Source organism: Sesamum indicum, linkage group LG6, assembly GCF_026168435.1.
Source record: "Sesamum indicum cultivar Baizhima isolate 11 linkage group LG6, ASM2616843v1, whole genome shotgun sequence".
In the NCBI taxonomy this organism is placed as follows: Eukaryota; Viridiplantae; Streptophyta; class Magnoliopsida; order Lamiales; family Pedaliaceae; genus Sesamum; species Sesamum indicum.
In genome coordinates, this window is record NC_142662.1 from 27,111,026 (window position 1) to 27,378,404 (window position 267,379).

The window sequence follows — 267,379 nt, forward strand, 5'->3', positions numbered from 1 at the left end:
TATAATTTTGAAATTGTTTCTTGATTGAAAATAATTACTCTTTTTCCCGTCACTTCAATCTAAAGTAGCAAGCAAGTGCAACTACACAACCCCAGTTTGTAAAGAAAGTTGTGTCAGTTATGGTGGTTAGTAATTTTAATATGGCAATAATTAGTAATTTAATTAGTTTTAATCCATGCGTAATTGCTTATTATTTCTAATTAGGAGATGATTTGATGGTCTGAAATTTCATGAAATTCATATAACAAATATGGTTAGTTGCGGAGCCGTCGTCATTAATTTTCTCCATTTTAAGTTTAGTATCTCTCAAGTAAAAATATATTTGAAACCACCAACACGAATTCTTCTATTTATATTCAAGAGTTAATTACACATATGTCTTTTTTAAAATGTAAAATTATATTTTTTTCTATAAAAGTTTTGAAATTACACGTATATTCCCTTTGAAATTCTTTATTACATTTGACCTTCTTCCGTTAGGATTTGGAAGAAAAATGCTGACGTTAATAAAAAAATTTAATAAATTTTTAGTTTTGCCCTTCATTTAGCACTCTCATGTATATTTTTGTACTTGTAAATGGATAAATTACTTTACCTCACTACATTTTTTACCGTATAAGTACAAAATTACTATACGAGAATGTTAATGAGGAGTAAAACTGAAAATTTATGTAATTATTTCGCTAACGTCATTATTTTTCGTCCAAATTTCTAATGAAAGAGGGTTAGGTGTAAAAAATAAATTTTTAAATGGAGTGTAAGTGTAATTTTAGAACTTTTTTGAGAGTAAATGTAATTTTATATTTTTAGAGGAGGCCTAAGTAAAATTAACCCTATATTTAATTCGAATTGTTTTATAGGAAAAAATAAAAAACAAATATATGTGCATACATAAAAAAAAAAAAAATAGTTAAAAAATGATCGAAAGAGAAATAGGTTGTATGGAATATCTAAACTTTCATCATCGTTTAGTATATTCAACAATATGTACCACATCTATTAAGTTATGGGTGAATAGTAATTTATCCATATGTGATTGAAAATGATTACACTACATTTTCTATGAAAAAATTATAGTAATTTACCCCCGTATACTTTTTGAGATGAATCAATTTGCTACATTTTAAAAATCATAGAGGGTAAATTATTGTATTTTAAAAAATATAAGAAAGTAAATCACTATTTATTTTTTCATAAGGGGGTAATTTCTTCATTTACGATATCACAAGGGGGTTGCTTGCATTTTTTCCTATAAATTATTGAGTAACATTGTATTAATGACTTTATTAATAGTCATCCATTATTCCTACAATATTTCTGGTTTTTCATAAGTAAGCTCGTTATTTTTGTTTTGCAGCTAAAGACGTGATATCAATTCATAATATTTTGCGAATTTTATTTCTCAATATTATTGTTGCAAAACTATATTAGAGACATGTAATGTAGATAATATTTTCTTTAGTATATTTTTATCCGTAATTATTTCACCATACAGTCTTAATCGAGGAGTAATTCTGAAAAACCCAAAATTATAATCAAACACATATATATTTGAAATCCAAAACATCAGATCGATGTATTCACATAAAAGATATTAAAATAATAAAAAGAGAAATAGTAATTATAAAAATATTATAAACGTTGGGCCTACTTTCGTACATTCATCAACACGTGCAAAACTGATTTATGTGAGCTATTATTAAGTAACATTGTGTTAACGACTTCATTAATACTTTATATTTAATAAAATCAAAACGTTTAAAATATAATTTGATACCATTAAATTTCATTCACTATTCCTACATTACGTTTTTCTTTTATATATATATATATATATATATCTATGTATACATAGCTCGAGAATACCGGAAAAAAGCTAATAAAAAATATTTAATAAATTTGAATATCAAAGTTAGGACCCACAATGTCAGTTCTTGTTGGCGACTTCTGTCTGCTTTGGTGCCGTTGATTATGCGTCGTCAATGGTCTTTCCCTTTATTTTTTAGTTCATATTTTCTACGGCTCTATATGTATATATATATAATCAGAGAAGCGTGTATAGTTACTTGTCCATGCATTTGATTGTTTTTGGTGAACAAAAATTTCTATTCTACTCCATTCACAGATTTACATCATCTCTTGCACTTCCACTCGTTCATTCACACATAAAAAGGACAAAGAAAGCAACTTGGGAACTGTCAATAAATGGATGGTGGAATATCAACTCCATAAAAGCGTGGTTCACTTCTCGGCCAGTTCCATTTCTTCCACTTCACTTCGTTTCTTGAATCATCGGAAAACCCGAGTACCGATTCAAACCCCAGGTAATAAATGACTGTATTTATAGTCAAATCTTTTATTATTTTCTTCTTGCAGCAGCCATGTATAGTGCTACGTGTTTGTTCATGAACACCGTGTGTCTTTTCCTTGTTTAAGGTTTATGTTACTTTCTTCTGGATTTTTTTTAAAGGTGAAATTGCAGTCTTTTTCTCTATGGGTTTATTACTTTGATCTTATGCATGATAATGATTGATTTGCTCTTGGCCGGCCTGTCGTCTCCCTTTTTCTATTTTGCAAAATCTTGCTGCCTTTTTGCTTGAAATCTTATTCTTTATTCATCCAAATAAGTAGAAAAAAGGCATCTTTGTGTTTTTTTATACCTGTTGGCTGAGTCCCACTGCTTTCTCTACATGATTTGTGAAAAAGCAAGTTTCTTGAATTTTTTGAACTTTTGACCCATTGTTGCTCAAGCCGACAAGGCAAATTTTGTTAATTACTTGGGTTTTTTCATTGAGATTTTGTTTTCGTTTTTATTGCTTTATTCATGATGTACGGGTCTGTTCATCTGTTTGTTTGTTTGTATTCTTTTAAATAAATGAATGACAATAATAAATTCATTTGATGTATCTTTGATTCTGACTTGTTTGTCACCTTCAATATGCACGTACAGTTTGAATACTGTCTGAAATAAGTTTGCGATGTTACAACTCATGCTAATCTGTCGTCGTCAATAATTGGGCCTAGTTATTTTGTGAGTACTGATGATCATGTTCGTCGGTGATGACTGGATGCTCTTTTTCATTTCCAGAGAGTAAGAAATGAAGATTGGTGGAGATACAGAATAGAAGAGGTGATCCAATTTTGACATTGGATTTTGTTGCAAAACATGTCATCATCTTCTTGGATTACCACGCTTTCCTGCTCTGCATCTGTGGTGCAATCATCAAACAGCTCAGCTTCTGCTGCTATTCAATGGCTAAGATTCATTTTCCTCTCCCCATGCCCTCAAAGAGTGCTTTTATCTTCTGTGGACATTCTTTTCTTGGTTGTTATGCTGGGATTTGCTATTCAGAAGCTGTGTTCAAGGTTCAATTCAAACGGGCATCGACGTTCGGAGATTAATGATCCTCTGATTGGTAACAAGAGGGAACTTGTTATAACCAGTTACTGGTTTAAGCTTACTCTCACGGTGACTGGAGTTGTAGCGGCCTTGTCGACTGTTTTATGCATTCTGGCTTTTGTCGGGACTGCTGAGTTTCCATGGAATACTGTAGATGGTTTGTACTGGTTGTTTCAGGCAATTACTAATGCAGTGATTGCTGTACTGATTGTTCATGAGAAGAGATTTAAAGCAACAATACATCCATTGACTCTTCGAATTTATTGGATTATGGAGTTTGTTGTTTTAGCTTTGTTCTTCACTTCAGGGCTTGTACGTTTGATATCTTTTCAAGAAGCTGGCGTTGAGTTGAGATTGGTTGACATTGGTTCAATCATCGTGTTCGCTTTGTGGATTGTTCTACTTGTTGCTGCAATTAAAGGGACCACTGGGGTTCAAGTCGTAGGGAACTCTGAAGCAGTGATGGATTCAGAGACCATTTATGAATCTCTTTTGGATAAATCCAATGTGACTGGATATGCTTCAGCCTCTATTATTTCTAAAGCGTTTTGGTTTTGGATGAATCCCCTTCTGAAGAAAGGTTACAATTCGCCCCTCAAGACCGAAGATGTGCCTTCCCTTTCACCGGAGCACAGAGCGGAAAGAATGTCGCAGCTATTCCAGAATAATTGGCCTAAGCCTGAGGAAAACTCAAAGCACCCTGTTGTGAAAACATTAGTCCGATGTTTCTGGAAGCAGCTTGCTTTCACTGCTTTTCTTGCGATTGTGAGGTTGTCTGTCTTGTACGTTGGGCCGACGCTAATCCAACGGTTTGTTAATTTTACATCCGGAGAGAGGAGTTCACTTTACGAGGGATACTACCTTGTGCTGATTCTGTTGGTGGCCAAATTTGTCGAAGTTTTGAGCTCCCACCAATTTAACTTCCACACGCAGAAACTTGGAATGCTTATTCGTTCCACTCTCATTACGTCCTTGTATAAAAAGGGGCTAAGGCTATCTGGCTCAGCTAGGCAAGCTCATGGAGTCGGGCAAATTGTGAACTACATGGCCGTGGATGCTCAACAGCTCTCTGATATGATGTTGCAGCTACATTTCTTATGGCTTATGCCGTTGCAGATTATTGTGGCTTTAGTTATCCTTTACCAGTATCTCGGAAGTTCCACACTTGCAGCTTTCGCCGGACTTGCATTAGTAATCGCGTTTGTGGCTTTTCGTACAAAGAAAAACAACAGATACCAGTTTAACATCATGAAGAACCGTGATTCAAGAATGAAAGCAACAAATGAGATGCTTAGCTACATGCGGGTAATCAAGTTCCAGGCTTGGGAAGAACACTTCAACAAGAGAATTCAATCATTCCGTGAAACAGAATACGGATGGTTGACCAAATTCATGTATTCGGTGTCTGCAAATATCATAGTGCTGTGGAGCACGCCTGCTCTTATTGCTACAATTACATTTGGAAGCGCCATCCTGTTTCGTTTCCCTCTTTCTGTCGCTTCGGTCTTCACGGCAACCTCACTGTTAAAGATGTTGCAGGAGCCGATAAGGACTTTCCCGCAGTCGATGATCTCACTTTCACAGGCAATAATATCTCTTGAGAGGCTGGATAGATTCATGACTAGCAAAGAGTTGGTGGATAATTCGGTGGAGCGGGTTGTAGGCTGTGACGGAGACACTGCTGTGGAAGTAAAAGATGGGAGTTTTAGCTGGGACGATGAAAATGATGAAGAAGTATTGAAAAACTTGAACTTTGAGATAAGGAAAGGGGAACTTGCAGCAATAGTCGGGACTGTAGGATCAGGGAAGTCTTCCCTTCTGGCAGCAATTCTTGGTGAGATGAAGAAATTATCAGGAAAGGTATAGCATTTTAGTTTTGGATTCTCAGAACTTTCTTACTATTAATTTTAGCTTTGTCATTTGAGTCCTTTGTGTTATCAGTAAATGCGACTGACTATTGTAAATCAACCATTTTCCTGCATGCAGGTCAGAGTATGTGGTAGCACTGCCTACGTTGCCCAAACATCATGGATTCAGAACGGAACCATACAAGAAAATGTACTGTTTGGTTTGCCGATGAACAGAGAGAAATACAAAGAAGTTATCAGGGTTTGCTGTTTGGAGAAAGACTTGGAAATGATGGAGTTTGGGGATCAAACTGAGATTGGGGAGCGTGGTATCAACCTCAGTGGTGGCCAGAAGCAGAGAATTCAACTCGCAAGAGCAGTTTATCAGGATTGTGATATTTATCTACTCGATGATGTGTTTAGTGCTGTTGATGCTCACACTGGATCAGAAATATTCAAGGTGACCGATATTTACAATATCAATGGGATTGGAAATGTTTTTTCAGTATCTTAAATGCTATAAAATAATCCAACATTTAATGTTTGATTGTCCACAAAAAAAATCTTCTAACTACTCTTCTGCAGGAATGTGTTAGAGGAGTTCTCAGAGACAAGACAATTATGCTTGTTACCCACCAAGTTGACTTCTTGCATAATGTGGATCAGATCCTAGTATGTGGAAAGCTTTTCAGTTCTCAATATCAATATCTATATTCAAGTAATGTATTTTAATATTTCGTACTCGATTTTTGTTTCTTGAAACCAGGTCATGAGAGAAGGGATGATTGTTCAATCTGGGAAGTACAATAGCCTACTCGATTCTGGCATGGATTTCAAAGCTTTAGTAACGGCCCACGAAGCTTCTATGGAACTCGTCGATGTTGAGACAGCAGAGAACAAAACTTCCCCGACTATATCTACTCAAAAATCTTTTAAACGGGGAGAGGAAAATGGTGAAAATAATTCTCAAGAAAGATCCGAGCCTAACAGGGGAAGTTCTAAGCTTATTAAGGAAGAGCAAAGAGAAACAGGGAAAGTCAGCTTGAGTGTTTACAAGTTATATTGCACCGAGTCTTTTGGATGGTTTGGCGTAGTGGCTATTATGTTCTTCTCCCTTGCATGGCAAGGGACTTTAATGTCGAGTGACTATTGGTTGGCATATGAAACTTCAGAAAAACGTGCAGCTTCGTTCAACCCTTCGCTGTTCATCGAAGTATATGCCATCATTTCAGTAGTTGCCTTTGTACTAGTTCTTATAAGAACCATTTTAGCTGCAGTTATGGGACTAAAGACCTCTCAGATTTTTTTTGGACAAATTCTCCACAGCATTCTGCATGCTCCTATGTCGTTCTTCGATACCACGCCTTCAGGAAGAATTCTAACTCGGGTAAGGATTAGTGAAAGAGATACGTTTTCATGTGGACAAGTATCCAGAACTTATGATATTTTTTTATTTGTGCAGGCATCAACTGATCAGACAAATGTCGATATCTTGATTCCTTTCTTTATGAGCATTACTGTCTCAATGTACATTACTCTGCTGAGCATTATCATTATCACATGCCAATATGCTTGGCCGACCGTGATCCTCTTGATTCCGCTTGGTTGGCTTAATGTCTGGTATCGGGTATGGATTTCTTCCTGCAGTTGAATGTTTCTTCTCTCATTTTCGTGCAATGATGAATTTTTAAAAACATCTGAGTCCAAACCAGAATCTACTTCTTGTTTTCAGGGGTATTATCTTTCTACATCCCGTGAATTGACCCGATTAGATTCCATCACAAAGGCACCCGTTATTCATCATTTCTCGGAGAGCATCACAGGAGTTATGACAATTCGATGTTTCAGGAAGCAAGAAAGTTTCTCCCAGGAGAATGTGAATCGTGTAAACGCAAATCTGCGCATGGATTTCCACAATAATGGATCCAATGAGTGGTTGGGATTTCGTCTAGAATTAATCGGAAGCTTCATCCTCTGCATGTCTGCGATGTTTATGATAGTTTTACCTAGCAATATCATCAAACCAGGTGCGTATCTTACCTCAAATCTAGAACACAAAAGACGTCTCGTTTTCTTCTGGTTTCTGTCATTATTTTGAGGTGAATTTGACCTCAAGGGAACTGACCTAGCTTGAATTCTCCAGAGAATGTTGGATTAGCTCTCTCATATGGATTGTCCCTCAATTCTGTGCTATACTGGGCCATATACATGAGCTGCTTTTTGGAAAATAAGATGGTTTCCGTCGAGAGGATAAAACAGTTCACAGTGATACCATCTGAAGCAGAATGGAGGAAAAAGGACTTCCTTCCTCCGCCTAATTGGCCGACCCATGGAAACGTTGAGCTGAAAAATTTGCAGGCAAGTTACTCTGGCTTGATTGCCCTCATTTGCTGTCATTTTAGCATGAAACACACTTCAACATAGAGATACCATTAAATTCTTGGATAAACTGATGTTTGGATTCTTGGACGAACAGGTTAGATACCGTCCGGATACTCCTCTAGTTCTTAAAGGGATTACTCTCAGCATAACCGGGGGTAAGAAGATTGGTGTTGTTGGTCGTACAGGTGGTGGGAAATCAACTCTGATCCAGGTTTTGTTTAGACTGGTGGAGCCCTCAGGAGGAAAGATAATCATCGATGGGATTGATATTTCAGCATTAGGCCTTCACGATCTCAGGTCTCGCTTTGGCATCATTCCTCAAGAGCCTGTTCTCTTTGAAGGAACGGTGCGAAGCAACATTGACCCCACTGGTCTGTACTCAGACGACGAAATATGGAAGGTAGTTTTTGCTATTCTCACTAAAGACAGTCTCCTCCTAATGCTTGCTATCCTTTATCACAACATATATTTGCAATCTTTTTTGCCAAAGAAATAATAGGAACTTTTCTGGTATTATGTAGAGCTTGGAGCGATGCCAACTTAAGGACGTAGTGGCAGCAAAACCGGGGAAACTCGACTCAGCTGGTATACTTTTTTCCTATGTTTTAGCCTACAACTGGTGGTTGCTATAGTAAATTGTAGGGAAAAAATCGGAAACTTCTGGTCACTTGTTTGTTCGATTCTTTTAGTGATTGATAATGGTGATAACTGGAGCGTGGGCCAGAGGCAGCTTCTGTGTTTAGGAAGAGTAATGCTGAAAAGAAGCCGACTTTTGTTTTTGGACGAAGCAACTGCATCGGTTGATTCATATACCGATGGAGTGATCCAGAAAATCATAAGGGAGGACTGTGCAGCCTGCACTATTATAAGCATTGCCCACAGGATACCGACGGTGATGGACTGTGACAGAGTGTTGGTCATAGATGCAGGTGCGTGCTCCATTTCTTGTCTTTCATTTGATTTCTCAGTAAATGCATAACTCAGATGTTAGAAAAGCATGACGGCTCACTCTTCTCTTAGCAATATATAGCAATATAGATAATTGTACGCAAATTAAGGTAGACAACACTCACCAGTTAAAAAAACCTCACATTTTCGGGGTATATGTAATGTTGAGTCAAGCTCTACACTAAGTTTTTCCGACTGTTCTCATACATTTAATTGGTTAAAGGCATTTTACTCCCTGTGTATGACAAATCCAGCTCTGAGGCGTTCTTTTGCCACATTTATCTTATCAGGGGGGGTTGCTATTTTCCTTATCACATGGATTTCTTTTTAACCTTAAACATAACACAGGGGGGTAAAATGCTTTTAACCCTACATTTAACTAATGTTCACATTTTCATCTACAAACAGGAAGGGCAAAAGAATTCGACAGCCCATCTCACTTGCTCGAGAGGCCCTCCCTCTTCGGGGCATTGGTTCAGGAGTACGCCAACCGATCATCAGAACTTTGAGCGGAGCAGTCATTCTGTTGGACAAACCAAAACATATGAGGCATTTTGTAAACTTGACATAGTAATGTCATGATAAATTCCCATCAATCATAATGTTCTGATGGCATAATTGGCCTTATTCTTTGGAGGGAGGAAGAAGGGTTTGCAAGATAAACCTGCGGCGTCCTGAAAAGGATAGGTGGAGTCGAGGTTGTAATAGTTCAATAAGTAGAAAATAAGCTCCAAAATTTGTATTGGAATTACAAGATATTTGTAGTTCATAATTCTTGATATGTGCTATAGATCATTAACAGTAGTTGAATGATTTCTTGCATGCTGATCTTAATTTGGGAATAATGGTTTTTGAGGATTTGTCATTGAGAAGCAACACTTTGTAAAGCAAATGAGACAAGAAAGAACAGTAAAACCGTAAAAAGGATCAAAAGTTACAAAATTACCATATCCAGTTTCAATTTACTGTGCTTTTTTAATATGGCTGAGACTAACATAAAAATTAAGGGTGAATAATAATTTCTTTCTTGTGATATTAAAAAAGAGCACATTACTCCTTATGAAAAAATTATAGCAATTTACCCCCCTATACTTTTTATAATAAAGCAATTTACCTACTTATATAGGGAGGTAAATTGCTTTATTTTTAAAAAGGGGATAAATTTTGTATTTTAAAAAAATAGGGAGGTAAATCGCTATTTGTTTTTTCATAAGGGGGCAATTTGCTTATTTGCAGATATTACAAGGGGGTTGTTTTCCTCTCTATTTTTTTTTAATAAAAGCATGATTGTATAAAAGTTAAAGTGAAAAAAATAAATTAAAGTTAGAATGTACCTGGAATTTTACCAATATGCTGTAAAAGTAGATAGAACAAAAATATTATTTTTAACGATAAGATGATAAATTTTTATCTAAAGCATTTACAAGCAACCCCTTGACCATCAAATGAAGACCTTATTAGCACTCTATTCTCTTCTCTGCATATATGTCTACTTTTAAGAAGAAAGCGTTGCTTCGAAATAACGACCCTACCCATGAGTGGGAAAAATTGGTACTAGGGTTTAGCGATTTCTTGGAAAACAATGAATCGGGACAAATATCTTACTCTTAAACCCTAGCCCTTTTCTTGAAAGCCCTAAAATTTGGGAGCGAGCGAGGGAGTAATACAATGGGTGGTTCAAGGAGAAAGTACAAGCGATCGAAGCCGAAAGTACGAGTCGGATTGCCGAAGAAAAATCCTCACATATTCAAGCCGGCATTCAATCTTCCTCCGAAATTGAAATCTCTTCTGGACCCCCTTTCGCAATGGGATGAGAAGGCCAGCGTCATCGAGAATTACAAGTCATTCGGCGTTGTTTCGAATCCCAATTTCCTAGGCGTACGGTCCCGTACACCTCACATCGTCGAGAGTGATGCTCTCCAGGTGCCTCCCTCTGGGGACGGCGTCGTATCTGAGTTCGAGCCTATTGAAAGCGGCAGCGACCTCGAAGAAGATGGTCAGTTTTCTGCTCTTTTGGTTGATTTGTTTATTTCTTTCTTCTTTAAATTGGCATCGTAGCAATAGTTTGAAGTCGGTTTATTCAGTGTGACAATGCCTCCATTTGTGGTATTCTTTCTGACTTGATTATGTTTTTGGGTGCAAATACGCCGGCGTGCGTCAGTGTTTTGTGTTTCTGTAAATGTAGAACTCAGTAATTTCTGTTTCAACTAAAACAAAGTGTTTTTTCGATGTTGAATTTTACAAGTTGTCAGTGGAATTTGTACTTCTTCTTTCTGCTTTAGTTGCCACTTCACAAGTATTAACATCAAGTTTTATTTGGAGCAATGTAGACTTAAAATCAGCTCTAGGAAAGAAGCGGACTGATGGCAAACACACGCCCCTTCAACCACTTACAGCCATGCAACGGATTCATGTAGGCTGCCTGGTGGAGAAATACGGGGATGATTATCAGGTGCATTGAACGAGTGGAATTGTTTTATCTATAATTTGTGGAGTTTGTTTATTTTAGCTAACGAATTCAATGATTTGCAGAGCATGTTCATGGATACCAAACTGAACAAGATGCAACATTCAGTAGCAACACTTGAGAAACTATGCAAACGTTATCATATGCACAAAGATAAAAACCCCTTGATTGTGGGATCTTGAAAGCGATTGATTCAAACAAGAAAATACGCTGCTGGTTGTGCAGCTGTGAACTCAGCCTCTATCTCATCAACTCTTCTAGTTGCTGGTTTCAGTTGATCAGATTCTCATGTGTAATCTTTATAATTTTGTTACTGATGATTTGAATTACTGAAATAGTATATGTTCTTAGATTAGTGGTTAACTTTCGTGTCCTTGTGATCTGTGCTCTGTGGATGTTGGCATTCACACGCCTGGTAATTGAAAATTTATGGTGTACTTTTCCTAAGTTAGGGGCTTAAAGAACTCGATGTCAATGTTCTAATGTTATTCATGGGGGCGTAAGAATTAGCTCAAAGTATCATTCTTTTCTTTTGGCTAGTTCAAAGTATTACATCATTGATTGAAAAAACGTAAAATTGTTTAGAACTCAAGTGTATTTGCGAGCTTCTAAGAAGGTTCATGTGTTAGATTAGGAACTTTCTTCATCTTCCATTATAATGTTGCACACTCTCCTGTAGAAGATTTACTATTGAGAAAATGCAAAACCTTCTTTCTTTAGTTTATATTAATTAGAGAGATGATTCGGCGAAATAATTCTTTAAGCAGATAACTTGGTTAAGATTTAAGAAAATAGGGCAATGCTAAATATCCAATGGAGTTCTCGTGTTTGAGACGCTGGCACTGAATTAAGATCTCCTGGAAAAGTAGTTTTATTCAACTTACGGAAGAACAAGAAATAATGGCAAGGAGTACTAAATTTTTCAAACACACAAGGAAATCAGTTTCTTGACAAGAACCCACGGTTCATATACATGCAATCTCATAGACTTTTGGACCATAAAAAAGTTTTAAATAAAAAGAAAAGCAAAAAGCAGTGATAAATTATCCAGGGAAGGATAGAGTGCTGATCATTCTGCTTAGATACCCATGAATAGCCGGCACTGGGACTCCCAATGCTCCTTCGTCTGCTGAACTCTCTCAATCTTTTCAGATTTACGCCGTTCCTCCCAATATTCCGGACAACTGTTCACATGTATGTCTAGTTAATGACAAAGAACTGCTGACAGAAACTTATGAATTTAAGGCAGCAGAGCTTGAGGGAATCAATAATTCAGATGCAAAAGTTACCTTCGGCCTAATAGAATGTGTAGCTCTTCCAAATGTACTGCAGCTTCGTATACTCCTTCCTGGAATCGGTCAAAGATAAACTCACTGAAATATGTAATGTTTTGTAAAAAACTCAGCAAGCAGATTTATAGGTTTGGGCATAAGAGCTGGATGGAAAATCCACTCGTTTCTGTTTGAAGAGCAGATATCCATTCACCATTGTAGTTAGAAGAATTAATTAGAATGGTACATTGAAATGATGATGGATTCATCAAACTTTGTAACGATTTACTATATACTTCAATATGATAAATGGGGATGAAGAATGATACCTGTCGACATATTGGGCATTTCTGCTTGGGGGTTGCTGCTGTCAGTCCGTCAACAATAGTCACTGAACCAGCTTTGCATGCACACATGTAGCAGAAGATATGACCACAGGTAAGAGAGACTGGATCAAACAACGTCTCCTGTTGATAAATTGAAAAGAAAAAAGAAACCCATATAATTTAGCTGGCTGTAGAAAAAATTATGTGACTGAACAAACTCATTCCTACCCATTCCAATCCCTTACCAACAGTGAAAACAAAGTACAGAATTCCAAATCCTTTCTTACTTGGGGGGAATATTTCTTAATGACTTGAAAAGGTTTATTTTTCATACAACCCTGATTACAGTTCTTTCACATAAAGTCCTTCTTGGAGCTCAAGCATATGAATCTACCCACAGAAATTGTCTATGCCAAGTCTTGAAAGATTGTATGTGCTCCTTCCTATTAGCCAAAATTGACTCAACAAAACCCAAAATAAATTGTCCACTTGTGTAGGAAAGTGGCAGGCAAGATAAATTAGAATTTTACTAGAAACCGAAATGAAATGAAAAGGATAAATATGGAGGGACGGGATAAAGGATGCACTCACCAAGCATATAGAACAGGTCAAGTCAATGTCAAGCTTTACTGAATCAAATAGCTCACAAGACAGAGACGGTTTTCCATCATTCAATATGAGGGAGCACCCCTGAAAAAGTGCAGAAGCGTTTCTTGAATCGACTTTAGACTCTCTCAAGTTTATGTGAAAAGCCATAAGTTCACAGAGCCACGGTGATTGAAGTATCTCAATGTGCATGCTTTGGGCCTGCGACTTGAAAGCTTGGCCTTGCTTCGAATAGTGAATCTGCAGTTATAAAACATAAACAGAGAAATCATAAATCTTGACATACGGAATATCTTCAATTCTGCACTTGAGTTTTAGGTAAGCTACCTTATCATATTTTTTGAGTATTTTGCGCATTGCAACGGCATTGATGATAGCATATGTAACCAGGTCCTTGCCTTCTTGAATCAGTGCTCCATGATTTCCTCGTAATTTTTCTTTGAACCAGATAAAACACTTGCTGAAACCTGATCCCAGGTGCAGCTCAAGCAATCTCTGGGCTCTTTCATTGAAGAATCCTACCACTGCCGACATTTCCTTGAGAAGGGATGGGAAGAATGTCCCATCGCAGACTGAAGAAGACGATAAAATTTGAATAAAAATGATGAAGAAGATAATGTACAAATCAAACACCACTCGTTCTACGTACAATATTTTGCCCTTTTCTTCTGTTTAAAACTAAACCAGCATGCATCAAGCAGAGTTTCTTTGATTTTTGTCCTATGTTTTATACTCTTCCATAAAGCACCAGCCTCAATGGTATTTTTGAGCAATTTTCATTTCTAAACTCTTATCCAATGACATTAACACACACACACACACACACACACACATATATATATATATATATATATGAAAATCTTTCACGAAACACTTGAGGACTAATTCGTTCTCAGAATTTGAGTTCGGTTTCAAAGTATACCAAATCTATAATCTCTAGAGTTTGAAGAATCCACAACGAGAGATTAAAGACCTCAGAAACAAAGATGATCCCTGATTTAAGATAGCATACTCGAGATTTTTTCTTTTTTGTTTGAAGCAATCGCGACGCTTGATTGACGAGAAATCAAATATGACTATACATACGTAGATACAAAAATGGAAATTGTTGAATGGGAGTACCTGGGCATTGCTGGGGGCAAGTGGAGCTATCACCGTTACCCTTATCAACAAGAACTCCATGTGAATGAGGCTGTTTTCTGCACCTTTTCAAGATTTTCTTCAGTTTCTTGAAACCAACCCCAGGTAATTTCTTCTGTCCCTGACCCTGCATGTACTCCTCATATTTCTTACAGAACTTCATTTTCCTACCTTCAACATTAAACCCTTGTTGTATTTCCCCCTTCCTCCCTCTCTCTCTCTCAAAAAGAAACTGAAAGAAAGAAAACACGCAGGCGTGTGAATGTGATTTCTATATTTGTTTAACCCGATATACATCCAATGAATTAAGTGGGATTTGGCATCCCTGACGCAAGAAAGAGTAACGCTTCCAATTGACAGCAGATTACGTTTATAAATAGAGGAAAAAAAAGCATGAAAAAGTCAATTAATAGTTTTTTTCCCATAGAAGTTCACGGAAAGGTGAAGCAACAAACTGTGTCTGTGGGTAGCATTAGCGCTTTTACCCAACTGCCCGCCGTCGCCTTCGAATTTAATTTGCCGGCAAATCTTTTTAAAGCCAAAATTTTAAGGATAAGTCCCAGAATTCATTACGTTTCTCCTTACTTGGAATCAGCTACACATCCTATTCTTTTGCCATACATACATACATCATATCTGATATAAAAAGAAACTTTATTGGACTCAGCACAAAATAGCTATCCCAAGATCCTAATTCTTCTCTTTTTAGCTGTTTTTCTCCTATCGTGGCGTGACTTCCACGTAAGTCTCACCATTTATTTATTTTATATCTACTTATCCATCTTACATACTCATTTACTGAATAATTCCAACTACTTTTTATGAGTGTATGTTGTGGGTAAAATGTCTAAAGAGGCTGTTAGAGAATACATACCCATCGTGCTAAGATTTGAAAAGATTTCTGTTGTTTTAGGTAAATTACATTCAATTCAAGTTGAGGGTTATTGATGAATAGAAACATTTGTATGTAGGCCTAAATGCATTTTACTTTTTAAAATATGTAAAATGAGCAAATACCTTTTTATGAAAAAAGAATCAGTAAATTGTCCTTTGTGTTTTAAAAAATAAAGTAAATTATCCTTCTCGTTGTCTAGATGGGGGTATTTGCTTCATTTTTTAAAACACATGAGATAATTTACTATTTTTTTTTACAAGAAATATTTTTATCATTTCTCATATCACATGGGGTAAATTGTATTTTTCATGATATATATATATAATGGTATTTTGGAGAGCCAAGTATGGTCCATGCATAAAGCAAAAAATCTTTTAGTGCTCAATTAAAAGGTAACACCAGTTATATTTTATAATATTAAGGGATAATTTTACATTCCTTATCTATAATTATTTACATAATTTATTTTTATTTTTTAAAAAACTACATACATTCTATAGATATATTGATAATATTATATAAATTATTTCTACTGTAATTACGCAAAAGAAATAATTGATTTATAAAAATAAACCACAAATGGAAGGTGTATACTTTTGATCACTATTAATTCCGGAGCAGTGAGTGAAGTTTAGAGTGGATGAGCTAAAGTAGTGAGCAAAGAACCCACATTTATGTACTTATTTGAGTGAATAGGCGAATGGGTGGTGGTGCCTTTTAACATTTGATTATGTTGATCCTCTTTTTGAGTATATGTAAAGAATGTATGTGAATTGAGAGATACATAAAGGATGAGTGGGTTGGTCAGTGTGCAGACATCATAATTCATAATCATGTCTGTTTATATTAGCATAATAGAGGAAAAGAAATAATGTGATATGATTGGCCACCTGGAAAGAGGATTCAGGAAAGCCCTTCATAGTGGAATCCCCTTCCACTACCCATTTCTCTTCTCCACTCAACTCTATTTTATTAAGGTTTTATGCCACTCACTCTCACACTCAATCAACGTGTGTTAATTTTTTCTTTTTTATATTTCATTTTTGTAAATGAAAAAGTGAATTAATATATAAGTTGTAATTTGACTTTAAATAAAGAGTAAAGGATAAGCTATTATATATACATACACCTAAATTAGAATACAAGACTTCTTGTAGAAAATTTTAAACTCAAACTATTGGATTGTCCTTTCATGATATGAAAAAAATTAAATAATTTTGAGATATCATTTAATATGTAAGATCGTGGAGAGAGAAAATATTATGAATAATGATTAATATATAGTTCTTGAAAAATTAAAACACACACACACAAAAAAGTTGTTTTGTCTTCATTTAAAAAGAAAATATATATATATATATATATAAAAAAGAAACTCAACAGCTTAGTCGAAGCAAACGTGTAATTGGGCTTTAGGTCCATGTTGTGTGGACAGTTGAGTCTGCCCAATAAAATGTTTGGGTCACAATGGGCCAGGATCTCTTCTGAAAAATTATGAGGCCCCAGCCCCAATTCATTTTACATTATCAATGCAGAGCATCATCATCTACGGCGAAAACTTCACTCCAAATAGGGGCGGCAGATGAGTCGAGTCGACTCTCGCGAGCGAGTGAATATTTTTTTTTTTTTTATATATTATTTTTATTTTTGAATTTTTTATATATTTAATTTTATATTTAATATTTAATCGGTTTTATAATGTAAATTGGTCATATATTATACATTTTAAAAATAATAATAATAATTTTTTAATTTATATATATATATTTGAATTCTTTATATATTTAATATTTGATCAATTTTACAATGTAAATTGATCATATATTATAATTATTAATCAATATCATACATTTTATTTTGGATAATAATAAATTATGATTACTATGGTACTTTTATTTATACATTTAATCTTTATATAAAAATAAATTTAATCAACAACTTAGTAAATTATAATATTTTTTATAATTAAAATTATTATAATATCTTTATGTTATATTTTAATATATATTTGTATTACGTTATATATTTTTTAAATTGACAAGTAATTCACTTATGATTTTTTATTATTTATAAATTTATGTCAAAATTTAGTAATTTCTATGAATTAATCTAAAAATCATAATAATAATAATAATAACAACAACAACAACAACAATAATAATAATAATAATAATAATAATAATGATGATGATTGAATAATTCTAATTATTATTTTATTATATATATTGTGAGATTAAAAAAATTAATTAATAATTACGATATATTAAAATTCGAGTACCTGATTCATACGAAATTTAAATATATACAAAACTGTGTCCATTAGATCATATCAGATGGTATGATTTAAAATCACATGGCCTCATTCAACGGTACACAATCTTGAATGATTATATTTATGTTCCGAGTACGATATCTCGACATCCGTATATCCAATAAGTCTAAAACTTTATCAAATCTATTTTTTTGTAAGTTTTATCATATCTAACAGTTTGATCTGAATTTTGATGGTTCGATTAACCCATGTTGTTCAACAATGTAAGATAATAGTTATATCAATGTTATACTAATATTTATAAATATATAAATTTTGCAGATTGTGGACATATATTTATGTAAGAATTTTATGATTCGATCTCATAATTTAAAATAATAATAATAATAATAATAATAATAATAATATTATTAATAACAATAATAATAATACTAAAACTAATAATAATAATAATAATACAAAAAGTAAAAAATCAAAAACTCTCTCTTTCTCTCTCTTGTTGTCGTTTCTTCTTCCTCCTCCTTTCTCTCTGTGTTTCTTCCAAATTCTTTCTCCTCTCTCAATTCTTCCCCAAACTCATCTCTTAGAACCCTAACTCCAAACTCACGGCAACAAGGACGGTAGGTCGGCAACAAGGACGGCGACAGTACGGCTTCCATCTTTCTCCTCTCATTTTTTTCCCAAACCCATCTCTTAGAACCTTAGCCCCAAACTCACGGCTACTAGGACGGTAAATCGGCAACGAGGAAGGCGACGAGTACGGCTTCCAGGTAATCCTTATTTCTTTGTTGCATTTTACTTATTCTTCTTTTTCTTGGGTTTGGGTGTGTTTTTAGCATCTTGTTTAAATTTTTTTTCTTGGGTTTGGGTGTGTTTTTCGGGGACAATAATTGGTTTAATTCTTGTTGTTGTTGTTTGCTTTTATAAAAGAGTTGTAATGTTGTATAGAAGACCATTATCGGTTAGCAAAATTTCTGAAAAATTTTGTATCTAATGTTGTAAAATTCCTCTCCTTCCCACCTCCATTCTGCTGCAATTTCTGGAACAAACTCGAGCTCGAGCTCAAAGTTGCAGAGTCGAGCTCGAGCTCGACTCGTTGCCAGGCCTAACTCCAAGGTTAATTTCTTCAATCTTTCGCGTACTGCGGACGTTTAAGCATCTTTTCTGGTCTCCCAGTTTGATTTTGCTCGACCTGGGGGCGGGATATTTAATCAGCATTTCCGTGACTGCAACATGTTTGATAAACTTCCCCTGTGAGAAAAACTTGAAGTAGTTTCTCGACTTTGCATTCATCAGCATTGATGTTCTGTAGACGATCCCGAACAGTCTTAAACCTACACCAGACATTCAAGCGGCGAATTTACGAGGAGAATTTAGCTGCTGCAGCTGAGGTAAAAATTTGTGATTGTTCATCATACTCCACTGGGTCGGGTTCCCGGGAGCTACCAAGAAAGCTTAAAAGGTCCGAGAGGAAGCCTTGGGTGACTGACATTAATGAACTCAAGCGTAAGTCGAGATTGGAAAGGCAAGAAAGGAGAGTGGTCCGAGAGGCCACGTTAAAACCTCCTGAAAATGGATTATTGGTGAAAGAATTAATCCCAGTTGCTCATGAAGTCTTAGCTGCAAGAACTCAATTATTGACTTGCGTTTCAAGAGTTGCCGAAAGCATTGCAATTCTTGTATGCAGGTGATCATAGATTGTCTTTCAGTTCATTTGTTTGATTGCAGAAGCATATGAACATTTCGAAGACGATAGATTCATACTACTTTTGAGTTAGTTTATAGTTGATTTCGATTTTATTTATCAGAGAATTTGGGTTAACTGTGGCATCCTATGTGGTGCAGTGTTTGTGGAGATGTGCATGTGGGTGATCCTCCACATAAAATCAGGACATGTAATGTGAGTGGTAGCCGGAAGAATAAAGAGCATACATGGGAGAGAGGTGGAGTTGATCACGTATTTCCAGTTGTCGAATCTTTTCATCTGTATGATAGGTTGGGAAGAGCGGTTTCACACAATGAGAGGCTACAAGTGGATCGAATTCCAGCCGTTGTGGAACTGTGCATTCAGGCTGGTGTGGAAATTCCCGAGTATCCAACAAGAAGGTTTGACTTCCCAGTTTATTGTGTTGCTGGAAGACTGATTGATTTTGAGAAGAGGTTTCCCAAATATGATTTGTCAGGAAGGGACATAAAACCCTTTGGCTTTTGGGAGATGGCAAAGAGGTCTAAAGGAGATAAAAAACCTTTGATTTTGCCATATAACGATCTTAAAGGTTTGTCTTTACCTTGCAGAAGTACCTAATTTCTCTTGAAGTATTATTACCTTTTTACGTTGTCTTTGGTTTAGACTGAAAGCTAATTGTTATATTAAGACACGGTACTGGCGAAGAGAGTATCTTTTGCTTGCATCACCTTGTGCTCCTTGTGGATTTAGAATTTACTTACTTGAAGGGTTTTCAAATGATGTTTCTCGCGTCTTCTCCTTTAGTCGGAGAGAAGGCCAAATTTTCCTTATTCGTCTCTGACGTATTATATAAGTTTCAAAATGACATAATAGTGCAACTAATGCATTACTTCCTGAGCAGGTTTTGCTGCCCAAGGAATGGAAGCATTCGAAAAAATGTGTTCCGGAGTTGTTAGGCTAATGCAGAAGTACGCTGTGCAAACATGTGGGTATTGTCCGGAGGTGCAAGTTGGGCCTAAAGGGCATAGGGTGAGGCAATGCCAGGCTTTCAAGCACCAAATGAGGGATGGCCAACATGCTTGGCAGGAGGCAACTGTTGACGATCTTGTTCCGCCAGTTTATGTGTGGCATGTCCAAGATCCACATAATCCACTTCTCATAGACGCTTTGAAGAGGTACTATGGGAAGTTGCCTGCATTGGTTGAACTGTTTGGACAAGCTGGAGCTGAAGTTGGAGAAAACTACTGGGCCATGATGAGAGAAGATGTCGTAGTACCTGGACTGGATGAAGAAAAGTTAGTTGTTTGAAGACCAGAACTCTTTATATTGGTTATTGTACTAGTGATTCTGGGATTGTTTGAGCTTCCCCAAGTATGTAGCTGTCTGAAAGCCTGAAATCTTTCTCCTGGGTATCGACAGCATGTGTTTAACTGTATTGTTGTATGATATATGCATGCAACTCTGTGTTCTATCTGTAAGTAAGGGATAATTGACATATTAAGAAAAATTAATACACGAAAATGACATCCTATAAAATTTGTTCCCTCATGTATAACCTGGATAACTTTTTAGTTATCGGAGTGTTCGACTGGCTTAAATTTTGGTAGACTAAATTCTAATAAATAATCACATCAAGAAAGATGAAAGCATAAAATTCGATCGGAACAATATACGCAAGTCTCAGCCTGTTTAGATATTCTTCCATATATGAGGCTCAAGTGTGTTTATGTGGAGATTACTGAGTATATGATCTGGAAAATGATGGTAGAATTCTTGATTCATAAACAATGGGCTCTCACAATTGACTAGTGTTTTACAAATACAGAAGAAGTACAGAACATTGACGAAACCAAAATCAAACAAACATTCAAATAATACCTTTTATGACATCAAAGAAATACTCAAAAGGAAACCAACTTCCTCATAATCCAGACATAAACGAGCAAGATTGAAGCTTCAATTGTACAAAGGCCAATCAGTCCATGCCCCTGAAACATGCCCGTTCTCGCAAACATAAGCCCGAACAACTGGCTCTCCATCGTCATGGAACCCGAAATACCTCCTCAAACAAAACGAAGAATGCAAATCCCACGTCTGTTTGGAGGCGCAAAACGCACAATTCAAATCAATCTTGCTCCTGTTCCCATCATTGATCGTCCTCCAAACCCTCGACTGTTTGAAATTCTTGAAGATCCCTCGGAATAACATGTAATTCCGCTTCTCCTCGACGTGAATGCATCCGGGCCAATCGCAGATGTACAAACAATCCCCTTTGAATCTGCTTGCAAGCAGCTTGTTGCCTTGCTCGCGGCTCAAATTCCACACCCCCGACGCCAGATGCGACCTGAGTGGCCTGCAAATCTTCCTCCTTTTACAGAGAGTAAAATCGGGCTTCGCTTTTTCAACCTCCCTGACTTCAGGCCGAGCTTCGGGCATTTCAGCCGCCTCTCTTGACAACGTTTCAGCATCACTATACAAGGTATCGTATAGCAAATCATCATACAACGACCAGACGCAGTCAACAGGAGCAACTGATTCATGACCTGCATTACTCGAGGAAGCAGCTTTTTCAGGTTCATTCGCTCGGAACAATCTGTTTTCCTGGTAATTTTCATCGGGCCCGATTTCACGTTCAAGCCCGAAATCTGAGTTTTCGAGGAGGACGCCAGAGTGGAGAAGGCCGGGGCAGCAGACGGCAAGCTTGTAAAGCGATGCCCAGACGCCGGGAGGCGCGGCGGCAGACGGAAGGAGATCCGAAACAACAGCGGGGATCGACCGCGTGCATTTCATCTTGCAACAGACGGTTCGAATTAGGGAGGAGAATTTGGTGGAGACGCAAGCGACGCGGGCCCAGTTGCGAGGATCCTCCTCCAGCTTGTAGAATATGTTGAGGATAACATCGTCTGAGAGCTTCGAGAAAACGCTTTCCGACATTTTACACAGATAAAACTGCTGAGGTTATCAAATTTATACCGCAGCTCCGAATCAAGAATCGTATGTGGGAAATGAGAGAAGAAGTAATCAATCTGATGTTTATAAGCAAGCAGTCTTACCAGGGAGAAATATTTATTATTTGGAGGAGGAAGTGTTCTGCGGTGGGCGGAAAGGGAGTTATTTGCGGTGGAATTTGTATCTTGAATCCTGATGACGCCGATTTGTCAACAATCAAATCTAGGAGCATTCACTCGTACTCACTGTTACAAATAAATAATCATAATTCTTGGTCGAACCAATTCAATCACCTTTTTCTTAAATTATATATCAATCATATAATAAGTATATTGTACTTACTATGTGATTGATTCAGAATTAGCCAAGTCGAATCCGGACAAGAATTTCCCTTCTTACAATTTTAAGTAATTAGAATCACTTTATATCAGAATCAGCCAAAATTCCAGTTCAAAAAATTATTCGAGAGGTGCTAACACACACCACAATGTTCTTCTCATACCTTTTTTCCTTTTGATAAGTTCGACATTCTTTTTCACAAGAGCCGTATGTAGCCTGCGAATAAGAGTCGTGTGTACATTGCCAATCCTTCAATTATTGTAACCAAACAATCTAACAAGAGTCGCAGTATTGCACCCTCCTACTCTTTGATTAAACAATCTATCTATTCTTTGAGTAAACAATCTGTCTTCGCGAATCTTGTGCATCCCAACTTCTTTCAGAAGTTGAGTCTCACTGTCACTGTCACTCTCAGTCTCACATGAGATAAAGCCGCCAGGGGGGTGTTTGATTTCGTCCTGAAATTATTTCAGTGTTTTTTCTTCATTTTCTTGATTTATCATATCAAAGAGAGGAAGCCAAGAGAAGGGAAAACATATTATGTTGGGATGAAAGATGAAGAGGAATTTTGAGGAAGCGCGATAGACTGAATCGGCATAGGAGTCGATTGACAACTTGAACATTAACCAGATATGGAAAATTTCCAACGTTGATAGGCACAGCATTTGGAGTTTAAAGTGGGCAGCCCCAAGGCTACCACTATCCACCACATAAAGAACTTGGACCCCACAAAGATGATACTACACCACAAATTGTGGAATACCTCACGTCACCCTTCACGTTAAGACATATAACTAGCTAGCATGAAAAGATGTCCCATGTGCCACTCCTTGTATTTGTCCCTACAATAAAGATGAGAACATTGAAGACACTATCTTGTTCGTCGAGCTTCAAGGCAAGTAAGCTAAATACCCTGCATGATCTCGAGTTCTTGGGCACTTAAATCATGCCCATTGAACATGAAAGCCAACTATTTATCAATACAAAGTATGGGTACCCTGCAACAGAAGAATGATTCCAGAAGTAGAGTGAAAGAAAAACACTACAAACAGATAGATAGGCATATACTTATGGAAATGAGATCTGAAGGTAAATACAGAACGGAGGTGACCAGCAGTTAAAACCCTAGAAAATCTTGTAGACAATACAGTTACAGGACTGCAATTTTTAAGATTACTGAAGTCTTTCATAAGGAATTAAACATACGAAAATAATCTCCAGACACCACAGCATACTCAACCAACAAGTCCAGCAGTTTAACTATAAGCTGTAGCATAGTGTAGTTCCCTTTCCTTCCAGCAAAAGCTGGTAACCAAGAGTCACAGCATTGTTGCTCACCAGTTAAGGCATTTTTCACCTGTTCAAATGGACAAGAATCACGTTCAATCAACATGAAAGAATCCAGAACTTACACCAATTATATGTATAGAGCAAAAACAAAGATAACCTGGAAAGACTCCTGCTCCGACTCTGGCTTGGGCTCTTGCTCCGGCTTCTGCTCGGGCTGCGTCTTTTTGGACTCTTGCTCACACGTTTCTCACGCTAATATTTGTCAGATCAAAAGAAAGAGGCAAATATAAAGCATATTGGGGGAGAATTGCATCAACGGCCCAAACTTTCAAAATATCAACTGGCATTTACATCCAACCAAACAGAAGAAACAAAAAAAAAACTTAGAACAATATATTAGCATCAAGCCAACACTTACAGATGGTTTTTGGGATGTGGATCTTGATGGAGATCTGCAAAAGTTCCAGAAACAACCCAGTTTAATACCCACTAGTGCCTCTTAACAACTTTGATCCAAGAGCCTTGATGCCACTTCCACGTCAGAGTGACCATGACCAAAATGGATAAGAGGAAACTCACAAACATTTAGCAAAGACGAGCCCAGAAAAAACAAATAAAAGGGGGAAAACGCAAATTTCACCTAAGCAAGCAACCTAACCAAAAAAGAAACAAACCCTTGATGTAAAGCTAAATAACATGCTGTGAATGACCCCATACGCAAACGAAACCAAAAGAATCATTAAACACTGATGGTATGGTTTGGTAGAGTACACCGTTGGAGATAGTTAAATCGTTTCCACTGCAAAAAGGTGTTCCGTTATTCAAATGCCAATTAGTTCACTGTCCAGCTTCACCATAGTAATCCATGATCTTCATGTTCCCAATCTAGCACCCATTGGACATTTGCGATGCTCATTAGAACAGAGACATCGTGAAGGATTCCAAAGTTACCATCTATAAAACATCATACCTCCACAACCAAAAGAGTTGTAGCCAACTGAACCAATATCACCCAACAAGATCCTAATATGCAATCCCCAGATCGCGCAAATATCCGTATCTAAAAACAACAAAGGCAATTCCATGTTTACAAAGAAGAACAAAGCAGATTATTCTTCGACAGTGGATACATTTTCTTAATACCACATTGAAGTCACAATGAAAGAGCAAAAGGGCAGAGCACATGAAAGGGAAGAGAAAGCAGAGGCGCAGACACTTCCTGACTCGGCCGAGGAATCAAATGATCTGAAGAAAACATGCTTTGTTCGGTTAAATTTGTACATGCATATAACTGGCATTATAGATTGTAGCTTGTGAACCCAAACTAATTATTTCCATATCCTAAACTGGCATTTGGTTGGCATGAACGTTCTTGAGCATTACCATGATATGTAGCCTTGGCAACAATATACTCAAATGTCCAACAAATAAGCTGACTCAAATCATTTAATCACAAACGCAAACTATGTAAACTCTAACTACTAGCATAAGGTGCTCCCAAAAAAAAAAAAAACAAAAGAAGAAACACTTTGATCAGAGCTCCAAGAGTTGTAGAACTTGGGCAACTTAAAAGGAAAAAGGAGCTCCCCAGCTATAAAGTGGACAGATTGGCCCAACTATCTGCCAATATAACTCACTGCTTCACAATACTGCTTTTCATGTACAATTAGCAAGTGCATCAAAGTTAAATGTGGTCTTGATTCGGAAAGCAAGCTAACTTAAGTCAGCAGGATGGCCAAGAAAGGGAATCACAAAAAAGTACTTACTAACCCAACAAAAATGCAACAAGCAGCAATAGAAAAACTGAAAAAAATCAAATGGAATCCCAAAATTGTCTGCCTGCCAACAGAGCGGACACACACACAAACAATGAGCCACTTCAGCAAACCAAACACCACCAAAATAACGTACCTTGATACAGAGCGCGCTCGTGATCCAGAACGAGACCGTGAAGATACAGACTTTGAACGAGATCTTGAGCGGCGTGATGAGTTACCTTTGGGTGAGATGCTGCATGTAGATTCATTAAATTCATAACTGGTCTCATAAATTGAATGCCACTAATGCAACTAAAACCAAGAACAGAAAGACAAATCACTTATTAAGAACATCCAACCTCCTGCTCCTGCTCCGACTGTTACTCAGACTCCTCCTGTTTCGACCATTGCTCCTTCCTTTTGAGTAAGAAGGGCTCCGGCTACGGCTGCGGCTTCTAGAGCGGCTTGAATCATATTCCTTCACCTAATGGAGGCGAATAGAGACGTAGTCACAGAGGTGTATGCAAATAGTCTGGAAAATAAAATGGCATAGACTCAAACATTGAGCCATACATGAATTCTAGCCCGAGAGAAAGCATTACGAAACTCAGAGTCGTCAAGCTTCTTGATCTACAAGGATGAAGACAAAGAAAATCATAATGTAACTTGAAATTCAAATTGGATACTCCAGTTTCCACGAACAGAAAAGTAAAGAGATCTAAGAAGGGGCCACTAGGAACATCATATTTCGAAAGAAGAAAAAAATAAAGGCAAAAATGAATAGAAATAACTTACAGCATATTTCATGTCATCATAATTTGTATAGTCCACTATCCCCGTCTTCCCTGCAAGCAGAAAAGCCACAAACATTTTCAGAATCCTCGCACAACAAAACTAGAACATTCCGACTTTAAGACTCCAGCAATTACAATGGAGACAAGTAAGATGCGGGAACACAAGAGTGACAAGACTATGAACAACCATCACGAAAGGTGACCAGAAGTGCATACAAAATCAAGAAGATGTGAAGCAAGGTATACTTTGTTGGTATAACCTAAAGATCTTTCGCCAGCCAGCATGATATAAATGACATCTATATTGCATAGCATATACAGATCAAATGGAAATATGAGAAGCAATATGTCCAAGATGAAGATGAGTTGCACAAATACCCAGAACTAAACTTCCCAACAAATGTTTCAGTCAAAAAAAATAACAATGACATACAAAGACCACACAGTTAAGCTACCAAAAACACATCAAGGAGTTCAAATCAGAAGTCCAGCATGCCAAGCTTAAATCACTAAATAGGCAGCTCCATTGATGCATCCATGATCAAAACTTAAATATGTTCATCACTCAAAAAGGGCAGAAACACATTTACCACCAATGTTGCATAATTATCATGAAAGGAATCAGCAATCCAAAAGAAACAGAAATAAAGCATATGAATGCACAAAAGAGAATTGTACCAACAAACAATAGAAATAGATGTACATGTACTACTTGCTCCATTTTACAGATGTATAAAATAGATACAAAGCTTACCACTCCCCTCATGGAAAACTTGGGAGAAGCAAACATCCCCAGCACGGCGCATATGATCCTACATTAAAAGCATTAGATTAGTAAGATAACATCCAGCAGTGTGCTCTTATAAGATAAAATAATATCACAAGCCATCATTGAGCATCAAGCAAGTGAAGTTACCTTGAGATCTTGCCATGAAGCAGAATGAGGCAAGCCAGTGACTAGAACTGGACAATGAAGTCAAATCAGAAAAAGTCGCATAAATGCAGAGATCTTTACAATTATTAGACATTCACATAAGAAAAACACACCCACCTCTATACTCTGAGCGCCTGGACACTCCACCACGGGGACCCCTACTACCACCATGACGATCTGTAGATGAAGAGTGGCCACGCCCACCATGTGCAAGCTCAACCTGCACAATCAGAGATCACAAATAAATACAACAAAGTCAATGAAAGGAGAGAAGGGGTAAGTGCTATAACAGATAAAACCAACCCGTAAGCGATGTCCATCAAAATCATAGCCATCACGCCCTCGAATGGCATCTTCAGCATCGCGCGCCTCTTCAAACTGTCATGAAACATGAAGATAAAAACTACAGGCAATGAAGAAGGGCACCAAGGTAACTTAAAACTTACCTCAACAAAAGCATAACCAGGAGGCCTCGGTGGGATTTTCAGATCAATATGCACTATTGTTCCATACTGAATTAAGAAACAGGATTGGATAACGTCAAGCATGATATCAGGGTATTTGTCTCTGAACTATTGAACTGAGAGAAATCAAGTTTGCAAATATTAAAGGTAAACTCTATAGTATCATTCAAAACCTCAATACTGTAACTTTTAATTTATAGTTTCAAATCTTTCCTCGAAAGCTCGTGCTCCTTATTCAAGTAAATGAAAATAGATTCTATAGCCAAGCTCAAGAAAACCAGAACCCAACTAGCTAATATTACTATCATAACTGCACTTAAAGTAATTTAACTGATTAATAGCAAGTAGCATGAACAGGTTACATAAGCTGCCTGTGTTACCATGCATGTTAGAACATTATACTCATTCAGATCACTCCAAGGCTGTGTTTGCATCCTGTATTTCAAGGAGGAAAATGCTAAAGAAAAATAGCTACTAAATTTGGTTCTGGAAGAAAATGCAAAAGAAATGTGCGTCCAAGTGTACTTATTGGAGATATTTATTTAGTTATAAGTCTATCTCATTTGGATCAGCACAGTATTTATTTGGTCGAAAAGTAAATATAACAGAATCTAGTGTTCTTTTTCTATTTTCTCAATGATCTGAACATAGTGTAACAGAAATTCCTCTTCATCTATATATTCTGGACAAAATTATAGATTAGGGAAGCTATTCAAATTAACAATCCTTTCCCAGTTTAGTGCAACAAAAATTCTTCTTCATCTATATCTATATATTCTGGACAAAATGAAAGATTAGAAAAGCTATTTCTATAATATAGGTACGAAAACCCCTCCCTATTATTTTTTTATTTTCATAATCAGATGAAAAGAGTAAAGATTCAAATCTTAACTTCCATTGTTTTTTATACATCTCATGAAAATGAAAAGAATGGGATTTATTTCTTCTTTTTTTGATCTATTTTAGATTAAATCAGTGATGAGTCAATTAAAAAAGAAAGACTTATCTTCCTAAAATCCCAAGTTCCTTCAGCGCCTACTAGTCAAAACACCCCAACTTCCTTGAAACTCCTTCCACACATCTTCCTCTCTTCTCCACTCATTCTCTTTCTGACATAATTATGTCTACCTAAAATGTCAGTTGGTGTTAACGTCTTTATTAAAATTAAGACTGACATCATCATCTATGGAACTGTAATCATCAGCTTAAATGCATGAAAGAGCCTTCTAGCCCCAGGCTTTCAGAAGACAACTTGAGCATTACTAACATGTAAACAAACTACCCAGATGACCATATTAAGGAAAATAATGTTAGAAGAATGCTTCATCTCCAGAACTAGGGTACTGAAAATATAAAAGATGCTTATGAAAAGCGCACCATGAGTTGAAGCAAAACACAGCAGAACGACACATCTATTACCCAATTGTGGCCCACAACAAAACAGAAAAAGGAACATGGAAAGGCAAGCTTTCATGTAATTACTCACAGCAACCTTCTGAGAAACTTAAAACATAGAAAAAGCCCACAGTATATGTCCCGCCCACCATTCATCATAGCAGCATGTTATGTGCATTCAAATAAAGATTTCAGAAGAAAACATAGCCATGCAAAACAAATTATAAATATAATTATCGACAAATCCAAACAAGTAATGCAACAGAAAAATGAAATTCAGCCAAAATTAAAAAATATATGACCTTGTAAAATAAATCTTCCACTTCGCGCTCACGAATATCACCGGGAAGGTTACCAACATAGAGAGTTCTGCTAGAGCGACTCATCTTGCTACAGAAATGCAAGCAAACAGCATAGCAAGATTAAGGTAACCCAAAACCAGTGACGTAAAAAACGAAAATATAACTTACAAAACTAATAACATGACTATAATTTCACAGAACCAACCGAATAATATCGACAGGAAAAAATAATAAAACTAACAAAAATAAACGTCAGAACAAGCAACTTCAGTAAAACAGAAACTGAAACGCGAAACCTCGAAATCAACTTAGAACCCATGAATCGTGAAAACATTTAAGCATCACAACTGCCGCGAAAACCAAAATAGCAGTAAAAGATCTTTAACAAAAAAGATTGTCAGGAAGATCGAACACCATATAGCGCAGAGACGCCGAAATTCGCGATTTACCGTGAGGAGTAACGATTGAGAGGAGAGCCAGGCTTAGAGAAAGTGCGGATGGAGTGAAATTTTTAGGGTTTGATGCGGTAAGAGAAAAGGGAAAGGGGCAATATAGGAAAAACGAAACAAAGGCAGGAGCACATATATTGTTGTACACGGAACGGAACCATTTGGCTCGGGTCTTGTGACCTTATCCTATGGAAAACAAAAATTAAAATAGACGTTTTCTTTCTTCAGAATTCTCTACTCCAACGGCCTCTTTTGGAATCTATGTAAAATTTTATAATTCGAAATTCAAAATATGTAAGATATGTAAGTAATTCTCTGCTTTTTTTTTTAATTTATCGTTCAGGGAGTTTTGTGGAAATAAATTGAAAATAAACCTTGTCTATATTAATTTTGAAGGACATAAAATTTTTACTTATCATTATTATTATATCTGTAGTTACAATCAGTTTTTTAGTTTTGATAAATAAGGTTAAATAATTCCCAAAAAAGTAATTTTGTTTTACTATACGTAAAATTCATGTGATTTGAGAAATAGCACATTATATCTATGACAATAGTTTATGTCTAGCATAGAAATTCTTTCGTTAGTCAAAATTCACCGAACTTGTTGATATTAAAAAAATATCGAACGAAAAATTTATATTTACCCCAATTGACTTATCACTGACTTAGGCAACAAATATTTTTTGAGCAAACTATCCTTATATATCTTGACACCATAATACATGTAGGGGTATATCTTCACTCCTATAAATATATTTCGATACAAAATATTTGTTCAACATGTAGTAAGTGAATAACAAATCAATAAAAAATAAATATGAATGTTTATTCAACCGGTAAAAAGAAAATCAATTATTCTACTTATATCAACATATTTGGTGAATTTTAGCTATTGAAAGGGATCAATTTGTTAAATAAAAATAAACATTATAAGTACTATGTATAAGTTTTTAAAGTATTTAAAATTCACATATAATTAGACTAAACCTAAAAAAAGAAAAAAACAGTGTAACTATCCCAAATTTAAACTAAAGCAAATGCGGAGGTGCTCTTGGCTTTTAATTCCCCGTTTACGTTATAACTTTTTGAAAAATTGAATAAGAAATCAAACATATTTTGGACTTAATACATGTTGTACGCTTCAGAAACAAGGAGCTACGAGGCATGCATCCACAATAAAAATCTACTTGAGAAACTTGCGTTCGAAGAAGAAAAGGTCGACAACGCGGAGAGGAGAAACAATTAAGAAAAAAGCCTCAATGCCAGTGACAAATAGCCCAATCATCATCATATGCAAGGAAACATGCATCTCACTCTTTTTGCACCAAACCTCGCATTTGGCAGATGCGGAAAAACATCCTTGTACTTGACATTGCACAACACGTAAATACAACTGATTCATTTCTTATTTCCAACAATGTTTGAAGAAAATCATTTAGTTCATTCCTCTTTTCACTCGGTTGAAACGAAGAGAAATAATAATGTTTCTCAGTGATGAACATCATCTATGCCTCCCTTGCCCTTCTCTGAAGCTGCTCTCAGTTGACGCTGCTCCTCCTTGTAGACTCGGTTCCTGCGTTGAAACTGCACAACGCAATACTATTAAATGTCATGCAAATTTGACTAATTGAAAAGAGATGTAGATGAAAAGGTGGAGACAAGGAAACTGTTGAGAGTGAAGTTGTTAAAATATAGGCCTTCATACCATTGGTACCTGATCTAGTTTATCCTTTCCGTTTTTCTTAAGTGCATTAACCTGGGCCAGAGGGGGCCCTTCCAATAAAAAACTACGGCTTCTACAGGAAACAAGAAAATTTAGATCATGTAAATGGTTATTATATCATTCTAATATTGTAAAGAGAAGGGTTAGAGATATATATTATCATAAAATTAGTCTTTAGAAGCTTTTGCTCATCTTCAGAGAAACTCTCATGAGACCAATTCTATTGCCTTGTTTATACAAGCTCCTAAGGTTTCCATATGAAGTATCAAAAGGGTATTACATCATAATTTTCTGAGAAATAAGGCAAAGGTTGAACATGATTACAAAGTTTCCAGGGTAGAAACTAATGGAACCTAAGAAAAGGGTACTGCTGACAGCTCTCCCAACTGGGGGAGGGAGGCTTCAACTCAGGAAGTATTTACATGTCTCAAAATCTTGATACTTGTTTAATTAGAAAAAGAATCACTGAAAATGCAATTTTCAGGATTCAAAATATAAACAGAAAAATCCAAGGCATACATTTGGATCTCACATACTAAATTTGAGGGGGGAAAAGAAAGGAAGTAGAAGAAAGGGAAGCTGTGTCCTTGAAATACCTAACAAGCTATCCACATTAGTTTCTTAGTAGATATCAGCGCAAAAACAGATGCACAGACCACCTATACCATCATACTCAACAATAGATCTTTCAATCACAAATTACACTCGCATTTACTCTCAAACTGAGACCACAATACTTCTGACATTGCAAATTGTGCATTCAGAATATCACTCATGATTTTGATCCAGATCATCTCAGTTTCTCCGGGATCAACTTCATATCCACATCATCTAAGTAAATTCCTAATATGAGACAGAAAAATTCATACCAGCAACTGCATTACCTTGTGTTTGGATACTTAGAATAAATCTGTAGAATTAGATTATATGATACACCTAAATCAAGTTTACATGTCAGTATTTCTAATTCTGATTTCAGAACTACAATTATTTGATACCAAATGCCAGGAACTTATAACCAATCGAGTCCCTGATAGTCCATACATCTTACCATATATTCAACTGCAAACTGAAAACAATGATAATTTCAACAGCAAAGAAACGCAGAGGAACAAAAATTAAAAAGAGAAATCAACAAATCCCCAATCAGTGGAACTACAATCACAAGTCCCGAGCTGAACATACCTACTTTTCGGCATATATTGAATCGAAAAATTGGGATATAATTCCAGGTAGAGGGGATAAAGGGTGAGGAAACCTGGATATACCTCTTTAGAGTGGTGGAGGCACTCGAGATAATCTTCACGGAGGAGTGCGCAATCCTTGGGCTCCCGGCAGCGGGACATGCAGTCACTGAAGTCCATCCAGAAATCGTAGCAGCGGCCCTTGTTCCCCGTTATTCCCCATCCCGACGCCATTTTACCTCTTTCTCGAGCTCTTTCCCTTTCTAGGGTTGTTCAGTTAGACTGACTCGATTCACTCCAGATCGTAGTCAAGTGTTAATGGTATAAGGTTGGTGCTGATCCAGGGGCGAAACTGCAAATACCGAAAGTTGAGTGGTGAGGAGAAAATGACCAAAATGCACTCTCTCTCTCTCTCTCTATATATATATATGTATATACAATATATTTTTCTTTTTATATATAACTTGTTTTGAACTCTTAAAATTAAATAAAAAATCGTAAGTATACAAAATATTTTATCATCATTTAATTGAAGCATCTTACTTCCTAAAGTGGGTCAATTATAACTTCTTAGTTTATCAATAAATACCTTGAAAACTTGTTATATCATTCTTGTTAGTTAATAGGTTAATCACACTTAGATCCCTTTTAAAAATATAAAATTACGTTTTTTCTTAATTTTGAAACGACATTTCAACATTTAAAAATTGTTCGTTTACACCAACCCGATCTATTTTTGTTTATAGTTTTGATGAAAAATGCTAACCTTAGTAAAAGAATTATATAAAATTTTTATTTTATCTCTTATTTAACATTGTCAAATATATTTTATATTATAAATGGATGAATGTAATATATATATGGAGTAATGTTAATATTATTATATGTATTTCCTTATAAATGTAAAATTGTTACATAAAAATATTAAATGAGGATAAAAATTAAAAAAAAACATATTTTTTTATTTGCTAACTTCAGCATTTTTCTCTAAACTCTAACGAAAAAGGATCGTGTGTAGATAGTTAATTTTCAAATAGGGCGTAAATATATTTTAAATGGGTTAATTAATAATAATAAATAGTGAATTTTGCACATTCTAACGCGTGTCCATATTACTAAAATGTATAATATAAAATATTGATATAAATATTATTTTACTTTACAAATTTATTTGTCATTATTTAAAAGTTTTTTTTAACATGAAAAAAAGGATATATTATATATAAGATAAGCTCAAAATATATTACATTTGTGGTTGCAGTATGCCTTATCGAAGCAAAGGATAAATATGAGACTACAACATCTTCAACAAAAGCATGCACAATCTCATAAATCTGCAGCGGGGATGCCAAAGCAGTTGTCGTTCCAGGCCAAAATGTTTGCTGCATGATTTGCCTTCCTATAGCAAACATGATCTTAACTGAATCAAATTAAATTTTATAAAAATAAGAGATAATTATAAAAAAAATATGGACTGTATAAATAAGAAAATTTATAAATAATAGAATAAAGCGACGCTTGTCTAATAATGAGAAAGATAGTTAATTGTCAGAGTAAATTGTGAGGGAACGAACAAAGTTAACCTCACTTCATTTATAAAAAATTATAAATTTCATAATTCATATAATAATTATTATTATATATATCACACTTAAAATTTCATACGCATAGCTAATTTAAAATGTTAAAACCAATCATTATATATATATATATATATATTAATTGGAAACAAGATGAATTGAAAGTCATGAGGAATTATTGAAAAAAATGAGAGAGAATAAACAATATACCTAGAATTTGAGAATATTTACAAAAATAAATATTAATAAAATAATTAAATTGTAAAAAACGACAAACCAAATTATGAAAGACACTAATATAGTAATTGTCAATTATATAAAAGTATTGATATGTCAGGTGCTTTTCGTATTAGAAGCATATTGACGTTTTTGTATAATATCGTAGGAAAAAATAATGAATACTTATATAAAATTTATATCGATATCTTTAAAATAATTAATATATTTGTATATTATTCAACTATAACACAATAATATTTTTAAATTATTTCATAACATCCAAATAATATATACATACTATTATAAAAACAAATAAAATATTTATATTTATGATTGATGAGTTGATTTTTAGCAATTGCATGATATCAACCGAGAAATGGGGAGATAAGCAGCAGCAGCAGGCGAGTGTCCCAGCGACACATCCAAGGGGATGTCACAGCGGAGCAGGACCCCACGCCCTCCAGAAACCAACAAATAATCAAGTCTGATTTTCTGACCCCACTTTCTTAACGTGGAGACGACTGCCGTTTCATGACACCCTCGCTCTGTCGCGCGTCTCTCCCACCTTTCCTTGGCTTCCTTCGTTTCCAAGTTTTGGTTGTATGGCCTAGATATGTTCACAGTGTGTTTTAAGTATTTTGTTTTGATATTTTGAAGATAGAGAGGAAAAAAAAAAAAATAAGTACGTGTTGGAGATAAATAGTATATTTGAATTTATTTTTTGAAATAATTTAAAATATTTTAAAATAAGTAGTGTAGGTTTGATGTTGGAATTTTTTGAGATAAAAATCATTGTTCATTATCACATTATCTTTTATATATATGTCTACATATAAATATGTATATATAAATATTATATATTTAATATTGTATTTTTTTGAGACAAAAGTGTTGTTCATTATCAAATCACATCTTTTTTATATTATATATATTATATATATAGAAAGTTAAAAAATAAAAACACACATAGTGGTTGGTTTCCATTTAAATATGATTTTGTTCTTTTTATTTTCTTTAAAAAATAACATTTTGTTAAAATTAATTATATTCACATTCCATAAATATGTACTTTATACTTGTTTATATTATTGATTAATTAAAATACGTGTTATATTATCCAACTTTAATACAATATCATTAACATTAAAAAAATACTTCTCGAAATTATGAAAAAAGATAAATTCAAATATACATAAAAATTGTCAAAATGTTGTTTATAAAATAATCAATAATGTGTTACAAGATAGTAAGTTATACGGATAAATGAATACCCTATAAGTTATACGGATAAATGAATACCCTATGTATGAAACTCTATTAAAGATATGTATCCCAAAATTCATTAGTTTAATTTTACATTATTTTTAATGCATTGGTGGCGTATATTGTTACAAAATTAAGAATATCAAGCGTGAAAATTATAAATAATTTATCAAATTTTAATTTTACCCAGTAATTTGTGATCAAATAATCAATATTACTTGTACTTTATATTTCAACGTGTGAGTTATTTTATATTAGTTATTATAATTTATTTTTTGTTATTGTTCGTATTGATATATTGATTGAATTGAAGTATATTACTGTTTTGAAATGAATTATTTTAATTTATTATGTGGCGCGCGTCCAATCCATACAATGACCTTTACGGGAATGGGACTCCTTTCACGAATAAAGCGGGATGACTAGCCATAAATTACATACAAGGAAAGACTCGGCGTTTACTCAGACTCGACTCAATACAGCAGAACAGTCTCTCTGCTCTCGAGTGTTTGAGGGGTCTTTTGGGGGTTTCAGTGTCGGAATTCGGAGAAATTTTGCGAGACAATGGCGTCTTCTCCGACGTCATCTTCTTGCTCGTCGTTCGCCGAGACGTCCTCGAAGTTCTCCGATCTTCCGGTGGTGGCGATGAGAAATAAGATCATCGAGAAGATTTTGGAGAATCGCGTCACTCTTATCATCGGTGAAACCGGTTGCGGTAGTACTTTCTGCCTCTTTTTGAACTGCTCATTCTGTCATTATTGTTTGATTCTTTTCTTTTTTTTTTTTTGGGTTGGGGGGTGCGGTGGGGTTTCTAGAGATTCCACTTGGCTAATGTGTTCTGGCCCTTACAGAATGCTCAAATTGCATTATTACATAGAGGAAATAAGTTTGTACGATCTGGCAGTTGCATGCTTATCTCCAAGAAATAAAGTTCAACACAACAAACTTTATAACATGAAATATTCATGATAAGTTTATCAAAGTTTTTTTTTTAGACTTTAATATCTGAAAAAACCTGAAATTGTCTAGATGCGTCTTGCCGCAGTTTATTGTCAAGGTAGTTAAGAAAAAACATATACTCAGAGAACTTGTGAAAACCTATTTTCAAAGTAATTGCACATTGGTTTTCTTAATGTCAATTGTTAAAAAGCAAATATACGATGGTCATCTTTTAAACAACACTTACTATCATCCCTGCATGGTTGTCTGGGAAATAATCTGATACTCCTATGTTTTCCCTTAGATATTTGAGAATTTACTTTAATAAGCTAAATATGTGTATGTTCTGAATAAATTTTCATAAGCTTTAGAATATACATAAATGGATATATTTATTTTTTCTACAGTTGTTGGAAATATATTGCTATCCTTTTAGACAGTTTGAGATTTTGGGAATTATTTAAATAATTATTTTGAATTGAAAATTTTATTTAATGGCTTTAAACTAAACTATTCGACCTTACAAGAATATAGGTATATGAATGTCTGATTGGGTCAGACTATAGGGATAAAGTAATTTTTCCTTCTTAGAATTATAACTGGTATTCACTAGTCACCTACTCCATTTTTATTGTATAATACTTCTGTTTGAAATGGTCGTGATGGCTAATACCGTTCTGACACTTTCAGCTAACTTTCTGTGGCATTAATTTTAATTCACTGATCATTTTCTGCCCTTTCTATTCTTAGTTTAAGAAATTCATATTTGTTATTTGGAAGTCCAGTTCAGCAAATACTTGCTTTAAATTTCTTTTTTACTTGGCACAGTTCAACTGAGAAAGAGACTGCAGTTCGTTTGATTTTCAGGCACTTCTAAAGCAGAGGTCCTATTACTGATGTCTTGTTTCTACACAATAAATTTTGTGTATTGGATCAAGTTGAAATAAATCCACATGTTCGTGTTCACATTTGCTCGTTGAAATTAGTAGGCATGCATGATTTTGTTTTTTGTTGGCACACTTCACATGGATGAACTGTTTCCAGAGGAGCAGATCGAGTTTCTTTTGCCACTAATATTCTGCACCGTGGTACTATATGGGATTTGCTTATCGATAAATGTACTAAGAATGTATTAGTATGTCAATGTATTAATGTTAACAATAAGTGGAGCATGACTGGAGTCCACAAGTACTTGTATGAAATGATAATTCTTTGTGGTGTACTTAATGATCCCTCGTAGTAAGTGTACTTCTGCAATTATTAGTGGTGCATCCTGAAAATACTTCCTTAGATGCACCTTTTTTGGTGTGTACATCTTGCTTAGAAATAGATTATCTAAAATATAGGAGTTTGTTTTATGCTTTTTTTTCTTTTTGGTTTGTTTTAGTGGGCAAGAGGGGTGAATTCTATTGTTTTCAAAGTTTCCAAGTGGTTATATAACACGGATTTGATTCTCTCTATTGCTATGATATTTACAGTGTTTTTCTTTAGCTACTTGACCAATAATGTTACTGAACTTTGCTTCACTTTAAGGGAAGAGCTCACAAATCCCACAATTCCTACTGGAAGAAAATATAGAGCCCATACTTTGTACTCAACCCAGAAGGTTTGCTGTTGTAGCTGTTGCTAGAATGGTAGCAAGGGCTCGTAATTGTGAAGTAGGTGGAGAGGTTGGGTACCACATTGGTCACTCAAGGGTCTTCTCAGCTAGGTAGGCTTATGATTAATATCTCTGCAATAAACACCATCTGCCCCCATAACCTGCGTATGAGGATGCAAATCATTGAAATAGGCTTTGTTGGTTCGAATTTGGGCCACTTCCCATCTACTTTGTTTTTACACTGCATGGTGTGAGTTTGACTTCTTATTGGATTCAAAGTTCTAGTTTCCATGTGTTTTTATCTTGCCTTTTTTCCGTAATCTGTGTCATTCGGTTTAGCCACTGGCTATCATTATTAACTGTTGTCAGGTCCAAGATTGTTTTCAAAACAGCTGGGGTTTTGCTGGATGAAATGCGAGAGAAGGGATTGAATGCACTTAAATACAAAGTTATTGTTCTTGATGAAGTGCATGAACGATCTGTGGAGTCTGATCTGGTTCTTGTTTGCATAAAGCAGTTCTTACTTAAAAAGAACGACTTGAGGTTGGTAGTCTTTTAGCTTAATCTTTGCACCTCTTTTATGTCTCTATTTAGCACGGTGGAACATGCATAATGGAATTATTGGCTACACCAGAGGGTCTCAACACGTATGTGATGTTCTAGGGTGGTTTTGATGTCTGCTACTGCGGATATTTCAAGATATCGTGAATACTTCAAGGATCTTGGTAGGGGTGAAAGAGTAGAAGTATTGGCGATTCCTAGCACTGGGAAGAACACCTTATTTCAAAGAAAACTGTTCTATCTTGAACAGGTATTACATGCAAGCAGCTTTATTTGGTTATCTGTCAGTGTCTTGTGGTGATTTCAAATACTCTCTCTCCCTCTGTTTACACCTTTTACCACAACTACGTAATCTTTTCCATTTCTGCTTTAATCTTGAAGTTGCAAAAGGATGGTTCACTCAGATCTGTGAGACCAAGTGCTCCAACTTCAATCCTATTTGATGTATTAAATAACCATTTGTCGATATTCTGAAATTTTAAGGATGTGAAATGGAAACTTAAGAAACAAAAAATTGGTGTTTAAGGTTTTTGTGTTACATCTTGGAGGTTTTTCTTCTACCACCACTTCTAATTTTTTTGGGGTAGAAGTAAGATTTTGTGAACTGGAAACCACATAGCTATTATGTATATGCAGCAATTTGTTATTGCTTTTGAATGCGTTTGCCCTCGTCTTTTAGATGACCTGGCTACCTTCTATACTGTGTAGCAGGTAAACTAAAATTTATATTTAGAAATTCCTACTGAATTAACTTTGTATCTGCACTTGTTTCTGGATGCTGCATATTCCCATTTGTGGTGGTTCCTGCTGTATTTTTGCAAGCATTTGTGCTTGATGTTTGCCTTACAACTATAACAGGCTGTTCTTGTGGAAAGACCTGGATAATTTATGCATCTTCTGTTAGCTTATTCATTGCCGTATACCCTTTTACCAAAGTGAGAAAGCCTTTAAGGTTTCTATAGTCAATGTACTATCATTTTTGTCCTGAAATATGTGACAATCAGAGTAGATTAGGAAAATTTCAATTCTATTCATTTCTTTTTGCTGTTTCTTTGTGATTAGAAGCCAGTAGTGTCTTTAACTGTTTTTAATAGGTGAGTGAACTTCTTGGATTGAACTGTGAGAACCTCTCTTTGGAATACTGCTCTGGACCAAACCCAACAATGGCTCAACCTGATTTCAAGCCCGAAGTGCACAAGCTTATCCACAATTTGGTGTTACATATTCACAAAAATGAACCTGATATTGAGAAGAGTATTTTGGTTTTCCTCCCAACATACTATACATTGGAGCAGCAGTGGTTCCTCCTGAAGCCTTTCAGTGAGTCTTTCAAGGTTCACATTTTGCACCGAAGTATTGACACTGAACAAGCACTCAGAGCTATGAAAATCTGGAAGTCCCATCGTAAGGTAGCAATTTTTTATACCTTTACTTTTCCTTTCATGTGCATATGATGTTGGATGACTAGATGGTATCAGAATGTTGGCAAGGCTAATAGCCTCAGATGCTATGATATTCTCTATGGTCATATATGATCTTGCTCCCAGTGCAGGTAATACTAGCCACAAATATTGCAGAATCTTCTGTTACAATACCCAAAGTAGGGTATGTCATAGATTCCTGTCGTTCTTTGCAAGTTTTCTGGGATGGTAATCGAAAAACAGACTCTGCAGAGCTTGTCTGGGTGTCAAAATCTCAGGTTTTGTGAGCTATGGTTCATTTCCATATTGTCTGGTGAAATTTGTTGGTTCTCATCATTGCATATCACAGGCTGAACAACGCAAAGGCAGAACTGGTCGGACTTGTGATGGTCACGTATATCGATTGGTAACTGGATCATTCTATGGTCAACTGGAGGATTATGAGTCCCCTGCAATACTGAAGTTATCTTTACGGCTGCAAGTACTTCTCATATGCTGTGCTGAATCTAAAGCTATTAATGAACCAAGAGGTGATCTGCTTTTCTTACCTACTGTATTGGCTTCTTTATCTTAGAGCTCGGTGGAAAATTGGACCTCTGCGCTGGAGCCTTTTCTGGTCGATTCTAATAAGCTAGTCTATGGAAGCTTTTATTGACTGCCAATCACATGCTAGGTAGTCAAAGGGTGAAACAATAGGGGGAGTTATACTTGGGTTGGATAATTACTAATGTCACTAATCTAAACCTGGGTAATCAAGTGATCTATGTATTACTCTTTCTCTGAAAGCAATTTTTAAGGTTATTAATCATTTTGTCACCAATAACAAGCTTCTTGTGTTGTCATGCCATTAAATATTTACCCGTTTACTATTTCATATTTTAAAGGGGATTGGTCTTTTTATGCCTGAAAAGAGATTTCTGTCTCATATGCACCTCTTACTATAATCTGGTGAATGAAATAAAGAGTCTGATGATATTTGCTTTTGTAAGTGTGCTTTGCAAAGGAATGCTTTAAAAATTGCCTTGTAATTCTTTATCAAATGCCTATGGGATAGCCATATTGCATTGTTTCACTTTAAACTCCATGGATATGCATGAGACTTACAATAGATTTCCAACTCCAGAAAGTTTTTTCCATTTTAAAGGTTTTATCCATACTCACAAGGTATCTGGTACATGGATCCTTATTTCCGTTCCATTGTCAGCCATGTGAAAAGTAAAGCATTGAAATTCCATTCCTTCTAAAATTAAAGCATTTCATATATGATATTTGGTTTTTTATAGGCTAACCACTCATTTCCCCAGTCAATGTGCCTTGTGTGTTGTTAAATGTGGTTGCCTAGGTAATTGTCTATGCATCTGACTTTGATGAACTGGAAAACATTGTTTGTTTGTAAATTATCTGTCATGCCCTGTTAAAGGGTCAGAAACTAGGGTGTTGATTTCTATTGTTTTCATTTTAGCATTGTTACAGAAGGCCCTGGACCCTCCAGACCCTGATGTTGTTGAGGATGCACTGGATCTGCTGGTTCACATGCGTGCATTGGAGAAGGCATCCAGGGGGCGTCACGAGCCTACCTTTTTCGGACGCTTGTTGTCTAGTTTCTCTCTATCATTTGATGCTTCCGTGCTTATTCTCAAGTTTGCCGACATAGGAATGCTCCGGGAAGGCATTCTGTTTGGTATATTGATGGATCTACAGCCATTACCCATTCTTCGTCCTTTTGGTCAGGACAACCAGGTCTTATCTAGTTTCCTTTTGAGTTCTATCTTGTCTTAACAATTTCAGAATTAATGACTGGGAGATGTGATTTCTTCAGTTCATGGAGTATACTGACAGCTATTATAGTGGAAATGGTATGAATAATGGGCTAGGTAGAAAAGAGGTGTTGTATATGGGCAACTTCTCTGCATTTCAGTTTTGGCAACGTGTCTTCAAGGTAAGTTGTGCTCTTCTCTGCCGACATTTTTTGTTGTCGTCTACATGATAGTTTGACATTTCTGTAACCAGCTCAATGTTGCCGTTCTATAGGATGGATGCCGGCTTGAACGGCTCAAAAACATCTTTAAGTTTGATGGGATGGAAGATAAAAAAATTCTGCTTCCAAAGATTGAGGAAGAATGGTGCTCATTGCACGAACTTGTCCTACCTGCCCTGCAACAAGTTTCTGAAACATGTATGATTTCTTTGAGCTTTAAGTAGCTAGTTTTTGTTTGCTTTATCCTGGGCATGTTGTCTGCAGATGATGAGATCCTAAATTCTTTGCACCGGTTTCGGCCCAAGTTTTTGGCTATATCAAGAAGTGTCCCAATTCATTACGATCCATACGACTTTTGGCATACATGCTATCTTGAGTGCGTGCAGAAGAAGGATGCTGATGCTTTAGCTGTGGGGGATGAAGACCTTGAGCATGGCAATGAATCAAGGAAATGTGTTGCTGTACCCTTTGTTGGACCCTTTGACTTTCACACAGATGAGGTGGCAAGAAAGTTTTCAGCAATAATCAAAGAGGTACTACACTCAGTTTTCTAGGTGGAGTTTCTTCTGATGTGAAGGTGATACCCTTTTTTCATTTCCATGTAAAATAGATGAGAATCCAGCTTACCGAGAATTCATCAAGAGAACAGAATGCACATGCTTCTGTTAATGGACATCACACTGCTGGGAGCTCACCACTATGCAGATATTTTGTCAATGGGTTGTGCAATAGGGGCAGCCAGTGCTTTTTTTCTCACTCACTCCAAGCAAAACGACCTGTTTGCAAATTCTTTTTCTCTTTGCAGGTATATCTATTTACTCTTTCTTCGGCATTTCTCTAAAATTGGAATCCTTGAGTATCATCTAATCATAGAACAACTTTTACTTTCAGTGGTATCTCAGGTACTTGTATTTCATAACTGCAATAGTAGTAGTACTCAAGTTATTAACCGATATGTGGTTCTAATTTGACTTGTGATGTGATTCACCAACAATATATGGAATTAACTAGGGATGTCAATGACCCTACCCAGACCTAGGCCCAGGCCCATTAAAAAAATAGAGTGAGTTTGGGTTAGATCTCTACCAGTGGTCTAAATACCCCAATTTAGACCCAACAAATGTTTTTTTTCCCCTAATTCAATTAGATTATTATTTTTCAATTTATCTACATGCAATTGAGCAAATTTAAAAAACTTAAGACATCATAACATTATTTATCGTGTAATTCTTTAACTATATGCATTTTTTAATCAATAAAAAATTTAATAATTAGTTATATAAATATATTATCATGCTAGGTATATTTTTCAATATCTTGATAGGCAATAATGATTGCTTGAAGACTTGAAGTGAAAAAATTGAATTTTAAAATTTTATAATATTAAATTGTATTGCGTTTAAATATATAGATTTAATAGTTTCATTAGATTATTTTGTAAATGGTATTATAAAATTTAAAAAAAAATCTATCGGGAAAGAGTTTTTCCTGAATTGGTCTGAATAATTCTGAATTTATTAATAAATTATGGGTAGAAATAGAAAATAAAAAGAAAGAAATTTAATTTAATTTGAAATTTATTTAGTCTTTTTTTAATTATTTTGTCTTAAATAAAAATGTCAAGTATTATCCAACAACAACATGATGAAGGAAGAAAGGAAAAAAAAAGTTTTGGGTCTAGGCTCTATCCAGACCCAAAACATTGGGTCCAAGACAACGGCATTGGATCTTGTGCAGGTTGAGTGGGGTCTGGGTATTATTTGATAGAATGGGTCTTTTATGGGTCTGGGTGTGGGTAGGGTAAGACCCTACTCATTGACAACCCTATGTGGAAAGCATTTCCTTTTACTTGGTTTACAGAAGAACTCAAAAGGAAATGTTCATAGAAATATAATTGTGAGTAACATTTATTACTTTCTGAAGCAATTTTTTTTTAATTTTCTGTCATGCTCATCTGCATTTAAAACTTTTACTGTTTATTCTTATTCTACAGAAAGGAAATGTTATGAAATTTGACTTCCACTACTTTTCCTTTCCATTTCAACTTTCCTCAGCAAATTTCTAGATTATATGCTGTTTGATTTGCTGCATCTTAGCAGCATGCAATTTGTTGGAGTTATAAGAATTGATATGGTGGCTGTCTGCAGCTTCAAGAAGCTTCATCCTGATACTAGGATATGGAATACCAGACCAAAATAATTGATATGCAATACCCTCCATGCTTCTTCGTTTCCATGGAGAAGTCTAACCTCTGGTATGCTAGTTAAGAGGGTTATCTGAAGAACCTACAAAAGAAAATGTCAATAGTCCTAAGTAAATCTTAAGCAACATTTCCAGTTTTTCCATAGATTTATAATAACTAGTTCCAATCTTCTAGTTGAACCCTGGGGGGTGCCTACAAGCGCTATGAAGAACTTTCTTAAGTACACTACCAAACTATGTACCACCACAGCACACTCGTACAAGGATATGGCATCTATACACAAGGGTTTACTTCTAAATCTCCATGTCTCCTAATTAGACTAAAAATATGCTTTTTACTTCCCATTTTTTCTCCGGAGATTATTGCTATTTGTGGACCCATTGATCTAACTCTATTGCTCCACTGGTAATAAATCTGATTAGTTGCATGTATTTGCAGGGATGCCGCAATGGAGAGTCATGTTTCTTTTCTCATGATTCTGATTCGTTAGCTATATCAAGCACTGAATCAAGTTTGTGTTTCCCAGAAGAGGACAACAAGGATGCAGAATCTCTTCTGCAATTCTTTCCCACTTCTTCACATGGATGCGTGCTAATATTAGATGACATAGATCTTCATTTTTCTTCAAATCTGGCTCTTCAGTATGACTCTTCCTGTATAATTTCCACCACTTCCCAGACAGATTCCTTCACTCTTGATCCTTCACTGATGGGCACAAATATCCTGTGGGGACTTAGCCACCCATATCAAACAATCATGTCAAAGGAAGGGGACAATTTGATCCCATGGGATGCTGTCAAATGTGTATTATGGTTTCCTAGATTTGGTAATGAGTATGGGGAAGGACAGAAGAGCCTGGTCCGAACTTTCTTCAATTATCTAGCCATCCGGATATTGGCAGATGCCCTGCATGAAGTACAAGTAATCCTAACCATGAACAATATACGGTTTTCACAACTACAGGTAATGGCAAAACTTCATAAACTCCAGTTTTCAACTTAGATTTGAGATGGAGCATTAAAACATAAGTGTAACTTTCTATCTTGGAGTGATTTTATCTATTGAATATGCATAACTAAGACTTAATGTCAAGTTAGAGTGAGGTTTCAGTCAATGTTGGTACTACTTCTCTATCAAGTGGGCTGAGTGTCCTTATGTTTCTTCATCAATTTAGTATGACATAAGAGGCTCAGTTTTTTGACCAAATATATTTGTCGTATTGGCTCTGTCCTTTGCAGATAGTTGTTCTTATTGCTTTTAGTGTTGTATCAGGTGGAAAAACTGGCGAGAGATAGCTTCTTCTTCCTCAAACAGTCATTTCTGTTTGATGATAAAAGCTTTGGAGAGTTGTTCGATGAGGTGACTGCCAAAAAGTCAATGTTAGTATCAAAGCCTATTTCGTATGTTTTTGGCCTGTATCCTCCGAGTGACTTTCAGCTTGGTGATTATGCTACACGACTACACCAGCATCTTCATCATATTTATTAGTTGAAATGTGCATTGGAAGTGGAAGGTGTTGTCCTTAGGATAACACAGAAGTTTGCTATAGAGATGTCAACTTATGTGAAGCATAAGTGGCATGCACTGCTTTTTGTTATATAGGCATATGACCAGTAGTACAAACTAAAAACAACTAAACTTAGATTTTGTCTTGCTTGCCTACAAGAAATGTGAAGTATTTATCAAGGTACGTATCATTTCATCCAGGCTTCTCATGTGGACAACAGTATCATATTCATCACTTTGCATGTGCTCTTGTTGTATATAAATTTATAATCAATGTCCAAAATGTTGTAAATGTTTTCTGAACCTTTTATTTTCTTTACCATCGTCCAATCATTTGTTTTGTGCTTACTTCAGCCCTGTTGGTTCTAAATGTAGGTTCAGATAGGAAAGTGGCCAGTCCATGTTTCTTGTTGTCAATTGTCTGCTGTTCTATCTAGGTTCGTATATTTTTTTCAGGTGATAGGAACGTGTGGGCACAAACCCAAGTTTGCTCGACAATGAATACTAATGTGTGTGTCTATAAGGTGGGTGGGTAAGAAGGGAGAAGTGAATTCCATGATCAGGCATCCATCCTTATACGTGGGTAAAAAAGAAACTGTCTGAATTTAGCATGATCATGAGTAAAGAACATGATGAAAACCTGAAGGATAGTCATGAAAGAGTTATTGTTGAGACAAAGCAGCTTGGTCCAATCCCATAAAATTGTAGGAATATCTAGATATTCTCGTCGTCCTCGGCCATATTTGAGAAACTTATTCACTTCATCGGATGAAAGGATAAATCAATAGACAATGACCGTTTAGGTTGCTGCTCTCTTTTATTATGAATTATCACTCATACTGGAAACACGTGCATACTTTATTAGCCACAACTATCATGTTACTACATCATAAGATCTGGTGTGTGTGGTGACTTATTGATGAAGATGTTTGAGGATTTGGTCCCAAATCTTTTTTAGCATCCCTGTTGGGTGGGATCTCCTGCTGGCCCCAACACTGCCCATCTCTGTTTCCTTCTCGCATATAGATTCTTTTCTAACTTTAGGTCTTGATTTGACCTATGGAAAGGAAAAGCATGTTCCTTATTGCTTTGCCTTTCTGCACCTTTGATCTCGCCTATTGCTCCCTTTGAGACACTGTGTAAAGGATATGTTGTGTTCATGTAAATAGAATTAATTTCAAGAGTGTTGATTCATTTGTTGGAAGCATGTTTTCAGAAGTTGTGGAACATTCTTAATAACTAAAGTGAATACTATAGACTGTTTGAACTTAAAACTGCATACGATTGGACAATATTTATGAATGTTACTATCTTAAAACTAATTTGTGTTTTTCTAAATTAATATTATACTGTTTTATGTCATTAACTGTCGCTATCAAGAACCTCAACACATCCATCCATTCAAATCTTGAAAACCATCCGCTATCCTCACCCTCCAATCCGTTACAGTCCACTATTTACATATACATAATCACAGCCGTCCATCCTTGAAAACGACTCTACTACCCCCCTAGTCATCCACCACCACAAGTTGCTCGCCTAACGTTCTTGCCACCTTTCTTGTGCCTACGTTAAATTTTGACTCTGAAATGTGTAATAAAATATGAACACCGTCTGAGATTTCTTCTAGTAACTTCCTTCTTTTCTAGAAACCTGTTCCTGACTCTGATATATCATGTAAATTACACGATTCTTTAATAGTTTGTTCTAATTATAATTATTCTTTATTTGTATTAATATTTGCCTAATGAATATCTTGACATTCTATTATAAATGGGTATTTATTAGTTGGATCTTATTTTAGATATTTATAATTTTTTTAAATAAAGTGAAAGTATTTTTAATTATAATAAATATAAAAAGAATTATTGAAACCTGTTTTAAATTATTTTATTCAATCATTCACACAATATAATCCAAAGTTCACGAAAGGCAACCTTTCATTACGTGCATTAATTGAATACACATATATATATATATATATATTCGCAAAAAGAAATTAGGTATTGCGTTAAATTCTGAAATATATTCGTCCAAGGAAATTCTGATTTCTCTACAGCTGCAGTCAACTAGTCACACTGAAGAACCCCCAACCTACCCCACCCCACCCCTCCTGCTGAAATATCTTCTTCCTCCTCTTACATTTTTCCCCAATCTCGTTTTCTACCTTAATCTCATCAACTCTTCAAATTTCAACACTGAAAATCAAACATAGTCGATTGCATACACTGCCAATTCGCTCTCTATGATGCAATGTCACGCGGAACCCTAGATTCACTTCACGCCATTGAATCTTGCGCCTTTCAGCTCCTCAGCTGGAGGCCCTTCGCCAGAAACCTCGACTCCGATTCCCCCAAACACTACGCCGCCAATCATGGACCCTACAGCAAGCGCCCTTGCCGCGCCGACCGCGCCACTTCTTCGTTTTCCATAGATGCCATCCTCGACATGTCAAAACTCAGCCTCTTTGATGACGATAGGCCCCTCTCGCTTTCCGCCGCCCGGAAACGCTGGTTCGCCCGTAAGCGCCGCCGACGTGGTGGGTCGAGGTCAGTGTCCGGCCGGAGCTCCGATCGCAGGTGCTGCTCCGTCGGCGCGTCTGCGGCAAATGGAACTTGCTCTGATTTTCCTATGGTTGCGGGGGGTACGGATTCGAGCGGGGAGTTATTTGGGGATCCGAATTGGGCGTCCGATGTGAGCGACCGGAACTCCAGGAGAGAGAGGGAGGGGAGTGGGGGTGGGGAGAGGGAGCATGTGAGTGCTGGGTGCGGGGGGCAGTTTGGGAATTGTGACAGTCAGGGGAATGAATCGGGTTACGGGAGTGAACCGGGCTATCGAGGGGATGCTGAGCTCGGGTACGATGATGAGGAAGAGGATGATCCGCGAGTTTTGTTTTGGGGGGACGAATTTGGAGGTACTTTCTGCTCTGAAATTTGTCTTTCCTCATATTGTATTTAGTTGATTGATTCATCAGCTAACATGCTGATTTCATGTTTGTTGCCCGGATCATATCATAGCTAGTGTCTCTGAGCAGCAAACTTGATTTCTGAAATATGAGAATTCAGACTCTTAAGTAGGTGTTCGGTCAGAGCATTAGTTAATTGTGAGGAAATGTATTCAGTAACACTGACCTTGTAATTGTTTAAGCTTATGATGTGGATGCAAATAATTTGGGGCGTCTAATGCCTTAGCAACAAAGTAATTAAAATAGCATGAGACATCAATTTTGCTAACAATTGCTAACAATGCTGTATGGTTTTATTGAAAAATTACTGGTTTTTGGAGTTAATGTATTCCTCTATTGAAAAGATGTGCACTTTTGGAGGTCTAGTCCTCAAAAAGAATTTGCTGCATAAATGATAGTGAAGCTGTGAAGAATGCCACGGCTGTCTATTTTTTCCTTCATAAGCAGTGTGGATAAAGACGTCTGAAATTGATTCAGTTTATATTGTCTTGCTTTTCTGCTTAAATCAGCTGGAATTCCTGTTTCTGTTTTGTCGTTTGCTAATTTGTCGGACTTCCAAAATGGTTGGCCATGTACTTTTATGAGTTTGGTTGTGTAGTTGCACACAGCTTCATACAAATTTGTTGGATATGGTATTAGCTCTATAGCCTCTATTGCTTGCAGAATTTTCACTCAAGTGCATTATTGCTTGTTTGCTCCATTCACTCTGGGACCTCAATACTCTCTTTTACTCTACCGTCCACTTTCCATAGGACATAGTAGCGGAGTTTCAATGGCATCAAAAGATGTATCTCGCCCTTGTGTTTGACTAGTGATGCAGGGTTTTATCTATTATGGTGATTCTTCTAACATTTTTCTGCATCACTTTTCCCATTTTGGATTGGATGCATAATTTATCTACAATTTTGAGTGGAAAAGAAGCTGCCTTGTATTTACCTTTCGTTATTAAAGAAAGACAAGTGACCTGTTCTTGTGTTTTGGTACCTTGTTCTCCTTTCTTCTATTGCATTTATATCTTCTCTATTAGATACTGTAAAAGATATTGAGAGCATTAGTTGGACGCAACCTGGGGGAGGAAACTGTTGTTCTTTTTGTTGTGTTGTTCAATCAACGAATTATTTAGCCATTTCTCTGCCTCCATTGAACCAGAAAATACTTCCAAGTTGGAAAGAGTGGGTGAAAACTCGCTGCAGAAAGCTCACCACCGAGGCCGTCGTAAGAAACATGATCTGAGAAGTGAGAATTGTTGATAACCTAAGGTAGCGACTCCTTATGCTAATATCCAGAGTTTTGCTGTGTATCAGAGAGTCTTGATCTTGTATCGGAAGGGTTTTGCCCCAAGATTCATCCTGTTCTGGAAGGTTTCCTCATGTATGAGCGCTGCATTCTGAAGGATGAGCATTTTCCTGAATGATGTTGATTCTAACAAAAACCACTGCAATTTGAGCTGTATATGTTAGTGTGATTGTATTTGAGTGCAAAAAGCTAGTATATCCCTCCCGAGTTTCTGGATTATGTTGTATACTTAAATTAAACCTATCATCAGAAAAGCCAAAGCGGACTCTAGATTTGCTTCAATCTCATATCAGAATATGCAATCCCTATTCCCAGCTTTTCTGTATTTCCAGATTGGGGCTGGTTTATATTTTAGAAACTAAATTGTTATCTGAGTTGGTGGCTAAATTGACCATCATTATGAGTTGTGTATGATGTTGATTCTTCTTCCTTAGCTTTGAAATCCTTACATGCAAATTGCAATGTTCAATTCCCTGAAAAACAATAACTTTTCTCCATGCCCAATGAATTTTCTTCTCTCTTCAAGTTCCAAGAAAGCCAATTAAGAAAATAACTATGGTATAATAGTCATCCAAACTCAATATTGTAGAATAGTAGTATCAAATTTCACTATCATTTTGCCAATGAAAGCGTGACAGGTATGTATAGCGACTAACAGTAGCTCTTTCAACAACATAAAAAGAGCATTCTGTATTTAAACGAAGTGGACGCACTTTCTGACGGGAAGTGTCTCATATTTCGGTAATTTCCTGACGGACTTGGCTGCCAGTACATACAAGGTGGTAGTTGAGCCTGACGAGGGAAAATGGCGAGCGAGGCCCTGAGTGCATACAGAACGCTGCTTAGAGCGACGCGAAAGACTTTCGCCGGCGATACCCTCATGCTTCGGGAGTCCGCCCTCGAAGTTAGGAAGAAATTCGAGGAGAATCGTCACATTACCTCTCCCACTGATCTCAATCGCCTTCTCGAGGAGGCACGTGAGGCCTCCCACTTCATCTCCAACATGATCGTCCAGGCCAAGCTCAACGATCGCGGCGGTTACGGTATGGCTAACGCATTTCTCCAGCTCAGTTGCACAGATGTTTTTGGTTTTTAGGATTTAAATGTTTTGCGTGCCATCTGTTTGTTAAAATGTCTGTGAGGTTCGATTGGGAAATGTCGCGTTATCTATATTTAAATGTCTTGGAGGTGAACTCTACAATTACTCCACACCAATGGTAATGGTTTTTTTGCTGTGTCTTGACAAACTGAAGAATTATTAGACAATCCGTTCCCTTCAAAGTTGATTCGTGGGACTTACAGAAAATAATAATATGTGCAAGAACCTCGATCGTTCTCATCATTTAATATTAGTAAAGATTGTGGAAAGCATCACAAACATAAGTGATTTTTGAGGTTGACATTTCTTAGTTGGATTAAGAGATGGTACTTCACTTACTGTAATGCTTTTCTTTTTGTGGATTAGAGGATTTGGCTGGTGTGTATTGATAATTTCAAGCCGCAACAATCATCCTCTTTTATTTACAGCACCTGATAATTTACCTCAAAAACTACTGCTGCAGAGGTGAAGCCAGGGAAAGAGCATGCAGGAGCTACACTGGAAGTTCCTTCGGAAGACCTTCTTAAGAAGTCCAAGTGAAAAGGGGGTCTCAAATGGGAAGGTTTCAATTGGCTTTTTTTCTTAATTTTCATGCCCTTTTTTCCGAGGTCTTTAATTGAATGACATTTTCTTATTCTTTATTTGCTTACATTGATCATACTCTGGACTATTCAGTTTTAATATAAGCTGATCTATGCTGCTGTTGTATCCACTATCAATGGAGATAGCTCTACTTTGCCTTTGTATCAATTGCTATTGAAGAATAGTCTACCCTCAATAACATTAATCAAAATCTAGTCGTCTATTGGAACTTGGACCGTGCTGATGTGAAGTTGGGGGCTAAACGTTGAAGATAACGGTATTGCTCTTCTACTCATTAAAGTTGACAGATATTATGTCCAGACTCCAGTGGTTGGAATTAGCCTGGCAGTTGTACCAACAACTAACGACGTACCAGTAATTCTCGAATTGTCTTAGTATTTCAGTGATTTTTCTTTTGTTTTTTTGTGAAGAGGAATAATATATGATTGGAAATAAATACTAAAAATAATAATTATGTTCTTTCTTATTTTTTTTAACTGATCGACTAAAATATACAAATAGTTGATCAGTACAAAAATATACTATGATCAGTACAAGAATAACAGATTCGATTTTATTCTGTAAACCAAAATTAAATATCAGAGTCAGAAAAATGAAAATTAAATGCCGAACAAACTTATTAAAATTCGGCCAGTATCTCCCAAGGTTAAATCTATCATCTATGGGGAAATAAGTATCTTCCAAAGTTCAATATATCAGATATGTTTCTCCGAAGAGCGAATAAGAGAAAATGAAGGAAAGAACGTGAATAAAATCAACTGTGAGCTTCCATTCGGTACGGGTTAGAAGACACTGTTTCCCCAAAGCTCGAACATGTGGTTAATAAGAATTGGCTCCAACAGAGTAAAAAGTACAAAATAATGTAATTGCAGTAAAAGAAAAATGGCCGTCCAAAAAGTGGGAGAGAGTTGTTCCCGTCTCTCCAATATTGAGTTTACAGTAAATGAGAGCAGCATAAGTTACACCAAAGTCGATATGCATCATTAATCTAGTCATCTTCATTGTCTTCTTTTTCATCCTCATCTTCGCCTTCTTCATTGTTTTCTTGTTCATCCTCATCTTTGTCTTCTTGTTCATCCTCTTCCTCATCTTTCTGTTGTTCTTCCTCATTCGTTTTCTTGTTTCCGCTTGACACGTTTCCTGAAAATGAACATAACAAGATATCAATGATATGAATGACTGGCCTGGTCAAATCTCATACCTGAAAAGAATCATGCTATCTGAAGGGAAAAAACTGGAAAGGCTTGGGATAAAAAATTAAAATTCATTACCATCAGTTTGAATTGGACAACAAAAGAATAGAAAAAAGTGTAACAAAGGGCCGCTTGTTGGTTTCAAGTTTCACAGCTTTTAATTTGCCGATCGGGCATATCAAATCACCATATAGGAACATTTTAAGTCTTACAGTCTCTAATATATACAATTGCTTCTTGGCAATAAGCCAAAAAACCACTCAAAAGGTGACCAATCTTAACCGCCCAATGGATTTGCCTGTAGGTGTTAGGAATTCAATTTTCCAAGTAGAAAGCATCCCAAGTGATATTCCTTTCCAAAGAACAGAAGCCACCTATAGAGTAACTGAAAGTTGAATCTGCTAATCCAATGAAGATCAGTTCTGGGAATACTACAATTATCTTCCACGCATGTATTGGCTGCAAAATCTCTGCATCATTCATTAAATACAGCAGCTAATCTTACCATTAAAGAAAATAAATCTCTTACCAAATTCACTGAATATGACTCCACCGGAACACAATCCTTCCTCAACTTTGATGAGCTGAAGTGTCATCCTGGGCCCAACCTCTTGAAGCTTGACGGCGCTCTTATTTGATGCCCGATTAACTCTACCAAGATCCACTGGTAGACTTACAGTTGCTGCTTCATCATCCACTTCACTTTCCGATCCATAACCAGCCCTTCAGGTATGAGAGAAAACAGAAAAATGTTGTAAAATATAACACTCCATCTCATTATGATAATCCATTACCATAGTGCCTTTTACCCAGAATGGTTGAGGGAAAAAGAAGGGGGTGCGAGTGATAAGAGAGGGAGAGAGAGCATACTTTGTCACAAAATCACTCACATCCTGGAGATTTCTCAAATCAGGTACCTGATGGTTCTGTACAAACTTTCTTATCCTTCGGGACACTCCAACAGGCTGTAATCTGATGGAGTAGTGCCGGAAGTCAATAAGCTTTGTGTCTTTGTTGTAATTAAGCAACACAATCCTTTGGCATGATGAAAGCTTGACCTGCAGCACATTGATAATATGATGGGACATTATGTTCCCCAGCTGCAATAAGGCCCCAAGCCATAGGTAAAAAGACTTACGGTGTTTATATCAATGGCAGGAAATATGTTCTGGAACATAATTGTAGTAAGCTTTAGATGTTGCTCTCCAGTCCCAAATCCAGAAAGTACAATCTACAAGTTAAATCATACACAGTGTGCATGATTAAGGAAGAATTCCAGGTAGAAGCCAAATTTTAGACAGACAACAAGTATCGGCGAAAATGTGCAATTACCAAGGGTGGGTTATTAAAAAGATCTTTAGGACATCTTGGCCGCAATTGAGACTGGGCAATATCAGCAGCCAACGAATACTCATGAATTTTGAAAGTAAGAGTTGGACCCTGGGGTGTCCTGGCGACCCTCAAGTATGGTGCTGTTTCAGTTTTTGATAAAATGAGGAAATGTGTAACACCCATTGGTCCCGCAACATTCAAGAAGTCTTTGAGATTGTTTCGCCTTTTTTCCTACAATTGCCAGAGGAGCAAAGTTAGCTGTGCTCAAGTCGTATCTTGTAATCAATCTGTCAACAGACCAGTTCTTAGGAGACCAACCACAGTATGCTTACTTTCAAGTGAAACCAATCAGAAGAGCAAAGCCACAAAAACTCAAGAAAGATGCAATTCAAAAGTAACTTACAAGATGAAGCACTAAGTTTCATATTTAATTGCAAATTACCAGAGCAATAAAAATGCCAAGCCGTGGATTTCAAAAAAGGAAGGCGGGGGGGAAGTTCACCTTGAGGTTTAGAGCAGTGAAAGGAAGCATCAATTTTCTTAAATCCATCTGCAACTGTCGGAGAACCCCGGGCAACTTCCCCCGAGAAAACACAAAACTCTTGGGGATTTTATCTCCTGTTACATGGTCTACGTTCGGCTGTTTCCTGATAATCGGTTTAACAAAAGCTTTCCTCTTCTTCTGAATCATCAACATTCACAAAAAATAAAAAAATTAAAACAAATAAAGTAGGAATCCACAAATTGCAAAAGATAAAAAAGCCACAATAATCCAATACTTACATTCCGAAATCGAGCCATCTCTTCGAGGAAAGATTACAATACCCTAGCTCGGAATCAATTTACGCACGGCAACTACGCTAAGAAGGAAACAGCAGAATCCCACCTACTAACAGAGAAAAGAGGGTTTAAGGTTTTATGATTAAAGGGGTTTTAGGGTTCCTAAGCCCCAGCCCTCGCAGGAACTGAATTAACAATGACAGTGATTTCAATGGAAATAAAACTAACTCAAATATTCATCAGTCTCCATATAGTAATTTTAGGCCTGTCCATCCCAAATCTGTACCATGGCCCAACCCACACCCATTGGATTTCTCTGTCAAACAGTGGGCCGGTTGGAGAAAACAATGAGCCCAACTATATGAGTACATAGTACATACACTATTAAATAAACCAGAAACAATTTCAAAAGGAAATTTTAGTCCAAATCGGCATTGGCGGAATCTAAACCAATTATAAAATAAATGCAATATACTTAATATATAGTTCAAAGAATGTAATAAATCAAATGATAGTGCATTACATTTATTTTGTGATTGTTGATTAGTTTGATTCGATTAAATCTTTATTTGAGTAAGAAATGTGGACAAAACAACTTAAGATTAGTTTAATAATTCACCAGGAGGAAACATAAAAAGGGGCAAAAAAAAAAAAAAATGATTACTCATGATATAGAGATTGGCATCTTCTGTAAGTTTAACAAATTTTCAAGATTTGTGGTCCTTAATTATAAACCTCTCAATTTTATCAATCCTTTCAAGTTAAGTCACAATTTTGTGTCTCTAATACTATTTTCAACTACATTTTCCCACTTGTAAAGTTGTCTGCATTTGAACTTTTTCTAACAAACATTACCCATAAAACATGTAGTAAAGAGTTTTTTTTTTTAAAAAAAAAGGGGGCAAAGAATGCAATATAGTGAGGATGTAAATGATTCAAGTAGTGGTTCAAACACATTAATTTTTATTTATATGAATTATTATCAAACTTTAAAAACTGTATTAGAATTTAATTTGATTATTAATTAATCAAGCTCAAACAACTTTTACATGAATTAAATATAAATTGAGTTCAAGTATCAAGATATCAGTCGAGTATTTTTTCTTTTTATCTGTTTTCAATTATAAATAGATATTATCATCTTTGTTATAACTTTTATATGTACACAGTACTGCATGTGAATCTAAATTCTTTATATATAATTTATGAAAATATTTTATGCGCATAACATATATATGTAACATATACTATAAATTATCATTCTAATTTATAATAGAAAACTCAAATTGATGTTGTTGGTGATAGATTCACAAGAAACTCACCTACCATACCAATTCACATGACTATGATCAATCAACCCAAAATCTCTTCCACTTCCAATATTGCTGCCCCTCCCCCTTTAATGCATTCATCACTTTCTTGCCATCCAACGAACTTCTTGCAAAACTTTTCCAACTAATCCAAAAGCTATTCCTTTAAAAACCCTTTTGTTTTTGTAGAAATTTGAATCAACCAGCAGCCACACCCATACATAATAATTACCATGAAATTCTCCATTCTGCATTGTACGATTCACAACTCCACAATCTCCCTCTTGTAGTTCTTCCCTCTCCCAAACATGTCCTAACTTGAAAATTTCCAAGTCTTTCTCCTGCAAAATGGCGCGGGTTAAGTACTACTCCATCATATTACCCATGCTATTGGCATGGCTAATTACATTTTTACCCTCCCGCGCATCACCGAACCCAAACGGCGACGGTTACGTCCGAGACGCATGCAGCGTCACACGCTACCGCGATCTCTGCATCCGTTCCCTATCGTCGTTCTCAAGCACAGCCAAAGACAACCCTAGCAAATGGGCTCGGGCGGGGGTGTCCGTCGCCATCGGAGAAGCGAAGCGCGTTGCTCGGTACTTGGCGACATTGAAGCGGAACAGAAACGGCGGCAGCCGCATCCGCGGAAGGAACAGAATCGCGTTGTCCGATTGCGTCGAGTGTTTTCAGGACACGCTTGATAATCTCCACAGATCGCTTTACGTGCTTAGAAAGCTGAGTGTTAGGGATTTCGGTTCTCAGGTTGAGGATGTGGCTACTTGGGTTAGCGCTGCTCTCACCGACGAAGATACTTGTGTCGACGGCTTCGATGAGCGAACGGGAAAGGGCGTTAAGCCTCTTATAAATCGCGTTTCGAATGTGACTTACATGACCAGCAACGCGCTGGCGCTTATCAACAAACTCGTGACTGCCGGTCCGGAATGCCTCAAGAATGGGTAGCAAAATGTCAGCAGTTTGTGTGACTAATGAAATGTAATTGGTGGGTGTGATCCAAAACTGTGTAAATTTTGCCCTTTGTGTTAACTGTGGAACACAAGTGGATAAATAAAGTTAAAAAGTTTGGATCAGTTGTTTTTGATACATACATATATATATATATATATATATATTTTAATTTTATCAGTTGAATAGTGAGGATTTATATGCAACTGATGCTCCAACAAGATCAAAAATCTATTTGTGGGTTACGGTAATTAAATTGTATAACATCGTAACGAATTTTTATAAAAAGAACACAGTTAAAATTCTTTTAATTAAGATAGCCACAATGATTTTAATCTAACAAAATCTTCTTGTAAACAAAAAGAAAAAAATAATTTAAATTAATTTTGGTTGGATCGAATCAATCATATAACAAATTTTATTATACTTAAAATATGATTGATTTTTTTGTTTTTTCTGCACACATCCAACATCGAGACCTAATACTTCAAACATAAAATCTTAATCATATGTTGAACTGTATGCATTTATTATAGTAGCAGCCATCGTTCGTAATTTTAATTTTGTGTGTAAGAATCAAATGGGGGTAAAAAGTTGTTCTAAATGATGAACAAAATAAAATTGTACATTTTTAAATTTGAATCCACACAGTTTTTATACTCTCAAAGTTTATAATTCTATGTCATTTGATTCAGGTTTTGGTGAAATGCAATTTGGGTTAGAACTGAAAGCGGGTGAGAATAGTATTATATGGTAGGCCGTTATGCATTTGGTAAAGCCGTACATCATCTGCGACGAATGTGTCAAGTGTCAACGCTTCACAAGTCCACACCACTAAAGTTGTAGGCCTTGTCAGAATTGTAGGTCTAACATTGGGCCCAAAGCCCATTTCTGGTAAATAAATTTTTTAAAAACTAAGATTGGGCCAAAAGCCCAAGGAAGTTTGGATATGTTTAAAGACCTTGTTTGCAAAACATTTTGTGTTGTTTGTTTTTTAAGCTTTTGTATTTTATTTAATTAGATTAGATTATCAAGTACAAGGATTGCAAATACATTTCGTTCGAAAGCCATACCTACATCACAATGAGGAAAACAAAAAAAGGAGACAAAAAGGTTGGGCAAGACTTATAGAATATAAGTCCAATAATTCTTTAATGAGCATGTGTGGTGCACAATAAATTTAAAATTTTAAAAAAAATGTTACTATTTTTAAAATATATTAATTAGATAATGAAATGTTAAGGAGTACAAAAAATAAGAAAATAATAAAAAAATGATAGAAGAAAAAGAGATATGAAAGTTGAGAAAAGAGAAAATGGAAGTTTTGAGAAAATAATTAAATATTAAAAAATATAATTAATATACTAAAATTAAGTGAGACATCAAAATGGTGCTTTTACTTTATATATAGTACACAGAAAGCGCCACGCTATTAATTTTTTCATAGCTACTGACAAATCTTAACCCCTAAAATTTAGTTAATATTTTGCAGAAATTGTATATTATGAGGATGAATTATATGAGATGAAAAATATTGGATCAGCTTCGATGACTATTATAATATCTAACTTTGTAGCAAGTACATAGTCTTCTTGTAATGCTCGAAATAATTTTTAAAATGAAGCAATAAAGTTTTTAATTAATTTTTCAAAAGTTATTTTTTTTTAAAAAAAATCTCTAAGTTGAATCCAAAAATCTCAAAGTCAAAACTTAAGAATTAAATAATAATAACAAGAAACAAAGAATTATTCTTGGTTGGGGCTAGATAAGCCTGGAGATGGTGCATTTCACCGGGTGAGACGTCTGGTCTTGCACTGGGGCTGATTTGCAGTTATCAATAGTGATTATGATGATTTAGGATGTTGGCCAATGAGGCGCCATCATCGTCGTCCATTGTATCAAAATCAGAGATCAGACATGGGAAAACAAACACCACTCCTACCGTACTATATTTTAGAAGGAAACAAAAAAAGAAGAAGGGGCACGTGTAGGGCGGAGAGTCAATGTCGCTTGAGTTATAATCCAGCGCGACGTGCAAACGAAGTCCTGTCACGTGGCCCCCACTCCTCACAGCTCTCTGCTGGCAAATTGGCAACGCCATCGTCCCTCCCTCCCCCTATTTCTCAAAATTACTCATTTCTTATAATTATTTATTATATGAAAGTTGTTTATTTATTTTTTGAAGTAAAAGGCTTAAAATGAAAAAAAAGGGGTCGAAAAAAGAAAAAGGTTGTTATTGCTCGTTGTTTTGATTTTGACACATCAATCATACGCATGCATTCATCAAATATTAATATATTAATTAAATTAATATATTATTCAATTTATTAAAATATTAATATAACTAATGCCACATTAAAGGGTGTGAACTGAGGAGATATTAAGAAAGACTCATTACATCTCAATTCCATTTGAATCGATCCTACTATATTGCAATGATGTGGACTGTTCCACTAGAAAATAAAAATACATTTTCTTAATTCGTACTATACTAAAATTTCAAAAAATAATCGCAAAATTCAACACTTGCCAAGTCCAATAAATAATTACGGACGAATAATTGTTTTTACATCACACCACTCGGGTATAATATTTTCTCTTTAATGATAATTTTTAAAGATAAAAATAAAAATTATTGAGAACCAAATAATGAATACATACTATAAACATAAAATTGAATCCAAAAACCAAAAATAATATATATATATAAAACATATATTTCTGTTTTTAATGAAATCACATGAGAAGGCGCAAATTGTTCGATCACAGGTACATTAGACATTGATGTGTGTGTGTGTGGGGGGGGGGGGGGGGGGCATAAAATATTGTGGTTTAGGAAGCTTAGTGGTAGTAGCCACCATATATGTAATTTATTGCCTCTTTTATAAAGTTGTAATTAATAATCAATAATTATTAAGGTTTCTAAATTAAGGGGCATGTGCAAAGTGCTATGGCTGCCTGCTGCACATTTCACGTCAACCCTCCTACCCCCCACCCCCAATTTTTCTTTGTGTAACACACAAGAAATGTCCACATTCATTGTGTGTGTGTGTGTTTTCTTCATTAATATTTCTCAAGATTAGGTTACCCTAATAATGGCTATTTGCTTCTTGTTGCGATCCATACTATGTTGTATTTTATTTTTAGAAAAAGGGTAAATTATTGATTAATAATGGTGGTGCAATAGTAATTACACTGAATTTATGTTGCTAAAAGAGAAAAGTGGGGAGATTAAATTGCGATAACTAACGATGCTACGAATAATCTTAAAATTAATGAGGGTACGTATGACTGATGAGATTTAGTTCAATTGGTAAAGTTGAGGGTCACATATTTTTATTATGAATTTGAATTCTACTAATGCATGAAATATTAGTCTACTTTAATAATATGTATTAATTAAGTATAACTAAATAATATTAATAAAAATTAATATATAATTGATATAATTATCGATTGTTATTAAATAAAAATATTTGATATTAATAATTACAATCGTCTTATTAAAAAAAAAAAAAAAAAAGAGGAGGGGTGGAAGGGGGTTGGTGCTGTTTGACTTTTCTCGTATGAGAACGAGCGTTCAAATTACTCAAAGATCCACCTAAATGCCTTTAAGTAGCTTTCATTCTATTGACCATCTTTGCATTGCAAAGACGATTATGCCACCATACTTCTCATAGAATTCCCACCGAACCCTTCTTCTCATAATGATTCCATTAGAATATAATAATGACCATTACTTTCTACTGCTTTTTTCTTCCTAAACAATGACCCCAACATTTTTATTAAATATAGACCAAAATGACTGTTGGGAGAAAAACAAAAACAAAATCCCAAGGGTTTAAACTCCCGTCTCAAAAACTCTTATTTTATCACATAACAATAAAGGGTTTGGGATATTTATGTCCGAAATAAAGTGATTCAAATTTATATATTAAGGCTTTTTTTTATTTGGTGTGATTGGATTTAAGTAGTATAGATAATTTTAGGATTGTAATTCAGTTATAATGAGTTATAGTAGCGAATTTTAACTTTTAATACTGGGCCAATTTAAAATAAAGTAAATAAAAAATTACAGGTGATTAAATCGGATATCCCAATTAATAGCTCAAAGTAAATATGGCCTAAAATTTACAGAATTATAAAAAAAAATATTTTGTCGTACAAACTTTTGAATATCCAAATTTCTCGTTTCATTCATTTATTTCCTTCTTTTTTGTCAGATTAGTAATTTTAATATTTTTAATAATCTCACATTACTTCTTCATGTTTTTTTTTCCCTAACAAAATTTCATACTTATAATAAACCCACAATTGTAATTTTTTTTCACTCAACGTTTCTTTTCTCATGTTCTCATCCTCTGACACCACGATTGTTGTTTTTTGTAATTATTTTTCTTCATTTCATATTATAGTTCTTTTTAATATATTAGTGGAGATGGTACATTTCTCTATTGTGGTATTTTGAATTATACATTAGAAGGGTTTGTGATCATAAATTCCTATGGACAAACATCTTGTATTATTTCATTTGATATGGTATTACTAAGACCGAATTTTAGTATTTTTAATATATGATTTATTATTATCGTTCCAAACACTGTTTTCAATATTCAGATTTTAAAATTTAATTAAAATATATCAATAATTTTAAGTCAAATGAGACAAATAATTAACAATTATATTCATAGAATTCAAATATATAGTCTTTTAATTTTTTAAATAATAATTGGTAAATAAATTACAACAACTCATTTTGATATGCTTAGCAATATATCGATTCAATCATTACATAAATATAGTAACAATAATAAGAAAGATTACAATAGTTCACATAAAATGAGATAAAAATCCAGACGTTCAGTGTGATTCGAACCCATAACTTCAAACTTGTTCATACAACATCAATTTCTGTCTTAACCAATGAGCTAAAATATCGATGGTAAATATATAGTCTTTTCAATTATGGAACATCAATCTTATTATTACTTTCTAAGCTAAAAATCTTATAATATTAATATGAAATCAAGAAGCAAGAGTATGAGTTATTAAAGAACATGGGCGTCTGGTCTGGGCCAAGAAAAGCCCAGCCCATCACCACTTTTCTTACCATTAGTTAATTACAAATTAGTATAAAATCATTGAACACTTGGTCCCTAATTGCAGCAATCAAGTTAGAATCAGAGGGTAATTATGTCATATTACCAAAGGACTCACCCTTTTTAAACTGCACCCCCTCTCACCACATACATCACCCCTCCCCCTCTTCCCCATTCCACCGCCACGCGCCGGAGAGTTGAAGTATTCATTCCCGCCGACGAATATTTCCTACTCTCCACTCACACACATACCCACAACCCAGAATCATATACACATACACCTAACTTTACTAATCTTCTTCCCCGGTCTCCTTCGCAAAGTCAAGATTCAACCGCATAACCATCGTTTGATCTTGATCTGAGCGACACACACATGGGTTCTGAGTTAATATTCCGAGGCCACGACGAGTCGCAACCCGTGACCGACTCCTACTCGCCGAAGCCGCAGAAGCCCTGGTTCAACGTCACTCGGCCGATTTGCTACATGCTCCGCGAACAGCGACTCCTTTTCGTGTTCGTCGGCATTGCTATCGCAACGCTCGTTTTCGCTTTCGTACCTTCCTCCAATCCCCAGGCGCCGATCCCGGACGCGTACTTTTCGACCGAGTTGACTCAGCTCCAGCCGCACCGATCCATGTACCAGAACGGCCACTTGGCCACCGGGTTCGGAATCAACTCGGTCGGAAAAATTCCGCTGGGATTGAAACGTAAGGGTTTGCGAATTGTCGTAACGGGCGGGGCTGGGTTTGTCGGCAGCCATTTGGTGGATCGTTTGATTAGCAGAGGAGACAGTGTGATTGTAGTGGATAATTTCTTCACGGGGAGAAAGGAGAACGTGGTGCACCACTTTGGAAATCCCAGGTTTGAACTGATTCGACATGACGTCGTTGAGCCGCTGCTGTTGGAAGTCGACCAGATCTACCACCTCGCTTGCCCTGCCTCGCCTGTTCATTACAAGCACAACCCCGTCAAGACCATCATATCCTTTTCTGAACTTATTCTGGTTTTCCTTTGCATTTTATTTATAAAATCGTAGATCCGACCTGACAAATATTATTTGCAAAAACTTCCACGAAATTTGTTATGAATCCTTAATTTCGAATTCTGTACAAGACGAATGTGGTGGGGACGCTGAACATGCTGGGTCTGGCGAAGAGAGTCGGTGCACGGTTTCTGCTAACGAGCACCAGCGAGGTATACGGTGATCCATTGCAACACCCCCAAGTTGAGACCTACTGGGGCAACGTCAACCCAATCGGTGTGTAAAATTCTTAAAAAATTCCTCTTCTATTTTTGTTTATTCATTAACTTTTGCTTTACAACAAGGTTGATAAAGCCGGAATGTGGTCGGGTGGTGCAGTTTATCGGGCCCTAATGTCTCGTGGCTAACGTGAGCGTGGGGCTAGGCTTCCTATGACCATCTAGGAGCGCGAGTCATATGACTATTGTCTACAGATTTTGCGTGTGTCGTGCCACGTTTGCTTCGTTAGTGGGGTTTCATTTGTCCTTTTTGACTCGATGGACGAAGACCCATTCCCAATTTCAGTTAATTAATTAAAATAAATATCTGGTCACTTCATGGGCCCCACCCGTTACAATTTTCCGTCTTCCCCCCTCCGCCACCACTGCTTTTTTGAGCCAGTTCCAACGTTTGGTCGTGGTTGGTGATGGTGGGTGGTGGGTTTTGTTTTCTTAGTACTAAAATAGCCCCAGTGCCTTAATTAGACCGTGGGGTGCCGGATTGCAGATGGGTCATTTCAGAAAAATTTGTGGAAGTCTGTAACCTAATCTGAACAGTAAGCTGGAGCTGGCTGACAGCATTTGTTGTCTGTTTATGACAAACGTACTGTGGTTGGATATGGACAGGTGTGCGGAGCTGCTACGATGAGGGAAAGAGGACCGCTGAAACATTGACCATGGACTATCACAGAGGTGCTGGCGTTGAGGTAATTTCCATTTCTTTCCTTCTGAGATTCACATTTTTAATCGTGGTGATGACAACCAAATCGCGTGTTTTGTGTGGTTGACAACTCATAATGATCTTAATCTGGGTGTTGATTGGAGAATGACGTTTTTGTGTACGGAAAACGTGACAGGTTAGGATTGCAAGAATCTTCAACACATACGGTCCCCGTATGTGCATTGATGACGGTCGTGTGGTTAGCAACTTTGTTGCTCAGGTAAAAACACGGTTTTTCACTCTTCTTTCTTTTGGTGGTAAAAGCTGAGGTATGTCTTTTTTATATTTATACAAGTGAGAAATAGAATTTTATAATAATTATGGTTGTTGGCAGGCTTTGAGGAAGGAGCCATTAACAGTGTATGGTGATGGGAAGCAGACAAGAAGTTTTCAGTATGTCTCCGATCTGGTAAGACATCCGAATTATTTGTTCATTGTTCTTTTGAAGATTACTGAATGCGTCAAAATGAAGGTTGTGAATTCCTTATTCCAGGAACTTTGAGAATTTGAGTATGATGTGGTGGTGGAATCATGTTTTGTGTTCACATTCCGGGGTGTGTGTGTGTGTGTTTGGACTGGCTTTTGCTCTTCTCTTATTGACGGGTGGGGGGGACAATGTTGGTTTTTTATGCACTTTGCACTCAACATTTTTCCCCGAATGATTTACTGCACCTTGCATGATTGCTGGAGTCAAGTGTATCTTATGTACTAAAATTGCCTGAGAAAGAATTTATTGAGTGAGGTTACTTGTGAAATTGCCATGTCAATTTTCGAACAAGTATCAAATTCGGACTGCACAAATTCGGGATATGTATCCATTTGGATCTCTTTTTTATTTCATACTATGAGTATTTAGTGTATATTTATGAAACATTAGTGGCTTATTATATGCTGGTTTAAATTGGAAGGTTGAGGGACTAATGCGGTTGATGGAAGGAGAGCATGTTGGACCTTTCAATCTTGGTAACCCAGGCGAATTCACTATGCTTGAACTTGCTCAGGTATGTTCGTATCTGTCTTTTTACAGTGGTTGAGTCACTGAATTTCATTTCCTGATTAGCATTTGTTTCTCGATTTTGAAAAATCGCATTGTCCCTCTATATATTATATTAGTGGGAGAATTTGTAATGTAGAACAATTTCAAAAATCCTGATTAACATATTTCAAAAATTCCTCAATTTGTAATGTAGAACAATTTCAGGGAAACTTCTCTGTAATCCATTTATGAATAGTCCGATTTGGCTTTCTACATTCACCACGGTGTCTATTTTAAGATCTCATTTCAAAATAATATTGATTTGTTCAGGTGGTTCAAGAAACCATTGATCCAAATGCAAAGATAGAATTCAGGCCCAACACAGAGGATGATCCACACAAGAGAAAGCCCGACATTACCAAGGCGAAGGATCTGCTGGGTTGGGAACCCAAAGTGCCACTGCGCAAAGGTCTACCCATGATGGTCTCAGACTTCAGGCAAAGGATATTTGGTGACCACAAACAAGATGTGGCTTCCTCAGCATAATCACAACTATCGTCACTTGAATATGCACATACATCTCTCGACCTCACCAAGGTCAAAGAGAATCGTGGATGATTATTCTTCATCTCCATTGCCTATCCCTGGGGGCACAGAGTAGGCGGGTGCGGCATGATAGAAGCAAGCATGAAGCATGAACCCCCCATTCTTGCTTGTTAGCTAATTCCTAGAGGTTATTTTCTGAATTATTGTTATGTTTCTTGTTTGTCTGTAATTTTCCCCTTTCTTCGGCTTCTCAATGCCCGTTTGTGATCTTCTGTAGACCGGCTTCTCAGTTCTATAAAGTAAACACCACATTTTTTGCTTGCAAATTCGAATTAGGTTCTAGCATGTCATAGACTCTTTTTTCGATTTTTCCCCCCCTGAAACTCGTGTTCAAGAATTAGAGATGAAGTAGTATGAGCTAAGGCTGCCAACTCCAGAAAGCAGATTAGAATAAGGTTTAGATGCGAGAGAATGGGAGTGCAGCCTTTACGCAACATAATGGTAACATGGTCGGATCATTTCATCACCCAAATTAACTATTCCCACTATGTAAAAGTAGTAACTTGCACAAGGAATATTTGTTCAAACTTTCCACCTTAGTGATCAATAATATTCTACTGAAACGTAGTGCCCATGCTGTTCGATAACAAACAAGATGCTGACATCTTATGTCAATTGATATCCCTTTCCTCTAAGTTCGTCGAGGAGCTAAACAGATATATGGCCCAAATCCATAGAAATAAAGTTTTCACAACAACAGGGCATCTAATCCAATGCTGGGGGGGCTAATTCAATATGAACAAACACAAACATATTGCAGAATGTGTTGGGTCTGGTTTTAGCAGGCAATAGTCCTACAGATCACAGGACATACGCTGATTGTGTGGGTGTTTAATTACTGTTCTGATGCCAGGCTACGCAAACAAAATCATGAAACAATAAAGAACAGAACAAAAACCAGGTCGCTATTTCAACTACAAATCAGCTACAGGAAAGCATACACAATACTTCGAAATTTTTAATTCAGACAACTACATATGCGTAAATTCTTAAAAGAGGACCAAGAGTTGACACAAAAAATTCAGACTGGCGGGAATGAAGTGCAAAATGATGAAAGCATCTAGCTATCTATCTACTGCATGCAGACAAGACTCACACCGACTTCCGTAGTTGTTCACCTGAATGAAATAAAGAAATTTAGCTTGCCACAGAAACCTGAGATAGATGACGTGAAAAGATTAAACAGTTTTGCTAGACCAAACAACCATATAACAGTAAGCAATACATCTCATCTGAGAAGACAAAAAAGAATAACATGTTCTATGGGGTTAATTTTTTTTATTATTAAAAAATAAATAAATTATATAAATATAATTTAAATAAATTAGATAATATAAATATAATTTAAATAAATTAGATAATATAAATATAACATCCTCGACTTGAATAAAAAAATATTTTCTTTAAAAAAAATTCATCGACATGAATTAATGACAGCATAAGTACAATTCACAAATGTGAATTGTATTAACTTTTTTTTTCATTTAATTTTATTTTTTATAAATTAATTACATTCAATTAATTTTTAAAATTGTATTAATTTAAAAATTGCAATGAACCTTAATAATGTAATAGTGTATATTTTCCTTAAAAATGTAATAGTGTATATTTTCCTTAAAAATGTAATAGTGTATATTTTCCTATATAATTTTAAAAAAATATGATGAACTATACTGATAAGTTGTAACAGTGTTGGAACCCTTCGATTGAAACCCAAGGCCAGATTCAGAATTTTAGAAAAAAATGCAAGTAATTCCTGTGATATTCTAAATGTAAAAATTATCTAATAAAAAAAATTAGCAAATTACTTTCATTTATTTTTTAAATACAATAATTCATAAAGCAATTTATTTTATATGTAAAAAATAAATTATTTTATTTTAAAAAATACAAAGTGATAAATTGCTATATTTTTTATAACAAAAAATAATTTTGCTTATTAACAATATAAATTGCATTAAGACCCATAGTTTAAGTCACATCAACCTTCAACGACTAAGATAATTTATTTTTTTAATATAAAACAAATTGCTTCATGAATTATTGTATTTTAAAAAATAAATGAAAGTAAATTACTAATTTTTTTTATAAAATAATAATTTATTCATTTATAATATCACTGGAATTACTTGCATATCTTCCTAAATTCTGAATCTAGTCTTGGGCTTCAATCTAAGGGTTCCAACACTGTCGCAACTTATCAATAAAGTTCATTGTAAATTTTTAGAATTGTATAGAAAAATATACACTATTACATTTGTATGGGTCATTGTATTTTTTAAACTAATATAATTTTAAAAATTAATTGAATATAATTAATTTATAAAAAATATAATTAATTTATAAAAAATAAAATTAAACGAAAAAAAAATAAAAGTTAATACAATTCACAATTCACAAAATTGTGAATTGTATTCATGTCGTGGATTGGAACCACGATATCAAGTCGCAGTTCCAATCCATGACCTGATCAGTTTAAAAAAAAGAAAAAAATTACATCCGCGACTCGTTATATTTATATTATATAATTTATTTAAATTATATTTATATAATTTATTTATTTTTTAATAATAAAAAATAATTAACCCATGTACTATGCCTTAAAATGGAACTATAGAGTGGTCATGTGAATTGGGATTTCAATCAAGCATGCATCAGTGAAAAACAGGGCTTGAAACTCACATAATAATCGCTCTTGTTACTTGGGGTTTCTCAGGACAATGATCACGGAATCTCCACGGAGAAACATCTTACTAATAAAACGATCCTTATTCACTGGAAGAGCTTTCTTCTTGCCTTTCCCAGTCTTGGGCACCTATGCAACCATTAATGAGTTGATTAGGGCATTAAAATCATAGGACGCCACTCTTACAACTTTTTAAACAACACAAAAAATGGGTAACCCACTATGATCCCACAAATAGCAAAGCTAAATGGTACTGCTGGAAATAAACCAACCTCAGTCCACATCTCGCGCACATTTTCGAGCACCATGTTGCAGTGACGGTCAAAAGCCCTCACGTGGCCCAAAAGCTTTTTGTTGTTGCGGCAGTTGATGAGCACCTAGCAGTGACTGAATGGTAAGTCAATACTGCACAGAGCATAGGAGAAGGAAAAACTCCAATAGAGATAGATAATGACGATCCTAAGGAAAGCAAGAACTTGAGAGCCCAAAGACTGGAAATTGAATACATAAAATGCAGACTCACGGCAAAATGAAGAAGGTAATAAATGGCTTTAATCATTACCTGTGTGTTATTTTTAACACTCATCATCAAAACAGAAAGTGGACCCGTGTTGAACTCCTCCTCCTCATTCTTTCCCTGTTAAAAGATTGTTCCAGATTAAGTACGGACGTTCAAGCATCCAATTATCAGTTAAATGATTATATTGACAAGCATTGCTACAGACAGGAAATTAAGAAAAATGTGTGGGGTGGGGGTGGGGGGACAGAAATGACAGATGCATCTTATTTGTCCCTGGGCACTTCCACACAACATACTGAAGCAATAAACGCATTCAGGAAACAAAGGTCTTGATGACTACATCTCCATTTATCATTCCTCCCTTGAGCATCTTCTAAAACACGTAAAAAGCAAACTATGTTTGAAAAATTTCAGCGGCCTAGCTTCCACCTAGGCTCCTAGCATACTCCTTACAACTCAGTCCTCTATAACCTAAGTATAGATTTACTTATACAGTAATTTACCATAGATTTATTTTTCCATCATAAAAATGAGATACTAAAAAATGCAAGAAGTTCATTTATTTGAATGATTATAAGATAATTAGTAAAAATTCAGAATAAAATAAACCTGCAAGATGCAAAACATATCCCAAGCACGCCGTAACACAAAAAACCCATATTCAGAAAATCAAGCACCTATCTGACAGTACATTATGAAATGCATTCGGCAGTGTAGTTCAAAAAGAAGGACGGCATAAACCAGAAGACTTTAAAACCAACAAGCTAACCCAATTACTAAACATGTGAAAAAAATTCAAGAATATAAATAGAAAAAACAAGAGGGTGAGATATCTCACGGGGGCATCCTGATCCATTGGCTGACTGCAGAACAGAAAAACAACACAAATTTCAGTAGCTTGTAAAAAACAAATATTCTGACAGGATAAAGCGGGAAAAAGAACCCTCCTAAAACGTGACAAATCATCATTAAAATAGTAAAACAGAGTATTTCGAAAAACAATGACAAGATCCAGTAACCACTCAAAAACCAAAATACTAAAACAAAAAAGCAGTCTGAGTAACAGGAGTTATCGCAAATAACTACACAATTTCAAATTAAAAACTATTCAGCCTACTTCGATTAAGTCCATTGAGGAGAAAATGTTCCACCATTACATCACAGATACTTCCAGTCTAAAGTCCAGTAACAGCGGAACAACTGAAAGGAATTTCAAAATTAAAAAAATCAAAAAAGAAAAGAAGAAGAAGGAAAAATGCTACAGCAATTTACCTCATATTCGACTAAGAATACGAGCTCCAAACAAATACGATCTCAACGCGATAACCTTAGGGTTTATAGACCTAAAAAGAAAGCCACATCAAGTGAGAAGACCGAAAAATTAACTAAGATCATTAAGCATTGCAGCGAGAGTGAATCAAAAATGAAAAAGAAGAAATCGAGAAAAATGAAGGAATGGGAGGGAACTCACCAGTCCGGAGTTGGGGTTTTGCTGCGAACAAGGGTTTTCCGAACCTTTTCAATTTGGCCAAGTGAAGCAAAGATAAAACCAAGCCAACAGCGGTAAAATAAAATAAAAATATGTATAGCGGTATTAGCACGTGCCCGACGCTGCGTGGAAATTTTACACGTGCGGAGAAATTCAAAATGTGCCGAAAATTACATTTTGCACCCTGGAATTAAATGAAATAGCCAATTAGCATCTTGAGAAAAAAAAAAATAGTACTTCAGATTATAGGGTCAAAAACTGTAAATTAGAATACTGAAATCTACCAATTTGTTGGGCGGGTGAGGGCAATTAGAAAGAAGTTTATTTCATTTTGACAAGGACGATATGGTTGATAATAGCATTCAAGTGCTGCGGGATTCCTTTGAGACGTATTGATGATTGCCTTCTTCATTTTTTTAGTGGTAAAATGACATTTACACCCCTAATAGATGAGGGTACATTAGATTAGAGTTTTGTCAATCAAATAATTATAGAGTCTGCTTCCGTGTACCAAATTTCACCTATCATTAGCGTCCTCACATCATATGCGTTAACGGATGTTGATCCTCAATACTGTCAGAAGAATAAGTTATACATGGAGGGACAACAAGTGAATGGACAGAAGCATCAGTTCTGCAATTTTCCTGTTTAAAACTAGGAAAAATATACTAGACTGCTGAATGATGATAAAATCCGCGGCCTTTCAAGCCGCATAAATATTTGACATGCGAGCGTTTTTTAGTGTGCTTCTGCTCGTTTAACGACATTGGCGATGCCATTGCGGTTAAGCCATCAGGCGTCGGGCTGGGAGTGGAATGCTTGATTGATTTCCTGGAGAGAGTATTGCCGTCGTCCCCTGCACGCCTGTCGAGCCATGTTATGATATCGGAGAAGACTATCTCAATGTTGCCGTCTGGTTCGCCTGCTGTTAAGCCATGCCACATCCCGGGATATAGCTTTATCGTCTTGTCTGAACTGCTGGCTTTTTCATATAGTGCCCGGCTCACTTCCGGGTCGGTCACTATGTCTGCCTCACCGTGCAGCACAAAGAATGGGAGCGTCACCTGTCGAAGCAACACCCAATAACCAGCAACAAACATGAGAAATGTTATCTTTTGGTGTTTTCACACAGGACCGTAATGACAGAGACCAGTATAATACTGACCTCATTCAAACTGTCCTCAAGGTTCATGCTAGTTCTGAGCATTTCCAGTGCGGTTTTCAGTCTGGGCTTCTGCTGATATATCAATTTGTTGCTGCGAATCTGAAGGAAAATCAAGGAGCTACAATTACGAATTACACGTTTCTACAAGTCAAGCCTCGTCATATTGATCAAATTTAACCTTGCTGAAACAATATTCAAGCCGACCTCTTCCCGTTTTATAGGATCTTTGAAGGCTGAATCGATGACATCCTTGGTAGGAACTATCTTCCATTTGGGTATTACGTCTTCCACCATAGTTAGTAGACTAACAACTACAGGATGTGGCTTCAACTTCTCAGATATCTAGCAACAAAAAACAGGAAAGACTAAGAAAATCAGTTCATCTGCATCTTCACATTACATCCGAATATTACAAGGGGCCTTTCCTTTCAAATTTTTATCACCACGAATCGTTCTCCAAATACAGTGGAATTAAAAACTTTCATATATGACCTTACACATTGGGGCAACAAGTATCGCGCCGTGCCAGAAACTAGGGTCTTTCTTGTGTGTTAACAGAGCCATCGCCCCTCCCATTGACTCTCCATACAAGAACCTTTTCTTTTCCCTGTACTCTTCCTGTGCTGAAATTCAATATCAAAGATTTCTTACCTAAATTTCTATGAAAGGAATCTGCAACTACTAATACAGATAGTGTGCGTTGACTTTAACTATGTTTGCCAGCATGAATATGTCTTAATTATTCAAGAAGCGGAATTAGTTGAAGTTAGCAGTTGTTCAGACAAGACGTATCGTAGTAAAATGAACGAACCAGTGTATGATTAAAAAAGACCGACTCCCACAAAGACTCTTGTTGCCAACGATAAATGAACGCGTGCACAAGGTGGGGGAGTTTGGTAACTTACCACATATTGACTTGAAATGGTCACTGCAGTCCTTGACAATGTTGTCGAACCTCTTGATGTAACAACGAGCACCCATGGACCGTCCATGGCCTTCATAATCAATTCCAAAGACAGCATATCCGCAACTTGCCAGCTTCGTCCCAACACCTAAACCAAATTAATTATTAATTAATCAGATCAAAGTTTGAATACTGGAAAACACTCTGTAAGTATACTCCTCTTATCACCACGCTTAAAAAAACCTTGCTCAACCTTTGTTATACTTTTTCAGTATTCGTTTCTTCTTCCGCTACATTTCGATTCACAATATTGTCTAAATCAACTCAAAATCCAGCACAAATATGGGAAGATTGAGTCAAAGGCAGGATGTACAAGCAACAAATGAACCGTCCAACTATTTGGTCAATAATTCAGAAACCAACTTTTTACGTTGTATTAATGGCAAGGACAAGCGACAGATGAAGTCTATAAGTAGATGATTGCTAACCTAATCAACCAAACAAGGCCACCAAACTCATTTCTGGGGGGGGGGGGGGGGAGCACTTGACCACAGCACCAGCATTTCATGATTCTTGTTGTGTAATTAGTTAAGCAGGTAACAAATACTAGATTTTTCCAAAAGTAAGTTGAATAATTGAAGTTGATAGCGATAGCGTTAGAATCAGGCAATAAAAGACCTACAGATAAGTTAATACACCTTAATTCTAGAAAAAAGAAAGAAAGTGTAGCCAACAACTAATAAGTAATGAATCTAAAGAAATAAGACAATATGATGATAGGAATGGCTTCCCACAACGTTGGTTGGTGTGAATTATGATATCAATGTTCACATGCAATGCAATAAAGGGAGGACAAGTGCAACAGAGAGTGGTCGTTCTGCGCCTGTCTACCGTGTGCTTTCATTACATAGGCATTGAGCTCATTAAAAGAGTTGTTGTCTTGTCCATGTGGTCATTATGCTCTTTGGGTTCAACTTCACACACACCAAAACTCAGTTCACTTCTGGGACAAGACTTTTTACACAAACTGTTGCTCTGTCTAAATTAAGGGGAAAAGAACTGAAGGCTTAAATGCAAAGTTCCCAACTTTCAGTCCTAAGAAGTTCTTGAGTTTCATTACGATTGTAAGGGAAATAGGAAACAAATCACATGCCAAACATTTACTTCTCCATTACCTTTCATGAAATTACTGCACTCCATGCCATAACCTGCAACCACATCAATCAATGCCATTCAATTAAAAAAACAAGCAACAAGAATTAACACTAGACACGTGAGAGACAACTACCCTATTCAAACACACACACATGTACACACACAAAGTTTGTATCTGGCTCTATGTGTGTGTGTATTTGAGAGAGAGAGAAAGAGACCATGGCAAAGGAAAACCAGAGCTTTGGGAGAAGAGAAAGGCAGCCATCTGCAAGTAAAGAGCTGTACACCCCTGGAGTTCTTGACGTACTCCTGCAACCCACAAACAAAATCCCATTCTCACAGCATTACCAACCCAGGTTTTAAAGAAATCCCACGAATGGGGAAGCAATACTGATGTTCCAGCGCCGCATTAGGCCAAAAGGGACAGTAAAGAAAACGAAAATAAGCAACACCCACCTCATGATACGCGACATCCATGCTTAGACAAGACACAATCGTCACTACCCAATGAGAACCAACATCAAACACACTCCCACACTTTGACCATATTCAGAACCAATGGCTGGATCTGCGAGCAGTGCAAGACAAGAGACAGAAACAAATAGAGAAGAATATATAGCTAAACAAAGAACAGAGGTGTTTTAGTTTTCAAGACTGAGAAGTTGGGAATGGAAGGTTCCACGTTTGGGTGAGGTTACGTGCTGTAGGCCAAGCCCATGCTCATGTTTCTCGAATCTGCCGAGGAAGATATATGAGTGTGTGTGTGGATATAAATACAAGAAAAAGTTTACGTAGAATAACTCTACTCACTCTAATCACCACAGCATTGATGATGGATGGTGTTGGTGAGGGTGCCTTATCACGGAGCAGTGGCAGTAACCCGTTTTCTTTTCTTCTTCACACTCCTCCGGGCGAAATACAACTTTTATTATAATACGTGTCATTTGCCCATTGCCAATCTCTAGTCTCTATTAATGTGCCGAAATATCATCCCAGATATTATTTATAGATTAAATTACCACCAAATCTTGTAAGATTTAGTATAACTGTAAATATCTTTATTTTTTGAAAAATTAATAATAATATTGGATAAAATTATGTAATTTTTGGATATAAGTTTAAAATTATTTTTGTTCTTGCTGTATTATTTTTTCTTTTTTTAAAAAAATATTTAAAAATTATAAAAAAATCAAATAAGATGGATGAAAAATATTCAATTAGCAATAAACCTTTTTTTATAGAAAATTAAAAAATAAGTAAAATCAAATTTATGATTCATATAGGCATTTTAATCAATTTATCATAAAAATATATGGACAACTAATAGATTAGGCTAATTGTCAATTGACAGTTAAAATTAAAGGGATATTTATATTTTCTCGAACAATAAGAAGGCATTCATACATATATATATATATATGAATAAAGAATATTCATAGAATACTAGTGCTAAAAAAATAAGATAAAAATATATATATTTAAATATTAAGAGTATTTTAGTTTATACATATGTAGTCAACCAGTTGTGGCTATTATAACCCCCTCCCCCCCCCCCCCCAAAATTAGTATTTAGAGAAGATGAAGGTAAGATGTGATGTATGTGGGAAATTCTAATTCGAATTTCAGTCGCACAACAATTGCAATATACTTATCGTGTGGTTAATTTACAATTCAGAAAAAAATAATCAATCGCATAGTACATAACTAAATATGATATATTTATTTTATAATCGGTTTGATTCGAATAAAAACTTGATAAAATATGAAGATAAGGCATAAAAAAAGGTAATCAGGGTATAGAAAATGTAGACATTGTGATGATAGGGGGGGTGATCCATGTGGACTGGACAGTGCCTGCAGCGATATCACAGAGATTGGGTTCTATTCTACTTGTGTCAATTTATTTCATTCAAATCAACTATTTCATGAAATGCATATTATGGGAAAACAGTATGTCCATTTATTAGGGTGTCAATTTCAATAAAAAAATAAAAAAGAAAAAGAAGAAGATACCATGAAAAAAGCGAGAGTTAGGAAAATAATAGAAACGCTGAGGTAGATCAAAACGTAGATTTGCGTCCTTAAGCCTTTTTTGGTTCAAATATAGTCTTATAAATAGCCGCAGCTAATGTGGCAGTGGGAGTAGAGTAGACAATAAAAGTGGTAGGGGGTGTAAAATTCATCAAGTTTGGAGAATACAGTATTCAGTTGAGGGCTGTTCTGTTCCATAACCAATTGCACCTCAACAACCCAACACACCGCAATTACTTATTACCTCCACTCTACTCAATTCATCATAAATACAAATGACTTTTCCCAGAAATCAAATCTCTCGTATTAACTACACTCTAACCATAAAAAAACTTTTACTATCTGTTTCTGCAGCTAATCAATCTTTTGATCCGCCATCCAGAAGAAACCGCATAGATTTCATATCACTTAGTATAATATCTAAAATGTTTAAATAAATTCCTATGAAAAAAAATAAATAAATAAATACCACTTAACTTTTTATATTTTTTTTAAAAATAGGTACAATTTACTCCATCTCAGTTAATTATATCTCACGTGGTTGGGTAAGCATTTTTCACCGCTCAATGACCAAACTACCCTTATTCCAAAACCCCAACTATAATATTTTTATATACTCAAATATAAATTTATATATTTTTAACATATAATATAAAATATAATTTAATTTATATAGAAAAAGAAACACAAAAAATATATATAAAAAAAGATCAAAAAGGGAGGATGGCGAACAGGGTGGATGACATATGGAAAAAGGAGGAGAGGTCGCCTGAAGCTGGGGTTTCTTCAAATGGTGGTCCATCGGGGGCAGAAGTATGACGGATGGTGGAGAAAAAATCGCTAGAAGAGGAGGGAGCAAGTTAAGATTCTCTGAATGATAAAATAAAAATAACTTGTTGAAGACTGGGAGATTGATGGTGGGTACGATGTCAAAATGCTTGCATTTGGATGAGTTTTCCAACGGTGGCAAGTTTGAGTTGAAAGGTGGTCAAATGTATAGAAAAACACATGTTAAAGTTTTCTAAACGAAAAAATAAAAATAACTAGCCAGCCTTTGGGAAATTAGTGGTGGGTGGAGTATCACAATGCTCATCATTGTAAGGGCTTTCCAACGGTGGTAGTCTAATATTAAGAAGTGGTCAAATGATGGAGATATGAGAGAAGGATACTAAACCTAAATATATACATATAAATACAAATATATATATACATATCTATGTACTAAAATAATAATTTTTATTTTCTATAAACATGATTAAATTTATATTTACATAAGATTACATATAACCGTTGATTTAAAAGGGATATTTTTGTCATTAAGCCTTAAAACTCACGTTCAAATGCAACGTGGAGCATTGTGCTCTTTTTTAAAAAAATTAAGGGGGAAATATTTTTCACAGGGGCTAATAAGAATATTTTGAATAATACAGAAAGGTAAGTAGTGTAATTTACCCAAAGAAATCCCAACTCCCAGAATAAATTTCCTCTAGAAATAAATGAAAATGAAGTGCACTGCTGCCTGTTCCGTGATCCATTTCGTATGGCTTTTTGCCAAGACGCAACGATACCTGTTCCTAATAGTTCTTCCAGGAAGAGCGTAACCCTGCATGTAGAACTGATGGCGTTACTTCTCAAATCTCTGGTTATTGGCATCATAATCATTTTCATGAATCGGTGGCTTGCAGACAATGATAAAGAGTACGAGCCCCTTTATGCCTCGTAAATGGCTAGTGGCTTCCTGTGCAAATGTCTACATAAATTGTATAGCAAATTATATCAAATTAAGGTTATACAGATCCAGAAACCCACTCATCAATTCCTTTTAAGAGAGAAGAAAAGTGTTCAAAAAGTCACAACAGCTTGCTCACCATGACGACCTAGTTGAAATGGTGCATCAAACAGATTTGGAGTCCTGGGCAAACTGAAAAAGCGTACAGAAAAGCCCAGTAATACCAGCAACTTGTTTCCAATTCCGGGTTCCAGCTCCAAAAGCTGCCCCGGCTAGAACACCTGCTGCCAAAGTATTAACCTGCAGGAACAGAACTTATTGCTATCTCAGATATCTCACAACTGATAACAACACGTCTATAGTGAAAATATATCCATTTTCCCAGAATAATGCCTAAATTGGCCTTCTACAGTGGACACCATTAAGTGTGACAGAGAATCTCAACCTCTCCTGACGAAAATGACTTTATGAAACTCATCTCCTGCTGATATTAATTGTGATTTTGTTGCTCTTTTTAATCACTCTCATTGGGATGACAGAAATAATAGTACTTGGTAACTCGGAAATTGTGAAGTATCCTGACCCTAAGGCTCCTTTCTTTGGTTCCAGATGACAGCAATATCTTGAATGAGCTATTGAGAACTTCTTATGATATACTTGAACTTTTGATATGGCTTTTAAGCATGACAAGCAACCTCAGCCATGAAATATTCGGTCATGAAGATATTAATCACTCAAGGCAAGGAAAATAGTTTAGTGTAAATAAATTATTCCGTTAACATTGTTTAAGAAGAACCTTAAGAAAATGTTTCTATTTAAAACTTATATTTAAGCATTCATCTTACTTGATTCAGTCTCAAAGCCTTATACAGATTCAATAAGGAACTGGGAACTGCTCTATAAATTTTAAGATTTCTTCACATTAACAACTTTCATTTAATCTCTCAGATATAACTCCAGTGTAAAAGGAAACTCAAATGCATATGGAGAAACAGGAGTTAAAAGAGTCTGGATTTCAAGCAGTCATCTTAATCACAGAATCCTATCGAACAAGCAGTTGAAAAAACCAAAAAATATATACTCACTAACCCAGTCTTTCTTCCGCCGATACCTTTGCATTCCACAGTGAGTAAAAGAAAATATTGCAGCAAATATTCCTAGAAATGAGAGAATGAATAGAATAATATAAAAATTCAAATGGTTTAACGATCATAGCCTGTTACAGCAACAGACAAATTTAAGGATACTGGATTATCCACTTATGATGAAAAGCGAGCGTTTAATGGCGCTGTGAAAACACCTAAGTACTCAATACTTTAAGAAAGGGCAATATTTGTTTTTCTCAGGATCAACTAATTCACAAAGACTACCAAGAACTTATAGTTTTTTCCTTGAACCCATATCACCATGTATGAACATTCAATAAATCACAGAAACCGATGAAATGATTCAACATCTAAATATCAAATTATGATAACACAAGAGTTTGAATATGGTAAAGAGCATCTCGAAGAATCAGTTAAAGGAATCAATATGATTGCTTAAAAATAATCATTATGCATAATAATTCATTACCACATGAAAAGCCGCACTGGCCAACTGTCTTGGCCTGCACTCAGAATAATGGCGCACGAATATCAGGTAAAGAACAAATAAAGGAAGAAGAAGATCAAAGTGAAGAGATCCAATGGTTCAGCAGCTTACAATGTGCGATGCACGGGCACTGCCAGATAGACCTTCCCGAGTAAACACAAGCACAAAAGTTTAAATCAATTATAAGAAACTTTGTTTTAATTAATAAAATGCTCCAGTGTAGTAGTAATAAGACAATGATCGGACATGCTTTTGGAGTGGTTTAACAAGAAAAAATGCAGAAATATTTGTACAAGATCCAATTACTTGAGGCATTTGTTAATTCGAACTTATTCCATTTCTCATAAGCCTAACTACATTCGAAAGTTTTCGAAGACGATATATTTGTTTTCAAAAGAGAAACCAAATAAAATTTAATATTAATACATTTCTATCTTCATATTTCTCCCCCAAAATCCTAGATCCACACAAACAAATCATAGTTGTAAAGGAGTAATTACCTAGTCTTCTAGCATCAAATGGTCCAAAACAAGCACCCCATATCACTCCAGCCTGTATTTAAATTCCTTGTCTTCATATTACAATAACAAATATGAAATAATGAGAAAAAATTTATGAACTCTGCAATTGTGCAGGGAGTGAAGGAAGTGAATGGGGTGCTTACGGAGCTCATGCGTAAGACGGAATCGACCGCGATAGAAGAGCAAGGGGTGGAAACTGAGAAGTCTTCCTCCATAGTACGATCATCAGTTAACTATCTTACTCTCACAATGAAGCGTCTGGCCCTTTTCCTTTCGCCCAAACCGGCGCCTGAGAGGGAGTCCGAGTCCGCCGCCTCTCTGATTCGCATGCGGGAAAATTGCCCGCTTGTACTTAAGGAATTTACAGCATGTCCGTATACACATGGGCCTGGGGTCAAATCTTGTACATGTCTACCTTCGGCCCAATTCTTATACAGAATGACAAGTTGGAAGTTGGAACCGTAGCAATATTTTTTTTTTAAACCCAGATCAAATTTGATTAATTTATGCTTAATTTAAACCAAATAATAAAAGTTTTCCGGCATCAATTTTTGCAACTTGTGTTGAATTATATATATTAAATTTTTTTCTCTCAACACTCCAACTTCAGATTTGTTCCATTTTCTTTTTTTTTTTTTTTCTGAGCACTATTAACTTTCACTATAATTACTTATTTTTATACAATTTTCACGAAAACGGAGGACCGTTGGATTAGTATGAGAGACCACGTTAAGCTTCATGTATCCGCTGCATCAGATAGTTCCTAAAAAAGTGGCATCCCCCGGCTCAACTTCAACCCGGGAACAAAACCAAAACCCTAGACGCCTCTACTATCTTACTTTTATTCACTTTTCACTCTCTCCACAATCGGCCGTCCATCTCCATAACCGTAAGCTCTGCTCCATATTCATCTTTTACATCTACCTGTTAGCACAGATGCACACACACATCGCGAATGTTTACAAATTTGAAGTTTCTGATTGATTTCGTTGATTGGCTTGCAGAAAAGCAGCGAAGATGAGTAAAGGCGCGGCAGCGGCGGGAGCGAAAGGCGGGAAGAAGAAGGGGGTGAGCTTCGTGATCGATTGTTCGAAGCCTGTGGAGGATAAGATTATGGAAATTGCTTCGCTCGAGAAGTTCCTACAGGAGAGAATTAAGGTCGGCGGGAAAGCCGGCGCTCTTGGTGATTCTGTTACCGTCACTCGTGAGAAGAACAAGATCACTGTCACCGCCGATTCTGCTTTCTCTAAAAGGTGATTTTGTCTTGTGTTTCATTGTGTGTAACTGCTGGATTTGTTTTAACATGTTCGATTGAAAGGATGATGTTGGAATTCTGGCTTTATGTTTTCTTTCTCAATGTTATACTGCCACTGTGTGCGGCTGGGTCGAGCACATTAGAAATTGCTTGCGTTTTTTAGAGTTCATGTCATTGGCTGAAGACTTCAGCCATGCTATTGGTGGTTATCATTATTCACTATGGGATGTTCATGCCCTACTTGAATCCAGGATTTAGAAGAGAGAAACTGAAAAGTGAAAACGAGAAGCAAATTGAGCGAAGAGTGGATGTCATTGCATTCACCTTTAAAGAAAAATGACAAACAATTAAAAAAGCTTTATGTTATGTGATTAAATATATTTATCCAGTTTGGTTGTACGAGCATTTTATTCTGGTTTTCTCTTAAAGTTAAACTAAGGGAATCATGTTTTAGTCAGCCCTTTTCACATTGGAAACCTTGGTTGTGCTTAACCTTGCGTATATGTTAGATTTTGTGGAATTAAGCTAAATGACAATTGGTGTCTTGTCAACTGCCCTGTTTAATGGTTGAGTTTTTGAATAGTGGAATTATTGTTGATGGCATGATGCTTTTGCTTATTTGCCTGGAGAAGATTGATGCCACATGAAATTGCAACGTGAACTTTGACAAGTTTTATGCAATTTTTCTTTCGCGGGATTTGCCAGAGCCCTGTATTAGGAATAGATGATGTAGGATCACAAAATGAAGAATGTGTAGTTCTCTACTGATCGGCATTTTCTTTCCAGGTATCTCAAGTATTTGACGAAGAAATACTTGAAGAAGCATAATGTGAGGGATTGGCTTCGGGTGATTGCTTCCAACAAAGACCGGAATGTTTATGAACTGCGCTACTTCAACATCGCTGAGCAAGAGGGAGAGGAAGAAGACTAAACTTACATCTATGGTTCATGTTCCTCTTCTGCTTGCCCCACTTTGTCAGAACCACTTTTTGGATCATTTGATGTTGTTGGTTCTGTCTTTCTTCTGCAATTTCTTGACTCGATAGATTATGAGTTATCACTTTTGTTTAATGCGAAGCTTTATGTTGTTCTTATTTCCTGGAATTCATTCAGTAGCAATAGATATCGTATGTCAGTACATGTGCAATTTTTGCCGCTTTGCAATGCTATACCTTGTTCTCTAGATGATTCTTATACAAGTTCAAGTGCTTTCAATGCTAACCTTTATTTGTTTCTTTTAAAGCTTTTTAATATCAATTTTGCTATCTGCTAGCGAGCAAAACCCCATGTAGAGGCATTTCTTGTTTACTTTCCTCCTGCAGTGGTTTTCTTTTGTTTTCAAGGAAAATTCTCTCTATCCAAATGCCTCTGATTTTCATTTCGCTTTACCTGTTGATTCCTGATTCATGTAGTAATTTTACATTTGATTTTTCATATTGTCTTCAGATTGATGGATTTGGAGTTTAGGATTCAAATCCATAATAATAAATCCTTCAAATTCTTATGTTAAGCTATTTTTAGGAACATTGCAATGGGTTTCAAATTTATTTAATATGTAATCATATGTAGTCATTTGAAATTAAAATCCATTCGTGTCCAAGAAAAAGAAATCAAAATCCATTCATCCAAACTTTGATAATTTTATGGTTCTCAGATTCTATATAGTAATTAACGTAAGCTGTGACCTAGTTGTATATATTTGATGTTTGGCAAATGCCAGCCATTTTATGGATATGTAATCAATGAGCTGTTGATAAGTAGTCACATTTTAAATTAAAAAAAGCTGTTACACATGGTAACCCCACTTGACAGAATATCTTGCCAAATCCTGATTTCATCTCATCCCATACAGATCTGTCAACTTATTTAAACCGGGGAAGCTGCCCCCCAAGAATAGCTTATGATGTCATTAACAGTGACTGGCTTCCAGTACCATTCTGCTTATCTCATTCACGTGATTCTTGCTTGCCTCCCTCTTTCACACCTAAATCTTGGCTAGTTTCACTTGTGAATTCTCCACTGTCAAAACTAACCTCCACCAAATTACGCGACGACTCTCGCTCGACCATGTCTATTTTTCATACTAGTAAAAAGAAATAAAAAATGATACAATAAAAAACGTCCGGTCTTCTAAGAGTAAATTTCAAACACCACTAACGTGGTCCGGTCAAATTCCAAATGATTGAGATGGAATCATAATAATGAGCAAAAATATGTTTTCGTGGCTAATAAAATAATAATGTGGACTAATATGAAAATGATTTAGAGTTGGAGTAGAAGAAGATATTTTCTTCTCTTAATAGCGTAATTTGATTCGGATGATTAATAAAAAAGTCGCTAATCCAAGTGGATGTGAAATGATGTGGACTTATAGATAGATGCAGAGTGGTTATTAAGAGTAGAGGTAGGGACAGACAAGCAAGTAGTTGTTACATTCCAGGCAATAACACTGATTACTAATTACATTTACTAATCAAATCTTCTTCCATTTTAGGGAAAAAGGGAAATTAGAAAAATAGGATCCAACAGGGATGCTCTTACTAACTGAATATAAGAGACAAAGCTCAGATTCCTATCCAATTCCATGCACGTTTGCCACTCACCTCCATCACCGCTGACACCTTCTCGTTCGTCGTCTCGGCGGCATGTGCTGATCTCGCGGCCGGAAACACGCGGTCATGGTGGTGAGTTTTTGCTCCTCCTCCTCCTGTATTTGTTTTCTCCGTTAGAGGGGCGAATACCGACGGCTAAACTGGAGTTTGGTAAATTTTGATTTTCTATCTATGATTATTGGCTACTGTTTTTTTTTTCCTTGGTAGAAGTCATGCTCTGTTTGATCGTAACAGGAAAGTGGAATAAATATGTTTTACAAAGCATTTTATTTTATGGTGGGGCTGTAATTAATTTCTGCCAGGTATTTTTGATCTGAGTCCCGGGCACTCTTAAATACTTTTAGGTCATGAAAATGTGGAGCGGTGTGCGTAAGGTTTGGTGTTGTACAGGTGTTATATTAGAGGTTAGGCACACAGTACAGGAGTGCCGATTTTACTAGTGGATGGGGTACTTGGCTCTGGTTGTCTTGAGGAACTAGGAAATTTTGTTTGGGCTGTGTGGGGAATTATTCTGACAAGTTTTGGTGTTCTCTTCGTCTTTTATATAGCTTGTAGTTAGGTGTACTTGGTAAGTGATTCTCGTCATACAAGTCATATGTGCCTTCTTCCCCCCTCTGCTTCGTGTTCAGTTGGTAACCCAACATATTTTTGCTGAGGTGATAAAAAAATCAACTCCAGCATGATTCTCGATATAGGCTGTGCAATGCTCTGTGAGCTTAGTGGTTCTGCAAAATGATGTTAGCTTAATGTTACTTCTAGCTTTCATTTGTTTTATGATGTTTATTCATGGTTGTTTTGAGCGCTGACGATTAATTATGTAAGTAATACTTAATAGGTATGTTATTTCTTCAGGAGGATCACTTTCTGTTCATGGATGAGCTGTGAAAGATAAACTACTTTGTTGAGATGGACCCTCTTAATAATAGCACCGCCCAAAACATACATGGAGGTTCCAATATGGTTGGGAATGAGAAATGCCAACTTTATTTGCTTTTCCATGAAGAAACTAAGCTTGGTAATGGTTTGCAGGGATTCTTGTATTTTGTTGCTCTTGCCTACTGTTTCATAGGCTTATCAGCTATAACTGCTCGTTTCTTCCGGTCTATGGAAAATGTTGTCAAGCATACTCGGAGAGTCGAAGAGATAGATCCTTGCACTAATACCAAAATTGTCAAACACATAAAGGTTTGGAATTACACCATAGCTGACATTACTCTTTTGGCATTCGGGACTAGCTTTCCCCAGATTTCTTTGGCCACCATTGATGCCATAAGGAATCTTGGGAACTTGTATGCTGGAGGTTTGTCTCTCTTTCATGTTCTATGTATTTGCAATAAATCATCTATCTCTCCATATTTGCTTCTTGGGTGGAACTAATCTTGCATTCACCAACTTTCAAACTGGTTGGTAGTTAAGAATTGGCATGATTCTCACCATGGTCAAATAACTTGTCTCACGTTTCATTTTGTGTGGCTTTGTAGTTACAATAAAAGAGACACTGTTGTTTGTAAATGAGACTTACGAAATTAACTTTTGTAGCTCAGGGTTTCCTGAGTTTTAGATGACGAGATATTGATGAAGCAGACATGATGAAATACGTTTTGATTAGGATACTAGAATATGAGATATTGATGAATTAGGAAACATCATGAAAAAGGTCTTGATTAGGAGACATTGCAAAAATGTTTTGATATGTTGGTAATGTTTCTCTAAACTTTATTTTTAAAATTTTTTAATTGACTGAGAACTGTCTGAACTTTTATCAGGAACTTGGTTTAACTAGAATTGTAATTGTTTTACCATCAATGAATTAACAGGTTTAGGTCCTGGAACACTTGTTGGTTCTGCTGCTTTTGATTTATTTCCAATCCATGCTGTTTGTGTTGTGGTTCCTAAAGCTGGAGAACTCAAAAAAATATCAGACATTGGAGTCTGGCTTATAGAGCTCTTTTGGTCTTTCTGGGCTTACATCTGGCTATATATAACTTTGGAGGTGATATTTGTTCTTCTCAACCCAATTTTATTGCATGGAATTTGGGAAGATAAACGTTGGATATCTTAAGTTCTATTTGATTGGTTGTACTAGAATTTCTGAATTCCACCCCTCATTTCTTGCTCATTTGTCTCCCTAATTTATTTAGTACTGTTCACAAGACTTTGTTGGTTACTGTAGCTTCTAAAAGGTCTAATAGTTGGGTCTTTTATGGTAATAGTTAGTCCTTTATTTAAGATTTGTAGGAAAAAATAATAGAGGATACAATTATCGTTTTCTCAATAGAAATAATGAAGTTTCAATTCAATTTCACATAGACGGGATAAGGAAAAATTATAATCAAGACTTTCACCATCTGAATTGAATGTCTTCACTTGACTTGGAATAAATTTTCTGTTACAATTGACAAGTAGCATATTGGGTCAGCGTTTTAAAAAATTCTTTTACTTGATCTGTTATATAAAGGGGTTTGTAGTCCACATGCTTTTGATTTGACTAAGGTAGACACAAAAATTCATTCTTGTATGGATTTATTATAGTTTGAAACATAATAAGGAATGGATGTATTGATCCCGTGAGAACGAACATTGATATGAGACACCGAAAGAAACAAGTGAATAAGAATATGAGAAATTTAATGTGAGTGTTTTAGATACATGTGTTAGTATGTTTAATTTGTTGCTTAAGAATATAGAGTTTATTGCTTTATATAAGAATTTATTGTTGCTTAGTATTGTTTATTGTTGCTTCAATTGGAGTGGCCGCCTGAAGCATTTGAGTTCAACTTGATCTTAGTATAAGAATTTCACTCTATATAACTTTTTTATATATCACCTGGTAATAATTTTCTTATTTATTTTCTCATAATGGATTTTCATTGATGACGAGAGCAGAAGAAGAGAATTTTATGAAGACACAAATTGTGGGAATTCCTCCAGTCTTGCAGGGCTGCTTGTTCTGCTAATCAACAATGATTACAATATTTACTAATCCTGTTGAAACATATTCTGTGATTGAAGAGATAAAACTTATGAGTATCTGAGCCTGCCTAATCAATCTGAACTCTTCAAAATTTACACAGCTAGCTTATTCTGTGAGTCCATCAGATTGAACTGGTTGATCTCCAGCCAAGCATACTTATCTATTTGTTTAGTGTTTGGCCCAGTTTAGAGTGTGCAATTGACATGACACCCTTCTTGTATCAACTTATTTTCATTTGATCTCACCACGCGACAATATTACCCCTCGCATGCCTCCCCAACGCAGCAGCATTTTACCTAATCACATTGTAATGCTCTGTCAAAACATAAGCTCACTGGGGTTCACATAACTTAAAATGTGCAGGTATGGACACCGAATGTCATTACTCTCTGGGAAGCTTCATTGACGGTACTGCAATTCGGGTTACTGCTATTACATGCCTATGCCCAAGATAAGCGTTGGCCCTACTTGTCTCTGCCACTGTAGGTCTTTGGTTAATAAACTCAATTTTGTTCTATCTAACTCTATATACAGTTAGTATCCTATAAATTTATTTTTGATCGTAAAAAGAAAGAGAAGGAATGCGCGATAGTTCCACCTCTAACATAACATTGGTTAAGCAGATCAAGAAGTGAGAGGCCAGATGACTGGGTACCAGCAGAAACTGCTTCATACAAGGATAAAAACACGGCTCCTTATAAGTACTCTGAAATCCTTGAAGATGAATATGGAAATGGGAGCATTGTTGACATTTTCTCTGTCCATGATGGTAACAGAGGTAATCCTCATTGGTGGAACTTTCTCTGTTTATTGTTAACATGTTCCCTTTACATCCATGGAGCTATTACATAAATGTAAACTAATTTTACCTATAAGTATCTGTTTGGTGTCCAATAGATAATGAAAGAAAAATGGGTTCTCTAACATAGGATACGGAAAAAATGGGTTCACATGAGATGTTCCATTTAGAATTGAGATCATGCAAGTTATTCGCATCAGTAGGATTTATGTATTATCTCATTTACATAGACTGGTCATATTCTGATTCAGAGATGGCAGACAATCTCAAGATACGGATTTAAGCAATACACTTTAGGTTTTCAGTTCACTGCAAAAGGTGCTGGAAAACCTCGAAGAAGTTTAGAATCTATTTGGGGTTATCACTGCCAGATAATGCCGCTACATCTGTAATTCAATGTGGGGTCATTTTTTTAGTTTATGAATTCTAATGTTCCCTTTGGATGCATACGTGCAGATTATGAATATCAAAACTTGCCTGACAATGACGTTGCTGAGTCCTCAGACCAGACTCGAGATGAGGTTCCTGAGGGAGATGATTTGCTTTCAATCTGGAAGCAGCAGTTCATTGATGCATTTATGGTACTGTTTTTCTGGATTATTTTGTTCACATAGTGGCCTATTTAATATCTAACATGTCAGATTTGCTTTTGGCAATGCTATCCGCTTGCACACGCTGAATATGCTCCACTCCACTATCGCATCAAAAGTGTGCATGAGGTGGCATAACTGTTTGATCTGAGACCTGCCCCCTTTTTCATGCATTCTCGTAATTTTTTCTTTGTGAATAATTTTTATCCTTTTCAACAGTTGGAGAGCCCAGAATCAAGAAAATTGAATAACACATGCCTACGGGTAGCAAAGGCTTTCTGGCAGTTGCTACTTGCACCATGGAGAATTCTGTTTGCTTTTGTACCTCCTTATCAGATTGCTCATGGATGGATTGCTTTCATTTGCTCTCTTATTTTCATAAGTGGGATAGCTTACATTGTCACGAAGCTTACAGATCTAATAAGCTGTGTCACAGGTTCGACGTTTCCTGGAGAATGAATTATATGCTACTGTATCTGCTACTTTCAGTAATCCTGTCGTAAACCTTAGCTAGTAACTATGTTCTTAACTTCTTATGCAGGTATTAATGCTTATGTCATAGCATTTACAGCGTTGGCTGCTGGAACATCGTGGCCAGATTTAGTGGCAAGCAAGATTGCAGCAGAGAGGCAGATAACAGCTGACTCTGCTATAGCGAATATCACTTGCAGGTTCTTTTGATTACAACAGATTTCTTTAAGTGCCATACTTGTATGAGTATTTTTCTTCATCTGCAACTTCCAGGTTCCATTAACGTTTCTTCAGTAAAAGTCTTGCATAAATTTCTAATATTAAGTCAGAAGCTGTTAAATTCATCAAGTGTCTGTATCGATACCTGACCTTGTTCAGTTTTTTCCCTGCTGCTTCTGTCTGTTCTGGAGAGTTATAATTAGGTCATCTTCATTAGATCTTCTAGTGTTTCTTATCCTCCTTTAGGTAATTCCTATACTTAAAAGCACAGTGAGGCTGATCAATATTAACCTCTCATCTTGAACACTTTTGACTTGAATAGCGGTTAGGCTTACACACCAAGAGCCCTGCCTCGATTTTTCCAGTTAGTATAATTTTTCCTTCTTAAATCAGTTTATCATCATTGTACTTACCTAAGATCATCAAGGTGTGGATTTCAAATACAAGATGATTAGCTTTCACCTCTCCTTGCGAGCACCTGTAGAGATTTTTCTTCTAGGACTTCTGTGAAGGCTAGAATGTGGTTATAAATGAGCAAATTATATTCCTTGCTTGCCTTGTTGAGATAAAGCCATGAGAACTAAAATATAAGTCTAGAAAGAAGGGATTTGCCGGTGGTAGCAAGTAGATCAATCTCAAGCACACAACTGAAGTCTTGGTGTTAATGGCCCCCAAAAGCTTTCCGCTCCAAAATTGATATGCAATTTCAGTAACAACACTATTTCAACTTTCCATATCACCTTTGCTTTAATACATCAACAGTTGTCCAAAAAAAGAAAGTAGTAAGATCCATTTTGCTTCGTATGGTTTGTAGTCAGGATACAATTTGCGCAGGTCTTCTGTTGCATAAAATGGTTTTTTCATTTAAACTGTATTCCAGCATTGCATTATTTACATATTTATTCTTCTTTTTTTCCCCTATAGCAATTCAGTGAATATTTATATTGGCATTGGCGTACCCTGGCTTATCGACACATTGTACAACTTCTTCGCGTACAACAAACCATTGAAGATAGAGAATGCAGCTGGCCTCAGCTTCTCCTTACTTGTGTTCTTTGCTACATCTGTGGGTTGTATTGGAGTTTTGGTGTTTCGGCGTCTTACTCTGGGTGCAGAGCTTGGAGGTCCAAAAGTTTGGGCCTGGGTTACTTGTGTTTATTTCATGTTGCTGTGGCTTATTTTTGTTGTATTGTCCTCTTTACGAGTTTCTGGCTTCATTTGAGTATTTTATTTTGCTCGAGTTCATTTACTTCGAAATAAGGTTGTAATAGACGTATATGCAATTTGTTTGGAAGGAAAGAATATACTTACATGAACTCTTTTCAAATAGTTAACAAATAACTGTTGTAGCACTGGTTCAGCAACTCACGAAAGAGGAGAATACTAACGGTCCAAAGGAACAGGGCGGTAGGGGGTGTGAGTTAGGAAGACGCTCCAAGAATATTTATTTGGAATCTGAAGGGTATGGCGAAATGAAATTTGTCTACCACATTCATCAATGATAGACATTCAGAACACTCGGAACTAACTGCCTCAGTTGTAACACAATTACAACTCACAATGGTCACTCATTTTGCTGGTGAAATGCAACGTCATTACAAACAGCCAATGGTCAATAGATCTGACTGATTGATAACATACAAAGGAGAGTCCATCGTCTTAGAGACTTGCGAATTTTAGTTTTCATCTATTTCCTACTCAGGCAGCTGCACCTGTACAAGCTGTGGCTGGTGCATAACTCTGTTGCTTAGCAGTACTGTATTTCCTGGTGATGAATCTGTCAAAGAAGAGAAAAATGTTTCATAACTGGTAGATGTGTAATTGAACAATCATAAAACCTATGTCACAAAAGTAGGTGAAATCTAAGAAACCCAAGCAAGTTTGAAACAGCTTAATGTGTTGAACTCACCTGAAAAAATCCCTCCACAACAGCTCATACATTAACCAATTCAGTCCAGTGTCAGATGTGCCACTTCCACCATTTTTCTTGTTAGTGGCAGCAGAAATCAAGCTGCAAGTCACGGTGTTACCATTAGTGTGAGGGACTGCGGGAGGATTAACATCCTCCAAATACCGCCGGCCAAAAGTAAATAAATAAAGAACTTCAAGGAAAGGAAAAGGAGAACTAAAGAAGGGACATTGTGATACCTTGAAGCAGACTTCTTCAGCTCATCAAACATGGAGCGGGGAGAAAGGCATCCCATGGCTAGCCAGGGGGATATTTTGCATGAAAAGTTTGCACCATATATGCTATCATTGGCGCCATTTTTAAATCCATTGTTTGGTTTTGCCTTGCATTCGACAGCAAAATTTCTCAGTCTCTGCAAAGCTTCAGTCTCTCCACCCACAAGAGAAGCATTGGCAGCTGTTTTCCCGTTCTACAAGAGAAAATGCGGATGACTTAATGCTAAAACATACATAAAGCTGATACTCACTCATACTTCCATCTCTGCTAAGTCATGTCTTTTTCTATAGTGAACACAATATTTAACGAATTAGGAAGCACTGATAACAAAGGTTATTATATCAGGATATCATACTATAGAAGATTTTAGCCCAGTTGTCCCTCTTAATATGAATATTTCCTGTTATTTTTATACTACTTCGATACTCAAAGGTGTTTTTTTCATCTACATGAGAACAAAAGGCATACTGTTTAAATGCATAAAGTACTCCACAGTTTGAAATTGTTAAAACAAACAGCAGTTTAAGATTTAGAAAACCTCCTTCTTATTTCTTCCCTAAATATGATAGTAGTTCATGAAATTATCTGCATTTCTACCTTTCAATTTCCCAATAGAACAAACACTTTACGACATTCTTAAGTCAGCCTCACCTCCAGCACAAGCATTTGTTGCCAAATAACATCTTCACTGCTTGAACCAAGTAGCCTTCATAAGCTCAAGAAAATGTTGAGTGAATTTTAACCAATACCATGATTTGCATTTCCGAAGTTACAATTAACAAGTTCTCATTGAACACTACGCATCATTCATCAATACGAGGAGCAAAAATTAGTCCTAATCAATTTAGTGCAGGTGATGATCAAATTTTCAATATGCAAATTCTCCTTTCATCATACAGATTGTTCACAAAGGTCTTAGCACTAACACTTATTCTGCCCTATAATTAGCATCAAACATGAAATATTGCAAACCAGGATAGTCGAAGCATCAAACGAACCTATACACAGAACGTAAAACTAAAACCGCATGAAAATCAATAGTTCATTCACACAAACCAATAATTGTTTCGTATCAGAATACCCCAACATTTACATCTTTACAAAAGGCAACACATCAATATCTTCTGCATGAATCTAATCCAAAATAAATAAACCAACTGAAATCATATCATACCTGACCCATAGCTGCATTCGGGTTAAGTCCCAAATCCACCAAAGATGGAATTTCCCCAGGCTCCACATCCCCTCTTTTAGGCAAACCCTTCATCCTATCCAACGGCTCAATCGTCTTCCTCACATCCAACCCTTTCACCCTCTCCTTAAACCCGCCATAATTCGTTGGCATTTCCTCCAACTGAAACGGCAAATCCTCCAAATGATACAATGTGCTTCCCCAGAAGGACTTCACCTCCACTCCCTCATCCTTCATAACCTCCTCAATCTTCTCCTCCGCTTTCACTTCGTCGTGCGAGACCTCTCTATGCATATAGACAGCGTCCGCCCCCACGGCTTTAACAACCTCCAACAACACACTCTCGGGTCTCCCAATTCTTACTACGAGATCCGACCCACGAGCCTGCAGATTCTTGCGCAAATCGGAAACAGATTCTATCAAGAATGTAGCTCGATAAGGCCCTGTTTTGTCAAACCCGGACGATGATTTACCATAATCCCGGGGGTCGAAGCAGTAAACTGGAAGAACGGAAATAGATTCGTTGTTGGCGGCCGTGAGGCATTCGTTGTCGTGGATACGTAGGTCGTTGCGGAACCACACGACGGCAGCGCGGCGAAGGGCGGCGGCGCCAGAGGGATTGGAGGGGCGGAGCGGGTTTAGAGTAAGAGTATTCTGCAAAGGGTTAGCTGAAATGCTGGATTTGAAGAAGGCTTTTGCGGGCGAGAGGGAAGAGGAGAGCGAAAACTGGGAAAGAGATGAAATTTGAGATGGGATTTTGATTTTGTTCGGTGGGTTGGTGATTTGTTTGGGTGGGAGGAAATGGGAAGGGAGGAGAGTGGAAAGTGAGAGTGAAATCGAAGCAGCGGGAACGAGAGGGAGCGGGTTCTGATTCTGGGTTTGCTCTTGCTTGGATTCTTCAGGGGTTTCTATATTATTGGTTTTGGAATCCATTTCTGGGGATTGAAAGTAGGGAGGAGGAGGAGAAGAAGAAGAAGGGAGTGATGATGATAAGCTATTGGTTTCTTATCTCCTTTAGCCTTTCTTGAGCCTTCTGTGCGTGGTTTGGTGGGTGATTTTGGGGGGTTTGGTGGGAAGCTCCGAGTCGCTTTCTGGGCTTAATATTTGGCGATGTTGTCTTATAAATTAAGCTGTATTTTAAGTAAATTAGTTGTATTATGCGATTCTATAATTAAACTTGACCCCAAAAGAAATAAAAGAAAAGAAAAATTGCAGCAATCAACTAGCAGAGTGAGGGGCATATTGCGGTGGGTGGGGGATGGGGTTGGTGGAATGCAAATAACATGCCAACTATGGTTATCAAACGGTAAAAGAATGCTCCAAGCATTTCCATACTCAAAACACAAAATCTTTGCAATAAATGGACAATTATTGCTAATTTTGTCATTTGTGTCTCATTCGCTTACACTGTAATTGTTTATGTTTTCGTTTCGTCTTCTCTCGTCTCAATGATAAAAGATGAAATTGGTTGAGATAAATTATTTTTTTAGAGTATGTAAATCAACATGAGATAAAAATATAATAATAATAGTTGATATAATATGTAAAAAACAAATTTTAATGATTATGGGTGGTGCAATAATTTTCTTTTCATAGTAGTTAAATATGTTTAAGATAATTTATACTAATACCAAAAGAAAATGTCATTTATATTTATGATCAATGACACTATTGTACTATTTTTTTATAAAGCCTACAATGTCTTTTAATTGATGAAATAATTAACTTATTTAATTTTTAAAATTTTATATTAATTAATAAATTATTTAATTTATTTATTTTTAATATAATACATTGATTTAAATGTTTTATTTTTACTTATAATATATTTTAAAATATAAAAAAATATTTACTATATATACATAAAAACGATATGTTATAACGATCATTAGTGTAATATGTTCCACAACGAGACACCATCTAACTTGGTCAGGCGGAGGGAGATGAGATTTTTGTCTCAAGTAAGCGCAGGCTATTCCAGCCTAACAACACAGGGATTTGAAGAAGAGAATATTTGGAGATCATTGGCCCAAATTCTAATGGACCATTTGATTCAAAATAAAATTTTGTTGTGGGCTGTAGTTTGTGATCTTAGTAGGCTTTATTCTTTGCAGCTAATTCTCGAATCCGTTGGACATTTCTTTTCCGGGCCGTAGTAAAGCTTAAAATTGCAAAATTGACCCCAATCTCAAATACGTTAGAAGACCAGCTCAACTCCAAAGAAGGATTCTGGGAACGTTGAAAAAGAAAACTTTACAGAAGACGCGCCAAAATGTCGTGCACTGCACTGAGCATCCAGAAGAAGTTACTTCCCTTGTAAGCTTTTCTCTTCTTTTCAACTCCTACTCAGTCCTACTTAAATGTCCCCAATTTCACAAGTCCACTACTCTCTTCATTCAACCACTCCCTCACTTCTCTCTTCTAGCAACGATGGCAACAAACAATCTCAAAGTGGACGAAATCCGCGCACAACTCGCCCAACGCGGTCTCAGCACCGCCGGAATCAAGCACGTTTTGGTAAGTTCAGTATCGGTTATTCATTTATCTATTATTCATTTATGTATTGATTCTGCTTTACCATTTGCAGGTTCGGAGGCTTGAAGACGCTCTTCGAGACGAGAGTGAGAAATCGGCGGACTCGGAAGGTGATATTAGAAGTAGTCGCAAAAGGCAGAGAGATTCAGACGCTAAGGATGCCGATCCAGAAGCGCCGCGGAAAATTAAGGCCATTGATGAGTTGCGAAGTATGAATGTGAAGCAGCTTCGTGAAGAGGCCTCGATTCGTGGAGTTTCTGCTGCTGGAACTAAGGCACAGCTTCTGGAGAGGCTTTGTGCTGATGATGACAGCGTTTCAAGCGACAATGATGAAGGTAACTGCATTATTAGTTGCCTGAAAAATTATTTAATTTATATGTTGCACAATGACTTGTAGGAAAAACAGGCGGAGGAAGACTCTACCATCTCGTACCTATTCGGTACACCATTCATGTCTAGCTGCCACATTAATAGTTGCTTTTGTAATAGTTATTTAGTCTTTTCTATTAAGGAATTGACTGTCTTTAGAAATGAATCTTATGTAGCTATATTGCTTGGTATTGCATTAGATTGTTATTTGACCCTAATTCTGCAATTGTGCTGGGACCTTTTGGCAGCAGAGAAAGGAAGCAAGAGGGAGAATGCTGACTCCCATTCAACATTGAAAATAAAGGCAATTGATGAGTTGCAAAAGATGAATATAAAGCAGCTACGAGAAGAGGCTGCTAAACGAGGTATTTCTGCTGCTGGCACAAAGAAAGAGCTTCTGGAGAGGCTTTTCTGTGATAATGACAATGTTTCAAATGACAAAGATCAAGGTAATCAAATACTTTGCCATTATTTATTTTTTTTTCAAAGTTATTGGCATCTCACTGCCCAAGGTATTAATGCAGCTACTTCGGATTTTAGATTGTCTTAAATTTTAGAACGCACAAAATCCATTTAAGTGCATGTTTATAGCAATTAGTGAATTTGGTACTATTTCATGTTCAGCTATTCCTTGTAATAAATAGTCATATCCTGTATAATAGCAGTTATATGAACGAGACAGGTCTTAGTTGCTGTATTTATTACTGATGTTTTAGTAAGCAATGTTGCATTTACATATTTCTTATGGTACATTGCATTGTGACCTGAAACATTGCATTGGTACCTATTCGCTATACCTTTCATGTGTAGCTGCCATACTAATGGTTAACTTTATACTAGCTATGAAAGTGTTTTTTTCTTTTTTTTATTTTTGTGTGTGTGTGTAAGGAATTTACTGTCTTCAGAAATGAATCTTATGTATCCCTGTTGCTTGGTATTGCGTTATGCAATTGTGCTGGGACCTTTTGGCAGCTGAAGAAGAAAGCAAGAAGGAGGATGCTGACTTCCATGCAACAGTGAGAATTAAGATCATTGATGAGTTGCAAAAGATGAATATTAAACAGCTACAAGAAGAGGCTGCTAAACGAGGTATTTCTGCTGCTGGCACAAAGAAGGAGCTTCTGGAGAGGCTTTGCTCTGATAATGACAACGTTTCAAATGATAAAGATCAAGGTAACCAAATAGTTTATTATTATTTATTTTTTGCAAAGTAATTGGCATTGACTGCACAAAATATTACTGCAGCTACTTTAGATTTTCTTAAATTTTTTTGGGACACCAAATTCAGTTAGGCACATCTTTCTCTGCAATTAGTGAATTTGGTACCCTTTCATGTTCAGTAGTTGCTTGTAAAATAGTCATATCCTGTATAATAGCAGTCATATTATACAAGACAGGTCTTAGATACTGTATTTATTACTGAATGTTTTAGTAAGCATTGTTGCATTTACATGTTGCTCATGTTACATTGCATTATGAACTGAAACATACTTCTCCTTTTGTTATCGAAAGTTTCATCAGCGGAAGAGGAAAATGAGGAGAAAATTGTTACCGCTACTAAGAAAGGTTCTGCTGTCTTGGACAAATGGCTGCCGGACCATATTAAAGCGCAATATCATGTTCTGCAAGTGGTAAGTCATTTAGCTGTCTGCTTAATTACAGAGTGAAGGAGGGGAGGAGTGTATTCTTAATTGCTTTTGACTTTTTTAAGTTTTCATGCAGGGAAATGAAATTTATGATGCCATGTTGAATCAAACAAATCTTGGGGAGAATAATAACAAGTTCTTTGTCATTCAAGTTCTAGGTTATAACTCCATTCTTATTCTCTAATGATCGAGTTCATGTGCCATTGGACTTAAACGACTTGCAATTCAGTTCAGTTTTAACTGCCACATTTTGTATGAGACGTCTTGTTTTCTAGTTCGTTAGAACATGAATCTCATCACAATAGTTGTCATCGTGTTAAGGCGTCATCACATTTTTGAATAAAAATGTACACTCCTTTTGCTTATTTGTTCTTGAAACTTCTAATTGCAGAATCTGATGATGGTGGCAAATTCATGGTCTACAACAGATGGGGAAGAGTTGGCGTGAAGGGTCAAGACTATTTGAATGGGCCCTACACTTCACAACAAGCTGCTATCTCTGAGTTTGAGAAAAAGTTCTATGCCAAGACGAAGAACCACTGGTCCAATAGAAATGAGTTTGTTTTTCGCCCAAAGAGTTACACTTGGTTAGAAATGGACTACAGCGAAACGAAAAATGACCCGGCAGTGAGTTGTTTAATCCTAATTATGTGTTTATGCATTTTCTTGTTGAAGGTCTCACTTGTGTAGTTTAAGATCCTTTAGTCTGTTCCATATAAAGTTTCTCAATGTTCTAGTAAATGTGGTTAAAAACAGGTGAATATACTCCAAGTAAAGTGAAAGGCTAAACATATTAATTACCATTTTGTCCTGCTACGGAAAACTTTAGGTGCTAAAATATTGAGACTCATCTTTAGGTTCAAGAAAAGCGCCAATCTACAGTAAGACTGGAACCTCAAGAGTCAAAGCTGGAAGCTCGTATTGCAAAGTTCATCTCTCTTATTTGCAACATGAGTATGATGAGGCAACAGATGATGGAGATAGGTACGCATTTGCTTTTCCCTTAAAGGAAATGATACATCTTGTATGCATCCTTGACCTTTATACAATTAATTTCCAGTAAGTAGACTAATTCAGAACCTTATTTGACCATCCAAGTCATGTTTTTGATTCTTCACTTGTTTCCTGTTTTGGTGATAGTGCACTTTATTCTCTGTTCTTGTTTCCATCTGTTTAATTGCTTCTAAACATTTCTAACAAAGAATATGTAGTTAGAAACCTTGCCATATTTTATGTCCCTCAGAAGTTGGTTATGAAGGTTATGATGCAGACTGTGTTTTGGGTCTGAACCTTGAGGCCTGCAAGAAATGTTGTTATCAATATTATCAAATATGTTGATTTTAATATTTGTTTCATTTTGCAATAGGATACAATGCTGAAAAATTACCATTGGGCAAATTGAGCAAATCAACAATTTTAAAGGTGAGATAGATAACGCTCAGAACTTTTTGATATATTTGCATTTATCCTAAATATTTATGGCCGAAAATTATGTGCATGTTACAACTGACCATATAAGTGAGCTAGGTGCATCTTCTTGGGATCTTGTAAATTGTATTCTTTTAGCAGCAATGCCTGCAAGTTATCTTAGCATCTAATTGAGCTCAATTGATATTCTATTTTATGTTGCTGAAATTACATTTCTCTTCCTCTTATCATATCTCATTAAAGTTGTATGTGTGAATATCTTTTATCAACTCTTTAAATAACATGTTCCTTACTGCACCCATTTGAATCTGTATAGGGTTATGATGTCTTGAAAAGGATTGCAGATGTGATAGGCCAAGCTGATAAGAATACCCTTAAACAATTAAGCGGGTAAGATCTATTATCTCAATTTGATATTTTGATTCTGACTTATTCGTATCGTGCACACATTAATCTGGCTGCTAAATTTTTGGCTGCACACTTGATGTAATCATGCACCTTTGGCATTCTTGTCTAAATTGCAGGGAATTTTACAGTGTAATTCCTCATGACTTTGGTTTTCGGAACACAAGTGAGTTCTCTTGCTTCTCACATGATCCCTGGGAGGTTTCTTCCATGGGAGATGCCGGTGATAGCTATTTTGTTGACATAGTTGTTTTCTTGATATGCCAAAGAGATAAACTTCTAAATGGCGCTATCACTATATATGATGACAGGTCTGTTCATCATTGACACCCCTCAAAAGTTAAAAAGCAAGTTGGAAATGGTGATTCCTTTTCTTATTCATCCTTGTTAAGTGTTTCTGGATACACTGCTCTCTGTACATGTCTTTCTGTCTTGGAGGTGCCACAATATTGGTCACTAGTAAGCGACACAATAGACAGTACAACACTCAGTATATGATTGTAAATAGCCATCCACAGTGAACTTTGGCTTTATGCATCATTCATATGTTGGAGTTTTAGATTTTCTCCTTTCACTATTTACAGTTACTGATTCTTGCAACAAATGATAGGTCGAAGCACTAGGAGAAATTGAGGTAGCAATGAAGTTGATTGAGGATGATACTGATATGGAGGTATGTCCCATCTTGTTTCCTTGCTCTGGATTCAGTAAATCTGATGATCTGGTTTAGCGCAATCTAATCTAATTCCTGTAGCGATTACTCAAAGTTAGTAGTTCCTTAACTTTTCAGTGACGATTTCTTTCATGCCCTTGAATCCTTGATAACACTAAGTTATGTGCTTCAAATGTTGTCATATAGAATCTAGATGCAATTTATATCCTATTCTTATCATAAATCACTCAATTGTTTGTTTTAGTTCTTGTCACTATTTCTGGTCATGATTATTATTGCACTCACTGGTTCAGAGATTTAAACTAGATTTTTTATTTATCTAATCTGTTCTAATACTTTCACTGGTTTGTAGGATCCGTTGTATTCTCATTATAGGCGGCTTCATTGTGATCTCTTGCCACTTGAAGCTCATTCCAAGGAATTTTCCATGGTAATTTTCTTACTTACCCAGGATTTTCATGCTTTCTGGGCCTTTTTTGTGTTTTATTTTGGATGTTCTTTTTGCTCTCTGGTTTCAGTGGATTGCTCATGGATATTAGTATTGTTATTCTTTTACTTATTTATTTATGTTGTGAATATGTGTCAATGGGCAAACCATTTGTTGGTTGTTCTGAAATTAATTCTATTATGTATTTCATGTCACTATAACTTCTTTCCCACCAAACCACCAACATATTTATGTCTCAGGTTGAGAAATACACCAAGAACACTCATGCAAAAACGCATTCTAGTTATGATGTTGACATCATTCAGATATTTAAGGTCTCAAGAGAGGGTGAAGCTGAACGGTTTGAGAAGGTGAACAATACATGACGACTAAACTTCACCTAACCTTTTACTCTCAAATTCTAGAGTGAAAGATTCATTCTCTTCTTTGGATTATTCCTTCTTTTAAACTTTTTTTTTTTAATTTCCTTCTTTTGAACTTGATGTATTTTGAAGCAGTTTTCAAGGACAAAAAACAGAATGCTTCTGTGGCATGGTTCTCGACTCACAAACTGGACTGGAATTTTGTCCCAAGGTTTTCTTTCTGGTCTTATCAATGATTTTCATATGGAACTTGTTTGTGCCTGTGCAGTATATGATTAGTTCTGTCATATGGAAAAATTTTAGGTTTGCGAATTGCTCCTCCAGAAGCACCTGTAACCGGTTACATGTTTGGTAAAGGTGTATATTTTGCTGATATGTTCTCTAAAAGTGCTAACTATTGCTGTTCGACTCAAGCTGCCACAGCTGGAGTGCTGCTCTTATGCGAGGTGATATATGTTGTTCACCTCGATCTCCATTTATGTGTTGTTATTTCCCTGCAGGGCAGAAGTCCTATTGGAAGTGCATAAAATGCTGAAATTTATTTTGTTTTATGATGATGTCTTCTACAACAATATTCAATTGATAAATTTCCTATTTAGAATGTGGGCAATAATCTCTCTTTTTGTTTGCTTTGCAGGTTGCCTTGGGAGACATGGCAGAACTGCAAACAGCCAATTATCATGCCGACAAGTTGCCAGCTGGGAAGCTTAGGTTTGATATCTTCTATTGACAATTGCAGTCATCTTAATACGCCCAAGTTACTTGAACTTAATTAAGCATTATTGTGATTCATCTTTCTTCCCTTGACCATCTGAAAACAATTACTATCAAATTTTTCTTGGATTAATTTTACAGCACAAAAGGAGTTGGTGCGACTGCCCCAGATCTTTCAGAGGCTTTAACACTTGAAGATGGGGTTGTTGTTCCCCTAGGAACACCAAAAGAACAACCTGGCCCCAAGGTCGTGCATTGTTGAATTTTAAGTGCAACCAAGCTTCATGTTGAGATACCTGACATAACTTCCCTCTTAACTGCTTCTGCTAGATCATAGTTTACAATGCATATCAGATCTACCCTTAAAAGTTGCCTTGGTTCTTTTGTTGCAGGGTAGTTTGCTTTACAACGAATACATTGTTTACAACGTGGAGCAGATTAGGATGCGTTATCTCGTCCAAGTGAAATTCAACTACAAGCGGTGATAATAGCAAAACTAGCAGACTACTTTGTTTTGGTGGTCTTTTATTAGCATGGGCCTTGAATTCTACAAGGGGTTGCATTGGCAGTATTTTATAGTTAGTTCTGAGGTAAATGCAATTCAATGAAAAGGATTACGTGACCCCTGACCCAGTTGTTTTTGTATTTAGGGAAATGTAACTATATGTATATTCACATTTTGCTAAATTATGCAGAGTTGGGAATCATGTAAATTTAATGCATTTTTAAACTGAGTTTTACACATTTTTCCCTAGTGTAAATAGAATGAGTGGAGTTGACGGAAGAAAACTGTCTATAGGCTTAATAAAGATCTTAATCTACAACCATAAATTCTTTGCAATATTTAAATAATCTGCAAATCCTTTATATAACAGTCATATGATTTTGAATTATCTTTTGAGTCATTGTGATGAATATGAAATTCACAACAAATCCCTTAGTTGAAATTGTAAAAGCGGTATGGCCAACCTCGAAGAAACGCTATTTTGGTCCAAGTCAAGAAGAAGCGCGATTACTCTTTCCGTATTTCTGTCAGCGAACTCGTGCGTATTAAATTTGAGAGGGAGCGACGAGCATCTCTTCTTTCTCCTCTCCTCTCCCTCTCACGCATTCAGACCGTTAGACGCAGAAGCTCCGCGCGCTCTGTCGCGTATGCAGGCGCTGAAGTTGGGCGGTGACATCGCTTCCTTGACCAGGTATCATTCGAAACACCTGCAACATCGCATTCGTTTTATTTGGTAGTTTGTGCCCGTTTTGCCATTTTCAAGTATGTTGAAGCTCTTCCTTAACAAAATTGAATGGTGGGTTTTCCTCAGTTGGGATGATGGATGAATGTATTCCAAGGTTATAATTCTGTCTTGTCCCGATTGGGGTTTGGTTTCCCTCCTTTTGTTGTTGTTGCGTCTCAATTTTTTTTATTTTTTTATTTTTTTGTGCTGAGCGCTATGTGTTTGTTAAATCGTTTGTTTGATCGTTCTGTGCCTATATTGGCTTTCTTAAACATAGTATTTCAATGTCGGGGTGGCAGATGAGTCGAATCGGCAAGTCGAGCTCAAAGAAGGTCCTGGTGAATTTTTTTATTTTTTTATATATATTTTTATTTTTAAATTTTTTATATATTAAATTTTATATTTAATATTTGGTCAGTATTATAATATAAATTGACCATATATTATAATTATTAATCAAGATTGTACATTTTATTTTAGATAATAATAAACTATAGTACTTTTATTTATACATTAAATTTTTATACAAAAATAAATTTAATCAACAACTTAGTAAATTATAATATTTTTTATAATTAAAATTATTATTTAATATTATATATAGAACTTTATGTTATATTTTAATATATATTTATATTATGTTAATATTTTTTAAATTGACAAGTAATTGCCTTATGATTTTTTATTATTTATAAATTTATGTCAAAATTTAATAATTCCTATGAATTAATCTAAAAATAATAATAATAATAATGATGATGATGATGGTTGAACAATTCTAATTATTATTATATTATATATATAATGAGATTAAAAAATTTAATCAATAATTATGATATTTTAAAATTCGAGTACCTGATTCATACGAAATTTAAATATATACAAGACTGTGTCCATTATATCATATCAAGGTATGATTTAAAATCACATGGCCTAATTCAACGATATACCGTCTTGAATGATTATATTTATGTTCCGAGTATGATATCTCGATATCCGTATATCCAATAAGTCTAAAATTTTACCAAATGTATTTTTTTGTAAGTTTTATCATATCTAACGGTTTGATCTGAATTTTGATGGTCCGATTAACCCATATTGTTCAACAATGTAATATGATAGTTACATCAATGTTATACTAACATTTATAAATATATAAATTTTGCACATTGTGAATATATATTAATTTCAACTATATTTATGTAAAAATTTTATGATTCGATCCCATAATTTAAAAAAAAAATAAATAATAATAATAATAACAATAATAATAATACTAATACTATTACTAATAATACTAATATTAATAATAATAATAATAATACAAAAAGTCAAAAATCAAAAACTCATCTCTTTCTCTCTCTTCTTGTCGTTTCTTCTTCCTCCTTCTTTCTCTCTGTGTTTCTTCTCCATTCTTTCTCCTCTCTCAATTATTCCCCAAACGAACCCTAACCCCAAACTCACGGCAACAAGGACGGCGGGACGGCGACGAGTACGGCTTCCATCTTTCTCCTCTCATTTTTTCCCCAAACCCATCTCTTAGAACCCTAGCCCCAAACTCACGGCAACAAGGACGGTAAATCGGCAACGAGGAAGGCGACGAGTACGACTTCCAGGTAATCCTTATTTCTTTTTCTTGGGTTTGGGTGTGTTTTTAGCATCTTGTTTAATTTTTTTTCTTGGGTTTGGGTGTGTTTTCGGGGGACAATGATTTGTTTAATTTTTGTTGTTGTTGTTTGCTTTTGTAAAAGAGTTGTAATGTCGTATGGAAGACCATTATCGATTAGCAAAATTTCTGAAAAATTTTGTATCTATTGTTGTATGTAATGTTGTAAAATTCCTCTCCTTCCCACCTCTATTCTGCTGCGATTAAAACTCGAGCTCGACAGCTCAAACTCGAGCTCGGAAATACTGTATCGAGCTCAACCTCGGCGAGCTCAACAAAAATGGTCGAGCTCAACTCGTTGCCAGGCCTATTTCAATGACCAGATCTCCCACAATTCCACAATCAGAAGGATTTTGTCTTTGTGTCGCTTTGTTAGGCCACATATCTTATCGCCAGTTTGGTTTAGTCGTTGAGCTACTCCACTATTGTGTTTTGATCTCCACGTTTGGCAATCCAAAATCATACTTCAATAAAAGAGGCAACATTCTGGCTTTTGGCTAAAGCCATTCCAAAATCTATTTCAGTAGGGTTTGAATTTTTTCTTCTTTCTTTATAAGAAAGATATCCTCATCTTAATCTGAGCCATCTTCAGTTTTCTGCAGTTTGTGAGTCCGGAAGGGGTGACATTTAAAGGTCGATATGGCTGAGAGACAACAGCATGAGCCTCAGCATGCCACTGATCCACAGTTACAGTCGCCTGCTTCAAAGGAGGACATGATCTCCTATGTGATGGCCTTGGAGGCTGCTTTGCTACCATGCTTGCCTGCAAGAGAACTTCAAGCAATTGATCGTTCTCCGCATCCTTCTCATCAGAGTAAGGATTTACATGTTTAGTTTTAGATGTTGCAAATTTTAGAAGATATAGGAAGGAGGTATTTTGTACATAGACACTTGAATTTTATTGGATCTTTCAGTCTGATCTATGTTATAGTTCTGAGATTTTGGTATCAGTGCCATCAATTCCATGCACCACTAGTTTAAGCAGATTCTTTGTGCACAAAAGTGTTCAGCTAGTTCATTACCTTTTGGCTACTGAAATCTAGCTAAAATTACGAAATTATTTTCTATTTCTTTTAGATGTGATTTCACTTGTGTGTATCTTGTCCTGTTTCTTGGGTAATATACATTTAATTGCATGTCCCTGAGTTGAAGCTGGTTATATGAGCTTCCTTATTAGTTTTATTTCACATACAGGTTCTTTGCCCTAATAACAAATGTTAAAGTATAGGAGGAATTGTCTTTGTAGTTATTGCGGCTATGCACCTGGCCATTTGAAGTGGTAACGTATTTTTTACCTGCCTTAGTTGATGTTGAGAGACATGCTCGAGATTTTATGGAGGCAGCCAAAAAGCTTCAGCTCTATTTTATTGGTTTGCAACGAGAGGATCAACCTACCAGAGCAGAAACCCTACGAAAGGTAATATATGGATCTAAACCCAGTTAACACAAATGGTGCTTAGCTTTTCACTCTTGGTGAGAGACTAACTGAGTATATTTTTGCAGGAGATTGCTATGATGGAAGAAGAGTTGAAAGTAAAGTCTGAGCTTATCAACAAGCAAGAGAAACTGATTCAAGGATGGAGGACAGAGTTGAAAGACCAATTAGACAAACACAATATTGAGTTGGAAAAAGTGTAACAGAGTGAAGATAGCTCTATGCTAATTTAAGACATTTTCTATATTGTTATGTGAATTTTCCTGTTCCACAAATTAGTGGTCAGATTTTCTGCTGTGGGCATGCTCTTCAACTAGAATATACAAATATTCATGCTCTAGATCTGATCATGCAACATAAGATTGGTTTGAGGCATTCGCCCTGTGGTTTGCAAATGCTGAAGTAGATAAATTGACTGACTTGTAACTTTTGTCTTGTGACCGCCTAGATTCTCTGTAAGGCAGGATGCATCTGATTATGGCTGATTGTATTACAAGAGCTGTCTGGATGAACTCTACGCAAGTGCTGTGAATAAATCATCTTGGTGTGGATATAAATAGTTTCTGTACTATAATTCAAACACTGGTTATGCTCGTAGATACCCTCACAACCCCTTTAAAGATAAAAATGAAGATTATTATGGAAACACAAATCACAACATAATTGTATATCAAGTAAAACAAGTGCAAACACGATCTGCAATTAACTTGTCGTGAGGTAAATTATAACTAGTATCATCACTAAAACTTCTGGAAGAAACTTCATAGCTGGAGCACTTATGTAGCTGGAAGTGCAAGCTCGCTAAACAAAAACAAAAGCATTAAATAACTTGGTGTTCAGCATAAAAAGTGAGATAAAAGAGCAGAGCAAATCTAGTTTCTATCAGGTAATTACACTAAACTTACACTGGTACAAAGTGAACAAATGGGACTTTGATGAAGTCAAGTACAAGATTCTACCAGTTCTCCGCAGAGCAAATGCACAACAAAAATTTCACCTACTTCTTTGCATAGGTAATCAACATAGGATTGTCATCAGTTATTTTAAATCCCTGAAGACCCTGCATTGCTACAGTTGACTGCATCTCGTTTTCATATTCTACAAAAGCAATTCCAGGCTTCGCTTCGACCATCCTAACTTCCTTGAATCCAGGACATTGACTGAAAAGCATTTGCAACATCATAGAAGTTGTTTGGTGAGGAAGATTCTGAACAAACAAGATGTTATTTGGTGGAGCAGGAGCCTCTGGAACAGCTCTGGCCCCCATATATGGTATTTGAGATAACTGCAGGACATACAAAGAAGCATGGTTTAATAAACGAATATAGAATGGAAAAGACATTTAAAACACATAAATGAAAGGCAAACAACACATCAATTAGAGAAAGTAACATGGCAAACACAACAAGTTAGTCTGGGAGCAGTACTAGTAATTATTTGGATCAGAACATTCACTGGCACCATGAAATTCAACAGAAATCAATATAGATTAAGATCTTATAGAAATGAGAACGAAATTGTCCTGGACTAAATGCTTACAGGAGGGGCTGCACCATAAGCACCAGCATATGCTGCACCAGCTGCTGCTTGATTAGCATCATGTTGCTCCTTTTTCTTTCTTCCTGCATTACAAGAACACACAAATGCGACCAAAGAATTAAAGGGGAGTATCAAGAACAAGAATGCAATATATATGATGAGGTGTTCTTTGGCAATCTTCTATATCATATACCACAAGAGTAAATGCGCCCATAAATTGAACCGACAGGTTGGTGTGGGTCAGGAGGTGTTGACACTAAGTTGCATATTAATGTATACGATGAGATATACAAATTGTCTGCCTGTTTTAGCACCACAAACTTTATAATAATTGCAGCCATAATATCTCAAGAATTGAAAAGACTAATGCAGTTCTTTAGAGAGTATTCAAGTATATTGACATTTAATTGCAACAAACTAGTCTTGGTGAGGAATGTTACTTCATTTCAACTTTAACTTAGTTATTTTGTTATGTTACCATTGTGGTATTGGTAATGGGCCATTGAATGATGATGACAAAAAAGCGGACCATTTTGCTAGTGGATCAGGTAATGGTAGAAACTTGGGTCAACGACCCATCCAAATCAAACTCGGTTGTTTGTGCAAGAGAGGTCTAAACGAATGTTCATAAACCTCTTATAGACATCCAGACAAAATTGTATATAAGAATATAATCTGTTAAAGATAAAACCACCCTGGTGGTTATTTACCCCAGGCAAAAGACCACCCTAGTACCATGCACATGACGCGAAGAAGGTAATAAACAGACCAACTTTGTCACCCGATAAACATGTCAAATGTAACAAAGTAAGATGGCTTACCTCTGTCATCATGCTTCTTTCTTTTTTCTCGAGGTACAAAAGTACCATCTGCTTTTGCTATGATATCAGATTTTGTCTTCGCATATTGTATCCGCTGTTGATAGGAACAATGTACATAATTTTGAACCCAAAAATGAGTAATCTGTGAGACTAAGTTATCAAAAGTTTACCAGGACCATGAAAAATTAAATGCAATACTCGTAACAAGGTTATGGCCAGTAATAACATGAGAACTTTCAATGAGAAATTAATGACAGTAAGAAAGTGAAACACATCCTGAATTTCACCCTAAACCCACCAGCATGATAATGCAGAGTAACATATACAACTGATAAATGTCAGAGACACACACATTAAAGGAGAGAGAGATGCGACTTAAATCACTAATTTATAATGGCAACAGGCAGAAGCCTTCAATATCCATTGGAGTTCCCTTAATTTAAACCAGCCGCACAAGGAGAAAACAGGTTTGAGAACTTCAGCATCAGTTCAGAATCATACAAGAAAAGAGTGGCAGCACCATGTACACGAACGATTGCTAGCAAAAGGTCATTTAAATTTTGCACTCTAGAGCACATAAACAACTCAAAAGCTGCAAATATATAACTGTTGGATGACCCGTGCTTAGAGATACATTTCTACAGACACAAACACATTTCTATGGAAGTCCTTAGAGAAATACAAACACTAACAAGATAAAGGAATCTATACCATAGGCTTATCGTAGAATGGAAATCCTTGCATTTGACGAAGCGCATTGGTGGCCGAAGAAACCTCCTCAAAAACAACCCAAGCTTGCCCCTTATGTTTTAGGGTTTTGAATGCCAAAACCTCGAGTATTTTCCCGAATTGCGAAAACACCGCGTGAAGTGACTTCTTCAATTCTGTTAACAAAAGATGAACCCAAAGTAAACATCTCTCCACCAAAACAGACACTCGCTCACGATGGCTAATATTCACCAATAATTACAAAAGGGAATAGATACCGTCGAGCTTGATTTTCTCGTTGAGGTTGTTAATGTAAATTGTCATATTAGGAGAAATGTCGTTGCCGGTAGGGGTGCCTTCCGCCGCCATGGATACTGGCTTACTACTTTTTGTCCGGCGATCGAATTCGTCGCAGCAGAATGCTTTGGGACTGAGCTCGAAGAGTGAAAGAAGGAGGGGAGGGGTTTAGATTTTCGGGAATTTGGGGTTTTTGGATTTTGGGCTGTATTGATTGGGCTTAGGTGCATATTCGTTCGAAGTAATAGGCCCACATTCGACGGGCGTAAGCCCATATCACAATTGGAACATAAGTTTTTGTTAATATTAATAAATTTGGTAAAAATTCTGACTAACAAATAAACTTATTTATTGGACGTATGTAAACCTCAGGAATGCTAGATCTAATTTTCTAAACCACGGAAATTTAGTTATAATTATACCAAATTTTAGAAGAGGGGAGTGTAATTATCCTACTCTTAATTACCTATGTTTATTTATTAACAAAATTTTGTTTAGATATTTTTTAGGAAGAAATGTTAAATACTTACCTATATCAATTAAATAGTAAAAAAAGAAAACTATCTCCATCAAAAAAATAGAGACCTTCAACATTCGAATAAGATAACCTTTTTTAATGCATTCTCAGCCCTTACCCTCTTTAAATACACAAAATTGTCCCTATCAATATTATTTTTAGTTAATTCTTTATATTATTGAAAAATATTATTCATCAGTATTCATATACAAAAAAAATGAGTACGTCAAATTAAATGACTACATATATTTTAATATGAAAATATCAAAATTTTAAGATTATTAAGTAATATTTTTAAAATCAAAATACATGATTGTATATTTTAAAATTAATTTTATATTTGTGTTGGATATATATTATTCATATAAATTATAATAAATAAAATTTGTTTTCTTAATATAATATATTATTTTTACTAAAAGAATATTTTATGGTAATGTTTATGAATATGATAGAAATAGAATAGCATGAATAGATGATGAGTGAAGAGTAGTGTATGTCTCTTGGTTGTCCAAAGAGCCGAATACCCCAACCCACCTGCCCTAAAACTATTCTACTTCACATATATATATATATTCAGAAATAATAAATATTATGGGGTGTGTGCCTCTGTTAAGTAGAAGCTTTCTAGAAGAAATGATATTGGTGGACGTGGGCAGTGTGCTATATGGATTCAATCTATATATGTGTTTTATGTGTTGGGAAACAACCTCATCATATTTTATATCTTGAAGTTGGAGTGAAAGTGCATGCATCTTACCTAAACTAAGATTGTGTGTGGTGATGGGACTGCGACCCCACCTACGTAACAGTGGCTGCCTCCCACTACTGATTTACTGCAAATCCTAAACTTGGGACACACTCCCTGCTTACTTCCACCGCCGCACTTTCCCACCACAATTATAGTTTTACTTAATATATACTTTCTGTTTCCAGCCCTCAATTATAATTCATTTCTTATTATTTTAACTTACATTCACTCACTTCAATGCCAAATATTTTGCATTTCATTACACTCAATTAATAATCCACTAATCAAAAGGTTTTACTCCTAATCAAATTCTGATTCAATCTAAATTAAAAAATATATTATACTTATTATAATTTATAAATAATAATTAATTGTATTTAAAAAATCTATTTTAAATCTGAACCAATCAAATATAATATATATATTTATCATATATAATAATTTAAATAAAAATCAGTTACATAACAAATATAAGTACACATCCACCAAAACTGAATGATGTTAAATTGAATTAGAATTCTTGGAAAAAATGACATTATTTGATTTCCCATACTTCAACAATTATTGACAAATCAAAAGCGGATGGGTGAAGCCACAAATTCCCAAACTTCTTTTTTACCAAGTGTCAGTAAGTACGAGAAGACTATCCCGACTTTGACGCGGCCCAATAACAGTCCAACTACCCCCTCCCCCTTCTCCCTCTCCTATAAATAAGGCGGCCTCTTGTTTCAAATCTTCGCTCAGTCGCAACCCTAAGAACCTCCTGAAAAAGCAAGAGAAAAAAGACAAGTTCCGGCTACGCTCTCCTCCTCCGCCGCTGCAGAAGTTTCCGTTCCCACAAGGAAAAACTCTCTGCAGCCGCGGCCAGATTTCTCTCCAGTTTTCAGACCCCGAAAAAACAAAAACAAAGCAATGGCTCGCTCCTTCTCCAACCTCAAGACTCTCTCTGCCTTCATCGCCAGGTTTGTATTATACATACATTCATGTTTTCCTTTAATTTTTTTGTTTTAATTCATGTGATTCGGATTGTTCCTCGTATTCGGATCTTATGAATGGTGGATGTGGGTACAGGAGGGGATACGCTGCAGCGTCGCCGAGCGTTGGTTCCAGCAGCGTGAGAAGCGGAGCTCCGAATGTGATGTTGAAAACAGCGTCCGAGGATCCGTCCAAGACTGCATGGGTGCCCGACCCAGTGACTGGGTACTACCGCCCTGAGAATCAGGTCAAGGAACTCGACCCGGTTGAGATGCGGGAGATGCTCATCAAGAACAAAACCTGCAGAGGACAATGAACAAAACCACCCAATCACAAAATGGTCGACCCGTTAATCCAAATCTGAATCCATTGTTAGATGCTCGTCTTTAAGCTATATATGAGTAGGGTGCAAAAACTGGAGGAACATTCTTCCAATAGGAACTCTAGAAATCCGCAATTCGCATTGTTGATGTTGCCACCGTACCGTACTATGTCAGGCGTGGCCTGGGGTGGTAGCAGAAGTATTTTCGTTTATATATGCCTTTAATAAAATAGAAATTTAGTAAAATTTATTGACGTACATGTCCCTTAGATATTCTTGAATTTTGACGATTATTTAGCAGCTTGCGGTCTTGGCAATACTATATTTCATATTTAATTTAACATATATATATATAAAGTAGATACAATTAATTTTATATATAACATTGCATGGCCTAATAACTAAAGTTATTTAATAATATCATATAGTATAATTATATATAGGTGCGGCCGAAAGATAAAGGTGGTAAATGGGAATGATTATGGGTTGAAATTTGATGGTGAGCATGCGAGATTGAATTTTTATTAGATTTTCTATTTCAAATTTTATTGTACAATATTTTCATTCTTGTTATTTTACCATTTTTTCAGTTTAAGATTGTGAGGAAAATTTTCATAATCAAATATGTATCGCAAGTGTTGAGTGCCATGTATTTTTCTCATCTCCTAATACTCGCCTGTCCAAGATTGAAAGTTACAATTACACCATGCCAAAATTGTTGTGGGTTCCACGTATGAGATCCTGATGATTTTTACCTATCAAATTTCAAAAATATATTTATAAAATATTGATTTTAATTAGACTATATTGCTCTTTGGACCAAATATAAAGTAAGACTTCCCTAATCATGTTGCCCGGCTTACACCATTTTAACTAAAGGCGAACAAACAATTAGACGTGATGATGTGAGATGAAAAAAATAGTAAATTGCGTGTCAAATGTTATTATCTATTTTGGTATTTCACTAAGTTTTGTTTAGTACCTTTTTTCCCCCCATTGAAAACAAAGATAGTATATAAGTATTTCTGCACTTTTTAATTGAGCCGGTAATATATTATAAATTTTCAAAGGAGGTATTTATAATTTTCAAACTAATATGTTTATAATTAAACAAAATATCATATATTGCGAATGTAGTTTACTCTTTATTTTTTAGAATATGAAAAGCGATGCTTAGATACGTAAATCATTAACGAAAAAGTTAATGAAGTACTAGGTAAAAAGTGAAAATTGATGACAGTAAACACCTTGACGCAAATTGATTAGGGAAAATAATAATAAAATAAGACAAAAGTGTGTTTGAGTAAAAACATAAAAACGTAGAATACAATGACTATCCACATCGTAGTATGGAGCTATTAGGTTGCCACAGGGCATTCAACTCCTTAGTGAAGCACTACAATTTATTAATTACATGATATTTGTTTAGCCCTTTCAATTTTTCTACTTGTACTTGTTGAAATAAGTAAATATATATTTTTTCAAGAAAAATATTTCCTTGTCCCTTGTCTATGAAAAATACAAACGGAGGAAAGATTCATTGTTTGAGTCCTCTTAGCCGGTATTTAATGAAGGGACATCCTTCTACCTAGTACTCGTCATTCTTGTCTAGATTGCCGAGGATGAATGTTCTCTAGAAATCAATAAATGAAGATGCACTTCTATATATATAAAGTGAAAAGTTCTCATGAGTATGTTTGTTTATGTCTATGTGCATTGTACAATGAATTCATGTGATATTCTGTGAATTCCATAAACATCAAGAATGCCCAATACAAACAAATAATATTCAAACCCATTATAAATTCCTTCTACAGCATCGTCTGAAAAGCGTTGTTTGGATATTTTAATTTTTTGGGTCTTGAAAATGACGAATTTACAAAACTGAGTTCACCGAATTTTGCATGATAACTGATGAGTATAAAGGCAAAATTGTATTCTAAATTCCACGAGATATTGATGTTTGCACTTTTAATCTCGTGTTTTACAAAATTAATCTTTTTTGTCCATAGAGAAAATATTATAGATGTGGTCTCATGCATTAATCTTGTGGACCAAATTTGTTAATCTTTAAGACCATATAGACAATATTCTTTAATTTTATTGGACCAAAAATATTAACCTCATAAAATACGAGATTAAAAGTACAATATTTCTGTGTATAGGATCAAAAACACAAAATTTTGTTTTTATATACAAGTGATCCTTGAAGCAACTGACGTACGCAGGAGTTGTAAATTATTAATGTTCACTAGAAATGAATTTTCCTGTAAGAAGTTAAGGTCCCAATATGTTGCATTTTAAACTCTATTTCATATTCTACTTCATTCAATATATACACTATCACGTGTATAAAAGTGACATCATAATTTTTATTTTGGGAAAAAATTTAGTACACTTGAGGTGTGTATTTATTGAATGAAGTAGATGATGGAATAAACTTTACAACTGATCCAATAGCCCTTTTATGACGGAAATTTTGATCAAGAGTATTAAGTTGAAATATCAGTACAGAAAATTAAGGCCAAGTTCTCTACCCAAGCCAAAGCATCACTTCCGGAACATGTAGAAGAATCAAGTACAAATAAATACTAGGTTGTCTAGTATTGTATGCACAATGGGTAGGCAAGGACATGAGTGAGTTGTTGTGCAAGAAAAGCATACTAGTACGGTACACATGAAAGAGGGTCAAAGTAGAGCATTTTTGTGTACGGATTTGAACATTAGCAGTTCATTCGACATCATTGGATCGAAGGGGTAAACTGGAAAAAACAAAACCTCCTGTGTCCTTAATACAAGAATCAGTGGGTAGTTTTCTTACAGAGCTGTAGAAAAGTTGCAAACAAATTTGCAAAATTATTTCAAATTGGCTGCAAGTACATAAGAAGTAGGCAATTTTATCATGCATTCATGTGTAACCTGCAAAAAGGCGTCACCATCTAATTGTCCTTCAACAGTTTATCATGTATGAAAGATCATACATCTGTTGATGCATAAAGTGCAGATATGGCGCATTTGTTAGCTGGCAATTTCGCTACTACTTGATTCATGGACTCAGGTAGAGATATAATCAGAGCAAGTGGAAGAGCATAGACACACAAGAAACTACAAAACTAGAATTAGAGCAATTGTGAACTAGCATTCATGAAAAAGAACAGATAATCTGCAACTGTAGGAAATATTCCTCAAACCTATAATTGTTTCAGTACTTCACTAATTTCCATAAGCGCTAAAGAAACTATCATCCTCAATTTCAAATAGCATTTTGGTGCTCAAGAACAACCAGGAAATGGACTGTGGGGACCGAATAAAGATGGGATAAACCTTCTAGAAATGAATGGAGCTCCAACTTATACAGCTCGTACAAAATAAGAAGAATGGAGGTGTGTCATTCATTCAAGCATGCACCAGCTCATTCACGAAGGAGATCGCAGATATTGTCAGAACAAATAAGTCGACCACAAAGATTCTATTTACTTACTCAAAGGCAGCCGAAATCTCAGTTTCTAATTAAATCACTCAACTTCAATGCTTGACACCATATAGCTAAAAGTTTCTTTGTAATTGTAATTTCCTTAATTTATGCATTTCAAAGCTAAAAGATGTTGTAACAATGGAACTAAGATATCAAACAACATAATCTACAATAAATGGATTTATTTAAATTAAGTTCAACTGTCTCCTGCAGCAGGAGATCATTTTCGTTCACTAATATACATCACTGTATGGATGCATTTATTAATTAGTTCACCAGAGTCCCAATTTCAGCCTCATCTACTATTTGGATGGCATTTTCCATATAAAACTATGCTGTTTATATATATATAATATGTTGCTTTTGAGCTGCTCCTTGCACCTTGAGGTCTTGAAATAGTCCTCTTCCTTTTCTGCTCTCAGCTGCACTCTGGGCTTCATTACTTGCTCCAGACTTTCCAAAATATAACATGTTCTTTCCTTACTGCTTAATTTTTCTTCTCTTCTTCTGCTATACTGAGAGTTCACAGAATCTCGGCATTACTTGAGAGACTCCATATTCAAGAATCTTAAATATATGTCAAGTTCATTGTTCCCTTGCATGTTCTAAGATTTCTTCATATATCTCCACTCAATCAGCCATAGATCATTGGTTTCAAAGTGTTAATCGAGAAACAAAGACGAAAGGTTCAGAAGGATTTAACTCTCCACCTCAATCACATCAACTGGGCTCAGTCAGTGGTAATCCGATACTTACATACATTGCATTATAGAAAATACAATATTAGAGATAACAAGAACTCAAGACTCCAAACCTTACTGCATCAGAGACAATTCAAATATCAGTGTGTCAAACCTCATTACTGAGTGAACCTTATATACACGTTGCTTATTTACACTTGACGGAGAAAATTGTTGATTTACCTGATTTAATTCTTAATTTACTAATTTATACATTTCACAGCTATACCATGCTGTAATGATGGAACTGAGATGTCAAAAGACATAATCAACAATGAATTTCTTTAATCACGTATTAACTCTGTCTCATGCATAAGGGCCGATTTTTGTTTACTAATATACAACATTGCTTGGGTGCATTTATTTATTACTTTAGCACTGTCCACATTTCAGCTCCATCTATCATTGGGATGGCATTTTCTCATCTAAAACTATGCTTTGTATATATTGCTCTCCAGATGCTCCTTCCACCTGGAATTCTTGAAATAATTGTCTTGCTTTATGCTGTCATTTCCACTCGCACTCTGGAATTGATTACTTGCTCCCAAAACTTGCCTAATAGATAACTAGTTCAATGATTACTTTGTCTTCTTCTTTTAATATGTTGAGATTTCACAGAACCTCAGCACCACTCTTGAGCAACAACATATTGAATAAACCTCCAATATATACACTGTGAAGTTGTTCAATTAAACTGCAAACTCATTCAATTTCCTTCCATCCTTTAAGCTTTCCTCCGTTATCTTCACACCAATCAGCCATCAATCATGCGTTTTAAAGTGTTGAAAAATAAAAAACAAAGAGGAAAAATTCAGGAGGATTTAAGAGCTCGAACTCCGCCTCAATAACATGAACTGTTCTCAGTCAGTGGTAATCAATACTTATATACATTGCATGATAGAAAATAAAATATTAGACAAAACATATTCAAGACATCAAACCTTATAGTATCACACACAATCCAAATTATCAGTGTGTCTAACCATATTACTGAGTGAACCTTCATGTCCAGTTTCTTATATATATTGACTGAGACAATTGTTGATAAACCTGATCAGGAAAGATAATCATGCACCGAAAACCCAATAACAACTAAATCACTGACATATAAAATGAAAACAATGTGTTATTGAGACAGCAACACATTTACAATTCAATAAGAAAAACTAAAAACAGAACTAAACCAATATATCAGAAAAAGGGAAACGCAAAAAAGGTCAACATCCCCAAAGATCCAAAAGAAAAAGAAAAACAAAATGACAAGTTTACCTCCGCTAAGACGAAGAAACAAGAGGATTAGTCCTAAGATTCCCCATTTCCCGAAGCTCGTCCGAGGGGTTACATTTCAATCCACACCCGCATTGCGGAGAAACATAAAAATTATCTATCCCAAATTCGGCAGACGCAATTCCCACTGAGAATTCAAGCTTTTCACCGTTCCTCCTAACTTCAACAATATTCAGCCAGAGGAAAAACACTTTGACGCTAACCCCAGATAAATCAGTCAACTTATCTTTGTGGATGTACCCGCTGATCTTAGACTTGTACCTTAGCTGATACGAACCTTCCAAAGAGAAACTGCAGGAACCGTTTAAATAAGCGTTGAATTTGCCGGAAGACGCGACAAGATCGTAGTGAGTTACGCCTTTTGGAAGGATACCAACAGGAAAATCGAAGGACTGGAGTACTTCGTACGCCGTCGAATTGGCGGAGCCCCCGCCGGCTGCGGAGAGAAAGAGAAGAGAGAGGAGGAAAGCGACGGATAACATTCTGTTGTTGATTTGATTCTACTTGATTTACGGGCTTGTTATCGAGGAGAAGAAGACTAGTCCTAGGAGGAGTAGACGGCTGGACGAAATTGCGGCAAGATCAAAATCTGTTCCCGTCCGGGAAAATTGAGGTGTTTCCCGATGGGTACCAGCCAAATTAGGGGATCTGTTGGCGTGTTTTCAGAAATAGAAAGTACAACGTGGTGATCGCATTGTACAAATAAAAAAGACAGGGCGGCTGACAACGTTGTTTTTGCTCGGGGAGTTTTAGATTCATCCCTTGTGCTACTTTTTGTTTGCAAGTGGTTTGTGCTTATCCATCTCTCTCCTTTTCTTGCGGTAAATTACGACTTCAAATTCTTGGACTCTACATTTAAATTATAGGTTTTTCCGAAATTGATGAATCTTAAATTATTCTAATATATGAAATCATTTGAATCAATCCAAATACCACCTAATAGTAATAAAGAAAGACTGTGAAGTAAGATTTTGATAATTGGGCCATCAAATAATAGTCTTAAAGTTTGTGATCGTGAAACTAGCCCAAGAAGAGATTTGAGCCTTCAACTTGGCTCATTACTATCATGTCAGATTCTAGTCCTGTCTTTTTTTACTTTGAATAGGCCCATTTCAAAACAGGATGGGAACAGAAACCAGCCAGTTCAGACCCAGACCAAGCCCGGGATGGACCCCATACTGGGCCGGGCCTGTTCTTAAGGATAAAAAAGGAGTTATAAAAAAAATTATGCAATTAAATTGAGGCCACCGAATGAAAATTCTAACTCAAATTAAATCTTATAGATTTAAATTATTTATATTAAAAATATAACTCATAATATAATTTAAAAAAATGACTAATTATTTGAAATTACACTATAATTTATTTAACTCGTCAAATTTGATTTGAACAAGAACAGTCTTCTATTATTACGTTAAGGAAGAATATTTGTAACTTTGTTTTTCTTTGGGCCATCATATCTGTTTCTTTCGCTGTTTTGAGGACTCGTGCCTTTATCAATTTTCACAACATCTACTCATCTAAGCTGGCCATTCACGATTAGGACAAAGGTCACCTACATTTAATCCCTACATCATTCGACATATTCAAACAAATATTTCGATGAGGCACATCCGAATCTCTGACAGCACGGACAGCAAGGAAGCTAAAAAACAGAGAGAGAGAGAGAGAGTCATATCCATTCGCAAATTTGCTATTAGAAACTAGAAAATTCTAGCACCCACTTGCATCAATTAAAGAATTAGGCTGAGGAATCATGAACGTAATGATTATATTACCCCACAGCCAGGCTGCTATCACATTAAATCCTATAATTCATTCAAAAACTAACAACTAAATTGAGAATTGTAAATATCGGATGGAGTACGCAAAAGACTTTGCCCAAACACCTAAACTAGAATTTAACTGCTGAATTCCGATTTTATGCAGTTTAATTACTCCAGAATCCAAAATTCTCTGTTAGAAATTTCATCAAAATAACTACCAGCACTAACTACTTGTTAATCAGAATCAATATCGGTTATCAACCGGAAACTGTAGTTAAAGTTTGTTATTGGTGATAGTATTGATACAAAGCGAAGCAAATTCAAAGCATGGGCAGCATTACCTGTGGATGCATGTAATCATAGTTGAAAAAGAGGAACAAGCCTTTTGAAGGTAAGTTCTCCACACCTTTTCCCCCTATTCACACAGTCAAATCCACAACCACATTGCGGACTCTCGTAAAAGTTGTCCACCGGGAAATCAGCCGACGCAATCCCGACGGAGAGTTCCAGCTGATCGCCGTCCTTAGTCACCTCTATGATATTCACCCAGAAGAGCAGCACTTTGACTTGAATACCCTTCAGATCTTTGATTTTATTCGCGGAAATCGTGCCGGTGATTGTGGTCTTGTACTTGAGGTCATACCCGTGAATGGTGAAGCTGCAGGCTTCGTTCAAATGGACGGAGAATTTGCCAGTGGCGGTGTCCACTTTGTAGCTGGTGACGCCCACCGGCAGAAGGCCTACGGGAAAACCATAGGACTGGAGAGCTTCGTACACCGTCGGCGAGTCCGCGGCAGCTGTCGACGGGGGGGAAGCGGCGATAAAGACGAGTAAGACAGTGAGGTGGGTGAGCAAAGACATTGTGGAGGGCAGTGGGAAGAAAATATGAGGATAGCTTAGTGGCGTTAATGTTGTAGAGTGCGGTGGGACTGGGGAGGTTTAAGTCCCAAATAATATAAAATATTCTCGAAATTATTGGATTTTCTGCGTCAACTTTATTAATCACTTTTATGGAAATATGATTGCTAATGCATTATTGATTATTGTATATTCATCAACTACTGTGCTGTCCCTGCACTCATTAATCTAATTACAATTATTTTAAAGTATTTGAAAGTCCATCCAAAAAAAATGGATAATAGAAATTAATTTTTATTTATTGTAATACATTTATATTAATAAAACCTAAAGTAACATAAATTAAATGAAAAATTATTAAACAACTTACATAAATTAAACTCTTTGTCCTGTAGTTGAAAGTGTAGTCATAAACTCATAATAGCAATACGACCTTGAAGCATCCTCCAAAGACCAAACTTCCAGGCCCAACTCTAATTTGTATGCCCAAATTGTAGATCGCTAGGAGCATATGGTGCATCCATTCCTTGTTGGATATAAATAAAATTATCATTATTATCCCTAAAGTTCAAAATTAGAAAGAAAAAAAATCAATTTACAACCAACACCCGCAAGGAAATTCAACGAATTGGCAGCTGCATTTATCAGTAAATACTGAAGAAATGTACAAGAAGACACGACGCAATTGCATTTCTTATTAACGAGTAAAAATGGAGAAGAAACACACAACAAAACTGAGTCAAAATAAATTAATGGTGACATCAAGAAGAAGACCAAGTTTTCTGACAGTCCAAACCACACCCACACTGCGGGCACTCTTTGAAGTTACGAACAGGGAAATTGGCAGACGTAAACCCCACCGAGAACTCAAGATTCTCATTGTTCCGCTTAACTTCCACGATGTTGAGCCACAGCAGCACCACTTTGACGCTCACCCCGCTCAACTTCTGCAGCCTGCCTTCCGAGATCACCCCTTTGATCACCGGCTTGTACCTCAGTTCGTACGAGTTCTCTAATGTGAAGCTGCAGGAACCGTTGAGATACGCCGAGAACTCGCCCGTTTCCGGGTTCAGCCTATAGCCGGTGGCGCCTCTGGGAAGAAGGCCCACCGGGAAGTTGTACTGCTCCAGAGCTTCATAAGCTGAAGCCTTGTTGTAATGGGCAGAAACACAGAGTAGTACAAATGTTGTAGAGATGAGGTAGATGAGAGTACTAATTGTCAAACTCAAACGCACACCCATGGCTTCTTCTCTCTGTCTGTCTAGCTACTAGCTACCTGTTTAATTGCTCTTCTGAATCTTTGGTTAATTATATGGTTATAAGAGAGGGTGGGAAGTGGGAAGAATTGTACAGGTGTTTGGGAGATGGATTATTTGGTGCATGTCAAGCTGTCCACGTGCTCATTGCTTTCCTTTTCTTACATACTTATATATTATGTCACCCCAGATTTTGGATTCCCAATGTTTGGTAATTTTAACAACTTTACAAGCTAATTGACAAAACATGTACAATCAAAGGCATTTGCAAAAAGATGCTTCCATTCAATATCATCTTATTAAAATGCATGGGGAATTATTTAGTTAAATTTAAATTAATTATATAATATATGTTATATATTTATTGTAACTAACGATTTCAATTATGAGTAAATTATATTTATTATTTAATTAGTTTGATTCAATCAATTTTATTTATATAAAAAAAATTCTAATAACTTGGTGAAATAAATTTGCTCTACTTTAATTATCTTTTAGTAGTTTTTCTTTTTGTGTTTTCATGTATTTTTTAATTTCTCCATCGTTATATCATCATTGACTTTTATAAATCTAATATCATATTGTTTTATTATTTTATATATGTATATGTATGTATGTATGTACAAAAAAAACTTAAGAATGAGTATGAATTTTAGCTATCCATACCACATATGTACATTGTGAAACGGTCAATTAATTAAGAAAGTCCATTACCAGCCCAAAATGACTACGGGCTTGAAATTATAATTGGATCATTTTAATTTTTAGGGTTTTCGGCCCATGTTCAAAACAAATTACAGCCCATATATCAAACCATATAGCATATAGCAGAACCCTAATCTCTCTCTCTCTCTTACAGCAGGAGCGGAAGTGCAGCAGCAGCAGGAGCCATGGTACGCCTTCCGTTTCCAACGCTATTCATCATTTTATTTCTCTATTTTCTACGGGAAAATTTTGTCTTACTTATGTTTGGTATTCATCCAGGGTATTGATTTGGTCGCCGGAGGTAAGAGCAAGAAGACCAAGCGCACCGCCCCTAAATCCAATGATATTTACCTCAAACTCCTAGTCAAGGTCTAATTGACGTCTTCAATTTATTGTACATGAATCACATTTTTTGTCGATCAAATGATCTGATATCTGTTTGTCCATAACATGGCAGTTGTACCGGTTTCTGGTGAGGAGAACTGGCAGCAGGTTCAATGCGGTGGTGCTCAAGAGGCTTTTCATGAGTAGGGTTAACAGGCCCCCTCTTTCTCTCTCCCGTCTCATCAGCCTCATGAATGGCAAGGTATTTATTTTTATGAGTCATACGGAGGATGTATTATATTCATGATTATAGGATTAATGAATCTATTTCCTTGATTGTTGTTAATTTCGATGATAACTGAATTTTCTCCCCCGACATTGTGATAGAACTGGTTAACATGTACATTGGGCACTCTAGTTGTAGAAATTTTAGCCCGCAGGTTCTTAAGTTGAAATACTTTTGTGTTCAAGCTTATTAATGTGAATTATTAGCCATTAAGAGGTTGCTGCCAAACCTGGCGTAGCTTTTGAGTTTGTGTTTTTCCTGGGTAGATATTTGTGAGTTTTATAATTTTGTTATTTTTGGCTCTGTAGGAGGACAAGATTGCAGTGCTTGTTGGAAGTGTTACTGATGACATGCGTGTTCATGAAGTTCCTGCTCTGAAGGTCACTGCACTGAGGTTCACTGAGACAGCGAGGGCAAGAATTGAGAAGGCAGGTGGAGAATGTTTGACATTTGACCAGCTTGCTCTTAGGGCACCGCTCGGGCAGAACACGGTAGATACTTTTAACCATGCTTTTTGGAAATTCTTTATTCTTATCTATGGACCAGGTTGCACTTGAATCTTATATTTTGAGAGGGAAACTAGGAAAGTATTGTAAAACATGTGACAGCCTATGTTTGTGCCAGTTGCAGTATTTAGTAACATATCGACAACAACAGATAGTGTATTCAACCTTTGTAAAGTTCATGTTACCAGTTGGGGAATATTTTTCATTCCAGTGGTTGTTATGAATTGGGTAGTCATTTGTTTTTCTTTACCCATTTTGGTGGAGGATAAATTAACAAGCTAAGTTATTTCTGGTTGTATTAATGTAGGACTTTTATCCGCCATATGGTTCTTTGTTGTCTGCTTTGTTTTATTTGCCACATGATTCATCAGCGTCCTAAACTGAAGGAGTCTAGTGCTAATGGTGTGGTAATCATGCTATAAGTTTCAGTTAGCACATAATATTGTGCTTAGGTAGTTGAGGTTTGGAAACAGAGTTATGTTTTCTTAGAATTTGACCTTTATTGTGTGTCATTAAGTTTTCCCATCTGAGGGCTTCCCATCAACACTATTGTAATTATTCTAAATGTATACCTTGACTGAGCATGTTTTGAACAGGTACTGTTGAGAGGTTCGCGAAAGGCTCGTGAGGCTGTGAAGCACTTTGGTCCAGCACCTGGTGTTCCACACAGCCACACCAAGCCTTATGTTCGTGCCAAGGGAAGGAAGTTTGAGCGTGCTAGAGGAAGAAGAAATAGCAAGGGCTTCAGGGTTTGAGCTGATTTATAGTTTTATGATGTTTGATGTGGAAGTTGTGTTTCCCAAATTCTATGTGCTAGATTGTATCCCTAGTGACGGGGTTGCCAGAATTTCTTGTTTCAAGTGCTTTTTGGAAAAAATTCTTATATGTAGTGATCTTTTTTGGGAACAATTTTGGACTGATTTCATGGAAAAATGTTTATCTCCTTGGGAGTCTCATATTTTCTTCACTTCTGTCCACAACGAAGAATATTTCAATTATATTATCTCAAGGAAGCTGCTGCGTTCTTGGATTTTTCTCAAATAGTAAGATTAAGGTTTTCAAGTTATATGAATATCTGTTTTTGGGGTTTTATATGGCTGAATGCAAAAATATAATGAGAATGATTCTTTGCATTCCTAAATTGAAGTTCAGATGCGCCAGGGTTGAATTTGTGCTATAGAGGTTCTGAAACAAATAAGAATTGAGGTCGTATGAGCTGAATTCTTTGATCATAGTAACACACACAACTAGTACATGAATGCATCATGAACAAGTCTGAATTGTAAATTTTGTTAATATTGAACATTATAATATGAAAACAAAATTTAATTTTGTTTAAAACATTTCTTTACCTAACTTTCCCAATCTTTTGGCTCAGTCTTTCAATTTTAACCAATTGTTAGAGTTTAGAATTTTTTTTAATTAGACCTAAAATTTTCCATTCATTATGGGACATTTATGCATTAGTCAACCAATTTCCTTAATTGATGCTGCTATACAAAAATATTTCATTAAGTAATGTATATATATATTTTTATTTTTGAAATATATAATAGTATTTATTGTATAATTAAACTAATTGATTTGTTTAGTAAAATCCGTATGTAACATTTTCGATATATAAGTATTAATTTATGCATTCGTCAACCAAGTTATTCCTTAATTGGAGCTGCTATTAAAAAATATTTGATCGACTCATACATTTTTCATATTTGTTTTTTTGAATTACATAATACTATTTATTGTATGCTTAAACTAATTGATTGGGTTTAGTAAAATATAATCAGTATGCATATATGTGTTACGTTTTCTATATATAATCATTAAGCTTGTGTTTTATTCTCATTAAATTTATTATACATAACCTAAATTATTTTCAATATCAAATCGGACAGTTTAGTGTTCTCCATAGTTTTTGCCTATCATATATGATATTCATAAGTAATACTAAACTTGAAAATCTAATATAATTAAACGGATTTTTAGTTTTTAGATATTAATTACATTTGTGAAATACATATATAAAATTGAAAGTTATAAAGTCTTATCTTTGTCTCTCTTTTACGTGCAATTCTTTTTTTCTTTTTTGTGCATTTACTAAATACTTTTATTTCAATCATATGGTTATTAATATATAACTCATTTTCAACCATATTGAAAAGAACAGATGTACCATATTCTTGATGTCCATAATTTACTAATCACATGTGCTCTTTCCTTCTTTTATTCATATTCTCTACTTTGAATTGTGACTATTCATTTTATTTTAGGCAAATATTCATTTTATTTATTGCATAATTTCAACTTTTCTTGATTTTTGTATTTTCACCTTTTTTTTTTTAATTTAATTTTTGTTGTCTCTTTCAATCATTAAATTTGTCAGTTATATGTATTGATCCATTTGGGTTTCTTTTTTTTTCTTTTCCCCACCATATTTGATGAGATGTAATAGATTATTATTTGTTAACATTAAAATTTGCCTTTAATGCTCATATATATTTTAATTATACTTTCAATTTATATAATCGCATAATTATTGACCTCTATTTAGTTTTATTTTAATTTTTGCTATATATATTTTCATCCTTTTTTATTTGTCAATTTTTATTTTCTTTTTTACATATTGGCTCATTTAATTTTTCGTATTATATCATATTATGTAGAGCATATATATATATATATATATACATGTTCTTTTTTTCAGAGGACTATATATATATATATATGTTGTTTAATTTTGGACAGATTCTAGCATAATCATATTTTATTTTCTAAAATTCTTTTTACTAATTTACATTTTTAAAGAATTGCTGAGTATAAAATCATTATTTTATTAAAATAAAACAATGTAAAAAATTAATAACATTTAAAAATTGATCAAATTGATTTTACTGAACCTATATCACATCATTCTTATTTAATGATTGTAAACTTCTTCAAATTTAATTGATATTGATGCATTATAATTTGAAAATATATATATATTAAGGACTATTTAAAAAAAAAAAGAATTCTAACAAATTCTCCCATAATTTAAATTTTTTGTAAAATATGAGTTTTTTTTTTCATAACTAAATAATACCCGTGTATAACCAAGACAGTCCCCATTAATTGAATGGAACACTCCTAATAAAATTACTTTACTTTAATAATTTTCATTTTTTGGTTCTCATGTGTTTTTTTAATTTTTCCATATTATCATATCATCAGTTTATTTTATAAATCAAAATCATATTTATTTAATATTATAAATAAGTTAAGAATGAGTATCAATTTTAGGAATCCATACAATATATTAACTTATGAAGAAGTGAAAAAGTTGATGATGGGTCCTTAACAAATGGGCCTGAAAGATTTATTGGGCTAGGGTTTTTGGCGCTTAAAATACACCCATTCAATCTCACTTCAACAAGAGCAGGAGCGCCAGCAGTAGCCATGGTACGCCTTCTCCCTCTCATCTACATTTTCTTTCTCTATTTTCCACCCGAAATTTGGTCTCACTCATGTTTGCTTCTCGTAATCCAGGGTATTGATTTGGTAGCCGGAGGTAAGAGCAAGAAGACCAAGCGCACCGCCCCTAAATCCAATGATATTTACCTCAAACTCCTTGTCAAGGTCTCCTTGATGTCTTCAATTTATTGTACATGAATTAGGGTTCCTGTAGATCACATGATCTTATACTGTGCGTGATAACATGGCAGTTGTACCGGTTTCTGGTGAGGAGAACTGGCAGCAGGTTTAATGCAGTGGTGCTCAAGAGGCTTTTCATGAGTAGGGTTAACAGGCCCCCTCTTTCTCTCTCCCGTCTCATCAGCCTCATGAATGGCAAGGTATTCATTTGTATGAATCATACGGGGGGTTATTATGCTCATGATTATAGGATTAGTGAATCTATTTCCTTGATTATTGTTGTTGATTTTGGATGATAACTGAATTTTCTACCCCCGAGGTTGTGAAATAACTGGTTAGCGGGTATATTGGACACTTTAGTTGTAGAAAGTTTAGTCGCGCAGGTTTCCGAGTTGCAATACTTTTGTGTTGAAGCTTATTACAGTGAATTAGCCACCAAGAGGTTGCTTGCAAACCTGGCGTAGCTTTTCAGTTTGTGTTTTTTTGGGGCAGATCGTCTTGAGTTTTACAATGTTGTTATTTTTCGCTCTGCAGGAGGACAAGATTGCAGTGCTTGTTGGAAGTGTTACTGATGATATTAGGGTTCATGAAGTCCCTGCTCTGAAGGTCACCGCACTGAGGTTCACCGAGACAGCCAGGGCTAGAATTGAGAAGGCAGGCGGAGAATGTTTGACATTTGACCAGCTTGCTCTTAGGGCTCCGCTCGGGCAGAACACGGTAAATACTTTCAAAAGTGTTTTTTGCCAATTGCTTTATTCCTGACTGTGGATCTCGTTGCATTTGAGTCAAATATTTTTACTGGGAAAGTATTGTCTGGACTGTTGCTGTATTTGTTAACAAAACAATGAGGTATAGTATCTGTTTGTCCTATTTGAGGATCATCTAACAAGTTGAAGTATTTCTTCTTTCACAACATGTTACTCCTAGCGTACCTACTTTTTTCATTTATCCATTTTTGTCGAGGTTAGAGTTTCAGGTTGTATTCGTCTTGGTTTTTTATCTGGAACTTATGATTCTTTGTTAATTGTTTTCTTTTATGGGCACATTATTCATCAGTAATCATGCTACAAGTGATAGTTAGTGCATAATGGTGTTCTTAAGTAGTTGAGGTTTGGATTCAGAGTTATGATTTCGTAAAAGTTCACCACAATTGTGTGTCGAGAAGCTTTGCTTCCGATGTTCTTCGCATCAACACTTCATTGATGGAGGAACAACAGCCAAGACCTAGTTATTCTAATTCTTCTGAACGCATACATTGGCTGAGCGTGTTGTTGAACAGGTACTCTTGAGAGGGTCACGAAAGGCTCGTGAGGCTGTTAAGCACTTTGGTCCAGCACCTGGTGTTCCACACAGCCATACCAAGCCTTATGTTCGAGCCAAGGGAAGGAAGTTTGAGCGTGCCAGAGGAAGAAGAAATAGCAAGGGCTTCAGGGTTTGAACCACTTATAGTTATTGTGAAGTTTGATGCAGAATTTGTGTTTTCCAAATTCTATGTGCTAGATTGTATCCCTAGTGACAGAGTTGCCTTGTGTCTTGGTTTTGACTGGAAAAATTATTTATCTCCTTGGAGGTTCATGTTATTTTCACTACTTTCTTCAACGAAGAAGATCTCAATTATGTTTCCTAAAGCAAGACGCTTAAGATTAAGTTTTTGATGTTGTGATAATGTTGGATCTTGGGGTTTTAGCCTAGAAATCTGTCTATTTTACTTGATATTCATCGTGTTTAATTTCTTTACTTTAACATTAATTACATACTTTATTTGTTTGGCACCTGGCTTAGTGCATCGCCTAATGCAAAAAACCAATTAGTAGCATTTTCATTCCTAAATTCTGAGGTTTAGATGTGTCACGGTTGAAATTGTGGTAGATGGGGTATTGAACAACTAAGATCAGCATAGCATAATAGCATAACTGTATGAACATTGATCATTGCAACACGCAGAAGTATGCATGATAGCACGATTAGCTATCTGTCTTGGTTCAACACTACTATGAAGAATTATCTGTTTGTACGTCTTGCTTTTTAAGAGCCATACGATGTCAAATCACACTGACAAACATGGAGTACATCTCCAAACTAAGGGGTAAATGTTTTCGAGAGCATCAGATTCCCACATTGAAACTTATTATGCGTGAAGTTAAAAATTGCCAGCTTAACTTCACGCGTAGAGAAGAAAGCTTCTGAAAGTTTATCATTATTGACTTCGAATGGAAGTTTTTAGAGTTGTCTTTATTTGTCTTCAGAAATTGATCATCCAAAGAGTGAGTTAGTTTTATTTAATTATTTGTGTGCGAGTCATCACAAGAATATCATGAGGGTTAATTGGCATTTTTCACTTTGAAAAAAGATAAATAAGTATGTAGAATGCAGCCTGAAATTGAAAAAAAGATGCACTTAGCACCTATTAATTGTACTGACAACATGCATCCTCCCCTTCTTTTCCGACGAATTTTCATGATGAAAAATTGTGGCCTGAATATGGAGAGTGTTTTTTTTTTCTTTTAAAAAAAATACTAGCCTTTTCTTCAGTTATGTGCCAAGAGCTATTTTGTATTTTCAGAGTGTAATTATGATTCTTTGAACAATATCCATTTATATCACAAGAAATGAAAGTCTCAATCTCTCTCTCTCCCCTTTTCCCCACTGTTTTCTCTTTAATTTCTTTGTCACATTTCCTCTCTTGATTTCTTTCTCGTACGTATGAAGTCGAAATAGAGTACTACTTCCACATATTCTACACATCTTTGAAAACCCACTGCCCAACTCCATCTACCCCAGAAACGTTAACCATGGAGAGAATCCAACACAGACATATTCAAACAAACGGAATTAACATCCACGTTGCCGAAATCGGGGAGGGCCCTGCTATCCTATTCCTCCACGGCTTCCCCGAGCTCTGGTACACATGGCGCCACCAGATGCTGTCCCTTTCTTCTCGGGGATACCGTGCAATCGCCCCCGACCTCCGCGGCTACGGTGATTCCGACGCGCCGCCGTCCGCTTCCAGTTATACTGCTTTCCATATCATCGGTGATTTGGTGGGCTTGTTGGATGCTCTGGGTCTGGACCAGGTTTTCTTGGTGGGGCACGATTGGGGAGCTGTTATGGCCTGGTATTTCTGCTTGTTTCGCCCCGATAGAATTAAGGCCTTAGTTAACATGAGCGTCGTCTTCCAGCCGAGGAATCCGAGGAGGAAGCCTGTGGAATCCATGCGGGCGATTCTTGGTGATGATTATTATATCTGCAGATTTCAGGTATTGACCCCCTGGCTAAATCCTAAATTTGGAGTGAGCTTTCTTTGAGTGTAATATGTTCTTACAGTAGGCTCTTGCTTTATGTTGTGCTAATGGTGATAAGATGATAAGGTTTTCTTCTTTAAATTTCATTTGAATTTCATTTTCTCTCCTGAGCTAAGTTTTCGAATTTCAAATTTGATGAAAGCATAATTCAGCTGTTGAATCATGGCCGCCTGGCAATGTGTCTGTTGCGTGAATCTCGACAGTAGTATTATATTTGCTGAAAATCTTATCAGTTCTCATTTATTAGGTTACTATTTATGGAATGTTCTTGTTTTTATGTGGATTAATCATTTGCAGCTCCTTATTTTTCGGGATCAAGGAATTGATTGTATATTCTGTTCAAAGTATATTTCTTGGCCTTTCTTGATGTGGCATCCCGGAATTTTCTTTTTCTAGGACATATTAATTTTGCTTGTCATTGCCAATGGTTGTGAAGAAGTTAAAAGTAAAAGGTGCAATATTAGTATCTTTAGGTGGGCCTCTTTATGAAAGTTTTAATCCTTGCAAATTGGAGATATAGGGAGCAAATGATGTTTGTCCGACAGCAAATGCACTTGTTCGTTGCATGTGGTTGCTTAAAATTAAAAGGTGCAATGATGTGGTTGCTTAGACAATTGATTGGTTTCTTATGTAGAAACCTGGCGAGGCCGAGGAGGAGTTTGCTCGTGTTGACACAGCACAACTGATCAAGAAATTTTTAATTTCAAGGAATCCAACTCCACTTCGGGTGCCTAAGGAAGTTGGATTTGGGGGCAGGACTGATAAACCAATCATACTGCCCTCTTGGTTGTCGGAAGACGATGTTCAATACTATGCTACCAAATTCAACAAGAAAGGCTTCACAGGTGGATTGAACTACTATCGAGCTATGGACCTGTAAGTTTTACAAGGAAGCGTTTGTGTTTTCCTGTCTTATGACTGCTTTTTCATTCATATCTTTCAACATAGACGAAATGCCATATCTCTCTTTTCCCTTCTTCAAAAGCAATTTTCAATTCTATGCTTGAACACATATCATCATATGATCCCTAAATGCTTCACTCCAACTTCGTTTCTTGATGTTAAACATAGGATTTTGTGTGCATACCTATATGGACAAAACTGGAATGAGTTGATCAAAGCTAGCTATATCTATGACATTAAGATTTTTAGCACAATGATCTACTCATCTAAGCGAGCCGTTTTCATAATTTATCTCATTGATGTAGAACTTGGGAGCTGACAGCAGCGTGGACTGGTGTGCAAATAAAAGTACCCGTGAAGTTCATTGTTGGCGATCTTGATCTCACGTATAATACACCAGGTGTTAAGGAATATATACACAACGGCGGCTTCAGAAAACAGGTACCATTTTTGCAAGAATTAGTTATCATGGAAGGAGTGGCTCACTTTCTCAACCAGGAAAAACCAGAGGAAATCAGTCAACATATTTATGACTTCGTCCAGAGGTTTTGATCTGTTTCTGGGTTTCCCATGCCACATTCGGGTAAATCGAGCTGGAAATGATAAAGAAAACCTTTTACCCAAATTAAGTTTCGCAACAGAAAGATAATCATATTGTAGTATGTTATACTCGTTATGTAATTAAATTGGATTTAGTTTAACTAGGTCTTGATTAGAATTTCAATAAGAAATAGTAAGGTTTTGTATTGCTATGCAGCTCAATCATCTTTGCTACAAAGATCGGACATCATCATAGGGTCTGGATTTGTTTTTTGAATGTTTTGTTGTGTTTTGTGGAGATAGAGAGAAAAATAAAGATAAATAAGTGTATGTTGGAGATAATATGTATGTTTGGATTTGTTTTAATTTGGAGATAATTTAAACTAAGTATTGTCTGTTTAATGTTGTATTTTGGGAGACAAATATTACTATTCATTGTCAAATTATGTCTTTTTATATATATTTATGTATATGTATGTGTATACATATATGTATTTATGGCTAAACAGTTAAAAAAATACAACCTAGATAAGGTATATTTGAATGATAGCAAATATTGAGTATATTTTGACTCGTCCTGGAGATAACTTAAAAATGAAAACAAACATAGTGCATGAGTTATATTTTTCTGTTTTCTTACCATCTCATTTTCACGTCTGCCTGAATTTCAGAATTCAATCAAAATCAACACAGTTGTATCAAAGATATGGGACAAAAATTGTGGCATATTTTTGTCCCACAGGAAAAATTGTAGTATTTATAATCTCAAATGCTACAATTTTTTTTAGAACAAAGTGAAACACTCTTTATCATATGGATCAAAAGTGCAAAATTTTCAAAATATTATGATTTTATTTTATTTATAACGCTTTGATCTATTTTTTCACTTTGTTTCTTGAAAGCTGTCTCTCTTGCAAAATCCGATTTGCATTTAATGTCTTGAAGATGGGTCAAAAATAAAACCAAACATTATTATGTATGTTTGTTCTCTTTTATTTGACTAAATGAGTATAATAAAAATTAAATGACTCAAATATACCGAGTGTTTTCTAGTATTTATAAATGAGGAGCAAATTGCATACTCAGACCCAGACAGAGGCCCACTACTATTTGACTCCACTTTACATTATGCAGCGTTCATTAAATTAAACTTTTAAGAAATTTTGGTTCGCCTTTCATTCCATATATTAATGTTATAGCATAGTTATGAGTCAGCTGTCAAAATTCAACAATGCGGATATGGGCACTCACATTAAATATTCATTTTGTGGGAATATTCATCTAATCATCAAATAATACATATAATTTATATTTATCATTTTTAATTTATGAAATATAATGCCTGTGCACAGAATCAATTTTAGCCAATTTTGGTTGCATTCTTGAATTTATCCCAGACATTATGCATATTACCTATATGAAGTCCTTTTTAGATAAAACATTACCAATATATGTGAAATAAAATAAAAAATGTAATTTTTATACGCATGAAAGTGAAATAAAAAATGCAACTGACATTGCTTCCTCCCACCCACAAATGGTCCCCCGGCGGTGGAAACCCATACCCATACCCACGCCCTCCTCTCTTGCATCTACTACCTACTCACGAGAACTGAAAAGTCGGAATCAATGTCCAAGATGGTTCCCAGTAGAGTAGATATTTATTTCATATTTTACAAAATAAATAAACCCCCTTGAATCAATATTGAAGCAAGCAGCGGTACAAAATATGTGTATTCATTGGAGAAATCTTAAGACATAAATTATGCTTAATTTATTCCTGGGTATACAAAATCAGTACATAGCAGAAACATGACACTTGTTCAAAGAGGCACACCAACTGTTGAGGAATCAGAATCTGGTGATGAATTGGTAGATATGGTGGCTCACTTCCTCCGCCTTCTCTTGGTTAATGAAGTGCGCCACCCCTTCCATCACCACCACCTCTAGATCCGGCACGTCTTTCTTGAATCCTCCCTTGTGTATATATTCCTCAACTCCTGGAACATGATACGTTATATCTGCATCACCTATTATGAATTTCACTGGTACTTTCACCTCAACTCCTGTCCACGGCCCCATCAGCTCCCAACTCCTGGATTTCAACCATAAATCCAGTCAACTTATACTGCAACAAGTACAAGATCAGGATTTCAGGAAAACCCAAAAAAACAAAGAGCTATATAGATTCCAAGAATTACAGATCCATTGCCCGATAGTAGTTCAGTCCTCCAGTGAATCCTGTTTTCTTGAATTTTGTAGCGAAGTAGTTGATGTCTTCCTCAGTCAGCCATGGCGGAAGTTCTGCCGGAGCCTGGAAAAGTACCTCAAGTCCAAGTTCTTTGGGCACGACTATAGGCCGTCCGCCGCGGAATGAGAAGAGCGATTTTATTACTTGAGTAATTTCCTCGCATGCAAATGCTTCCTCAGCTTCCCCTGGTTTCTGTATCACAGTTACTGGATCTATTAGTTCACACACAGAAGAAAAAAACATTAAATAATTGAGCATTTAGGGTACCTGGAATCTGCACATGTAGAAATCATCACCTAAAAGATCTCTATATCGTTGAAGTGTTTTGATCTCCGGATGCCTGGGGTGGAACTGCACGCTCATGTTTACCAAAGCCTTAATCCGATCGGGTCTGAAGAGGCAGAAGCACCAGGCAATCAGGGCTCCCCAGTCGTGCGCCACCAGGAAAACCTGGTCGAGGCCTAGAGCATCCAGCAGGGCCACCAGGTCGCCAACAATGTGGAAAGTGGTGTAAGATGAGGGAGAGGGCGGTGCGTCGGTGTCGCCGTAGCCACGGAGGTCAGGGGCAATTGCACGGTAGCCTCGGGCGGAGAGGTAGAGCATCTGGTGGCGCCAGGAGTACCAGAGTTCAGGGAAGCCGTGGAGGAATAGGACGGCGGGGCCGTCGCCTATTTCGGCTACGTGCATGTTAATGCCGTTTACATTGAGGTTTTTGTGGACAATTCTCTCCATTTCTCGCTTGGGGCTTCAGTTTCAGCACTTGTGGGCCTAAGATTGAGAAGAATTAATACAGATACAAAGAACTCATCCATACCCCTATTTAAAGAAACTGGCTCAACATCTTCCATCATTTTTTCATAACACACTTTGTGGCGTAATAATGTTTGATTGGTATGCATTTTATTTTTAAAGAAAAAAAATATAATTTTCATTGTGTAATTTAAGAAAATATGTCATTTTTTGTTCAGCATAAATTGATTTTTCTTTAGTCATTTAATTAAACATTTTAACTATTTTTTGGCTAATTTTATAATTTTAGTCCTATAAATAGCAAACAATGTCAACTCTTACAAGATTAAAGTTTAATCGGATCATGCAAATTTCCTAACCAAATTGACTAAAAAATGAATGAAATTACAATAGCTTCACTTTTAAATTATCATATAATTTAGTTAGAATTTATATTTTTCTAAAAGAACCCATATTAATATTTTGATTGAATTCTAGTGATGAACGAACATTAATTGTTAGGGACTAAATTAAACTATTCTTCAATAATGGAAGATTAATATAATTACACTCAAAATTAGTGGATGTATTAGCCTGCCGCCCTTTCCTTACAAATACTTTAATTGACCAATGTTACCGGCCAAATTAACCAATATTGTGGGATGGACAAAGGCCCTCTTCGTATATATCGATAGTTCCCCCAAGGCTGTCTACGTCAAATTCTACTTTCGCAGGTTTACAGCCCGACCCTTTGTTTGATTTGCCAAATTTACTTTGATCTAAACTTTTTGTCCAACTTAATTTGGTAAATCAATCGCATGAGAAGTGTAATATACTTGTTATGTAATATGTGTACAGTTTAAAAAATATCATTCACAGAATTAATATATCATATTTATTTTATAATTAAATTGGTTCGGACCGAATCAAGTAATGAAACATGCTCCAAATCCAATGATTAAGATTCTTCCCATCATTGATAATTAGGGTTGTTGAAAAATAAACAAATGTGACTAACGTGTGACGGCTTGACAAGTCGACAGTGCTCCTGTTTCGGTCTCAAATTCATGAATCTTGCGCTCATTAATTAGGGCATTGGGCAGAATTATAATTTTAGTCATGTTAGTAAAAGAAAAGTGGCCTATTAAGAAAACCCAATAATGTCCCATCAAAGTCCTAATACATGCGGCATTCTCACAAAATTGCATTCACACTCTCCTATGAGAATGGTAGTCATTTTCATGTCAATCAGTGTATGCATATTTAGATTCACAATTTTTAAATTTTATACTAATTAAATCAAAGCCAGATGGAATATAAAAAAATTGCCAGAATAGTGTGATGTGGCAAAAATACGACAATTAAATTGAAGAATTTACCAAATTGGATGTGGAATCAGCAGGTTCAAACGCATGACAAGATTAGAATAAAAAATCAAAAAGAGAAAAAAGAAACAACAACATAAATTGATCAAATGGATTCTTGAAATCCCATCTAAGGCCTAGGTCGGAGGTGAACTTGAAACCGCTGTCAGAATGGATGATAACATACTGTTGTATGATTCTGGTGAGAAAAAAAAGGCACATAAAACACTGCGCCTCCATCTATTAAAATTATAAGATTGATATGGCTCATATTCTAAATCATACAGCATCCTCATAGTTAATTGGTTGTCTTTAGAATGTGGACAAACAAATGCAATTTTGTCTAGGGCATAAATGTTGAGTATTTTTCCTTCATTCAAATACTTATGTCGGAATCGATGAGTTTCACAACCGATTAATTTAACTTTACCATAGTTGAGAAAATACTTGTAAATTAATTGAATCTAAACTTTAATTGTTAGGTCCATATTTGCTTTTGCAGCACATACAAAAAGAAATTAAATAAATAGGCAAAGATTTGGCAGCTGCAAACACGGTCTCATCCTGGATTTGAGAGGCTGAAATTCAGTCTCCCTTTGATTGTGGAGCAACTTCGAATCACTCATCATTTCCAGCCATTCAATTCCAAGCATGAAAGAGAGCGGTCTCTCTTTATTATGCATCTTTCTCATTACATCATTCGTCCTCTCATCCTTTAAGGAAAGCAGAAAGTGGAAACTTATATATATACCTACATTCATAAGCAAGAGGAGAAACGGAAAACCTACAAAACATCCCTATCACAAACTGCAACCATGTCGTGCAACCTGTTTTTCCTGTCCGTACTCCTCTTCACCCTCAGCCACTCCACCACCGCCAAGCTTCAGCCTCCCAAGCTCCGCCTCCAACTCCACCTTACTCACAAAATCTCCAAACAGTCCGGTAACCCTCTGATCGAGACTGCATGCCGTGGCGTGGGGAGTCATGAACCACAATGCTTCGACACTCTGCGATCCGCACCCCCGCATCAGCAGGCTGCGGCCAGCGAACTCGCCTTCTTCACCCTCAGGTACGTAGAGGACCATGCAGTTAACGTTACCTCGAAGATCAAGACAATCATCGGAAACTTCTCAGAACTGGCTCCATCGCTGCAAGCCGCACTGAGCGACTGCTTGGATCAGTACAACCCCCTGGACGACCTGATCGAGGACGCGATCAATGAACTTCTGGGGAAGTCGTATGAGGAAGCTAAGAAATTCCTGAGGGCGGCGATTACCAGCATCGACGTGTGCGATACGCAGCTGAAAGCCAGCAACGACGAGGAGAAAGCGGAGAAGAAATCAGAGATAGAAATTGAGTGGTCTCAGGATTTGAGGGACTACAACGATTATCTCAAGGGCTTGTTGACGGCCGCACAGAACATTCTTAAGGCGGATTAATTAACGTGGAACTGATCAATTCATCCATAACATGCACAGGGTGATGAGTTTCTTTTTCCGCTTCCAATCATAAATTGTAAGGGAGCACGTGCATTACACGTGTTTTTGGAATACAAATAAATAAAAAAGTCTCTTTTGATTACACCCGATTTCATTACAATTAATTATTATATTTTATTAATAATTTTGGTACTGAAAGGAAATAAAAAATGAATAAATTAATCAAATATAAAATAAAATTATTTAAATATTCATAATTTTACACAATGCTGAAGTCCTATTATAGAGTACACGACCCAAAATACAATAAATAACTTTTTTTTATTAAAATATGAATAAATTACACGTTCAAGCACATCCTGCTTATATAAAATTGCCTCCTCAAATAATATAACACAAGCACTGTAATCTCCTTATATAACATTTAATACTAATCGATATTTGTAATTAATTCATTAATAATTAGTTTGCAAATGTAAAAAAAAATTATTTATTTCGATTTTATGGACAATTCCTTTGCAAGTTGCAACCAACACGTTGACCGAGGAGGTAATAAATGCGATTCTACCAAAAGCGTACAAGGATGGTAACAAGTACGTCAACGGTGCGGTTTCCATCACGAACATGTGCGATGCGCAGCTTAAAGGCAGAGAACATAACAGGGACAGACTCAGAAGCTGAGTGGCATAAGGGTAACAAGAAGTGCAGCTTAAGTGGACTTCAATTGAATTGAGGTGATATTTGAATTATATGTAAAGAAAATGAGTATTGTCCGTTCAATCATCATTATCATGAGGCTTTTATATTGTATTAATTGAAGATCGATATATAATCGCATATCGTCATCATTAATTAATTATATATCACATCATCATATTCCACATCAATTAATGGGTCGGGTTGAACTGTGGCCCAACCATGAACCGTAATGGGTTGACCCTGATGGCTGCCCAACTAATTAATAGTATAATTCTTGAGCTAAGCTGAGATGATTGAATTAATAACCTAATTCTTTGATGAGAATTAGGTTTAATAATGGCCGGTATCCATTGAATTTTTTTGTATTTGGATTTGAACTTACGACTTTCTCTTACTTAACCAATTAATTGATGGTGAAGCATCGAATTTAAAAATACTTACAAATATCGCTTTTTTTTTTAAATATTATTTAGTATTATTTTCAACCAACAACATTAACAAAGTATTCTTGTACTTTGATTTCTTATTAATTTTCTGAATAAACAATTGGAAGAATCTTGAATACAAAAAAATCAAAACAAAAAAAAGGATGCAGATGTAGAAGAATCGTGATCACAATAACCCTGCGGTATAGGGGGCCCCCGTTTGAGGTATCCAATCATCACCTAGCAAGAACGCGGACACAGTGAAATTAGCAGCATCAGTTTCATTGATGATATGAAATCCAGGCCACGTCACTCTCTGACTGGTGTTTGATCCCGGCCCTGAATTGTTAAACTCAGCGTAGTACGATGTGTTTAACGCAAAATCTCCAGACCAAATAGTCCACCCCGCCGGATTTATCAAACTGTCCATAAATGATTGCATGTAAACAGTTCTCGAGTATTCTTTCCAGGGCCGCCCGAGATAAGTCCTGATCGTGATATTACTGTTAGCCAAGTCGTCGGCAGCTCGAATCGTGCAATTCTGTATAGAAATTCCAGTGTTTTGGTTAGGATCAGTTCTGCCTTGAGCAGTGATCGCGTTGAACTGATTGGACATCGGCAGACGGGGGTAGAGGTTGCAGTTCTGGAAAACTACTGCCGCATTCCCGAAAATGAAGTCCACTGTGCCGTAGATATCACATTCCACGTAAAATTGCCTTAGGGAGTGTACGTAGAGTGTGTCTTGGTAGGCTTCGAAGCTACAGCTGTAAAATGTGGATAGGTCTGCCCCGTTTCGGACGGCTACAGCTTGGTGCTTGATTGCTCCGGCAGTGTTACGGAACGTTATGTTCACTGCAACGAAACCTGTCCCCACGACAGCTGCAAAAATTGATAAATGAAATAATTATGAATCACATTGTACCCGATGTGCATTAGCACAAACATATATAATTAATTTCACGTTCAGAAATGTGATATATGTATAGATATACTTACCGAAGCTTGAAGAATTGAATGTTGTCCATCCATCAACAACGCTGTGATTCCCAGTGATAATTGTTTGATTGATACCGTCGCCAATCATCATCAGGTACTTCTTGTTCTTACCAATGGACACGTATTCCTCGTACACCCCAGCAGTGATGTATATGAGGAAATACCCGCTGGTGCCATCAGTGTTATTCGGAGCAGCAGCCACAGCATCATTTATCGTCGTGAAATTCCCAGTCCCGTCCTGACTCACAATCACAATATCACTCACCAGAACCTGATTGTCACCGCTATCCGCCTGGAGCAGCCTCCTCTTGTTCACAGTGCTATAAATCGCCTGATTCCTGGCAGACATTTTCAGGTTCAAGCTCCCGTTTCGCATTTTCAGCTGCTTCCTGCCGGCGGGAATGCTGGAAGACGGCCTGCTTTTCTTCTTCGGCACCCACCCTTTAGTAAACAAAGCTAAAGAAACACTGTAAAGCCGGGTGTCGTTGGACAGCGGCGATAAAATGCCGTTCCTGACTCTCCAGGCCGAAGCTGTGGCCTGGAGGCCATCAATACACGTCTGCGTATTCGTTAATATAGCACTGAGGAGAGTTTGCACGTCGTCAGCTTCCAACACAGAGAGAGTCTTGGAAGTCTGGTCGACAATCTGGAAAGAGCTCATGAGATGATCGATATTGGATTCAGCTAAAAACTTGCAATCTTCCAGGGCCCGAACTGCAGTGATGGTTAATTGCTTGGACTTGCGAAGATACTTTTCGATGAGGGAAAGGAACTTTCGAGCGGCGGAGAGGGATTTACGGACTGAAAACCGGCCGTAATCGTAGACATTGGCGGAGGAGTTAGAGGAGGGAAGGACAGTGTTGCAGAAAGATGGGAATGGGGTGGACTTGCATAGTTTGGAAGGGGGAACAGGGGTTGCTGGCGGAGTATCAGCAGAGGTCTGAGAGAAGGAAATCGAAAGCAGGAAGAGAATGCAGAGTAAAGGGAATGCAGAAAAGAGCAGATTCTTTAGATGTTTCGCCATTGAAGTGAAGAAAATTTATTGGTATGTGAATTTTAATGGGTGGCTGTATTTATAAGGGAATTAGGGTATTGATTGTTAGAGGAGAGAAATAGTGCATAATAATGCGTGAAACATTAATTCTTATTATAAAAAGCAAATTGGATGTGTTAGTATATATTGTTCTGGAAAGTCAACTCCCCTTGGCTTTATTCTGAAACCGCGTAAGATCTCGTTTCAAGTTTAATGCCTTCTTGGCCGTGGACAAAGGGACCAACTCTTTTCTCCATTCTTTCTTTCTTTCTTTTCTTTTCTTTTTTTTTCCTTGTGTTTGGTTGTTGTTGGTGAATATACATATATATATATACATTGGGTAAAATTTAAATAAATTTATATCAATTTTGATTCTTCAATACGTGATCTATAAGGTAAGAAATCGTAAGAATTATATCATGAAGGTTTAATTATAATCATTTGACCCTCAAGTCTGTAAGATTATTTATAAGAGAGATATAGTAAAGGTTATAAGTAAGTAAAGATAGTAATTATTCGAAAAGCAATGATGATCGGAGAGTATAAATATAATTATCCATTATTTTTATATCATTCAAATTTAAATATTGATTTAGCAAATCAATCAATACATTCAAATGGGATAAATAAACAACAAACTGTTACAAAAAAATAGACATACATCTAAATTGATGAAACTTGAACTCACATCCAACATTTTGGTTGTGAAGATCCGATTAGCAAAATGAGTAGGCTGTTTCTCCTAAAACCCGTCCCAAAATTCCCAGACAATCTAAATAGTAGGATGATTGATCAGAAACCAAACCCGTTGACGAAAATGGCTAAATTTTATGTCTGAAATAATATTAAATATTAACACCTAATTCAGTTGACAATTAATGTGAAGCAAATATTCCTCATCCTAATTAAAATCTTGCCTACACGATAATAGGCGGCCATTAAATTGCAAAATATACCTATACATCTGGGTGTTAGGTTCAAATTTTGGCATTTTCCACTTGGATATATATATATATATATATTATCGATCAATATTTACAAAGAATAGAGTAAAAAGCAATTCTTCAACTCAATAAATGGCTTCTTGAGCCTAATTATAAAGTAGAATAATATAAATTTTGGGAAAAGAAGTGTGCAATCTTCCTGTAATATTGCAAATAAGCAAATTACTCTTTTTTTTAAAAAAAACAAAGTAATTTATCACCCTATACTTTTTAAAATGTAGTAATTTACCGTTCTGTATTTTTTAAAATAAAGCAATTTTACATCATTAGATAGGGAGATAAATTGCTATAATTTAAAAATCACAAGAAAATAAGTTGCTATTTCTTTTCATCATAAAAGAATAATTTATTCATTTACAATATCAACAAGAGATAAATTAAATCGAAACTTATAAATTCCTGGTCAAACTTTTAGCAACTCTAGAGTACGTACATTTGATGAATTTTAAAATAAACTCAAGAGGTTGGCCAAGTCAATGTAGTGGCATGTGAGTATATATGAAACAGGATTTTAAATATATTTATACTTTTCAAATATTATATACCCAACTCGACCACATTTTGATTGGATTGTCTTAATAACCAAACATTAATTAATTGAGACTGTGGAGTTGTAAAAAAATCATTTGAGTTCAATTTTTTTCAACCCCATATGTATAAATCAATCACTTTTTCGAATTTAATTGAAATTCAATTTGTTTAGAACGCATTTTTTTTTTATGAAGTGGTAAGTACATGAAATACCTTGATTCAATCAATATATTAATATTCAATTAGTACAGCAATATAACTACAAATTAATAATAAAATAAAGTGGTGGGAGTCTAATCCATGATCTCGAATTTATCTATAAATTTCAACTTTAACCACTGAATTAAAATATTATTGATTTCTAGAACGCACTTAGATTTACTACACTTGTGATAACGAGCTAGTTTATAAAATTTTAATCTTTTTTCGGCCTTAGAAGAGTAAAAAATCAGTTCATGTCATGCCACTTACATAGGCACATTCCATTAAATTTTAAAAAAAGAAAGGTTAAAATTGTATATATTATCATTTAATAATTAATAATGTATTTGGGGGTTTGACTTCAAACTGGAAACACGCTTACGATAGAGTACAAGTACGCTTCATCTAACGTTTGTCCACCTCACAACGTAGAAATTGGAATTTGCGCTTTGAAATTGTTGCGCTTCACAGCCTGGCGCTGTTTGCTTCACATTCTTCTTTTGCTGCTTCGCCTATGTAACAAAACCACCGACGCTTCTGAGATCTGAGTATTGAGTAGTGTCGGAAGTTGGGACTGTTGGAAAATAAAAGTTGAAATTTATAAGTGTTTGCAAATACTCTATTTCGCTGCCCTTTTGTATTAATAACCAGTTGGAGAGCCATCATCTATATATCATGTTTTTAAATATTATTCAAAATGATCAGTTTGTCACTTTGTTAGGTGTATTGTGGATCGATAATGATTAGCTTATAATGCATGATTTAATAAAAATAGTAATAATTTATTTTTTAATGTGATGTGTTGCGATTTAAGGTGTACAACGAATCAGTTAGAACAAAACCAATACGGATCAGTTTGAAAAAGTCGCGCTCACAATAAGTTTATTACTATTCATAGCTGGTCTTAGGGCTGTCCAGAACTGGATTCATTTTTAAACTCGGGCCTCAATCCATTGATGGCCTACTTGAAACCTAAATCAGACTCAAATTAAGCAATTTTTTTATTAGTTTAATTTGATTTTGAGTTTGATTAGCCCAATCCAATTCACTGAGCATCTCTGATTGCAATAATCAAATTGCATAACATTTCAACAGAATTTTGGTCCTTTATTGATCTACTTTAATGGACAGGAGACCTTTGAAAGACAAGATTTGGGTTAGTATGAAACCAGCCTAAGCCAACGTTGAAAATATAGGTAAAGTTCATTTTAATTCCCGATATTTAAGTTCAACTGCAGAACAGTCCTTGTCTTTTCAGTTCACTTCAAATTAGTCCTTTTGACAAGTAATTTTTCCAAATGATCCTTATAAAATTTTAATATTTTACAAAAAGTTATTTAATCCTTCACTTTTCATTTTCATTTTTAGTCCTTTTAACAAGTCATTTTTCCATATTACCCTTATAAAATTTTAATATTTTACAAAAGATTATTTAATCCTTCACTTTTGTAAATAGAAAATACTTAAAATTGGACATTATTTATATTAACATTTTAACTAACATATTCAATTTATTATTTATGTTCTAATTTAACAAGTTTTTTATTTTAATATTTTTTTCCTTAAACTTTTTTCTCTAACTTATTTATTCAAGTTCTCTTTTATTTGAAAAATTAAAGTTCGTCAAAAAATGTTATATTTATTTTCAAATTGCAAAATTAATAATGGCTTAAAATGATTTATTTTAAAAAAATAAAATAATTTATAAGGATAATATGGAAAAATTATCTACTAGAGGGACTAATTTAAAGTAAATAAAAAAGTATTTTGAAATTGAAATAAAATATGGGGAATTAAAATGAATAAATATAGAAATCTTAGCAAATATTAATACCAAAGACGCCTCATATTCCTTGATACACATTCAAAAACTTTTCAAATCTTATAAAATAACAGCCCCAACACAAACATAATACCTACCTCTAATACAAAACAATTCATTTTCTAGGGAAATTACATTGATACCCCTAAAATTAAACTAAACTACACAAACACCTCATGCCTTTTATAAAATTACAGCTAGATCCATCTCTACTTGGACTCTTTGGTCAGGTTGTTGATTGGGCCCAAAATGAGAATCCAGCTCCAAAACTCCCAACACCGCCTAATTTTAATTAATTAAGATGTCAGATTTTTATTTTTTTTAAAATAAATTTAAATATTGTTCCCAATTATCACTATACATAATTAGCACATATATCCTTTATCCAACATCAAAAACCTTAAAACAAATTACACCGGCAACAATTTCGATTTAAAATCTTATTTAATATTTTGAAATTTAAATCGTTCATCGAATCAGAAAATTAAATGGGTTATGGGTCACTGGTTCAACCGTTGTTACATCAGTGACGTCATATTTATATCATAAATAATTATTAATATTTTAAAAATAATATTAATATCCTTAACAACTTATCTTTTTTTTTTCTTTGACATTAATATAGTTCAATAGGATATAGAATATAATAAAATAAATTTAAAAATAAACTTATAAAGATCAAATACAAGAAACAATATTATACATTTTTAAATTTAACAGGAAATCAGATACACTAAATTATAGAAATAATCTAACAGTGATAGCAAAATTGAATTAAGACGAGAAATTATTAGGATTTTATATTTAAAAATAATTAAACTTAACGAAAATTATCCCAATTTAACAGAAATCATGCACATTTTTAAAAATAATCTATTATCATTTTAGAAATAACATAAAATTAGGGTATTTAACAAAAATAATACATATTTTAGAAGAAAAATTAAAGACTTTATCATCTATTGACACTTGATTGTTTGGTTCAACCAACCTAGTACCGGATCACACGGTTCACGGATTGAACCATTGAGTCGAAAGGTTTCATGGAAAAAAGCATTTGTTTGGTTCATCCGATTTTCTGTTTTCAACCAACCTGTTTTGTGGTACAATTGGGGGTCCGAACGTTCCAAACGTTCAGGCCAGGCTGGATTTTATTCTTATTACAAATTACACGGGCAATAATTAATTTTGTTCAAACACTACATATCTATATATTTGATATTAATGTATAGTGATTAGTAATAGGGGTTGGGACAATGTGCGAAAGGAGCGGAGTGGGATGCAGGGTCAGGACATGCACATGCAATTTGTTTATGTTTTATCCGATGTATATGCTGACTAATATGATCATTGATCTACTTAATTAATTTCAATAATTATGGTTTATAAATAATCTCTCTCTCTCTCTCTCTATATATATATAGAGAGAGAGAGAGAGGGAGAGAGATGCTGCTAACTTCAAATTAATTTCTAACGTTAGATTCTGACCAATTAATTGCTTTTTTTGAGACATCATTTTCAGTAACATGTTTCACTTAGAACATAATTGTCATGAGATACACATATATAAATGTTTTAATTCTATGATTATGAAAAATAATATCAATGGTTTCAGTAAAATTTTAATTGTTTTAAGGTTGGAGAAGCATTGATGTTATAAGTAATATATATAAAGTTTAAGATGTATCAAAAGAATTGTTTACTGTAATAGTAAATTTTTATTTATTGATATTATTTATCAGGAATAATTATTGTAATTGTCTTTGTTATGTATTGATATTTGACAATAAAAATTATAATCGAGTTATTTCAACTAATAATAGTTTATTGCTTCAAATTAAAAAAAAGAAGCATCCAGAGAATTGAGTTTCCAATTTTCTTCAACATACCATAACTCTTAGGGTATATTTGGGTTTAAAGAAATAATTTTATTAAAAAAACATAACTTAATTAGAATTGAATGCATAGAATTAATGCAAAAATGAAATAAACTTGAAATGCGAATTCTGTAATAGTTGGGGGGGAGCACCGGCATTAACATAAAAATTAAAAATGAAACCCAGAAAACATGGAGTATTAAAATTATTGGTACTATAAAAATATTGCAACGGTAAAACAATTAATACTGGATAATGAAATAATAATAAATTCAGATCAGAAATCAAATAAATATTGGAAACAGTAATAAAAATAAAGGCGCTTCTGCTCCATGTTGAGATTTACCTGTTTTTCTCAGATCTAAGACAAAATCCAGAAACAAACTCACCGTATAAATATCCCTCACCTTCACAAACTCTTCCCACTTCCAAAAATGTCTAAGTTGCTCTTCACTCTCCTCCCTCTCTCTGCTCTTCTCTTTCTCCTCACCCTCTTTTCCTTTAATAATTTTCGCCCCACATTTTTTGAAAATTACTCAAACTCCCCCAGAAAAATTCATGTTTACAGACACGTCCAAATAGCCAAATCCACATGTGAAGGCACATTGTACCCCGATCTCTGCGTCTCCACCGTCGCCGCCTTTCCGGAGCTCCGACGGAAGACACTGCCTGAGATTATTTCTGGCACTATTAACGTCACAATGAAGGAGGTCAGAGCCTCCGCCTCCAACTGCAGCAGCCTGCGTCGCAAGCTCATGAAGAAACTCGCGCCGCTCGATTTACAAGCTCTGGACGACTGTCTCGAGCTGTTCTCCGACACTGTCGGCGAGTTGAAGAGAATCCTCGCCGAGTTATCGGCCGGCAATTCCCCCGAAAAGTACTACGACGACTTGCAGACGCTCCTGAGCGGGGCGATGACGAATCAGGACACCTGCCTCGACGGATTCGCGTACAGCAAGAACAATACGCGCCAACTGATTCAAGGCAGGCTGAAGAGAATCACGAAACACATGAGCAACTCGCTCGCAATGGTTAAGAAGTTGAAGAAGAGGAGCAAGAAGAAGCCGGGACACGGCGAGGAGTTCCCGGAGTACGGGCAAATGAAAGATGGATACCCAACGTGGCTGAAGAAGAATGACCGAAGATTGCTGCAGACGGCGGCGAACGAAACGAAGTACGATCTGGTGGTGGCGCAAGACGGCAGCGGTAACTTTACCACCATTAATGAAGCATTGGACGCGGCTCCGAACAACAGCGACACGAGGTTCGTGATTTACATTAAGGGAGGAGCGTATTACGAGTACATCGAGGTGGTCAGGAAGAAGACAATGATCATGTTTTTGGGAGATGGGATTGGGAAAACATTGATTAAGGGGAACAGAAGCGTGGTGGATGGCTGGACTACCTTCCGATCTTCTACTGTTGGTGAGTTCAATATTTCTTTTTAAATTCATCATTCTTTCTCTCTCTCTCTCTCTCTCTATATATATATATATATATGTATTGCAGTGCTTGTTTTTACTAAGTACAGAGTGGAGGAGTAAATTAACAATTTTAAACTGGTAGATGCCAAAATATTGAATTATGGACCCATGCATGCATTAGCTAATTTATTGCGATACAGCAAATAAGTCTAAATTTCACGTACAGGATCTTGCAGTAGATTTGTCTAACTTACTTGCAAGCACCTTTACCGAGTCACTTCCAAATTTCTGCCGTATTTAATTTAATATATACACACATTAAATTATTATTTGATACAGAGATGTATATATATACATATGTTGTATAAGATACAAAATATAAAGACTGGATTTGTTTCTATGTTACCCCTCTTACTGCTAAGTATCACGGGTTTACGGACAGTGATGTTGGAATAATCCTGAATTATTGCAATATCATCTAGGGCTGGTGAATGAATTGCCATGATACTTGATACTAGTTTAATCATTCTGTCCTTTTTGTTGGTCATTTGCATTAAACCTCATTATCAAACCCGGAACTTCAAAGTTTTTATATCCTTACTAATTATTGACTGGGGTCTACTTACACTTTTCACATGATTTTTACTATTGTTAAATTTACATAAAATTTCTACTTTTGATTGAACCAAATTAATTATAAAATAAGTATGACTATATTCGTTATGTAATTCGTCATTCTTCGCCACTTAAACGACAAATATATTATACTTATTATATAATTCATTCAAATTCGACCAAACTCAATTTAATTTAGAATTTTTCTAAAACTCTTTGCATTAATTTGTTGTGGTTTATACATACATATATATATATGGATAAATAAATCTGACTATTACCTAGGATAATTTAAAAGATACTTGCTTATATTCTTACGAATGTTCAATTCGAACATCAAAGTGATGAAATTGACGTAGTGAGCAGGACGGTCCCATTTCTTGTACTAACACTACTACTTAAAGAAAGCCCTTTAGGACAAAACTCATATCACGCTTGTTAGATGATGGGGATACAATACATGGTCCCTAAAGTTTCTCCTCTTCCTACAAGGACTTCAAACTCTATTCTCTTTTTGTCTTTAACCATCCTATTCTTTCTTCTTCCATAATTCCTTATTGTAGTTCATGCATAATAAATTACCATAATAAAAATTGAAGAAAACTAAAATAAATAGTAAAGACAGTAGGAATAGAACTATCCTAATTGATTGAACATATCACCACTGAGAAAGTGTTGAAGAATGATTGTGGCATTGTCTATCGCTGATGCTGAATGATTCTCAAAGTGTCGGTGATCCAAGTAGGGCCCGGAATGCGTGTTTTACCAATAATAATGAGACAGTGATGGCTGATTAGGAAAATTTTAACCCGAACAATCTAAAGCAATTACACGATAAATATAATACTTTTACAGTATGATTGGTATATAATTAAAAAAAAAAGTAACTAATTATAAAATAAATATTTCACTCTTATTTTGTAATTGATTTGATTCGATTAAATCTTCAAGAATTAGTTCAGTTCAGATACTATACACATTGAGGGGTAGTTGGGATATTCCATTTATAGTATAAGGTAATAGATGAAGGTGTTTTCCTCAAGTGGGTCACATGTATATGGACCATTGCCTTGATTGGTCTTAATATCTCCTTGGAGTTCATTAAATTTTGGGCCCAATTCTTCTTCTCTTTTTCGTTTTATCGCGAATTTCCACACAAATAATGATAAAAGATTGGAGAAGGAGATAAAGAGGAAGAGCTTGCAAAAGCAGTGTTTTGTGGCTGACAGCTCACCTTTCTGCATGTGTTCTTCCCCCACGTTTTAATAGTACAATGCTTTATTTCATGCTTGAGTTGAATTGAATGATTTTTGGCTGCTAAATGGTCAAAATTATGGGCCATTACACATGTGAAAATTTTGAAATAATTTGTTTTCTTTCAAAATATTGCAGCTGTATTAGGAAACGGATTCATAGCCAAAGGCATTACCTTCGAGAACTACGCCGGCCCGAGCAAACACCAAGCAGTTGCTTTACGCAGCGGCGCCGATTTCTCGGCTTTCTATCAATGCAGCTTCGTTGCCTACCAGGACACGCTTTACGTTCACTCCCTCCGCCAATTCTACCGCGAATGCGACATCTACGGCACCATAGACTTCATCTTTGGAAACGCAGCCGTCGTATTCCAGAACAGCAACCTCTACGCCCGCCGACCCAACGACAACCAGCGGAACATCTTCACCGCCCAGGGAAGAGAAGATCCGAATCAGAACACCGGGATTTCCATCCTGAACTGCAAAGTCGCCGCCGCCGCCGATCTGATCCCCGTTCTATCGCAATTTAGAACGTTTTTGGGGCGACCGTGGAAACAGTATTCGAGGACTGTTTTTATGTACTCCAAGATGGAAAACGTGGTGGATCCTCAGGGGTGGTTGGAATGGAATGGCTCTTTTGCTCTGGATACGCTTTACTACGGAGAGTATATGAATCGGGGCCCCGGTTCGAATACCAGCGCCAGGGTTACGTGGCCGGGTTATCGGGTTATCAATAGTTCGACGGAGGCCAGCCAGTTCACCGTAGCGAACTTCATTCAGGGGAATCAGTGGCTGCCGGCTACTGCGATTCCGTTCTATCCTAATTTAACGGCGATTTCAGCTATCTAGGGTCCACCGGTTTATACAGGTGGATGGGGTGGGGTTTGTACACCGGATAGAGATGGGAATCTTGTAGTTTATTGAATTAGTATGTGAAATTTGTTTGGATTTAATTTGGGCTAAAATTTATCAAGTACGTACCACTTAATATGTTTTATTTTATTTTATTTTTTTAATATCAATGGTCAGATTGATAATTCCCAAGTCTAACCTAAGTCTTTTCTTCAAGATTTAAATTGAAAGTTTTACTTTAATTCACCAATAAAATTGAAACCTTTATGATTAATTAAAGTAGTCTCATTCTTAGTCTTTTAGTGAGTGAGAAATTGCACTTTTAATTTCATATAATAGAGGATGTTGCATTTGTGGTCCTTATTTTACGAATTCAGCACATTGAATCCACATACTAAAAATTAGTAATGTTTGGGATTAAAAATGCTATAATTCTATATTACGAAATCAAATCTGCAATACGTTTTTATTATGTGATAAAAAATGTTACACTTTTTATCTTATCCATATTATTATAAAGCAAAGGGGTCTAATAGATATAAAAGGATAGTTATCATACCACTTTGGTCAAATTTTTTAAATATAAAAAATACCCTTCAATTGAGCGCACGTATTTAACTTCCCAACTCATATTGAATTAACTATTTAATCACGTTTCTTGAGAAAACTCACTCCATGAGATTACTGCACTTAAAAATTAAATTTACTGCATGTGATGTTGTAAGACAATAACAAATTTTAATATACAACAAAAAGATTAATTATGAATTTTAATAAAATTATGCATTACTATATTGTGTGCCATGGTGTCTAGTGAAACCAAATGAAAGCGTGAGATGGAAAGTAGAAATTTTGTTTTAGCTAGGCCCAATTTTATCGAAAAAACAAAGGAGAAATGAATATGGGCCGAATAATATTATAATTAGGCAGCTTAGCATTGAGAAAAAGGCCCAAATATGAGATTGAATTATTAGAGGATGATGCAATAAATATGGATTGAGAAAAGAATGTGGACGTCACGGGCTGCCAACCACAATTAAAGATGAATCTGATGCTGCAGAAATGAAAAGGAGAGGGCCTGAAATTATTAAAATCTGATAGCAGCACAGCACAGCACATGGCTTCATTCGCCTTTAAGATAACACCCTCACGCTACCACTTCAAATCAACACTTTAACACCTCTTTTTTTCATATAAAACTCTTAACCACACCATATTGATTTTAGATCCCCTTCTTTCTACTATATTTTCTCCGCTACATATAACTGAGCTTGTTTGATAGGCTTTATAAGTCGTATCTTACTCGTTGAGATTGACATTCACCTGAATTCACTTTTAAAGATCTTACCCCACATTCTCCGTATGCTAAATACGTTTGTATGCCTTAGAATGACATTTCTCTAATAAGATTTGAATTTAAATTCTATATATATTATAATTGTCGTATAATTTACATAAATAGATGAATTCATGGAGACTATAACACTATTGCGATATAATTGATTGAAAATGTAGACAGACGTGAATTGTTGCCAGAAGAGCACATGGCATGAAATGGGCAACAGCTAACATTACGTATATATATATATACATGCTTGTATAACAATAGGCAGAAAAAAGAAAACGAATAAAAAAGCAAGTTAAAGAGATGTATGCATTTCAACAGTAACAATAATTGATCCCAATCAGTTAGATCATACATGCCATCCTCTGAAAAAGTGGTCACTTCTCCAAAATGATTGCTCGCAAAAGTACAACTATCAATATACTCATCTAGCTCTGTTACTTAATTGATATAAGCAAGCGTTTGGTTGTAGATGAAAATTTTGTGTGACTTATAAATTTTAAAATCTTTTCTAAGGGTCTTTTTTAGAACAACTTCGTGAAATTTGTATAAAGTCAAAACAGATAATAACTCGCGTTATATCGAGTCGTAAACAGCATCATTGGGCATCGTTAACTGTGAGAATGTGCCCATGTGTCTGTCTCAAACCCTTCGTTTGAGTGGATGGTAAGTAGGCAAGCATCTATTTTGGTTGCAAATAATGAGCTTGAGTAACTGATAATTTTCAAAATCGTCTTTCTTTGCAAAATATTTTTTCGAAAACAAATGTACTTTTATAGAATCATAGCCAACAATACATTATTAACATAAGCCTTTTTTCACTCACACCATGAATCCTTTTCTTTTCCCTTTCTGATATGGCCCATGAATCCTTTTCACCATGGACACTCATTGGTAGGAACTGAAAGAAAGCACAATGGAAATGAAGTTGAGGAGAAAATTAACATGGATCCAAGATGATGGGGTTTCCTTGGAAATTTGTGGGGAGGCAGCTTCTTCTTGATCATGTGTTCAAATCTTGCTAGGGTACTTGTTGATTAAAGTGTGCAGATTCATGCACATGCATGGGCTTGTTTTGGCACTTTTTGACTAACTCCCTCAACTTTGAGATTGCAACCGGATGTACCAATCCTTCTTCTCACATACTTTATTTTCTACCGCACCCTATTAATTGTTTACACTTCATAAATTCTCATTCTTCTGCCCCTCTTTCTTAGTTTCTCCATACCCGAGTTCCTAAAATATGGGAATTGAGTTATTAAAGAAAAAGAACACATGCAATGTTGAATTACGTCTTCTTAGTGTAATTATTGATTACGTTCATCTTTTTATGAGATTAAATGCTAATTAATATTATAATCCAAGAATTATAGGACTGTAATCCTAAGAAATGGAGTTAATTAATTGTAAAAAAATATTTCTAAAGTCTGAAACTTTGAACTATGTTTTTTTAAAATATTAAAAAGAATTGATATAATGAATATTTAAACAAATACAATCAATTAATTCGATTAAATCCAAGAAAAGTGAAGAGTTTGCATCTGTAAAAAATTAACCTTAATGGAAAAATGACCCTACACATTTCCTATTCTACTATGGGTTAGAACTTAGAAGTAAATTTCTTGTCACAATTTACAATGAAAGATAGTAATTGTAACTATAGGAATGTTGTTACGTTAACAGATGATGATCCCACAATGGTGAAAAATCCTGTACACAGGCTAAGGTTTGTCGTAATCCAACCGTTGCATAAGTAATTATAATAATTAATTACAAGTATTAGTTGTGATATTTAGATTCATAATTTCATTACTAATTATGCAAATGCACAGGTAGGTGACATTGCTCAAAGCCAAATGGCTCATGGACTTATTAATTAGACTCACTTAACAAAACAAATGAGTAAAAATGCAGAGACGTTGCCAACTATTAATTATTATACCTTAGGGAAAAGAGAATGTCTTGACAATAATTACCAGTACAAACCGAAGCTGGGAAGTGAGGATCCGGCGTTGTTTGGTTTATAAATACTGCAGAGTGAGGAGAGCTTCCTCACTGCGGCTTTTGGGTTGGTTGGTTTGGGTTTGTGTTTTTGCACTGTTGGCACCATACAAATGGCTGCTTCCTCTTCAAAAGCTCTGCTTCTTCTTGTTTTTCTGCTTTGTTCCCCGCAACTTTTCTGCAATGCTTACCCTGCCAAACACAGCCACCACCGCCACCCTCGATTTACCTCTCATAACTATAGGGATGCCCTCACAAAATCCATTATGTTTTTTGAGGGCCAGAGATCAGGAAAACTCCCTTCTAACCAGAGAATCACTTGGAGGAAAGACTCTGGTCTTTCTGATGGCTCTGCCATGAATGTATGTTTGTGTTTTCTCTTTCATTTTTTGGCCTTACAAAAGGGTCATTTTCTTGAGCATTTCTTGTGAAAAGGGATAGATTTGAAGTGGGTTTTCTCTGTTAATGTGGCATAAAATTGCAATGCATTCTCTTGTTTTGTTTGTTGGAGTTCTTTGGCTTAGAAAACGCAACTTTTTAGTGGGTTTTGCTTGTTTTTGGCCTCAAATAGTGCTCCATTTTCCCTTGTATAAGGGAAAGATTAAAGAGGGTTTTGTTTTCTGACCTTGGGGTTGAAATGTAAATGCAGGTTGATTTGGTTGGAGGGTACTACGATGCAGGGGACAATGTGAAGTTTGGGTTCCCAATGGCTTTCACCACCACTATGCTTTCATGGAGTGTGATTGAGTTTGGTGGGCTTATGAAAGGAGAGTTGCAGAATGCGAGGGAAGCCATTCGCTGGGCTACTGACTATCTCCTCAAAGCCACTGTTCATCCAGACACCATTTATGTTCAGGTTAGTCATTCTTTTGCTACTTACCCTATTTCAGAACAGGCACTTCCATGAACTAAGCAGAAGAAACGAGCACACTTAGAACTTAGGAGGGGAAAAAAACAGGTGAAAATGACCATAAAACTGAGATCTTGATTTCGTGAATAATATCATAGGTGGGAGATGCGAAGAAGGATCATGCTTGCTGGGAGAGGCCTGAAGATATGGACACTCCAAGAAGCGTGTTTAAGATAGACAAAAATACTCCAGGGACTGAGGTTGCCGCTGAAACCGCCGCAGCTCTTGCAGCTGCTTCCTTAGTCTTCAGAAAATGTGACCCTAATTACTCCAAGATCTTGGCCAGAAGGGCCACCAGGGTATATATTATACTATTCTGAAAATCTTAATTCATCTTGATTTTCATGGAGAAGTTAATGTATTTGTGAACAAGGTTTCTTATCTTACATTGGGTTCTTCAGGTGTTTGAGTTTGCTGATAAGTACAGAGGTGCATACAGTGTTGGCCTCAAACCATACGTCTGCCCCTACTATTGTGATTTTTCCGGGTACCAGGTAAAATCTTTTTCAGTCTTGGAAGTTTTCCATATTGTGCGACAAGTCCAATACGAGGCCAAATCTGAATAGGTTAAAAAATTTCCCCTGTTTTATAAACAGGAGACGAGATTAATATTAGTTTTCGGCAATTATAACTGTTTGCAGGATGATCTCTTGTGGGCTGCTGCTTGGTTACATAAAGCCACCAAGAGTCCAACTTACCTCAGCTACATTCAAGCCAATGGCCTGACCCTTGGAGCTGATGAATCTGACTATACATTTGGATGGGACAACAAGCATGTTGGTGCCCGAATTCTTCTCTCCAAGGTAACAAATCAAATGTAGTCGTTAGTCAGTAATTCTACATAATCAATGGTAGTCCCAGTTGAAGTTTTGAGATGATGATGTTATTACAACATTTGTGTTTCTCAAATTTCAGGCATTTCTTCTCCAGAATGTTCAGCCCCTCCATGATTACAAAAGTCATGCAGATAGCTACATTTGTTCTCTAATTCCAGGAACCCCCTTTTCCACTGCTCAGTTCACGCCAGGTCCATATCCATTTCCTTAGTGCCTTTACTACCCCACCCCGCCAGGGAACAAAACTCCCCTCTTAAAATTCTCAAACTTGATAAACTTACAGAGATGAGGAATTAATATTTTGTCAGGTGGACTTTTGTTCAAGATGAACGATAGTAACATGCAGTATGTAACATCGACCGCTTTCCTGCTCGTGACCTATGCAAAATACTTGACCTCTTCCGAGAAGATTGTGAATTGTGGCGGCCACATTATCACCCCGAAGAAGCTGAGAACATTTGCCCAGAAACAGGTGTCGATATAGTTCCCATTTTGCTGATTTTCAGGAAATCATTCGACTTTAACTATATTGATCGTGATGATGTCGGATTTGCGCAGGTGGATTATTTACTTGGTGACAATCCTTTGAAGATGTCATTCATGGTTGGGTATGGTCCGAGGTACCCCTTGAGGATCCACCACAGGGGATCGTCTCTGCCGTCCGTGGCTGCACATCCTTCCAAGATTCAGTGTTCCTCCGGCTTCAGCATCATGGATTCTCAATCCCCCAACCCGAACATCTTGACGGGAGCTGTAGTTGGTGGACCGGATCAAAACGATCGGTTCCCGGACCAACGATCAGATTACGAGCAATCAGAACCAGCCACTTACATCAATGCGCCCCTTGTTGGAGCTTTGGCTTATCTCGCACACTCATTTGGCCAACTCTAAGGAATGTGACATTAGTATCTATCTATGTTTCTTTAAGAGAGCCAAACGTATACGTATTAGTGGTGTTTTTGGCTCTTTTTTTATATATATTAAAAAAAAAAAACTATTTCGTGCGTCCATGAATGTAGCATTAGTTGAGAAGTGGTGTGTGTTGGGTGCAATGGCCGAGACTCGACAGATCTCGAGCTTTGTGGCGTTGAGTTGTACACTATTTCAGTAACAAGTTTGATGATTGAAATGCGACTTTCGCGTGCCCGAAACGGCGCATAATTACCTTTTATTTGCATTGCCCATTGAGCTAGTTTAGTCATATGCAATTGTAGTAACTGGATAAAGAGGTAAAAAAAATATGAAGCGGGCGTTCACCAATAGAAATGTGGAACGTGTGGGATTCCCTCAGGATAAAAAGCTGAGTACTGGCATTGGTTGGTTGGGAAGCCCCAGATATTGACCGTTGAATGGAAGTGGCGGGTAATGAATGATGGGAGTGGAGGGAAAATCAAAATCCATAGCATAAATGTAGGTAGAGTATTAGTTTAATGGGTATTGAGAGGTGTAGCATGTGAGTTTTGTATTGTACCGATATTGGTGAGACTAGTGGTCAAAAGGCTGCATCCGCCGCAGTCCTGTCAGTAGCTGATTTGGGTCTGGGGCGTATGAATAATAGCTGGCCCATGTGGCTCACGCTTTCCACATTACGAGCCTCGGTCAGAGGCCGGTCACTTGTTGTAGAGGCCCAAATAAAGTGTTAACAGCACAAAAGTGATACTGCATACTTTTATCATTTCTTACAATCTTTCTTTAAAGTAGCAGCGCAATTGAACCAACTATTTGCTCCATCCAGTCCACAGGAGAAAGGGAAGAAACAAATACATAACACCACCACCCTCGTTATTCATTCATCTCTGTGGAACTTATTTTAAGCTGATGGCTGGAGCACTGACTGCAGACCCTCATTACTCTTCTAAGCTGAACCATCAACCCCAGCCAAAGGAACAGATTTTACCTGAAAACAGCCAGAGCAGTTGTAATATAAGCATCATCATCTCATACCCTGATAGAAACTACAGCCAGATTGCTGTTTTTTTTTATGAATCTTGGAGCTTATAACCATAAACTGCATTCCGACAACTCACCAGGTTGCGGAATTTGAGAATGTAGAACATCTCAAGATAGCGACGAGTTTCACGCCTCTCCAGCTTCGATACGTGTTTCCAGAAGCCGTATACGCCGGCCAATGTCATCAGCCTTTCTGAGTAAATCTTCCATGTATACCTTCATCAAAATAGGATTTCCATGATGTCTGTAAATGAAGAAATGATCCTAGGAACAGAATTAATTCAAGATTCTTTCCATGCATAAAACACATACCTCTCCTGGATTCTTTGAAGACCTCCTTTAGATATATTGACCCAGTAATCTGGATCTTCACTGCATTTTTGGAAGAAATCTGCCATAAGGACAGAAGCCTTGTCCGGATGATACGGGTCTATATGGAACCCTGATATACCATCTTGGATAATCTCCAGCGGACCTCCATGGCAGGTTGCAAAAGTCGGAAGGCCACAGGTCATCGCCTCAACCACCGTCAGCCCAAAAGCTTCATACAAAGCAGGCTAAAGAAATAAAGTATTATATATAACTTGCTGGGATATTGCTAACTTGTAATAACAGACATGATTTCCGAATATTGTACCTGAACGAAAATGCCTCTCTTGTCAGCTATGTAGCGGTAGAGTTCACCGTTGCGTGCTCGATTCGTTTGTGCTGCTATCCATCTCAGCTGGCCTTCCAAATTGTATTGCTTAATGAGAGCATGCATCTTCTCGATTTCTGATATTTCTTCTCTGTCACTCGATTGTTTTACATCTAGGTAACCAGCCACCACCACAAGATTAGCCAATTCCCTTAGCTTGGTATTTTTACCATACAGCTCCACCAGTCCTGTTATGTTTTTAACTCGGTCGAGCCTCGCCATGGAGAAGATTATGGGCTTTGATGGATCCTCCAATACACCACTGTCGGGGGAAAATGGACAATAAGGTAACTCATTTGAGTCTCATTCATAGTAAACAACTGAAATTTAATGAGAAATTAACAGGGGACTCACATTCTTTCGAATTTCACTTACATGTGCTCAGCATTCTGCTCAGGATCATAGATAAGCTTTTCAAGGGATTCATGGAGAGAAGTCAGTCTTCTTTCCTTCTCTGAATATGGAAAGTATATGCAATCATCCGCTCCAGGGGAGACTATGTTGAACTTAGGATCAAAGACATCAATACCGTGGACGACACGGTATAAACCTGGCAGAGTGAAAGATGAGTGGCTCTCATACTGGCCTACAGTATTTTTCCTGAAAGCGAAATTTGCAAGCTACATTAGTTGAGATGTTACACTACTATCCGTTAATGTCAGGACGTATCCACTTTATTAGCCAGCATATAAGAGAGATCCGAGTTGCTTGCAAAACACACAGTTGCAGGATTTTAGGTGATCCAATAGAAATGGTAGACAAATGACAGGCGTGAAAAGTAAAATAGACCATGCAAGAATTTAAACTTATCAACATTAACAAAGCAAAAATGAGTTGCTTACGTTCCAGCGATTTCTTGGTATGTGCTGGTTATTATAAAATCTGAATGATTCATGGCTAGTAGATCGGCAGTGAACTGGCATGAAAAGTGGTACTTCTCGTCAAACTTCTTCCAATATATGTCGGAATCTGGATATTTTGTTTTTTCCAGGGCATGCGCAATGGTGCACTGCAACAGAGAAGGAGAAAAAGCTTATCTACTGCAAAAACTTCATCCAAACAAATGAACATCAATTTTACCTCTGTGACTCCCATCTTATGAGATAATAAGGAAGCCACCAGGTTTCCATCACTGTAGTTGCCAATAATTAGATCCGGTATAGCCTGCATCTCGGCAGCAATTTCATTTGCCGAATCCTGAGCAGAAAACACGGTAATCGAGCTAATTAGCAATAATGTTATTCCCACTGCAGAGTAGATTCACATATAAGAATGCCCGTCAAAATCTTTAAACAAACAAGGAAAATATACAATCACCAAAAGCATTCAATGAGAAAACCTCGACCTTGAAGCTCCAAACCAACCAACTAAAATTCCATTATATCAACACTTTATGGAAATGCTTTTATGCCGTAATGAACTACCCATTTGTCAGAAAAGAATCAGCAGGAATTTTCAGCCTTACCTCCGCAAACTTCTCAAGATAGGGCCAGACATCAAATCTTGAAATCCATTGGCGAAGAACTCCGTGCTCGGTTCTAAACGGAATACGTAGGATATGTGAAAACTCACATCCACTTATCCTTTCCAGTCGCTGGTTGCACGAGGTGCCTTTTGCATCAGGTATTAATCGAGTAACCTGGAAAAAAGAAAGAAAAAACCATGCTAAGTCAGATACCACTTTAGCCGCACATCAGTAAGCATGACAGTAATTAATAAAGTCACTTGACATACAACTAGAATTCGAGGTGTGATGCTCAGCCCCTGCTTCTCTATTCTTCGAATCATCTCATTCTCCAAGGCACGCAGTTGATCTAGTATATACACAACCTGCACATAAATAAAAGAAGAATGGATGTCCCAGGTGCAGACATTAGCCCAGAGTTGAGGAATTGGAATTCTCACCTAAAAGAAGGCTAAGTCTATAGCTTACTTATTCTGATCTTACAACACAATTTTAGAGATTATTAGAATAATGCAAATCGTTTGCTGCATAATTGAAAGAACGAGAGCAAATCCCACATAATTGCAGCCTGTGCAAATGCAAGCTCAAAGTTCTCAGTAGGGATTGCAGCTAACATAGAACGTTATGATTACCTGACCGCCTGTATCTGGCAAACCTAGGACATTTGCTTGGCCGAAATATCCATGCACAGATAAAATGACAACATTAAACACCATTGGTATTCTACCAAGAAATTTTTCGAGAGTAGAAGGATCAGGAGCCTGAAGGATGTCGGAGAGGAGATGCATCATCTCGAGAACCATTCCAGCAGTATCTCCCCAACCTCTCTCAAAACCGAATCCCTGTAACCTGCATGCCACAATAATATACAAAATTATTTATCACATATCTAAATGCTCTTACACAATTAGGAGTATCATCTTGTAAGCATGAATGCGTATAAAGGACTCACACATATTCAAAATCAGAATAGGGTGTGTCTGGAGGTAGTTTAGAAATGTATTCCTCAGCCTTAGTCAATGCAGACTCAAGCCTGGAGATGCGTTGAATCCGATCATTCAACATTAACACCTGAATGAAACATTAGATTAGAGTAGCTTGATTGCACCTTCTGAATCAGGAAAGGCATATAATTGGCACGAGGCATTTGACTCAAGTGAAAATGGTAGTACAGGAAGTGGGACAGAAAATAGGTTTATGCCTCAAGGACATGTATACCTAAATAGAAAGAATGAGGCGATACAGGTGAGCACTTACATGTCCCTTATGTCTGTGCATCCGAAGGAAATCAAGTAGCGGCTCCAACGAATCTTTGTTGCGAAACATGATTGAAGAGAGATGACGGTTGAGAAATTGGACCCCGTTGCCAATAGACGATGATCGAGTTGGGCGAGGAAATGATGCATTGAATGGCTCAAAATCCAGTTCAAGAACAAAGCGGTCTTCGTACCTAGAGAATATTACAAGGAAAAAACAAGAAGTACATATCTCCAAATTACACATTCAGAGTCTTAAAACTCTTAAGAAAACTGCATACATAAATTAAGAAGCAGAGATGCCACTTACTGGCCATCCACAAGTTCTTCTTTGAAATGTAAATATTCAGACACTGTCAACTCCTCCACGCTAAGTTCATACACATTGACTCTAACAAACTCCCAGACGCCGGGCCTCGGTCGGATAGCTATAGCAACAAAAGGTGGTAAAACTATTGCTTCCTGCCATCAACATTAAAACGCAAAATATTTGTAGTCAAAACTGCAAGATTTCCACTTTCTGAACCTTCTGCCAAAAGATTTAAACACTAAGTAGTACCAAAACAGATCATAGAATTTCCGTACCACATTTCAAACTGATGAAAGCCACGGCAATGTAACTCATAAATCAAAAAAGAAGACGTGTGTCAAGAATTGGTTCAATCACATTTATTTCTCAACCATTATAGCGAGAACTTGCACACGGCACTCGAGTCTAGGCGGATTGGATTTCATATTGCAAATTTTGTTGCATCTTCTATTCCGTTTGTACAAAAATCACACATGTATAAAATCTTTCCTTAGATAAGATTGATATCGTCGTGTTTATACATATGACATGTATATATAAAACAAAATAAAAGATGCAACATGACTTGGAATGGAAAAATTCAATCCGTAGTCTAGGCCCTCTAGTGGGTAATTGGCATCAATATTAGCAGATGTACTGCAAAGAATTCCGGGGAGATGGAAACAGTATCGTTTGCGCATCAAGAATCAGAGGTACAGCGGGAGAGCAAAATCAGTATGATACTTTCTTGATCCAAACCCAATTCTATGTGAATAGAAATGCGTTTTTTAAGAGAAACCAAATTTTCTACTGCTACTAATAGAACTCAAACTTGCAAATAATTTACCATAAATAGTACTCACAGCAAAAAGGAAACAAGAACACCAAAATTTACCTGAGCAGACTGCAAGACTTCATTAAAGGGACCGTCACGTAGTTTCACTTTGGCAGCATCTTCGCCGATAATGTTGTCCAGTTCATCGATCAGGTGGTGAGGCTGCAGTATACCCTTCCCCTGCGCAACATATCTTCAAAAACAAAAGTAGAAACCGAAAGAAATCAGTTAAACTAATTCTTGTAATAGTCCAAAAAAAAAAAAAAGATAACCTTTACAATCAAAAGAAACGGTACAAGAAAGTAATCATGGGACCTTGAAACCTCGAAATTTGCACCGTTTTTTGTTTTCTTGCTGTGTTTTCCCTTACCATTCCCGAGAAACATAACAGAGACCGTAACCGATTAATCACAGCAATCACAAATAACCAAAAGTTTATGGTTTCTCGCTGTGTTACAGTTCGAATCTTGAAGGGATGTTCATCAAATTCCTTCTACCAACAAAAAACAAGTCGAAGAAATACATACCGAGAAAGGAGGGAGACAAGTTCGTTCCGATGAGCAGAAAGTGTGTCTTCGACTCTTTCCCTCATGCTAGGCAATTTCGTCAACTTTCGAGCCGCCTTAGTCGCCATTGATTCGACAGTTGTTATTGCAATAAACAGAATAATCGCTTCCAATTCCTGACAAGTTCACCTGTTTCTTGCTAAGAAAGTGGTTATATATAGAGAGAGAGTACTGAAGAGTGCAGAGAGAGAGAGAGAAGGTGGTGGCGGTTTGCTAGTTTTTCTTTTTATTTTAATTTTTGTCCATGCTTCAGTGGTATCAGTTGATGAGGAGTTTATCTTGGCTGTAATTTAATGACACGTGTCCAGTCCGTCATCATTGTACGGTGAACTTATAACTATTTACAAATTAACGAGATTTGTAGATTAATAATTCACTCACATTTATTATTACAACTATAAAATATTACACATCCCAGATGTTATAAGTTCGAGTCTTTTTTAAATATATATTTATTTTATTTTATGTAAATCGATATAATTTATGTATTATTATTAATTATATTAATTAAATTAAATTATTATTTAATATGTTGAGATGAATTATTATAATTTATTCACGTTACTAGTAAAAAGAAAAAACTAATGAATGTCCTATGACAAAATAATTGTGCATAATTTAATAACAAATTTAAAATTTAATTTCTCATTTTTAGAATTGTATTTTAAACACAATTATTATAAATAAGAAAATAAAATATTAGTGAAAGTTGAGAGGATGAAGCAATTTGGTGCATACGAAAAGAGAGAGTTTTTTTACCAAAAAAAAAATAACGAAAAAATATTAAATAAAAAAATAATAACGTGAGATACTTAAATGAGTATTGTGCCTTAATAATAAAATATATATTTTATATAATTAGCTTTTCAAACTTACTTTCATAAGTCCTCTCTCAAAGAAAACTAGTGTTTGATATGTTTATCTTAATCGTTAAATGCAAAATAAAATTAATAAAATTTTGATAGTAAAAAGTAAAATCATATTTTTTAAATTAGAAATGTCCTTTTTGATTAATAAATTAATAGATCGCAAAATCCAGATACAATGGGGTGAAGTTGTATAAAATGTAGAAACATAGAAAGTCAAGAAAGGTATCGGAAAGTGGAATTTGGGGCCCAAGTTGGCAGTGGTGTTGGGCAGAAAGTGACGAAAGCCCATTGCATTCGTGTCTTCTGCTCACGGATTTTGGTGTTTCCAACGAGCGATGAACAAAATTGCTTCACGTCACTGTCTCAATCCTTCTAGTCTTTTCAAATAGGGTTAAACAAAGCTTTCCCCCAACATTGTGTAATATTTAGACTCTTGAGGCTAAATATTTACTTGTCGGGATTAGGCTAAATATTTTGAGATTTCATTTCAATTTCTTATTTATTTGCATTTAGTCCAATCATTTGGGCTTGTGATACAAAATGATAAAATTATGATTTAACTTTCATAAAGTTTGGTTGAATTTAGTATTCCATTAGGTCTACTTGAAGGGAGTTGCATGTAATTTTACACATTTATTTTTAGATATTAAAATATTGAGTCCAAAATGACCTCATTTTTTCTTATATCTCTATTAGAATTACATGATTATTTTTTTAACTTATTTATCAAATTTAAAATGTAGCTTTTTGATATCTAAACCCATGAACAATGTAATGAACCATATTCATTGAAAAAAGAAAGAAAGAAAAAAAAGGAGAATCTATTGTGAGCACGCAGGATAAACAGACGTCCTATTTTAATATAATTTTGATGGAGAAAAAAATTTACTGAAAATAATTATCATGGTTAAAAATAGTACTTAACCTGATCAATAACGGATACCATGCAACAATCACTAACAAGATTGATGAACTAAGAATTCCGACAAGTCTCCATCACTCGAAATTAGAGGACATGTCGCGGAGAATCAAATACAAAAACCTCCGCATGCAACCGTCAAAAACTCGTCTTCAGACGCCATTGGCATTAGTCAAATCTCTCAATTGAAATAACAAAAATTGTCGTTCGGGCGCCGAGAGGATATGGCTATTCCGGCAGGAACTCGTTTGATCCTCCTCCTCGGCATAGCCTGTTTCATAACGATCAACGGGGTTGTAGCCAACCCCTTGGGTGCCCGTAGAAGCCTGCTTGGCGGCGCAATTTTTGACATTACCAAGTTTGAAGCTAAAGCCGATGGCATTACTGACAATGCAATACCTATTATTAGAGCTTGGAAGGCCGCATGCGAGTCAAGAGGAGCAGCAAAGGTTGTGATCCCCCGCGGGAATTTCATGGCCGGCGAGATTGTATTGGGAGGACCCTGCGTCGGACAGACCACCGTCGAAATCCAGGGCACTCTACTGGCAAACCCTGACCCCAGTGCCTATACGGGCGGCTCCTGGATCATGCTCCAAAGAGTCGACAATGTTGTCGTGACTGGTGGAGGGACCATCAACGGCCAGGGAAAGAATGTTTGGCAGTACGCCGGCGGGGACTCTCCTCTTTCAGTTGTACGTAATTAGCCTCTCTTTAATCACCTTATACTGTCTTCTTTCTACCGGAGAGATATTAAATATTAAATTATTATGACGACATAATTCTTTAATATTATACGTGCAACGTTAATGCTGTTGGGTTGCATGCTTGCAGTCTCTAGTGTTTCAAACAGTGGGAAACGGTAAACTACACAACCTGAGATTTGTCGACAGCATGGGATTCCATATTAAGGTGACGGACAGTCACGACGTCATTGTGCAGCAGTTGACGATAACCGCCCCTGCAAATAGCCCCAACACCGATGGCATACACCTTAGCAGTAGTAAAAATGTCAAAATCACTGACTGTGTCATAGGAACAGGAGATGACTGTGTCTCGATCGGACATGGCACCTTAAACACTGCCGTCGCCAGAATCACTTGCGGTCCTGGACATGGAATCAGGTAAATATAAGAAGTAATTAACGAAAAAGTCATATTTAAAAATTTATTTTCTACTCATCCCCCTGGCCCCCCGTTTTATGGTGTAGTATTGGTAGCTTGGGAAAGCGAGAGGACGAAACAGACCTGAAAGGAGTGAGCATAACCAACTGTACACTCATAGGAACAACAAATGGTGTAAGAATCAAAACATATCACGATTCGCCTCAAATGACCGCCAGCGACATTGTTTTTCAAGATATTAAGATGATTGATGTTAAGAATCCCATCATGATAGATCAGCATTACAACTCCAAGTCCAAGCCCGTGGTACGCATTTTATTATATATTTATTTTTAGTAAACTTTGAAATTTTAAAATAAAATAAAAAATTGATAAAATAAATTAATTTTAAATGAATACAAGATTATGATTAAGGGTAATTAATTAGACATACGGTTATAAAATAAATATATTTGATGATATTCTTAACCAATAAATATTATTACAGTCAAATTTAGTAATTTTAAAGATCGAGCCTCAACATGCATCTAAAAAAATTAAGTATCTAAGTTGATGTGGTTTGCGACTTGATCAATACCTTGTTGCATGAAGTATTGTCCCTTTTAGTTTCGTATAAACCTCACGATAAAAGGCGCCTCGTTAGGGAGAGAAGATCTTGAGCCTTATAAGTCATTCAAACTTATAGTTTGCAACCAATATCAGAAACTTGATTGCATCATTAGCCTCCCAAACGAAGGACTTGAGACAGGCAAATGACCTCATTTCCACATACAGTGTCAAATGATGTGTTTTGCGACTCTATCAATGTTCAGTTGCGCGAGGTATTGTCCTATCTAATTTCATATAAATCTCACAGTTTTGTCCTAAAAGGACATCTCGCTAGGGAGAAAATGCAATTGAACTTACTTATAAATCATTCAAACTCCTTTTGTTTACAATAAATTATATGAAATGCTTGTCTACATCATATACATGTAATCTTGACTTTTATTTATTTATTGAATGTTGCAGCAATCGAAGGTGAAGATTAGAAATGCTCGATTCATAAACATAAAAGGGAGCTCAATTTCGCCAGTGGCAGTCACCCTGAATTGCAGTTCCGCTGTCCCTTGTGAAGGCATTCAATTGGAGAACATAGACCTAGTGCCCTCTGGTAAAACTGGCCCTCTCACCTCCGCATGTTCCCATGCCAAATTTCTACTAAAAGGAATCCAAAAGCCTGCAGCTCCCATTAAGTGTGCATAGAATTTAGTTTATTCTTCAGCAGATTTGCAGCATCCCCAGGGAATAAATAATCATAAGTAGTCGTAGAGGCACATTCGTTATCAGTGTATGTGGAGTTATCATAACTAGTCTTAGAGGCACATTTGAAAACATGGTGTTGAGAAATAATTTGATTGGAGGGAAGAGACAGAGAAACAAATAAGATGTGGAGATGACAAATTATTATTATTATTTTTTGTCATTTTTTGTACTGTATAGAGTTATTTTAGGAGCCCTCTCCTTAAAAGAGAACTAGCATTGAACCCGTTACGTCACTCATTTAAAAAAGATATAGATTATATATATCCATGTATTTATACTATTTTTGTAATGTATTGTCGTATGATAATTTGTATTTTGACGTGTGATTTAACTTTTAGTTGATTTATACCTTGAAAATAAAAATTACAGGAGTATTATTGTATCAAATAATCATTATCATATTAATATATAATGGATGTAATTAATTAGCAATATATGTTATATAAAACTGCCATAATAAAATTTCAAATGATTTACCAAAATAAAATTATTATTAAACCGAAATCATTATCACGAAAAAGGTATTTAAGCATCATTATTATTCTTTTTACGAACAAATGGATTTGGAAAGACACTAAAAAATGCAAGAATATTATGATCCAAAGAGCATGTTTGAAGGTTTTCAAAGACTCAAATATGCACACATGTATGAAGCCATGACTTGAAGGATTTATCCCTGTTCCCTGCACCACCACAGAATTCACTTTTTAATTCACATTTCAATTTGGGCAAGTATGAGTTGGAAACAAGTGATCAGTTGCCCATTTGTTGTTCAATCTTCCAAGTGGAAACTTAAGGAACATTTCATTTTCACAGTGGTTCTTGATCCAAAAAGTTGGATTGGTTGTCAGACTCCTATCATCATTTTTGCTATTGTCAACGTTGAGGCTATTCGGAATTCTGTTGTGTATGACCAGCAATGCATTTCTGTTCTCAAGTTGAATACCTCAAATTCATAACAGACCCATTTCGTATGCTCATTTGGCCTCTCTCAGTTGGAAATCCCCTGTTATGGTCGAAATTTAATTCAGATGCGGATTTCTCCAAGGCAGCGCCACTCTTGCTTGTGGAGGGTTCGCTGTCAAAATTGACTCGTGCAACAATTTACTTTTATGTTTTGTAAACTTCATAACTGTAGTTAATTTATTATAGTCAAAAAAGTAAAATGAAATTTAATGCAAGTATAAACATGCCAATGGAACCTACTTTTTTGTATCATTTTAAACTATTTTAAAAGATATGATACGAAAACTGCAAAATATTCTAAATTATGGAATCAAAAATATTTTATTTTATTTTTATAAATCTATTTTGTTGCTGCTTTAAAATCTCTAAGAGGAAAAAAGTTGGCTTAGATAAAACTCTAACAAGAAATAAAAATACGAATATTTGAGAGGAAATAGAATACCAACAAGAGGAGAGAACAAACATTTTTCCTTTCTCCCCCTTGTTTTTTTCTATGGGCAGCAACAGGACGGGTCTGGGGAGGTTTGGGTGGACCGGGGCCCCGTTCGCCACCCCGAAGAGGACGCAAGACCCGCCCTGCGTTGGTTATTTTCAAACCCCACTCGCCGTGGTGGTTTTAACCCAATAGACTTGATTATTTTTTATTTTGTTATTTATTTTATAGATATATATTAAAAAAATTAAAATATCAATTATAAATAAAATTGTCTGTGCCCTAACTCAAATACTCAAAGTAAAAAAATAAATTTTCAAGTATAAATGAAATATTCATAAAACAAACCAAACAATTTATAGCAACTATACATTACTAACAATTTCTTTATTTTCGTCATCGTTAAGTATAGTAAGATAATTTTTTAATTTATCAATTGTTAAACAAATACCTAACAATAAACAAATAGAAAGATATAATACTTTGTTAGTATTTATTCTACAAAACTAAAAAAAATGTATATTTATATATAAATATTAAATAATAAAATTAGGGCGGGTCCTTAAACTGCCCCGGATCCATCTAGTTCCTAACACTTAGAACGTGCTCCTCGCCCCGCTTGTATTTGGACTCGAATGGGGCGGGTCCGAGGCAGGTTCTACCGGGCCCAGATCCGATTGCCACCCCTAATTGTTCCTCTTTGCTTTTATTTTTTAGTCTAATTTAAGGATTAAAATGAATGAATAATTTGACTCGCTTAATATAATAATTGAAAATTTTAAATTTAGAATTCTAATGCAAAAAAGTTAGGGTAAAAATATTTATTAGACAAAAGCAAAACCTCAAAGGTAGTAGATGAAATTTTCAAACCATCCAAAATTTACGTGTAATTACACTAAGCCTCAAGGCATGTGAGCGTAATTATCCCTATTAATTATTATAGCTTTTTTTCCTTCAAAATTATGAAAATTATAAGAAAACATGAATACTTATTAATTTCTAATTTAAAAATAATAATCATATGATTGATTAAGTATAATTAAATCAAATTCAAACTTTTTTTTTTGTTGTGTAAGTGTTTGTGTTAATATTCTAATTTTACTTGGACAACTTCCAATTTTAATGTTTCTAGCAACTTAAATTCATTATTCTTTGATTTTAGCGCCTAAAAAAAATAAGCAATACAAGAAAATTATTTACAAGCTTTTTTTAATATCAAATGAGAATTATTTCTAATAACAACACATGAAAATTTTGATGTGATGAAGTAATATGAAAGGCCTCGTTTTTTTTTTTTTTTTTTTGAAAAACATAATTTCTGCAATACAAATAATAAATTTTTTTTTTGAAAAACACAAAAGATTTATTATATGTCAATTGCTGCACCAACTTGGGCTATCAAACGAGGCCTTGTTTGGATCCAATGAGATTGTGGAAGGTTCCATCTTGGAAGGTGCAACAACTCGAACATGGACACACAATGTTATCCAAACTGAAATAGAAGCCCTTTGGCTAGCAATTTCATTTGCAAATGATTACAATATTGAGAGAGCCATTTTTTAAATCGATTCTCTTTTAATAGTGAAAATGATATTTAGCTCTATGAACGTGCAGATCAGACAACAAAAAGGTGTACTAAATTGATCAAGGCCACCCTATGTTGTTGCCTTGTATGGAAAATCCAATTTATTAAAAGGCAAGCAAACTCCATAGCCCATGCTCTCGCACCATGGGGCGCATCACTTAAATTGGAATGGTTTTATTGAATTGAGTTGTCTTTTGAATGCTCTAAACTTGAACAATTGAGCCTCTATAATTTATTTAATTTCTTCTTTTATGCAAATTCTAAATTATAAAAAAAATTACAATTATCAATATCAAATATCTATATATAATATATGTATTGATCAATAATATCAGATAATTATATTTAATCAATACTCACTATTAAAGTATAATAACATCTTATAAATTAATGGAATTCAAACGTATGATTTTAAAATTATAAAATCTCAATTTTTCCAATTGAGGTAGGCGTGATCCACGAAACAAAATGAAGTTAATAGTTGACATGTTTGCTTTAGATATAATGTGCAAGGAGCACGTGCAGGTTAAGATAGGAATTTCGGAGAGTGTGTGTTGATTATTATTATATATATGGCAGTCAAAGTTAATTAATTTGGGGAAGCTTTCTTCACTGAACCAAATGCATCCCAACATTACATCGTTTGGGATTCAAACACGTTCCAACTGTAGATATAAAAATTACATGTTTGAAGGGTTGTGGATTAATCTAACATAGTGATTAATTTGGTCAATGGGATTGTGGGCTAACACCCTTTGACATTATGTGCTGAAAATTGAAATTTTGTATACTCAATTAGCACGGAAGCCAAGAGTTTCCATGTAACAAATTAATGGGAGGATAGAGTTTTAGAATTTCATCCGAAAATTTGACATAATGATGTGTAATTTTGTTGAGGTAATTAGGGAAATCTTAAAAATTGAATTGGTTATTCTGTAGGGTTTTTTGAAGATTATATATATGATATGAGGAATTAAGAAGAGTGTAAAGGATAGAATGTGATTGGATCGTAGTGAAAGTAGAACACGTAGAGAGAGAGAGAGAGGAAATCAGAAACAAAAACGGAAAATATCTGCATCATACGTGTGGCCTCGACTAAAACTCTCTATTCCCCCGCTCCTTTGATTATCTGATTCTTTTCTACCACCATCCTTCATTTAAAAAATCCTCTCTAACCCTCTCATAAATTGGATAATCATTACGATTTTCCGTCTTATGATTAAACCTTTGATTTATTTCAGTCTTCGGATCCGCATATATGATTTTTGTCTGGGAGATGTTGTTTACTGTCTAGTTCAATGCATAATTTTCTTATTGATAAATCGGATTAGAAATGGCTTCTCTTTCTTCAATGTCAGGTGCGTTTTACTTTCTCTCAGTTAATTTTTCCCCCCTTTGTTTTTTGTTTTTTGGTATGTATGAAAATGACGCTCTTCGATTCTCTTGAGCGACTTTATTTTTTTAAAATCCTGGTTAAGTTATTCTTGCGCTTGTAGCTTGTTTGATTGATGTTCTTCTGCGAATTTTTGGCACTCTGAGAATGTTATTATTCACTTTAATTTTTTGTGTTTAGTTGCTGTGCTTGGAGAGTGTTAATCGTTATAAAATTGTTATGTTCTAGTAACTTGTTTGATTGAGTATTTTTGCTGCTATTTTATTGTGTGAAACCTTTTGGCAGTGGCGATAGAATGCGTGAATGTATGCAACTTTTGGAAAGGGGATGTGAATGGCAAGTATGATTGCAGTATGCTCTCGTGTGCTTCCAGAGCTCCGAGAGCGCTGACTGGATTTCTCGCAACCACTACTTATCCTTATCAGGCATGTGGAAGAATTGTGAGAAGAAATTCCATCCGATATGTGAGTAATGTTTCGAGACATTATGTTTCTCGGTTGTCATTGTATATGTTCTCTCAAGGCACTGGAGATGGGTTTCTCACCTGTCTATATTCGGTGTTTATTGGACGAGGCTTTGAGCCTTCCTTTAATGTGGCACTTAACCCTTTACATTAACTTTTTAATTTCCTTTCTCATTTGTTAATACGATGGTGTTGGAACAAGTATGTTTCTAGATGTCAACATTATGCTAGGAATTTGTGGGAAGAACAAACAAGTTTGACCATATGATGCTCATGGGTAGCATTTAATCATGAAAGAGTCGAACCAGCTATCACTTCCCGAATAGCAAAAAGTAACGTAAAAACCAGAATTTGTATTCTTATCTCCCATCGTTCTTAATTTATGCCAGAGATGTGAAGCCCGTCACTGGGGGTGGTTTTTACATGAAGCCTCAAATTTGATTGCTCAGCATAAGCTTACAAGCTCAAGCATAACACATTTTGCCAGCAAATGGAAGTTGTGCTGCTCTTCGTCTTCTTCTTCTTCATCAGAATCTGATGAGGTTTCTCTTAACAGCTTGTGGGAGGTACGCGGAATTTTACAATTTTCTCAATCTATTATCTTGGGAAGTATATGAAACAAGATAAAGGTGTCTGAGATGATATAGACTGATAAAACAGCTGGGAATCTTATTGCATAAAGTTAGAATGAGAAACGATCATGGTCATTAAATGCTAAGAGTAATATTTCTAGAAGGTAAATGGAGATGCATTTAATATTTGTAAATTATCGGAAAATGACTTGATGGCTGGAAGAGGTGTAAACCTTTAACATTGACTAGGAATGAGTCCGAAATATTGTATTCAATAAGATGACAAGAAAGGATATATCATTCGTGTCTCAAGATATCAGACAGTCATCAACAAATAGTTGGAACTAGTTTACATTTTCCTAGTCTTAGAGAAGTGTGATTGTCTTACCAATAGTTGGGTCCTCAATTGGAGATGTTTTGGCTATGAAAACTTAGTTTCAACTAAAATAAGATATTTCTGAGTGAGCATTGTAATTGGTTTAACAGATTTCTGAATGAACATTAGAATTGTACTAATGATATTAGGCTGTTCATTGTTTGTTTGCGCAGGATCTTAAACCTAGCATATCATATCTCTCTCCCAAGGAATTGGAGTTAGTGTATAAGGCACTGAATGTAAGTTTATGATACCATCAATCTTATTTAGTACTTCCTAGAGCTCCATGATGTTTGATGTAACTTTTTAATACTTGACTGCAACATAGTCAGCAACTGATAAACATCAAAACTTGTCTATCTCCTTTTCCTTCTTCTTTTTGTTTGATAGTTGGCTTTTGACGCGCATGATGGTCAAAAGAGGCGCAGTGGGGAGCCCTTTATTATTCATCCTGTTGCAGTTGCTAAAATTCTTGGAGAACTTGTAAGTTATGCAGATTTTTACAGTTTTCTCCGGTTAAGTAAACTGTACCTTAGCTTTACTTCACAGTTTGATGCATGCTTGACTGAAATATATTTTAACCTGGCTTCATTTATTTCAGGAATTGGATTGGGAGTCAATAGCTGCTGGTTTATTGCATGATACGGTGGAAGATACAAATGTTGTTACCTTTGAAAGAATAGAGGAAAATTTTGGCACAACAGTTCGCCGCATTGTGGAAGGGGAGACAAAGGTAGTATCTCGCGCAAATTACTTTCTTTTGTTCTTTTTGTTGCGGTGAGTATTTGATGTTAATTAAGTTGCTTTATAGTAGAGATAATAAGGTAATATCAGATGTATCTTACTGAATTTTTTGTAAGACAGCAGTTACAGTTGAGCATTTAATACCCTAACATGATTTACTTATGTTTCTTCCAGGTATCCAAACTTGGGAAACTCAAAACGAAGGATGAGAACCATTCTGTTCAAGACGTGAAGGCAGATGACCTCCGTCAGATGTTTCTGGCCATGACAGAAGAGGTGATTTACATTTATTTATGTACACGTATTTTAGTATTTATCTTGGCATGACAGCCCTCTGACAACAAAGTTCTGGTGTATCAGGTCCGTGTTATAATTGTCAAATTAGCTGACAGATTACATAACATGCGAACTCTTTCACACATGCCTCCACATAAGCAGGTGTGTATTTTAACTTTGTTTTGGCTAACCTCTCTCTTGATTATGTTGTTCATATTATATGTTGTGTGCAGTCCAGCATAGCTACAGAGACGCTGCAGGTTTTTGCACCTCTGGCTAAACTGCTTGGCATTTACCAAATAAAGGTAAGCTATGTGCTCCTCTGTTGGTTATACAAACCTAAAACATTCAGGATGGGTGCCTTTTGTATGTTTTGTCTTTTTATTTGAGTTCCTCATGACTTTGCATCCTTCAGAAGTTAACAAATTCCGTGAATCAATTTTGTCTACTTAGGATTCATCTCCTCACTATTATTTTTGCCGTTTTAGGTTTTGTCCTTTGTGGACCCATATATTCAGTAAGATATCTCATGTATTGCAATGGATTATGAGGATTGACCCCTTCTGCCAAGCAATATTTTGTTTCCTACCCTAGAGCAGCAACTGTATTGGTTTCTGCTTGAATTTATTGTGTACACTTGCCACTTTCTAGTAACCAGAGACTAATCAGTATCCTTTTGATTGACTCTATAGGTGCATGAGGCCCCTCCAGGGAATCCTAGCTGGCGAAAACTTTTTGTATTATCTCAATGTGCAAACTTTGTAAACTATTTGTTAATGCTTAATAAAATCTGAAAATCAATCAGGAAGTTGACTATTAAAACATACAATTATTTTTTCCATGCCCTAGGCATGTCGTAATTGGTTTCTGCGGATTGTTCTCTGCTCTAATCTGTAACTTCCCGTGTGCTTCTGTCCTCCGAACATACAAGTTTCCAGAATCTGAAACTCCTCAAGTACATTGTATGTGTCACTACATTATACCATATAATGAAGCGTGTTTCTGTAATTTGCGTTGTACATTCTCTGCTTTATATTCATGTCATTTTCGACTCACTTACATTTCCTGTTTGCAGTCAGAACTGGAAAATCTGGCATTTATGTATACCAACCCTCAAGATCATGCTAAGGTCAAGAGAAGAGTTGCAGAACTTTATAGAGAACATGAAAAGGACCTGAAAGAGGTTGTTCTTTCTAAGTCTGTAACATAGAGGACATGTACTAGTTGTAACTATACCATTCAGCATGCACCACCACTTAGCGTGGCAAGCAAATTCCTGGATGCACACTTGTGGAGTGTTCAGATTCTCCATTTGTGCGATATTTGAAATCTCAATCAAGTAGTAACTACTCTTGTCTTTCTCACTCTGTTAGGCAAACAAAATTTTGATGACGAGGATTGAGGAAGATCAGTTCTTGGACCTTATGACTGCGAAAATTGAAGTTCGGCCTGTGTGCAAGGAACCTTACAGGTAATTCCTAGACCTCTCTTGTTCTCATGAGATAAGATACTTTGACCATATTGGGCACTCCACTTGGTAAGTTTATATTTCCATTTATTCTCTTTTGACCTTATTAGTAACTCCGTGGTATTGAATATTTCCCATGTTTAATGCATCATCTGGTGATAGAAGTTCAATTATTGGTTATTGATGCTTATTACATTTTTTAATGTTGCAAAGCAGATGTCTGCAATAACTCTTAGTCTCTTTGTATTTGATGCAGCGTCTACAAAGCTGTTCTTAAATCCCAAAGCTCAATAAATGAAGTTAACCAGATCGCACAGGTTTGTCATTATGGAAGTTTCACTAGCCCTGTTCGTGTCCTAAATATGTGGAACTATTTCTCATGCATGTAAATATCTTGATCTCCAGCTTCAAATTATCATAAAACCAAAGCCATGCGTTGGAGTTGGGCCGTTGTGTAGTGCACGACAGGTCAACTGTTATCTGTTTTAATTGTTTGATATGGTCTTCTACTTTAAACTGAATGCTTATTTCTCTGACAAAAATTTCAATGACAGATATGCTACCATGTGCTTGGACTGGTACATGGAATTTGGACCCCCATCCCTCGAGCCGTATGTCTTTTTTTCTCTTATTTTTAAATTGAGACCTTTTTAATATGTATTCTCTGTTACATGAAGATGCCATTATATTTTTCTTTGAATAACAGATGAAGGATTATATTGCCACCCCAAAGCCCAATGGATATCAAAGTCTTCATACCACAGTCATTCCCTTTCTCTATGAGAGCATGTTTAGACTGGAAGTTCAGGTTTGTTATTATGTTGATGATACGGATGTAGTTTATCTTTCCATATGGTCTGCTTCTGGCAGCATTAATAGAGCAAACTTATTTATGACAGTTTGTATGATCATATATTTTCTTTATCCTCGTTGTTGGCAGGTAAGGACGGAAGAGATGGATTTGATTGCCAAAAGAGGGATTGCTGCACACTACAGTGGGAAAGGTTTTGTCAATGGCTTGGTTGGACATGTTATGCCAAATGGCCAAAGCTCACAAGGGAAAGCAGTCTGTCTTAACAATGCCAGTGTTGCTCTCAGGGTAGAGTACATTTTACTGCTACAGTATTGCACTAGTTAAAATCCTTGCTTAGATGTTTTCAGTTAAGTCATCTGTGACTGCACAACCAATTCTACAATGGAGTCTTTTTCTCTTCAGATAGGCTGGCTCAATGCTATCAGAGAATGGCAAGAAGAGTTTGTTGGTAATATGAGCTCTAGGGAATTTGTTGATACAGTCACCAGGGATCTTTTAGGCAGTCGCGTCTTTGTATTTACACCAAGGGGAGAGGTAAGAGGATTTTGATTACTGATCTTGAAACGGAACTCAAATGGTTACACTGATTCTTTTCTGCCATGCTGCTACAGATTAAAAATCTTCCCAAGGGGGCGACTGTTGTTGATTATGCATATTTGATACACACTGAGATAGGAAACAAAATGGTGGCTGCTAAGGTTTGATTTACTGCTTTTCTGTGCTGTATTGTCTCTTTGTCTGATTCTTACCATTTCTCCTAGAATTCTTCTTTCAGTGTCATATATTTATCGTTGCAGGTCAATGGCAATCTTGTCTCTCCAATGCATGTACTTGCAAATGCTGAAGTTGTGGAGATTATTACTTATAATGTTAGTTAATTTTTCTTAGTTTCTTATCTCTGTGTAGATAACTTTCTATAATTGCCTCATTCAATCACATCATGTATCCTGTGCAGCCTGTTTGAAAGTAAATAAATAAAATGCTATTCTAGATCCAAGTTTCATATTTTTACTCAATTGTGGAGTGTAGCATTTGCGCCTCTTCTTGCATCTGCGATGCTTCATTGTCTTTTTGAAGTCCCAACTTTTTAAGACTATTTTATCATCCATTATGGAGCATTGTTCTGCATCCTGCATGTAGTTGATGCCTATTCTGTATCAGGGGCTCTCTAGTAAATCTGCTTTTCAGAGACACAAGCAGTGGTTGCAACATGCAAAAACACGTAGTGCGCGACACAAGATAATGAAAGTATGTTGTTGTAAAAAACTTTTAAGTCTAAAGTTCTAAACATGCCTCTCTCTCCCTCTCTTTCTCTCTCTTACACACACAGAGAGAGAATAATATATAACCCTGTTATTAATCTTGGCTCATATGGCTTCAGTTTCTGAAGGAGCAAGCCGCATTGTCAGCAACTGAAATAACTGCAGATTCATTGAAGGAATTTGCTGCGGAATCGGAAGAAGATAGTGAATTGGAAGAAGTAGTAAGTTATCCTGAAGGGGCTAAACACACATGGGAGAAAATTTTGAGAAATGTAATGCAAATGGCATCTGCTAAGACAAGTGAGGAAGGTATATTTCAATCTGATAAAGATGGCGATACGACTCCTAAGGTTAATGGGAAACATAACAAGAATATGCAGCATATGAGCTTGAAGGCCAAAGGTGAGGTGCTATCTCAAGGAAATGGTGTTGCCAAAATGCTTCTTGCCAATATTCCTCTGTACAGGGAAGTGTTGCCCGGCCTAGAGGGCTGGCAAGCTAGCAAGATTGTTTCTTGGCACAACGTTGAAGGGAACTCTATCCAGTGGTTTTCGATAGTCTGCATTGACCGGAGAGGTATAGTTTCATGGTTATGCTACTTAATTTTTCGTATTGACGATGAACTTATCCAGATTTTGCCAGTGTGAGAGCATATTATTAAGAACTGGAATGTGTCAGTAGAATTTTTTTTTTTTTTAATTTCTTCTAAAATGAATGTTATGGTGTTGAGTACTCTTTTCTCCATTCACTGAATTAGCCAATCTTTTTTCTCTTTCAAAGTTTAATGTGCAATGACTATCAGGCATGATGGCGGATGTTACATCAGCACTGGCAGCTGCAGGAATCACCATATGTTCTTGTGCTGTGAGTTTAGGCTGATGACTTGTTTTTAAGTTTTCCAACTTGATATCCCTTGACATATTTTATGTCTCCATGTGAACACTGACAGGCTGAAATTGATCGGAGAAAGGGAATGGGTGTCATGCTATTTCATGTTGAAGCAAGCTTGGATAATTTGGTATGGTTCCCAAACTTGGATGCACGATTCTTTCTTCTGATTCATTAGTAAATTCATTGCGATGTGTTTTCCTGTCCCAGGCCGGTGCATGTTCGAAGGTAGATACAATTCTTGGTGTTTTGGGATGGTCAACGGGTTGCAGCTGGCTGAGCGCAATGGAGAACCACCAGCTCCTAGAGTGTTAATTAGTGGTCTATGACTGTATAGTTTGATCAGCTCCTAACAGTTGGGGTAAAGTTTTGTTACCAGATAATTGAGTTTCTTAGGGAATTCAGCCTCAAGTTCTCATAATTTTTTTGGAAAATATAAGCGAATAAATCAGAAGTAAATGCTAGAAAGTCCATGCAATCGAGGGACTGTATATAGAAAGAAGAGTGGTACTGTGGTAGCACAGTAGTAGCAACAGTAGCATACAGAAATTTGTAAGATGAACAGACAGCTATCCATACTAATAGGTGACTATATTATAAATACATTCATTCTTCATTCTAAGACCTCGGAAAGCATTTATGGTCCGGTGACTCTTAAAGTTTGTGAATTTGTATGTCAGAGTTTTTAAGTTAGATCAACATGGCTGTTCGCCTTTGGTTTCTTGATATTGCGAGCTTTCTGCAGTTCTGCAATCTAGAAATTTAGTTGAGCAATAGGCGGCTTATGTTACATCTAATTGTACATTGAAAACAGTAACTAAGAAGAGCGGCATGAAACTGCAGGTATTTTTGCAAAGATTTGTGCCTACAGAATATGTTCCTACTTTGCTCGTGTTGGGAGGGGGGGATTATAAGAGTTAACGCATACGAAAAGATCATATGGGATTAAGAGGTTAAGTATGGAAATACATTATTCAATCCTTGGGCAAAATTGTCATCCAGTGGATCAAATAAAACTAGCATAGCATCTGTTAAATTGAACGCTTTTATTTTCGTGCCTTTCTTGTTCGGTTTCAGGCTGGCGGTTCATAGCTGCTATCTCTTCCATTTCAGTACATATAAGTAAGCTTCCCGACCATTCAGTAGCCGTGGATTTTGGTCAGAACCATGGTCAAGAAGACAATGAGACAGAGCTTGACGGAGGATAAGCCAAAGAACCAGGAGCATGAGAGTGATGTTAGCACAGAGAGAGCCGCAATTAGCATCATCCGCCTGCTTGCATTTGCTACGTACTTCTTGATAAAAGTCTTTTCCGACTCGCCTTTTCCATCAGGAAATTGGCTACTATCAAGCACGGTGGGGAAGTTTTCACTGCTCTTCTTGGAATTGCGCCCTCCCGCTTTCACTCTGTGGGCTTCATAATAGGAATTCTCCCGATTTCCCTTGCTTTTCTGGAAGTCATTTTCACCTTCTTTGCCTGCTTTATCTTCTTGAATCTTTCCTTCTACTTCTTGGTCAATCAACTTCACTTCTTGAGGTTCCCTGGAGGCCTCCTGCCGTGATTCTGCTGGCCAAACTGCATCCGAGTTGGATTCTGTGGAAGAATCACCGGTTTCCACTGAGCTCTCTTCCACTTCATCTGATGAATATGTCTCATCCTGGAAATCTTTGACATTATCTTCACCTTTTTCATCATCTTCTTTCATTCCTATAAACGAATCTTCCTTTTCTGTGGCAATGCCTGTGTCACTTATCACAGATGTGTCCTCAACTTCCTCATCAGTGTTTCCCTCAACATTATCTTCATGTTTTTTAGGCTGACCAACAACAAATTGCTCAGAGGTCTTGTCATTATCTTCATCCTTTTCATCTTCATTCATTTCCATAGTCAAATCATCCTTTGTTGCAGCAATGCTTGTGTTGATTATCATAGATGAGTCCTCAATTTCCTCCATAGTATTTCCCTCAACATCATCTGTGTGTTGTTTAGGCTGACCAACAATAAATTTCTCAGAGATCTCCTTTTCACCATCTTCATCCATTTCCGTAAAGGAATCATCCTTTGTTGCAGCAATGCTGGAGTCCATTATCACAGATGAGTTCTCAACTTCCTCTGCAGTGTTTTCCTGGGCATCATCTTTGTGTTGTTTAGGCTGACCAATAACAAATTGCTCAAAGGTCTTGTTTTCATCCACATCCACGTTTTTGGCAACTCCCTCATTTGTGAAATCCTCTGTTGTAGCTTCAGTATTTTCAGGGAACATCAGCTCTTCCTCAACTTCCTTTTCGATGTTTGTCTGAACATCATCTTCACTGTCTTTTGGCTGAAAAAAAGCAGACTGTATGGAGATGTTGTTCTCGTTCACCTTCTTTGCTGTGTTGATTGTCGCAGATGAGTCCTCAGCTTCCTCCCCAGTCTTCCTGTTGAGATCATCTTCATGTTGTTTAGGCTCATCAACACCAAGTTGCAGGGAGGTCTTGTTTTCGGTCACATCCACGTTTTCGGCAACTTGCTCATTTGCAAAATCCTCTTTTGCAGCCTCAGTATGTTCTGGGGAGATCAATTCTTCCTTGACTTCCTTTTCGATGTTACTCTCAACATCATCTCCACTGTCTTTTGGCTGACTAAGAGTAGACTGTATCGAGGCGGTGCTCTCATTCACCTCCAGGCTTTCAGCAACTTCCTCATTCTTTGCATCCTCTTTTGTAACTTCAACATCGTCATGGGAAATCAGCTCTTCTTTCAGCAATGGCACACCAAAAGCCCTCTTTTCTGTGGTGGTTGGAATTGGGTGATCTGTGCAGGCATTTTCTTCTTTCCTCTCACGTGGGATTTTTGGCTCGCCCACTTCAATTTGCAGGTTACTCTGGTTAGCTTCACCTGTCAATCCTAATTCCTCACGTGTTTCTTGAATCCTTCCTTCATCAGGTTGATCACATTTTTCCTGTTCTTTCACCAAATCTCGACTTCCTTCAAGAGTGTTATCCTCTTGAATTATTCCCACAATCTTATTGGGCATGCCACTTTCTCCCTCATCACGATTCACATGTTCATGCTCCAGGATGGGACTTTCAACAACGGACAGGAGAGGTTTTTCCCCATCTTCACTATGGACATCAGAAGCAATGGTTTCTGACAGAGAACTAATGGTGCTGGTACCCACATTCTCCTCAGTTTTCTGAATGGCTTCTTCACGTGCATCCTCACTGATTTCTTTACTATCACCACACAGCTCTTCCAATTCTTTTTCTAAGACATTTTGGCGCTTCTTTTCATCAATATGATCTCCCTCAACAGCATTTTCTACTTTTGCTACCTCAATCTCCTTTGGATCAATATGAACTCCCTCAACGGCATTATCTACCATGGTTACGTCCTCAATCTCCTTTCCATCAATATGAACTCCCTCAACAGCATTATCCACTATAGTTACCTCAATCTCCCCTTGGTCATAGCATACCTCAGGATTTTCTTCTCCTCTTGGTTGCATCTGAGTCACAACACAAGCTTCTCTGCGGTTTATCCTTTCAATTTTAACATCATCTCTGGCTTCTCTTTCTGCCCCGACTTCTTCAATATGAATTTGCTCGGAATTTTTGCTTTTTTCAGGGATTTCATAAGCAAAATCTTCTTTGGTTATATGAATTCCGAGTTCACTTTCATGCATCATATTCTTGGACTCAAAAGGCAATCTCTCATCCAACGTAGAAAATCCTTCCTCGACTATAGCAGAAGTAGCATTGTTTTCCAGTTTTTTGGGACTGATGGAACCGAGAGTTTCCTGACTTGCATCAGCAGCATCGCCTGGTTTTCCGCCATTGATTTCAATCCTGGGCTTCTCATCCTAAGCCAATATACACGTAAATTGGAAAATCTAATGTCACAAAAACATCAGGAATGTGAAGAATTAGTTGATAAGCATCTACGTCCAGAATCTGTTACGCAATAACAACAATTAACAGCAGCACTTTTTATAATCAAGACGTGAATTCAGAAACAAAAAATTACCAGTGACGAGCTCTGTTTAGAAACCAACAAGCCGCTATTGTCGTCTGACTCAACCTCTTTCGTTGTTCCATTGCTGCAATTCAAATTTCCAGTTCATTCGATATCCATCAGCATAATTACAAACAATAAAAAGATCAAAGAAATAAGAACCATTTTCCAAAAATAATTGAACACACAAAATCACAGACCTTGGATGATCATACACATGTGAAATCACAAACTGCTGCCCTTTATTTGCTTCATCTTGTGCATTCTGCTTCCTCATCTCCGGTGGTGGACTCTGGTGGCGGCGGCGGTCCTTGCTGGAGCTCCACCCCTTTTTCCCGACTATAAAGGCTGAGGCCAAAGCAGCAGTGGCCAACGCTCCGCCCAAGAGAACAACAGCCCCAACAGCACCACCACCGCCACCGCCACCTATTTTGATCACCATTTTCTTCTTTTCATGGTGATTCCATGTTTTCTGGGGCACCTCCATGCTAATTATCTTCTTCTTTTTCTCTCGGATCAAGATAAAAATTCAATACTCACCACTCCAGTATCAAAGGGGCTGAATCTATTTTTATCTTTTTAAATTTTTATTTGTCGATGCATAGTGTTTGTTGTGTGTGTTTAACGTGATGAATGCTGAAGGGTGTGTGAGTGTGGAGGAAGTTTGTTGTAGTAATTACTGGATCTTTCAGTTTGAAGCGGACGTCTCATTCAACATTGTTTGTTTTTGGTCATTTCTTTTTTTCTTTTGTCTTATTTGATGGTGGAATATTGTGAGGTTCAAAAGAGATGAATTGGAATTGTTCGCGTGAGACGCGAGCTTAACAATAAACAACTCTCCATCTCTAATAAAAACCCAATAATTCCAACATAAATCTTTTTCATATTCCAACTTTGTACCTGCATAAGTGAGAAACATAATATTATAAAATAAACAAATGCCCTCATAATCACAAATATGCTGTTTTCAATTAATTTATGACCATCATGTATACATATTAAATATAATTATTTGATATATGTAAAATATAAAATTTATAACATAATTTTGAATTTTGAAAAAAAAAAAAAAAAAGTGAAAAAGTGGGAAGCTCATGCAAGGAACGTGGCAATATAACTATAACCCGTGAAAGGGATGGGTGTGATTCGACATCTTTAAATATTATTTTTCTATAGGTATTATTTTAATTTTCAATTAATGGCACCCAAAAATGGTAGTGAGGGAAGAACTAACTTTATTAATTGAGTAGATGTAGATGTAGATGTAGTTGTATATTAATTCAGTCACCTGCCCTAAGTTTGTCCATATATATTCAGATTGTAGTTCCTATATCTTTATTTAACTCATAATTATACACATAAATCCTCAGAATTCAAACCCATCATTTTAAAATTTTAATCTTCATCATTAAACTAAAACATGATCTGATATTAATGACAAAACCTGAAACCAGTTGAGTCTGTATTCCATCCATCTATTTCTCTCCTCTGCTCTTTGGCTTTGTAATTAACGCTCTCTCACTCTCCACCAACCTATTTACCTAACCAAACTTTGCTCATCTCATAATATTCCTATTCCCAAAATATATCTTTTTTTTTCTTACAAGTCCTTTTTGTTTCTAAATTTATACACAATTAATTATTATATAAATATATTATATTTTTTTCTAAAGCTTTATATATCGTTAAAAATAATAAAATATTATGGAAAATGAGGTAAGAAAGATGTGAGTAGTTATGAATCATAGATGGATCAGTTTTTCAACTTTGGTGGCCAACCTAAATTTTTAATGACTCCCTCTCCTTTTCGGCACCTCTGCCTCTGCTCTTAGCTTTCCAATTCGCTTGGTCTCAGTAATAAAAGTCTTCAATAAATTTAAAATTTATTTAAATTGTTATCGAACTTAAAAAAATATTAATTAAATTTAATATGATTATTAATCTAATTTAATTCAATTGAACTAAATATATATCAAGCTTAAATAATTTAATGTTTTAAAATATATTTTATTATTTTTGTACTAATCGAATTGGGTCCGATTGGTTTCAGTAATAACCCTAATCACCGTAATATTTATTTTTATTCTTTGACTACATTATCTCAAAATATTCTAAAAAAAATAAAAATAAAAAAATCCACAACATTTTCAACCATGCAATATACATACATAAAAATATATTCAGTCAAAGAAATATAAGTAATTAATGTACAGATTCCGTAATGCTACAAATGTTAATAGCATCAAATGTTCTTTATTCAACCATATAAAAATCTCAGCAGACGTTGAATTAGTCTAAATCTTCAATTCAGTACTAACAATTTAAATACTTTTTTTAGAATATGAATTTATATATATATTATTAGTATTGTGATAGTAATACACGCCACCAATCAAAATATAATGAGTTCGAACCCCTCAAATATAAATTATTAATTTTCTTTTAATAATAAAATACTATTTTTTATTTACTATGATTAATTTAAAATTTTTAATATATTATGTATTGAATATTGCAATAATAGTATTTGGTCGATTTATAACTGTTGAAAAAACATGACACCAACCACCCAAAATTTCCACTACCAGAAGCCCATAGTCCAAATACTAATAAGTTTACCAGAAAAACCAAGCCCAAGTTTTTTAATTGGGCCAAGGCCCAAGTAGTTTGGGCCTAAAACAATTGGGTTAGACGTTTGTATAATCTACAAAATAAGAGTAGGCCCACACACTTGGACTCTCTCTCAGTAACCGTAGGGGAAACTTTTCTGGGTCTCGGAACTGTAGACAAATGGCCCGACAGAGTACAGCCTCATGTTGTTGAAGCCGATGGGTCGATAAGCAGAAAGCGGCGCACCGCTCAAGCCCTTGTTGACGTCGGTCGCCACTGGGCAGGTTTTGAGGGGACAGCTGTGTAGGAAGACCTTGCACTGGGAGATCTTGACGCCGTCGTCTTCCAGCAGCTGAGATGATAGCTTGGAGAAGAAGTAGCCGTTGGCGTCCGTTGGGCGGCTCAAGATGGAGAAAGGAGCCGTTTCGTAGCCGTCTTTGTCGATGCCTAGGCATGTTATCCGTACCACGCCTCCTACATTGAATTGTCACGTACTAGTGAATATTCCGTTGGTTCACAAGTTTGATTTTTGCAGTTGGAATTAAAAAATTTGCGGACGGTTGAAAAGATAAGAATCATCGTGTTGACACTCAGGACAACTCAACAATTCAGACACAAAATTTTATTGTTAAAAAATTTGTAATCAAACTTTAGTGTGTAAGAGATTATGTATAATAATAATAAGCATATTAATAATCGAAATCGAAATAATGATCAATCACGTCAGATTAATAATTAAGGATAGTGATCACCTTTGAGTGGGAAGACCTTAGAGCCGGATTTGCAGTAAATCATCCCCTGTACGCTAAACACCCCCGGGAGAAACTTTTTCCTTGTACCCGAGGACTTGGAGCTCTCCACATCCGGTTTCGAGCCGTAGCCGTAACCACTCGCCGAAGCTACAACAATCATAGACAACAAAAACAGACACAAGAGATGTGAAAACTTTCGGACAGGCATTTCAATTCTGGATCCTCTGTCTCTGTTTGTTATTCGATTCACTTCCACACCACCGAAATCAACTCAGATCATCATTACAATTTACATGGGTATATATATACGCCACTTTTCATGTGACGGCCTAGGCTAAGCATTTGGCTTCCCTCAAGTAGCACTACTTACTTGCTAGCACGTTTTCATTCAACTCTACACAAAATGGGGCTGCACTCATTAATTACGTGCTTAACGAACTTTGCGTACATTTTGAAACATTAGAAGGTCGAAAATATAATTGTCGCAAAATATTCATTTTTGCCCAAAGTTTATTGAAACATTGCTCAATTTAATTATTACAGTCTCATCAATGTGTTAGTAAGTTAAAGTCAATTTTCACCAAATCTGCATTATGGATCCAGTACTGTCATCTTACAAAATGTCCTTGTGAGTTTAAAAAAAACCTATTATCTCGAAATAGCATGATTCATGATATTAAAATGTTATTGATTAATTGAAATTATAAAGATAGGATTTGATGCTGCTTGCGACTCGATCAACACCCTGTTGCTCGAGTTATTGTCCGCTCTGACTTTGTATGGATCTCACAGTTTTGTTCTAAAAAGGCGTCTCGCTAGGAAGAGGATGCCTTGGGACTTATAAATCACTCAAACTCATCGTTTACAACCAATTTTAATATAAATCTGGGCCTTTTCAAGGATAAATTACACTTTTGTCTCTATACTTTTTAAGTTAAAATAAATTTTAATCAAAATCGTAACTATTTATAAAGATTGTGAACCAAAAATATTTCAGGAACCAAAATCGTTTTGGGACAAAAATGTAAGTTACCCGCCTTTTAGCAATAGAGGCAGTTTTTAACAATTCCTTTTTCGATAGTATTAGTTGAAGCAAGAAATTACTGCATAAAGTGTGTTTGGACAGCTGAATAACAGATTATATGAATAGAATACGTAGAGTGGAACTGAATTTTCTGGGAATAGACTTTGCTAATGACCGCGTCAATTGTAGGTTGAGTCAAAGCCAGACTTTGTCTACAATCAATGCCGCACTAATAATATATCTAAACCATATCCAATTTTTTGAGAAATACATTCGTTATTTTCCCATTTTATTTTAATTTAAATGTTCTAAAAATATATTTGATATACATCCACCTTATCTCCATGATTTACCTAATTTATTCTTTTGATATGCTTCCTCAAGTTCGTAAACAAAGTTTTAATATAATTTTGATTTTTACTGATACGTGACTTATAAAATAAAAAATAATAAGAATCACATTAGAAAGATCCTAATTACTGCACTACAGTGCCCAAGTAAATAAAGTCATATATATATAGGAGAAATATATAAGGTCGTAAAAAATGCGTGGATATCAAGAGTTGTTCTTAGTGCATAGAGGCCTTATATTTATAGATTTTCATAATTATACAATTTCTCAGATTTGTGATTGATCATCTGATCATCATGAGTCCATACATGTTTGAGCTTGAAATAAAATTGAATCGAATTGAACTGACCCAACTAAAATATGCAGATTTGATCTGTTTTGTATTCAATGAAAGAGTTGGAGGAATTTAATCCATTTATAACCATAGAATAAACTGCCTACATCAATTTATATTAAAACTGTATACTAATTATCCAACAGAAAACTAGTAAGTATATATATAGTATCAAATACTTATAAGATGAGGTTTGGATAAGTTTAAGGTTGTAATTAATGTAATATATGACGTGGTACGTCCCCGACTTTCAACTTTGGAGCAACCGTGGGCATCCGAGGTTTTCATTCGGGGGCAGGGCCCTCTGACATCCTTAATCTATCGTGACTTGTTGATTATCGTCAAACAAATCATGCCCTAATTCCGTTTTAATGTTGACCACTATACTCTGTTCAATTAAATGTTTTTTCTTTCTTCCACCCATCGAAACACCTATTTATTTTCAATCCAAATAATTAATTAGTATTATATTATGTAAATATTTAAAGATTATACTATTCATATATATATACAATATTTTGTATGTGCGGTGTATAAATATATATATTTAAATATTACAAAATATGCCATTAATTAAAGTAAAGGTATTAAAATGAATTTTACTTACATTTGTTATAATTATAATTTTTTTTTAGTTTGAAAAATTATAAATTTTTTTACAATTAACGATCAATTAACTAATATCTCACAATAAATAGTCAAGATTTTAAAATATATTATTTTAAATAAAAAAATATTTATAATTACAATAAATTACAGTGTAATTCGTACGTAATTTAAATTTACAAAAGTTGTTGAGTGAGTGATTTTTTAAATTTAAAAAAAGCAATGGAATTGGGGACACAAGTCGCACTGACAACTAGCAAAAGCGAGTTGGCTTAGCTATTCACCATTTACCAAACGCCATCGAGTCGCCCCCACCACGCACCCAACGCGAAGTAACCCCGCCCACCACGCCCCATGTATATATACCACAAAACCGCCCTACGTTCCATAACGCTCACCTCACAACCCATAACCCATAACCCACAAGCACAAACCCAAACTCTCCCTTCACGAAACCCTTCAAATCATTTCTTCTATTGCTGCTTTCTTATTTTCTTCATAAACCATACAAATTTTGAAACCATAACCAAGAATGTGTGGCGGTGCAATCCTCGCTGGCCTTATTCCCCGCCGCCGCGTCTCATCCACTGATCTCTGTCCCACCTCCGCCGACTTCTGGCCGACTGCTTTCAGTTGCTCCAATGATCAGAACTCTACTCCACCTCTAAAAAGGCCCCGCCCCTCTACAGGTAACTAACTACTTCATTCTTCCTGTTTCTGAGTTTTACTCTCTTCGGATTCGCTAATTTCTGGTGATTTTTGTTGCTCTCAGGTGATGAGCCTGCGGAAAAACCTGTTGCTAAGAAGAAGCAGAGGAAAAACCTGTACAGGGGAATAAGGCAAAGGCCTTGGGGCAAATGGGCAGCCGAAATTCGTGACCCGAGGAAAGGCGTTCGAGTTTGGCTGGGCACCTACAACACTGCAGAAGAAGCTGCCCGGGCTTACGACAGAGAAGCCCGTAAAATCAGAGGAAAGAAAGCAAAAGTTAATTTCCCCAATGAGGACGTTGATTACAGCTATAGTTACAATGCTAACCCTGGTAAACCCTACAATATTGGGCATAGCTATAGTGAGTTCAACCAGGCGGGATTGGAAAATGAGTTGTATTCTGCCCATAATGCGGGTGAAGTAAAGCATCATGATCTGAATGGAAATGGTAAGAATAGTACCAAGGCGGTGATTGAATTTGAGGTGCCGCCGGAGGCGGACAACGAAGTGCAGAAGCTGTCTGAGGAGCTGATGGCTTATGAAAACTACATGAAATTCTATCAGATTCCGTATCTCGACGGGCAGTCCCCAGCGGCGCCGACTAATCCGCCACCGGAGACGGTTGAACTCTGGAGCTTTGATGAAGTTTCCGGTGGACTCTAGAGGTGTCTGTGATTGGTGGTGTTGTTCTTCCATTTTGCTTTTCTAATTATGGATTAATCTGTAAATTATGGAGTAATTGATGCTTTCGTGATTATAATGTTTAGGGCTTAGGAGTAATATGTCTCTGGTGAAATGTGTTAAGATTTCCAGTGTTTGTCGAATAAATGTAATTACGAGTTTCCCATCTAGTGGTTGTAATTGCAGATCTTTTGCTTTTCTAGTTAAGCCCCCCATTCTTTTTGTTGCAACATAAATATAATTACAAAATACGTATAAATTTATATTTAATTTGATTTGATAAATAAATAAAATGGGTTCAAGTATTTTATAATAATAAAACATAGAAAGAGCTCAACAAGTTCATGAATTTTTACCTTAATTTAAAAATAAATAAATAATTTTATATGGAGCAAAAGCGGTGGAAAGTATTGAGTGGGCATGCAAGAGAACAGAAGAATTTTGATTAAAACTTACTTTATTATTACACTATTCCCAAAGTATTTGTTGGAGCGTGTCGGTGTAAAGTTGCAACAAAAGGCTGCGCAGTGCAGTTTACGAAAGAGGCGCTGACGGTATTTCGCTTACCCATTACCCAGGGGCTCATACTATCAGCGCCGCCCACAGCTTTGAGGCTTTTTGGAAATTACAAAGTTTTTATTTATTAGTCTTGTACCTACAAACTAGTACAATTTCTGAATTAATAGGCCTGCTGGCTGCTACTACACAAACATGACTCCCCCACCATCCCAAACAAAATATTAAATAAATTAAGGGTTATGTTTGTGTTGACCAACTCAAAATCGATTTCACCAACCCCAAACTATATGGGCTTCTCTATTGTGGCGTTAGCTTTAGATGAGTACATTGACTCTTAAGGCTATTTGGGCTATAGCCCCGCAATAACCCAAATATAACAGTCACTCTCTCCATCCATATTTATGTATAGTGTAGAGGCACAGTAGATGTGTGTGTAATTAATATAAAAAATTAATAATGTAATTATTTTTTTATTTTAGTTAAATACATAAAAAATATTGAAGTTGTAAACAGTTATTGAGATAGGTATAATATATATATATACAACTATGTATAAATATTTATTTTTTACATATCGATATTTTATGCCTTTACACTTTTGCTGATTATCACTATCAGACATATGCATTAATTATGATAAATATAATTGTAATAAAAGCATACATTGTCACAAAACAATAATATATCTATATATATAATTGTCACTATACTAAACCCCAAAAAATCATCCCAATCTAATTAAACGAACAAACTTATAATCGATCCACAACCCACACTGCATGCACTCATAGGCCTTAGCTCACACTCTCCATCCCATGTGTCAAACTACGTATCTGAGTGCAATCAATTGCGAACGACCCCATCTTCAAAAAAGCAAGAGGATGCGAAATGTGATCCCATTACGTAGAAATAGCTGTGAAGTTTTAGGCACCGAATTCCGAATAGGTCCATGCATATCTTCTGGTGATATAAATAGTAAACCGCCATACACACCAACTTTATAAGCCAAACCCTTTCTCTGGAGCCATTTCCAATGCCCCTTCCCTCCCTGTCTTCTTCTCTTCCCTAACATCACCCACATTAAAATCCAACCCATCTCAATTCCCATCTTTGGATTTGATGTCACCCCTTCTTCCGATTTTGCCATTAATGCTCCATTCTTGAAAAAAAGAAAAAGGGGTCTTGACTCTTGAGTGAGGGTGCTATATATATATCCGTTGATAAATGCTCTATTTTCTAGAAATAGAATATTTGGTTATAATCACATCATTATCGGTATGTATTAATTATTAATATCATATGTATATCTAATCAATCAATAACTACTGTTAAAGAAAACTAATTAATATTCAAATTAGTGGCACTCGATTCATGATCAATACATCATGGGGTTCAACTTCACCAACTAATCTAATCCTCATTGGTTACGAATCCAACTTTTAAATTATCATGTGTGTATATTTGAATATTGTACCATACCTTCTATTATTATGGATTTTCAATATCATTAAGTAATCACTTTTAGTCATATTTTCAAGTATACATATTGGAGTGCAGCTATATGGATTTCTTAAGCCCCAAATGAATACAATTAAATAATTTTAACAAATGTAATTAATTACACTAGTATGGATACTTTTTTACAATCAAGGAAGATATATACTAGGAAAAAAGGTTGTTCTGACTAAGAAACTAGGGTCCTTAGGTAGAGAAACGTGATTTTACGCTACTAACAACTGCATTAATTAGTTGACGATATACATCAAATTCAAATACGAACGGTATAGATATCTGATTATTATAGTTGCCAAGAACATAGGAAATTTTCAATATATAAAGCATCTCATGGGAAACAAGTTACCTATAAGATTACTTTGTTTCAAAAAAAGCGTGATGATTTCCTGGAGTTGGAAACAAGATTCACAATTTCGCCACCTCCGCATGGGGGAAAATTGGTGTATGTATGTACGCTGGCTGGCCTCCACTCCTCAATCGTCATGCTATTCTCGTACTATTTTTAGGCGTTTTGTGAATTTTCAACGTTTCCTACGCATCTTTACGACTTGCTTTTTGTCCCTTTTCCAGACTCTCTCTCTATATATTCGGAGTTGAGAATAGAGTAGCAGTCACGCCCATCTTCATCCTTATTAGTAATTTCTCCCTGAAATCCAAAATGGGCCGGTTGGGGTTTCTGTTCGTCGTTGTAATTTCCGTCTCCTCCTCACTTGTTTACAGTGAACCTCCTGATGCTGATGATGCTCAAAGTGCTCAGACCTTCATTGTCAGAGTCCAAAATGACTTGAAACCTTCTGCTTTCTCTGATGTGGAACAGTGGTACAAGGCCACTCTTCGAAGCCTTGATTCCAACCCTTTGGACTCTGAGACCACCATAACCACTCAGACGCAGAATTCTCGAGAACTTCTGCATGTCTACAGAACTGTTTTCCATGGCTTTTCTGCTAAACTAACTCCACAACAAGCCCGACAGCTCGAGACACGCCCCGGGGTTTTGGCCGTTCTACCCGATCGTCTTCGCCACTTACACATAACTAGATCCCCTCACTTCCTCGGCTTATCCTCGGGTAACCCGGCTGGCTTGTTGTCTGAATCTGACTCAGGCTCCAACGTTATTATAGGGATTTTCGATACCGGAATATGGCCAGAACATCGAAGTTTTCATGATGAAGGTCTGGGGCCCATCCCTTCCAGTTGGAGAGGCGAGTGTGTAGGAGGACAGAATTTCACCAAAGCTCACTGCAATAAGAAAATCATTGGCGCTCGATATTTTGCCGCCGGATATGAAGCTCGAAAGGGCGGGATTAATTCTTCTGAAGAGTTTAAATCAGCTAGAGACTCCGATGGCCATGGGACACACACCGCCTCCACCGCTGCCGGCAGAGCTGTCAGCAACGCCTCTTTTTTCGGCTACGCCAGTGGTGTTGCTGTCGGAGTTGCGCCTAAAGCACGAATAGCAGTGTACAAAATTTGCTGGAAAAATGGTTGCACGGACTCCGATATTCTCTCAGCCTTCGATAAGGCGGTGGAGGACGGGGTGAATATCATTTCAATCTCCGTCGGCGGCGGCGCTGTGCCATACAATCTAGACCCTATGGCAATTGGTGCATTCGGTGCAATGGAGAGGGGCATTTTGGTCTCGGCGTCTGCTGGTAACGAGGGTCCAACTAAAATGACGGTGACAAATGTTGCACCGTGGATGACAACAGTCGGCGCTAGCACAATTGATAGAAGATTCCGTGCTGATCTCGTGCTTGAAGATGGACGGGTGATAAACGGAGCGTCACTCTACACCGGCCTGCCTTTGCCTGAAAAAACTTATCTTCCTCTGGTATACGGTGGAAATGCAAGCCGGACTATTGGCGGTAGACGCGCCGGAAGTTTCTCTGCCGCCATTTGCACGGCGGGGTCATTGGATGAAGAATCCGTACGTGGCAAAATCGTAGTGTGTGATCGAGGCGGCAACCCCCGAGTCGCTAAAGGAGAGGTTGTTAAAAAAGCAGGCGGCGCCGGAGTCGTGGTGGCCAACGTTCCGCCAATCGGCGAAGGCCTAGTCGCAGACTCTCATTTAATTCCAGGGCTCGCCGTCACCGAATCCGCACGCCTGATAATTCGCGAGTACATCAATTCCAGTCCAAACCCAAGGGCAACGATGGTATTTCTCGGCACCGAGATCGGCGTTAAACCAGCGCCGGTGGTAGCATCCTTCTCGGCGAGAGGCCCCAGCATTGAGTCACCGTACGTGCTGAAGCCTGACATCATTGCGCCAGGTGTAAACATCCTAGCAGCTTGGCCTGACGGGGTGGCACCGAGCGAGCTATCCTCTGACACACGGCGTACAGAATTCAATGTGGCATCAGGCACATCGATGTCCTGCCCGCATGTTTCCGGCGTGGCGGCGCTGCTGAAGGGGGCCCATGCCGACTGGTCACCGGCTATGATCCGGTCAGCTATGATGACCACGGCTTACAGCCATGACAGCGAAGGCAAACCACTACTGGATGAGAAAGCTTACAATGTATCAACGGTTTGGGATATTGGGGCAGGACACGTGGATCCAGAGAAAGCCGTTGATCCTGGATTCGTGTACGACTTGAGTCCGAATAATTACGTTAATTTTCTCTGTGCATCAAATTTCACCCGTCGAGAAATAAGGCAAATAGCTAGGAGGCCAATCAGTTGCAGTAAAAAACAAAAGCCGTGGGATCTTAATTACCCGGCGATCTCGGTTGAATTTGAGGCGTCTGCAGACAAGGATCTTGAGATTGTGGTTACCAGGACTGTAACTCATGTCAGTGAAAGCGGAGCTGTGTACGGCGTGACAGTGACCAATCCCAAAGGGGTAACTCTGACGGTAAATCCGGCGAAGATGGAATTCAAATCAAAGGGTGAAAAGCAAAGTTACAGCGTGAGGATAAAGGCGGATAAGCTGGTGGTGGCCCCTGGTAATATCGTAACGGAGGCTGGGAAGATAGCATGGTCTGATGGGCGGCGGCAGGTGGTGTCGCCGGTGGTAGTGATGTTGAAGCAGGGTTTTTAAATGAATCTGCAGGTGCACTATATAGTTGTGTATAAGTTTGAGTCATGCAGCTGAGGTTGCAGAAACATGGAGATTTCAAGAATTAATGTTTGTGAATGTTATGGAGTTGAGGATGCATGATAGGCAGTTGAAATTTGGTCCTCATTTGGTAGTTGATGTTCACTATGTTTATGCGACAAATATATATTTCGGTGGTTGTTGAGGATATTAACTTATATGTTTGATGCAGGCTAATAAGATTCAACTGCTCAAACCACTTAATTTCAAAAGCTGGATAAGTTGGAATTTTTTTAAATGAGATGATCACACAATCTATTTATAACTATATTATATTTATTATATAATAGTTTAAATTTGATCAAATTGATTCCCAATTAAGAATTTTCTTCAAGTGCAAAATTGGTCTCCTTAATTTAAATAACACGGAAAAAATAAAATGGGAGACACGACATAATTATTTATTTCATTGTATGGAATAAGACCACTTAGTCTTGTATGATATTTTATACCAGTTAGTAATCTGTACAAAGACACGGGAAATTTGTATTTATAAATAAATGACTTGATTATTGTTTAAATTTTAATAAGTAGAAAAATATAAAAGTAAAGTGAACATAAAAAAAAAAAAAGAATCATTTTACTAAATAATCTACATAGAAAAATGAGTGAATCTTTTGGATAAAGAAAATTAATGATGCATTTATTTAAATTGAATAGAAAATAAAAAATTATTTTTTTAGTGAAAAATAAAAAATATCTTTTAAGTGTTATTATATATCAAAATAAAATTTTAATTATCTAAACTATCAAAAAAGATATGGTGAAACTTTTGGATAAAGATAAACAATTATAAACTTGCATAATATTAAGTAAAAATAATTAAAACAAAGTTTATGTGGAAAAATAAAATTAAAAAGAAGTCATCCAGAGTGTACATGCATTGAGTTTATGTTTATATTATTATTATACATAGGTAATACGCATTAAATGTATAAAATATTTTTTTAAACCAGTACATATTAAGTTAATTTTATGTGTAAAATTGTAGCTGGAGAAGCAACAATAATTTATAATAAACTAATTCAATTAATATAGAAATGAGCATCAATCATCATAGAATTGAGTTGAGATGTAGAAAAGAATTAAAAGATTAATGAAAATGTAATATTTGTTTCTTTATGGCTAATTAATTAATATTTTAAAATGGAGTACAATTACAAAACGTGCAGCTGGATTACAGCACAGAGCCCACAATGAAAATTATTAGGCCCAATTAGTATAAGCCCATTAACAAAAAGCCCAAATGAGATAAGACCCCATCATAAACCCTAGGGCTAATTGTGCATCGTATAAAACGCTTATCTTCATCGCCCCTCATTTTCTTCCAGTTAGCACACCCACTAGAGAGAGAGAGGGAGACGAAAAGATGGTGTCGCTTAAGCTACAGAAGCGGCTCGCCGCCAGCGTACTCAAGTGTGGCAAGGGCAAGGTTTGGCTCGACCCCAATGAAGGCAATGAAATCTCCATGGCTAACTCTCGTACGCTCTAATCTCCACTCTTCTCTCGCATACCTATACTTTACTTGTTTGAGTTGTGTTTGCTTGGTATCAGTTTCCGATATCATTACTCTTAGATCTTTTTCGTTTAATTATGTGACGATAAACCTGTATGTTGTTTGCTCTCTATTTTTTTGCTGTTTTTAATGTTTTTAAGATTGTTGATTGCGACCTGTTCTTTGTTAGCAAGGATTTGTTTGAGTAGCATGGAGCTGTTTATTCTTTCCTACATCGTTCGTTCAGGTTGTTATTGATCTTAATTAATCATAGCTGTGTTGTTCGTATGTGATTGCAGCTATAAAGAGCAGTGATAAGTATTCCAATATTGAAAACATTAGATAATTTATTTTATTGTTGAGTATATGCATGTATTGATTTCCGTTGTGGAATTGCTTGTGCAAATTGCATCTGCTGTAGGGTATGTCTTATGAATTAGTGCATTTAGGTAGTTAGCCTTTTAACTAATGCAATAGTAATTATGCTGTGGTCGAGGAATGATGGAGGTTATGTAGAACTAAGGGCAACAGAGTCGTGATATCCACTATCGCATCTAATTGCCATGGAAGTGCAAATAGTTGTCTATTCAGGAAGACTTGCTGAAATTATTATTGAAAGGAAATTATGCTGAGTGAACCAGTATTTCATTATGCAAACAATAGCCTGCCTTTGGTTTTGAGTTTCAAGACAAGCATGCGTCTCCTAAGGCCTTACGGACTGCTATATGTTGTATTGAATATCCAGTATAACTGTTTGTGCCTTGCTTCTGTGGTGATGTCTTTATTCTGTCCCTACATTATTGCCAGATGTTTGTATTAGCATTATGAATATTCTATCTTATGGACACAGGACAAAACATTAGGAAACTGGTCAAGGATGGTTTCATTATCAGGAAACCAACCAAGATTCACTCACGATCCCGTGCTCGCCGAATGAAGGAGGCCAAGAGAAAGGGACGCCACTCTGGATATGGTATTGCTTTTTTATTTTTGGGAACTACCACATGTGATACTTGATCAGTCTTAGTTGGTCCTGTGACTTATCTTATGCTTTTTAAGAGCTTGTGGCCTAAATATAAGTAGGCTAGATTGATATTTCTATGGTTAATATTGCTGCATTTTCATATGAGATATGCCTAGCCTCATATATATTATATATATCAGATATTGATATTTGTGCCTTGGCTTTTTGCACTGTAGTTGCTGAGTTAAATCATAAACAGTATCAGGAATTCCTTTAGTAACTTAACTGTAGTTGTATCCTTGCACTTCACTGATAGAGGTATCTTTTGGTGACTTATCTGGTTGATTTCAGGTAAGCGTAAGGGTACCAGGGAGGCAAGACTACCCACTAAAGTGCTTTGGATGAGGAGAATGAGGGTGCTTAGGCGCTTGTTACGCAAGTATAGGGAGTCAAAGAAGATTGACAAGCACATGTATCATGATATGTACATGAAGGTGAAGGGTAATGTTTTCAAGAACAAGCGTGTTTTGATGGAGAGTATCCACAAGTCTAAGGCAGAGAAGGCTAGGGAGAAGACATTGTCTGATCAGTTTGAAGCCAAGAGGGCAAAGAACAAGGCTAGCAGGGAAAGAAAGATTGCAAGGAGAGAAGAAAGACTTGCTCAGGTATTGCTTTTGTTGAATATTTTGTGATAACAATTCTGTGAATGATCACTAATGTGCATGCTTATTTTGTTATGTATTTGTGTATAGATTCATTTGTCATCCTTGTCAAATGTTGGCCTGTCTTGGGATCAGTGTGGATATGATGCAGATGACTTTGTTCAGAGTGCTTATGTTTGTTTTGCCATTTACAGTGTTTGTTAGCTATAGAAATGGATATTCATTTAGTTGAAGAAAGAGATGCATTCCACTTTCTCTTGTGCAATCTCTGCTGTTCTTTTATTACACAATCATAATCCATTTCATGATTGGACTTCTATATTAGAGAAATTTAACATGGATCTTCATTTTTTGTTTAACTACTGCAGGGACCAGGAGAAAAAGCAGCACCACCTGCCGCAGCAGCCCCTGCACCTACATCTCAGCAAGCTCAGTAAGTGATTTCTAATTGTTCCATAGATCTCTTTGTATTTTGTGAAATATGTTATCTGATAGTTTAAACATGTATGATGCAGGGGAACTAAGAAGTCCAAGAAATGATCCATGATGACCAGTTTCTGCAATCAGTGCCTCTATGTTGATTTTATGTTTTCGTTAGAATTGCACTTTAGCTTTTTTGATCTGTATTGTCGTAATCACATAACTATGTTGTTTAGTGAAAGGAGTATTGAAATTACACCCATCTGTTTTCACTATAGTATGTTAAATTATAAGCTGGTTTTTACATGATGCCTCTAAAATTTTCCTCGGATATTTCCATCCTTTTATAAGATGTTTTTACTATTTGCTTATTAATTTTGTGGTTGCTGTTCCCTTGAATCACAGATGCGACTGCTACTTAAACATTTTCCAACACTAGTGTATGCTAATTGATGGCGTAAGCATATTGTTTAATCAGCTTAAATCACCAATTGATGTAGGCTAAAGGGTTTTTTACATGTCTCTTTAACTTTTACCATCAATGGGACACCTTTACCATGTGTTGTTCTTTAGAACTCATGGTATCTTATATTATATTTGGTTTTACGTTTTTTACCATAAAATGCTTGCATATGACGTAATTGGGGGCGTGTACCGTTTGGAAGATGCAAAGTAGTTACTTATCAGGAGTTTATTAACATAAAAGAATCTAACAAAAGCAAATATAGCCAGCATTTATATGAACTTGAAGCAATAAACCGTCCGTATTAAATTTTAAATATCAACGTGGCCACATTTGACGTTTATTCCTTTGTTAGTGACTAGCGAGTTGATATGTGCCCCTTACTTGCGTGTTACCTGCACGCCCAAGCATGCTAACCTATTGAGGAGTCGTTACATAACGTGGAACTGACAGAGACGCCAAGTCGTCATTTCTGCTGAAGTCTGCATTAAAGAGATCATCTCGTCGATGACTTGCTTCGTCTACAGCAGCCGCTGGTAAAACATTTGGGTTGTTGCATATGCCAAGTCTGACTATGAATGTAACAGTGCTACCCTTACCCAGGCCGTCACTTTCTATCCAGATTTCACCTCCCATGAGATTGACAAACCTGAGTCGATTATCCATAAGAGTCAAATAAATCCTAAACACTAGCAAATGAAATAGTTACTGTTTTTTCTCACGCTAATTGCCAGAAGGAATATTGCTTTCAATTCTAGACACATGGGAGAATCGGAAAGATCTAACTTGATACACTGACCTTTTGCAAATGGGAAGCCCGAGACCCGCACCACTCTTCCGTCGATTTGACGAGCTCCTTGGCTCAAAAAATTTGGTGAACAGACGCGGAATATCATTAGTATTGATACCACACCCTGAATCCCTTACCTGTGTTCAGATAAATGGTGAATGAAGTGAAAAATTTTCAGATTAAGCAGTTACCGGTTTATAAAGCTGAAAAATAAGGGGGGAACAAAGAAAAGGAAACGGGTTGAGGAGACCTGCACTCGCAGGTAAAAGTGGCCATCAGTTGATGGCGGACAGAATTCTGAAGGTCTCCAGCATCGAATATACTCTGGCTTTGCAACAGAAACCTCAACTTCAACAAAACCCTCCTTTGTGAACTTGACAGCATTACCCACAATAATCAATATGACCTGCATTAGTCGTTTTTCATCACCGGTAGCATATACAGGTACGTCCAGAGCCAATGCCAAAGTCATCGACAACTTCTTCAAGGAGGCGATCGGCTTTATCAAGTTGACAACCTATGGTACAAGAATAGTATTAGATTACTTATCATTTTTGAAAAAAGGGTCTACAAGTTGGTGAAATAAAGAAACACAGGAGACTACAATCTGTTTCTATTACCTCTGTAAATGCTCCCTGAAGATTAAACATTTTGGCGTCCACTTTGAGGTTACAGTCTTCGAGTTTGGAAAGATCTAGCACATCATTTATGAGTGTTGCTAGGACATTGCTACTTTTAAGTATGGTTTCTATCATAACCCTTTGTTCTGGAGTTAGCTCAGTTTCTAAGAGCACTGAACTCAGAGATATAATTGCTTGCATTGGTGTTCTCATCTCATGATTCATGACAGCTAAAAAGTCATTCCTAGCACGGATAGCCATCTCTGCTTCTTGTCGAGCTAGATCAAGAGCTACATTTTGCTGTACAAGCTGATCGTGAGCCCGCATGGATTCTTCCAAAATAGCAGCATGAGAAAGAGCCACTGCAACCTAAACATTGCAAGTTGGTTGACAGAAGGAACACATCGTGAGCAGCATTTTACTGTTTATGGGGCATACATGAGATTAAAGTAGGACAAATCAAGAGCTTGCAATCAGAACAATTAATAGAAGAAGCTATCCAACAAACCTGGTCAACAACAACTTCAACAAGTTCAAGCTCATGGTCACGCCATTTTCTTATGCCATTAAGTATCAGAACCATCACAGCATAGCTTTTTGCTGACAGTTCAGGCCAGTTGTTAATGTGGAAATTTGAGAGGTGTAAGAGCGGTACACGGACAGCAACAACTTCAGGAGAAACATATCTACCAGCGGGAGGCCTAATATTTGCCAGGGGGCATGTATGTGGAATATGGATTGCTTCATCACTACTAAAGACTTCATTGACTATAGGAAGATTGATAGGAACAGTGGATCCAACAGGTATCAAGTTGCTCAGAGTATGGGATAGTTGCAAATTCAAACCTCTATTTGATGGCATCCACAGTGCACATTCTTCCAACTCCAAGGTTCTCCCCAGCTGGACGAGAGTAGTTCTCAGGATTGTGTGTCTGTCAAGTGTACTTCTGATCTCATGAGTCAGCATGCGCACATGCCTGCTAGTTTCTTCTTGTTTTATGATGAGTCCCATTTCTCTATCTAATTCTTCAGCCTTACTTCTCAGAAATGATTCCCGTGTTTTCACACTAAGCAAATCAGGAATGATATGAACAAGCATTAAAGCTGTCACACATGAGACAGCAGCTGTAGACATTTTAGCTATGGTCATTACCATTGCAACAGTTTTTGAATGTAGAGAGAATGTCCACAAATTAATCAGGTGGGTTGCTCCACAAAGAATAATAAAAGCACCAAACTGTATTAGCACCCATCTATACGGGAAGAAAGAAGACCTCTGAACGAAGTAAATAAGCTCCAATGGAATGGAGAAGTATGCAATCGCAATAAGAAAATCTGATATATACTGATATTTCACCAGGAGTTCATCAGCTGGCCACTGAGTCTCGACACAGTCACAGGATTCCATTACAAGAATCTGAAAAAGAGAAGTCACGGTTATATCAGGCTGCATCATCATAACTTTATAATGTAAACATATGATTTTTTAATGGAATGAATAGTTCTGACTAAGAAGCAGTACATGAGAGAAGAAGCAAACAGGAAATCAATAGAAAAAACCTCAACAAGATACATGTCAATCAACATAGTACAAGATTTCCTGAAACTCCTCTGCACTTGGCACTGAAAATCCCAAAAAATGTGGATAGATTCAAATAACAATAGAACTATCAAGATGATATACTATAGAACACTCATCAATAAAGTAAACATTTTCTTTGAGGAATCAACGTGAACATGTTTTTCTTTTACATTAAGTGGCGTTCGCATGTAGATATTATTTTAACTTAAAATTGGCCATTACCTTGCCTAGCACTATGCTTATGCGGTGACAACTTTCAAGCTGGTAATCATAATGCAAAGATGCACTCAGACAAGCAAATTCTCAAAAGTTTCAAAGTAAATTTAGAAAGATCGGTATCGGTTAATGTTATGTTATCCTCAGAACTCTCCTTGTAATCTTTCTCCCTCTCCTATAAACCAATCAACATCAATTACTTTGCAACAAACTGCTCCAAGTTATCCAATGAGTACTTCTGTTTTACATGACATCAGGCAAGAAATCTAAATTCAAATTTCTGATGATCTTCATATGATTCTGGAGACCATAATTTAAATAATACTTGTTATCTTCATCAATTATTAACAAGTTATCTATAAATTGAACTTACCCTCTCATTTCGTTACCAATGCCTACCACAAGTCCAGAATATGCGACTGTGTTAAACAAATCAAAGCATCCTTCCAAGGCACAGAACACAATCAAATGCCACATAGATAAGTTCACGTGATATTAAAAAATTTAACACGCATATAGCTTCATCTACATGTTTGTGTGCTATAGTCACCAGCACAATAGATAATATTCCATTTCAAAATCCTCAACAACGCCTAATCTTCTTAGACCACGTATATTATAGAACAGCAGCAAGATGCAAAAGAACTAGAGAAGTACTAATAGATTCATCAAGTATTTCTCATCATCACACAAGTAAAAACTCCAAGTCCAACAGGATCTGATGAATAAGAAGAATAACAAACAATAAACCGAACTAGTTTCACCATCACCTCGAGTCAATCAAGCGCAAAAACTGAAATATCGCACACATAGGTGCATTCTCCAAAATCACAACATCCCCACGAACTGTACTACATATCTCCGAGAAAACTGAAAATACCTGTCAACAAATTACATTACGTGATTGGGAAACTTCATTCCGCCGCAGATTCTGCTTCAGGAGGAGCACTGCATTCACTTTGATAAACTTGCACTTGTTTTGAAATTTTCGTATAACAAAACAGAGAGAGGATTTCAGGAGTAGAAAATGAGGAAAAAGTAAGATGAGTCAGCAAAAAGTGAGTAAAGTGGAGGGAAAGAAGCGCTTATAGCTATGAGCCGTCACGGGGCATAAAAGCGACGGGCAGAGCTCTGGTTCAATGAACGGGAATACACGTGTGAAGACTGCTTCGGATCCATCCCCACTCGCACGTGCTTACGCAACATTTCATTGGCTTACAGTAAGTTACGCGCCAATAATAAATAGTAGTAAATAATATAAAACCATGTTAAGGAGGTATGGGGTGTAGACCACACTTTGTTAAATGCTCAACATCCTTGTCCGCCCCCTCCCACTCACCATACGTCATACTCATATAGAATGTTTAAAACTCGTTCAAATCACTTTCGGGATTATTAGAAGCTTGAGTTGGCAGGAATAGCATAAGCCAAAAATTTTATATTAAATTTGATCCAACCAAATCAATACACATCATGTAAAATAGATTATTTTTTTTAATCTGATCAGTTCAGATTCAAGTTAGAATTTCTCTGAGTAGAAGTTGCTTTAAGCTTATTACTACCTCTTCAGGTGGCAGTCATTAATTAAGGAAACAAAAAGGCATCCTGGCAAACATGGATTCTCAACTTAAATTAAGTTCGACAAAGGGGACCTACCCTATGGGTCAACCTTTGATCTGCTCTTGTGCCCTAACATCAGGGGGCCCAAACGAGCCAGCATGCTAATTAAAAAATAAAGTGATGAAAATGATAAAATAATTCCTTAGCTGAAAAAGAATTAAAATTAATATGCTTGCTAATATTGTACTACAGCACTGAGTCCTTCCTGTAATGATAATTCCTAAGCTAAAACAATACATATAATCATACTTTCTTTTTCCCTTTGCTGATCCTCTTTGAAAATCTTTCTTTGGAATCTAACGCAGCTTGGTGGAGCATCTCCGCCCAGAGTTCTTTGAACTTGATGCGGAACCCTTCCTGAAACCAGTCCTGAATTTCTGGAAACAACTCTGTTGGATTTTCTTCCCACAACATTCTTAGTTTAGCACAACTATCGATAACTCTTCCTTTCCTATTTAATTTACTTAACAGATTACCCACACGTTTAAGAGCCCATGCTTCCGGCTTCAACATGCTTGCAGGTGAGGCTGCCAGAAATTTCCGGACAGCTTTTAGGCATGGCAGAACTTGGCCTTCAAGCAAAGAACACGCAAACACAGCTACCCTATTAAAATCATCTTTCATGGGCAAACCATGCAAAGGAAGCAGCCAGAGATGGGGCCCGAAAGTTGGAGCCACCCACGAGAACACTTGATCAGCTGTAGGGTTGTAATAAGGTTTTGGATCTGAAAGTGGTGCAGAGAAGCTACATAATGGTCGAGCATATTGTACAAGCCAGTTTGATTTCACAATTGTGGCTCCATGGATATATGGCCTTTTCGAATGCAATAATTCACTGTATACCAAATATTCAGGTGGAGACTTGGCAAGAGACGACCAACGATGGAGAAAAACTGTTTCTTTAACCATGCAAGCTTGGTACCGTGCTGAATTGACCTTTCTGTCTCCCTCTGACAAAACTGAAGCTCCTTTAACACGTCTAGCAACCCGATCAGCCCAGCCAGCACAGATAGCCTGACCCAAGATCTCCTCCTCACTTAGCAGAAGAGGATGTTTCTCTGAGGAAACCCTCCAAGCACATTCTACATCCCCAAAAGTCCCATGAATCCACGAGAACTCCTGTTGTACATCAGTAAAACTTGAACCAAAAACTAGTTGAAGAAGCTGCTTTCTTAGCTTGGACATTTCTTCCATAGTCTTGTAGTGCAAAGCATTTTCACTGCAAAATTCTATCCGGCTTCCAGAAAGTTCAAAGCACTGAAGTGCGAACGCAATAGTCAAAGCATCGCTGGTAGGGTTAGAAAATTTTTCACGAGAAGCTTTAGCTGCTTGTATCAGTTTCTTTTTCCTTGATTTTTCTTCTGTGTTGGAAACTTTGTTGCTTTCTTCAGAACCAGCTTTCTCATCATGGTTTAAATCATTTGCATCATTGTGGCTTCCCTCAAAACTCACTAGAAAAGGATTTGCCAAGCTTAAAGCTGCAGCAGCTGCAACTGCATACGCCAAAACTAGATTTGCTCGGGCATAGTCTTTCACCTGTTGCATAATCTGAATGACAGTGAGAAGCATTCTGGAATGACGAGGACTCATTGGATAGCGAGCCATGGCCTTCCCCAGAGGGGTCAACCTTCCATTGCCATCGAGTGCTTCAAGAACCTTCAGACAATGCTCTGCTTCAATCAAGGCATCAGTCTCTGGAGGCGTTGGGAAAGGAAAATTTGCAACCTGCAAATGAAAGATAATATGGTGGTCAAACTACACCAAAAGATGCCAAAACCAATATCAAACTCCGGAATAGGAAATAAGACCATTCCTTAGTGCAAACTATAAATTATCTTCATCCACACTAAAGATATTAAAGGTAAGTAGGGCAGAGTTCATGGTATGCTACTTTTAACAGTAACAAATGATACATAATTCCCTGAAGGCCATCATCCTGTAAATCATGCTGAAGGGAAAACATAAAAATTTGAACTAGAAATTGTAACTTGCCTTGCCAATATTCATAGATTTCATGAGGAGGACAACACCATCAACTGGCACTTTTGATATTTCAGCACTTGAGAAATCAGGAAATAAGTTATTAAAGACTGCTGAAGAATACAGGCGATAACAGTGTCCTGGCCCAGTTCTTCCAGCTCTTCCTGCACGCTGCGATGCAGAAGCCTTACTGATCCACTGTATCTCATATGTTTCCATGCCATTGGAAGAGTTATAATTCTTGACCTTTTCTCTTCCAGTGTCAACTACATACTTAATTCCTGGAATTGTCAAAGAGGTCTCCGCCACATTAGTGGCAACAATGACAAGACGTTCTCCTTCCCTAACCTCTTCAAATACACGAAGCTGGGATGAAGCAGGAAGCATGGCATAAAGTGGCAGAACACGCATAGGACCAGCGGACAAACCCTTATTTTTCTCAACATTTTCTTCAACAGTGGAACTGGATTGCTTCGTGCCTTCTAGTGTTTGGGCAACATCTTGGACCTCAGCAGGAGGATTGGGAGCATTTTTCCCAGCTAAGGCTTCAAAAGCAGTCTTCAGTGAAGCAAGGCTTCCCTCTGCTCCCAGAATGTCTGAAAACTTCATATCAGACTCTACAGGTTTTGACTGATTCTCTTCATCACTATAAAATTCCAGATCACTGTCTTCTATTGAATCATAGGATACATCAGATTCATCTTCTGAGAGATCTCCATGATCCTCCTCCATGTAAGAACTAAAACGTTCAGTAATCTCATGTCCGGAGTTACCTTGAAAATCAAATGCCTCACTGATCTCCTTTATATCATTTTCTTCCGGAGGTATATCTTTGCAGACAGGAGAAGCCTCATTTTTTCCTTTGGCTACATTTGCAACTATCCCTCTAGAAGCTCTACGCAACCTCTGACAAAGGTACTCGACCTCTCTCTGCCCTGTCACAAAGACAAGAATACCCCCCGGTGGCAATCTCTTGTGAATTGATAAAACTTTCTTAAAAGCCTGACCAATATAATCGACAATCTCTGTCTTCTTCGAAAAATGTGTGGTAACTGGATATTGTCGGGTTGGAACTTCTATCACAGGTGGAGGAGTACGAAAAATTCTTCCACCAGACACAAAATCTTCCACACGCAGTGTAGCACTCATCAGCACAAGTTTCAATGGGAATATCCTATTATTCTTTTCAATAGTTTCGCCAGCAAGAATCCTCTTCTGCTGCTCTTCATATTCCCTCTGTGATAAAGCAAAAGGACATAGAGCTATGTAAATATATAGAGTTCAAAAAGGCAAGTAACCACAATGTCTGCAAACATAGGGGAAAGAGAATGAGATACTGTTAGATAAAATAGGTTTTTGAGAATTCTGGTCTTGTAAGTATCCTAGGCCATTCTGATCAGTTTTAAAGAGATAATAAATTCGAAACATATAATTCCAACAGCTGAGGGTTATTACTTGACGCTCTTGGATGACTCGAGAAAGCATCCCAATGAGTATATCTGTATTCAGACTCCTCTCATGAGCTTCATCCAAAATTATTACGGAGTAGCGTTTCAACAAAAAATCACTCTGCAGTGCAAATGAAAGTTTCAATTAACGTAAGAAGCAGTGAAAGTGTGGGCCAAATAGTTGCAATGGAGAAAATCAATCCAAGAAAAGTACAGTTCTCATAGCTGAACGATCAAAAGAAACAGAATAGATGTTTCTCCTTCCCCCCCTCTCCCTGCTATGTGTTAAATAGTAGAACAAAAAGATCATCCAGATGTTCAGATACATCTGCTAATTGTGTTAAACCATTCTTCCGCCTCAAGGACAACCACTCAATCACAACAAGTCATTTACTGCTAAAGTGGTATAAAGTATGATGATCATTATAACTGAGATCATCATCATCACTTTCACCAAAATTTGCGAGAAATTTTGAAATGGTTAGAACTACCAACAAAAGCATTTCATTTGCAGCAGAAGATTAGGATTGGGGGGGGGGGGCGGGACCTGCACTTCTCGAAGCAAGATTCCATCAGTCATAAACTTGATTGAGCAATTTTCTCCAACTCTTCGGTCATGCCTAACTTGAAAGCCCACCTCCTTACCCAATTGATGCCCAAGCTCATATGCCACTCGCTTGGCAGTTGCAAGTACAGCGACTCGGCGAGGTTGGGTGACACCAATAATACCACCTCGAGTAGTTAAATGGTTTGATCCAAAGCCAGCCTCGTAAAGAAACTGAAATTTGCCATGTATTGCAATAGATAAAAGAATTCCATAGAAGAAAATTGTTTACTTAATTTTAGTAAAAGAAATTAAAAGAAAGAGATACTAACCTGAGGAACTTGGGTTGTCTTACCACACCCAGTCTCACCACATATAATCACACTGATATTCTCATTTATAGCTTCCATTATTTCTTGTTCCATCATGACTATGGGAAGACCCATCCTTTGCTTTTCTACATCCTCTGGTCTTGACACGTGCACCACCGTTGGAGCAGTGTTATTTCGTGCCGAAGAAAGGTTATCCCGGTTATTTTCATGATTACGATTATATTTCAGACCCCCAGCTATTGTATCCTGTTCAGAATACACACATCATAGTTTGGAACACATATACTTGTGCAATTGAGAGACTGCACTGTGTAATCTCATGATCCAAGAAATAAACATGGGATATTAAATAGTTAATTACCATAGACTTAATCATATCTGCATCCTGGGGAAATGATTGAGTAGACTTTGGAAGAGGTTCTGGCTTTGATGGTTGATTAGCATCACCAGCCACTTCCCTGCTTGAAAGAACACCTTCCCCATTAGAAGTCATGGGTCCATCACCACAAACTTCATTTTCACAAGATCCTGTTGAGATAGATGTGTCATTAAGGATCACCCTTTCTGCCAAAGATGATTGTGTGTGGTCACTGTCATTGATCGCCTGTGATTGGATTTTGTCCTCCTTCACTTCTATGTTTTGAGATGAATTATTAGTTGCCCTTTTCTTGAAAGGTTGAGCGCTATCTGGCAATTCCAAACCCACTTTAGCAAACTCAACTTCTCTTCTCCGTTTTTCTCGAACAGTTTCAACCTGCAGTCAATTGGGGCACTCACGATTAATGGCATTTCCTCTACATCAAATAGAACAGAATCACAAGACCAACACAAACCTGACCCAAGTTCCTTGAAGACCACATAAGGGAATACACATCCTCTCGAATCTTGTACTTCCTGAAAAAACGAACAGTTAAAGCAACCCCATCAAGCCAATTCCCCGTGATCAGATAAAACCATTAAATGAACTTAAACATATTCAACTGCAAAAGCATCCATAAAGCAACATTCTTACTCCAATGTCTCGATGCTTTTTGATAGAAGCATTTCCTTTTCCTTCTCCTCCTACACAAGTGAAATCTAGATCAATCAACACCTAATACCTCAATAAGCAACAAAAGTACGCACATTGTACTAAAACTCTCCATGCGTATAAATACACACATACCTCAAGCTTCTTCAACTTTCTTTTCTGGGACTTGCTTAATTTAGGCTTCTTTTTTGTATTGAGCTTTTCCGATGCCTAATACAAACAAATAGTCAATTTCAAATGTTAAAACATTAGAAAACACCAGTAAGCATATCCCGCAAGTGGTTACTACCTGATTTTTCCCTTTCTTTTCCTTCTTCTTTTTCGCGGGCAATACGATGATGTCTCCACCATGACTCTCCAAGCTATTTTACCCGATTGCAAAAGCAAAAAGAAACCAGTAAACTGTCAGTAACGAAAAATAAGGTTCTCTTGCCACAAAACCAAATTTGAAACCGAACCTCATTAAATCTGTTCCAGCGTCCAAATTCCTCGAAGGCTTCATTGTCGCCGGCGGCCGAGGGGTGTTCTATCAGTTGGAATAGCGGCGGGGCGGGATTTCCTTAGGTTCTGATACGTATAACTATTGCACCGCCTGAGGAACAGGCAGTTTGCCGTTATTATTAGCTGAGTTATATTCCTCCGCAAAACCGCCACAGTTAAGCTTGGGATTTTCGGATTCACGTGACCTAACTCATATAATAAGGAGAAGGGCGAGAAGATGAAAGAATAGAAAACTTCCTACTTTGTCCGACTGAGACCATAAACCTCTAAACCCTGCTCTTTCTCAACTTTTATTCGGAAACAGAGAGAGGGTTTCTCAGATTCTAAAGAATTTTGCTCTAATGAAATCCGATCAGACTAAAAATGGAAAGAATGAAAGTGGTCAGAGCCCAATAATTAATAGAACAAACAATTGGAAGAAAAAGTGGGCCTTGGTCACTTCATAAATTCATGAAAGCCCATATGCCACCACAAGCCCCATTACCTCCCACTTTCATTCTAAAACGTCCAGAATTTAAAAGAAAAAAAACTTCTATATCTAAACTATTGATTAAGTGGGAATGGGATAAGCCTATAATGACTTCATTAGTTGGCAAAACGTGTGGACGAAAAGCACCTTTAAGGGATATTTAATTTTCTCACCTTCTTCCTGAAGTTAATTTTCCTATCAATATTTTTTTATTCTTACATATTTATGGTAATTCAGCTTGTTTTTTTAATTAGTTATTCTTTTCGGTTTCGTGTTCTTTTATTTAATTAAATAAAAATTTAAATCATACACACTTAAATACTTAATATATATAATTATTTCTATTAACTGTACAGACTTTCTCGCTCCTGAAAATTTCATTTTCGGACTCGCCCCCCACCTGCTTGTGCTCTACGTCTACATTTTTGTAGGTTCGAAAGCTCCGAATTTTTGTAGCCTTTTATTCGCCCTTTCACATTCCAAAACAACAGAAAAATCTTGAGACCGAATTTGCGCCATCAGAAACCAGAAAGCAAAGAAAATACTGACTACTTTATTCTTGCTGCTTCATTGAACAGCATTTGCCTAATTAATCTCATTCTTTCTGGGACAAGTAGAATTAGTTCTTAACTCTCTCATGCGTATTTATTCTAGACGCAGCAGTTACAACAATGGGAGGCTTTCTCGCCTATAACCAATAGTCTGGAGAATTAAAACCAAAACCAACAGCTGAGAAAACCCCAAAAATGTTTTTTCCAATAAATGAACCACCTAATATATTCCACGTCCAAATGCCGACTTCTGTCGGGATTTCTCTTGAAATTCTAAGCTCTGCCAGATCCATTTAGTCCGAGGGGCCAATCATCTTTTCTGGCACTACGAGGCTATCAAATTCTTCGGAATTGAGTACGCCAAGTTTCAGAGCAGCCTCCTGAGAAGTTGAAACCAAAGTCAAAACATTCATCCACGAGTTTTGGACAACTATGTTCTTGAAATGAAACATTGTGTGCGCAAAAACAACTAATTAGATTCATAGCAGAACAGATCTAGGGAAGTAAATACATACAGACAATATTGTATTGCAACTATAAAATACATTTAAGATGCAAAGGGATGATGAAAATTCAACAGAATGAGTAAGAAATCACACCTTCAATGTACTTCCCTCCTTGTGAGCTGTCTTGGCAACTAATGCGGCATTATCGTAGCCAATTTTCTAGAATAAACAGCACATTTCAGTTAGACAGCTATATGATTTACAGTGGTAGATGCATGAAGATAGAATAAAATTTAAATTTAAACTTACTGGATTCAGAGATGTAACCAGCATTAGAGACTGCAATCAAAAGGAATATTGTATCAATTGCACAAGGGTGTTTCAATGGAAATCAAATGAGATCTCTGAAGTATGTACCAACTAGAGACTAACCTCGTGTAACAATTTAGAAATTCTTTCTCTATTGGCTTGAATTCCTCTGACACAATTCTTTTCAAAGGAGGCAGAGGCATCCCCAAGTAATCTCAATGACTACCAAAAAAAGAGAAAATTCATGTTAAGAAAATGATTCTTCTAAAGCAACAATGTGCAGGCGACCCTGTTTGTGTTAAACAAATAAAGTCAAAATCTGGGAGGACAAAATAAGTAGCGACATGGCAAAAGTTGATAGAAAATCTTAATATTAAGGAGGTAAGGCGGTGATATTCAATGGAAAAAGGATCAGTTAAAACAAGAATCAGTAAGGACCACTAAATGGAGCAGAGCTGTAACCAATTTGTTCCTTGTGGGGCAAATAATTATTTTGCTCATTTGATTTCTCTCTCATCAACTAGGGTACGGACCTATCTACTTTTCCCTTCCATATCAAAGGGTGCACCACTACTAGGACGTTTTCAATACCAGGAAAAAATGACTTAGAATAACAAATAGTGGGACATACTTGTAAGAGATTACTGGCAATGACAGGCTTAAATACATTAAGCTCAAAATGGCCATTAGATCCTCCCACTGTGATTGCCACATGATTGCCCATAACCTGGAAATAAGAAGCATGAGAAAAAATCTCCTTGCTTCAGGAAAACAACTTCTTTTATCCTCATTCCAGATTATTGTACCTGAGCGCAAACCATTGTGAGTGCCTCACACTGCGTAGGGTTCACCTTCCCCTGAAATTTAAGACTATTTCAGTTAACATGACGAAGAGCAATCATAAATCACAAGAATGCCCAACCTATATATTTGTAACAGATGAAATGAGTAGGAATAATACCGGCATAATACTGCTGCCAGGTTCATTTTCAGGAAGTATAAGTTCTCCTAGACCACAACGTGGACCACTGGGCATAACAGAGGATGTGAGAACTCAACTGGCGTAAAGAACTCAAAGTATTGAAGAAACATTCTATATGTCATATACCTTCCTAAGAAACGTATATCATTTGCTACCTTCATGAGAGAAGCAGCAACTGTGTTTAAGGCACCACTTGTTTCAACAAAAGCATCATGCGCAGCCTATAATATGATAGAGCAAAAGCAATCCTTCATGATTTAATTCTAAAAAACTTTTGCTGAGACATGCAACAGAAACACGTCCGTATGGACATTAATAGACACTTGCTTTGATAAGGTTCAGACAGAAATACAGCGGATACAGAAGCAAACTTCAGAAATATAGATATACCAGTGCTTCAAATTTGTTTTCAGCAGTCACAAATGGCAACTTTGTTTCCTCAGCTACAGCAGCAGCAATTTTTACATCAAACCTGACAAGATATAGTTTCTTTATAAAACAAAATAAACTGGAGTGCACAATATTACTATCAGAAAACAAGGAGAAAAAACAGCAAATGTAATTGAGATCTGTGACGATTGCATGTACGTAAGTACAAACATGCACAAACTGAAGATAAATACTCCATTCTTACCCTTTCTTTGTATTCAAACCAGTTCCTACAGCAGTGCCCCCCTGTGCAAGCTGCATATATTTTCCAAAATCTTCGGACCAAAGACAGAAAAGATGAAGTTCAATCAAGAATAACAGGCTGTTGAAACAAGCAATTAACCTGATACATGCGAGGGAGGGTGCATAAGACTCGATCAATTCCATATTTCACCTGCAGCAATACACACAATCTTTGTGTTCAGTTACATTCTTTTGGCAACCTTCAGAGTTCGCCTGAAACAACTTCACCATACCCCAACAACCAACCTTGGAAAAGGTATGAAAGAGCTTACTTGTGTAGTGTACCCACTAAACTCTTGTCCAAGCGTCAACGGAGTAGCGTCTTGTGTGTGTGTGCGACCAATTTTAACGATGTCCTTGAATTCGACAGACTGAAACACATCACACAGTGCAAACAATCATGAAAGGTTTTTATATATAGCAATAGCAAAGCAAACACTGATAAAAAATCAAAGAATATCCTAAATATGGGGGGAAGGGCACCAACAGAAACCAAGATGACATCAACACTTACAAAACAACCCAATGGGACTGTGATGTATCATAACATATGTGTTATAACCACGAAAAGGACCAAAGTTTTGGCACAAACCCATACCCATACCAGCAGCAGAAGATCATTAGTAGAAAATTTGATGCACAAGATGCATGAAAACTAATGACTCTATTCAAACGCAAAAAACAAAAAAGTCAAAGAGAGGAATAAAAGTTTCACTAAAAGAAGTAGTATGAGAAAAGGACTAAAGGGATTAAGAGAACCTTTGCATGTAGCGTTGTGTGTAGCTGTTTCAATTTTGGTATTAACCCTGAATTCATCTCCACTGCAGCTGCAATGTGCATTACCTATGCATAAGACAAGTCAGAACCAAAAACCAGCTGTTTCAGGTAACTGAGAATAAATGTCTCAGAAATAGTAATCCTGCAAGAAGCTTACAGTTGGAAATGTGTCGTTAGAAGATTGTGATCTGTTTACGTGGTCATTTGGATGAACAAACTTTTCACCACGCTTGTGGCCAAGAATCTCAGCCGCCCTATTTGCGATAACCTGTCAGATTACATGTACACAATATAAAACCTATACAGAAAAACAACATTTGACTACAACTCTGCCTTGGGCCGTGATAGCATATTTGTATTTGTGAAGGTACAGGTGAAGAAAAATAATTGGTATAGTGATGAAAAGCAGCTTATAAAGTGATGAAAGCTATATGTTAAAAAGTTAAATCAATCACCTAAAGGTATAAGCTCCAGGAATTGTACCAATGATAGGTTCATGTGAAAGGTCGAATATCAACCAGGAGGTGTTCAGATTAACTTTTTTTTCCCACTTCCCCTCAACCCCTATGGTGAAGCTTGTTTCTTTGCCCCATTCACAGGCACATAAAGAAAGAAATATGTTAAAAAGAAACAGTGCTTAAGTTCAAGTATGCTAGTCGCCATAAAATCTTAAATCCTGAACATGAAATTTTCTATCTTAAACATGCAGCATCCTAGAGATCACCATGTTCGACAGTGTTAGAGCAAAATGATAATACAAGCTGGCAAAGAGAACTTGTTCAAAGTTCTGAAGTAACTGAAAGACTACGTAGCATCAGAATGCAGATTGCAACAAATTTACTTGATCAGGAAGAAGTTCAAAAGCTGGTGATCACCTCATTGGCATTCATGTTACTCTGAGTACCACTGCCAGTTTGCCAAACAACCAATGGGAAATGATCATTTAATTTTCCCTCAGCTACTTCTTGGGCAGCTTGCATAATTGCTTTTCCTATGGAGGGATCAAGGCCATATTCCATGTTTACCTGCATGTAAGGAAGTATGTCCCTCGAGTTAGATCCTGCTAGATATGAATCTCATTAACTCATTTGCCGGAAAAACAGGTAAAGACAAGAACCTGATACAGAAAGAAACTCCGTACAGGTAAAGAGAACAAATCATGTCAGTTATCGAGTTAATAATCAATTACACGTTGATTGCTTTAATTACAGACATTTGGAGTAACTAAAGCCCAAATACTCTAAAAGAAGGTGGAAGTTGGATAATATGAATATTAAATCAAAAATATCAAGAGTGCTGAAACAATCTTATCACCCTGAGAAAGGATTATATTAAAGAGGCTACATAAGCATAAAAAACTTAGATATTTAGCCCTTGCCTTTTGTTATATGAGGGTGTTCATGATGGCAAATGCAAACAATGCAACTATGCCAGGATTACAGGTTTCTCCAAAGTCCAAATATAAATATAAACAACAAAACGCAAAAGAAACGTATTATTAACCCATTATATGCTAGTTATGAAGATCTCCTAATGACAAGCATTTACCTTTGCTGCACATTTCTTAAGAATCCCGAATGCACGTATAATTGGCTCAGGCATTCTTTCCCGCTCGCCTCCAATTTCAAAGTTCTGCAGTGATCTTTGAGTTTGAGCACCCCATAATCTGAGTGATATCAGACATCAAAATGCCAATAAGATCATTCAAGGTCATTTGAAACAAATGTCCGTGTTTGTGTGTGACAGAGAGTAGAGAAGTATAACACAATGTCACGTGTACTGACTAAAAGAAAAATGCGCCTCAGCTTGTTTTTGATATCTCTTCATACCATCATACTATGATAATTGGAGGAGACCAGACCACAGGTTCACTAGGATAGAACAGAATAGGAAATTTAAACTCCCAGTTTTCATGAATAAGTTTCCACTTTGAACTCCTTCTGTTACAAGCTCTCTCTCTCTCATAAACAGGTAAAATGGCTCGCCATTATAAGATCCTCACCAGACATTATATGCAAGATTTCACATAGAAAACACAAAATATATTATTGATCTAAGCAAACATGGTTCAGTAAATTGTTTGAAATCCTCCTCTTTGTTGACTCTTATTTTGCACCGTTACTCCAAGTTCAGCTAATTACCAACATTCATTATCAGCCTATGCTGCTGATTATTTGCTACTCACTGTCCTGTACATGAAGGTTTCTTGATTACATAGCATAAATGGTAAGTAAGAAGCCGTGGACGTGCCAAAATGGCTACACCAGATATAGAATCAGAAGGTAGCGACGATCATCAAACAAAACAAAGAAAAAGACATCTCAATTAATGATCACCTTCACGATAAGCTAAAGCCGAGGATTCATTAAAAGAAATAGAAAAAATGACGTAGCTGGAAATATCAACGACGACAAAAAGGTGCTCCAGAAAGAGAAAAGAAAAACAAATAGAAAGCGGAACCGACTTGTCCGAGGGCACTTGAATGGGGCCGAAAGTGTCTCTTTCTTCTCTGAAGGATGTAGAGTACCATCTGAAGCTCGCCGCTAAGCACGACGTCGTGGTCGATCTACTCGATAGTCTACGGCTGGCTATGAGCATCGCCATTGCCGGAATCAACTATACGCCGCGCGCGATCGGAGAAGAGTTTTCAGGTTAGCCGCCGCCGGGTAAAACTGAAGGAACCGCAATCCTAGTTTGATTTTCCTGTAAGAATCAATGTTTAGTGCGCAGCCTCTAACCAACTTTTCTATGCCAAAATGGAGAACTTTTCAGATTCAAACATCCAGGCACGCACTTCGATATGCATCCCCGGCCCATGGTCAGTAGCCCATAAAACCTTTTTATCCAGTCAAATCTTATAAAACTAGATGACCAATTATACAAATGGGCCGATCTCATAATAAAAACTATAAGCCCAAACATACAAGCCCAATTTCCTCTCCCTAGCTGTACTAGCAGTTGGGCCACCAAATGCTAAATAAGCACTGTTGGGATCCAGTAGCTCACCTAATCAGCTCCTTTGGGTGACATAAATTACGATGGGTTTAATGCAATTTATCTGCTTGTGCTATTGCAAATAAATAAATTACCTCCTATAAAAATATAATAGCAATTTACTTTTTATGTATTTCAAGATGAAGTAATTTATATTTTTAAATCCACATAGAGGTGCATTGCTAATTTTTTAATAAGAGGGTAATTTACTCATTTATAATACCACAAGAGGGTTGTTTGTATTTTTTCAAACTACAACGGGCTCCTCTCATAATTTTAATACTCTTTTATTATTTAAAAAATTATATTTACTTTATATTCGCCTACATTGAGTTGACGTAAGGGATATTTGTTAAATAACGTTTAATTTTAGTATGTATTTATAAATATTTAAATAATGAATGAGTATTTATAATTATAATAAATTTTATAGAAAGAAGTGAGAATTTAGGGTAGAAATGAATTGTGTTGGAGTTGATAGTTTATTAACGGAAAAACAGGATTTATAATAGTGGTGAAATGGATGATAAGAGAAAGCAGAATAAACGAAAAGGAAAAAAGTGAAAGAAATGATAGAGAGGTGGGGGTAGACATGTGGTAGGTGGGGGCATCTCCGTTGGATCCTCCCTTATTTGGTGGAGGAGATACAGCTGTGTGTGCGCATATCAATCACAATTACGCTTCAACAGTCAACAAATAATTAATTCAGATACTTTAAATGCTAATAATATGAACTTCTGACCGGTTAGGAATTGGACGGGGAATGGGAATGTTATAACTACGGGCAGTCGGCATGTGTGTGTGTGTGTGTGTGTTAGCATAACAAACAGACTGCGCCAGGTGGCTCTTTTCTTCTGCACTGATTTGGACAAATTAGACAGCAGAAAGTGCTTGTCGTTTTATATATTTTAAGAATAAACTTAATTATATCTTTTATTCTAATTACCCTCTCACTTCTTTTGTTTTTTCTTTTTCAAATTTTTCACTCAAAAACTTTTCTCGTTCGTTCCATTTAAGTTTGTGGATTGAATTTTCTATTCAAAATTCTACATTTTCACTTAACTTATACACGGTACATATATAAAATATTTTCTGAAACAAATTAGTTAGTGTAATATCTGTACACATAACGTGTATATATACATGAAATAAAAAATACAGTATCATTTAAAGTGAAAAATTGAATTTGAAGAGTTTCAGAAGTCGTAGGTATTTATAAATACACTGATGAGTATAAATCTCAAGTAGGTAGAAAAGGGAGCGATAAAACTTCCAAAGATAGAGAAAACAACAACAACAACTCCAAAATGAAGCAAAATAATAAATAGAAAAAGAAAGGTTGCTTGTGGGAAGAAGAGTTGTCTTTTAGCAATTGAAGTTAAGCAACAGAAAATTACAGTTTTGTAAAAACAATACAATCCTAGGAAACCTGCATTTAAGGTTTAGGGAAGTTTTGAGGTATAACTAAAAAAAGCTATTAACCAAAAAATAATAAGAAAAAGAAGAAACAGGTGTAACTTTCTGGAGAAATGATTTGCATTTTCTTATGATGTTTTTTTAATCCTGTCAGTGTGGAGGGACAGAATAATAATTAAAAAGGATTGAAGGAACACACAAGACAACAAGGGCCACAAAAGGACAGAGAAGACTAAACTTAGAATAAAAATGGGACCCTCTTTGGTGGGCCCATGATTGGGGGTCTGATCTGGCAAACTCAGTGATGCCAGCCTAGCATTTCCCATCATCATTGAGCAGTGGGTCCCCTTCTCCACAAAGCACATGCCCATCCTTCCCTGCATACACACTCTACAAGCACAAAAATCAGCCCCCTCCCCACCCCACCCAAAAAAACCAAAAATATAAAAAAGAAAATGAACAATGATACCATTTGTCGCCTTTATAATTTTGACTATTTATTTTAATGTTTAAGGTTCTCTAATCATGCTTAGGACATTGAATTATTAACCGCTTCTTTCTCTTTCTTACATAGGCACAGCAAAAAGGAAACAAACAAATATTAATAAATATAATGAAAAATACAAATGAATAATTCCCGTTATTTTAGTGTCGGCAAATACCCGTTGGGCAGAAAATTACGGGAGTGATTAATGGCAACCAATTCTGAAATTAAATTTGAATTATGTCACTCACACTCACACCTTTTTTTTTTCCTAAGAAAAGATTATTTTCCTAATATAAATATATTAAGAAAGGAAATTTTAATTATTAATTATATGTTGACATGGTTTAATAAATATGTGTTAGACGAAGGGGTGATTTTCTTATTATGTGCTGTCTTTTTCGCTTACCATCCTTTGTTTTTTTTTTAAATTAAAATTTAATTCTTGTAAGTAAAAAATTTTCTCCTTAATTGCCACCCATCAGCAGTCAGTTCATAGCCTTATTTCTGTCTTCACCTCTTCTTCTTCTTCTTCTTCTTCTTCTTCTTCTGGTTCCTCTTCTTGGTTTAGGGCAAGCGTCAAAGATTTGCAGAAAGGGGTGGCTTTGAATGAGGGCTTGAAGAAGAGAAGAAGACATGAAGAGGCTAGTAAGTACGTTAAATTTCTTTTTTTTTTTTGGGTTTAGGTTGTTTTGACTATGTAAGTTGCTACGGTTTTCTTGATTGAGGTTTTTGGAGCTTTCTTGGATGAAGTAAGGATGTTTTTTTCCTTTCTGGGCATCTGTTGTTCCTGCGGAAAAAGTGAATCTTGTCATCCAACTGTGTTGGTTTATGCTTCTTCATTCTTGTCTGAAGTGTGTGAAATTTGATTCGGAATTGTCTTTCTTTCTTTCTCTCTTTCGTTGTTTCCCTCCCTCTGAATAGTGTCGATTTCAGTTACTTTAGTGAGATTTGGGATCTGCAGATGTTTTTGAGTTTGATTTGATCTTCACTGTTTTAAAGTTGTGGACCTGTGGCTGTAGTGAATCTGTCTGCATTGTCTGTAGAAGACAACTGATTCTTGGCCTTGTAGATCTAAAGTTGAGTTCTTTATGAACAGGAGGCTCAGCTTCGGCATTTAGAGTAATGCTTTGTTTTTATGTAGGAGTATGCTACTGTACTTTTTTCTTCTTTTTATTCATGAAGCTGAGTGATTGAGATCTCTTTCTGCTATCACTCTCAGCTCTTAGCTAAAGTACTGATTTGCTGATTAGATGATGTCTTATCAGCCCTTATGGTGATATCAATAGGGACTTATTACAGTTCAAATAAACAAAATTTCCTCTGTTTTTGGTACATTACTGTTCTGGAGTCACACTGCATTTTTCAAGTTTCCTTTCTTGTCTGATGAACTATGTTACCAAGCATTACATATCAATTTACATGTTCAAAACCAATGGAGTATTTTCTAGCAAACTCATACCAGAAAGAACAACATTAATAAAATACTCTTTACTTATCTGAGTGTCCTCATATCTCAGGTAGTTTTGTTTTTGCTCCTGGTATTGAGCTACGCCGTGGCCTATGATGGAGTATGCAAGTCTAATTGGCCATTGACTCCGAGACCCCACAGTGTGTCCGTCTCGGAATTTGGGGCAGTGGGGGACGGGAAAACTTTGAACACAGTAGCATTTCAGAATGCTATTTTCTATCTTAAGTCCTTTGTTGACAAGGGCGGTGCCCAACTCTATGTTCCAGCAGGCAGGTGGCTTACTGGATGCATCACTCTTACCAGCCATCTCACTCTTTTCCTGGAAAAAGATGCCGTTATCCTTGGTTCTCAGGTTGGCTATTGATATGAAACTCTTGTCTTTTTGGAGTCTCAGTGGGAGAATGTCAGTAATATATTTTCTTCACTTGCTTTTGCAGGATTATAGTCACTGGGATATAGTTGATCCATTACCTTCTTATGGCCGAGGCATTGAGGTACCTGGTCGAAGGTATCGGAGTTTAATCAGCGGACAGAATTTAACCGATGTTGTTATTACAGGTATGCATATTCCATTCTTAGTTCACTTTTTTTGGTTGTGTCCAATGTCCATTCTCTCACCCTCACAATACTTCTATTCTCATGTATGTACAGGCAATAATGGAACCATCGACGGTCAGGGTTCTGTCTGGTGGGAACAACTGAATGCTCATTCTTTGAATTATAGTCGACCACATCTAGTAGAATTTGTTGGGTCAGACAACATCGTCGTATCAAACTTAACCTTCTTGAATGCGCCTGCTTGGAACATACACCCAGTTTATTGCAGGTAGCTCTGTAATTTCTGTTTAGAATATTTTTCTTTTTGGTTTTTCCTATTTTAATTTGATAAATTGTGTCTGAAACAATATATCAATTTGTTTCTACGTTCTGTGATGCAGTAAATTCCTAGTTCAGAACATAACAGTTCAATCTCCTCCCACCTCGCCTTACACTAGTGGCATAGTCCCAGGTACACATTGAAATGAGATCTCACCACAACATGCATGTTCCATTTATTGCTTGTGAAATAATAGTAAACTATCCCCGTATCGATGGATACTTGCTCTTCTGACTTTTTTCTCTTGTCATCTACACATGTATATGTTTAGATGACCAATTTGCTTATTTTAGTACTAGAAGTTGTGAAGTCGATCAAATCATCCATGTGTGGTTACAATCATAGACGTGTGTGGTTTCCTCACGCTCCTTTTCCTTGGTACTCTAAGCTTGGAATAATTTGATTTCAGATTCTTCCGACCATGTCTGCATCGAGAACAGCAACATTAGCATGGGATATGATGCCATAGTACTGAAAAGTGGTTGGGATGAATATGGAATTGCTTACGGCAAACCAACCTCTCATGTCCACATTAGAAGGGTTCGCCTCCAATCTTCTTCGGGTTCAGGCTTGGCCTTTGGTAGTGAAATGTCTGGTGGAATATCCAGTGTATTGGCGGAGAATCTTCACGTGCACGACACATTAATTGGTGTTGAGCTTAAGACGGCAAGAGGAAGGGGCAGTTACATCCAAGACATTTTTGTATCAAATGTCCACATGGAAAATGTACAGCAAGGAATCAAGGTGACAGGTCAGTGCACGTCTCATCCGGATGATGGATATGACCCCCATGCCCTACCTGTTGTTAGTGATATTACATTTATGGACATTGTTGGTGTAAATATTACTACTGCTGGTATCTTTTCCGGGATCGATGAGTCTCCCTTCACATCCTTATGCCTTTCAAACTTGTCATTTAACGTCACTGCCGACCCATCTACATCCTGGGTATGTGCCAATGTTTTAGGCTCATCTGTCAATGTGTCGCCTGAACCGTGTCCAGAACTCCAAAACTCGTCTTCTAGCCCGTCCTCTGATTGTTTCGTCTTCTCACATCCAAATAGTCAAGTTGCAGTCTTATGATACTCCATTCTTGAATCTCGATTATTCATTTACTGATGAGATACAAAATTTCGTCAGTCGGTTCTGGTGTATGATCTCCCAATAATATGCAATACGGGCGGAAACAAAAGACTCTGGGCAACAAAAAGGTCCAAGTGGTGTCGGGTCATATTCCATTCTGTGTACAGTGTCGGTTTCTTCATTCATGTGTAAGAAAAGTTTTGGTAGTGCAGAAGGACTCGGATGCCTGTTGCCTTTGATTTTTATTCGTTTCATGTTATTTGTCATTTCATTCACATTGTACATTCTTGAGCTGGAGATTTGCGAGATTGATTGATTATAGGCGGTGGTGAAAGGGTGTCATGATGATCAGGGACTATATAGTTGGAATTTGCAATAAAAGTACCATTTTCGTTCTTGGTTTATTTCAGAATATACATATCCTTGCTTTAAGAGTTCCCAGTTTGAAATGCATTATGCAATGTTTTACCTTAATCCCCCGCAGTTAAAAGTTCAAACTGTTCTCAAGTATGGCGATTCGCTAATATGCAGTTTGATCATTATTCTCGAGAAATAATTACATTTACACACTTTGTATAATGATATTGACGTTTTCATAGAGCATTTGTATAATTTTTAAAAAAGCAGTGATGGTTTGTATAAATATTGATGTTTTTAATAGGCATGTGCTAACTTAACCAAAAAATAAGAATGATTTGCATAAATTGACCATAGATAAAGACTCATAAATATAATTATCCCTATTCCCTATTGACTGTTATCTAATATCTCGCACGAATTCGCCGCGTCAATCAGATTCCTTTCAGTCACTCTTTGTCCCAAATGAGCCAGTCTTCTTCTACTTGGTAGTTTTATGAGATCTTTCCAAGAGAAGGAAAACCATTAGTGTAGAAAAACCATTTTACATTGAATGCTCATTAAGAGATACAGATGTGGGGGAGGTCCATGATTGACGTATCGTCCAGACAGAAATTGATTTAAATCGCTGTCTACATACATCACAAAGAAACACATGAGAAATGGAGACAAAAGGTATGATGCTTCCCAACTTTGTCTGGTAATGTATGTATTTATCTGTGTGATATAGACTGAGAAGCAAGTTGGACCCAAGCAAATTCCTCTTTGTAACCCACACCTCCTTCACACGATGCCTCACATGTATAGACAACAATTGTTGCCCAATCAAGAGAATCTTCACTATCTTTCACATGGAAGAAATACAGTAGCTGGGGCAAAACCTGAAATTACGTTTCCAAAAATAGTATAAATTAATTTTCCCAAGAGAGAATATATTCATTAACAAATTAAGAAAGATTACTTCAGCTCCAATTGGTGTGAGTTAGTGATTGTCCAATAGAACACTTTATCGAGTATCAGAAGACAGATTTATATGTTTCACCTAACGAGGACTAAAAGTGGCACCTGAAATTCAAACCCACGAGTGCCACCACAATAGTTGCACTTAGGAATGTCGAGTTTTGAGGGCCGACCACTAGACACGGGCCATAATGGTTTTGCTTCAGCAGAGCTAGAGTACCTGATCATCAAAGAAAAATTCAAATGTTAAGAAGGCAACAGAGAATGCCAGTAAAAGTAGAAATATAGGTTCCCTATGTCAAACTCAATGCGATCACCTCAAAACTTGTTCTGGAGCCAAAGATATTCTCTCCTGGAAAGATGCCCAACTCCTGTTCTCGCCATTTCCCTATCCAACAATAAAACCAATGATATAGATGACCATTCATTAATCCATTAATTTTATAGAATTATTATATAAGAACTCACTCACCTTGAAATATGTCTGTAATTTCCCAAAAGATCCATCCGTCCGGCTTCTAGAAATCAATGAACTAGCAGATCCCTCATCATTAGCCATCTCCTCATCAAGTTCACCCTCATCCTCATTTGCAATCTCATACTCTGGCCACAAAAAGTTGCTGGCAGCTGTTTTCCAATAAGCTTATTAACATAAGAAAATAAGCATCTTTGATGGACAATATGACTGAGGATGGTAGAAGGGCAAATCAAATCTTAGACTTCCACTTTGAATTTTGGGGGAAAGTCTAAATTCTGCATGTTAGCATATCCATGTCTGTCATCCAACTAACTACTCGTACTAGCCTCAAGAACAGTTACCTGATTCAGATTCTTTGTCAGATGTGTCCATCTGCCGACAGAAGACTTTGTGACTTGAGTTACCAGACCGCCAATGAGCAGTCTGCAATAGTATGACTCCATTTTGTTAGATGAAAGCACAAAATTATGTCTCGTGCATGGAAGGGATTAAAAATAAAGCAAACCTGGTGTTTCCCGGAACAATACCGTGCTTTTCTACAGCTACTACAAATTTTATCCCCTTTCCATGTCCCGCACCAATTACACAGTTTTGCTGTAACAATTTATATAGCATTAAATGATGAAATATCCTATGATAAGCAGCCTTGCAATGAACCAACTCATGCACTAAATCCTACTGTACAATAATGTAGCATCCTTTCATTTTCCTCCTTTTCACCTTTGCAGGCATGTGATCTGTGTTTGTGGAAACATCCATCACACACAATGCAAACTTCTTGGGGTGGTGGGCAGGGGGGAAGGGAGGGCAAGGGTTACCTCCGGCTGTCAAGGGCTGCTCAGTCCCATCCTCAGCAGGTGCCTCACTAGAGTAAAAAGAATTCACCCGTGGCAATTGACACCGAAACACCTTGACACTTTAAAATCACTTTTAAGTCAGAACCAGAAGACTGAAGACTAAAATATCAATTAAATCACTTAAGAATACTTGTAGCTAATCAGATATACCTTCTGGATGGAGTCTCTGGATGCCGCTTCCACTGCTCATGCTGATCACGGAGAAGACAGGTCATTGATGGGCACATGAAAACGAACAATGTTCTGTGAAAAGTTGATTCCTCAGGTAAAGGTGCATAAACCTAAATAATAGTCACAAGAGAAAATAAGAGAGTGAGGCTGCATTAGAGACACTTAAAATTTAGTTTTCAAAACTTAATTTTCTTTTACTACACCTGGAGCAGAAACTGCAAAGGCTCACCACAAAAATCACAAAGACTGGACTTTTCTGAAGGCAGATTTATGGGGTCCAACCATGCCTACATCACAAAAAAATAAAAAAAAAATCAGGCATTCTCCTCAAAATTCCCCAAACGTTAGGAATTTAGCTTCAAGTTCTCTTCAATAGCACAAACAATACCAGGAAACAATTGAAGCCACTACATAAGCATCACTTGAAAGAAAAATCATTACAGAATAAGTCCGGAAAAGAACCTTTAGCACACCGAAAAAATTAAATCACGAAATTTGCCAGTAAAATTACCGGAGTGCCACCAGCTTTACTCGGGAAATACTGGCGGAGCAATGTCCATGGGTTCTTTGGCTTCTCCACAAAGCCTAACGTCATCGGCACGCGATCCTCTTCTTCATCATCTTCATCGCTGACTTCATCTTCCACGTCGTCGTTTTGATCTTCTTCTTCATCCTCCTCTTCGTCAAGAGATGACATGTGAAGAGATTTGAGTTTCTCTCCACTCAAATCAATGTCCATGTCTCGGCGAATTTCTCTGGATGACAGAGTTTATGAGCTTTTCTGAAAGAAGCTGGAATTGGTATTGGTATGAGAGAAAACGGAGAGTAGGGGTTAGGGTTTAAGGATTTGCCCAGACTTGCAATTGCAGCATGTCAAGTTGGGAATCGCGCGTGCTCCTTCTATATTGGGCCGATCGATATACTTTGTCCACTATTTCAATGGGCTCCGAGAAAATGCAGCCCAATAAGTTTGGTTTCGTTACTTCTGAATGCTCTTTTATTATCTGAAAAACTATCAAGTTAAATAAAAAAATAAAGACATTTACTCTCAATTGAACAAATTTGTTGGACAGACCAAACGTCAAAAAATATAATTTCCCAAACTATATGGAGGGCGATGTAATTATTACTAAAGTAAAATGTTGTTTTTGTATGGATTGATTTTAGAATTTCCATTTTGTTCCATAGTATCGAAGAAACGTTTTTGATAAAAGATGTTCTGATAATTTAAAATTTTACTCATTTTCCACAAGTTAATATTTGCGCAGGTGAAAAGCCTATGAACTCGACCTCTTGAGTAACAAAATCCATTGCAGAACGTAAACAGTGTAGAAGGTAAGTAAGCTATGGTGAAGTTGCCTTAGGAAGATGCAATCTTGAACTATCAAACGAGCAATTCAACCATCACCACATTCATTCACATAATTGGAACTCTTTCTGAATTTATACTTGACAAGAAGACATTGTCAAGGAATCAATCACATTCTTCACGCTTGTAATCAGCAACAAAGGCTGGAATACTTTCTAAAAAATCCAGCAAACAATAATACATGTGGCCTATTTTCACAACAACTCATGGTAAAAGAATGTTATTGGCCACATAATACATAACAAGAGCAACTGGAGTAATTGCTTTTTTGGCCTATATATGAAAAAATGACTCGAAAAAAACAAAAAAAAAAAAAAGGAAACTCTACACTTATATTCGTTCTCTCGCCTTGAGTAAAGAGGAAAAAGATTCTACTTTCTGATCCCTGTTTTACGTTTTATTTCAGAAGTCTGCCTCCCGATCCTCAGTGAAGAATTGTGTCCTTGGCCAGCTCCACTCACTGCTTTTCGTGATGGTGAAGGGCCTAATTTGGGGATCATGCTCCTAATGCACATAAGCAACAAAGTCCAGTTAGCATTTAAGTGCCATAGGTTGTGTTTTTGACCCAGTTAGAGTTGCTATATTTGTAGAATAACCGAAATACCTGAATTCTGGACTTCTGGTTTGTTTTACGTGAGGTTTCTCGACCTTTGGACCAATCCCATTGTTGAAGCTCCCAAGTTTGGAATGGTTAAACTGCCAAAGCAAATCTGGCTCAGATGAATCGCTGGTTTCAGCATCAAGTTGATCCTGATCATCGGTAGGGTAATATTTTGAAGAATCTGATAAATATTTCTGATTAAAGACATCAGAGATGTTGCCGAAGCCCAAGTTATTTTCCACTTGGACAGGATCTTGCTTGTTCACCATGAGTTTGTCTACCCACTCGCCAGAGCCCACTTCTCTATCATCAACCCGACTGTTTGGGCAAGGGCTGCTGACAGGCGGCCAGGTAGGGGAATTTCCAAGTAGCTCATCTAGATCCAAGCTTTGCTTCTTTTGCCTCAGTGAAGGATTGGTATGAACCTGCGAATGTGGCAGATATCAGACTCAATGTTTCATTAGTTAGGATAACCAGGGTATACACAATCTAATGCAAGTACATCCCAGTTTGTGTGATATATGTGATCAAATGAGTCAAATATGGGTTCGTATAAACCATTTTAGAAGATTATGATATTATGTTGACGATGTTTCCCATTGCAGTCCCTTGTAAAGTACATCATAGCTCAAGAGTGTTTGTTTTCTTCCATTTACCTCTATGTTGCCTACATCTTCCATTGGCTTCCTCAGGCCATTTGGTGACAGCAAACCTACATTTCTAGCATTTGAAATAGCTTGAAAAGGTGATGTCTGCATGTTACAGGGACTTCCTGATACCTTCTGCTGTATCGACACAGGTTCTCCATCTTTCCTCGCCAAGGCAGCCTTAAGACTGGCAACCTATCACAGAGATGAAGTGATTTGAGCTACTGAAGAGTGATCAACTTTTTGAACGTGAGAAATCCATGTACAGATTACACAAACTACTAAAGAAACAAGTAAGAACCTGTTCTCTGAGTTCTTTAACATCTGCCGTATCCTTGTTCACTCGTGCAGCGCCAAGTTCAACGGTAGCGACACGCTCGGCAAATTTAAGTGTACTAATTGTCTCTCCAACGGCATCTGGCTCGGGGCTTATGTGAACAAACATTAATGTTTTTGCTTGCCCTCCTAAATAGTAGAGCAGCATCAAGACCATGTTAAAAACAAGGAAATGACAATTTAGTTTAGGACCTGTTATCATTACCAAGTGAGTCTTGCAGCAGTTGCGTGAGTTTGCTATTTCGATAAGGGACATGTGAGTTCTTTTGGGCAAGTGAGGATATGACATCGCCCAAGGCAGAAAGAGATTTATTAATATGTTGAGCCTCTTTTAGTCTGTCACCTGTCACTTCAGATTTGTCAACTCTCTCACTTCCAGCCAAATCAACTAGATGCATGCAACCTCGAAGAATATTTCCAGAAGTCAAATCTCTTCCTTGGACGTGCACTGTTAAACAACTGCAATAAATGAAACTTAGTCAAGAGGTCATTTTAGAAGCAAGAATTTAGTTTAAAGTTACTCACCTGTGGGAGCGACTACTGCGGTCATTGAGAGCTGTCGCACCAACTGCACGATTCCTTTGCCCAAGGTTCATCAGATCGATAACATCAGATGTTGAAGAGACATGCACCAAACTTGCATCTGGTACACTGAGTCCTGTATGGGAACTGTTTCGAATTTCTAATGTATGCTTAGTAAAGGAGACCTTCAATGAGGACCTTTTATAACCATAATGAATTTCTGAGGCCAATTGTATAAAAGAAATTGAATTTTCTGTTCTGATGATGATTATGGTTAGAAGTAAAAATTAAAATTCTGATAATTAACTTTATAAATCAGAAAATAGCTTTAGAAAGGATATCTTTTGCTTAAGCCATCAGAAGCGAGAAGATCCCTAACTTGCTCATTGTAAATCTCAATCATCTGAACAGACACGTCATAGAAGAAAGTATCCTTTCTTTGCTCGGCAATGAGGAACAAATCACCCAAAGCCCTGTAATTCACCCCCTGGCTATTCTCTGTGAGATCTTTGGGTCCAGTCTGGATAAAGTACAGCACAGCAAAATTAACATTGATGTTCCAAATAGAAACACGGGAAAATATTCCTTATGAAAACACATACTGGCGACTTGTATCTTACCATAGTGTAAGTCTTTCCCGATCCTGTTTGGCCATAAGCAAAAATGCAAACGTTGTAACCATCGAGGACTGATCTTACTAGTGGTCTAGTGTCCGAAAATACCTCCTCTGCAATGAGACGAAAGGGATAACAGTGGAGACTTTTATGAAAAAGCCAAATAGAAAGTCAGGTGAAACAGCCCTATTTAGGCCTAACCTTGAGTTGCCGAAGGCCCAAATACTTTGTTGAAGTTGAAGGATTTCCTGCCCTTCCCATTCTTCGTTGAAGTATTTATTGTTATTGTTCCTTCCTCAATATGATCCACAGTACTAAGGTAACTACTTTGTCCTGGCAGGAAAGGTCTGACACGACAATAAACCCTAATATTTCCTGATTGGATTAAAATATTCAAACATCAGTTTAATCGACGATAGCTCAGGATAACCCAAAAAAAAAGAGAAGGGGGTGATGAGAAACAATGATGTTACCCTTTAGGTCCTGCACTTGATTATAAAGCTTCCTGTTTTCCTCAAGAACTCTATGATAACCAGAAGCAGCATGTGCTAGTCCATGAATATGGAGGCCTATAAAGTAAAAAGAGACTCTGGCTGAAATTTAAAAAAAAAGAAAGAAAAGATCGAAATATTCCTAAAATAAAGAAAGAGTGCCCCAGCACTGTGTTGCGGCTATTTTGAACACATAATAGCAATTGAATAAATCCAAGCTTTCATAATTCCTACCAAGATTGTGAATTTCTTCATGGAATTTCACTTGCATGAACTGAATGCCAGCTTTTGCAGTAGAAAGAGTCTGCTTCAACAGCTAGACCAAATAAAACCAAGAGAACACATTATCAGCTAAAATCACACAAAAGGATAAGGAATTTGTTGAAGATGATGGAGTAGGTATCAAATTTCATTTGGTTCTTACCTTAATATCTTTTTGTTGTTGGTCTACGATCATTTGATGCTTGAATTCAGATTCTTTGTCATAAATTTTGTCCTTCTGCAGTATATGATCTCTAGTTGAAGCTGCAGCATTCTTTTCTTGGATCTTATTTTTGGAAGAATATGGAAAAGTGTGTCAGCAAAGCAAAACGGTCGGACAAAATTAATTGCTTAGAAACAGATTTTTTCACTGCATTACAACCAAAAGCCTACCTGTACACTGGGTGAAGATAGTTTTACCACGGTTTTGCTTCCATGAGAAATGTTGGAGTCTCTAGAACTAGCCTTCTTCTGTTACAAGAGAATATATATGATGTAAACGGAATGGCATACATCAAGGAAATTTAAAGTGCTCCTTGAGGTATCAATTTCACAAAATCAGAGTGTGAATGATTATGAGCAACGCATGAATAAGTTACTATCAAAGTGCAAAAAGAAGTGTCACATAGATGGCAAAGAAAACAAACCGATTCAACTTGGCTTGCAATGTGATGTTCGAATTCCTCCACAACCTTACTTAGTACAGACTCAACGAGCTGCAAAACAGAAAGAATGTGTCAGCTCAAAACCAAGGGTGGCCTGCAGATTGCTGAAAATTTTAAAACTATAACTAGTTATATTTGAACAAACACTCAATATATTGAGAGTTCTCGTCATATGGCAAAGGTTATAAACAAAAACTGACAGAAGATAGAAAACATTTTGGAGCTTCTAGTGAAATTTTTCATGAACTGGGGAGGATCGCATTACTGATACCCTTATGGAATTACACTATTTTGACATGTGCATATCATACATTTGGAACATCTTCTGGCTTCTTATCTAACAGAATTGCTCGAACAAGCATACTCAAGGGCTGCAAAAAGAAGAAAAAATACATCAATAATTCTAGAGGTCATGGGAGCTAATAAAGCAAACTGAAATGCACATCAACAACAGCCTACACACCGTTCTGTTAGCATCTTTATCTGTACATACACCATTAAGGGATCTCTCATTGGAGGACATAGTCCTTGACAACGAACTCGTGAATGGCTCAGAATTTTTGCGAACAAACTGTTTCCCAGATGTAGTGGTTTTAACATTTCCACCAAATTTCCAAACCCCATTTCCTCCTGTCTGTTTCCACTCATTGTAGGACTTAAGGGCCAACACGCAATTCACGACCCTTGAGGATTTTCCACCCTGAAAAACAATCAACAATCTTGAATATCATTTTGGCACAGTAGAGGATTTTAACCAATCAGTTCTCAGGCAATATCAGAAACAATTCATTCAGTGATACAGTATTAGGTTAAACTTGGATTCTATGAAACAACCAATAAATCATTGCTTCAATTTGCTATGCAGTCCAGATGAATTGATTATCAAGGCTAGCATCTGTTTATACCTGCTCCAGATCAGAGGCCTCAAAAGTAGGCATTCCCATCTCTTGTGCGGCAACAAGAAAATTCCTCACATTCTCAAAGTATTGATACGCTGTCAATGCAGCACCATCTGGTATAAGTGCAGGATCACATGGACTTTCAACTACCTGAAACAAATGGGTCAAGATCCTGAATTAAACTTAAAGGCTGCTAGAGTAGCACCTGGCAATTACGTGCGTTTTCTGTGACTGATTTGTGAAAATAAGAAGAGAAATAACTCAATTGTGTGGAAATATATATGCTACCCACCTTTTGCACAGCTCCATTCTGAATTTTATTAAGTACATTACAGAGAATTATTCCACTTCTTAACCCAAGCCTAAATTCTTCCTCAGAAGGTTCTGCAGGTAAATCTTTTGCACCCACAACTCCTACCATTTTTCTCAGCCAAGTCGCAGCTTCATATCTTCTTATTGCTGCACAGGCAGGAATGGGCTTGTTACTCAAGAACGATCAAATACAAGTACAAAATATTGAAATTAGATTTTAAATAATCCAGTAACTTCATACAAACTATAGATATTGAATATTGATTTCGGATCATTAGCACTGGGTTTGTGAAATGAAATTCGTGATATATTATAATTGAAAATTGAATGGATTAATTTGTTATGTTAGAAGGGATCAAAAAAGCTTTGATATCAAACTCTATGCAAGTATGTTTAAACTTCAATGGACGCAGTAAGAGTCCAAGCACAGACCAATCATCACCACCATTCTAACCATATGAATTTATAATAATAGAATATTACATCTTACAAATCAAAGGAAGAAAATGTTAACAAGAACCCGACATCGACTTTAAAGAAAAAATAAAAAGAGAGGTACTAAACATCGTTTAAGGATTTAAACGCCAAAAATAACCAAATTCATCATTTCAAACAAATTGTATTTTTCCCGGTAAAAGGAAGTTCAGATGAAAATTACAGATTCAGGGCCAGAAAAGTTTGAATTTACCGGCTTCTTCCGCTCTGCGAGCATCAAAATCAAGATCACGGGATCGATTCCCGTGCTGTTGCAGAACATCCTCCACAACTGACGCCGCAGAGAAGGACAATGCACCTTCTATCGCCGCCATTCCAAATTCACTCAAAAAATCACCGATTCTCGAATTTCAGCCCTCCACCATAAACGAAATCATCCAAGAATATAGACTGAAGTTTATATGAATATCTGCTCCGACCGAGAGCAAGAAGGCAAAAGGCAGAGTGGCCTAGGTTTCCAAGGGTAATGCAAATAGACACAACATATACATACAGAATCAATTGTTTAACTTTTTATCTTTCTCACTCTAGAAAACTAAAGAGAGAAATTGGCCATGGCTTCGCCTTTTCTTTCTCACTCTACAAACTGGTAAAGCTTCTTCTCTGCTTTATACCTCTACTCGTAGTAATGCCTCTCCTGTGAGAGAGTATCTGTATGAATGAGTGTGTGCCACTTTTTGAATATTTCTTTGCCTAAACCCACATGTTAACGAACCTCGCTCCGAACCTCCACGTTTGGGCCCCCAACGGCTCCCACACTTATTTTAATTTTTTTCTTTCTTTTCCTTCAATTTTGCGACTACACAAAGAAACTTCTCTTATACTTTTTGAATTTTGGATTTATTCCAAAACAAATACATTTATTCTTCAATTTTTTAAAATTTATTTCCTACTTAAATATATATATATATATAGTTATGTGCATTTCTATTCTTTCCTTTGAACGATTTGACCCTATTTTGACCAAAAAATTATATAAAATATCTTTCCAAAATTCTTTATCTAGAATGCCAATTATTACATGCAACGACGGTCGATAAGAAAAATTCTAATCATGATCAAGTTTGATTGAATCAAATCAATTATAAAAAAAAATATATCATACTTACTTTGTGACTGATTACTTTCTTTGAATTGTACACCGATCGCATAGTAAGTGTATTGCACTTGCCATATAATTGGTTCAGGTTCGATCAAGTCGGGTCCGAATTAGAACTTTCCAATCGATACAAGCTCATCTAGAGATATGTCTCAAAATTTATTGCATCCAATGTGTGCAGATTGGATTTTTTTTATTGCAAAGTTTATTCCATCTTCTATTCTATTCAACATACACATGTCATGTGTATACTAATAACATCATATTTTTTATTTTGAAAAGATTTTTTACAAAAGACAAGTGTATATTGAATGGAGTATAAGATGAAATAGAATTTGCAACAGAAAATCCAATCTGGTGTGTATGTAGATCCCATCTCTTTTTTATTTTAAAAGAAAAATAAATAAATAAAAGTATAATTTTGTAAAATACCTAACAATTATTGGAATAGATATCAAATTTTTATTTTTTTATTTTTTTTTTGGGCTAAATAAGAAAGTTGTGAAGATTTTTATATGGTAGCCCCAAACATGAAGAGATGGGCACAAGAAGGTTGTAAGGATCAAATCAATAGTCACTTTGTGTGCATTAAAGCTGTTGGTCATGCATGGAAGGGTTTTCACTATGACATGTGAAAAAGTGCTCAAGATATTTTTAAAGAACATTTGATTTCTATGGGGGGAATTGGAATGAAGAAAAGGGAAAAAAATATATGTTCTCATAATTGGTAATGGAAATATCTTCATTTCTAGTTATTTATGAATTGTTGCTTAGGAATTTGATTGATGGTGTGTAATTTAATTTTTTGTTGATTTCAATTCAATACTCTTGTGATTGCCTTTAACTATTATTATAGTATAAAATTATGCATTAATTTCTAGCCGAATCGTGGTTTATGGTAATACAATTATTTTACATTCTTGATGATGTTTATCAGCATTGTTCGTCCTTTATAATATACTGAATGATCGAATTTTATGTCTGTACATTGAAAATCAGATCCGGAAAGACAATAATTTATTTTAACTGGTCTTTCACAATCATATCAAAAATGGTCTATCAATTTATTTCACCTAAATTGTGAATAGAAAATGAGTTGCACGTGTAATTTTATTAACATATAAATGTATCTTCATCAAAGGAAAAATATAAATTTTAATTATTTTTAGATACAAATTCAGTATTTGATATATTGCGTGTTCATAACATAAAATTTAACTGCATTAAATACTCGAGATATGTAAAAATCATTATTAAAGAGAACTCTGTAAATTTATCGTTTTGGATGAGAAATGAAGATGTTTTGAGCAATTCTTTTCCTTTTTTTCTCAACCCAAATAAATAGCCAAACATGTGAAAATTGAGATGAAATTCATGTCAATGTACAAAGTTGAGTAGAAAAATAGTTAACCAAATCTCCCTAAATGTTAATAAATAGAGATAAGTGATTCCAAATAGTTGGAAGGTGAGGATTCATTTGTCCTCTTTCTAATTCCTCAATTATGCATACCCACTAAATGATTGGTCTGTTCAAATTTTGAACAAAGGCGGGCTACAATGCTTGACGCATTTGCCCTTTACTATTAATTACTCTTTATTTATTTATTTTTCTTAATTTCCTAATTATAAAGTGCATGTTCATAATTCATTCTGTGCCAATCCCTAACTGAATCAGATTCTTTCATGGCCATTCGATTTTAATTATAAATGTGTATCTTATCTATCAAGTAATATTAATTACTTATAATATTTTATCAGTCAGATAATTTGTTGCCTGAACAAACATCATTTTCCATTTGATATCAGAGATAATATTATCCTACTCAACCACTTCATGCAGAAATATTACCTTTTTAGTTCAATGAATAAAAGGGTAAATTACAAACAGATTTTTCCGAGATTTGTCTTAATTAGAAGTACCCTCTAAATGTTTGAAAAAATATAAATAGTCCTCTAAGATGAATGGCAGTCTAACAAATACCCCCTCATGACAGTCCATTGTAAGATGGTATTTGTTAGATGATCATTAATTTTAATTATGACAAATTTTAAGAGAACTTATCGTAATTTACTCTACATAAACTAATGAGTTTTTGTTATAAAAGAGCCTATAATTGTGTGGTGATGTATGGTACAATCTCTTTTCTTTCTTTGTTAACTCTTGCTATCTATAAAATATATTATTTGGATTAAGCATATGAGTGTTGCTTTGCTTAGTCTCCAAGATGTACCATTTTGGGTACAATTGTCATTTGTTTATTGGCCTCTAATTAAAGTCTTACCTAGAATGGCTTGGATGTACATGTCACCACACTTGCCCTCTCCCAAATGTTACAGGGAGACAACAATGACCTAATTGGAGAAAACCTAGACAAATTATTTAAAAAGCAACTAACTAATGACAAATTTAAAAAGGGATAATTACACTCTCATTCACTAAATTTGATATAATTATATATAAATTTCCTATAGTTTGAAAAATTATATTTTGTGTCATTGACCTTTGCTTTCGTTTAATAAATAATTGTATTCGTTAGTCAAAATCCACCGAATTTGTTGATATTAACAAAAAGATAAAAAAAATTCTATATTTCCCCCAATTGACTTATTGCATGTTAAATAAATTTTTATATGACCAAATTACATGCATACATCTTCAAGCGTTAATGCATGTGCGGAGGTATATTTTTACAGTTTTAAGGGTAGTTTAGTTCGAAAAAATTATTTAACCTATAATAAATAAGTAATAAGTCAATCGAAAATAAATATCAATTTTCATTTTATTTTTGTTAATATCAACTAATTCAGTGAATTTTGACCATCGGGGAATTTATTTGTTAGACGGAAACAAACTTCATAGGTGCTAGATGTAATTTTTCAAACCATATGAAGTCTATATGCAATTAACCCAAACCTCAGATGATGAGAGTGTAATTATCCAATTTAAAAATTAACCCAATACCTCTTAATTATAATTTTTTATTTTTATTTTTTAGCACCCAGTATAAGAATATCAAACAATATGAATCATGTAACGTGAACATAATACATATCATATTAGTGATATGATATAGTTCATATTATCTGATATTATTTTTTCACTCAGTTCATGTAAGAAAAATCCTTAAATTATAGAGATTTTAAAATGTCAATTGAATATGTAGTGTGAAAGGCATCGTAAGTGTATTAATTAAAAGCCCAAAATGGAATTCGAACAGCTTTTGGCTGGCAATGAGTCATTTTCTGGGTATGAGTTTCCATTGAAAGAGGTTAACTTCAAAGCTGGTGTCATGAACTAAAAAACTACAACAAATTGTGGGCTTCAATTCAAAGTCTCAATCTTTTTACCAAACGATGTTGCTTTCTTTGAGCCCAAAACTCAATGTATTATATTAACTACGTATTAGCCGTTGGTATTTTAATTGTTAGAAGCCTGTCGAAAATCATAATAAAAAATATTTAATTTAAAATAAGAAATTATCGAGCATTCGATGTAAATATTTTATTTACCAATAATAATAATTTTTTAAAATTCAGAGAATATATATATATTTAATTTAAATTGCGACTCGAGATAATAAGTGCATATGTGACAGAGCGGGCAGCCAAAAAATTGAATTATTATGGTATCATTCTTTAAGAGTGGCGACTAAAATTAAAAAGAGGTTGTTGGATTGCATTGCAGCGAATTAAATTAAAAACCAAGGGCCTTTTCGTCCATTTAAATTTAGTACTCTACAACGTTCGAAAATTTCAAATTATTGGTTCGGTACCGGACCTGGTGGGTATGGGGAAGGTGTTCTGGTCCCATGGGAGAGCGTTTTTGCTTGGGGTTGGGGTCCATCCATACCTCGCCAGGAGACGACAATCATGTGCAAGCGGCTGCATGAAAACACTACCGGATTAGCCAATAATCACACCCAATAGAATACAGCTTTCTACTATTGTTTACGTGTCAGTTCTTTGTTTGAAATGTGAAAAAGAGCTTAGAAAATTTTGGCGAAAAATTTCCTTTTCTTAAATAAAATAAAATAAAATGATATTTCTTACTTTATGGTATTTTTGGATATTTCCAATATTTAACAAAAATTACCCACATCAAATTTAATGAATTGTGCACACTGATCGAATATACTAATTATATGAAAAGTTTTAATATATTTATTATATAATTAGTTTGAACTTATTCGGATTTAATCCAAATTAAAATTTCTTTGAAAGATGATAAATACTAGACAATAATTATAATAACTCATTTTGATACATTAAATAATTTGTCAAGTTCAATCAATATATTAATATGACTAACAACGATAAATAAATTACAACAATTCATATAAAATGAGATAAATACCGACATTTTTTATGAACTCGAATTCATAATGTAAAGTTCAACCTTAATTTTCACCACCAAATTAAGACATGGTTAATAAATAACAGACAGATTGGAGTATTAGGCTTAAAATTGTGGCGCATAGTAGACTCACAATATTTCTAACATGAATGAAATGATTGCTAAATGCATTTAGTCAAAAAAACAGTTGAAAAGTTGTTGTTGACATGACTCATTACCTTATACTATGTAAAATCAAATTTTAAGAAAGAAAGTATTCCATTAATTAATACAGAACTGCAATATTGAGACAGTATAGCACGTCATAATTGTCTTTGAGTTATGCCAAAAAGGTACAAATAACCAAAGAGATGTAAGCATGATTGAAGTTAGAGGATTGGCCGACTTCAACTTCATGTATTTTTTTATATTATATATAAAAAAAAAAGACATTTCGTATTAAAAAATAATAATTAATGATACCGTTGCATCAAATTTTATGAATAAAAATATTGCCCTTCAACTGATAAAATAATTAACTTATTTAACTTTTTAAATTCTATATTAATTAATAAATTAATTTTTCTCTTTCTTTTTTTATTTTCAATATAATATATTGAATAATATATTCTCTTTTTATTTATAATATTATTTTTAATATAATTTAAAATATGTAAAAAATATATTCATAATTATATGCACGTAAAACCAACGTACGATGAGCACTAATTTCAAATAAAAGAAACCAAGGCCACAATATATGTCATTTCCATCACATTAACTAAGGATAAAAGCTTTTCCATGAAAAAAAAATGCATGTGCTAACCACCTTTTGATTGATTTCACATGCTGCAAAGTACACAGTGATGCACCAATCAAATCATTTGTTGGTCTGTGCAATAATAATTATTATTTCAACAGTATAATTATGATAAACATATATATATATATAGGGCTGTTATAATTTTTACAAATTTAAGTTGCGTGTTATTTTTCATTTATAAATTTTGATGGATAACAACATATAATCAATTTAATACCACTGTTTTATCTGTAATCGTTGTTATTTATTTTATTTCATGGAATGTTGTGGGAGTCCATACCCACAATGTCAACAATGATCATATTTTTTATTGCAATTTTATCTTACCATTTAATTATTTTCTTCTCACACAATGCAATTATTTTTTCCCCTTCAAATATATATTCTTGTGATTGTTAATTCGGATAGTATGTAGGTGAAGGAAAATTTATTTTTTCGAATCATGTCTGATCGAACTAAATTAATTATATTTGTTATATGATTTGTTACATTTAATGAATTATATACCAATCGTACAATAAATGTATTACACTTATTATATGATTGGTTCAAATGTAATTGAATCAGGTCGGAATTACAATTTTGAATAAGTGAAGAGCTGATTTGTCAAGTTCTTGTAATTTGCTTGCAGCATTAAAGTTGCATAAAGTGTTGTGATGGTACTAACCGAGGTTCGTGTTTTGTGCACTGTATAAGCTGCTGTTCAATCAATTTCTCCACCAGATTATCCCTTGTTTGGCTACACTTTTATGATGTTAGTAAAGGATTATCAAGGGAAAACTAATAAGCTCAAGAGGCATACATTATCACAAGTTCTAAGAGTTTATATTAACAATTTAATATATTTACTTTTAAGTCAAGCCAAACATGAAACAACTTTTTTTTTTTTTTTATCCACTAATATATCTCTTAGGTTGGTGGTAAAATATATCTTCATTTTGAAGGGTAATCCATTAAGACTTCATCATTTCTTGAAATTGCCACAACCATAAATTGGTTTTAGGACTTTAACCAACTACTCTTCCTTTATTATTTTCTCTTTTTTAATAATTAATTTACACTCTAATCTATAAAATTTATTTAAATAAATTATCTATATCTTTTATATATACATCTACTAAAAACGTCAAGATCATTCACACAAATCATACCTATTTTTTAAAAATCACACAAGCTATCCTTGCTTTTTGGTTGTCAGAGTAGTTATTACACAAAAGATAAGAGTAATTTGTATAAATAAATTATAAATTAGGGAGTATAAATGTAATTATTCTCTCTCTTTCTTTTTTTTTTTTTTTACTTTGATTAGAATAAAGTAAATCTAAAAGAAAAAGGAAATTATCCACTGTTTGTTGAATTTTTTTTCTTATTATTATAGTAGTGGGGGGCCATCAGCAATGAACCAACCACACATGATGAAAGCATTTGGAGGGGCTTAATAATGCCTTTTTGGGGGGTTTCACTTTTACAGCCCATCAAACTAATGATGAAGAGAAACCCACTCATTCCTCTACTCCACACATTTCCTCTTCCCCTCAAACAATAATAATACATTATTCCTATCCTAAAATGATGATTATGTTTACATAATCCCATTTCATTGCATGTTTTCATGTGCTCTTATTACAACTACAGGCATTTCGTTGTTTGTTGTCTCTTCATTTCACCTTAATTAGGATTTCATAGAAGCTATATTCTTAATGTTGTTCTTGGTTTTTATTAATCTGTAAATTAGGTTTATAGAACTCAGCTGCAAGAGATTAGACAAGCTGTCTGCAATCAGGTTCATTGGTCCAAGTCACATATTTTTGGAGGTTCGTTATTCTCGAGGGGAAGCCAAACAGTCATCATTCGAGAGATTAGACATCTGATCTTCAATAGTATTAGGAGCCAATACGACAAGAACAGCAAGGGGTAAATGGAAAAGATGCACATATCATTAGGACAGGGCATCATTTCCATTGGTAAAACAAGAATTACATGCAGATTTGAGGCATCAGATATTATTACCATACAAATTTGCAAACAACCAAGAAAAGAAACAGAAACTACTCTTGATGTCTAGGATTTATAGACTATGTCCCGAGTTCAATTGGAAGCCACGGTGGCTTAGAAATGAGGTGCAGTATCAGGGGACCGAAACACTATCATGTTTGTTTCAATCATAACTAAGAAAAATCACAGAAAGGACAGATAAAATTGATCAAAATTGTCTGAAAACCAAATCCAAGAAAGTTACACACGCTGCTGGTTTGGAATTTATGAACTTCTTCAAAACGGGGGATCGGAAGAAGAAGTTTGTTGGTAGTTTATAGAGTCTAGTTAGAACAATTCCCTGAGAAAAGAATCAGAAACCTTCAATTGGAAATTCCTGCACTGTAACAATTTTTCATCATTAACATTCTCATTAGAATACTTCCCTCCTAACAATTAGAATACACAAACAATCAGGAAAGTCATAGTTTACAAATAGAAAAGACTGGTGGTCTATTCATGAGACATGCTTGTGGACTGGACACAACACAGAACTGCTTTTGAAAAGATGGTTCCATCATTCAAGCAAAACTCATCCTGATAATGTCTGAGGATGTGGATCCGGAGGGAATAAAGTAACAAGAAAACGGTGAATCATCTCAAAACTGGTAAATGTGATTACAGCAGCTGGGGTTGTTCTCAGCAGGTTGGTTGCACAACCCCGGTAAAAACCGGAGATACCCTCTTGCTGAAATACTTTCTTAATGCAATCAACAACACCAGAATACCGCTTCTCCGAATGGTGCCCTTGTTCTTGTAGTCTTGAACGCACAACCTGCATTAAAGAAACTATGTTTGTATAAAAGATATCCAACACAGAGCGATACTACATCATAAGAGATATAAATAAAATAACAACTCCGTGGTTGAACCTTGGATTTTTGGGTCAGGTAAAAGACAAAAATAAAAAAATTTGAAGCTCATGTTTTCCTCAATAAAATCAAGGTCCAAATATAGCCCAAATTTATGAGAAGTACCCATACCTCATGTGGATATGTCAAGGTCGAAGCAAATATTTTCGAAACTGATGAAGCTAGTGCAACGTCACTTGCACTAAGTTTATCCGTCGTGGTGTTATCTACCACAATTAAAACAAATTGACTTGATTTTATTTTACTATAGAATGAAAGATGAACGAGAAGAAAAAATAACAGGATGCATTTAAGACTGAAATTAGCGACGACATACCTCGGTCAGCCAAGTGACTTTTTATCTTCTCATATGTTGGAAACTGAATTCCAACATGACTAATACCAGCCAGAGCTGGTACAAGACCGCTGAACACCACAGAAACATCAAAATAGGGCAGAAATCAGTCTGTTGAAAAAGTTATTCCAAATGTGCTTGATGATGTTGGGAGACAGGGAGAGGTAATAACCTATACAATCCACGAATACCCTCCTCGTGTGCAATTCTCTTTAAGCCAGACAGTGTACTCCTATAAGGAACCACACCTTTTCTCATTCCTTGTGTCTGCGTGACAGAATAAAACAAACATCAGTTTTGAAATTACCTTGATACTGAAATAAATACCAAGTTCCTCAACACCCATCATTAGAACATTTAGTCAACAAGATGGCTGATGGTCATATGGTTTGAAGCAATAGGTATTTAAACCATAATGCCTCTCTTATTGAAAATAGATGTCCCAGTCCCACAGTCCCATAATTCTACATATCTAGATATCACGCATAAAACGTCTTGTGGAACCAAAAGATCACAGCACTGAACACATATTTTCTTTGAACATCTGGCATTAACGAACAAGAAGTCCAAAACCAAGCATAGAAGATATTGACCAAAACCTTTATTCTGCATTAACTTTTTTTCAGTACCATGCATGAGGAGAACTTTCGCAAAATTTGAATTAATAGCAGTGTAAGATAATTTGATTGAAAAAACAAATACAGACTGAGCAACTCATTTTTTTTGTCAAGCATCCAAAAGATTCAATTGCTCCTCATTGCATAAATCAGCTGTGTCTTACCAGCATTAAAAGAAAAGGAAAGAAGAAACATAAGTCAATAATTGAAATACCTGAAGTCTTGTCTTGATAACCCAAAGAGGATTTGTTGCAATTGTAGTCGCAGCCCCAGCACCAGCGGCAGCCATCATATTTGCACCAAGAGGGAGCTGATGATTTACATCTAATTCCAGAAATTCAAGGCATACTTAATAACACCATAAAACCAAAGAAAATGTCCATTTTGTATATTCATCTAAAAGTAGAAAAAGCAAACTGTTCTTTCTTCTTTGCTCAAGAAAAGAACTGGGCTCGAAAGAAAAGCAAGTAATTCACTAACCATCAGCACCAAGAGAACTCTTTAGTTGATCATAAATCGTAAAATACACCTGCAAAAGTTTTACTGACGAGTCATTTTTCATCAAACTTATTTGCTTTTCCACAAAAGAAATACTTACTGGAAGATAACAACTTACCGCCCAATTTGGGAGCATTGCAAGCACTGTTGGGGCTAGCCCCCGATACATGCCACGTAACCCCTCCTTTTGAAATATCTGTTCTAAGCTACCTACGATAACACTACCTGGCCAATCACACACACAAAAAAAATAAATTAATAACATTTGTTATCATGTCTTTGAGAAAATTACAGCAGCACTGGCCTGCACCTTGCATTCTGAACTGCTAAGCTAAAAAATCCCTGAATAACAACCCAAACTTAAGATCTTAAAACGAATTCAACTAACAAGCATGCATTCTAAATTGAACAAATTCCACAAATGATTATGTCCAGCAACGAAAATAAGGAATCTGACCTTTGACTTTAGCATTAGGGAGCTGTGGCAACCCATGTACCTGAAACCTAGTCTTAATAACATCTAAAGGGCATACAAACGTAGCTGCAATGACTCCTGCACCAATCAAATTCGACCTCATAAGTTTGCCTCAATCAATTTCATTTCAAACTTCACCCTGATAATGTGGCAAGTAATTAAGACCAGACGAAAATTATGATAACTCAATTTCGCAGGCTCCCTATCCCAAAATAATAGTCTGATATTTTGACTGAGTTAACATATTGATGGCTCGGCAAACAATTAAGAAATATAAACTTAAAATTACACTACTTGGAGATGCTTCATGTCCCAAACTGAAGTTTCTGTTTGCTTTCAAAATAAAATTGTCTGATATTTAGATTAGTTCATATATTGATACTTCAATAATTTTGATATTACAAACCTTCCAGTTAAAGCTTTATCAGGTTATTTTCAATAGTAATTCAAGTTGAATAAAACAAACTAGCACGTTCAACTTGGAAGGAGGAGAGCATGAAATATGAGCTACAGGGGGGGGGGGAGGAAGTGAAGCTGTATAGTAAAAATTTACCAGCAGCAGCACCGGCGCCAGCATTGCAGAGGAGAACCTTGGGGCTAGGGCCATGAGTATCGGCGGCCATCTTGTGATCTGCAGCAATCGGCTCGCAAAATACCAGCTAATTCTGAAGCAGCAAGAACAAATACAATTTGAGCGCCGTAACAGGTAGCGTTGGAGGTGGTGGAGTCCTCTCTGGAGAGGCCGATCGCCGCCGAGAGCAACCGTCGCATGGCCAATCCGTAAAGCACAAATAGATCAATCCAACGAATCTCCCTTATTCCGGAAAATAACAATTCAAAAAACAGCCTGTTCAATGATAATTACTCAAGAATCGTACACTTCCAGGATATCTGATTATCCCATGCTATTAGCTAAAACGAAGCTGCTTGTTTACTGTATTCCGGTACGAATTTATATGGCGATATGATCCAGAATCAGAGTCGAAAAACCATTGCGATAAGATGGTAGATCATAATCCTCTCGCAAATTGCGGGTAGAGAGAGAAACAAGAGAGAACAAGAGGACTGGGTTGAATCTTCAAAGGGCCACAACTTTTTTCCTATCCCATTTTTATTTCTTTTTTAAAATTTAAAGGGGCAAATTTAATTAGATTAAATGTTCCAACCAAACCCCCCCGCTCTGTTGGCATTCGGCTTTATTTATTCCACAACCAGATTCTCCCCCAAATCATACCCTATAATTGTTAATAACTATTTTTATAAAATAATTTAATTTATAAAAAACCATTAAATATCCTGAAATATAATTATAGTATTCAAAAAATAAATAAAATAAAAAAGTGAATTCAACCGTTGGATCGCTGGCGGCGCAGACCTGAGTCTGCGGAAGCCATAACCATACTTTTCAACTTCTTCTTTGTCAGCATTTGAAATAGTCTAGCCCATAATTACCTCAATGGGTAAGCCGATATGAAAACATTGGGCCTGGCCCATGTTTTGGTTATTTTTTCCCCTTATTTTACTGTCTTTGTCCTACTAAAATAGCCCACCATATATATACTTTATTATTACAGGAGACCACTTTTTTTTATATCTTATATATTTTGTCGTTTTCTTTAATGTTATTGTTTTATATTTTTTTATAACTGTTAAGTTGTCCACTCTTCTCAACTTCCACTAATTAAAATAAATTTATTTTATTAACATGCATATTTTTTTAATTTTTTATTTAACCATGCACACTAATTTGAATGTGCCACATGCACTAATACTTTATTACTAGGGATAATTATATTTAGTACCATCGATTTTTATTTTCTTCCAACAAATATATTATTGTTAATAAAATTCACCAAACCTGATTATATGCACATTTTCTAATACTTTCGCACGCATCAATGCATGTGAGAAGGCACATTTTCATCTTTTTAAGAGTATTTTGTTAAAAAAAAATATTTATTTGATATTAAGGTGCAAATATGAATTCTTATTCACATTTTTTTTTTTTGCTAATATTAGCAAAATCTATTTGTTAGACAATTCCCCTATTATTTTTTCCTTTCTTCATGCATCATGACTTACTAGTACCAATGGACTAGTTCACTCTGTTAATAATATATTACATATAAATAAATAAATAATACAAAATATTAAAAAAAAAAGATCGGAACGGATTCGAGTTGGGTCCGGTACAAAACCCGCATCCCGCACCTAGCTGGTCCAATATTTTAGGACCCCGAACCCGATCACATGAGTATTCTGGGTGGAGGCTCCAAAAAATCAGGTCCAATTGCCGTTCCTAGGTACAATCTTAACATGGAATCGATATACCACTACCATGAAATAATACTGTGTGTGTACTGTAACTCTCGTAGGCTTTCTTCATTGTCCTCAATAGGGTGGACGATGCCAACAGTAAATCACAGAGCCAGATTACGTCATTATGAGTAGCAACTAAGCCTACGATGTGTACAAATTGGATAGAATTAACTGTTCCCAGACGAAAATGCCAGCACTTTTTTTTTCCCTGTACATTAATCTATTTATTTGTGAAAAGTCCCCAACATAAAAAGTTATTTGGCTAAATTTATTTAAAATCTCCCATGATAATTTGTACATTGAAATCGAAAGAATTTGTTAAAATTTAAAAAATAAATTGCAAACTCCTAGTTGTTCTTTTTAAAAAAATAAAATTATAAGTTCAAAATAACTTATTTTTTTAGGCAAAATACGCAAACACTCACTGTCTTTTGCTAAATCACAGCTACACCCTCTAAGGGGTCTTATTGTAATATTTTTTAAGGGATGTTCGTGTAAACTTTGTATTTGAAAAAGGTGTAGTTGTAATTATAACTATAACGTTCATGATTAAATTTATAATTTTACAAAAAATATAAAATACATGTGGATTTTTGCCTAACTTTGATAAGTGTTAATGTAATTTACATATTTTTTAATTTATTTTTTTTTCTAGAAAAACACGTGTCGGCTTATTGTAAGTTTTTAAGCATTTTATAAAACATTTGAAAAAGTTGATAAGCTCCCCAAAACGCTCTCTAAAACCACAATTGATAATGTATAAAAAACCAAGTGAGGAAACAAGAAAAAAAAAAAAAGGAAGAAAAAGACGAAAACATGGGGATGCAATGTGAATTGAAGTGAAGAGTAGATTTCAGAAAATATTCCCTTTGCATTCAGTGCATTCTTATCTCAACAACTTCTATTTACCTTCCAAAAAAGCAACCATCTCATCATTTTATTACAATAACACTCACTCTTTATTCACTCCAATAATTACAGTAATATATATATATATTCTTTAATTATTATATTACATTTCTAATTATCACTAACTTCCCATTCATGCTCTCATCCTTAATATTCACACTCACAAACAAACAAAAAAATATATGGTACTAAATGTTAAATCCCAACGAAACAAATCAAGCCTACATACTTTAAAAAACTAATTATAAATATATTTTTTATATTTGAATTACTGTCATTTATTTATAGTTATATTGATATATTATTTGAGTCGAACATTATTATAAATTGTGGTATATTGATGTAATGGTGAAATAAATAATGAGCTTATACATTAATACCATCATCTTACAGGCATATGAAGTAAATCTATTGAAATTGATGTACTTGTATTATTGAGTTAGATTAGAATAATATATGTAGAGGTAGAAATCACATTCTGTTATAAATTAATTAGAATTTTCCCAAGAAATTATGAAAATAAAGTATTTACTAAAACAAATGCATACTAAAGAATCTTTTAATAAAGAAAAGAAAAAAATTAGTAAAGACAATGTTGCAATTTATTTTCTTAATTTTTCCACTTTTTTTTTTTTTAATAAATTTGAAATTATCCACTTGTATTTTCGGCAACTACGAGGAAGAAAAATGGCATTGAGGGAAATAAAATTGCTAAAGGGGGCAATGCAGTCAAATCAGGTCACTACAATTGGTTGTAATGGGTAAGCACATTTACAGGTGGAAGAAATGCAAAATTTGGCACTTGAAGCCAGCGTTCTCCTTTCTTCACCCTTTGCCCCACAACCAGCCATCGTTTTGTGCTTTTACTAATATGCCCCTCACAGAGAAACAATCCAAAATAATGCAACTACACACACGCACCCATACACACAGTATAAGTCATAACCTTCCACCTCCTCATCACACACAAACACACACAAACACACACAAACACACAGACTGACAACAAACCCTTTCAAAAACCTCTCCTTCAAATCCCAAATTCAGTTCAATTCAATCTCATTTCAATTACATCTTGATTTCTTCAATCTTTCAATCGCAAATTCCTCAAGTCAAAACGCATTTGGACAGAATTTATCTATAAATAGGCACATACATTTCAATTGCGTCTCGAGTCAATTGAATTTGAATTCAAGAGTAATGTCAAGTAAGGGAGGGTATACGGCGGCGCCGCCGAGGCAGGGCGCTGACAGGTTTTACAACCCGCCAGCGGTTCGGCGTCACCAGGAAATACTTTTACAGCAGCAGCAAATGATGCAGAGGCAGCTGCTCCAGCAACAGCAGCAGAAACAGCAGCAGCAGCAGCAGCAGCAGCAGCAACAACGCCAACTACAGAGCAGGGCAACGGTGATGCCGGAATCTTCCTCCGCTGTGGAGGCGAAGAAGCGGAATGATGCTGATGAATTATCAACAATGGTGACATTGTCTGTATCGCCTTCTGTTAACCCTGCTTCGACTTTGAATGTTACTAACTTAGATCGTTTGATGGAATCTGTTACCCCATTCATCCAGGCGCGGTATTTGTCGGAGGTATACCGAAGAATTAAGTTTGTTTCTTCTTTTATTCATTTTCTTGGAGATAAAACCCTAAACCTCTGTTTTGTATACAGGAGAATGAGAATGCATGCAGGAAATGAAACGGAAAACTAGTTTTTCCCTATGAATTAGTGTTTCAAATGATTGAGATCAAGTTCTTGCATTTGAAACAAGGCTAATTAAATGATTTTGTTTGGAAATGTGTGTTTATTGTTTTCCTAAGATTTGAATTAATAAATAGATTTGTTGTCAGTTTGTTTTAATTATTTTCATCAGAATAGTTGCCCGGCAAAATTGGATTTGGAATTGAATTGGAGTTGTCTGTGGGTCTTGAATCCCTTTCTGAAACCAAATCAAATGCACCCCTAATGCAAACAGAAATCAAGTCATAAGAATGGTTTCTCTATGTGTGGTTTTTGAATCCTAATAAAAGAAGGGGTTCCAATGGTTGTTTGAAAGATTTTGCAAAATAAACTTGTTTTTTAGAGCTCTTGAGTCTTGAGACTCTCTACTTCATCGCCTATCAGAAATGATTTTGAAAATATGTAGTTCTTCTGCAGTTCATGAATTCATGGATGTTTTTCGGAATTCTTTGGTATGTTAGTAAAAACCCATTGATCTGCGCGGGGGTTTAGAAGATTTGAAAAGTCGTTGGTTCGTGGTTGTTTTTTGGAAGAATTAATTACGTATATTCTAGAAGGTCGTTAATTTGCTTCTGTTTTGGAAGATTCTGTTTATTAGTTTATGAAAATCCGTAGTTAATGAAAGCTGGTCTTGTATCTTTCAAATTAGTTCTTGATTGGTCATTGACTTGTGGCTGTTTGGAAGACCTTTTGTCTGGAGTTTCCAAAACGTCGTTAGCTTGGGGTTTGTTTCTTTTAAATATTTAAGAAAGCATTAGTTATGGAAAGTTCATTAATATGCCGTTGCTTAATTATAAAAGAAAAAACTTTCTGAAAGGTTGTTGGTCGCTTTTCCAGAAGCGAATAAATGTTAATGAATTTTGCCACCTTCGGTTTATGGACAGGTAAATGCAAGGGGATGGAGAACGCGGGAAGTGGATTCGCATCCTTTCTTTTACTTGGAGGATCTATGGGAATCTTTTAGCGAGTGGAGTGTGTATGGAGCCGGAGTACCTTTATTGTTAAATGGGAAAGACCCAATTGAACAATATTATGTTCCGTTTTTGTCAGGCATGCAGTTGTACATTGATCCATCAAAGCCTTCTTCTCGAGTTAGGTGAGTTTTAACAGAACCAGCTAGTGTGTCGTTTAGTCCTGACATTATTATATGTTTGTCTTATTAAGTAATTATTTTTGCCACTGATTGTGCATCTAAATATTCTATCATTTATATGTTTCTTCGGTATGTTATTTGCTGTCACTGATTATCCTGTTGATTTAGTCAAGCATACTATTTCAGTAGTCGTATCAGTTGTTGCTGTTGGGATCACATATTCCAGGAATCTTCTTGCCTTATGTTTCTTAGAAACAAACCTAGTGATCATTGACGTTTCTTGATGTTATACATTATTGGTGCTTTAGGTGCTAGTCTGGTCTTTATTACTTCAAGCTTTGCATTCTCTGATCACATTAAATTGCAAAAATAGTTCTTATTTGACTTGGCTCCGCTTCTGAAATAATGATCTTAGGTCGTCTTGTGCCTCCGACAAACTATAATATTAACTTGGAGAGATAAGTGGTTTTGATAGTTTCATTTGTTTCTGACTTTGATCCTATATTTGCTTCTTTAAAAAATTTCAGTATTTAAATTAGTAAGATTGGTGACTTGTTAGCATTCAGTGTATACCCATCTCATTTTGCTCTACCCTTATCGATCTTTGTCTTGTAATTTAGTCATTGAAGTTAAAAATTGACTCACTGACTAAATTTGGATTCAAGAATGACGTACAAAATATTCTTTAGAAGTGGGAATGAACTGCAATGTGAATTGGGATGGTTCATGGTGTTCTGGATACATTTGAACAGAAAATTTCATGCTAGAATCTAGTATCATTCTAAGAATAGCTTTAAACTAGTCATTAGTTATGAGTGCCCCTTACTGCCACCTTCTTTGGGAGTGAGGTGGCAGGAAAGGTAAAAGAGGTGGTAGATTAGAAAGGGTGGACAATTAACTTGTAGCAGCATGAGTCTTTTGGTTATAAGTTTGCGTTTTTACTGCCGCTATACTATTTCATTGTTTTACTTTTGTCTGGGTTTTAACATTTATCAAATTAAAAAGCTGCAAATTATCATATTAAATTACAATGAATCTGAAATCAATTATTTATTTATTTTTTTATAGTTCTCTTGTAAAAATATATGTATTTTTCCTCAATTCCCTCATGTCTTTTCAATATATAGCTCACAGGGATATAAGTTTTTCCTTCCTTAAAGCTAGGAGGGGAAGTGGTGGGGGTGTTTGGCGAGGGATTCTTCTGTTCATTTTGTCATCTAAAAATGGTATATTCTTGTATAGGATCTGTGAATTACATTACTGTGCTCATGCCAATTATAACCCTGTCTTTGTGCTCTTATATATGTATATTATTATATTATATTATTATTATTATTAGTATCATCATCATCATATCATTATCTTAATAGCTTCCTGACAAAGGGGTGAAAATGATCTTGGATAAGTGATAACTATATCTGCTGTCAGGACTGATTTGTCTGCCTGGTTTTCTTTTTTCCTTCTTTTGAGTTTTCAATTGGAAATGACTTCATTAATTGCTCTGTGTTTGCATCTCTTAATAAGAGTTTGTGAGAAAATAATGATCAAACTGCACTTCTTATAGGACATTTTTTGCTTTTTTTCATGAGCCTTAATTTGTTAATCTTATTTCCAGAGGACCCACTGAGGAGGGTGATGCCGAGTTGTATAGATTGACAAGTAGTGCTAGTAGCAGCGATTCCGAAGGAGATAGAAGAGCTAAATCCATTTTGAATTCAAACATGCAGCGACTGGATAGGATCTCACTGGGAGATAAATCTGTTATAAGTTCAGCTAGTTCTGAAGCTGATCATGCTAATTCACCTGGATTACCTTTGTTTCAATTTCTGGAACATGAACAACCGTATAACCGCAGACCATTAGCTGATAAGGTAGACCTATGCGGACTTAAACTACTGAATTATTTTCAATTGGTTTCTCTATCCCATGAAATGATTGTGGTTGAGGATTTGGCCCTTCCTTTGCAGATATCATTACTTGCATCCCAATGTCCCGAACTGAGCAAGTTCAAGAGCTGTGATCTACTTCCAACAAGTTGGATTTGTGTAGCTTGGTATGTCTACTGTGCCCAAATTTTACATTATTCTTATGATACAATGGAGGTTCATGGCTAGTATAAAGATCGACAAAAAATATTTCTTGGCAGGTATCCGATTTATAGGATTCCTATAGGCCCAACACTACAAGATCTGGATGCATCTTTTTTGACATTTCATTCCTTGTCAACACAATCTAGAGGTACATCTCTCTTTTTACCTGTGCCTTTGGCATGAAAGTGCATGCGAGAGGGAAAGAGTGTGGGTGCTTTTTCTTGTTATCTTGTTGAAACAATCATGAATTCATGATTTTATTACAGGTGACCGCCCCCCTCAGTTTCATGCTGCAAATACTAGAACAGTCCGCGGCTTTACTGATCCAACTCCAAAGATTTCATTACCAGTCTTTGCCCTTGCTTCATACAAGCTGAAAGGATCAATTGTAAGTCCTTGTGGGCCCCATGAATGCGAGCAAGAGAACTCTCTTCTGCAAGCCGCGGAAAATTGGCTTAGATGTTTGCAGGTTATTCTACCTGATTACCAGTTTTTCCGTGCTCACTACTCTCACCGAAGATGATGGGAACGAAGTGCCCGTTTTGACATAAAAAAAAGTTTTGGAACTAGTGCTTTAGAAATTCCATTCCATCGACACCGGATACCCTGGTAAAAATTGTTGTGCAGTGTTGTTTAAGCTTTCCCAGTGTATTAGTATGTAAAAAAATTCCTTGAAAAAGCATGATTCCCTACAGAATAGGATATAATGATGAGGTGGGTTCCTTTTGCATAGATGATACAATTGACAGTGTGTTAGTTTACATGGGAATGTGGGTCATATATTAGTAGTATATTAGTTGAGTGACTGACTATGGCAAGTCGGTAATTAGCGACCCCGAATGTCCGCGATGGCGACGAATACTTCAAACATCTGTAATCTGTACTTTTAGAATGGATATATAACTCAAACTTATATATATAGAGCTTTATAATTCCTTCTTGGAAGAATATATTGTGATTTTGTTAACTCTATAATTTCATTCTATTCTTATTTATGTTTCTTATTGGTGTCATATTTTTCGGGTTTAATGTAATTTACTCTTGTGATACTCTTAATGAATAAATTACTCTTTTATGATAAAAAATTGCTTCATTTATAAATTGTTTTTTTTTTTTCATAAAAGGATAATTTACTCATTTATAATATCACAAATGGTTGGTTGCAATTTTTTTCATACTTTACTGGATTGGGTAATAACTTATTTATGGGTTTAATGCAATTTATCCTCGTGTGTATTGTAAATGATTAAATTGAAATGAAATAATTTACTCCCTTGTCTAGGGGTAAATTGCTTAATTTTAAAAAATACAGAAGTGTAAATTACTAATTTTTTTTATTGGAGGATTAATTTGCATATTTGTAATATCACATGGGGCTAAATTGCATTTTTTTCAATTTTAAGAGTTTTGGCTACAAATGTTTGAAATATCTTGTAAGTTTCCATATTTTATAAGATGTTTTAAGATTTTAACAATATTATTTTAAAAATAAAATTTTAATATATTTGAATAAATAAAATGTCAGAAATTGTAAGATTAGAGTACGTAGCTCAATAAGTTTTTTATATTATAATAATATTAAAAAATAATTAAATTATTAGGATTCAAAATCAAACAAATAGATATTTTTGTTCACATTCGGTCTAATATCAACCAAACTCGTAAAAGAACGAAGGAAAAATTAAATTAGTTTTCGTGATTGCTGGCACTTAAGAGAAAGGCCATTGGGCTATAATTGTGATAACCCATTAGGCTATCCGGAAAGCGGGTTATCCCTAATTTGAAAACCCTGTTCTTATCCCGGAAAACATTATCCATGTTTTCCTCAATCGCTCACACAGATGACAGATATACTGCTCTGCTCTCCTACCATACCTGTTAATTCATAAGGTGCGCAGTATTTCCTTATTTTTTCATTCTCGATCGGACAATCCGATTTGTATACATTTAATTCGATTAATCGAGAAATTTGTTTTCTTGTTATGTTCCTTAATTTTTGGTCTCTGTTTTAATCAATTCCGACTCCTGTTGTCATCTTCACTTGAACTAACCGACATTTGTCCTTTGTCGAGGTTAATTTCAGAATCTCCTCTCTCCCAAAACAATGAAATGTGGGAAAAATTAGAGGACAAAAAGTGAAATGCGAGAATCGTATCGCTGAATTTCTTCCTCTTGAAAATACTAATACCATTACTGAATTTTTATCTAATGACCTCAATTTCAATATTCTGGTACTCTGACTGTTAAAAGCTTTCAGTTCGGGGGTTCAGTCGTCGATTCTAAATATGAATTACGAATAATGCTTCTTTACATTGTTAGTCATGAAGATAACACGCCATCATGAACGAAATCCTCTTTCTTTTTAGTTATTTTTTAATCTTTTCGATTTCCCCCGATTTCCCCATTTTCTTTTTTTTTCTTTTGTTTGTTTGTTTATATATATATATATATATGTGTGTGTGTGTGTGTGTGTGTGTGTGTGTGTGTGTGTGTGTGTGTGTGTGTGTTGATGGAGGCAGTATACAACATACAAGTCTTCCTGTTATACTACTGGTTTGGTTGCAAAAATTGGTGAATGAGATTTTCTACCTAGTTTCTGCAGTCCATATGTTGATTCACATGCATGGAGAGTGAAAAAAAGAAAATGGTGTATTTAACATGAGATGCCATGTAATTATATCCATTTTATTGGGTTTCTGCAAGTCGAAGTTTTCATCTCATATTATCCTATACCTCTTGCTTATAATTGCACTCTGGTTGCACAATTCTTTGGTGTTGTCAATTGAATTTTGTCAAGTATTATGTCTTATAAAATCAGCGTTGTATATTTATCATTTCATAGTAGATGTTATCAAATGGGATTCGGAACACGAAGCAGCACTTATCGACTTAGGACGAACTGGACTCCAGAAATGGATCGTTATTTTATTGGCCTCATGTTGGAGCAAATTGGCAAAGAAAATAGGAGGGATGATCATTTGTTCAGCAAAAGGGCATGGACGCATATGACAACAATGTTTAACACTGAGTTTAGTTCCACATATGATAAAGATGTCCTGAAAAATCGACACAAGATGCTGAGAAATCTATATAGGATGTTGCAGAATCTTCTCAAGCAGAAAGGTTTTAGATGGGATGAATCGCGACAAATGGTTGCAGCAGATGACAGAGTCTGGGCTGACTACATTCAGGTGCAATTAGATGAGTTTTATAACTTATTGCACTGTTTATGCAGTTGTAGAGTCTTTAGTTTTGTGTTTGCAGGTTCATCCCTATGCACGAACATATAGAATGAAGAAAATCCCATACTATTCTGATCTATGCAAAATATATGGAGCTGGTAGAGGTGGAGACAAAGATACAATTTCTGGGCAAAAAGGAAATGGCACTGGGATGATGTTACAAGCTGATGATGGTCGCTTGTTGGAAGGAGAAAAATGTGTTCCTACAAGTGCTAATGATGAGAAAACTTGTAGCAATCCGTTGGAATATTCACCAAATTTTGGTGATATGGCAACTGAGTCACTTCATGATATAATGATAAATGAAGACTATGGAATATCTGTGGCAAAAGGAATGGTTGATAAAACATGCCCATTTCTGCCCGATAAAGGCGTCGGTATGGGTGCTCGCACAAGGACTTGCTGGCAGCCGCCAATGGATCGATACTTTATTGATCTTATGCTAGGTCAAGTGAACAAAGGGAATCACATTGATGGCCTACTTACGAAACAAGCTTGGAGAGAGATGATTTCATCTTTTAATGTTAACTTTGGGTTTAGCTACACAATGGATATTCTGAAAAATCGATTTAAAACTCTTAGAAGGCAGCATAACGTTATAAACAATCTGCTGGAGTTGGATGGATTTGCTTGGGATGAAGCACGCCAGATGGTGACTGCTGATGACCGTGTCTGGCAGAATTGTATCAAGGTCAGTATTTGTCCAACAATTTGCATCCATGAGATATTGATTTCTTCCGTGTTGACAGTTACTTGAGACAATAGCAAATTTCTTATCATTATGGTGTAAATCACAGATTTACCAACTTAGCTCATAGAATGCATTTCTTTAAAGATTTAGCTTTGACTTTATGCAGGTTCATACAGAAGCTAGGCAATATATGACTAGACCTGTTCCATATTTTGTAGATTTGTGTTTGATATTCAGAGAATTGAATGGTGATGAGAGAGATGCTATTACAACTCGTCAAAACTTAGAAATCCTTGATGAAGATCCTGAAATCAAATTTGTTACTGGTAATCAATCTTCAGCAACATCAGTATCCAGTTATGATCAGCTTCACAAAGAAATGGAGTCTGCGCATCCAGATTTTGACGTGACTACTACTAATGAAACGACCAAGCCCCAACTAGAATTCCCACTTAAGGCAGGCTCTTCCAAGAGATCGCGGAGTGAAAATGAGGGGGTGGTCCATGCTATTCAGGAGATGGCAACTGCAGTTTCATCTTTTGTGGATAAACGAAAAGAAGATGATAATTTGAACGCCATTCCTGTAGAACTTGTAGTAACAGCAATCCAAGCCTTACCTGATATGGATGAAGACCTTGTGTTGGATGCTTGTGATTTCCTGGAGGATGAAAAGAAAGCAAAAACATTTTTAGCATTAGATGTGAAACTGCGAAAAAAGTGGTTATTGAGGAAGCTTCGTCCATCTATATAGTATAACTCAATAATACATGTAAGTTTGTCAGCTACCATCAACCAAAGAACTTGAAGAACAGTGACAAACTTATCATAGCAGAATAGTTAGTTCCAGATTTATAAAGATGCCTCCCCCTTTTCTCACGCTCCTTGTTCGAGTAGCGCCCATATGCGGTCTTAAATTTCTTTAAAGAAAGAGAAGGAAGAATGTACACCTTTATCTCCCATTAAAACGAAATGACTTGTGCATATTTGGTGAACAGATTACGAACTTGGGAAATGGAAACTCAACTGGGTTGCACTAGTAGCGGATTAGACTGATTACTCAAATAAAATAAACAATGCTTTATCAATAACTTTCCCTAGTACCCATCTGGTTTCTGGAGTTGGAGCAATCAATCACAAAACTGAAATTACAAATGCAACTATCTTGATAAGAAAAACTATACGAACACATCGTAGAACTGACGAGGGTCCTAAGCTTCAGTACATTTAGCTGTTCATATTATAACTATATACTAACAGCTCACAAATAGACCAAGGCAATATGAGAGTCCACTCTCTCCAACTGATGAAGTTCACTTGCATGTGCAAGACATTTGGTTACATTTATCACCAAAGTCAGTGAGCAATACTGGCAATGATCCTCTGTCAATAATTGGGCATGAAAAAGTGCAGATTTGGGTCAACCCAGCCATTCATAAGTCGTCAAGAATGGTGGATAGCAGCAATCCCTGTAAAAACTCACACCTTGCCTTCTCATTTTTCCTGTCAATTGACAGAGATGGTAGTGTACTGCATTTTCATGGCAAGTGTAAAATATAATATGTTAGAGCTGTAAGACTAATAGATAGATGAAAAACCCATTTCCACAATATGTAGCCTTGCAATAAGCATGCTGAGACGTAAGGTGCCAATTTAGGAGTACATCAAATGTGCACTAGATGGGGAAAAAATTGGATCTATGAAAATTACATGATATGCAAGCATCGAAGTCCTTGAGATTTGTTCTCTCAATAAAGACTTTCTTGATACTTGCACCATCTTCATCAATCATTAGTTCAATAATGTACAGATTACTTCCTATCAACTGATACAGCATTCAGAGTAACATATTGTGGTGCATTATTTTGAAGAAAGAAAAAATATCTGCAATCACTCGAATAATATATGACCAACCCTCAAGATCAATATGCCACCCAACACGAGGAAAGATAGTCATTAATCAACTAATATTGAATAACAATTAATGATATGCGAAATACTTTAGACAGAATTAAATGTGCCACATAAATGCCATTATGACAACCAAAAGAAAACTCGTTGACACAGAACCAGCAACATCAGGATAATTAACATGTGACAAGCATGGAGTGGCTTACCTTGGCTAAGAATGGAGGTAGTGGGAGGCAGCAGTTACAAATAGGGAACAAATTAGCAATGGTAATGGAGATAGCTGAAATTAGGAGTTCTAATTGAGCACAAGGAACTCATGCTGCTTGGTGGCTTAGGGGTAACTCGAGGAAGAATACAGGTGCTAAGGTCACAGGCACAAGTAACTGGAAGCATCACCAGATGCCGGAGAAAAGACGTAAGATTCATTCACAGGAGGATAGGAAAGAAATTGGAACTCAAGCGGTTGGTGAGGTAGCAAACTGGAAACTGGAGCAGTGACGGGCATGGGCTCTATTAGCAAGTTTTTCAGACATTTTCATTACCAAATTTTCCCTTTTATTAGTATATATAAAAAGAGAGTCCCAATGTTAAAGTTTCCTTAAATGGCCTGTCTCAAGAATAGAGGGGGAAAAAAATTGATTGTCCACCTATTGGTAAAGGTTGGATGATTAATGGACGGAATAGAATAAAGTGCTATTTTTCACTTGAACACCAAGATTCAAATATCAAACAGAGAAGTTAAAGTTTCTCCAAATTAGGCAAAGGAAGAAAGAGCTAATTGATACGGTTAATCCAAACTAATCGGCAAAACCATGTTTACTTATTTATTAGTTCTGATATGATCCACTTTCATATGGAAAAAGAGACACATGGCTACACAAAGTGGAGGGAAAAACCACCATCAAGTTCCAAAAGGCAAATATAATAAACAATAGACCAGTTCACTAATCATGTTCCCATTGACTTCCAATTCTGTGCAGTAATACTGGAATCTTGACAAGAATAAGGGATTCCCTGCATACCTCTTGGAAGAATCATCAGCTGAACTCTGCCCTGATAAGCTTTTTTCAGTTGGAGAAATGGCTTCAATGGTTTGAGGTCTGTAAGTGGGTTCTGGATTATTGACAAATGACAAAAGCATGGAATCAGCTGCTGCATCAGAGGAAGAATCAACACAAGGAGACTCCTTGATACAACGTAAATGTTTCTCCTGCAGCTCTTTCCTCAATAGAAATATTGCTGAACGAGAGCGGGTGCTGCGATACTTCTTATTGCAAAGAGCGTATGTGTAAGTTAAGGTAAATGCAACATGAAACATAAAACATATTTGTTAGTAACCATATTAATGGTTGTAAGATTTCATGAACACAACTATTAACGTGGGAAATTCAACCATACTAATGAAGTGGCTTGTTTGAGTGAACATAGTTCAAGGATATCTTTAAAATATTCTCATGCTGTGTGATTACGTGGGAAGCCATGTTTATGCCCACCTTTGCAGCACAAACAGGACAAATCTGCAAAAAGAAGAAGCTCTGATTATAATACAATATGCATTTTTCCTAATACTCAAAGCTAAAGACAGCAACCTCGATATAATGTCACTCGCAAACCACTAAAATCCCTCGAGCCAGAACAATACCATGTGAACTCCGAACAAATGTTCACTTTTCCGGTAAGGCAAAGTGAAAATATATCAATCTATTACAACTTTCTTCCTCCAAAAAGTTAAGAGACTCTTTGTTTCCAACATTAGTTGCTAGTAAAACACACCCTCTTCTTTCATCTTGCTAATTTTTTATCAATAGGAACACAATCTTAAAATGCAGCCTTGTAAGTTTCAACACCCTTTACCAATCAAACCAAACAACTTGATACTTGCGCCTCAAAATACAAATTTAATTCAATAACACAATACCATCACTATGTTGACTAAGCGGTTCCAAGAATCAACCAAATCACCCCTTTAAGCATCATAAACATTTATAAAATACCTTAACTTACAATTAAAAATAGAAAGTTGCTATACTTGTCTTTAATTATTAGGGATTCGTCATACCTACAAGTTTATCTCCTCATCGTGAAATATGTTTAACCAAAACGTACTTAAATAACAGAAAAGCGAAGCTAGTTGAATTACCCTGGGCTTAACCTCCATGCGATGGTCGGCATCAATGTGGCAGCACAATCCAAGAACATCAAAATCCTCGAGGCAAAATGGGCAAGCTAATTCTTCCGATTTTTCCTCGTTTTGCACATCGTTGACTTCTTCCCCCTCGTACTCCTCCTCCGTTTCCTCTTCCTCTTCATTGTAATCATCTATTACAACGATCAAAAAAAAAATCCATAAAAACTTAACCGCAGAAAAACCAAAAAGGAATAAAATAAGGTTGAAGTACATGCAAGATTTAGACACTGACCGATAATTGGTATCGAATAAGAGGACAGCGCAATTTCCAGATCGTCGTATAACCGATCGCCCATGTTCAATTTAATCAGAATTATATTATTCCGGTTTGAAACCTCTACAAGAATTGCACAAAGTACATAGCGAGATAGACGTATATATGAGCAAGAATCAAATATACAACAAACGGGAATAATACAATACTCTCAAGTAGGGTTTGGAAGATGGTTTTATCCTTGTCTGTGAAGGAGGGAGGTGAAGAAGAGGAATAGCGAGGAAACGGGAAACACCATTTTCTTGTTTTATTAGGGAAATGAAAATTAGACATTTTCAACGAGTCCCGCTTCCGGGTAGGCCGTAGGCGTAGGCCATTTGCTATTCGGATTCTTGGGACGCGGATCCGAATACTTGAATACCCGTGGACTCCCGCGTTATTGCGTCAACTACCACAGTCTATTCGGGTTCGGGCCTCTCCAATTCCAATTGATTTACAGAGTCTGCAGTGAATTCTTGGTGGTATGGTATTCGGATTTTGAGAACCTTTAAGTACAACTCTTAATAAATAATAATTTCTTCTACACCCTAAAAACTTTATTAATAAAATATCCATTGATATTAAAATTGATCGAATATGTATAATTATATTTATTATAAATTATCATATAAAAATGTGACTTTATGTCAATTATATTTCTAAACAAGCAACGAATTCGTCTCCCTCCTTTTAATTTTTGTTTTTACTTTCATATTCTTTTTTCTTGTTTGGTGGCTCTGTGTCAAATTATTTATATGATTCAATGAAGAAGAGCGGACGAAATATTAGGTGGGAGTTAGTAATTCCCGGTAAAGATAATTCCAATGTTATTTTGGTGTATTTTTCTATGTTCCAACAAAAACACCTCTATTACTATTATTATTATTATTTAACTCACAATATTACAAGTTTTTCGCTCCCATATTGATTTATAATAGTCATTATTTTCTTCGCAAATCTAGTGTGCATTTGACCAAAAAAAAATAAAATTAATTAATAATAAGAATAATTACATCTACACTTTTCATTTGTGATCTATTCACACAAATTATTCTTGTTTTTTAAAAATGTATACTCATAAAAAATACTAATATTATTTACACAAATCACACTTACTTTTTGAAATATTATACATATATTTTATAGAAACATCGACATTATTATACAAATTATCCTATTTTTTCGCAGCCACAATGACTGTTGTAATTACGCAAAAGACGCAATTGATTTTTATAAGTAGACTATAAATTAAGAAATATAAATGTAATTATCTGTTAATTGTATGATCTTTGGCCCTCTTTCATTTCCTTCTATATATAATAAATCTGAAAACAGCTGACCAATTTTCATTTCTTTACACTCATGGAATCTCTTAATTATGTAAAATTAAGCTCAAGTACATACATGGAGTCCCCTGGAAAGAATGAAGGAAGAATCTGAAAAGCAAACAAATGTTACTTTCCTTCCATATCTACTGCTGCATAAGTACGAGAATTAGCAGTATCAATGTAAGAATGGTGCTGAATACAGCAGAGGCCGCAGCCTTTCTACGTGCGCTGCTCGGAAGTATTGTCGGAATCGAACACTCTTCCCCGTTAAAATAAACCTTCGTGGGAAATCCATCTCGACGGGCCACATTAACTCCAGCAGCTATTTTCTTCTTGGTAAAGGATATAACTGACTGCTGCGAGCCCGGAACCCGGGGATCTTTTCTTGGGTTGGATCCGTTTCTTTCTGCGATCAGATAGTTTAAGCCCGGCAACCCCTGTAAGAAGAGTGTGTTGTTGTTGGAATCAGGCAGCACTTTTCCATCCATAGAGTAAACTTTTTCAAATCCAGGTATGACTCTGTCCAATTCAACTGAAGCGAACCAATCTACAATATCAGTATCACCCCAATTGAACAGCGTGATTCTTGCACTCCAGCCGTCTTTGAAATCCGACAGCAAGTGCCAGTTGATGCTAACGCCGCAGTTGTCCCCACAGGGCAATGGATTCGGGATCTCACGCCTCTTCAAGTCTGCAAATGTCCTTGCCAGTCGAGTCCTGTTCTCGAACGGGACTAACAGAGCTTCAGCTGGCAGGAGCAGCGCCGGTTCGGTGGCGCTGCAGACGTTATTATTAGTGTTAAGTGGATTGCTATCACAGCCACAGGCGCAAGTGTTGCATGGAACAACAGAATCGTTGAAGAATGAGGAGAAGGAAACGCAACATGTGGGCTTCTTTGTCTCGTTCCTCGTTGTGTTACAAACCACTTGCCAGCTAGCAATTGCGGCTGTATTGGAGGGCAGCCCGGAGGGATTCGGGAAGAGTGTCGGGCTAACCCGGATAGGCTGCTCGCATTGGTAGTCTGGCCCGATGGTGCTGTTGATTTTCCAGTTCTGAGGAGGGGCGAGCTGAGTCTTGTTGAGGTTTGGCGGCATTTTATAGACTTGCATTTGGAAGGATGATTTGGACTTGGTCGAATCCATGGCAGGCGGTAGGATGATCCCGTTCCGACAGCAGAAAGGAACCATTCCGATGTTTGTGTCGTTGGTCTTAGAAAGAGGAAGGTCTACGATTGTTGGTCTTCTGTCGCAACTCAACGCTTTTGAGAAGTCGAAGGGATCTTTGTAGAACTGTCCCTGGTTGCCAAAAATGCAGTCGCCTGTATCCACAACTTTAGGATAAGCACCTCGCATGGAATTGATGAACTCCCCTCCCATCCAATCCCAGCTTAAATTCCAGTTCTCAAGCCGGCCAAACGGATTGTGATTCGAGATTGTAACTTGAGCCCAGTAATTGTTTTCATATGTCATTACTACGTCGTACATAATCGTCACATCGCCACTCTGAAGAGGCGAAAAATCTCCCATTGCTGTAATGTTTGTTTTCGCTTTCTGGTCTGGAATGCAACAAACCGTTGTGTCGTTCCCTGCCACGACCAAAGTGAAATATGTTGATTGATGAAATATATTAATTTGATAATACAATTGAATATAAAATATATTTTTATTAATTAATCCAAACATATTCTCAACAAAATTGAAAACAATTCCCTAAAATTGGAAATGAAAACTGAATCCTACCAATTAATACATAAAAAGGGGATTGATAATAGTGTTAAGCCATTATCATACCTTGTGTGGTAGGATTCGAGCACAAGAACCCATCATTAGCGAGAGTGAGAGTATCCGGCAAAGGAACATCCGGACCCCCGACTCCGAACTGAGTACCCACCAACTCCACCACGGCCTGCATCTGATTAATATCTCCGGCAGTTTGGATCGCTGTTTTGAGGTCAGTCGCGGGACTCCCGGCAAAAACGGCGCCGCCGCTGACGTTAGCCGGCAGGGAGGTACCGTTAGCAAGCACAGCGTTTTTAGCAGACACCAGAAGCTCACCGTGCTTGAACCCCACAAAAACCCGCCAATTCTTGAGCTCGTCCCGCCCGTTGTTGAGAACCGTTAGCGTGGACTCGAACCGGTAAGGCTGGTTAACCGGGTCGGCGGGCAAAAGAATAGGCGGGATTTGATTGCCTGTTAGATAACGGTAGGTGATGAGCACGCCATTGCAGCGAGAAGGCTGAGAAAAAGAGGTGGGGAGTAAGCAAAACAAGACAAGTGACAGTAATATTATGGGATTGGAAGTAGAGGAAAAAGGAGTGGCCATATCAGTTTAGAATCATGAAAGAAAGGTTGGATTTTCAGAGGAAAGTGGAGAAGAAGAAGGGGAGAGTGATGAATGTGTATAAAAGAAGAATGAAAGAGGTTGGTAATTAACATAGGAAAAGATGTTTGAAAATTTCTCACAGACATTGTTAATGTTTTGTTTGTTTGATGTGCGTAGTAAAATTGAAATGGTAATACAGTATAATAATGGAGTGGTGGCGTGCCGGCTTTGAGTGAGTCTACCAAATGGTAATACAGTATATGAATGAAGGCTGTATATTGTAATATTACATATATGTTGTAAGGCGATGACAATTGTGACAAATGTACAAAAAGAGAGACGGACGGACAACCTTCATATCAATATCATTGTCCCTAAAATATTATATTATTTAAACTTGGAACAACGTTTTCAATTGTGAGCAAGTTATGGTGAATCTGGTTCAAGAAGACAGCAACAGCAGCATTGAAGACAATGAAGCTACAACAACCTTTATTTATATTTTGTATGCCTAAAGTCGTGATTGAACGTTTTAGCTTAGTTAACAGCTGGTTTAGCAGTTAAAGTAGTTATTTCTTTCTTCTTCATTCAGTCTTGTAACTTACTTCAGTTTTGATGGTTATTTTAATTCTTGAAAATAGAATCCGTTTTACAATAAAAAAATTGAATTCGCAGGGATGGACCTATATCTTTTCTCAAGGACAATTGCAAACTTCATTCATTACTATGCATTTGGGCCTCCATTAAAAAGCGTCTTCTGGACAGCAAAAAAGGTCCATATACCATATCACTCGGCCGCCCACCCGCATTCTTCTCTTGTTTCTTTTCCAACCCTAAAAAGCGTCTTTGTAATTTTCCTTTCTTTTTACTTTTTTAAAAAAATATAAAATTATAAATTATCCAACTTATTGGGCCTTTTCCCTTGCTATATATTGTCGGGCCATTTGAAAGGTAAGTACACAAATAATTTCGTCCAACTAAATCAATCTATTCAAATAAACACAGCCTACTTTTTCATTTGTTTTTTAAAATTCAGTTACGTACTGTTTTAAGGCATTAATTACGATAACGTGAACATGGGAATAAAAAGAAGAGAAAAAGGTTGAGCAGTGCAGTTTTGGGAAGGTAATATTAAAATTAGATTGTGTAATAATAATGCAGAAGAGTCAGCGAGTGGTTTATTATGATGGAAGCAGTGCATCAGAATTCAATCATACCCTAATTTAAGTCTAAAATTATTACAGCATGCACTCCCCTTTGTTAATTTATTTATTTATGTTACGTATAAAATCTGGACTAGCCAATACCCCTTTATTAATTCGACCGTTGATAATTTAAAGCTGTTCTCCGCTTTCTCTTCTTTCTTTCCTTTGTTGACTTTACCCTCAAAAATAGGTATTAAATTAAAGGCCCAAACACGTCGGATGTGAGGCCAGACCGTTTTAGATTTAACAGGCGCCGTCCATCTGTTCTCATCCACGGTTCAATTCACTCGACCGTTGCATCCAAATTCTTCATTAAAAGCTGCCAAAGATTCCCCAAACATTATTTCAAATTTGAAACAGAGCCCATGATTTCATCTCTGTTCGGAGTATCAAATTACTTCTGTTTCAATTCTTTTCTGCTCCCTATATTCGTCATCAATCTCTTGAGTTTTCTCAATTCTTGGTTGTTCCCCCCACCCCTTTTTTTTGTTTAATTGAAGGACAGAAATGGTGAAAATGGCAGCCAAATCTCCGACCTCATCTCCGGTGACAATCACAGTCACTTCCTCCGGTGGTTCGCGCAGCATGGGATTGACAAGCCCAGTGCCCCGCCACTCTGTTTCAAACAACCCCAATTCTCCCTCTCCCCTCAGCGGCAGCGAAAAACGCAGAGCTTCTTCTAGTGGCGGTGGGAGATATCTTTCTTTCTCGAAAGATAGCACCGATGAGTTCGTAGCATACACAGTTCACATTCCTCCCACCCCCGATAATCGGGTTTTTTCTGATTCACAAAACAGTCCTCCTCTTGAATCCAGCAAAAGTAGAGGAAAAAACCCTAATGAAGGTTTCATTAAAGACACCATCTTCACTGGTGGATTCAACTCAGCAACGAAGGCCCACGTGAGGAAAAGCTCGGAAGAGGAGCCCGTGATGGCGAAATCAAAGTTGATTTGTGGAATGGAGGGTTGTGACGAGAAAGCTTTAGATGGGAAGTTCAAGAATTATTGTGAGTGTGGTTTTGGGATTTGCCAGGATTGTTACTTGGATTGTGTGGGAAATGGTGGAGGGCATTGTCCGGGATGTAAAGAGCCATATAAGGATATTACAGATGGCGAAAGTGAGGAAGAGCCGCGGTCTGAGGAGAAGGATCAGGCTAATCCACTGCCTTCTTGGGGGAGGGGAGTTAAGTTGGAGAAGAATTTCTCACTGGTGCAGTCTTTCAAGAATCCAAACCACGACTTTGATCATACACGATGGTTGTTTGAGACGAAGGGGACTTACGGATATGGGAACGCTTTGTGGCCGAGGGATGGTTATGAGTTCGGAAGAGGAACGGAGAGATATGAGAACCCTCCAGATTTTAGTGATAGAAGGAACAAGCCATTGACTAGGAAAATTGGGATTTCTGCAGCAATAATCAGTCCATACAGGTAATTGAGGATTTCTGGGCTTTAAGTTGTTCAGACCCTCTTCATTATCTTTTATAGTGTTTTAAAGCTAAAAACAGAAAGATCAACTTCTGATGTTCATTAATTCCAAAATAAAAGTTCTAATTTCTTGTGAATTATGTTTCTCTATGTTGGTTCTACTTAGAATTCCAAATTTTTTATACGAGGAGATGTTATTATGCAGATTGCTGATGGTCCTTCGCCTTGGGGTTCTGGCTTGCTTCCTTGCATGGAGGATAATGCATCCTAATCATGAGGCTATATGGTTATGGTTGATGTCTGTGGTTTGCGAAATTTGGTTTGCATTTTCTTGGGTTCTTGATCAACTCCCAAAGCTTTGCCCAGTGAAGAGGGTGACCGACCTGTCTGTCCTAAAAGAGCGCTTTGAATCATCAGAACCAAATCTTCGGAACCCCAAGAAGTTATCCGACCTTCCGGGCATAGATGTTTTTGTTTCTACAGCTGATCCGGACAAGGAGCCACCCCTTGTGACAGCAAATACAATTCTTTCCATTCTTGCAGTTGATTATCCAGTCGAAAAGGTGGCATGTTACGTATCAGACGATGGAGGCTCATTGGTAACATTTGAAGCTTTAGCTGAGGCTGCTAGCTTTGCCAGAGTGTGGGTTCCTTTCTGTAGAAAACACAAGATAGAACCAAGGAATCCTGAGGCATACTTTGGGCAAAAGCGTGATCCACTAAAGAACAAAGTGCGACTTGATTTTGTCAGAGACAGACGGCGAGTGAAGAGAGAATATGATGAATTCAAAGTAAGGATAAATGCCTTACCAGACTCAATAAGGAGAAGATCAGATGCTTATAATGCTCAAACAGAGATGAGGGCTAAAAAGAAACAAGTCGAACTTGGTGTAAATCCATCAGAACCAATTAAGGTCCCTAAGGCTACTTGGATGGCAGACGGAAGTCACTGGCATGGAACCTGGTCGTCAGCAGAGGATGGTCACTCAAGAGGTGATCATGAGGGTATTATACAGGTAACTCTTTTTCCTCTATCATTCTTAATTCTAACACTCCTTCACGTGCATGATTATCAACACTGGGATATAATTTGGAGTCCTGACACAATTGATTGTAATCACAGATAATGTTAGTCCCAGCTAGCGCTGAACCAGTTTTTGGTAATGAAGTCGATGAGGAGAACTTGATTGACACAACAGATATTGATGTCAGATTGCCCATGCTAGTTTATGTCTCCCGTGAGAAGAGACCTGGTTTCGATCACAACAAGAAAGCTGGTGCGATGAATGCTTTAGTCCGCGCCAGTGCAATAATGTCGAATGGTGCATTCATTCTAAATCTGGATTGTGACCACTACATCTACAATTCTTTGGCTATGAGGGAAGGAATGTGCTTTATGCTCGACAGAGGCGGTGACAAGATTTGCTACGTCCAGTTTCCACAAAGGTTTGAGGGAATTGATCCAAACGATCGTTATGCAAACCACAACACAGTGTTCTTTGATGTTAACATGAGAGCCCTTGACGGATTACAAGGTCCAATGTATGTTGGGACAGGCTGCATTTTCAGGCGAGTTGCTCTGTACGGGTTTAGTCCCCCTAGAGCCACGGAACATCATGGATGGTTTGGCAGACAGAAGATCAGAAAGCTTCTCAGGAAATCCAAGGAGAAGAAAGATGAAGAAGATGACGAAATGCTTTTGCCCATAAACGGGAATCAATACGAGGATGATGATGCTGCCAGGGCCTCACTTGCAAAGCAGTTTGGAAACTCTACTTCTCTTATTGACTCTATTGCTGTTGCTGAATTTGGAGGCAGGCTGCTTCATGAACTGAGGGGAAAAGGCTGTCTGGGAAGACCGGCTGGTTCTCTTGCAGTGCAACGTGAACCGTTGGATGCTTCAGCACTAGCAGAAGCAGTTAGTGTCATAACATGCTTCTATGAAGATAAAACCGAATGGGGCAAGAGGGTTGGATGGATATACGGTTCTGTGACTGAAGATGTTGTCACTGGTTACAGAATGCACAACAGAGGTTGGAGATCGGTATATTGCGTTACTAAGAGAGATGCATTCAGAGGAACAGCCCCAATAAACTTAACAGATCGACTCAATCAAGTTCTTCGTTGGGCAACTGGTTCCGTCGAGATCTTCTTCTCTCGCAATAATGCTCTATGTGCAAGTCCTAGAATGAAGTTCCTTCAGCGAGTGGCATATTTCAACGTTGGAATTTACCCCTTCACCTCCATTTTTCTCCTTGTATACTGTGTCCTTCCTGCACTTTCGCTCTTCTCAGGAAAGTTCATCGTCCAATCGCTGGATGTGACTTTCTTGGTATTCTTATTGACCATCACTCTCACACTCTGCATGCTGGCTCTCCTGGAAATCAGATGGTCCGGGATCACTCTCCACGACTGGTGGCGGAACGAGCAGTTCTGGTTGATCGGTGGAACTAGTGCACATCCTGCTGCTGTAATTCAAGGCCTACTCAAAGTCATTGCAGGAATCAACATCTCCTTCACACTGACATCAAAATCCTCAGCACCAGAAGATGGAGAAGACGAGTTTTCCGAGCTATACAAGTTCAGATGGACAACATTGATGATCCCACCAATCACAATAATCATGTTCAACGTCATTGCAATTGGAGTAGCCATCTCTAGGACTGTTTACAGTCCTTTCCCACAATGGAGCAAGCTACTTGGTGGTGTATTCTTCAGCTTCTGGGTGCTTTCTCATCTCTACCCTTTTGCAAAGGGATTGATGGGGAAGAAGGGGAAGATTCCGACGATCGTGTATTTATGGTCCGGACTCATCTGCATTATTATTTCACTGCTCACAGTGTATATATATCCTCCTCTGGGGACTCAAGGAAACATAAGGATTGAGTTACCTTGACCAAAATAGCCATTGCCTGTCCCGGGCAGCATCCGATTCTTCAGATTTCAAGTTGCACTCCACGAGAATGAAGTTACTCTACTTCATCTTGAGTTAAGTTCTTCAGTTTTCTACTACATATATTTATTGTTGGATGACAATATTAATTTCCTTGAATTCGTGTTCATCGTTTGGTTCATTGTCTTGATTTCTTGAGTGTAACGTCGTGTAATTGTAGTTTATGTTCAAGAGTTTTTGTACTTGTCTCATCTTTGCGTAGAATGCAAATGTTGTACATGATGTAATCAACCTGTGTCTTGTTTTTTCCTAATATGTGCAGCAACTATAGTGTTTATAAATGGACAAGGATT

At 36.3% G+C, this 267,379-nt stretch overlaps 53 protein-coding genes, 1 long non-coding RNA gene and 1 pseudogene across 78 annotated transcripts in view; 28 read left to right on the plus strand and 27 right to left on the minus strand.

Moving 5' to 3' along the window:
* Positions 1-2,050: 2,050 nt before the first annotated feature.
* Positions 2,051-9,390, plus strand: ABCC4 (multidrug resistance-associated protein 4). 2 transcript variants are annotated; one of them, XM_011081374.3, is made up of 12 exons: positions 2,051-2,324; positions 3,089-5,260; positions 5,387-5,707; positions 5,833-5,919; positions 6,014-6,634; positions 6,710-6,874; positions 6,980-7,274; positions 7,391-7,605; positions 7,724-8,029; positions 8,151-8,214; positions 8,319-8,558; positions 8,986-9,390. In XM_011081374.3, exons 2-12 carry the CDS (start codon positions 3,167-3,169, stop codon positions 9,084-9,086), a joined length of 4,509 nt encoding a protein of 1,502 aa, XP_011079676.1. In that variant the 5' UTR covers positions 2,051-2,324; positions 3,089-3,166; the 3' UTR covers positions 9,087-9,390. The 2 variants fall into 2 exon arrangements, with proteins under 2 accessions (XP_011079676.1, XP_088738403.1); XM_088882277.1 differs by lacking the exon at positions 2,051-2,324 and adding an exon at positions 2,384-2,470.
* A 704-nt stretch (positions 9,391-10,094) lies between these two features.
* LOC105163135 (nucleolar-like protein) lies at positions 10,095-11,491 on the plus strand. Its single transcript, XM_011081373.3, has 3 exons — positions 10,095-10,573; positions 10,908-11,029; positions 11,110-11,491. Exons 1-3 carry the CDS (start codon positions 10,246-10,248, stop codon positions 11,224-11,226), a joined length of 567 nt encoding a protein of 188 aa, XP_011079675.1. The 5' UTR covers positions 10,095-10,245; the 3' UTR covers positions 11,227-11,491.
* A 400-nt stretch (positions 11,492-11,891) lies between these two features.
* On the minus strand, positions 11,892-15,030 carry NLA (SPX (SYG1/Pho81/XPR1) domain-containing protein). The gene is made up of 6 exons (XM_011081372.3): positions 14,370-15,030; positions 13,575-13,819; positions 13,233-13,487; positions 12,645-12,782; positions 12,334-12,392; positions 11,892-12,228 (listed from the first exon to the last, which is right to left on the minus strand). The coding sequence occupies exons 1-6, from the start codon at positions 14,548-14,550 to the stop codon at positions 12,123-12,125; spliced, it is 984 nt and encodes a 327-aa protein (XP_011079674.1). The 5' UTR covers positions 14,551-15,030; the 3' UTR covers positions 11,892-12,122.
* Positions 15,031-18,031: 3,001 nt separating this feature from the next.
* Positions 18,032-20,719, plus strand: LOC105163349 (APO protein 3, mitochondrial). Of its 2 annotated transcripts, none has more exons than XM_020694714.2 (4): positions 18,032-18,324; positions 18,731-19,241; positions 19,400-19,830; positions 20,143-20,719. In XM_020694714.2, the coding sequence occupies exons 2-4, from the start codon at positions 18,856-18,858 to the stop codon at positions 20,547-20,549; spliced, it is 1,224 nt and encodes a 407-aa protein (XP_020550373.2). In that variant the 5' UTR covers positions 18,032-18,324; positions 18,731-18,855; the 3' UTR covers positions 20,550-20,719. The 2 variants fall into 2 exon arrangements, with proteins under 2 accessions (XP_020550373.2, XP_088738230.1); XM_088882104.1 differs by having other exon boundaries at positions 18,851-19,241.
* Positions 20,720-20,993: 274 nt separating this feature from the next.
* On the minus strand, positions 20,994-22,668 carry EID1 (F-box family protein). Its single transcript, XM_020694713.2, has 2 exons — positions 22,533-22,668; positions 20,994-22,435 (listed from the first exon to the last, which is right to left on the minus strand). The coding sequence occupies exon 2, from the start codon at positions 22,173-22,175 to the stop codon at positions 21,198-21,200; it is 978 nt and encodes a 325-aa protein (XP_020550372.1). The 5' UTR covers positions 22,176-22,435; positions 22,533-22,668; the 3' UTR covers positions 20,994-21,197.
* Positions 22,669-23,558: 890 nt separating this feature from the next.
* Positions 23,559-30,074, minus strand: LOC105163131 (serine/arginine-rich splicing factor SR30). 2 transcript variants are annotated; one of them, XM_011081368.3, is made up of 14 exons: positions 29,915-30,074; positions 29,466-29,553; positions 27,751-27,816; positions 27,608-27,682; positions 27,422-27,524; positions 27,287-27,333; positions 27,125-27,182; positions 26,372-26,421; positions 26,150-26,206; positions 25,936-26,060; positions 25,731-25,829; positions 24,238-24,271; positions 23,977-24,071; positions 23,559-23,886 (listed from the first exon to the last, which is right to left on the minus strand). In XM_011081368.3, the coding sequence occupies exons 2-14, from the start codon at positions 29,547-29,549 to the stop codon at positions 23,883-23,885; spliced, it is 897 nt and encodes a 298-aa protein (XP_011079670.1). In that variant the 5' UTR covers positions 29,550-29,553; positions 29,915-30,074; the 3' UTR covers positions 23,559-23,882. The 2 variants fall into 2 exon arrangements, 1 of the variants encoding a protein (XP_011079670.1); XR_847889.3 differs by lacking the exon at positions 23,559-23,886 and adding an exon at positions 24,790-24,879 and having other exon boundaries at positions 23,975-24,071; positions 24,238-24,704.
* Positions 30,075-31,159: 1,085 nt separating this feature from the next.
* LOC105163132 (NADH dehydrogenase [ubiquinone] iron-sulfur protein 5-B) lies at positions 31,160-33,131 on the minus strand. The gene is made up of 2 exons (XM_011081369.3): positions 32,909-33,131; positions 31,160-31,501 (listed from the first exon to the last, which is right to left on the minus strand). The coding sequence occupies exons 1-2, from the start codon at positions 33,056-33,058 to the stop codon at positions 31,406-31,408; spliced, it is 246 nt and encodes an 81-aa protein (XP_011079671.1). The 5' UTR covers positions 33,059-33,131; the 3' UTR covers positions 31,160-31,405.
* Positions 33,132-36,304: 3,173 nt separating this feature from the next.
* LOC105163130 (zinc finger (CCCH type) helicase family protein) lies at positions 36,305-46,386 on the plus strand. Of its 4 annotated transcripts, none has more exons than XM_011081364.3 (14): positions 36,305-36,601; positions 38,359-38,536; positions 38,795-38,968; positions 39,089-39,236; positions 40,081-40,395; positions 40,539-40,685; positions 40,757-40,937; positions 41,870-42,147; positions 42,227-42,346; positions 42,439-42,583; positions 42,650-42,918; positions 42,996-43,190; positions 45,027-45,551; positions 45,861-46,386. In XM_011081364.3, the coding sequence occupies exons 1-14, from the start codon at positions 36,451-36,453 to the stop codon at positions 46,074-46,076; spliced, it is 3,042 nt and encodes a 1,013-aa protein (XP_011079666.1). In that variant the 5' UTR covers positions 36,305-36,450; the 3' UTR covers positions 46,077-46,386. The 4 variants fall into 4 exon arrangements, with proteins under 4 accessions (XP_011079666.1, XP_020550383.1, XP_088737802.1 ...); XM_020694724.2 differs by having other exon boundaries at positions 36,461-36,601; positions 38,364-38,536; XM_088881676.1 differs by having other exon boundaries at positions 36,472-36,601; positions 37,654-38,536.
* A 1,751-nt stretch (positions 46,387-48,137) lies between these two features.
* LOC105163129 (LYR motif protein) lies at positions 48,138-50,769 on the plus strand. Its single transcript, XM_088881658.1, has 2 exons — positions 48,138-49,008; positions 50,209-50,769. Exons 1-2 carry the CDS (start codon positions 48,348-48,350, stop codon positions 50,307-50,309), a joined length of 762 nt encoding a protein of 253 aa, XP_088737784.1. The 5' UTR covers positions 48,138-48,347; the 3' UTR covers positions 50,310-50,769.
* Positions 50,770-50,913: 144 nt separating this feature from the next.
* LOC105163127 (complex 1 family protein / LVR family protein) lies at positions 50,914-52,204 on the plus strand. The gene is made up of 2 exons (XM_011081362.3): positions 50,914-51,398; positions 51,918-52,204. Exons 1-2 carry the CDS (start codon positions 51,161-51,163, stop codon positions 51,992-51,994), a joined length of 315 nt encoding a protein of 104 aa, XP_011079664.2. The 5' UTR covers positions 50,914-51,160; the 3' UTR covers positions 51,995-52,204.
* A 697-nt stretch (positions 52,205-52,901) lies between these two features.
* PPAN (PETER PAN-like protein) lies at positions 52,902-55,578 on the minus strand. Its single transcript, XM_011081361.3, has 7 exons — positions 55,366-55,578; positions 55,085-55,264; positions 54,583-54,813; positions 54,389-54,481; positions 54,121-54,308; positions 53,780-53,973; positions 52,902-53,197 (listed from the first exon to the last, which is right to left on the minus strand). Exons 1-7 carry the CDS (start codon positions 55,381-55,383, stop codon positions 53,046-53,048), a joined length of 1,056 nt encoding a protein of 351 aa, XP_011079663.1. The 5' UTR covers positions 55,384-55,578; the 3' UTR covers positions 52,902-53,045.
* Positions 55,579-56,805: 1,227 nt separating this feature from the next.
* LOC105163125 (pectinesterase inhibitor 6) lies at positions 56,806-57,763 on the plus strand. Its single transcript, XM_011081360.3, has one exon. It carries the CDS (start codon positions 57,021-57,023, stop codon positions 57,633-57,635), a length of 615 nt encoding a protein of 204 aa, XP_011079662.2. The 5' UTR covers positions 56,806-57,020; the 3' UTR covers positions 57,636-57,763.
* Positions 57,764-62,683: 4,920 nt separating this feature from the next.
* On the minus strand, positions 62,684-63,988 carry LOC148787971 (uncharacterized). The gene is made up of 2 exons (XR_016065884.1): positions 63,853-63,988; positions 62,684-63,721 (listed from the first exon to the last, which is right to left on the minus strand). It is a non-coding gene; the product is annotated as an uncharacterized LOC148787971 (long non-coding RNA).
* On the plus strand, positions 63,111-66,545 carry LOC105163124 (UDP-glucuronic acid decarboxylase 2). The gene is made up of 7 exons (XM_088881499.1): positions 63,111-63,740; positions 63,851-63,995; positions 64,604-64,683; positions 64,834-64,917; positions 65,032-65,106; positions 65,606-65,698; positions 66,004-66,545. Exons 1-7 carry the CDS (start codon positions 63,111-63,113, stop codon positions 66,217-66,219), a joined length of 1,323 nt encoding a protein of 440 aa, XP_088737625.1. The 3' UTR covers positions 66,220-66,545.
* A 622-nt stretch (positions 66,546-67,167) lies between these two features.
* Positions 67,168-71,114, minus strand: LOC105163123 (uncharacterized). 3 transcript variants are annotated; one of them, XM_088881498.1, is made up of 8 exons: positions 70,957-71,114; positions 70,758-70,828; positions 70,603-70,685; positions 70,324-70,348; positions 69,528-69,602; positions 69,238-69,342; positions 68,962-69,094; positions 67,168-67,397 (listed from the first exon to the last, which is right to left on the minus strand). In XM_088881498.1, the coding sequence occupies exons 4-7, from the start codon at positions 70,339-70,341 to the stop codon at positions 68,978-68,980; spliced, it is 315 nt and encodes a 104-aa protein (XP_088737624.1). In that variant the 5' UTR covers positions 70,342-70,348; positions 70,603-70,685; positions 70,758-70,828; positions 70,957-71,114; the 3' UTR covers positions 67,168-67,397; positions 68,962-68,977. The 3 variants fall into 3 exon arrangements, with proteins under 3 accessions (XP_088737624.1, XP_011079658.1, XP_011079659.1); XM_011081356.3 differs by lacking the exon at positions 70,603-70,685; XM_011081357.3 differs by lacking the exon at positions 70,603-70,685 and having other exon boundaries at positions 67,168-67,434.
* Positions 71,115-71,520: 406 nt separating this feature from the next.
* On the minus strand, positions 71,521-75,166 carry LOC105163122 (caffeoylshikimate esterase). The gene is made up of 9 exons (XM_011081355.3): positions 75,009-75,166; positions 74,655-74,933; positions 74,417-74,507; positions 74,219-74,251; positions 73,045-73,191; positions 72,632-72,762; positions 72,344-72,481; positions 72,140-72,238; positions 71,521-72,038 (listed from the first exon to the last, which is right to left on the minus strand). Exons 2-9 carry the CDS (start codon positions 74,673-74,675, stop codon positions 71,643-71,645), a joined length of 1,056 nt encoding a protein of 351 aa, XP_011079657.1. The 5' UTR covers positions 74,676-74,933; positions 75,009-75,166; the 3' UTR covers positions 71,521-71,642.
* Positions 75,167-77,568: 2,402 nt separating this feature from the next.
* On the minus strand, positions 77,569-80,484 carry ATOEP16-4 (Mitochondrial import inner membrane translocase subunit Tim17/Tim22/Tim23 family protein). 5 transcript variants are annotated; one of them, XM_088881494.1, is made up of 7 exons: positions 80,216-80,473; positions 80,052-80,103; positions 79,663-79,694; positions 79,534-79,567; positions 79,048-79,115; positions 78,098-78,258; positions 77,569-77,967 (listed from the first exon to the last, which is right to left on the minus strand). In XM_088881494.1, exons 1-6 carry the CDS (start codon positions 80,285-80,287, stop codon positions 78,124-78,126), a joined length of 393 nt encoding a protein of 130 aa, XP_088737620.1. In that variant the 5' UTR covers positions 80,288-80,473; the 3' UTR covers positions 77,569-77,967; positions 78,098-78,123. The 5 variants fall into 5 exon arrangements, with proteins under 5 accessions (XP_088737620.1, XP_088737619.1, XP_088737618.1 ...); XM_088881493.1 differs by having other exon boundaries at positions 77,569-77,832; positions 80,216-80,472; XM_088881492.1 differs by having other exon boundaries at positions 77,569-77,979; positions 80,216-80,471.
* A 319-nt stretch (positions 80,485-80,803) lies between these two features.
* LOC105163120 (large ribosomal subunit protein eL22z) lies at positions 80,804-82,510 on the plus strand. Its single transcript, XM_011081349.3, has 3 exons — positions 80,804-80,961; positions 81,077-81,325; positions 82,114-82,510. Exons 2-3 carry the CDS (start codon positions 81,090-81,092, stop codon positions 82,256-82,258), a joined length of 381 nt encoding a protein of 126 aa, XP_011079651.1. The 5' UTR covers positions 80,804-80,961; positions 81,077-81,089; the 3' UTR covers positions 82,259-82,510.
* Positions 82,511-83,732: 1,222 nt separating this feature from the next.
* On the plus strand, positions 83,733-90,308 carry MHX (magnesium/proton exchanger). Of its 3 annotated transcripts, none has more exons than XM_011081346.3 (9): positions 83,733-84,089; positions 84,792-85,239; positions 85,757-85,932; positions 87,277-87,395; positions 87,537-87,691; positions 88,169-88,293; positions 88,522-88,738; positions 88,844-88,973; positions 89,917-90,308. In XM_011081346.3, the coding sequence occupies exons 2-9, from the start codon at positions 84,846-84,848 to the stop codon at positions 90,212-90,214; spliced, it is 1,614 nt and encodes a 537-aa protein (XP_011079648.1). In that variant the 5' UTR covers positions 83,733-84,089; positions 84,792-84,845; the 3' UTR covers positions 90,215-90,308. The 3 variants fall into 3 exon arrangements, with proteins under 3 accessions (XP_011079648.1, XP_011079647.1, XP_011079649.1); XM_011081345.3 differs by having other exon boundaries at positions 83,734-84,011; XM_011081347.3 differs by lacking the exon at positions 83,733-84,089 and adding an exon at positions 84,288-84,507.
* Positions 90,309-90,540: 232 nt separating this feature from the next.
* PHR2 (photolyase/blue-light receptor 2) lies at positions 90,541-93,451 on the minus strand. Its single transcript, XM_011081343.3, has 4 exons — positions 92,352-93,451; positions 91,141-91,370; positions 90,902-91,003; positions 90,541-90,769 (listed from the first exon to the last, which is right to left on the minus strand). Exons 1-4 carry the CDS (start codon positions 93,300-93,302, stop codon positions 90,691-90,693), a joined length of 1,362 nt encoding a protein of 453 aa, XP_011079645.1. The 5' UTR covers positions 93,303-93,451; the 3' UTR covers positions 90,541-90,690.
* A 1,202-nt stretch (positions 93,452-94,653) lies between these two features.
* Positions 94,654-101,693, plus strand: PARP2 (poly(ADP-ribose) polymerase). 2 transcript variants are annotated; one of them, XM_088881485.1, is made up of 20 exons: positions 94,654-94,886; positions 94,957-95,239; positions 95,522-95,722; positions 96,246-96,446; positions 96,786-96,904; positions 96,996-97,077; positions 97,311-97,546; positions 97,777-97,903; positions 98,286-98,341; positions 98,664-98,737; positions 98,872-98,918; positions 99,064-99,113; positions 99,363-99,425; positions 99,778-99,855; positions 100,113-100,223; positions 100,371-100,446; positions 100,539-100,681; positions 100,873-100,946; positions 101,091-101,196; positions 101,342-101,693. In XM_088881485.1, the coding sequence occupies exons 1-20, from the start codon at positions 94,800-94,802 to the stop codon at positions 101,432-101,434; spliced, it is 2,307 nt and encodes a 768-aa protein (XP_088737611.1). In that variant the 5' UTR covers positions 94,654-94,799; the 3' UTR covers positions 101,435-101,693. The 2 variants fall into 2 exon arrangements, with proteins under 2 accessions (XP_088737611.1, XP_020550285.2); XM_020694626.2 differs by having other exon boundaries at positions 95,525-95,722.
* A 1,250-nt stretch (positions 101,694-102,943) lies between these two features.
* On the plus strand, positions 102,944-105,619 carry LOC105163115 (mediator of RNA polymerase II transcription subunit-like protein). The gene is made up of 4 exons (XM_011081338.3): positions 102,944-103,794; positions 104,447-104,658; positions 105,149-105,261; positions 105,348-105,619. The coding sequence occupies exons 2-4, from the start codon at positions 104,484-104,486 to the stop codon at positions 105,480-105,482; spliced, it is 423 nt and encodes a 140-aa protein (XP_011079640.1). The 5' UTR covers positions 102,944-103,794; positions 104,447-104,483; the 3' UTR covers positions 105,483-105,619.
* A 462-nt stretch (positions 105,620-106,081) lies between these two features.
* On the minus strand, positions 106,082-108,816 carry U1A (spliceosomal protein U1A). Its single transcript, XM_011081337.3, has 5 exons — positions 108,626-108,816; positions 108,351-108,523; positions 107,640-107,733; positions 106,819-106,901; positions 106,082-106,564 (listed from the first exon to the last, which is right to left on the minus strand). Exons 1-5 carry the CDS (start codon positions 108,714-108,716, stop codon positions 106,277-106,279), a joined length of 729 nt encoding a protein of 242 aa, XP_011079639.1. The 5' UTR covers positions 108,717-108,816; the 3' UTR covers positions 106,082-106,276.
* A 1,816-nt stretch (positions 108,817-110,632) lies between these two features.
* Positions 110,633-111,463, plus strand: LOC105163113 (protein SENESCENCE-ASSOCIATED GENE 21, mitochondrial). Its single transcript, XM_011081336.3, has 2 exons — positions 110,633-110,874; positions 110,984-111,463. The coding sequence occupies exons 1-2, from the start codon at positions 110,825-110,827 to the stop codon at positions 111,201-111,203; spliced, it is 270 nt and encodes an 89-aa protein (XP_011079638.1). The 5' UTR covers positions 110,633-110,824; the 3' UTR covers positions 111,204-111,463.
* Positions 111,464-114,851: 3,388 nt separating this feature from the next.
* LOC105163112 (uncharacterized protein At5g01610) lies at positions 114,852-117,823 on the minus strand. Its single transcript, XM_011081335.3, has 2 exons — positions 116,694-117,823; positions 114,852-115,199 (listed from the first exon to the last, which is right to left on the minus strand). Exon 1 carries the CDS (start codon positions 117,191-117,193, stop codon positions 116,699-116,701), a length of 495 nt encoding a protein of 164 aa, XP_011079637.1. The 5' UTR covers positions 117,194-117,823; the 3' UTR covers positions 114,852-115,199; positions 116,694-116,698.
* On the minus strand, positions 114,852-119,414 carry LOC105163111 (uncharacterized protein At5g01610). 2 transcript variants are annotated; one of them, XM_088881491.1, is made up of 2 exons: positions 118,819-119,414; positions 114,852-115,199 (listed from the first exon to the last, which is right to left on the minus strand). In XM_088881491.1, exon 1 carries the CDS (start codon positions 119,336-119,338, stop codon positions 118,835-118,837), a length of 504 nt encoding a protein of 167 aa, XP_088737617.1. In that variant the 5' UTR covers positions 119,339-119,414; the 3' UTR covers positions 114,852-115,199; positions 118,819-118,834. The 2 variants fall into 2 exon arrangements, with proteins under 2 accessions (XP_088737617.1, XP_011079636.1); XM_011081334.3 differs by lacking the exon at positions 114,852-115,199 and adding an exon at positions 118,225-118,356.
* A 682-nt stretch (positions 119,415-120,096) lies between these two features.
* Positions 120,097-120,576, minus strand: LOC105163110 (uncharacterized protein At5g01610). Its single transcript, XM_011081333.3, has one exon. It carries the CDS (start codon positions 120,574-120,576, stop codon positions 120,097-120,099), a length of 480 nt encoding a protein of 159 aa, XP_011079635.1.
* An 808-nt stretch (positions 120,577-121,384) lies between these two features.
* LOC105163109 (large ribosomal subunit protein eL18y) lies at positions 121,385-123,379 on the plus strand. The gene is made up of 5 exons (XM_011081331.3): positions 121,385-121,484; positions 121,576-121,665; positions 121,754-121,882; positions 122,215-122,397; positions 123,009-123,379. The coding sequence occupies exons 1-5, from the start codon at positions 121,482-121,484 to the stop codon at positions 123,165-123,167; spliced, it is 564 nt and encodes a 187-aa protein (XP_011079633.1). The 5' UTR covers positions 121,385-121,481; the 3' UTR covers positions 123,168-123,379.
* Positions 123,380-125,731: 2,352 nt separating this feature from the next.
* Positions 125,732-127,755, plus strand: LOC105163108 (large ribosomal subunit protein eL18y). Its single transcript, XM_011081330.3, has 5 exons — positions 125,732-125,850; positions 125,938-126,027; positions 126,114-126,242; positions 126,577-126,759; positions 127,322-127,755. Exons 1-5 carry the CDS (start codon positions 125,848-125,850, stop codon positions 127,478-127,480), a joined length of 564 nt encoding a protein of 187 aa, XP_011079632.1. The 5' UTR covers positions 125,732-125,847; the 3' UTR covers positions 127,481-127,755.
* Positions 127,756-128,339: 584 nt separating this feature from the next.
* On the plus strand, positions 128,340-131,189 carry LOC105163107 (epoxide hydrolase 1). The gene is made up of 3 exons (XM_011081329.3): positions 128,340-129,299; positions 129,979-130,220; positions 130,553-131,189. Exons 1-3 carry the CDS (start codon positions 128,835-128,837, stop codon positions 130,797-130,799), a joined length of 954 nt encoding a protein of 317 aa, XP_011079631.1. The 5' UTR covers positions 128,340-128,834; the 3' UTR covers positions 130,800-131,189.
* A 1,303-nt stretch (positions 131,190-132,492) lies between these two features.
* Positions 132,493-133,844, minus strand: LOC105163104 (epoxide hydrolase 2). The gene is made up of 3 exons (XM_011081328.3): positions 133,306-133,844; positions 132,989-133,230; positions 132,493-132,882 (listed from the first exon to the last, which is right to left on the minus strand). The coding sequence occupies exons 1-3, from the start codon at positions 133,768-133,770 to the stop codon at positions 132,639-132,641; spliced, it is 951 nt and encodes a 316-aa protein (XP_011079630.1). The 5' UTR covers positions 133,771-133,844; the 3' UTR covers positions 132,493-132,638.
* Positions 133,845-135,814: 1,970 nt separating this feature from the next.
* Positions 135,815-136,712, plus strand: LOC148787972 (uncharacterized). The gene has a single exon (XM_088881489.1). The coding sequence runs from the start codon at positions 135,947-135,949 to the stop codon at positions 136,568-136,570; it is 624 nt and encodes a 207-aa protein (XP_088737615.1). The 5' UTR covers positions 135,815-135,946; the 3' UTR covers positions 136,571-136,712.
* A 1,051-nt stretch (positions 136,713-137,763) lies between these two features.
* Positions 137,764-139,749, minus strand: LOC105163348 (putative pectinesterase/pectinesterase inhibitor 7). Its single transcript, XM_011081661.3, has 2 exons — positions 138,691-139,749; positions 137,764-138,573 (listed from the first exon to the last, which is right to left on the minus strand). The coding sequence occupies exons 1-2, from the start codon at positions 139,712-139,714 to the stop codon at positions 137,882-137,884; spliced, it is 1,716 nt and encodes a 571-aa protein (XP_011079963.1). The 5' UTR covers positions 139,715-139,749; the 3' UTR covers positions 137,764-137,881.
* A 5,721-nt stretch (positions 139,750-145,470) lies between these two features.
* LOC105163103 (pectinesterase) lies at positions 145,471-149,500 on the plus strand. Its single transcript, XM_011081327.3, has 2 exons — positions 145,471-146,583; positions 148,590-149,500. Exons 1-2 carry the CDS (start codon positions 145,593-145,595, stop codon positions 149,297-149,299), a joined length of 1,701 nt encoding a protein of 566 aa, XP_011079629.1. The 5' UTR covers positions 145,471-145,592; the 3' UTR covers positions 149,300-149,500.
* Positions 149,501-152,622: 3,122 nt separating this feature from the next.
* GH9B13 (glycosyl hydrolase 9B13) lies at positions 152,623-155,565 on the plus strand. The gene is made up of 8 exons (XM_011081326.3): positions 152,623-153,010; positions 153,298-153,504; positions 153,657-153,857; positions 153,960-154,052; positions 154,200-154,361; positions 154,474-154,585; positions 154,703-154,866; positions 154,953-155,565. The coding sequence occupies exons 1-8, from the start codon at positions 152,762-152,764 to the stop codon at positions 155,283-155,285; spliced, it is 1,521 nt and encodes a 506-aa protein (XP_011079628.1). The 5' UTR covers positions 152,623-152,761; the 3' UTR covers positions 155,286-155,565.
* A 461-nt stretch (positions 155,566-156,026) lies between these two features.
* SUS3 (sucrose synthase 3) lies at positions 156,027-161,696 on the minus strand. The gene is made up of 15 exons (XM_088881484.1): positions 161,414-161,696; positions 160,947-161,079; positions 160,073-160,224; positions 159,764-159,956; positions 159,459-159,577; positions 159,139-159,355; positions 158,776-158,871; positions 158,507-158,680; positions 158,122-158,238; positions 157,884-158,050; positions 157,417-157,641; positions 156,982-157,303; positions 156,657-156,901; positions 156,422-156,560; positions 156,027-156,291 (listed from the first exon to the last, which is right to left on the minus strand). Exons 1-15 carry the CDS (start codon positions 161,518-161,520, stop codon positions 156,250-156,252), a joined length of 2,448 nt encoding a protein of 815 aa, XP_088737610.1. The 5' UTR covers positions 161,521-161,696; the 3' UTR covers positions 156,027-156,249.
* Positions 161,697-163,403: 1,707 nt separating this feature from the next.
* Positions 163,404-165,926, plus strand: LOC105163101 (exopolygalacturonase). 2 transcript variants are annotated; one of them, XM_011081325.3, is made up of 4 exons: positions 163,404-163,932; positions 164,072-164,361; positions 164,448-164,667; positions 165,373-165,926. In XM_011081325.3, the coding sequence occupies exons 1-4, from the start codon at positions 163,465-163,467 to the stop codon at positions 165,604-165,606; spliced, it is 1,212 nt and encodes a 403-aa protein (XP_011079627.1). In that variant the 5' UTR covers positions 163,404-163,464; the 3' UTR covers positions 165,607-165,926. The 2 variants fall into 2 exon arrangements, with proteins under 2 accessions (XP_011079627.1, XP_088737613.1); XM_088881487.1 differs by lacking the exon at positions 164,448-164,667 and having other exon boundaries at positions 165,373-165,505.
* A 3,711-nt stretch (positions 165,927-169,637) lies between these two features.
* Positions 169,638-177,528, plus strand: RSH1 (RELA/SPOT homolog 1). 3 transcript variants are annotated; one of them, XM_011081324.3, is made up of 24 exons: positions 169,642-170,008; positions 170,329-170,507; positions 170,896-171,072; positions 171,628-171,693; positions 171,845-171,937; positions 172,056-172,187; positions 172,373-172,474; positions 172,559-172,636; positions 172,708-172,779; positions 173,550-173,657; positions 173,848-173,945; positions 174,199-174,259; positions 174,348-174,410; positions 174,497-174,553; positions 174,649-174,750; positions 174,883-175,041; positions 175,159-175,290; positions 175,368-175,454; positions 175,554-175,625; positions 175,918-176,004; positions 176,138-176,594; positions 176,821-176,882; positions 176,968-177,036; positions 177,117-177,528. In XM_011081324.3, exons 1-24 carry the CDS (start codon positions 169,984-169,986, stop codon positions 177,219-177,221), a joined length of 2,643 nt encoding a protein of 880 aa, XP_011079626.1. In that variant the 5' UTR covers positions 169,642-169,983; the 3' UTR covers positions 177,222-177,528. The 3 variants fall into 3 exon arrangements, 2 of the variants coding, with proteins under 2 accessions (XP_088737664.1, XP_011079626.1); XR_016065903.1 differs by lacking the exon at positions 177,117-177,528 and having other exon boundaries at positions 169,638-170,008; positions 176,799-176,882; positions 176,968-176,984; XM_088881538.1 differs by lacking the exon at positions 175,918-176,004 and having other exon boundaries at positions 169,640-170,008.
* Positions 177,529-177,831: 303 nt separating this feature from the next.
* LOC105163099 (uncharacterized) lies at positions 177,832-181,637 on the minus strand. Its single transcript, XM_011081323.3, has 3 exons — positions 181,104-181,637; positions 180,916-180,988; positions 177,832-180,751 (listed from the first exon to the last, which is right to left on the minus strand). Exons 1-3 carry the CDS (start codon positions 181,388-181,390, stop codon positions 178,046-178,048), a joined length of 3,066 nt encoding a protein of 1,021 aa, XP_011079625.2. The 5' UTR covers positions 181,391-181,637; the 3' UTR covers positions 177,832-178,045.
* Positions 181,638-183,428: 1,791 nt separating this feature from the next.
* RHS13 (root hair specific 13) lies at positions 183,429-184,588 on the minus strand. Its single transcript, XM_020695067.2, has 2 exons — positions 184,266-184,588; positions 183,429-183,987 (listed from the first exon to the last, which is right to left on the minus strand). Exons 1-2 carry the CDS (start codon positions 184,471-184,473, stop codon positions 183,647-183,649), a joined length of 549 nt encoding a protein of 182 aa, XP_020550726.1. The 5' UTR covers positions 184,474-184,588; the 3' UTR covers positions 183,429-183,646.
* A 2,362-nt stretch (positions 184,589-186,950) lies between these two features.
* ERF71 (Integrase-type DNA-binding superfamily protein) lies at positions 186,951-188,177 on the plus strand. Its single transcript, XM_011081322.3, has 2 exons — positions 186,951-187,270; positions 187,354-188,177. Exons 1-2 carry the CDS (start codon positions 187,114-187,116, stop codon positions 187,950-187,952), a joined length of 756 nt encoding a protein of 251 aa, XP_011079624.1. The 5' UTR covers positions 186,951-187,113; the 3' UTR covers positions 187,953-188,177.
* A 2,409-nt stretch (positions 188,178-190,586) lies between these two features.
* Positions 190,587-193,255, plus strand: LOC105163097 (subtilisin-like protease SBT1.5 pseudogene; annotated as a pseudogene).
* A 1,160-nt stretch (positions 193,256-194,415) lies between these two features.
* Positions 194,416-196,948, plus strand: LOC105163096 (Ribosomal protein L19e family protein). Its single transcript, XM_011081319.3, has 5 exons — positions 194,416-194,582; positions 195,447-195,569; positions 195,912-196,225; positions 196,591-196,655; positions 196,738-196,948. Exons 1-5 carry the CDS (start codon positions 194,471-194,473, stop codon positions 196,760-196,762), a joined length of 639 nt encoding a protein of 212 aa, XP_011079621.1. The 5' UTR covers positions 194,416-194,470; the 3' UTR covers positions 196,763-196,948.
* Positions 196,949-197,352: 404 nt separating this feature from the next.
* Positions 197,353-201,385, minus strand: ERS1 (ethylene response sensor 1). 2 transcript variants are annotated; one of them, XM_011081317.3, is made up of 6 exons: positions 201,194-201,385; positions 199,024-199,932; positions 198,516-198,884; positions 198,146-198,412; positions 197,905-198,032; positions 197,353-197,754 (listed from the first exon to the last, which is right to left on the minus strand). In XM_011081317.3, the coding sequence occupies exons 2-6, from the start codon at positions 199,921-199,923 to the stop codon at positions 197,523-197,525; spliced, it is 1,896 nt and encodes a 631-aa protein (XP_011079619.1). In that variant the 5' UTR covers positions 199,924-199,932; positions 201,194-201,385; the 3' UTR covers positions 197,353-197,522. The 2 variants fall into 2 exon arrangements, with proteins under 2 accessions (XP_011079619.1, XP_011079620.1); XM_011081318.3 differs by having other exon boundaries at positions 201,084-201,385.
* Positions 201,386-202,054: 669 nt separating this feature from the next.
* FAS4 (RNA helicase family protein) lies at positions 202,055-208,136 on the minus strand. Its single transcript, XM_011081316.3, has 11 exons — positions 207,726-208,136; positions 207,557-207,629; positions 207,403-207,477; positions 207,250-207,299; positions 207,071-207,131; positions 206,599-206,991; positions 206,238-206,483; positions 205,909-206,139; positions 205,369-205,482; positions 203,926-205,149; positions 202,055-203,658 (listed from the first exon to the last, which is right to left on the minus strand). The coding sequence occupies exons 1-11, from the start codon at positions 207,767-207,769 to the stop codon at positions 202,177-202,179; spliced, it is 3,993 nt and encodes a 1,330-aa protein (XP_011079618.1). The 5' UTR covers positions 207,770-208,136; the 3' UTR covers positions 202,055-202,176.
* A 633-nt stretch (positions 208,137-208,769) lies between these two features.
* On the minus strand, positions 208,770-214,734 carry LOC105163092 (fumarate hydratase 1, mitochondrial). 2 transcript variants are annotated; one of them, XM_011081315.3, is made up of 17 exons: positions 214,439-214,734; positions 213,523-213,640; positions 212,850-212,999; positions 212,132-212,242; positions 211,957-212,040; positions 211,470-211,568; positions 211,298-211,348; positions 211,160-211,209; positions 210,916-210,997; positions 210,652-210,746; positions 210,505-210,571; positions 210,350-210,400; positions 210,175-210,270; positions 209,667-209,765; positions 209,544-209,573; positions 209,388-209,453; positions 208,770-209,168 (listed from the first exon to the last, which is right to left on the minus strand). In XM_011081315.3, the coding sequence occupies exons 1-17, from the start codon at positions 214,576-214,578 to the stop codon at positions 209,082-209,084; spliced, it is 1,476 nt and encodes a 491-aa protein (XP_011079617.1). In that variant the 5' UTR covers positions 214,579-214,734; the 3' UTR covers positions 208,770-209,081. The 2 variants fall into 2 exon arrangements, with proteins under 2 accessions (XP_011079617.1, XP_088737372.1); XM_088881246.1 differs by lacking the exons at positions 212,850-212,999; positions 213,523-213,640; positions 214,439-214,734 and adding an exon at positions 212,430-212,573.
* Positions 214,735-217,338: 2,604 nt separating this feature from the next.
* Positions 217,339-220,703, plus strand: LOC105163091 (putative polygalacturonase). The gene is made up of 6 exons (XM_011081313.3): positions 217,339-217,516; positions 218,389-218,691; positions 218,777-218,897; positions 218,991-219,165; positions 219,278-219,348; positions 219,626-220,703. The coding sequence occupies exons 1-6, from the start codon at positions 217,505-217,507 to the stop codon at positions 220,297-220,299; spliced, it is 1,356 nt and encodes a 451-aa protein (XP_011079615.1). The 5' UTR covers positions 217,339-217,504; the 3' UTR covers positions 220,300-220,703.
* Positions 220,704-221,181: 478 nt separating this feature from the next.
* LOC105163090 (zinc finger (MYND type) family protein / programmed cell death 2 C-terminal domain-containing protein) lies at positions 221,182-224,003 on the minus strand. Of its 2 annotated transcripts, none has more exons than XM_020694461.2 (10): positions 223,634-224,003; positions 223,326-223,409; positions 223,102-223,232; positions 222,913-223,010; positions 222,600-222,688; positions 222,436-222,517; positions 222,089-222,258; positions 221,934-222,004; positions 221,722-221,836; positions 221,182-221,537 (listed from the first exon to the last, which is right to left on the minus strand). In XM_020694461.2, exons 1-10 carry the CDS (start codon positions 223,859-223,861, stop codon positions 221,370-221,372), a joined length of 1,236 nt encoding a protein of 411 aa, XP_020550120.1. In that variant the 5' UTR covers positions 223,862-224,003; the 3' UTR covers positions 221,182-221,369. The 2 variants fall into 2 exon arrangements, with proteins under 2 accessions (XP_020550120.1, XP_011079614.1); XM_011081312.3 differs by having other exon boundaries at positions 222,089-222,243; positions 223,634-224,002.
* Positions 224,004-224,518: 515 nt separating this feature from the next.
* LOC105163089 (kinesin-like protein KIN-14I) lies at positions 224,519-230,978 on the minus strand. The gene is made up of 19 exons (XM_088882000.1): positions 230,528-230,978; positions 229,820-229,986; positions 229,534-229,677; positions 229,092-229,328; positions 228,940-228,999; positions 228,611-228,679; positions 228,357-228,434; positions 228,127-228,249; positions 227,937-228,018; positions 227,685-227,780; positions 227,413-227,586; positions 227,218-227,324; positions 226,937-227,117; positions 226,601-226,760; positions 226,281-226,534; positions 226,041-226,204; positions 225,749-225,934; positions 225,096-225,517; positions 224,519-224,995 (listed from the first exon to the last, which is right to left on the minus strand). Exons 1-19 carry the CDS (start codon positions 230,646-230,648, stop codon positions 224,863-224,865), a joined length of 2,958 nt encoding a protein of 985 aa, XP_088738126.1. The 5' UTR covers positions 230,649-230,978; the 3' UTR covers positions 224,519-224,862.
* A 7,947-nt stretch (positions 230,979-238,925) lies between these two features.
* LOC105163088 (nicotinamide adenine dinucleotide transporter 1, chloroplastic) lies at positions 238,926-242,536 on the minus strand. The gene is made up of 9 exons (XM_011081309.3): positions 241,973-242,536; positions 241,402-241,497; positions 241,063-241,169; positions 240,927-240,975; positions 240,661-240,770; positions 240,002-240,096; positions 239,812-239,900; positions 239,607-239,701; positions 238,926-239,398 (listed from the first exon to the last, which is right to left on the minus strand). The coding sequence occupies exons 1-9, from the start codon at positions 242,040-242,042 to the stop codon at positions 239,156-239,158; spliced, it is 954 nt and encodes a 317-aa protein (XP_011079611.1). The 5' UTR covers positions 242,043-242,536; the 3' UTR covers positions 238,926-239,155.
* A 3,058-nt stretch (positions 242,537-245,594) lies between these two features.
* Positions 245,595-250,536, plus strand: LOC105163087 (uncharacterized). Its single transcript, XM_011081308.3, has 6 exons — positions 245,595-246,237; positions 247,271-247,482; positions 249,095-249,350; positions 249,447-249,532; positions 249,626-249,717; positions 249,836-250,536. Exons 1-6 carry the CDS (start codon positions 245,848-245,850, stop codon positions 250,090-250,092), a joined length of 1,293 nt encoding a protein of 430 aa, XP_011079610.1. The 5' UTR covers positions 245,595-245,847; the 3' UTR covers positions 250,093-250,536.
* A 749-nt stretch (positions 250,537-251,285) lies between these two features.
* On the plus strand, positions 251,286-254,378 carry LOC105163085 (Myb/SANT-like DNA-binding domain protein). Of its 3 annotated transcripts, none has more exons than XM_011081306.3 (4): positions 251,286-251,459; positions 252,415-252,760; positions 252,834-253,502; positions 253,669-254,378. In XM_011081306.3, the coding sequence occupies exons 2-4, from the start codon at positions 252,425-252,427 to the stop codon at positions 254,251-254,253; spliced, it is 1,590 nt and encodes a 529-aa protein (XP_011079608.1). In that variant the 5' UTR covers positions 251,286-251,459; positions 252,415-252,424; the 3' UTR covers positions 254,254-254,378. The 3 variants fall into 3 exon arrangements, with proteins under 3 accessions (XP_011079608.1, XP_011079607.1, XP_088737809.1); XM_011081305.3 differs by having other exon boundaries at positions 251,287-251,459; positions 252,412-252,760; XM_088881683.1 differs by lacking the exon at positions 251,286-251,459 and having other exon boundaries at positions 251,466-252,760.
* A 177-nt stretch (positions 254,379-254,555) lies between these two features.
* On the minus strand, positions 254,556-258,330 carry LOC105163086 (protein DEHYDRATION-INDUCED 19 homolog 7). Its single transcript, XM_011081307.3, has 5 exons — positions 257,831-258,330; positions 257,551-257,729; positions 256,850-256,927; positions 256,433-256,692; positions 254,556-255,029 (listed from the first exon to the last, which is right to left on the minus strand). Exons 1-5 carry the CDS (start codon positions 257,892-257,894, stop codon positions 254,933-254,935), a joined length of 678 nt encoding a protein of 225 aa, XP_011079609.1. The 5' UTR covers positions 257,895-258,330; the 3' UTR covers positions 254,556-254,932.
* Positions 258,331-259,177: 847 nt separating this feature from the next.
* On the minus strand, positions 259,178-261,780 carry LOC105163084 (COBRA-like protein 7). The gene is made up of 2 exons (XM_011081304.3): positions 260,970-261,780; positions 259,178-260,764 (listed from the first exon to the last, which is right to left on the minus strand). The coding sequence occupies exons 1-2, from the start codon at positions 261,499-261,501 to the stop codon at positions 259,323-259,325; spliced, it is 1,974 nt and encodes a 657-aa protein (XP_011079606.1). The 5' UTR covers positions 261,502-261,780; the 3' UTR covers positions 259,178-259,322.
* Positions 261,781-263,039: 1,259 nt separating this feature from the next.
* The window catches only part of CSLD5 (cellulose synthase-like D5), a 4,356-nt gene continuing 16 nt past the window's right edge, over positions 263,040-267,379 (plus strand). The window contains exons 1-3 of the mRNA XM_011081303.3: positions 263,040-264,136; positions 264,339-265,149; positions 265,257-267,379. The exon at positions 265,257-267,379 is cut by the window's right edge and continues 16 nt beyond it. Of these exons, the coding sequence (XP_011079605.1) occupies positions 263,214-264,136; positions 264,339-265,149; positions 265,257-267,029 (3,507 nt within the window). The 5' untranslated portion in view covers positions 263,040-263,213 and the 3' untranslated portion in view covers positions 267,030-267,379. The remainder of the gene's footprint in view (positions 264,137-264,338; positions 265,150-265,256) is intronic.

What these genes read in the sequence shown, in the direction of transcription:
- ERF71 (XM_011081322.3), top strand. Translation starts at nt 187,114, where the DNA reads ATGTGTGGCGGTGCAATCCTCGCTGGCCTTATTCCCCGCCGCCGCGTC. An exon ending in AAGGCCCCGCCCCTCTACAG is followed by an intron (nt 187,271 to 187,353) that starts GTAACTAACTAC and finishes TGTTGCTCTCAG; the next exon opens with GTGATGAGCCTGCGGAAAAA.
- LOC105163104 (XM_011081328.3), bottom strand. Translation starts at nt 133,770, where the DNA reads ATGGAGAGAATTGTCCACAAAAACCTCAATGTAAACGGCATTAACATG. An exon ending in TCTACATGTGCAGATTCCAG is followed by an intron (nt 133,231 to 133,305) that starts GTACCCTAAATG and finishes ACTGTGATACAG; the next exon opens with AAACCAGGGGAAGCTGAGGA. An exon ending in TACTATCGGGCAATGGATCT is followed by an intron (nt 132,883 to 132,988) that starts GTAATTCTTGGA and finishes GTTGAAATCCAG; the next exon opens with GAGTTGGGAGCTGATGGGGC.
- LOC148787972 (XM_088881489.1), top strand. Translation starts at nt 135,947, where the DNA reads ATGTCGTGCAACCTGTTTTTCCTGTCCGTACTCCTCTTCACCCTCAGC.
- LOC105163099 (XM_011081323.3), bottom strand. Translation starts at nt 181,390, where the DNA reads ATGGAGGTGCCCCAGAAAACATGGAATCACCATGAAAAGAAGAAAATG. An exon ending in CATGTGTATGATCATCCAAG is followed by an intron (nt 180,989 to 181,103) that starts GTCTGTGATTTT and finishes TTTGAATTGCAG; the next exon opens with CAATGGAACAACGAAAGAGG. An exon ending in CTAAACAGAGCTCGTCACTG is followed by an intron (nt 180,752 to 180,915) that starts GTAATTTTTTGT and finishes ATATTGGCTTAG; the next exon opens with GATGAGAAGCCCAGGATTGA.
- PPAN (XM_011081361.3), bottom strand. An exon ending in CTGCCATTGATATAAACACC is followed by an intron (nt 54,309 to 54,388) that starts GTAAGTCTTTTT and finishes AATGTGCTGCAG; the next exon opens with GTCAAGCTTTCATCATGCCA. An exon ending in GTGAGTGATTTTGTGACAAA is followed by an intron (nt 53,974 to 54,120) that starts GTATGCTCTCTC and finishes TCATACCTGAAG; the next exon opens with GGCTGGTTATGGATCGGAAA.
- LOC105163109 (XM_011081331.3), top strand. An exon ending in ACCTCAAACTCCTAGTCAAG is followed by an intron (nt 121,666 to 121,753) that starts GTCTAATTGACG and finishes ATAACATGGCAG; the next exon opens with TTGTACCGGTTTCTGGTGAG. An exon ending in TCAGCCTCATGAATGGCAAG is followed by an intron (nt 121,883 to 122,214) that starts GTATTTATTTTT and finishes TTGGCTCTGTAG; the next exon opens with GAGGACAAGATTGCAGTGCT.
- LOC105163132 (XM_011081369.3), bottom strand. Translation starts at nt 33,058, where the DNA reads ATGGCGTCGGGATGGGGAATAACGGGGAACAAGGGCCGCTGCTACGAT. An exon ending in GCCTCCACCACTCTAAAGAG is followed by an intron (nt 31,502 to 32,908) that starts GTATATCCAGGT and finishes TGCGTTGTGCAG; the next exon opens with TTTCAACGCAGGAACCGAGT.
- LOC105163086 (XM_011081307.3), bottom strand. Translation starts at nt 257,894, where the DNA reads ATGGGCGATCGGTTATACGACGATCTGGAAATTGCGCTGTCCTCTTAT. An exon ending in TTATTCGATACCAATTATCG is followed by an intron (nt 257,730 to 257,830) that starts GTCAGTGTCTAA and finishes TCGTTGTAATAG; the next exon opens with ATGATTACAATGAAGAGGAA. An exon ending in AGCATGAGAATATTTTAAAG is followed by an intron (nt 256,693 to 256,849) that starts ATATCCTTGAAC and finishes ACTTACACATAC; the next exon opens with GCTCTTTGCAATAAGAAGTA.
- LOC105163111 (XM_088881491.1), bottom strand. Translation starts at nt 119,338, where the DNA reads ATGTCTTTGCTCACCCACCTCACTGTCTTACTCGTCTTTATCGCCGCT.
- LOC105163087 (XM_011081308.3), top strand. Translation starts at nt 245,848, where the DNA reads ATGTCAAGTAAGGGAGGGTATACGGCGGCGCCGCCGAGGCAGGGCGCT. An exon ending in AGGCGCGGTATTTGTCGGAG is followed by an intron (nt 246,238 to 247,270) that starts GTATACCGAAGA and finishes GTTTATGGACAG; the next exon opens with GTAAATGCAAGGGGATGGAG. An exon ending in CTTGTCAACACAATCTAGAG is followed by an intron (nt 249,718 to 249,835) that starts GTACATCTCTCT and finishes ATTTTATTACAG; the next exon opens with GTGACCGCCCCCCTCAGTTT.
- LOC105163130 (XM_011081364.3), top strand. Translation starts at nt 36,451, where the DNA reads ATGGCGTCTTCTCCGACGTCATCTTCTTGCTCGTCGTTCGCCGAGACG. An exon ending in CTTAAAAAGAACGACTTGAG is followed by an intron (nt 38,969 to 39,088) that starts GTTGGTAGTCTT and finishes GTGATGTTCTAG; the next exon opens with GGTGGTTTTGATGTCTGCTA. An exon ending in TACGGTTTTCACAACTACAG is followed by an intron (nt 45,552 to 45,860) that starts GTAATGGCAAAA and finishes GTGTTGTATCAG; the next exon opens with GTGGAAAAACTGGCGAGAGA.
- LOC105163122 (XM_011081355.3), bottom strand. Translation starts at nt 74,675, where the DNA reads ATGGATGTCGCGTATCATGAG. An exon ending in CCATTTCAAGTCAATATGTG is followed by an intron (nt 72,763 to 73,044) that starts GTAAGTTACCAA and finishes ATTGAATTTCAG; the next exon opens with CACAGGAAGAGTACAGGGAA. An exon ending in TTGAGGACAGTTTGAATGAG is followed by an intron (nt 72,039 to 72,139) that starts GTCAGTATTATA and finishes TTGCTTCGACAG; the next exon opens with GTGACGCTCCCATTCTTTGT.
- LOC105163101 (XM_011081325.3), top strand. Translation starts at nt 163,465, where the DNA reads ATGGCTATTCCGGCAGGAACTCGTTTGATCCTCCTCCTCGGCATAGCC. An exon ending in GGTCCTGGACATGGAATCAG is followed by an intron (nt 164,362 to 164,447) that starts GTAAATATAAGA and finishes TTTATGGTGTAG; the next exon opens with TATTGGTAGCTTGGGAAAGC. An exon ending in ACTCCAAGTCCAAGCCCGTG is followed by an intron (nt 164,668 to 165,372) that starts GTACGCATTTTA and finishes TGAATGTTGCAG; the next exon opens with CAATCGAAGGTGAAGATTAG.
- LOC105163092 (XM_011081315.3), bottom strand. Translation starts at nt 214,578, where the DNA reads ATGGCGATGCTCATAGCCAGCCGTAGACTATCGAGTAGATCGACCACG. An exon ending in TTAAGAAATGTGCAGCAAAG is followed by an intron (nt 213,000 to 213,522) that starts GTAAATGCTTGT and finishes CCTTACATGCAG; the next exon opens with GTAAACATGGAATATGGCCT. An exon ending in GTAACATGAATGCCAATGAG is followed by an intron (nt 212,243 to 212,849) that starts GTGATCACCAGC and finishes GTAATCTGACAG; the next exon opens with GTTATCGCAAATAGGGCGGC.
- LOC105163127 (XM_011081362.3), top strand. Translation starts at nt 51,161, where the DNA reads ATGGCGAGCGAGGCCCTGAGTGCATACAGAACGCTGCTTAGAGCGACG. An exon ending in CAACGATCGCGGCGGTTACG is followed by an intron (nt 51,399 to 51,917) that starts GTATGGCTAACG and finishes CTACTGCTGCAG; the next exon opens with AGGTGAAGCCAGGGAAAGAG.
- LOC105163103 (XM_011081327.3), top strand. Translation starts at nt 145,593, where the DNA reads ATGTCTAAGTTGCTCTTCACTCTCCTCCCTCTCTCTGCTCTTCTCTTT. An exon ending in CTTCCGATCTTCTACTGTTG is followed by an intron (nt 146,584 to 148,589) that starts GTGAGTTCAATA and finishes AAAATATTGCAG; the next exon opens with CTGTATTAGGAAACGGATTC.
- LOC105163088 (XM_011081309.3), bottom strand. Translation starts at nt 242,042, where the DNA reads ATGGCCGCCGATACTCATGGCCCTAGCCCCAAGGTTCTCCTCTGCAAT. An exon ending in CCCTAATGCTAAAGTCAAAG is followed by an intron (nt 241,170 to 241,401) that starts GTCAGATTCCTT and finishes GTGATTGGCCAG; the next exon opens with GTAGTGTTATCGTAGGTAGC. An exon ending in AAGTCACTTGGCTGACCGAG is followed by an intron (nt 239,702 to 239,811) that starts GTATGTCGTCGC and finishes TAATTGTGGTAG; the next exon opens with ATAACACCACGACGGATAAA.
- PHR2 (XM_011081343.3), bottom strand. Translation starts at nt 93,302, where the DNA reads ATGGATTCCAAAACCAATAATATAGAAACCCCTGAAGAATCCAAGCAA. An exon ending in CGAATGCAGCTATGGGTCAG is followed by an intron (nt 91,371 to 92,351) that starts GTATGATATGAT and finishes TTTCTCTTGTAG; the next exon opens with AACGGGAAAACAGCTGCCAA. An exon ending in CTGAAGAAGTCTGCTTCAAG is followed by an intron (nt 91,004 to 91,140) that starts GTATCACAATGT and finishes CGTGACTTGCAG; the next exon opens with CTTGATTTCTGCTGCCACTA.
- LOC105163120 (XM_011081349.3), top strand. Translation starts at nt 81,090, where the DNA reads ATGAGTAAAGGCGCGGCAGCGGCGGGAGCGAAAGGCGGGAAGAAGAAG. An exon ending in GATTCTGCTTTCTCTAAAAG is followed by an intron (nt 81,326 to 82,113) that starts GTGATTTTGTCT and finishes TTTTCTTTCCAG; the next exon opens with GTATCTCAAGTATTTGACGA.
- LOC105163135 (XM_011081373.3), top strand. Translation starts at nt 10,246, where the DNA reads ATGGGTGGTTCAAGGAGAAAGTACAAGCGATCGAAGCCGAAAGTACGA. An exon ending in CAGCGACCTCGAAGAAGATG is followed by an intron (nt 10,574 to 10,907) that starts GTCAGTTTTCTG and finishes GGAGCAATGTAG; the next exon opens with ACTTAAAATCAGCTCTAGGA. An exon ending in AATACGGGGATGATTATCAG is followed by an intron (nt 11,030 to 11,109) that starts GTGCATTGAACG and finishes AATGATTTGCAG; the next exon opens with AGCATGTTCATGGATACCAA.
- EID1 (XM_020694713.2), bottom strand. Translation starts at nt 22,175, where the DNA reads ATGTCGGAAAGCGTTTTCTCGAAGCTCTCAGACGATGTTATCCTCAAC.
- LOC105163123 (XM_011081356.3), bottom strand. An exon ending in CAATGGATCAGGATGCCCCC is followed by an intron (nt 69,603 to 70,323) that starts GTGAGATATCTC and finishes ATCTTTTAACAG; the next exon opens with GGAAAGAATGAGGAGGAGGA. An exon ending in TGCGCGAGATGTGGACTGAG is followed by an intron (nt 69,095 to 69,237) that starts GTTGGTTTATTT and finishes ATGGTTGCATAG; the next exon opens with GTGCCCAAGACTGGGAAAGG.
- FAS4 (XM_011081316.3), bottom strand. Translation starts at nt 207,769, where the DNA reads ATGAAGCCTTCGAGGAATTTGGACGCTGGAACAGATTTAATGAG. An exon ending in AGACAACCCAAGTTCCTCAG is followed by an intron (nt 206,140 to 206,237) that starts GTTAGTATCTCT and finishes GGCAAATTTCAG; the next exon opens with TTTCTTTACGAGGCTGGCTT. An exon ending in GAGTCATCCAAGAGCGTCAA is followed by an intron (nt 205,150 to 205,368) that starts GTAATAACCCTC and finishes GCTTTATCACAG; the next exon opens with AGGGAATATGAAGAGCAGCA.
- LOC105163124 (XM_088881499.1), top strand. Translation starts at nt 63,111, where the DNA reads ATGGGTTCTGAGTTAATATTCCGAGGCCACGACGAGTCGCAACCCGTG. An exon ending in TTCAGTATGTCTCCGATCTG is followed by an intron (nt 65,107 to 65,605) that starts GTAAGACATCCG and finishes TTAAATTGGAAG; the next exon opens with GTTGAGGGACTAATGCGGTT. An exon ending in CTATGCTTGAACTTGCTCAG is followed by an intron (nt 65,699 to 66,003) that starts GTATGTTCGTAT and finishes TGATTTGTTCAG; the next exon opens with GTGGTTCAAGAAACCATTGA.
- LOC105163131 (XM_011081368.3), bottom strand. Translation starts at nt 29,549, where the DNA reads ATGAGTCGCTCTAGCAGAACTCTCTATGTTGGTAACCTTCCCGGTGAT. An exon ending in TGGAAGATTTATTTTACAAG is followed by an intron (nt 27,817 to 29,465) that starts GTCATATATTTT and finishes TTCTTAATTCAG; the next exon opens with TATGGAACAATAGTGCATAT. An exon ending in CGAGCGCGCTCTGTATCAAG is followed by an intron (nt 24,272 to 25,730) that starts GTACGTTATTTT and finishes GAACTTTTGCAG; the next exon opens with ATCTCCATCAAGATCCACAT.
- LOC105163112 (XM_011081335.3), bottom strand. Translation starts at nt 117,193, where the DNA reads ATGTTATCCGTCGCTTTCCTCCTCTCTCTTCTCTTTCTCTCCGCAGCC.
- LOC105163090 (XM_020694461.2), bottom strand. Translation starts at nt 223,861, where the DNA reads ATGGACATTGATTTGAGTGGAGAGAAACTCAAATCTCTTCACATGTCA. An exon ending in CTTTGCAGTTTCTGCTCCAG is followed by an intron (nt 223,233 to 223,325) that starts GTGTAGTAAAAG and finishes ACTATTATTTAG; the next exon opens with GTTTATGCACCTTTACCTGA. An exon ending in CCAGAGACTCCATCCAGAAG is followed by an intron (nt 223,011 to 223,101) that starts GTATATCTGATT and finishes GTGATTTTAAAG; the next exon opens with TGTCAAGGTGTTTCGGTGTC.
- LOC105163113 (XM_011081336.3), top strand. Translation starts at nt 110,825, where the DNA reads ATGGCTCGCTCCTTCTCCAACCTCAAGACTCTCTCTGCCTTCATCGCC. An exon ending in CTCTCTGCCTTCATCGCCAG is followed by an intron (nt 110,875 to 110,983) that starts GTTTGTATTATA and finishes ATGTGGGTACAG; the next exon opens with GAGGGGATACGCTGCAGCGT.
- LOC105163108 (XM_011081330.3), top strand. An exon ending in TCAGCCTCATGAATGGCAAG is followed by an intron (nt 126,243 to 126,576) that starts GTATTCATTTGT and finishes TTCGCTCTGCAG; the next exon opens with GAGGACAAGATTGCAGTGCT. An exon ending in CTCCGCTCGGGCAGAACACG is followed by an intron (nt 126,760 to 127,321) that starts GTAAATACTTTC and finishes GTTGTTGAACAG; the next exon opens with GTACTCTTGAGAGGGTCACG.
- LOC105163084 (XM_011081304.3), bottom strand. Translation starts at nt 261,501, where the DNA reads ATGGCCACTCCTTTTTCCTCTACTTCCAATCCCATAATATTACTGTCA. An exon ending in CTCGAATCCTACCACACAAG is followed by an intron (nt 260,765 to 260,969) that starts GTATGATAATGG and finishes TGGTCGTGGCAG; the next exon opens with GGAACGACACAACGGTTTGT.
- SUS3 (XM_088881484.1), bottom strand. Translation starts at nt 161,520, where the DNA reads ATGGCGACTAAGGCGGCTCGAAAGTTGACGAAATTGCCTAGCATGAGG. An exon ending in CTTGTCTCCCTCCTTTCTCG is followed by an intron (nt 161,080 to 161,413) that starts GTATGTATTTCT and finishes TTGTTTTTGAAG; the next exon opens with ATATGTTGCGCAGGGGAAGG. An exon ending in TGCACAGACATAAGGGACAT is followed by an intron (nt 159,578 to 159,763) that starts GTAAGTGCTCAC and finishes TGTTTCATTCAG; the next exon opens with GTGTTAATGTTGAATGATCG.
- LOC105163110 (XM_011081333.3), bottom strand. Translation starts at nt 120,576, where the DNA reads ATGGGTGTGCGTTTGAGTTTGACAATTAGTACTCTCATCTACCTCATC.
- ERS1 (XM_011081317.3), bottom strand. Translation starts at nt 199,923, where the DNA reads ATGGAATCCTGTGACTGTGTCGAGACTCAGTGGCCAGCTGATGAACTC. An exon ending in ACTTTTACCTGCGAGTGCAG is followed by an intron (nt 198,033 to 198,145) that starts GTCTCCTCAACC and finishes ATCTGAACACAG; the next exon opens with GTAAGGGATTCAGGGTGTGG. An exon ending in GGGCTTCCCATTTGCAAAAG is followed by an intron (nt 197,755 to 197,904) that starts GTCAGTGTATCA and finishes TAATCGACTCAG; the next exon opens with GTTTGTCAATCTCATGGGAG.
- LOC105163125 (XM_011081360.3), top strand. Translation starts at nt 57,021, where the DNA reads ATGGCGCGGGTTAAGTACTACTCCATCATATTACCCATGCTATTGGCA.
- ABCC4 (XM_011081374.3), top strand. Translation starts at nt 3,167, where the DNA reads ATGTCATCATCTTCTTGGATTACCACGCTTTCCTGCTCTGCATCTGTG. An exon ending in TGAAGAAATTATCAGGAAAG is followed by an intron (nt 5,261 to 5,386) that starts GTATAGCATTTT and finishes TCCTGCATGCAG; the next exon opens with GTCAGAGTATGTGGTAGCAC. An exon ending in TAGCAATATCATCAAACCAG is followed by an intron (nt 7,275 to 7,390) that starts GTGCGTATCTTA and finishes TGAATTCTCCAG; the next exon opens with AGAATGTTGGATTAGCTCTC.
- LOC105163091 (XM_011081313.3), top strand. An exon ending in AACCGATGTTGTTATTACAG is followed by an intron (nt 218,898 to 218,990) that starts GTATGCATATTC and finishes ATGTATGTACAG; the next exon opens with GCAATAATGGAACCATCGAC. An exon ending in ATACACCCAGTTTATTGCAG is followed by an intron (nt 219,166 to 219,277) that starts GTAGCTCTGTAA and finishes TCTGTGATGCAG; the next exon opens with TAAATTCCTAGTTCAGAACA.
- LOC105163115 (XM_011081338.3), top strand. Translation starts at nt 104,484, where the DNA reads ATGGCTGAGAGACAACAGCATGAGCCTCAGCATGCCACTGATCCACAG. An exon ending in TCCGCATCCTTCTCATCAGA is followed by an intron (nt 104,659 to 105,148) that starts GTAAGGATTTAC and finishes TACCTGCCTTAG; the next exon opens with TTGATGTTGAGAGACATGCT. An exon ending in GAGCAGAAACCCTACGAAAG is followed by an intron (nt 105,262 to 105,347) that starts GTAATATATGGA and finishes ATATTTTTGCAG; the next exon opens with GAGATTGCTATGATGGAAGA.
- LOC105163349 (XM_020694714.2), top strand. Translation starts at nt 18,856, where the DNA reads ATGTTCTGTAGACGATCCCGAACAGTCTTAAACCTACACCAGACATTC. An exon ending in ATTGCAATTCTTGTATGCAG is followed by an intron (nt 19,242 to 19,399) that starts GTGATCATAGAT and finishes TATGTGGTGCAG; the next exon opens with TGTTTGTGGAGATGTGCATG. An exon ending in GCCATATAACGATCTTAAAG is followed by an intron (nt 19,831 to 20,142) that starts GTTTGTCTTTAC and finishes CTTCCTGAGCAG; the next exon opens with GTTTTGCTGCCCAAGGAATG.
- LOC105163107 (XM_011081329.3), top strand. Translation starts at nt 128,835, where the DNA reads ATGGAGAGAATCCAACACAGACATATTCAAACAAACGGAATTAACATC. An exon ending in ATTATATCTGCAGATTTCAG is followed by an intron (nt 129,300 to 129,978) that starts GTATTGACCCCC and finishes TTTCTTATGTAG; the next exon opens with AAACCTGGCGAGGCCGAGGA. An exon ending in TACTATCGAGCTATGGACCT is followed by an intron (nt 130,221 to 130,552) that starts GTAAGTTTTACA and finishes TCATTGATGTAG; the next exon opens with AACTTGGGAGCTGACAGCAG.
- RHS13 (XM_020695067.2), bottom strand. Translation starts at nt 184,473, where the DNA reads ATGCCTGTCCGAAAGTTTTCACATCTCTTGTGTCTGTTTTTGTTGTCT. An exon ending in TAAGGTCTTCCCACTCAAAG is followed by an intron (nt 183,988 to 184,265) that starts GTGATCACTATC and finishes AATTCAATGTAG; the next exon opens with GAGGCGTGGTACGGATAACA.
- ATOEP16-4 (XM_088881494.1), bottom strand. Translation starts at nt 80,287, where the DNA reads ATGGAGGAAGACTTCTCAGTTTCCACCCCTTGCTCTTCTATCGCGGTC. An exon ending in GTGCCCGTGCATCGCACATT is followed by an intron (nt 79,568 to 79,662) that starts GTAAGCTGCTGA and finishes TTCTGAGTGCAG; the next exon opens with GCCAAGACAGTTGGCCAGTG. An exon ending in CCAGTGCGGCTTTTCATGTG is followed by an intron (nt 79,116 to 79,533) that starts GTAATGAATTAT and finishes TCTCATTTCTAG; the next exon opens with GAATATTTGCTGCAATATTT.
- LOC105163089 (XM_088882000.1), bottom strand. Translation starts at nt 230,648, where the DNA reads ATGGCGGCGATAGAAGGTGCATTGTCCTTCTCTGCGGCGTCAGTTGTG. An exon ending in TCGCAGAGCGGAAGAAGCCG is followed by an intron (nt 229,987 to 230,527) that starts GTAAATTCAAAC and finishes CTGCCTGTGCAG; the next exon opens with CAATAAGAAGATATGAAGCT. An exon ending in AGGCCTCTGATCTGGAGCAG is followed by an intron (nt 229,329 to 229,533) that starts GTATAAACAGAT and finishes ATTGTTTTTCAG; the next exon opens with GGTGGAAAATCCTCAAGGGT.
- RSH1 (XM_011081324.3), top strand. Translation starts at nt 169,984, where the DNA reads ATGGCTTCTCTTTCTTCAATGTCAG. An exon ending in TGTTTAGACTGGAAGTTCAG is followed by an intron (nt 174,751 to 174,882) that starts GTTTGTTATTAT and finishes CGTTGTTGGCAG; the next exon opens with GTAAGGACGGAAGAGATGGA. An exon ending in ATGCCAGTGTTGCTCTCAGG is followed by an intron (nt 175,042 to 175,158) that starts GTAGAGTACATT and finishes TTTTCTCTTCAG; the next exon opens with ATAGGCTGGCTCAATGCTAT.
- LOC105163096 (XM_011081319.3), top strand. Translation starts at nt 194,471, where the DNA reads ATGGTGTCGCTTAAGCTACAGAAGCGGCTCGCCGCCAGCGTACTCAAG. An exon ending in GGGACGCCACTCTGGATATG is followed by an intron (nt 195,570 to 195,911) that starts GTATTGCTTTTT and finishes GGTTGATTTCAG; the next exon opens with GTAAGCGTAAGGGTACCAGG. An exon ending in CCTACATCTCAGCAAGCTCA is followed by an intron (nt 196,656 to 196,737) that starts GTAAGTGATTTC and finishes TGTATGATGCAG; the next exon opens with GGGAACTAAGAAGTCCAAGA.
- LOC105163085 (XM_088881683.1), top strand. Translation starts at nt 252,371, where the DNA reads ATGTCTTATAAAATCAGCGTTGTATATTTATCATTTCATAGTAGATGT. An exon ending in TCTGGGCTGACTACATTCAG is followed by an intron (nt 252,761 to 252,833) that starts GTGCAATTAGAT and finishes TTGTGTTTGCAG; the next exon opens with GTTCATCCCTATGCACGAAC. An exon ending in TCTGGCAGAATTGTATCAAG is followed by an intron (nt 253,503 to 253,668) that starts GTCAGTATTTGT and finishes GACTTTATGCAG; the next exon opens with GTTCATACAGAAGCTAGGCA.
- GH9B13 (XM_011081326.3), top strand. Translation starts at nt 152,762, where the DNA reads ATGGCTGCTTCCTCTTCAAAAGCTCTGCTTCTTCTTGTTTTTCTGCTT. An exon ending in CAGACACCATTTATGTTCAG is followed by an intron (nt 153,505 to 153,656) that starts GTTAGTCATTCT and finishes ATAATATCATAG; the next exon opens with GTGGGAGATGCGAAGAAGGA. An exon ending in GAACATTTGCCCAGAAACAG is followed by an intron (nt 154,867 to 154,952) that starts GTGTCGATATAG and finishes GGATTTGCGCAG; the next exon opens with GTGGATTATTTACTTGGTGA.
- LOC105163348 (XM_011081661.3), bottom strand. Translation starts at nt 139,714, where the DNA reads ATGGCGAAACATCTAAAGAATCTGCTCTTTTCTGCATTCCCTTTACTC. An exon ending in ATTCAATTCTTCAAGCTTCG is followed by an intron (nt 138,574 to 138,690) that starts GTAAGTATATCT and finishes CAATTTTTGCAG; the next exon opens with CTGTCGTGGGGACAGGTTTC.
- LOC105163129 (XM_088881658.1), top strand. Translation starts at nt 48,348, where the DNA reads ATGTCACGCGGAACCCTAGATTCACTTCACGCCATTGAATCTTGCGCC. An exon ending in TTGGGGGGACGAATTTGGAG is followed by an intron (nt 49,009 to 50,208) that starts GTACTTTCTGCT and finishes CCATTGAACCAG; the next exon opens with AAAATACTTCCAAGTTGGAA.
- NLA (XM_011081372.3), bottom strand. Translation starts at nt 14,550, where the DNA reads ATGAAGTTCTGTAAGAAATATGAGGAGTACATGCAGGGTCAGGGACAG. An exon ending in TTGCCCCCAGCAATGCCCAG is followed by an intron (nt 13,820 to 14,369) that starts GTACTCCCATTC and finishes CGTCTTCTTCAG; the next exon opens with TCTGCGATGGGACATTCTTC. An exon ending in TGACCTGTTCTATATGCTTG is followed by an intron (nt 12,783 to 13,232) that starts GTGAGTGCATCC and finishes ATTTATCAACAG; the next exon opens with GAGACGTTGTTTGATCCAGT.
- PARP2 (XM_088881485.1), top strand. Translation starts at nt 94,800, where the DNA reads ATGGCAACAAACAATCTCAAAGTGGACGAAATCCGCGCACAACTCGCC. An exon ending in TAAAAAGCAAGTTGGAAATG is followed by an intron (nt 99,114 to 99,362) that starts GTGATTCCTTTT and finishes AACAAATGATAG; the next exon opens with GTCGAAGCACTAGGAGAAAT. An exon ending in TTGCCAGCTGGGAAGCTTAG is followed by an intron (nt 100,947 to 101,090) that starts GTTTGATATCTT and finishes TTAATTTTACAG; the next exon opens with CACAAAAGGAGTTGGTGCGA.
- MHX (XM_011081346.3), top strand. Translation starts at nt 84,846, where the DNA reads ATGGACCCTCTTAATAATAGCACCGCCCAAAACATACATGGAGGTTCC. An exon ending in GGCTATATATAACTTTGGAG is followed by an intron (nt 85,933 to 87,276) that starts GTGATATTTGTT and finishes TAAAATGTGCAG; the next exon opens with GTATGGACACCGAATGTCAT. An exon ending in TGTCCATGATGGTAACAGAG is followed by an intron (nt 87,692 to 88,168) that starts GTAATCCTCATT and finishes GCATACGTGCAG; the next exon opens with ATTATGAATATCAAAACTTG.
- U1A (XM_011081337.3), bottom strand. Translation starts at nt 108,716, where the DNA reads ATGGCGGCGGAAGGCACCCCTACCGGCAACGACATTTCTCCTAATATG. An exon ending in AAAGAAGCATGATGACAGAG is followed by an intron (nt 106,902 to 107,639) that starts GTAAGCCATCTT and finishes CTTGTAATGCAG; the next exon opens with GAAGAAAGAAAAAGGAGCAA. An exon ending in CTTATGGTGCAGCCCCTCCT is followed by an intron (nt 106,565 to 106,818) that starts GTAAGCATTTAG and finishes TATGTCCTGCAG; the next exon opens with TTATCTCAAATACCATATAT.